This window comes from Microtus pennsylvanicus, chromosome 3 (assembly GCF_037038515.1).
Source record: "Microtus pennsylvanicus isolate mMicPen1 chromosome 3, mMicPen1.hap1, whole genome shotgun sequence".
In the NCBI taxonomy this organism is placed as follows: domain Eukaryota; kingdom Metazoa; phylum Chordata; class Mammalia; order Rodentia; family Cricetidae; genus Microtus; species Microtus pennsylvanicus.
The window spans coordinates 12,880,786-13,144,115 of record NC_134581.1 but is presented as its reverse complement, the minus strand read 5'-3'; the positions used below and the strand labels follow the sequence as shown (position 1 = coordinate 13,144,115).

General features: G+C 42.9%; 5 protein-coding genes across 34 annotated transcripts; 2 read left to right on the top strand and 3 right to left on the bottom strand.

Moving 5' to 3' along the window:
* Window positions 1-11,642: 11,642 nt before the first annotated feature.
* Ccrl2 (C-C motif chemokine receptor like 2) lies at window positions 11,643-13,724 on the bottom strand. 3 transcript variants are annotated; one of them, XM_075964411.1, is made up of 3 exons: window positions 13,610-13,724; window positions 13,189-13,301; window positions 11,643-12,847 (listed from the first exon to the last, which is right to left on the bottom strand). In XM_075964411.1, exons 2-3 carry the CDS (start codon window positions 13,250-13,252, stop codon window positions 11,766-11,768), a joined length of 1,146 nt encoding a protein of 381 aa, XP_075820526.1. In that variant the 5' UTR covers window positions 13,253-13,301; window positions 13,610-13,724; the 3' UTR covers window positions 11,643-11,765. The 3 variants fall into 3 exon arrangements, with proteins under 3 accessions (XP_075820526.1, XP_075820525.1, XP_075820527.1); XM_075964412.1 differs by lacking the exon at window positions 13,610-13,724 and adding an exon at window positions 12,970-13,021 and having other exon boundaries at window positions 11,644-12,847; window positions 13,189-13,221; XM_075964410.1 differs by having other exon boundaries at window positions 13,189-13,724.
* A 58,151-nt stretch (window positions 13,725-71,875) lies between these two features.
* LOC142846701 (uncharacterized) lies at window positions 71,876-74,097 on the bottom strand. Its single transcript, XM_075967537.1, has 2 exons — window positions 73,397-74,097; window positions 71,876-73,208 (listed from the first exon to the last, which is right to left on the bottom strand). Exons 1-2 carry the CDS (start codon window positions 74,095-74,097, stop codon window positions 73,163-73,165), a joined length of 747 nt encoding a protein of 248 aa, XP_075823652.1. The 3' UTR covers window positions 71,876-73,162.
* On the top strand, window positions 73,666-184,450 carry Lrrfip2 (LRR binding FLII interacting protein 2). 23 transcript variants are annotated; one of them, XM_075964385.1, is made up of 30 exons: window positions 73,667-73,920; window positions 75,215-75,286; window positions 91,962-92,112; window positions 120,446-120,532; window positions 121,900-121,953; window positions 128,303-128,359; window positions 128,452-128,496; window positions 131,756-131,824; window positions 132,619-132,660; window positions 134,846-134,911; window positions 135,841-135,915; window positions 137,471-137,518; window positions 137,599-137,643; window positions 138,326-138,373; window positions 138,683-138,739; window positions 141,411-141,479; window positions 143,658-143,747; window positions 148,565-148,609; window positions 150,109-150,225; window positions 152,750-152,821; window positions 159,996-160,166; window positions 163,370-163,462; window positions 166,005-166,097; window positions 171,518-171,619; window positions 171,865-171,997; window positions 174,284-174,333; window positions 179,274-179,394; window positions 181,306-181,385; window positions 183,538-183,642; window positions 184,190-184,450. In XM_075964385.1, the coding sequence occupies exons 3-30, from the start codon at window positions 92,023-92,025 to the stop codon at window positions 184,298-184,300; spliced, it is 2,235 nt and encodes a 744-aa protein (XP_075820500.1). In that variant the 5' UTR covers window positions 73,667-73,920; window positions 75,215-75,286; window positions 91,962-92,022; the 3' UTR covers window positions 184,301-184,450. The 23 variants fall into 23 exon arrangements, with proteins under 23 accessions (XP_075820502.1, XP_075820510.1, XP_075820500.1 ...); XM_075964387.1 differs by lacking the exon at window positions 152,750-152,821 and having other exon boundaries at window positions 73,666-73,920; XM_075964386.1 differs by lacking the exon at window positions 137,599-137,643.
* A 3,900-nt stretch (window positions 184,451-188,350) lies between these two features.
* Mlh1 (mutL homolog 1) lies at window positions 188,351-228,980 on the bottom strand. 6 transcript variants are annotated; one of them, XM_075964378.1, is made up of 19 exons: window positions 228,549-228,972; window positions 226,394-226,484; window positions 225,479-225,577; window positions 223,175-223,248; window positions 220,891-220,963; window positions 219,319-219,410; window positions 218,107-218,149; window positions 217,677-217,765; window positions 213,458-213,570; window positions 209,343-209,436; window positions 207,263-207,416; window positions 203,812-204,188; window positions 201,341-201,489; window positions 195,393-195,501; window positions 192,977-193,040; window positions 190,929-191,093; window positions 190,388-190,480; window positions 189,725-189,838; window positions 188,351-188,733 (listed from the first exon to the last, which is right to left on the bottom strand). In XM_075964378.1, exons 1-19 carry the CDS (start codon window positions 228,662-228,664, stop codon window positions 188,566-188,568), a joined length of 2,277 nt encoding a protein of 758 aa, XP_075820493.1. In that variant the 5' UTR covers window positions 228,665-228,972; the 3' UTR covers window positions 188,351-188,565. The 6 variants fall into 6 exon arrangements, with proteins under 6 accessions (XP_075820493.1, XP_075820494.1, XP_075820495.1 ...); XM_075964379.1 differs by having other exon boundaries at window positions 226,394-226,479; window positions 228,549-228,959; XM_075964380.1 differs by lacking the exon at window positions 189,725-189,838 and having other exon boundaries at window positions 228,549-228,980.
* Window positions 228,967-236,279, top strand: Epm2aip1 (EPM2A interacting protein 1). Its single transcript, XM_075964409.1, has one exon. The coding sequence runs from the start codon at window positions 229,103-229,105 to the stop codon at window positions 230,921-230,923; it is 1,821 nt and encodes a 606-aa protein (XP_075820524.1). The 5' UTR covers window positions 228,967-229,102; the 3' UTR covers window positions 230,924-236,279.
* Window positions 236,280-263,330: the final 27,051 nt, after the last annotated feature.

Below are 263,330 nucleotides of genomic sequence, written 5' to 3'. Positions count from 1 at the left end.
AGGAAAACTATAACTATAAATTCTTCAACTCCATCAAAGACCCCAGAAGGATACAATATTACCTAAGTTAACAGGAAATGTATTGTAAGCAACTTTCAAAACTCTAGAAATGACAGAGACATCTTGCTGCCTGGACAGTCACCCAAAGTTCTTCTGTAGTGTTGGGGCATCCATCTTCAGCCTATAGGCCCAGCAGACTTTCCCATGAAGCAGGAAATTTCAAAGACAGTTCCACCTACATTGACAATTTGTCAGCCACTTTCTTTTGTGTCCTGCAGAATGTCTGGCAGATTCTTTCGTGTAGCAGGAACCCCAAAGGATGGTCTCACATTTAGGCAAGTTCAGCAGTCATTTCTCTGCAGGTTCCGCATGTCCAGTTCATCAAGCAGTCTAGGCAAGAGCAGTTTCTTTCCAAATGGCTCCCAAAAGCAGCTACATAAGGAGCCTCTTCAATGCCCATCTTCCTCTTGAAGTAGTTGGTGTTACCAGTAGCAGCTGTGTCTCATTGTCATGAAAAGTCCTAAACTCTTAAAACATTTTAAATGCCATATTCTGAAGGTCTCTGAAAGACTTGAAGAATTCCTATCTAACTGAAATATATATATGTATATATATATCCTAACTAACGTGACTACAAGCTTGACTATTACGGATGATTATCTATTAACCTATATTTCTTAATTATCTATTGCATTTTTAAATGATCTGCACAAACATAATACCTTGATAAAGAACAGAAATATACATATAACAAAATTGATCTTAAATTTGTATCAATAAACCAAGATCCATACCAATGTAAATCCCTATATTATATCCCCTTTAAACATAAAGAAACATTTACAAACAATATTTGGGAATAAGGGTGTAGATTTTCTCTAAACTGCTTCCTGCTGTTTATTGGGTGAAGTAATTTTTTGAGGGGTGTTCAAGGTGACCTTTCAGGGGCTCTTGGTTCATCAAACCACATTAGCCTGGAATGATTCCATAGGTTCTCATCCTCTGTGGAAACAAAAGAAGAAAAGAACCGCTTTTCCAAAGCAATTATTTATTTATTTATTTATTTATTTATTTTTGAGACAGGGTTTCCCTGTGTAACAGTCCTAGCTGTCCTGAAACTAGCTCTTGTAGACCAGGCTGGCCTTGAACTCACCAGTGATTCACCTGCCTCTGCCTCCCGAGTGCTGGGATTAAAGGTTTGTGCCACCACTACAGCAATGTATCTTTAGACTCAAATTGTAAAGTACAGATACCTTTAAAGTATATGTTGGTTACTTAGCTCATTCACAGTCAGCAATTTCAAAGAAAACACAATAATATGCATAATCCAGACTCTTTGTGAATTTTGCATCTTTATGTGGCTTATTTTTCACTCCTTTTAATCTATCTCTTTTTTATAACTTTATACTCTTTTTCTTCTCTCTCCCAAGCCTTACATACATTAATCCAACACTATGACCCATATAGAGGTCTTTTCCATCTGGATTTTTCTTTATTGCATACTTGTAATTATTTTCTGATCAGAAGTGCTTCTTAAAATGCTAAGTACTTCTTAAGAATCTAAGCTGTGCCACTGCTAGAATATATATGGTACTCCTGCTTGCTTCACACAGTCCAGCATGGCAGAGCTGCTTACGGCCTCTGGGAGCCATGCACAATGCCCCATCTCTAGGCACACAGCTAGCTCATGTTGCCATCAAGCAAGCTGTAGCACGCTGCCCAAAAACCTCATTCAAATGCTAGGTCTCCTGAAAAAAACAGAGTTCATGCTGGCAGGACAGCCCAGAAAGCTGGCATTTCAAAATGGCATGATTTTTTCCCTACCACTGAGTCAGGAAAACCTCACTTGAAGGAGCTGCAGCACGCCATCAGCAAACAGCAAGAAGCTGGGTTAAACTCTGTATTTTTGTGTCTAGAATTCCTTTTCAAGCCCTCTCAGGTTTTAAGTGGATTTTAGTCAGCCACGTTGGTGCCAATTTGTTGGAGGAGGCCACTTGTTTGTCCCAGCTGCTTAGCCCTGAAATAATCACACAGAAACTGTATTAGTTAAATCACTGCTTGTCTTATTAGCTCTAGCTTCTTATTGGCTAACTCGTACATCTTAATATAACCCATCTTCATTAATCTGTGCATCACCATGAGGCCGTGGCCTACCAGAAAACTTTCAACATGTCTGTCTCCGGTGGCAGCTCCATGGCTTCTTCCTGACTCTGCCCTTCTTTCTCCCAGCATTCACTTTATTTTTTTCCCACCTCACTCTTTCTGCTCTGCTATGGGCTCAAAGGAGTCCTTTATTAACCACGGTATTCACAGCATACAGAGGGGAATCCCACATCAGTAGCACATGTCTTTAATCCTAACACTCAAGAGCCAGAGGCAGGCAGATCTCTGTTAGCCCAGCCTTGTCTACATTGTGAGTTCCAGGATAGCCAGGGATACATAGTGAGAACCTGTCTCAAAACAAACAAATAAACAACAACCAAAATTAAAACCAAACCAAAACACCCCCCCAACCCCTAAAGAACAACAATGAAAAACACCCATCAATGAAATAAATCCCTTTTCCTGATTGAAATGAAATCTATCTCGTATCACCTGCTTGTGAGAAGCCATACTGCTGGAGCTGAGGACCCCTAGATAAAAGCCCTAGTGGCTTACCAACGAAGGATGCCTCCCTTTTGCATCTGTGGCCCCCATGGGTAAGCAATGGCTCTGCCATTTAGCCCCTTGGTCTGAACCCAGGGTGAAGTAGAAATCTTGACTTGGGGCTTGTTAGACTTGCACATGGGAAGTGGAAGAAAGATGGACATGCCAGACAACTTAAACTCTTAAAGTTTCTATTTGATCCCCATTATTTCAATGCCAAATAAGGTCCCATGGCACAATGTAAATGAGATGCGCTAGCAGGACACTCTACCCCCTCCATTTCAGAAGCAGAACTTCCAGTTATTTCAAGGCTCTTCCCTGTCCCGGGCGTGGTTTGAATATGAGATGCCTCCCATACGTTCATGCATTTCAACACATGGTCCCCAGTCACAACACTCTTATGGAAGGATGTAGAACTTTTCGGAAGTGGAATCCTGTGGAGAAAGTGGGTCACTGGGGTTGATCCCACATAGCCAGTCCCACTTTCTGTCTGTTTTCTACTTTCTGTTCTTCTAAGAGTTGAGGTGGAGTCCCAGCTGCCCACTGTTGGCACCATGGAGCAGCCTGCACTGTTCCTACTCCTCCACAATGGACTCAAACTCTAAGCCAGAATAAAGTCTTCTTCCCTGAAGTTGCTTTTTTCCCCAGGGGTTTGGCCATAGCAACAGAAAAATAACTAAGGGGCTGGAAAGATGGCTCAGTTGTTATTTGTCTTCTGCTCTTCTACAGGACCCAAGTTTGGCTCTTAGCACCTACAGTTTTAGTTCCAGGGGATCTGGCACCTTCTTCTGGCTTCCATGGGCACCTACATACATGTCTATTCTCTCTCTCTCTCTCTCTCTCTCTCTCTCTCTCTCTCTCTCTCTCTCTCTCTCACTCACACACACACAAAGAAAAATAAAATAAATGTTTTAAATTATTTTTAGAATTTTGTGTGTATGAGTATTTTCTCATGCATTTATGTCTGTGAACCCTGTGCATGCCAGACACACTCGGAGGTCAGAAGAGTGTCAGATTCCTTGGAACTGGAGCTACAAATGGTCATGAAACATCATTTGGATTCTGAAAACTGAACCTGAGTCCCCTGTAAGAGCAGCAAGTGCTCTTAACCACTGAGCCATCTCTCCAATTTATATAAAAACAGTGTGTGTGTGAGTGTGTGTGAGAGAGGGTGTGTGTGTGTGTGTGTATTTTTTAAAGGTAACTGAGCTGGAGAGATGGCTCAGTATGTGTGTTGGACAATCCACAACCACAGGCAATTCCAGCTCCAGGAGGATTCAATGCTCCTGACCTCAGCAGTCACCTTCATGCATGCACACACAGACACACAGACACACAGACACACAGACACACAGACACACACACACACACACACACACACACACACACACTTTGGTACCTCGGACCCACAACTTCGAATGTAGAAGATATTAGTAAGTCTCCAGGCTCCTCAGCAGCTGTGGGCATGAGCCTGCTCCTTACACTGAAAGTGATAGTCCTGCTGGCTTCCAGTGCCATGCCCCAAAATAGATTCTCACAAGTGTCTGAATGGCAAGGTGGAGCCAGAGAGTCAGTGTTAGAACTGGTGTCTGCTAGGGAAGCCTCTTGCAAGGCCAAGAGAAATAAGGGTGAGAGCACAGAGCTGATTCTCTTGGAGTCTTAACAGTGATACTTAGGATGCAGGAATGGCCACTCTTTGTGGACTTTCCTGTTCTTTCCTTTGGTAACAAAGAACCTGGAATGTTTTCTGCCGGGGGAAGAAGCACATGGAGAGAGGACAGGAGCCCCAAGATGAGCGGTAACTAAGGTGAAATCTGGGAGGTGGTGGAGGCAATAGCCAGGGGGCATCAAGGTTCTCAGGGTCCATGGTCCTCCTAAGGGAGGTCCTGGGCATTCTGAAGACATATTGCTTGACTTTTAAGAAAGAATGATACCTTGAATATTAGAGGCTGTGGGGACTCTTGGCTAAGGCAGGGATAGATGGGAAAAAAAGAAGAGGAAATTCATCCCCTTGGCTTCTGCTTTGCTAGGGCTATAGTGAAAACTTTCTGGTCATCAGAATTGTGAACTCCAACGTGGATGAGAGAAATGTGCATCTGTGAACGCTGCTGAGGCTCTGTGCTTCTCATGGCCTTATGGGAGAAAATCCCTAAATAATACCTCTAGTGAATGATTTTAGACAGACACATATGTGTAAAATCTAAATGTGTGCATGTCCAAGACCTATCCTGGCACTTCTACACAATGCTGGTCCCACAGGCTCATGCCTCGTGTGTCGTCCATCCTCACACTCAGCTGAGTGTGTGCTTCTCTTACTTTTCTAGTTACCGTGGCAAAACCCTGGCCAATCAGTTCAAGGAAGACACTGTTTGTTCTCACTCAGTTTGAGGGTGCAGCTTACCACAGTGAGGCGGGCAGGAGTGTGAGGCAGCTGGTCACACTGTGTCCCAGCCAGGAAGCAGGGCGCCATGGATGCTGGTGCTCGGCTCACTTTCTCCTTTTTATTCAGTCGGGAAACCCGGCCTAAGAGATGGTGCTGCCATCTCAGAGTGGATCTTCCCCCTTCAATGAAACCTTTCTGGAAACTCCCTTAGAGACAGGCCCAGGGGTGTGTCTACGCTGCGTTTCTAAATCAGTCACACAGTCACTATCACAGAGTGTGTTCTGCTCAGTGTCATGTTGTCATTTTCTCACACCCATGTCCTGGGGAGAGCTCTGAACTTTGGATTCAACACAGCCTATCTGCAGTATCATTTTCTGTTTCTACCTGTGGCAGGGCCTCAAGGCTTTTCCAGGATCGTATCATGATACAATGACCCAAAGTCCTAGGGAAGTCTCCCAAGGCCCTTGCAGTCCCTGAGCAGGTCCCTTGCTTGTTCTCTGTCTCCCGTGTGGAAGAATGTCAGAAAGGTAACAACATTCTGTTAGATATTTGCCTTCAGAAACCTAGAACAAAGCAATGCTTTCTAGATTTGTGATTCTACCTCAGGCCCCTTGTCTTAAATGTTGAATTTTTAAGAGCTTAATTAGGTTAACTGCACAGCAGGAAAACAATCAAACAAGTGAAGATCTAAACAAGGCCCCTTAGCTTCCATTTCCTCTTCGTTGAGTTAAGGGTGTTGCTTCCTGGTGGCATGCTAACACTGGAAAATGTTCAAACATACAGATACAATGCCTTCCACTCTCTCTGGGCCAGGGAACAGGGGAGAAGGAAGAGAAGGCAGAAGCTGACCCGAAGTCACAGTGTGAGAACACATTTCCTGAGCCAGAGGAACTCAGGGCAGGTCCTGCCTTTCCCAGCCCGCCCTTCCTTACCCGTCTTCTGCTTCCAGTTCATAAAACTGTCTGAAGAAAGTAAAAAATGGCCCATCAGGCTTCTCCTCCGCTGTGAACCAGACCTTGTGAGAAAAAGTCATGCCTTCCCATCTTCCTAAGATGGAAAGAACAGGAGGAGCCCATGCCTAACAAATGCCCTGTTACCCACGGTAAGGGTAAGGGCTAAGCGTTTCTCAGTTATTATAACTGAAATGAAAATATATACAAATTTGCAGAAATCACAAGGAAACTTCATTTAAAGCAAAGCAATAGAAAAGGCCAGAATACACTGAGAGGAGCAGTGGCCTCATGAGTGAAGACACCCAAGGGTGCCAATTATTGGTTTTGTACTTCCCTTAACTAGATTCAGGAGAAGGATGAGTTTGGTGACGAGGGAGATACAGAGGGCAGTTCTCTGTTTTGACTGATAGAGTAAGTCATGCAGTCATTTTTTCCAACGGTGCATGTCTCTTTCCAAAATGTGTCTGGTTTTAATCATATGCACAGACATAAGATGATAAACAGGGTGCGCTGGTTAGTTTTTGTCAGCTTGACACAAACCTTGACATACCTAGAAAGAGGCAGTCTCAGCTGAGGAACTGTCTCTATCAGATTGACTTCCAGGCACTTCTGTGGGGCATGTTCTTGATTTCTAATTGATGTTGGAGGGTCCAGCCTCCTGTGGACCACACCATCCCTGGGCAGGTGGTCCAGCCTCCTGTGGACCACATCATCCCTGGGCAGGTGGTTCTTGACTGTACAATCAAGGTATCAGAGCAATCGAGGGGCAGCAAGCAGTGATCCTCCATTGTCTCTGCTTCAGTTCTGGATTCCTGCCTTGGCTTCCCTCACTGACAGACTGTAACCTGTAGGCCAAATAAAGTCTTTCCTCCCCACCTTGCTTTAGGTCAGAAAAGCAACTAGAGCATGGGAGATTGTCCCTAAAACTTGAGGACATGGTTTTGCCTTTAATGCACATGTGTTCAAATCCAGTTTAGGCTTGATGAACTTGCCCTCAGCTAAGATGTATTAGGAATATTTTTGAACAGAAACTGTCAGAACTTGATGGAGAAGAGAAACATATCCTATTTTTGAGAGAGGGGTGTAGGTATAGCCTGATGAAGGTGGGGTCTGAGGTTGTTAGTTGCATTTTTCAGAGAGAGAGGCATGTGTGCATACCATGTGTAGGTAAAGGAGCTAGGCTGCCCAGAGTGTTATGGAAAGGTAGGCACACATAATTCCAATCAGGCAGAGTCCTGGCTTACCACGCTGCTCCCTATGCTTCTCTACCCCATCCCACACAAGGCGGAAGCAGTGCCACCGCACTGGGAAAACTCACAGGGTGTCACACAGCGCCATTCAGATAGGTGAGAGGGCTCTGGGACCCTCTGTACAAAATCTTTGGAGGTGTCCTTGCTACCCGGAGTTGCTGGCTTCAGAATGTGGGCCCTGACAAGCAAGCCACATTCAGACTTGCAGCAGAGGTGAGCTAGGACAATGGGCAGAGCTCCATCCTAACCCAGACTGCCGTGCTGCAGGCCTCTTGCCTTCTACTCTGACCAAAGCCTCGGATTAGGGTTCAGAGAGGCAAAGGAGGACACGGGAGCTCTTTGTTGTTCTTCCCAATGTAGCCATATTAATCTAATCTCTCTCTCTCTCTCTCTCTCTCTCTCTCTCTCTCTCTCTCTCTCTCTCCTGCTTCTTACCATTTCTTCTTTGTGTAATTGAGTTGTTGAGGACCAGTTGGGAACAATTGAAGACAAACCAAGCCTGGTTTGTTAGGAGTCTGTCAAGGCTCAGACGCAGCTCCTAATAAACCTGGTAACACAGTGACACCCTCACCCAAGTCTATACTTGGGGTCCTGACACGCGGTTCAGGTTTAAATAGCGGGCAAGAGCTCTGTATAAACCACACCCGGTCAAAGTGGGGTCCCAAACACCATCATTGTCTCCTGTCCAGTCTCACCTACCAGGTGGTCTGACCAGTGTTCAGAACTGTGTGAAATCTCTTCCTAGAGGACAAGTTCCCCATTTAGCTGACACCAGCTCCCCCTTCTCTATCATGAGACTCCTGGAAAATTCCAGTTCCCTTCATTGTTTCGGTAGTCTGAGATCCAAAAAGAGAGAGGTACACATGTCTTCATTTCTGCCAGGATGGTTACGCCCTTTCCTGGGAATGTGTGGTCTCTTCCCTAGCAATGTGGTCTGGAGGGCCGGAAGGCTGGATTTCGGTGCCCAAACACAGGAAGGTCTGTCTTTGTATGGCTGCCATGGTAAAATTGAAGGTTGCTGGCTGGCAATGCCCTCACCCATGCCTACTGCAGCATTCTACAGTTGGTCCCAAAGTGGTGAGCCTTCCTCATAGACAGAGTCAACCAGCGGTTTCTTCTACTGGCAAATAACTTGCAAGCAAAACAGAAGCCCTGGATGTTTTTTAACTATACTAGCCATTTTCTGTTTGCTTTCTACTGTGTGTTATATTTTATTACAGTATTTGTGGGAAAATAGAAAAACTTATGTTATTTTTAATTTTTATGACATTTTTATTTGTGTGTCTGTGCATACATGCATGGGTGTGTGTGTGCATGCGTGCATGCGTGTATGTGTTGTGTGCGCATGCGTGTATGTGTGTGTGTCTACAAAAGCACACAAATAGAGGTCAGAAAACAACCTATGAGAGTTGGTTCTCTCCTTCCACCCCGTGGATCCCAGGGACCCAGCTCAGGTCATCAGCTGTGATAATAAGTACCTTCACCCTCGGAGTTATCTCACTGGTCCACAAGTATTGTTTTACTTTTAGGGAACAGTCTGCTTGGTTTGACACAAAAGGAAGGTCTTGTTAGATTTAGTTTTGAGAATACCACACCCTACTCTTGGTTCTCAGCATCTGTCTTACTTATGGCTCTCATTAGAGTTTCCAGGTTTTTTCACTTTCTGAATTTCACCCTGGAAATTCAGACAAGGCTGACGTTCATCCCTGTCAGTAAGTCTTAGTGAATGCTGGGTTTTCCTCTAGCACTTCTGTTTAACACAGAATAGACGTGGGTGGAGAGCCCAGACCCACTTCCTTAAATCCATGTAGAGATTATATTCTCGGCCAAACTCTCTTGAACTCTCCACCCATACCGTTTCCCTAAATTTCTCTCTTGCAACTGCACTTCCTGTGGGGTGCCATCTGCACTCTCCTCCCCCCTAGTCAGGGGTAGGGATGGGATGGTGTGGTCCATGGACAGGCATCCCTTATGCTGCTGGGGAACTCTATTTGAGCATGGGATGGAAGCCTGAGCAGCAGAGGACCCTAGGCTGTGCTCCGAGATGACTTGCACTAACACACTGGTATGCCTTGGAGGCTTTGAAGATCAACCATATGGGGCACGCTTGATACATAATAGATCACATGTTTAAAATCCCCAGATTGGTAAGGCACATGTAATGGCTAATGAAAACAGCAGAGATAACAAACATATCCACTAGGCCCCTAATGTCCTTGTACTCTTCGCATTGTATCCCATACCCTCCTAACTAAGCATCCTTAACAACCACTGACTTCAGCCACCAAGTTAGTTTGTGTTTTCTAAAATTTTATCGAAATAAAAATAAAAAACATATCAGAAATTTAAAATGTCTAACTGAGCAGAAGTCACCTGTTGCTCTGCCTTTTAGGACTTCACACCTGAAGCTGTGGGATCCCGCAGTCTGCTCCTGTTTCTCCACCCATCTGTTGAGGGGCAGGTGGATCGGCAGCACTTTACGGCTACATAAATACAGCTTTTGTGAAGGTCCATGTACGGGTGTGTGTACAGGCAGGTTTTCATCCTCATTTTTCTTGGGTAAGCATTTAGAAGTGGAATGATGGGGGCTGGAGAAATGGCTCAGTGGTTAAGAGCACTGACCGCTCTTTCAGAGATTCTGAGGTCCCGAGTTCAATTCCCAGCAACTGCACGGCTCACGACCATCTAGAATAGGATCTAATTCTCTCTTCTGGTATGTAGGCATATATGCAAGCAGAGCACTCATAGACTTAAAATAAAAAGGTACATAAACAAATAAAATTTAACAAGGAGAAGAGGAATGAGTGGTAACTAGGAAACTTGCATCTCTCCCCAAACTGGCTGTGTGTCATTTCCCACCAGCAGGGTACAAGAATTCCAGCTTTAGTTACTTGGAGATGCCACCATCAGTTTCTTTCTTTCAAAACTTCTTTTAGATGTGCACACACGTGGAAGTCGGAGGACAATTTGTCAGAGTTAGCTCTCTCCTCCCTCTCTGCTGGCTCCAGAGGTTGAACTCAGGCCACCAGGCTGACACAGCAAGTGCCTTCAGTCACGGAGCCCGGTGCTGGCCTTCCTTTCTTTTTCCTTCCTTCTGTGATGATGATGATGACCGTCATTGACCTATGACCCGGGAGAACTCTTTGTCCTGGGAAGGACCCCTGGGCGAATGCTCTCCTTGTTCTCTGTGCCTGCCTATGCTCGCCTCCAACTTCCTTTGAGGCCTGTGTCCCCATCTTAGCCCTAGAAGAAGAGCTGTGGCCACAAGCCCTCAGCCCAGATGGAGTGTGGTGTCCAGCTCTGAACTCCAGAGGCAGAGAGGGGGGCCACTCAGAGATCTCAGGTATAGCATGTAACCTGGGCGAAGAGCTGGCCTCACTGCCTGGCGGGGTGGAAGCCTGCCGTGTAACTCAGCTACAAAAGGAAGTGGAAATTCTTTGCAGTCAGAGGCTAATGAGGCCTGAGGTATGTGTTATATTTCAAAGGTCACCGTGCTCACTTAATCCAATGTTTTTAGACATATTTTGACATCAACTCTCGTTAGGTTTCTGCTTTTGTGTTACAGTCAGCAGCAAGTGACTCTAAAACCTTGGAAGACCCATGGGCTGGAAGAACCAGGGAAGCTTGGGTATGGTGGCTAGCCAAGAGCCTTGGGTACCCATAGGACCGATCGCCTTACCTTTGGTTTCCACAGCCTCCATCATGAAGTCAGTTCTTTTCACGGCCTGAGGGAGCATGTGCCTGAAAAACTGCTTCCATGCTAATGTTTGCTTCTAAGTTGTGCACCATGGAGCTGGGCATGGGGGCATATGCCTTTAGTCTCAGGACTTAGGAGGCAGAGGCAGGGGTATCTCTGAATTCAAGGCCAGCCTGGTATATAAAGAAAGTTCCAGGACAGCCTACAGGGCTACACAGAAAAATTCTGTCTCAAAAAAAAAGTGCGCAATGCTAGGTCCATGCTGCACCGGGGACCAAAGACTGCGAGGCAGGGCTGACCTTCTCCCAACTGAACTACACCCCAACCTTCAAACTGGGCTTTAGAAGTACATATTTATTTGTTCAACAGCAACAAAAACCAGGTTGGGGGAGGTCTTGCTATGCTTCCCAGGTTACCATTACGTTTGTGGAAATCCTCCTGCCTCAGCCTCCTAGGGTGCTGGGATTACAGACATCTGCCATCACCCCTGGCTGACAATTATGAGCGCCTGGCACACTTGGACAACTTACAGGTTCTGGGGCAGTGATCTTTGGGTTTGCTCTTGGTTCTACCGCTTTGTAGTTATGTAACATTGGACAAATGACCGAGCCTCAGTTTCTTAGAGCTACGGGACTAAAAGCGCCCACACTATAGACAAGCAGTGAGGAGGAAGATGACGTTCACCTTTATAAACAGCTTAGCCCCGTGCCAGAGACAAACCCAATAGTTACAAATAAATATTTATTAACCAGTCCTCTTTCTTCTTATATTCTATTTTTGTACAAACATGTAAAAAAATTACATAAAATAATCCGAAGAGACAGGAATATCGATGTTTATGTATCCTGCCTCTGAGGCACACTATGGTAGAGTTCAATTGTCTGGTCATGACCACTCCTTGGCGTAGCTCGCTGAGAGTCCCCATGCCTTTGAAACGGGGCATCATTGCACCGCGGGAACAGGCTGCAGAGATATTTCGTGAAAGCCTTGTTAAGAAGCAAGCAAATGAAAGGGTTAACACAGCAGTGGGCGGTGGCAATGAGCTGTGTGACCTGAATGCTTGCTTCCAGGTGGTAGCTGTTCTCATCCTGCAGGGACGAGTGTTCCCGGAACTCGAACAGGAAAAGCACAACACAGTACGGTGCCCACATCCAAAGGAACACACCTGTTATGACGGGGGCGAGCTTTCGAAGATCGTTCTGCCTCTCCCTGGTGGTCTGCGTTTTCCTCATTTGCCAGCAGCAGAATATAAACACCAACAGAGGAAAACCAAGAACCAAAATGTTCATCTTTAAAGTCAGAAAATGCTTCCAGAGTGGCTCTTCAATTGGCAAAAAGTGAGGCTTGCCAAAGGCACACTTGGGTTTCTCTCTTTCCCTCTGAGGCCGATAGAGTACAGATTCAGGCAAAGAGAGCGCAATAGCTATGACCCATGCCAGGATACTTGTAACAACACTACCAGGCACCGATGTCAGGGTGGAGGCCAGCCTCCCCTGGGAAAACACCTTGTACCCTTGCACGAGGAGAAGGATGTTGAAAAGCGTCTCGCTGTATAAGCCTGTGGAATGGAGGCCAACTAGAACTCTACAAGTCCCATTGCCAGGGCTTTCCCCAAGGGCAGCCGCGTGTGCCCAGAACGGCAGGGGGAGCAGGAAACACAGATTCGCGGCTGCCAGGTTTAGAAGGTAGATGGTCCCCACATTCTTGAGTCCTTTGTATCGCACCAGCATAAACGCAGCCAAGGCGTTGTCCAGGAGACCCACCGCAAACACAGCGCAGCAGAACCGTAGTACCTGCTGGGCAGAGACAAGCTCTGGGGTGAGGGGTTTCTCTGTCACACAGCAGTCCAGGTCATCCTTTATGAAGACATCATAGTCGTCCTCTGGGGCCACCGTGGAATTATCCATCTCGGGCTGCCCTGGGGGGAAATCAGAGATTATGTCTCCCCTCCATCCTAGAGCAAAAGGTTTGAAGTAAGTCTGTCCCCTCTCCCACAGTGGCGGCTATGCTCATTCTACTCATTAAGAACCCATAATATACCTTAATGTAATCTTCTACAACACCCAGGGTCTGTGCTGGTAATGAGACAGCTCTGCCAGGCACAAAAGGACGCGGGGACATTCCAGTCACTTCATTTCTTTTGGTTAAAATGAGATTCGCTTACTAGGAGCTAGGATCTAAGAAGACAAGGAGTTAAAAACAACCTGAGAAGTCGGTGCCCCTCCTACTTCCCAGCTATTAAAAAAAAAGTTTCCTTACCTTGCTCACGGCTTGAAATGAAACAGCTAAAGCAGCGCGGACTTGGGGCAGGCTCCAGGGACATAAACAGATGTTTGCAAAAGTGAAACCGTACTGGCCAAACACGCGGACAGCTAGCGAGATAAAGATAACCACTTGACTGAGTTCCCAAGAGTGGAGAAGGGTGCAGCCCCAAGATCTGCCATCCAGGGGGCTGTGGGAACAAACAGCACTTCCTTCTGAACAGACTGCTCCTGACCCCAAGGAGCTAGAGACTGCACTGTTTATCCCTCGGAGGCTGGCCCCTTCCAGGCACAGCTTCAAGAGCCAGCTGGAATGAAGTTCTGAAGTCTCTCCCAGGAGCCTCTGTCAGCCTCGGAGAAACTGAGAAGTTGCTTTCGTCTCTCCCTTTCCCAGTATCCCATGTTTGACTTCCAGGTACCTTTTAGCCAGCTGTCCTCCAGGCTGTCTCAGATAAGGGTGCTAAGTCAAGCCTGCTCCCAGTGATAATAAGAGGGTGACGTCAGCTCCGCCGCCCCGCCTCCGGGCTGCAGACAGAAGTTCTCTGAGTAGATAACAGCTTCCAGAGCGAATGTGTCCACACTCACCAAAGTCCTGACCCTCAAAGGCAGCTGTCACCAGCCCCGGTGACCTGCAGGGAAGAACAGAGTGGTGGGTGTTGGGTTTTTGTTTGTTTTCCTGCTGTCTTTGAGAAGAGCTATGGTGCTTTTCCTGTTGAACAGAGTGCTACAAAATGATCTGGGGAGCACGGGCGCTAGAGTGATATCAGCAGGAAAAGAAATTGGGAACAGGGTGGGGCACCGAAGGAGCGTTGACCTCCCTGCTGAGGAAAGTAGAGAGCTGCAGGCGGCAGGAAGGAAGCAGTTGCCACTGGAACGCGGACCTGCTCAGGGAAAGCCCCAGAAGAAAATCCTGTGTGAGGATGTGTGAGGGTATGATCAAGGAGGAGATACTGTGAGGAGATGAAGCTTAACTTCAGTGGAGGACAGGGATGGCGACAGGCTTTGGAGTGGCGGGAAAGGGCAGAGGAGAGAGATGCCGTTTGAAGATGAGGATCGTAGAAGAGGAACCTGGAAGAGCTGGAAAAAATATACGAACTGCCCGCAGGCCAAGGACCCTTTGCAGCCATGACTGAACTAATTTGGGGGGTCAGTTGATGTCTCCTTTGCATTAGCAACAACGGGTCTGATACACGTGATACCAAAAGTGAACCTATAAAAATAGAAATCGATACTGAGGAGACTAGTAAGAAAGAACAGAGCCCAGATAAGCAGGATTGAGCTTTAAGCTCCTAGCATCCTGGCAGAAACAGAGACACGGGTTGGTACGGTGAGAACCCAGAATGGAGGAGCTTCCCAATAAGGCCTCTCCCCTGCAGGAGAGAGCATTTAGGGGTGAGTGGGACTCGCCAGGCCTTAGTATGCTCTCTCTATTCGTGGATGTGGCTACAGCAAGGGTCATGTCAGCTGTCACCCTCCTCCTGAGATCCCTGCCCTCTGCAGCTAGATGCCTCGGAGTCATACTGTGACACCTGGCCTGTGAGTGAGTAGGCTAAGCAGCTCATAGTTCACTCCCAGACGGGGGACAGATTCACAGATGTACACACTGCTCCTTGGATGGGAAAGTGGGTGTGGGTAGCAGGTACCCTATGTGCTTTGTGTTGCACGATGATGGGAAATCGAAAATGTCTTGAGGAAAAGGAATCGTCTGTAAATTCAGGATCATTCCAACTGCTCCGTCACTGTGGCCTCCACTTTCAGCATTGTTTTATTTTTGCTTGATTCCCAGCATCCTGTCTGTCCACACTCAGGCCACAGGGTTTTTTTTTTCAAATTAGCATGCAAAATAATGTGTTTCGTTATGACATACTCATACACATGTGTCACTAGTCTTTGTCTTATCTGTCCTCAACCACAAGGCTCTGCCTAGTTTCCCGTCCCTTCTTAATGGTCCTTTCAACTGTTTCTCCTTCTGCTTTCATGTCACGTGGATTCTATCACCCTTCTTTCTTAAAAGAGCCCAAGAATAAGAATATAGAAATGTAGATTCCAGAAATAAGGAAATGTAAACTTGTAAGCCTAGGAGAAGGAGAGCAGGCTGTCGGCAACTTTCTCAGCAGCTTAAGGATTAACTATTAACAGTGGGCTACTTTGCTTTACAGCCCATAGCTCTGTCTGCAAGGCTGAAGCGGCCCTCTGCAAACTGAGGGTCAGCAATTTGTATTTGAATCTGAGTTCTACCTTGAGATTGTAAAAATTCTTTTGTTCATGCCTAATGCTTGCTTCTTGCTATAAAAAGGGGAGTTGGGAAACAGCCCATTGCCACAGCCTTACGAGTCCATTCCTGGCTATGATCTCAGCTAGCTGATAAGCTTTTGTGCCCCATGGAGATTTATTTTTTTATTTTTATTTTTTCCTGGAATAAAGTTTGCTTCTGGTTTAATAGACTTTGGTGGTCTTTCCCCCATCTTTGCGTGACCCCTGTGGACCCAACATTTCTCTTGTTCTTTCCCTAAGATCTCATTCTCTCCTCTCATGGCCTCCTTTTTAGTCTCGTCTCTTATCACACACACACACTCACACACGCACACTCAGATACACACATGCACACACATATACACACACACAAACACATACATACACATGCTCTCTCTCTCACACACACACACGCACACTCAGATACACACATGCACACACATATACACACACACAAACACATACATACACATGCTCTCTCTCACACACACACACACGCACACTCAGATACACACATGCACACACATATACACACACACAAACACATACATACACATGCTCTCTCTCACACACACACACACGCACACTCAGATACACACATGCACACACATATACACACACACAAACACATACATACACATGCTCTCACACACACACTCACACACACACACACATTTAGAGCTAGATTCCACATATGCAAGAGTTTGGCTTTATTTCACTTTACGTCACAACTTTCAGTTTCCTTTCCCTGCACGTGTAATAGTTTCATCTTCCTTCCTGGCTGGATAAAATTCCGTTGTGTCTACACACCACAGTTTCCTTATCCGTTCATGTGTCGTTGGGCATCTAGACTGGCTCCATTTCCTAGAGGCTAAGAATAGGGCAGCAGTAAGGGTGGTTGTGCAAGCATCTCTGAGGTCTGGTGACAGCGTCATTTGGGTATCTCCCCAAGAGTGGCACAGCTGGGTCACACGGCAGTTGCTTTGTTTTCGTTTGTTTGTTTTAACTTCTAATGTGATGTTGTTTTCTGTCACTGATGGGGAGGCAGCCTAGGACCACATGCTGGTCAAGTGCTCTATCCCTGAGCCACCCCTCCCTCAACCCCCGCCCAGTTGTCACACTGATTTCCATCTTGGCTATACCAGCTCACATTCCCACGCAGAATGTAAGGTTCCCAGCTCTTCCCATCCTCACCAGCATTTCTTGTTGCTTGTCTTGATGCCTATGGAAAAGAAGAAGCTACATCTCCCACCCAGAGGTCCAAGGAAAGCTTTCTTTGGCCTCTGAACGCACACGGAAACTTGTCTTGGTCATCTTGGTCAGCTTTCCATCACTGTGATGCAACATTTAAGACAATCACGTTTAAAAGGGAGGAAAAGCTTATTTTGACTTTCTGAAGTTTCGGTCCATGCTCACTCTGCCCGCCACCTCTGGGGCTGTGCCAAGGCAGTGCTTCATGGTGGGAACACATGGGAGAGACAGTTGACCTCCTAGTGTTAGCTGGGGAGGGAGGGAGAGGGGAAGGGGCTGGGACTCGACCATTCCCTTCAAGTACAGTTAGCAGTCACCCCACGACCTTCCTCTAGGTTCCACCTTCTGGAGGTCCTACCACAAAGTGCTCAGACTAGGGAGTCTTTCTTTTTTACACATGAGTCTTGAGGTGGCCTTTACTGAAGCCACAGCATCCTTCCTTGTCAAACCAAAGCACCTTCTAAAGTTTTGATATGAGGCTCACGAGATCTTAGTGCTGAAGGTCTGAGTTCCTCCTAATCACTGCAACTCAACCCTGCTGTCAGTCTTAGGCGTTAGATCATGTGCTTACCTGTCCCCTCTTCCATGTGAGTCAGCCACTTCATTCAACAAACATTGCTACTGGCCCAGCACGCACTCAGCCCTGCTCCAGATGCAGGAGATGATAAAATCAGTGAACAGAAGAGGCAAAAGTTCTCACCTTCCAAGAGCTCATATCCAACAGATAAAGACAAAATAGGTAAATTGTGTTGATAGTTGGTAGGCAAGAGGGTCTGTAGGGCCAAGCAGAGGGAGTAGAATAGAAGGGGCAAGAGATTGAGAGGACAGGCAGGGAAGCTGCAAAGGATCAGGTCCCCTGAACAACACGCATTGTGTTCTATTTCCTTGTTACAAAGTTCTTACTTCAGAGGAAGCAATGCTTTTACCAAAGATTCAGAGACAGTCTTCTAGTATACTGACATTCTACCCAGGTCTCACTGGGATTTGCTAGATAGACCAGGCTGGCCCTGAACGCACAGAGATCTGCCTGCCTCTGCAGGAACTAGGACTGGGACTAATGGCGTGTGCCACCACCATTCCTGACTTCATTCTTGATTGTAAAAGCAAAGGATACAGCGCACCAGCCATTCATGGAGAAGGGCCCTGGACGTCTTCCAAGTCCCCTTCTTTGGGTGCTCCAAGGCAGCCTGGCTTCCATGGCAGTTTCTGCAGTGTCGTTCCTGGGCACATTAGAGTTCTCCATACTCTCTTCAGTAGCCCGTCCCCTCAGTTAGTAACCCTCTCTATATAATGTCTCCTGTTCAAGCTGCTGGTGTGGTTTCTGACTGGCACATTCCATTCCACTCAGTGTCAGGATGGGAAATGCTGAGAGATGAGTGCTGAACGATGTCATTCTCAGGGGTCTATCTTGATATTGAGAGATGAGCTGCTTAAAAATATGATACCTTAACCTATTCCCTTCAAATATCTGCATTCTCATGTATATCTCTCTATCTATAATCTATATTATCGAAATACTATCTCAGCATCTACCAGATATCTATTATTTATCTCCTATCTATACCTATCATTCATGTATCCATTACTGAGCAGCAGACCAGAAGAGTAAAGAGCCGTGTGTTATAATTCCAGGGTCATTTGTTTGTGCCCCAGAGTTGGGACTAGTTAAGGGGAAGTATTGGAACTCAAGAGCATGGCGTTTTCTTATCTGCTGACCTGTGATTAACTTTCCATGAAAGAACACTGGAATCAAGAGTCAGACTCTGGATTAGGTTCCTAGGAATCCAGAGCTTTGAGAGGCCAAAGTGTTACCAAAAAGTTTGTCATGCAGGGGTTTCCAGCAGACTTGTCTGTAGAGGATGGAGCGAGGCATCCCGGGGCAGCAGAAGAAGGGACCATCATGTGGTAACTACTGACCTCTTAGCTGGCCCTACAGCTGTGGAGCTGTGGTTGCTCTGAAGAGCTACTGTGAACCTCAGTGATCAGGTCATGTTCCTACAGTCCCACGTCAGCCATTGTTCTTAGCTTTCTCCTGGGAGGTAGCACTGCCTGGAGGACAGAATGAGGGAGGCAGACGCAATGGCCCCAAAGAGGGCATTTAGGCAGGTCCCACAGCATCCTCTGTGGCTCTGGAGTGCTCTAGACTTCCTAAAAATTGTGTTTACCCCAAATAACAAGAAATGGACATGAAAATTTCCAAACCCACAGTGTCATAAGCCCAGTGAACCCAGGCGGGGGCTTGAGCATATTTCAAAGAGGAAGTCACATGTCCTGTGAGGCCACACTGCCTGTTGCTGCACGTGATCATTTAGCCGGCTACTCCCCTACTGTCACCTAAGTGCAGAGAAGGTCAGGGAGGAGCTGAGCTGTCCTCCCAGCCCCACTCCTCCAGTGCCCCTCTTTTCTGTCTTCCCTAGTAAGTTAGTCACTCTCCAGTTCTCACAGGGTTGGGCTAGGTGAGACTATCAACCAATTCAACCACTATCAACCATATCTCACCTGAATAAGAAATGCTGCTTCTGCGAGCAGAGGTTAACAAAAGCCGTGGAAGGGTCTGGAAAGGTGGCTTTAGACAGTCCCCAGAACCCATGTGAAAAGATCTCATCACAGTAACACAGGCACATCCCCTAGTTCTCAAAGCCCAGCCAAGCTGAATCAGCAAGTTCCAGGTCAGCGAGAGATCCTTTTTCAAAAACATAAGGTGTCCTGGGGAACCACACCCAAGGTTCTCTCTGGCTTCCACATACAGACAAACATGTGCACAAAATGCACACATGGATATGTACACACACACATGTATATACACAAAAACAACACACAAAAGCATTCTCATTTAAAAATATTTCTTTTGGAGCTGGGAATATAGTTCAGTGGCTGAGTTCTAGATTCCATTCCCAGTAATACATGTGCACATGCATGCACACGTGCGCGCGCGCACACACACACACACACACACACACACACATTCATTTTAATTATGCAGGGAAAGGGTTTGGTGGGGCCTTCTCTGAAGCCTGGATGGCTGTCCTGAGTCCCTCCCAGGCCCAGACCCATGTAAACCAAGCTGGGCACTGTGAAGATCTTGCTTCCTTCTTGCCAGCCCCCTCCAGCGATGGTCTCTGGAGCTCCTCTGAGGCTATACTGCCACGCCTGCTCCAGGCCCAACAGCATCTAAATATGTGAGTTAAGTCAGCTCCTATCTGCCCAGAATCCACAGCCTGTGTCTCCATCTTGTCTCAAATAACTCAGTCGCACCCTCTGGAAAGGATGCGGAAAGGAACTCCCATCCCAGTGAGCCAGCATTTCCAAACCACAAGGTTGGTCCTGTGCTCTGGGGGACATTCTCATCCAAATCACTAGATGAGGAAATCTGAATCTATGTTCCCAGACCATACTCACTCATATTTGACACTAGAATAAACTGTCTCTCATCACTTTTGAGGTTGAAAGTTTTATTTTTGTGTCAACACCATGCACCTTTCCCAATGACATTCCCTGCAATTTTTGTGGTGTAAGAGACCACATCCCTCAGACAATAAACACAAAACACTAGTTCTGCCATGATCTAAAACATTTCAACTTTTAGGTTGACAGATGAAACACAGCTATCAGGCCCACTCCTTTTGGGTCTCATAAGGCCCCGGTATGAGGCCCAGTGTAACTTCCTGAGCCTAGCTCAAGACTGAAGACCCATCTTTGGCCATGACTTCCAGATTTAAGTGACTCATCACAGCCTGACCTAAACCTGCCTTGCCCAGTCACCACTAACATGACAGAATATTATTGGCCCTTATTCCTTACTCCACCTCACCTCATCCCAATACTCCTACCCTGTAGCACAACCTATATAAGTTCCTGCCTCATACAATTAAACAAGATCCTGGACACAGAAGAAAGTGACTGAACTGTCTTTGAACTTTCCTGCTTCTTAGAAAAGTCTGATGGATCTATGGGCCTGTAGGCTGAAGATGGATGCCCCAACACTACAGAAGAACTTTGGGTGACTGTCCAGGAAGTGAGATGTCTTTGTCAATTCTAGAGTTTTGGAAGTTGCTTACAATGTACTTCCTGTTTACTTAGGTAATATCATAGCCTTCTGGAGTTTTTAATAGAGTTGAAAATTTAATAGTTATAGTTTTCCTTAGTTATTATAAAAGATAAAGTAAATATAAATATTGTAACTGTAATTATATGTATTTTTACTATGTTAAAGTTAAAGCCTTCCCTTTTGTTTAAACAAAAGAGGGAAAATGGTGTAGGATATCCTTCTGTCTATGTATTGTTTTCATTGGTGACTAAAGAAACTGCCTTGGCCTGATAGGGCAGAACTGAATTTTGGGAGGAAAGAGGCAGAGTCAGAGAGAGGAATGCCATGGAGCTGCCAGGGACAGACATGCTGAATCTTTCCCAGTAAGCCACTGCCACATGGTGATATACAGATTAATAGAAATGGGTTAAATTAGGATGTAAACATTAGCCAATAAGAAGCTAGAACTAATGGGTCAAGCAGTGATTTAATTAATATAATTTCTGTGTGATTATTTCAGGGCTAAGCTAGCCAGGGGGCAGGAATTAATAAGTGGCCCCCTCCTCCTACAGGGATGAAGAAGGGTTGGGTCTCCAGGAAATTCTGGGAGAAGCAAGATGAATATGCCATACTGAAAAAAGGTACCTAGCCACATGGTAGAACTTAGATGATAAATATAGGTTCATTTAAGTTGTAAGCGCTAGCAAGTAACAAGCCTTAGCTATTGACTGAGCATTTATAATTAATAATAAGTGTCTCTGTGGTTATTTAGGAGTTGGATGATGGGACAGAGAAGTCCATCGATAGTCAGTTACTGGGGTAAAAGCCTGATTGATCAGAGAAGTGGTGGAGAAAAAGACCAGTGACTTCCTATTTCTCTCCTTCCCTGATCCAAAATGGCCCACAAATCTTTCTCAGTCCCTACTTACTACTTCCTGTGTCTCTCTCTATGTATCCTGTATCCTCCAAAACCTCTAGGGCTAATTCTGGTAGGTAGTTACTAGCTCTGCCCCTTGATTCATGGTTAAACTTTATTAGCAATCTTGGAGTGTCAGTGCAAACAAATATCTCATATTTTCCTCTTTTTGCCTAAATAAAAAAGGAAAGGTATTAACCCTAACATAGTAAATCTATATACAATAAGAACAATCATTGGGTTTCTCTAAATAAAAAGGAAAGGTTTTAACTTTAACAAAGTAAAACTATATTCAATAAGAATAATTATCAAGCAAGAAATATATTCACAATGTCCAGTCTACTTGTAGTAGAAAGATTTGGAAAAAATACTCTATTACCTGTCTTGTCTTGGTGACTCTGAAGTTTTGTATCATAATTCGCTTTCTATCATAACTTGTATTACCAACCTAGAAATATCTTTTTAGACCTACAAACATCTTCTGAGATAAACAACCAATCTTTTATGTCTCTCAACCTTATATACTTTACATCTCTTTTGTGAGTTTCTTTTTTGAATTTTGTAGTAAGGAAAACTATAACTATCTAGCCTTCAACCCCATCAGAGACCTGAGAAGGATATAATATTAACTGAGTAAACAGAAAGTGTAGAGTAAACAACTCTGTAAATTCTCTGTAAGAAATTACAGAGATAGCTGGCTGCTTGGACTGTCACCCAAGCTTCCTCTGTGACATTGGGCCTACTGGCCTAGGATATCTGATAGACTTTTCTGTGAAGCAGGAATTTTGAAGGACTGTTCTACCGTGTCTTGGAAAGTTTAGCAATTACCTTCTTTTGTGTCCTGCTTGCCAAATTTGGACAACACACTTTCAGCAGTGGAGGCAAAGGGCAGTTTCTTGCCCAGTGCCTAGCTTTGCTACAATGAAAGCAAACTCCATATTGAGGTTCTTTGAAGTAGAGTAGTGCTGCCAGAAGCAGACACATCTCACTGTCATGAAAAGCCTTATGTTATTAAAACATCTTAAATGCCATATTCTCTGTGGGTCTCTGAAGTGTTTGGAAACCATCTATCTATCTAAAACATATCTGTTTGACCTTGAAAAAATACCTAACATTTCTACAAATTTGATTGTTATAGACGATTAACTACTAAACTGCATTTCTTAATTATCCTAATTAGTTTGTAATAATAATTTTCAAAGACTAGAACTTTACATTACATTGTTAAATGAGCTACATAGGTACAATAACTTAAACAAGAGTAGAAACACATATACAGTATAAAATAACCTTAAATATGTATAAATATGCAAAGACCCATACCAATGTAAAATATTTAAGATTAGCAGTTGCTTTTTTTGTTTCTTTGCTTAAAAGCAGATTCAATGATCTACCCTTTTTCTATCATTCCATATCCCCCTTTTTTTCTTTTCAGAATTAGATCCTTGAATCTAATCTTCTTTGCTTAGTTTCATCCCTGATCATAACAATAACAACTTGAAATTATCCCCTCTAAATGATGATAATCATCCATAATCCACTTAACAACCAAAACCCACCTATCCCACCTCTTGAGAATGTGGTTATTATGTTCTTAAAATTGCTTCCTGTTGTCAGAGGGTGACAGCATCTTTAGCAGGCACTGAGAAAATTGGGATAACAGTCATGTCCTGGAAGAGCTAACTATTGTCCAGTCTCAATGTGAGGGGAGGGGAGTACTAGGCTTATCTGAAGTCCCAACTGGAGTAGTCAATGATACTGGACCATCTTAGCTAACCACTTTAAAGTTCTCCTGAGCAGTTTGTAATTCAAAGATGATCTTAGGATGGTGTTTGTCAACTTAGTTGCTGGTGTTACCACAATCCAGGTGGATCCTTTGTTGTAGGGTCCAATCATCTTCTTGGTCACCTCAATGGTCACTGTCATAAATGCTCATGGTTCACTGCCAAAAGCTTAAACATTATAAGTCTCATATGCAGCAGATTTCTGAGAGGTTAAAGGATCACAAACTTTGAAGTACATCTAGGGCACACAAACTTGGTTCCTAGTTACCTGCTTCAAACTCAAGCCTGGAATCACACACAGGAAACTAGATGAAGCCTATCTCTAGAATTAGTACTCTATATGACCATAAATATCACAACAGACGGTTTAACTATCTATATAATAATCTTATAAATTTAATAATCTTATAAATTTTGAGATAATATTTATATCTTAAGATAGGTTTTAAAGAAGCAAAATAAAACCAAAGGATTATGAGATTAGTGGCAATAGAATAGTCCCTTAATTTGGATTTTTCTTCTGTTGCATATCAGGTGGATCTTCTCATATGAAACAGAGATTTTGGATTTTCTTTTAACAAACATGCTTGGATTTAAAGGAGGATTGAACCACACTCCAGCTCCAAAGCCGTTTTAATTCTTAATTGAATTGGGACTGTAAAAAGACCATTTGCCTTATATGTCTGTAGAGAAGAGCAGAAACAAACATTTGGGAAGATCTATGAAATTTTATCCTACTGGAAGTTTGCCGTATCATTAGGCCAATTTATTCTTTTTCTTGGGACATTTTCTCTTAATCATTTGCCTTCTTTTCCAATGTCTCATTTGTCCAGTGGTCAAATTCTTAGTTAGATATTTTTATTCTCCTGGAAAGTCAAGAACAAAACCCTGCCCCAGTGTTAACTTTGGAGAGTTCCCTTTTCTGGTAGGTTATATCTGATCAAATGAAAGGCATTTGTTAGTCATATAAATTAATTTAGATTGAGTTGTCACAATGTTTGATGAACTATTGCCTCTCTTAACCACGAGATCACTCTTTCTTGAGTTTAATCTTTATCAGTCTTGATGCTATCCATAGCTTTGCTTCTGTGGTAGAAACAAAAGCAAAACCTCTTCCTCAATGTAACATATATCCAGGTTTGCATTCTGAGGTTGACACATCTTTAAAGTATACAGACTAATTTAATTTTTTAAATCAGCAAATTTTTCTATTATCCAATGTTTCTTCACAGCTGTCATTCCTTTCTTATCTTTTAAAAAGTTAAAGTTGGGCTGGAGAGATGGCTCATTGGTTAAGAGCATTGCCTGCTCTTCCAAAGGTCATGAGTTCAATTCCCAGCAACCACATGGTGGCTCACAACCATCTGTAATAAGATCTGGTGCCCTCTTCTGGCCTGCAGGCATACGTGCAGGCAGAATATTGCATACATAATAAATAAATATTTAAAAAATAAAATAAAAAGTTTAAAGTTAATAGAGCATTGCATAATCTATCTGTGGGATCTTTATTACCTCTTTCTGTTTATTAAGTGTATTTTTTAAAGTATGATTAGATCTTTCTATAACTGTAGCAGTGTGTAGTATATCTGTAATATGCTTTATGTTGTCATAAGCAAAAAATTGTTTCATTTTAGTAGACACATACGCTGGAGCACTGTCAGCCTTAGTTTTTACAGGTATTCCCATAGTGGCCATAACTTCTAATTAATGTGCAACTATAGAATCAGCCTTTTCAGAACTCAAAGCAGGTACCCATTGAAATCCTGAGTATGTAATTATGGTATGGGTACACATACTTTAATTTTCCAAACTCAGAAAATGAAACACATCCATTTGCCAAAATTTCCTTTCTTTGAGTACCCTTTGGGTTACTTCCTTCAGGTAGTAGAGTTTGGTTATACAGAGAACAAGTAGAACTTTTCCCTGGCTTGTTGCCAAGGGCTATAAAATTCTTCTTTGCCAGGTAGTGGTGGTACACACCTTTAATTCCAGCACTTGAGAGACAGAGGTAGGCAGATATCTGTGAGTTCAAGGCCAGCCTGGACTGCAGAGTGAGTTCCAGGACAGCCAGGCTACACAGAGAAACCCTGTCTCAAAAAACCAAACCAAAGAAAGAAAGAGAGAGAGAGAGAAAAAAGATAGAAAGAAAGAAAGAGAAAAATATTTCTTCTAACTTTGCTATTAACATTGTCTTTCTTTCTTTCTTTCTTTCTTTTTTTTTTTTTTTTTTTTTTTTTTTGATTTTCGAGACGGGAGACGGTTTCTCCGTAGCTTTTTGGTTCCTGTCCTGGAACTAGCTCTTGTAGACCAGGCTGGCCTCGAACTCACAGAGATTCGCCTGCCTCTGCCTCCCGTGTGCTGGGATTAAAGGCATACGCCACCACTGCTCGGCTCTTAACATTGTGTTTCTTATGAATTTCTGAGGCTTCCAGTTTATTTCCTACCAATAGCTGATCAATTTCATCACTACCTTGTGCCAGAGGGCCTGGTAGACCTATATTGGATCTGATACGTTTTATTTGCAAGGGATGCTTTCTATTTCTGATTATTTCTTATAACTGAATAAATAACGAAGTTAGTCCTGAATTATCTGGTATAAATTTAGCAGTTTCAATATGTAAAACAATTCTTTCTGCATACTGAGGGTCAATAACTATATTAAGAGGTCTGGAAAAATCTAATAATGCCGTGAGAATAGCATATAATTCTAACTTTTGAAAGAAATCATATGGGCTTTGAGCCACTTTAAGTAAATTTCCTGATTTATAACCTGCCTTTTCTGATTTATTTCCATCAGTATAGAATGTTGGGCTCCAGAAATTGGAGTTCTTTGTACAATGTGAGGCAGGAGCCAATTAATTCTTTTTATAAACTAAAGTCTCTTGCTTTTGGGACATTTGTTGCTAATCTATCAAAAAAAAATTACTGCAAACTCTTTGCCAATGTTCATTTTTTTTCTTCTCAGAAAAAAGCAATTTCAACATTAGTAAAAGGGACCACAATTTCTTTTGGGTATATTCCTGCTAATTGACAAAGTCTCAATTTTCCTTTCAGAAGCAATTCAGAACCCTTTTCTATATAGGTCTTTAATTTTTTACTCTGTGTGATAAAAGATTCATTCTAAAATATTATCTTCTCTCCGTATAAGAATTTCTGTAGAAGAATGCACAGAAGGTGGTATGACCAGGATACAATTAAATTTGATATCTGGGCCTGTAAGAGGCCCCCTTAGGCATTTCCCAATGGCAAAGGGTTACCTTGTCTATCCCTTGTTAATCTGCATTCCTTAGTCCAGTGCTGATCTTTGGCATACCTTCTGCATACTCCAGAAAGCTAGGGTCTTTTGTTTGTATTATCTCTAGAAAGAACATTGTTTCTAGGAATGGCTTGCCTAAATCCATTTTCAGAGGACCTTGGTTACTGTAATTAAAACATGAAACATTTTGCTTTTTGTTAAAATTTTTACAAAAATAATTTCTCCTATCCTAGTAGCATCATAAATGTGAGATCCAATATCAGCTGTATTTCTAGTACATTCTTCTATGGGTGCTGATCTTGCCTTTAAGGGTATAATCACCCTTTTGTATTTTAATGGGCATTTTCAAACACCAAAGTTTCCATTAATATTTGTCTAACTTCTGGATCTGATACTATTCTATTTATAGCTGACTCAATCTTTGCAAAAAAATCAGTGAAGGCTTCTTTGGGGCCTTGTATAATTTTAGTAAATGACTCAGTCCTCTTTCCTGATTCTTCAACTCTGCCCCAAGCATTCAAAGTTGCTGTATGGCATAGAGCCAAGTGAGATCATCAAATCCAAGCTTCACATCAGCATGCTGACCTTCACTGATAGCCCTACTTTATTGTTCTGTGACCCTGGCTTCATCTTTCCACCTTGTTTTCCACTGTTACTGAGGACCAGCTTCCAATATTGCTGTAGCTAAATCTTTCTAGTCTTGGGGGATAATTCTGTTCTGAATTGCCTATAAATTTAACATCTGTTCCACAAAAGGTGAATGCACACCATATGAAATAACTGCTTCCTTAAATCTCTTCAACTCAAACACTTCTACAGGATTCCAGGTTAATTCTGCATAGCCTTGGGGGTGCCTATTATCTGGTGGTTGTTCTTGTATGACATAAACTAAGGTTGGTTTTCTAATAACCTTGGGCCTCTCCTCTTCCATTTTTATCATGCCTTGGTGTGATAGGTTCTGGGCTAAATTCCTCTGTCTGTGTGTGAATATTTCTTTAGTTTCATTGGTAGGTTTTTCTAAGGTTTGTATCTTATCAGCCAATTTTTCTTATTTGGCACAGATGTCAAACCAGTTCTTAAAGATAAAACATGAAGTACCAAATTGATATAATTATAATCAACATTATGTCAATCCCAGCTATGTTGGTTATTCCTTATTTATTTTCTCCAATCTCAAACCATCCATTGTGGAACCATTGTGGAGTCCTACCTCCTTGCATCATAATGTTCCCCTTCCTTGCTTTCTTTTTTCAGATTCTTGAGAAAGTGTTTCTCTGTGAAACAGCCTTAGCTGTTCTGGAACTCACTTTGAAGTCCAGGCTGGCCTCCAGCTCACAGAGATCCACCTGCCTATGTCTCCCAAATGCTGGGATTAAAGGTGTGTCCCACAACTGCTTGGCAATATTCCCCATTCTTTATTTTTATTTCATGTGCATTCATTTTTACCTACATGTATGTCTGTGTGAAGGTGTCTGATCCCCTTGAAATTGGAGTTACATGCAGTTATGAGCTGCCATATGGGTGCTGGGATTGAACCCATGTCCTCTGGAAGAGCAGCAAGTGCTCTTAACCATTGAACCATCTCTCCAGCCCAATATTCTCTAATCTTAACATGGGAAAGATAAATACTAATAAAATCTAATTCTCCCCTGAAGAATTCCCAGGTATCCCACCAGATCTGCTGACTTTTCAGTTTTTCTACAGCAGAAATGGCAGGGGTTGGGGGGGGGGGGGAAGGAGAAGCCAACTGGAGCTGTGATGCTAGGCTTTATATGTGTGTGTGGGTGCAGTGGGGTGCCCAGGCAGCCAGGCTAACACAGTAGGCACTGGGGTCACCTGCTCATGTGTAGTTGCGGAGGGGATGGAACTGAAGGTGTGTGGTGGTTCCTGGAGCAGGTACAAGTGGGGTGTCAAAACCAGTGAATTGATGCATGCATGACCTGGGGAGTGGGTCCAGGGAAAGCCATGGACCCATGGGGAGTGAGAATGAGCTACCTGGAAAGTGGACACAGGGGGTGTGCAGGAGAAACCTGCATGGATGGAAGTGAGGGCACAGAGGTCACCTGAATGACAGGGATGGCTGCGAGTTGTGACCTCAGCAGCTGCAAAGCTGACTGTAAGTGTCTGCCTCATGATCACGGCCCTGCGTTGGGTGCTAGATTAAGCATTTACTTGAGTTGTTCTATTACTGAATAAAACTCGGAATTGGATATTGGGGTAAAAACCTGATTGATCAGAGAAGTAGCAGAGAAGTGACTCTCCTTCCCTTATCCAAAATGGCCCACAAATCCTCAGCCCCATCTACTACTTCCTGTGTCACTCTATATGTATCCTGGGTCCTCCAAAACCTCTGTGGCTAATTCTGGTCAGCTAGTCGCTAGTTCCAGCCCCTGTTTCAACGTTCAATTTTATTGGCAGTGTTGGAGTGTCACTGCGAACAAATATCCCCCAACAGTGAATTGTATGACTCCAACCTCTTGTTTGTGTTGATGTTTCTATGAAATTTCAGAAGAATCATGCCTAGGTTCTCTCTGAGACTTACCTGTTCCCTAAAGGCTGAGTGTCCTCATGTTGTGGCAGGGCTAATCTGAGCTATAGCAAAAGTGGATTTGGTTAGCTCAACACAGGTTTGGAGGCCTCCCTCCATGCCTGGGGGAATGCCTCATTTTGGTTGTGATTGCTTATCCCTCTGGTTCCTGGTTTCAGGCCCTTAACTCATTTCTGACTACAGGAACTTGTCTCCTGTTACTGCTACAGCCCAGCACAGTAGCTTCTCAATGAGCCTTGAGTATTGGGAAAGCAAACCTCTGGCAACACTGCGTAAAAGAAGAAAGACGAATCTATGTGTCATTTACACAGGACTGAGCCCGATTTATTTAAAAGAGCTTTGCTTGCCCCTAAATCAAAATCTAAAAGAGTCTAATGTAAGAAGCAGAGGAAACTCCTGAACAAAGGCCGTCCTCTCTCTATACTGAATAACACAGCAAATATGGTAACAAAAAGGAACAAGGAACTTTGGCGTTAATCAATCTTTGTCAGGAGTCTCATGGAGGGATTGTTTTCCTGGTCCTAGTGACTCAGAACAGCACACAGAGCCAACGATAACATTTCATCACTCTGTACCCCCATGGTGTTTCCAACATACTGGGGGAGGGGCCCCTTTAACACCTTGCTGTAGCCCGTGTTCTTAAACCTGGTGATCACATATTTCAAGCACACACACCACCACCACCCCGACACACACACACTGTTAAGAGTCAGGTCACAGATGGATCACAAAGAAAAAAGATGGAACATGGTACAATCGAGGCTGTGCATTTAGCTGAGCTTGTTGGAGTTCATTATGGTAAGATTGATTACAATGCTGTCTTTAGAAGTCAGTTAATTCTGAACAGGTTGCATATATGGTGTGTAAACAGAATGACGTATTTAAGTGATCTGGAAGTGCGTTACCAACTTGGTTACAAGTTGGATGATAGTTTGAGTTTAAAAGTGAACTATAAATTTCTCAGAAAAATTGTCCCCACATAAATCTTCTGAATTAGTGGACCATTGCCACTGTAATTGATTTACCTATTGGAAGAAGTTCAGTATGAGTGCCGGCATGCATGCCTATGCACCAAATGCCACGCAATACCCCTGGAGGCCAGAAGAGGGCATCAGATCCCTTAAACTGGAGTCCCACAATTGTGAGCCTCTGTGTGCATGTTAGGAACAGAACTGAACCTTGATCCTCTGGAAGGTTAGCAAGTGTTCTTAACCACCGCTTCGTCTCTCCACGTACGTTTTGTTTTGTTTTGTTTTCAAACTCTAGCCCTTCTCTACATGGATTGTGGTTTGCTTAGTTTAGACCCTAGGTGTACACAGAAACACATGAAGTCCTCCTCCACTGTCCTCCCGACGGGAGAATGCAGAACAGGTTGACTGAGACGCACTCAGCGATGCACCAGAGACCATTTGCACCCGCTCATGAGAATAGACGACTAGGCCCATCGTTTCTCAAATTCAGTGATCAGGGTAGGGTGTACCTTGGTAGCTTGGAATCAGTCATTGTGGAAATAGTTATACAACAGACACTGGCAAATGCTACCAACTAGGACTCTTCATTCTCCACACAAACGGATGTGGTTATTAAACACCAACCACTGGGCATCATAACCATTTAGTGACTAACTGGGAAACTGAGGTCTGGGTTTTGCTGTGGTTGGATTATGATTTATCTTCTCCAAACCTCATACTGAGATGTAACACTCATTGTGCGATATTAAGAATAGGATGGGGGGTACCTTTAAGAGATGATTTGATCTTCACTCTCAAGAATGGATTAATTGAAGCCAGACATGGAGACATACATCTGTAATACTAGGATCTGGGAGTCTGAGGGTAGAAAATCACAAATTTAAGGCCAGCCCAAGCTACACTTCAAGTTCAAGACTGTCCTAGGCTTTTAAAAAAAATAGGTACAGCTGGGCGGTGGTGGCGCATGCCTTCAATCCCAGCACTTGGGAGGCAGAGGTAGGCGGATCTCTGTGAGTTCGAGACCAGCCTGGTCTACAAGAGCTAGTTCCGGGACAGGCACCAAAGCTACAGAGAAAGCCTTTCTAGAAAAAAAACAAAAACAAAATAGGTTCATTCATTATGTTATTGGTAGATTCATGAGCTAATGAATTACTTCAAGAGTGTGTCTGTTATAAAAGCACTTAAGCTGGGTTACATGTCTTCTCTAGATTGATTGATTGACTGATTGCTGTACACTATCCCACAACACTTCATTTTCTATCCTTTCCGGTTCTGCTCTACTTCATACATCTGACTGGTAAATCATATAAATCATATTCCCCCTAATCTCTTACCAACTGTACTTCCTTTGCAGTGTAATAAATTCACCCAGTAGCCACTCACTCGGGCAGACAGGGACTATGCTGTCCCAGAGCAGAAGGACGGGAGAAGCAGAAGTGGAGAGAACAAATCCACATTCATGGTAAAAGGGACACAATGGAATCAACCTGCCACCTGGTGGCGACTGGTCCCTCAGAGAACAGTGTTTTCAGAGGGTTTGACACATCACCCACTTGGTGTTAGGGACTCCTGACTTCTGCCTTGGTCTTAGGGAGTCCATGAAGGTGAGCCTGTAGACAGCCTCTGTGATGCAACCACTATGGGCCCCTCTGCTCACAAGTCCACTGGGCAGACATTGCAGTGACTGGGAAATGGGGTTGGCAGGTAGCCCTGGGGTGTCATTTTGTCCACCTGACTGTTGAAACCTCCTCTGCAGGCGGTGTTCTTATGCCTGAATGAGAGAGCATTCACATGGGAGACAAGGGTCTTCTCTTGGGGTCCAGACAGCTCAGCCTTCTGCCTCTTCCCATTCTCCCACGTCACTCATTTTCAGCTTCTGATCCAAGATCGTCTCAAAGCCCTGATCATCCAGCAACACTTCATGAATCCCTGCAGATCTGAATTTCTTGCCAGCTCATGACATAGACCAAGTTGTAGTGAAATACACCCACCAGCCTTCTGCCCCAAGACGAGCTGTCTTTCATTGCTGTCCCTCGGTGTCACTCTGAGGGGGTGAGGGCTGTGGTAGCAGAGCTGGTCACTTCCAACATGTGGTGCACATTCATCAGCAAAACCATGTCAAGTGTTTTCTCCCTCAAGCAACTGGTCCGGGGGATTAGGAGGCAGATGTGACTCAAGTATGTTGTACACGTGTATAAAATGCACAAATGTAAAATTTTTAAAGATTTATTTATCTATTTTATGTATTTGAGTGATCTATCTGTGTGTATGCCTACATGCCAGAAGAGGGCATTAAATTCAACTAAAGATGGCTGTGAGCCACCATGTGGTTGCTGGGAATTGAACTCAGGACCTTTGAAAGAGCAGCTGGTGTTCTTAATTACTGAGTCATCTCTCCAGCCCGAAAATATTTTTCAAATTTTCATGTTGAAATCTTAACCATTAATGCAGTGGTGTCGGGAAGTGGGGCCTTTAGAGAATGATCATGGAGCCATGGAAATGGGATTAGCATCTGTACAAAAGCCTGAGATTGGGCGTGTACCTTCCTCCATGTGAGGACACAACCATGAACATGATTTATGGACCAAGAAGAAGGTCGTCTTCACACACTGAGTCTGCTCACACTTTGGTCTTGGATTTTAATCCTCAGACTGTGATAAACAAGTTCATGTTGCTCACAAGCCCCCAGATCTAAGGGGCTTACTGTAGAAGACCAATGGACTAAGATATGGATCATGTGCCAGGCCATAAATAAGTTTTAAATGAACTTAGTATATGTTTCATAGGAAAAATACAAAAATTAATAAGAAAGGCCTAACTGGATCATCCTTAAATCCCTGGAAATAAATAAATATATTGTGGTGGTCACTGTTCCACCACTGTGATAAGATGCCATGACTAAAGCAACTTCAGTTTGAAAAAAAATTTCATATTGCAGGAAGCAAAGAGAGCAAGAACAGGAAGTGAAACAGCTATAAAACCTCAAGGCTTTTCCCAGGATGTACTTCCCCCAGCAAGGCTACTCCTCCCGAAGGTTCCATAATCTCCCCCAAAGAATGCCACCAGCCAGGGACCAAGTGTTCAAATAATACCTGAGCTTATGAGAGATAGTTTTTATTCAAACCAACGTGTGTGTGTGTGTGTGTGTGTGTGTGTGTGTGTGTGTATTCTTCCTCAACCGCTTAAAATTTCATATTGGAAATCGGATGGCATAAAGAGCTAAAGAAAGTGAATAAATTGCATAAAAACCTTCTGAGGACAGGAGAGATGGCTCAGCAGTTAAGAGCAAGTATTTTGTTGGGGAGGATCTAAGCTTGGCTCTCAACACCAACACCAGGCAGCTCACAGCTTTCTGTAACTTCAGCTCAGGGATATGTGACTCCTCTGGTCTCCGCGGTACCTGTACACACACACACACACACACACACACACACACGCACGCACGCACGCACGCACGCACGCACGCACGCGCGTGCGCGCGCAAATAGAAATAAATCCTTAAAACAACTATCATAATACACACAGAAATAGAGGGAGACAGAGGTGATAAACAGGCTAAAATTGAATGAACTAAGCATGTGTCTCGGAAGTTAGACAGCAGTAGAGTAATTCAGAAAGCAGAGGTTAAAGAAAGGCAAATGTTAAAGAACTAGGTATTAAATATTTTAAAATAGCAAGTAGATGATAATACAAACAGAAAGGAGTTGGTTCTTTTTATGATATAATAAAACTGAAAATGATTTGTTGAACCCATCGAGCATGAGATCAAAAAAGACGCAAATGACTCATGTCAGGAATAAAAATATTTCTGACATTTTCGCAGATGTGCAGTATCTAAAAGTAGATCATGAGTGTCTGTTTCAGCAGAGTTATGCAAGTCATTTAATAGGAAAAGAGAAAGGCCTTGGAAAGTCGAATGAAATATTAGATTCAAGAAAAAAGAGAGGGTCTGGGAGCTCAGGGGTCCGTCACTTGCCTAGCATATATAAGGACCTGGGTCAAAGTGAGGAAGAGGAGGAGGAGGAAGAAGAAAGGGGGAGGAGACAGGGAGAGGGAAAGGAACAGGGAGGAAAATTATTGATTTATCAAAAGACATAAAATCAGTAGAAAAAAACTTCTCCCAGAGAAAACTGATTCCTAGCACTTCAGTGGTAAGAAACCCCAGACTTACGCAGTCGCCCCGGAGAGCAGATTCTTCTAGAGGACTCATGGTGTTCATTGTATGGACCCTCACCCAATGGCCTCTACAAAACTCAACAAGGGACTACGAGAATCACAGCTCTAACTCACTGGGAAGCACAGAGGCAAGCATTCTGGACATTAAGACAATGGATTCAGCTCTTGTGTTGGATTACAGAAATGGATGGGGAAGATTTGTACATTCCCAAAGAGAAGATTGGCTCCATATTAGAAAAATGTACACAAACTGCAATGTAAAAAAAAAGAAATTTATTTTTATTTTTGTTTTATTTAATGCATATGGATGTTGTGTTTCTCTGTGTGTCTGTGTACCACGTATGTGCCTTCTGCCTCCTGAGACCAGAAGATGGCATCACATCCCTTGGACCTGGAGTTACAGATGGTTGTGTTGGATGGATGTGGGTGCTGGGAATTGAACCTAAGTTCTCTGGAGGACCAGTCAGTGTTGTTTAACAGCTGGGTCATCCATTCAGCCTCCCCACCCCACCCCACCCCTGCCAAGAAATATATTAAAATATGAAGAAAATAGTGGATAAAAGCCAGTGAGTTTTTTAAAAATATATTCTCTTTTTGTCATACAAAGGATATAAAGGAAATTTCTCAGTCTGGTGAGAGACTGCTGAAGGAACTGTATAGCAGGCTTCAGGTTTTATAAAGAATGGTTTAGAACATCCCATTGCGACAAGGACCTCCGTTGCCTCCCTGCTCAGGTGTATCTTTGAGTTGTACAGCTCGGCCGTTTGGATACACACTGGGAAGTCACCACTGAAATTAAGCTAGTTGAGAAACCCATCATCTCACAAATCACCTTTTGTTTTCCTTTACGGTGAGATCTATCCCTTCAGCTGGGTGTGGTGGCACACACCTTCAGTCCCAGCACTCAGGAGACTGAGGCAGGTGGTTCTCCATGAAAGGCTAGCCTGGTCTACAGAGTGAGTACAGAGTGAGTTCCAGGACAGCCAGAACTACAGTGAGATCCTGTCTAGAAAAAGAAAACAAAAACAAACAAACAAAAACCAACAACAAAAAACCAAAGATCTGTCCTCTTAGCAAATTTCAAGTATAGCGTGGTCAGCTCTAGTTACCATAATGTAGGTTAATCTCCGGCAATGCCATAAGTTTTTATGATCTTCATAAAACCATAAAATGGCTTGAATGAGAATGCTTCTCTATAGGTCAGACACTTTGACACTGGTTCCCAGTTGGTGGCACTGTTTGGAGATTATTGGGAGGTGCAGCCTTGCTGGAGGAAGTACAGGGGTAGGAACTGGAGGGTTCACAGTCGGGCTCCACTTCCAGTTTGCTTTGTGTTTGTTGTTGAAGATATGATCCACCAGCCTCCTACTGCTAACATGAGGGCTTAAGTTACATTTTAAGTTTAAATTACTATCCTGACAAGATCTATAAAACAAAATGCATCTAAGCCCCTCTTTCCTGAGGACAGATCACTTCCTGAAATGCTGGGGCTGTTGCTCATGTAAGATAACAAGCTATGTGTTTTTACTTCTGTAAACAAAGGTTGGTTGCCCCATGTTGTGGGATATTTGCACCCTGTGTGATGGTGTACTGCTGTGATTGGTGTAATAAAAAGCTGAACAGCTAATAGCGAGGCAGAAGGTATAGGTGGGCTTTCCAGGGCGTGAGAGGAAGAGGAGGCGGAAACTCGGTGCACAGGAGACATCCAGAGACACAGAGAAGGAACAGGGGGTACAAGATGGAAAAGAGGAAATACCACATGAGAGAACATAGATGAACATAAATGGGTTAATTTAAGTTGTAAGAGCTAGTGGGATAAGCTAAGCTAATGACCAACCTTTCATAATAAAGTCTCCATGTCATTATTTCAGAGCTTGCTGGTAGGACAGAAAAAGAATCATTACAGCCCCAGCTGCATAGGATGTACTCGATCACACGTAGGTGGGATGTATGCGTGCTCCTGATTGGATGAGGGCAGAAAGTATGCCACCTGTGGATTTTACCTTCATAAGCACCTGACTAAACATAATTTATGGCCATATCTGGGAATCCCCAGTATGGACCTGGCCAGTGGCCATCGTCCTGGCCAGTGTTTAATAAAGCTTGCTTCAAATTTGGCTCAAAAATTGTGGTAGCGGTTGTTAAGAATAAGAGCAGCTCTGCCGGTACAAGAAATCTAATTAGGTCAAATCAAACCAAATCAAAATGCCCATCGTTTTATTAAGGATGATGCTCTCGGGTGGCCGAGCGCATGGCAGGGAGACAGGAGAGCAAGGAGTCCATGCAGACCCGAAAACCACCGCTTCTTCCTCTAGGACGCCACTTAAATACCCTGTGGGACTGGTCCTGACCCCCCCCCCCCCCAAGGAAGGGGTCAGGGCCTGGCATGCTGGGATTTGGAGTCCAGAGCAAAGCAACTCCCAGGCCAGGGGTACGTCCCCAACTTAACAGTGGTCTTATTCTTGCCTGCTGGAATTAGCACAACACTGTCTGCTGCATGTAGCCATGCCTTTGTGCCATGATAGATTCTTGCCCCCTGGGCAAAATCACCTCTCTCCTCTGTAAGTTTCTTTATCAAAGCAATAGAAAAGTAGCCGGCATCGCCATTTAACCTGTTTTTGCAAATAGGGAATAACAATGTGTGGTCCTGGCACTCCACTTCTGAAATAAAACATACACTTATAAACGATGCCTTTGGAAATGCAAAACCTTTCCCATCAGTCGCACTGCCCCCATAGCCTGGGATCCTCTGAATGTTCTAGGATAACCAGTTACCATGGTCACGTGGTGTTGCACGGCCTGCCTTCCATCCGGGCTGTCACTCAGCTGAGACGCTCGCATCTAAGAGCAACTGAGATGTTGTTAGGTTGATACCTGAGTCACGCGAGACAGCACTGCTTAACTGCTGCTGCGCAGGCGCGTTCACATTGATCTTCCGGGTGCCGTTTCGAACTTCAGATGGACGAGCTCACTTCTGCTCAACCCGTTCCCTCATGTTTTATTCAGCCCTCCACAATCCAATTTCTTTACTCGTCTCCTTCTACGGACCATGAAGGTCACAGGAACAAAGCTCAGGTTTACAGCAAATGCCCTTATGCTGGTTCTCGTGTGTGTGTTTGTGTGTATATGTGTGTGCATATGTATGTGTGTCTGTATGCGTGTGTGTGTGAGAGAGAGAGGGGGGGGGAGTCTCAGGTATTCCAGGCTGGCTTTGAATTCACTATGTAGCCAGGAAGACCTGGAACTTTTGTTCCTCCTGCCTCTACCCAGGTGACATATCTCCTGGCTGTGAGCCTCCTGCCCACATGTGATAAGCACATCCCATGCAGATGGGTCAAACAAACTTGTTTAGGGGAGTGAAAACATATGGCTTGTTATCTCCTATGTCAAAGCAATAGCATTTGAGGAACTGTCTGTCCTAGGCCAAGGGGCTTGTAGGTCAGAGGCATTTTTGTTTCATGGATCCCTTAGGCTTAGTAATTAAAACTTAAAATGTAACTTGGTTCTCACAGGCCTTTTTCTCTTCTTCTCAACTTATTTTGCTACAAAGGGAGGAGAGATGAGTAAGGAGCAAAGAGAGGAGCCATGGACATGGATGTGCTGGGCTGCTGAAGTAGTGTGGGACAAAGGGAAAGGTGTCTTCATGTCTGGTACACAACGCTGTGCTACACAGACAATGCGCTGGAAATTGGGGACTCGATACAACCAGGGCCAGCTTATTCCCGGGGAGTATATATTCTCCATTTGGATGTAGATGTGGCCCCGGTATGAAACTTTTTCTGGCCAGATGTTAATTGTCACCCTGGAAATAGGTGAGCCATATTTGCCCTCCCACGTCCAGGAAACACGAGAAGATGCACCACCTCCTTAAAATGTGTGTGTGTGTGTGTGTGTGTGTGTGTGTGTGTGTGTGTCTTGAAATAACCAGGCTAGCTAAGGATAAAACAATTATATTTTATTTATTATAAGGGGGAAATTCACAAAACAGGAAATGAGAAATCCAAGCACAGCAATGTCCCTCAGGAAAAGGTGCAGAGAGAGAGAGAGAGAGAGAGAGAGAGAGAGAGGGAGAAAGCACCTGGGTGGTGCACAGGGTCCCAGAAAACCACGCTTTACCTGGGCTCCACTTCTTAAAGATAATTGGCTAACAAGGCTTTCTTCATCAAGTGTGAGTGTGTGACACAAAATAGGGGAGCTTCCTAGATTCTGAGGACTGATGGGAAGTTAGAGATAAAGTTCCTCAGTGAAGGTGTACGCTACACAGGAGGGCCAAGAGGAGGCTAGAGGCCTTCCAGCAGGGCGTGGCACAGCACATGAGATAAGGAATCGCCCATTCTGTCATTTGTGCACAGTGAGATGACCTCAGTTCAAAGCAATGTGCCCTCTCAAAACAAAGTCTCTCCAGAGATGGTGACCTAGTGGGTTTAGACCAGACACCCTAATCATGGCTGGCTGGTATTTGTCTGGCTGAAAGTGAAAATGGCGAGGTAGCAAAAGCAGGACAAGTTGCATGGATGTGGGCTGGGGAGATGACTTAGTGGGGAGAACCTCTTCCCTGGCACCCACAGGGTGGAAAGAGAACCGGCTCCCGCCAGTTTGACTTCCACATATGCACTGTGGCACATGCGACAATAAATAAATGTAACACAAAGACCTGAGTGGGTGTGATCGCCCTGTGTGGGTGTGATCGCCCTGAGTGGGTGTGATCGCCCTGTGTGGGTGTGATCTCCCTGAATGGGTGTGATCGCCCTGAGTGGGTGTGATCGCCCTGAGTGGGTGTGATCGCCCTGTGTGGGTGTGATTGCCCTGAGTGGGTGTGATCGCCCTGAGTGGGTGTGATCGCCCTGTGTGGGTGTGATCGCCCTAAATGGGTGTGATCGCCCTGAGTGGGTGTGATCGCCCTGAGTGGGTGTGATCACCCTGTGTGGGTGTGATCGCCCTGAGTGGGTGTGATCACCCTGAGTGGGTGTGATCGCCCTGAGTGGGTGTGATCGCCCTGTGTGGGTGTGATCGCCCTGAGTGGGTGTGATCGCCCTGAATGGGTGTGATCGCCCTGTCCCTGCCCTTGAAGAGTCAAAAAGTGATGTGTTTAGGAGGCACCGTGCAGGTAAGAAGCAAGTTGTCGCTGCCTACCCAAAGACCATGTCTTCCTTTCTCTCTATTATAGAGGTGAAGAAAGGGGGCCGAATGTTTAAGTCCATACCAACGAAAAATCCATGCAGGATTGAGGAAGCATCTTCAGAGCAGAGGGAACTTTAGAGTTCTCCCTTCCCCGTGTACATAGGCTACCATGCCAAGTGGCTCCACTTCTGAATGAACATCAGTAGCCACCAGACCTGTCCTTGCTCTGGAGACCAGAGAACCCCAAGGAGGTCATGTTGCTAGGCATGGGGAAGCACACGATTAGGGACTTCTGAGGACCGGCTACTGGCATCATGAACCAAGGGCACTGATGCTATGTCTGTGAGCTGTTGGTACCAGGAGATGGCCAGTACTGCTGGCTGAGGCACAGGACACAGTGACCATCTGTTTGCAAGACACAAAGACAAACGTAGGCGGCATCAAGGCAGCTCAGGCAGGGAGACGCACACTCTAAGAGTCAGTACTGACCCAGATGAACCTGAGCACTGGGAAACAAAGCAATCAGCTGTTGTCCTCATCGTCCCTTCCCTGAGGCTTTCCTCATGTCCTGGGTGAGGAGGTTGGGAGGAATGAGTCCAGGCCATGGCAGCGATGCTCCTTAGAGGACTGGGCCTGTCTTCCCAAGATATCTCTTATCCCCTCCCTGCCTCAGAGAAGGGAGAGGCCTCTAGGCAAACTGGCTTAGTGTGCCTGTCTCTCCTCAGCCTTTTCTGACATGCCTGGGCTCTAGACGCTTCTGCATGCCTGAACAGCAAGCCTCAGCTGAGGGATGAAAATTACTTCGCTGTATTTTCGAGTCAGAGTACATGGAGCCACCGGCAGCTCAGGAGATGGTGCCAGCTCAGAGCTGTGCCCGTCTTTCCTTTTGAGACACTCGCAGTGGTTGACACCGGCACCCCAGGACTTCCCCTTCCCTAGTTATAATACGATGAGTAAAGTCAGGACCCTAGAACACCACGGAGACCTAGCCACCCCTTCCCTCAGACACCAAAGGCAGAGAAAGACCGTTCCTCAAGGCCCGTAAGTTCCGCAGTTACGATGACCTTGTTTTCTGTCACCAGCTGTGGTCACAGAAGAATGGAAATAAACGCCAAAGCCATTTACTTACATGTCTGCTAAAGGACATCACCTTACCTCCTGTTCTAGTGCTGTGAGGAGACTAAGGCAACTTATAAAAGTAATTTAATTGGGGACTTGCTCACAGGGACTGAGAGTGAATCCATGATCATCACGGTAGACATGGTAGCAGGCAGGCATGGCACCAGAGCTGTGGAGCTTGTATCTTGTTGGCAAGATGGAAACAGAGAGAGAGCATGAGGCTGGACCTGGGTTTTGAAACCTCAAAGTTCACCCCAGTGACACACTTCCTCCAACAAGGCCACATCTCCTTATCCTTCCTAATAGTTCACCAACTGGGAACCAAACATTCAAATACATGAGCCTATGGGGGCCTTTCTGAAGGTGGCAGCTTTTTCCTTAGGTATCTCCTTATCCTCCTCCTCTTCAAAATTCAGGGAAAGTCAGAGTCTTTCCCCTCTCCGCCCCGAGACAGGGTTTCCCTGTGTAACAGCTCTGGGTGTCCTGGAACTTGCTCTGCAGACCAGGCTGGCCTCAAACTCACAGAGATCCACCTGTTTCTGCCTCTCCCAAGAGCTGGGACTGAAGACATGTGCCACTGTACCCATCAAGTCAGAGGTTCTTGGTGTGATGTGTGCAGGTTTCCAGCTTGTCAACAGAGACCGGCAGATCACCTATACTTATAAATCTATAAGTATACCATCTATACTTTACCTCCCTTGTTTTATTTTTCCTTGTCCGGTGGCAAAAAGTAAAAGTGATTGCATCATTTGCCATGTGTTTGACTCTAGGTTTTATGATACAGTAATGACATGAGCTCTGCACATGCTCTACTCTAAAACAACAGTCCCTGGGGCTGGTGAGATGGATCGGTTAGGAAAGTGTTCACTGTTCAAACATTAGGATCTGAGTTTTGGGCCCCTGAACCCACATAAGAAGTTGGCTGTAGCAGTCATTGCAGCACTGGGGAGCTTGCTGGCCAGCTTGTCTAACTGAATCAGTGAGATCCAGGTTCAGTGGAAAGCACTGTCTCAGAAACTAAAGGTAGAGGGGCAGGCACCAGGGAGATGGTTCAGTTGGAGTTCTTGTTGCTCTTCCCTAAGATCAGAGTTCAATTCATAGCACTCAACATTCAATAAGTTCACAGTTGCCTGTATCTCCAGGGTTCCAATGCCTTTTTCTGGCCTCCATGGGTGCATACACACACACACACACACACACACACACACACACACACACACACATACATGGTGTGGGACCCTGTAAGCTGTGCCCATGTGCTGTTCTCATTGGTTGATAAATAAAGCTGCTTTAGCCTATGACAAGACAGGATAGAACCAGATAGCCAGGCAGGAAATCCAAGCAGAGATGCAGGTGAAGTAGAGTGGAGTCTGGGAGATGCCAGCCAGCTACTGAGAAAGTAAGACATGTAGAAAATGAGGCAATGCGTTGGCCACATGACAATATATAAATTAACAGAAATGGGTTAATTTAAGATGCAAGAGCTAGTTAGTAATAAGCCTGAGCCACTGGCCAAACATTAGCCTCTGTGTGGTTATTTGGGAACTGGCAGGCATGAGAGAAACCTCCAGTTTTACACACACACACACACACACACACACACACACACACACACACTTAAAAACTAACCTTTCAAAAAGTTAAAATGGGGCCAGCTAGATGGCTCAGCAGGTAAAGGTACATGCCCCAAAGCCTGATGACCTAAGTTTGATTCATAATACCCATGTGGTAAAAAGGAGAGAGCCAAATTCCAGAACTTTTCTTCTGATCTCCATATGTTCACTCACACAAGTATTTAAATATTAAAAAATAAGATGACATGAAATAGAGGAAAATACATGCATGCACATACAAATACATATATACTAGTTCACACACTGATATATAACACTTGGAAGAAAGAAAGCACAAACACCACCTACCAAACTCAGACATTGCATTGAACCTGGGCAATTTGAATTGAGAAGTGGAAGGTATCTTAATACATATGCCTGAAAAATTCAGGATAACAAAAGCTTCCCCAGAAGTGTGTTTATGTGGTTTATCATCAGAAGCAAAATGAAATTGTTCTTAAGTGTAATGAGAAACAAGAAATAAAGCTGTAAAGTCTATTCAAGAACACTTGATGGCAAGATGACTGAGCAGGTCAGAGCTCTTTCCACCTGACAATGCAATCCTGAAAACCCGAGTTCTAAGGCAGAGACCAGCCCATCTTCCTGGAAGAGGCCCAGATCAACTGAACTGCCCAGAAAAGACACTCTCCAAACTTCTAAGCTTCCTGTAGGCTGTGCAACGTGCCCTGGGTTTCCAGTTTTGGTGAGCTGTCACCCATGCTGGGGTGGGCTTTGGTGATGCAGCTGACTTTCAGTCAGTTTTGTAAGTGACCCCTCATCCATATTTCTATCAGCAACCCTAACAAAACTCATTGGTTCAGTAAGTTAGACTTTGGGTACCCATATGGTGTAGGAGTTCCTTCTGTTTGTGTGTTGCTTTCATTGGTTAATGAATAAAGAAACTGCTTTGGGCCTGATAGGGTAGAACTTAGGTAAGCGGGGGGGGGGGGGGGGGGAAACAGAACTGAATTCTGGGAGGAAGAAAGCAGAGTCAGGAGAGAAGCCATGGATCCTACACCTGAGACGTATGCCAGTTAGAATCTCCGGTAAGATACTGCCACGTGGCGATACACAGATTAATGGAGATGGGTTAAACTAATATGTAAGAGTTAGCCAATAAGAAGTTAGAGCTAATGGGCAAGCAGTGTTTTAATTAATACAGTTTCTGTGTGGTTATTTCAGGGCTAAGTTAGCCGGGTGGCTGGGACAAACAAGCAGCCCCTCCTTGTAACACCCATACTTTGTTCTGTCATGGGTTCCCTATCTGGGCTGAGTAGACACTTGTTCATGGCTTTCCAGGAATAGTGTTACTCAACAAATAAATTCTCAGGAACTCAGTTAGACGAATTACTAATATATAGATTTCAAAAGGCAAAGCCCTGCCTGATCCAAGGCGGGTCCCTGAGAGAATGGTTGGAAAGAAAGGAGAGATATCTTTAAAGTTACAATCATCCTCACTGTTTTCTTCTCACTAACACTAGAGAAATGTTTTTCAGCTGAAAGACTGATTTGCCTTCAGTCCTTTCATCTTCCAGCAAAAGGTATGCCATAGCCATGTTCCCACAAATGTTCCTTTTTGCACCAACAGCCAGTGTAGTGAAGATAAGCGTGCCCGTCAGTTGTAGTTCAAATACATTATTAACATGACTTTCAGCTTCATTTGCTGAATCCACGATTCCTGTTGCAGCATGTCATGAAAAATAAATGAGCATGGTAATGGTTTCCTTCTTGCCGAATAAGATATTGAATAACAATCTAAACATTCTTTAATGCAGCAAAAGGTCTCAGGGATGGTTCTGGCATCTGGAAAGGAATCTTCTAGACTTGAGATGGAGTCCAGTAGACTCTTCCCATCAGCTAATATCAATCAGTCATGAGGAATCAGAATGGCTGGCAGGGCAGACACAGACATTACATCATCAGCTTGTTGCCAGAGAAACCAAACAGTGATAAGCTGCAGTTTATTGACAATGACTCATCGGACTCTGCTTGGCAACTGCCAGCTTAACTTCTGTTTTGAGCCTCAAAAACATTTCAAATCACTGAGTAAATAGCATTGCAAACTTAACATGCCCAGAACTAAAGGTATTTTGTATGTGTGTATGTTTGTGGGAGTTACCCATGTGGGTGCCCACATGTGCACATGTGTGAACATGTCAGGTGTTGGTCCTCAGGATGCCATGCTGTCCACCTGTGAGACGAGAGCTCTTACTAACTTGGAGCTCACCAAGTCGGCTAGGCTAGCAGTCCGCCAAGCCCCAGGGATCCTCCTGTCTCTGTCTAGGTGTTGGGATTATGATGGTACACTATCACATCACTCCTGACTTTTTTTTAAAGATTTGTTTATATTAGTTTTTTCCCACTTGTGTGTCTGCACATCACATGCCTGTAGTGCCTGTGGCAGCCAGAGAAGGCACTGGATCCCCTGGAACTGGAGTTACAGGTGACTATGGGCTGCTGTGTGGGTGCTGAGAACCAAATCCTGACCCCACTGGGAGAGCAGCCAGTGCTAGCCAGCATGTCAACCCCACTCTTGGCTTTCTTTATGTGGGTCCTGGGGATCAAACTCAAGTCTTTCTGCTTACAGGGTAAGCACTTTATGTCTGAGCTAGCTCCCCAGCACCCCAAATGGATGTTTTGGTTTTAATCTTCATTCTCATGTCTCTGTCTCAGTTTCTCCCTTTGCTGCCTTTCTGCTCCCTGGGTCCCTCAATATATTGCTTGCATCTAAGTTCTCACCTCAGACTCTGCATTTGAAGAAACCAATGACATGAAGAGGAAGAAAGCGTTCTTTCTTTTTTTTCTTCTTGTTTTTAAATTTTATTTTGAGACAGATCACGTAGCCCAGGTTGGCTTCAAACTTGCAAACATAGCCAAGGATAACATTCTGATCCTTGTGCCTCCACTTTCATATGCTGGAATTACAGGTGTGCCCCTCCACTTTCATATGCTGGAATTACAGGTGTGCCCTACTATGCCTAGTTCATGTGGTGCTGGGGTGAAACCTGTATAAAGAGACCACAGAAATGATTGCTGTATCATGGGAGGGGGTTATTGTAGATAAGAAAGAGCGGACATCCAAAGGCATCTGGAAGAATCCAGAGAAAACCAACCAGACTGGACACAACCAGGCCTAGGAAAGTGGGAAAAGCAGAGAAAGGAAGCGAGAGAATAGTGAGCAGCAAGAGCAAGGGTTGTAGTGATTAATGGGGAGAACATGGAGAATGAATGGGCACCTGGGAGGAGGGACCTCTGCGAATTGCTACAGCCTGGGAGATAACACAGCGGAGGAGGTGAAAGGCCAGGAATTAGCTGCACCTTTGAGATGTATAATAAGCACCTGTGGAAGGGAGCTGGAGGAGCCTGGAGGCTAGCCAGGGCTTTAATGTGCAACCACAGGTGCACGGCAAAGTCTTCCACTCGCTCCTTTAGGGGACTAGAACTCAATTCACGAGTTCCTGAGGAGTGCTGGCTTTTATCCAATGCAGGAAATCCTATAGTCCAGCTTAAGCTGAGCCCTGGCTGTCTTTCTGGGCGTCCTGAGACCTCACCGAGCCCAGTGCTTTGTGCGAGCCTGGGAAGTGTGCAACCACTGAGCCACATCTCAGCACCATAGAGCACTTTTGCAGAAATTGTGTGCGCAGTGTACACACAGCACAACCAACATCCAATCTGAAGGTGACTTGGAGACCAAGCACCCAGTGTGAACCCTCCTGGTCAGGAATTTTGTGTGTCAGAGGAAGCAAATTTCCTCTCCTTGGTGTCTACTGTTGTTCCGGTTACTCTGTAAAGACCCCAGTCAGGTGACCACCTACTGAGCCTGGCAGATGAGAGAGGACCTGTTATTCTTAAAGCTCTGTGGCTCTCACTAAGGACAAAAAAAAAAGTCTCCTTCAAGACCTACAGGGGCTCTGGGTCTTCCGAGAGGGTAGGTAGGGGGTGGAGCCAGAGTGGACTAGCTAGGTGACTCCATACTCAGCATACGCGCTGGAAACTGCTACTCACCAAAAGCTGCTGTCAGGTTTAAAGGAAACTCCAGTTCCACAAACTCCCAAAGTCAGTCCAATATCCAGAAATGAGCTCAAGATGGATTATAGGAGGATTTGTGGCAAAAGCCAGCATTCCTCAGGAACTTGTGAAACTGGTTCCAATTACTAAAAGAAGTCACTTTCCTTACCTCTGGCAGAAGGGACACAGGGCTACCTGTGGTCCCTATTAACTATCAAAGCCCATGCTGGCCTCCAGGCCCCCTCAGTATCAGAAATAACTGTGACACATTTCAGAGTGCATGTTAGTGTCCTCCCTTACTTCCCCTGTGGCCCCCAAGGGGTGTGGCACTGTGAGAAGGTGTGGCCTTGTTGGAAAAAGTGCATCTGTGGGGGCGGGTTTTGAGGCCTCCTATGCTCAAGCTGCTCCCAGTGTCACAGTTAACTTCCTGTTGCATGCAGGGTATAGGTAGGACTCTCAGCTCCTTCTCCAGCACTACGTCTGCTGCATGCCTCCATGTCCTGCCATGGTGATAATGGACTGAACCTCTGAACTGTAAGTGAGCCCCAATTAAACGTTTTACTTTGTAAGAGTTGCTGTGGTCAAGGCATCTATTCACAGTAATAGAAATCCTAACTAAGACACCTCCCCTAAACTCCCTCCAGCTCACATGCTTCCCCTTCCAGGCTGCTCATTCCCTTTATAACCTTGTCAACTTGCTATTCTCTCTCTCTCTCTCTCTCTCTCTCTCTCTCTCTCTCTCTCTCTCTCTCTCCCTCTCTCCCTACCTCCTTCCCTCCCATCCTACCCCCTCTTATTCTCCCTCCCTCTCTCTGTTATGGACTATTATTCTAACTAGGCAAAGACATGTTACATTAGTTTATGCTGTGGACTATGTGTTACATTTCTTTATGCTGCATTTGTTTAATGATGTAAGGATCTGTGTTTAATTATGTAAAGATGTGTGGCATTTGTTTCACTTGTCCTGCCTAAGACACCTGATTGGTCTAATTAAAAGAGCTGAATGACCAATAGCTAGGCAGGAAAACGATAGGTGGGGCTGGCAGGCAGAGAGAATAAATAGGAGAAGTCTAGGCTCAAAAAGGGGGAAGAAGAGAATGAGGAGGAGGAGAGGGATGTGCCGTAGGTCAGCCAGGCAGCTGTCAGCCAGCCAGACTGGAGAAGAGGTGAAAGTAATATATACAGAAGGAAGAAAAGTTAAAAAAAAAAACCCGAAGCAAAAGGTAAATAAAAAGAAATAGATTAAAGTTAAAAGAACTACCTGGAAATGAGCTTAAACTAGACCAAACTTCAAAACTAATAATAAGTTTCTGTGTCATGATTTGGGAGCTGGTGGTGGCCCCAAAAGCCTGTTCTTCTCTCCCTCCTTCCCTTCCTCCCTTCCTCCTTTCCTCCCTTCCTCCCTCCCTCTCCCTCCCTCTCTCTCCTCCAGCTTCTCTCACTATGTTTTCTCTGTTCTTCATTCTCTGCTATTCTTCCCTCTCTTGCAAATAGCCCTGACCATGTCTAATCTGCTGGCCATCTTCAGCCTACTTCTTCCTCTCTCTGCTGTGGACTTTTCCAGATGCCTCCAGTTGTTCTCTCTCTCACATCTCCAATAAAAACCTTCCCCTAAACCATGCCATGGTCATGTCACCAGTGCATACAGTTGTTGGGTCACACACAACCCTGTGGACACATGAGGTGATGTTAGATAGTTCCCAGCATTTCTACTGGAAATAAGATGATAACAGATTCAAGACACTTGTTAACAGAAAAATTTTAATATACAATACTGCAGAAAGGGGTACCAGCATAAAGAAAGGGAAAAAATGGCTTATGAGCCAATTTGGCTAAAATAGTGGTTTTTAAAGTCCCCCAATGTGAGAAATGCTTGGTCCCCCCCCCATAGCAGAAACTTGCCTCCTTCCCGATTTCCCCATCCTATTTGTTTAGGACAAAGCCTTATCTAATGAATCATTTAGGGTTTGAGACTATCTCATTCTCTTATCATGGGCTTAGTCATGTAGCAGACTCCTGTAACTTTCTCAGAGTTCTGAGATAAGAAAGGACAGCCACCAGGCTGGGGAGAGAAGGACCTAGGGCCTCCTCCATATCTGTGACTCTTATTAATGCTAAGCATAGCTCATAAAGAAAATGTACCATAGCAATTTATTTCTTTCATTTCCTAATTATGACCTGCCTATCATTGTGACCCTTTAAGGAAAACAGTTTGTCAGCCCCGAGGAGGGAGAAGCAGTGGTTGGTCCTTCTGGTGATGGAGGCCAGGGTAGGTAGAGAAGGCTTTGCCCAAACACCTCAGTCAGAGTTGGGGAGTATGTCACCCATGTCAATCAAGGCCCAGTAGATGTATGAGCTAGCTGTGGCAGCTGAGATAAGGGAACAGCATCCTGCTGCCTGCCTCCCTGATTGGAAAATGATGCTGTAGCCAGCTACCTGGGAGCATCTGGAGCTTGAGTGAGTTCAGTACCAGATATGCCCCTGGTTCCTCCCGTGCTGGCATCAGCTCAGGGCTATAGTACACCCATCCTTGTGGTTTTGTATTGGTGTTTCTACACCAGGGTACTAAGGCTCAACTCATGTCAGATGTACATTTCTGGGGAAGTGTGGCTGACTCTGACCCTTGACCTCAGGTCTGCTCCAGGCCACTTCAGTCCCTCTGTGCTGCTGTGTAGTAGAGCCAGGAGTTAGCTGTACTGCAGGACAAGCCATCTGATATGACGACAGGAACATTGGAAGTCACCAGTGTTGAAAGAGAGGCTGTCATTCAGTCCTCAGAGGACAGCACAGGCAGGCAGAGGGTTTGAAAAGAATGAACGCGATGTTGCTTTTGGTTCCACCTCCACTGATGGAAACACTTGTCTTGAGAGCAATTATTTCGTACATTTATCTATCTCTGTGGGGAGGGGGCTGCCACACATGTTGTGCTGTGCTTGTAGGGCTTAGAAGACAACTTGTGGGTGTCAGCTCTCTCCTATCATATGGGACCTGGGACCCAACTCAGGTCGACAACCTGGCAGGAAGTGCCTTTACCCACTGAGCCATCTTGATGGATCCTGGAGCAATTTCTATGAGGAAAACATCTTGGGACTTAGATTAGCCTAAATCAAGTCTGAACTTAGACTCTTAGTCCTAAACTAAGGAGGGTGGGGTTGAATGGCCCCTTTAAATTTACATGTTAGGTTATTTCTGGGCTGTTTGTGTTCTGGTCTGATGCTGTGATGGGAGAATAGAGGAAAGGCTACAGTTTTTTCCTGGTACCCATTGCCACACGCTGCGGACATTGGCATAACACTCTCAAGATGGAATGTCTCCACCCAAGAAGGGGAACTCCTGAAATAATGTTTTAAACAAAATTTAAAAGTCAGAAAAAAAGGAGAGTAAATGAAGTAGAAATTAGACCAAAGCAGAACTTGGTTTAGCAGCAGAAAAAACTATCTAATAATCAAAGTTTTAGATCATAGATATAATCCTATAAGTAACTGGTGGTCTAGCACCAAACATACTTAGTTCGTGCAGTAAGGACACAAGCCTTTATTGTCTAGTAATACACTGAACCAAAGGCAACACCATGCTTGTTGTTTCTGTAAGTGGCCACAAGATGGCAGCATCAGAGGATTCCCAAGCAGATAACCAGAAGAAAACCTACGTTCCCAAAACTTTATTCAGATCTTTAGTTATCAAACTACGTGCTGTGTCTGCTAACACAAGCCTTTATAGGCTTATGATTGCCAAACCCACTGAAAAGTGAAGAAGCGAGAAGAGAGCATCGCATCCTCTGGAACTGGAGGTCCAGGCAGTCGTCAGACCCTTAGGTGCATTCTGGGACCCAAACTCAGGTCCCTACAGGGGCCACACATGCTCTTCACCACCCAGCCGTCTCTCCAGTCCCAAGCTGACATATTTTAAAGATGTTCAAGCAGTTCTATGGAAAGATCCATGTGGCTCTTCATCGTCCCACAATGTCTTGCCAGCCATACCTGTGAGACATCTTAGAAATAGACCCTCTGGAAGATTCACCCTCAGGTGACTACCACTGAAGGCAGGCAGCTTGGCTTTACTGCAGCCATCTTGAGTTACAACCACTATGATTCCCCTTGAGTAATTCTGAACAATTTTTCCTGAGCAGTTTCCCAGCAAATCATGAATGAATAAGTGACTAGAGTTTTCTGGGGCTTTACAGGCAGACTCTGACTCTAGGAAAGCACCCAGCTCTTCATGCCATCTTCTGACAAACCAGGAACATCCCCATGCAGGAAGAAATCACTCTGTCCTAACCTACGCTATGATGATGTCTTCTCAGACATGGGGATCCAGCTCACGCTGTTGTCACTCTGGACTACACCTCCACAGATGTCCCTGTCAGTCACACCCTGCACAGTCCTAGCCTTGTTTGACTGCTTTTCTGCAGTCTCATGACAGGTTGGGGCTGGTCTCCCCAACAACAGTACTAAGGACCATCTCATCGCAGCCCCAAGGAAGATCTAGCTCTGGGCTGAGGATGGAGCTCAGTTGGCAAAGGGCTTGCTTGGCGTGCACAATGCTGTAAGTTCAGTCCCCAGTACTGCATAGACCATACAAGCCATGTGTGTTGGCATACTCCTGCAATCCCAGCGCTCGGGGTGGAGGCAGGAGATCAGAAGTTCAAGGTGATGTGTGGCTGAGACCTGCCTGGGATACACGAGACCACATGTCAATAAGAAGAGACCCATGCCATGGCTGTCAGCTCTGCTGTACTCCTGACCACTGACGCTGCAAGGTAGCACTTTTTGTCTTGAGCTATTAAGTTTTGGGGTAGTCTAAAAAACTCCCCAAATGCCAGCCTCCCTGGTCATATTTACACTTCAGCTACTGTATTCTTCTCAAAGCCCTTTGCCCTGGCTCTTTCTGCCTGGAATCCTCTGCCCAAATAGCCCACTGTTGAGTATCTCTCTTCAGGTCGTTTCTCTCCTTCCACCAGATGGGGCCTGGGGAGCGGACTCAGGTTTTTGGCTTGGTGGCAGGCACCTTTGCCAGCTGAGTCATCTCACCAAGCTCATTCTGACACTTCTGACATTCATTTCCCATTCAGTTCCTTTCTTTCCCTTGTAACTTTCTGGTAACTTGTAATCATGTTAGTTGGAATTAGTGACACATGCTTGCAATCCCAGCCTTGGGAGGCTGAACCAGGAAGGCATGACTTCAAGGTTATCTTCAGCTGTTTAAGATCCTGTCTCAAAAAAACCTTTATCATCTCATATAATCTATTTATTTATATTTATTGTCTCTCCTTTTTGTTTTTTGTTTTCAATTTGGTTTTCTCAAGTTAGGGATTTTCTACATAGCCCTGACTATCCTGGAACTAGCTCTATAGACCAGGCTGTCCTCAAACTCAGAGGTCTGCCTACCTCTGCCTCCTGAGTGCTGGGATTAAAGGCATGTGCCACCACCGCCCAGCTTGTCTCTCCTTTAACCAAAATGTCAATTCTGCGAAGATAAGGATCCTCATGTTTCTTTTACTCAAGAAGGCAAACATCTCTGTGTTAATTTTCTGTCTACTTGACCCAAACTAGAGTTATCTGGGGAGCCTCAGTTGAGAAAATGCTTCCATATCATTGGCCTGTAGGCAAGTCTGTGAGGCATTTTCTTGGTTAACGATGCAGGGAGGACCAGCCCAGTGTGGATAGTGCCATCCTTGGTCAGGTGGTCTTAAGTTGTATAAAAAAGCAAGACAAGCCAGACAAGAGGAGCAAGCCAACCAGCAGTGTTCCTCCTGGTTTCTGTTTAAGTGTCTGCCTTGACTTCCCTCAGGGATGCATTGTGACCTGAGATGTGTGAACCAAATAAATCCTCTCTCTCCAAGGTCCTTTTGGTCGTGGTGTTTATCCCAGCCAGAGAAAGACAACTAGGAAAGTCTCTTGGGGTGGTTCCAGGCACACCTGAGACACACCCTGAGATTTCTCCCAAGTTCTCCTGTGCCTTGAGAGAACCCTTCCCTAATCCCTGAGCCCAAATGTTATGTCTACTTCAGAGACCACACAACTTGGAGGTGAGAAGACAGCCTGAGGTACCCCTGAATGGGAAGGAGAACACCCCAGATTTGAGGCAGAGGAAGTGAATCTGGGTCAATCGGCAACTTCCTGGTTCTGCAATCCTGGGCAAGTCACCCCTCTTTCCCGTGGTTCCCTTTCCTGTAGTGAAATTAGTGTTTGCCTCTCCTAGGCTGCAGGAATGTGGTGGAAATCACCTTCCTGTAAAGTTGCATGCCTCAGTGACCCCAGGAAAAGACGTGCCTTCTACCTCACGATGCCCCAAGTCTACCTCCGCAACTGCCAGCTGAACTTTGTGGTAAAATTTCTGCCACAAAGAGAATATGTTTCAAAGACCTTGGGAGCACCTGGTAGAAGAAAAAAGAAATGATTTCACCAGAAGGGTGAGAGGCATCCACAGAGGTGAAGGAGGAGATATAAAGGCTAAACCCAGAGGAACCCAGACTTTGAGAGGCTCAGCCACTCCCCAAAGTCCTAGTAGACCCTCTAGACCACAGCAGGACTTTCAACTCCTAGACCAGCAGTTTTCATCACCCCATCTTCCCCCTACCTCTTTTTAAGATGTGTGCCTGTGTGTGTGCATTCATGTGTGTGCGTGTAACTACAGAGTCCAGACATGGTTCATCGTGTGTGTGTATGTGTGTGTGTGTGTGTGTGTGTGTGTGTGTGTGTGTGTGAGAGAGAGAGAGAGAGAGAGAGAGAGAGAGAGAGAGAGAGTGAGTACAGAGGCCAAGCATGGTTCATCACGTGTACGTGTGTGTGTGTGTGTGTATGTGTGTGTGTGTGAGTATGGAGGCCAGACATGGTTCATCATGTGTGTGTGTGTGTGTGTGTGTGTGAGAGAGAGAGAGAGAGAGAGAGAGAGAGAGAGAGAGAGAGAGAGAGAGAGAGAGAGAGAACGGAGACCAGGCATGGTTCATCATAGGCAATTTTCCTCCACTTCTTTGATACAGGGTCTCTCATTGGCCAGGATTTCACCAAGAAAGCCAGGCTGGTAGGTCATCAAGTCCTGAGCAATCCACCTGTCTCTGCCTAGCCAGCACTGAGATCACAAGGGCACACCATCTTGCCTGGCTTTTTTAAAATGTAGACTTGGGGGATGTAACTCAAGTCCATGTGCTGGGTAGCTAGCATTTTATTAAATGAGCCATTCCTCAGCCCCACTCTGTCTTCCCGAAGAGAACACAGTCAACAATATCAGGCCCAGTTCCTCAGCTCCTTAGGAAGCTCATGGGCTGTCACAAGTCTGGTTTCCAAGGACAGGATGCCATCCTAGGTTATGGCCCCAGCTCTGCTGCTCACTGGGGTACCTGCCCCTTCCTAGCTCTCTGGTTTAGACCATTTCCCTCTCAACACAGTAGCAGGAATTTAGGCCCCTTAATCTTCCCTTGTAGAGTTTACCGGCTTTGTTTCAGGTTTTTTAGCGTGTAACAGTAGGCTGGGCCCTGGGACGCCTCTGAACCACAGTATTCTGGTTGAGCTTGTGTGCACACGCAGGGCTAGCCTGTGGCTTTGGATCTGCACTTTAGTGGCAATAGCCCTAACCCTAACTTAATAATTGATTATTAACTGTTTGGACTAAAATGTTATAGTTTTATTGATAAAAACAATGACAGTATCTATCCTCTATTGTTTGTTATGTGCTAGTGACTATATTAAATCAAGTCAGGGACCACTTAAGGGTAAGGAAATTGGTCACATCCAAGCAGTGATGTAACCAAATTTCAAACGTAAGAGAGCTAACTCCAGAGTCCACCCTGTCCTCTGCAATCACACTGCTCTGGATCCTCCTCCTCCACAGCTCTCCTTTCCCAGGTTCCCAGCTCTTCTGTAGGTGGTGTCCTGCTCCACCCACACTGGCTGTGCTAGAACTTCTCTTGTGCTGAACAACATAGAACTCCAGTGGAAGCACAATGAGCAGTCCCCATAAAAATCTACCTTTGGCCAGGTAGGCAGTGGTGCACACGCCTTTAATCCCAGCACTTGGGAGGCAGAGGCAGGTGGATCTCTGTGAGTTTGAAGTCAGCCTGGTCTGCAGAGAGAGTTCCAGGGTGGACACCAAAGTTACACAGAGAAACCCTGTTTTGGGGGAGGAATTCCACCTCTGAGTGCTGGGAGAGGACAGTGTGGGTGAGGAGGGTCGATTTTCTGATGAATCAGTGGGCCGCTCTGAGTGGAACCAAGCACATTTCTACTGTGTCGCCCTTTTTCCATGATCGCTGTTCAGTGATCGGATATTTGAACACCTCTCCTGACTTGCCCACCACCTCCCCTCCCCTCCCACTCTCCTGACATGTATGTCCATGGAGCACACATGTATACACATGCATACACACAGAGAGAGCAGCCAAGTGATGCAGAAAAACACATTTTAGGGACAAGAAAGCTCAAAGAGATGCTAGAGGCTTGGAAACAGAGAGATGGAAGGGGATGACATCCAGAGGAAGGAATGTTGCTCTCCCAGCCTCCAGGGTGGGTGTGGGGTGTCGGGTGTGGGGTGCAGGGAGCAGGAAGGCCTCAGGGAAATATGGCCCTGGGTATCAAATTAGTAATCCAGCTCTGCACGTTCCTAGAGGATTAGAAGCCAGGGATGTTCCCAGCAGCACGTCCAGGTACCAAGGCTGTCCATCTCAGGATCTCAACTGATGTGAGCATAGCTCAGCAGAAGGTCTTATTTCCAAAGCCTTGGTAGGTCAGGCCTGTATTACCCATTGCTGTGGTTAAGGTCACATGGCTTTCAGGGAGAGACACTTGGACTAACTCAAAATAAGGAGAAAAAAAGGATTACTGGAAAGCTCAGGGTCTTTTATGAGACCGGTGAGACAGGTGAACAACCACAGATCAGCAAAGAAACCGTGAGCGGGTGGTCATATTGTCACTAACGTGATTTTGTGTCAGTGTGCCTGGGCTCTCTGGCTCTGGGCCAGGAGAGTCAGCTCCCCAGGAACAGAGAGAGTCTGGTGAGAGTGACTAAGAGTGCTTTCAAGGGGCAACCTGAAAGGGAGCAAGGGAAATGGCACCAAGCAAGCCTGGATCCAGCCTGTTCGCCCCTGAGACCTGCAGAGAAAGCAGCTAGACAAGAGCTACCTGCCAGGCACTGTGGGGGCAACAATGTACCCCACCCACATCGACCACCACTGGCTAGGGGCTGTCTCAGTTGGGGACATATGTTTTCAAGCATTTGCAGAAAGGGCAATTTGGTAAAAATTTGGTAAAAAGAGGTACTCATGACCTTTATCTATCTGTCAACACTCACAGCGGCAGCTGAGACCCTGGGTCCCATTTCCAGGCCCACTCCAATCTTTAGGATTTCACTAATATGTAGCTAACTTAGGAAAACTAAAAAAAATTTATTACATTTTGGTGCTATTAAAAATGCTACCAGTGGACTGGGGAGATAGTTCAGTTTCTAACGTGTGCCACCAGTGTGGTGGCATGCAACTGTAACCGCAGTGCTGGGGAGGCAGAGGAAGGTGGATGCCTGAAACTCGTTGGTCGGCTAACTTAGCCTACCTGGTGAGTTCCAGGTCAGAGAGAGATCTTATCTTACAAACCCTGTGGATGACACCTGAGGAGCAGCACCTAAGGCTGTCCTCTGGCTTTCACAGGCACACATATGTGTGTGTGTACCTACATACACCTACACACAAAGAGAAAGCATAGAGGTACATAGTGAGAATACTGTAATCCTAGTATTCAGGAAGTTGAGGCAGGAAGAACATGAGTTCAAGGTCAGCTTGGAACATACAGTGAGACCCTGTCTCAAGGAAATCAATCCAAGGGGCCAGCATGCCCAGCAGTTACCAACACTTACTGCTTTTGCAGCGGACCCAGGTTCTGCTCCCCATTAGCTATAGGGTGGCTCATAATCCCTGAGACTCCAGTTCTGGGGGCTGACACCCTCTTCCACTCTCCAGGATCCATAGTCTCTTTTGCTCCTGTACCCATGTGATTCACACACATACAAAGAAATCAATAAATCTTTTATTAAAAAGTCCCCAGATAAATAAGTTAACTAAAAGGTACCATTTTAAACATTCCACATTCCCTTTTTGTCATTATGGGATGAAAATGGACACTGACATTTGAATTACTATTTGTCATGTGTTATGAAATATTCTTTTTCTTTATTTTATTCTTTGTAGTGCTGGGAATTGAACCCAGGGTCTTCATGAATGCTAGGCAAGGGCTTTACCACTGAGCTACATTCCCGGTCCTTTTCTTTTCTTCTTCTCCTCTTCCTCCTTGTTTTTCAAGACAGGCTTTCTCTGTGTGGTCCTGGCTGTCTTGGAACTCACTTTGTAGATCAGGCTGGCCTCAAACTGACAGAGATTCCCTGCCTCTGCCTCCTGGGATTAAAGGTATGAGCTACCACTGCCTGGACTCAGTCCATTCCTTTTGATTAAAAATTTATAATGTCAAAATGATTCTTATGTTACAGTTCATACAAAAAGAGATGGTGGCCAGATTTGTCCCATGGGCCACAGTATGCTGATGCCTGCTCTCATGATACAGAAGAAACACTGGCTTTTAACATTGAGATTACAAGACACTGTTTACAGAGACTAGAGTAACTTATTGTCTCCTAAACTAATGAACGTATATACAAGGATATACCTATAAAACATCAAACCAGTATGAGTTTCTTGCTTTTCTATTTCTAAAGGTGCGCTTATTTTTGTGTGTGCCTCTTTGTGATTAATTTGTGCCCCTTGCATGCAGGTGCTAGAAGAGGTCGGGGGGTGGCAGATCCCTGGGACTGGAGCTCCGGGAGGGAGGAGTACTCTGGTTCACATCTCTCAACCAGAGTTACGTCCATAAAATACAGTCACACAATTCAAGAACCGGGGAGTGAGTGAATCCGCTTGCCCAGCTGAAGACGGCAGTGTCTCTCAGAGGATGTCTCCGGCTGCCACCTCAAGCTCCATGTGCCAGGCTTTCCTCTTTCTTCCCCCTGCCACCGAATGACTAGGGATCAGCGTGATCTCAACACTGGTTGATTGACCCGTGTGACAGTAGCCTTTGTAGAAGCTGGGGGCCTGCTGAGCCCAGAAAGTTTCAAAGCTATGCCCTTGAGAAACAATGCCCTTATCAACTTCATTGCCGTCTACAGGTTTGTACGTGGTGTCTTTGTATCTAATAAAACCCGGCCTGATGACGGTGGCCCAGTTCAAGCCAGGCTGCATCTACTACTGCCTTGATGGCTTGCTTGGTGACAGGCAGGCCATCCACAAGAGGTCACACTTGGTGGTGGATACTGTGCATCTCTGCTCAGTGGGTCTGCAGAAGAAAGGGAAGGAGCCTTGCCTCAGTAATGGATGTTTGGACACATGAACCCAGTGCCGATAATCTCAGGGTCTTGACTTTGTGAGTCTGAGTTGCAGAAATAAAATATCAAAAGCTGGGTAGTTTATCAGCAAAAGAAATGTATTTTTTACAATTCTGGAAACTGGGAAGCTCACAATGGTGCACCAGCAGGTTTGGTGTCTGGCTAAGAAGGCCCATTTTTAACAGCCAGCTGTTGTCTGACTCAGTGACAGCTCTTCTTAGGTTCTTTTATAAGGGCTTTGCCACCATAACCTGATCACCTCTAAGGGTTCTATGACTAAGTGGCATCTCTTTGGTGCTTAGGATTTTAAATTTTGAGTATAAAGACAGAAATATTCAGACCACAGCATCATTATAATTTTTCCTTAAAAATGAATTCATCTGACTACAGGTAAAAATATTTCATTTTGGGATAATTAAAAAAACAAAAATTAAAACAACCAGCAACTTCACTCCTTAAATATTTTATTTTTAATTATGCATACGAGTGTGTGAAAGTCTTAGTGCACATGAGCACAGCATCAGTGGGGACAAAACATGGTGTTGGAGACTCTGGAGCTGGAGTTCCAGATAGTTCTGAGCCCCACACAGCGGTTAGAAGCCAAACTAGAGTTCTCTACAAAAGCAATCTAAGCTCTTAACCAACCGCTGATGGCTCAATCCCCAGAAATTCCATTCATTAAGGTTGATATCCAAGTGTCTTAGATTATGTAGAATACACTGTCCAGTAAACAGCTTTGTCCATCCAAACACATATCCTGCCATTCCTGTAATAGAAAATCTAATAGCTGCATTCCATCTTTTCATTATTATGTCCCATTTTAAGTACCCAAACCCACTTTCTACAATGCTGGTGACTGGGACCACAGAGTGGAAGTTGACAACCATCCCACTACGCGCCCAGCAGCAGCATATAACGTTATTCTAGAAACCATTCACTTCCTTCAGCCTGACAATATGCCCGTCTTCCTCACTGACTGCCAAGCACTTCTTAGAACAGAGAGGAAATGAGGGGGCATCTCCAATTCCAGAGACCGTCTCCAGTTCTCTTTGTACCAAAGCGGCAGGTGTTCTACAGCAAGTTCTTTTCTCTACTTTAGTTTGGCAACTTTTCAGAGAGGTATACATTGCACATTGATACCTACTCCCGTCTCTCCCTTTTCACACCCCTACCCCTCTCATTTGTTCCCTTTGTTCCCTAGATAATTTTACTTATATTTTCATTGATAGATGCATGATTTCATGTAACTATAAAACACTCAGGAGCCATAAATGAGAGAAAAGATATAACACATGCCATTCTGGGCCTAGCTTAACTGGTTAATGTAACCTCCAAACAGTTGCAGATAACTTCCTGTAAGTAGCATTGCTTGTTTGCTTTTTATTATTTTGTTTGTTTTTTCAAGATAGGGTTTCTCTGTGTGTCTCTAGCTGTCCTGGAACTCACTCTGTAGACCAGGCTGCCCTCAAACTCACAGAGATCTGCCTGCCTCTGCCTCCTGCGTGCTGGGATTAAAGACGTGCCACCACCGCTTGACTAACTTCACTCTTCTTTATGGCTAAGAAAAAAATTCCTTTATGTCTATAAACTATGTTTTCTGTGTTTACTCCTCTGTTGTTGGACAAAATGGTTGGTGGTATCTGCAGCAGATTTTCAACAAAATGGTGTTGCGTGAAGTGGGTCGCACACCACATGGAGGAAACAGCTTCTAGAATAAAGGGGACGCAGTGACGCTGGGAAAGAACATCTCTGTAGATGCAGTCTCAAGATTCTACTGGGCAACGTCCTCGCTGATCCACTGTCTTCTGTGGTGGTTTCCCAGGCCTCTAAGCCAGCAGCCACCCTGTCCCCAGGGCACTGAAGAAAAGCAAATGAATACTTTCCTGCAAACTGACAATAGGAAAGAATTATGAAGACAAGAAACAACCTGCACGGCCAGGTGGAGTGTTTTGGAAAGACAAGTGCTGAAATACTGACCTTTCCAGATGGTTAACTTCTACAGTCAGTGTTTAGTTTTCTAGTGACACACAGCAGGGACAACTCATTAGCAGCCTGATGAGTGAGCACGGAGCACGAAGGAAGTGTCAAGGCAGAGTTCTCCTTCTCCTTCTCCTTCTTTCCCTTTCTCATTTCTGTGATCAGACACTTGACAGAACACACACGGGAGGAGGGAATTCTCTGGCTTATGCTTTAAGGGGACTCCCTGATGGCAGAGTTCGTGGTGGAGGATGTGTGTGGTCTGGGCTCTTCTCATCCTGGTGGACCAGGCAGAACAGGGCTCAGCTGGAACTTCAAGGCTGACTCCCAGCAGCTTGTGTCAGTCACCTAGGTACCTTCTCTCTCTAACATTCCAAAACCTATTCAAACCACACCCCAGCTGGGAACCAAGTACCTATTCAGACCACAGTAGTCTTCTTCAAGACAGGCTGGTTTGGAATTGAACACCCTCTTCCTCAGCCTCCCCAGGGTTGGGATTATAAATGTGCCGCCACACCCCAGGCTTAAGGAAGTTCAGGCTTTTGTGTGACTGGCATAGCAGGCATTGTTTCTGACCATCCATCCACTTTCTTTCTTCTTTCTTTCTTTCTTTCTTTCTTTCTTTCTTTCTTTCTTTTTTTTTGAATTTTCGAGACAGGGTTTCTCCGTAGCTTTTTGGTTCCAGTCCTGGAACTCGCTCTTGTAGACCAGGCTGGCCTCGAACTAACAGAGATCCGCCTGCCTCTGCCTCCCGAGTGCTGGGATTAAAGGCGTGTGCCAGCACTGCCCGGCCATCCATTTTCTTTTCTTTCTTTTTTTTGGTTTTCCAGACACGGGTTCTTTGTGTAGCATTGGCTGTCCTAGAACTAGCTTGGTAGACCAGGCTGGCCTCAAACTCACAGAGATCCCCCTGCCAAGTTCTGGAATTAAAGGCGTGCATGCCAGTCTGTCTTGAAGAAGAATATTGTGGTTATAGTATGAAGTATAATATGAAGTAGCAATGAAATAATTTTATGATTGGGGTCACCACAACATGAGGAACCTAATTAAAGAGTCACAGTTTCAGGAAGGTTGAGAACCACTGTCCTGAAAGACAGGGAAAGTAACCCACTCAGTGGGAAAGGAACACTATGTCGGTCTGTGGGGGGGGGGGCGCTCCTAGGAGAATCTCTTTCCTCAGAGATCAGAGTGTGTGCAAAACTGAATTACCGAGAACTTTCTTGGTGCCTCAGGAAGTCTGAGAATAAAGCCAATATGAAGGCGCCACGGGGTTTTTTGTTGTTGGCAGAAGGTTCTTTTACCTGACCTGAATTGACCACAAGTTGCAATAGATTGAAAATTCTACCTCTGTCTTTATTTTCCCAGGACACTTCAATGTGTCCAAATGAAATATTTGTAAGAAAACTGAAATCTGGGTGTAGTGATCATCATAAGCTCGGGGCCAGCTTGGACTACACAGTGAGACCAGGCTAGGGATACAGAATGAGACTCTGTCTTAAAAAAACAAAAGTTGACCTTCTATAAAAGTAGTAGAAACAAAAAGCTCTATATTTAGGTATTTAATTTTATTCTATGTACATTGTAAATATATCTTAGGGACATGGTGTTATGGTGTGTAAAAAATAGATCTTTCCTCAAAAACCATATAATCTTGGGAAAACAAAACCAGTATTTTAAGGGGGGGGGCAGAGAGATGGCTCAGCAGCTAAGAGCATTGGCTGATTTTTCAGAGGATCTGGGTTCAACTCCAAGCACCCACATGGTTGCTCACAATTACCCATAACTCTAGTTCCAGGGGACTCAAGACCCTATTTTGCTCTCCATGGGCACCAGGCACCCATCTGGTGAACAGACATGCATGCAAGCAAAACTTATACACAAAACAAATTTAAAAAATATTAAAAAGAGAACAGTTGAGCAATATGTTGTACACTTTAATCTCGACACTCAAGAGGCAGAAGTAGGTGGGTCTCTGTGAGTTCAAAGTCAGCTTGGTCTACAGAGTGAGTTCCAAGTCAGCCAATACTACATAGTGAGACCTTATCTCAAAAAAACAAATGAACAAAATTAAAGTATAAACCCTTTTGAAAACAAGTGAACTGAAGGTAGTAATTATATTAATATATAATTATATATCACATTACTATTTAATTATATATTAACTATATTACTATATATAAAAATCTGAATGAACATAAAGTAATTGATAACTATCTACAAACAACCACCTACACCAAAAAGTGAGAGGCCTTAAACCTTCAACAGCTCCACTTAATTCTCAAGGTACTGCTCATATTCCTAACATGCCTATGTTTACATTTCCTGTCTAGGTGTTTCATGAGTTGGTGACTTGTGTATTGTGGATTTGACATTCCTGCTCAGATGTCTACCAGGTATCCGGAGCTCATAAAGTCTGGGGAGATTATTTCTCTAAATCTTGCAGACGTTCCCAGACTTCCAAACTTCAGCCGACGGCAATCCAATCCTTCCAGTCATGCAAGGTCTAAAAGCTCAAGTGTTATCTATTGCCCTTTGCCTCACACCCTGAATCTATTCTCCAAGCAAATCTTGCTGTCTGCATTCAAAATCTCTGTAGAGTGAAGCTGCCACTTCTAACCCTGAGTTACTGGGACAGCCTAACTGTTTTTCCTGCTTTCATTCTTGCTGCCCTAAGTCTATTTATAGCAAATCTGCTAAAACAGTCCTGCCTGTGGATGTGACCAGAGAGACGAGACTCTTCTACAGGGCCCAGACATAGTGGCTGAGTAGAACAAGTCATGGCTCATTTTGATGCTGGACTGTTAGGGTTGATAAACTGTTTCAAAGACTATTTCACTACCTGGGGAAAACAGCATGCTAAGTGAAAGCTAAACGCAGAGTCTTACTGCACTAGATCCTTCCCCAGGGATATCATGTGTAAGTTAAATGATATGTTTAATATCTTATATAAAACCTATAATGTGTAAGTTGTGTCCCTATCTCTCCAGGATGTTCTTCTCTGCTTCAAACCAGCTTTCCATGCTTCCTGACTGACGCCCTTCTCAGCTGCCCTCCCCTATTTCCACCTCTCACCTTTCTGTTGTGGCTGGGCTCCCCAATGTTTCTCTGCCTATTGGTTGGAATATGGTTTCTCAAGATATGTAGCCCTAGCTGTCCTGGAACTAGCTCTGTAGACCAGCCTGGCCTCAAACTCACAGAGATCTGACTGCCTCTGCCTCCCAAGTGCTGGGATTAAAGGTGTCACCCTGATGTAGAAATATAGTGTCCTATCTTTTTTTTTTAAAAAAAAGATTTTATCTATTTATTATGTATACAGTATTCTGTCTGCATGTATGTCTGCACGCCAGAAGAGAGCATCAGATCTCATTACAGATGGTTGTGGCCACTATGTGGTTGCTGGGAATTGAATTCAGGCCCTTTGGAGGGGCAGCCAGTGCTCTTAACCACTGAGCCATCTCTCCAGCCCCCATATCTTACCTTCTTTTTTTTTTAATTGATAAAAGGAGAATAAAGAAAAGAAAGAAAAAAAAACAAATTTCCACCTCCTCTCAGCCTCCCATTTCCCTCCCCCTCCTCCCATTCTTCTCCCCCTCCTCCCACCCCTCTCCCCTTCCCCCCACTTTTCTCCCCCTCCCTCTCCAGTCCAAAGAGCAGTCAGGGTTCCCTGCCCTGTGGTAAGTCCTAGGTCCTCCCCCCTCCGTCCATATCTAGGAAGGTGAACATCCAAACTGGCTAGGCTCCCACCAAGCCAGCACATTGCGTTGGATCAAAACCGCGTGCCATTGTCCTTGGCGTCTCATCAGCCCTCATTGTTCGTCATGTTCAGAGAGTCCAGTTTTATCCCATGCTTTTTTTGGTAACAGTCCAGCTGGCCTTGGTGAGCTCCCAGTAGATCAGCTCCACTGTCTCAGTGGGTGGGTGCACCCCTCGTGGTCCCGACTTCTTTGCTCATGTTCTCCCTCCTTCTGCTCCTCCTTGGGACCTTGGGAGCTCTATCCAGTGTTCCAGTGTGGGTCTCTGTCTCTATCTCCATCCATCGCCAGATGAAAGTTCTAGGATGATATGCATGATATTCGTCAGTATTGCTCTAGGATAGGGTCATTTCAGGTTCCCTATCCTCAGCTGCCCAAGGAACTAACTGGGGGCCTCAGCTTGGGCACCTGGGAGCCCCTCTAGGGTCAAGTCTCCTGCCCATCCTAAAGTGGGTCCTTTAACTAAGAAATGGGGTTCCGTGCTCCCCTATCCAACCTTCCTTTATCCCGATCCTCCTGTTTCCCCAAGTCCCCCCTCCTTTCCTTCTACCTTTTCTCTCCCCATCTCCCCTTATCCCCATCCCACCCCACCCCCAACATCCCACTTTTCTCCCCGGCAATTTTGTCTACTTCCCTTATCCAAGAGGATAACTATATGTTTTTCCTTGGGTTCACCTTCTTACTTAGCTTCTTTAGATTCGCCTATTGTAGACTCCGTGACCCCTATTTATGGCTAGAAACCAATTATGAGTGAGTACATCCCATGTTCATCTTTTTGGGTCTGGGATACCTCACTCAGGATAGTGTTTTCTATTTCCATCCATTTGCATGCAAAATTCGAGAAGTCATTGTTTTTTACCGCAGCGTAGTACTCTAATGTGTATATATTCCATACTTTCTTCATCCATTCTTCCATTGAAGGGCATCTAGGTTGTTTCCAGGTTCTGGCTATTACAAATAATACTGCTATGAACATAGTTGAACAAATGCTTTTGACATATGATAGAGCATCTCTTGGGTAAATTCCCAAGAGTGGTATTGCTGGGTCGAGGGGTAGGTTGATCCCGAATTTCCTGAGAAACCGAAACACTGACTTCCATAGTGGTTGCACAAGATTGCATTCCCACCAGCAATGGATGAGTGTACCCCTTCTTAAAGAATAACTCTTCCACCCTGAGTACGCCCTTCTTTGCTTCTCCAGTCAACTCTCTTAGGACATCTAGTTTTCTTTCTAACCCTAACCTCTCTATGCCTCTCTCTTCCCTGTCCAAGATGAATGCAGCCATTTAAAAATTCATTTGCTATTGTTTGTGTATGATGTGGATGTGAGCAGGCTGCCTGTGAGAGTGGAGGTCAGAAGATATGGGTGCTAGGCAACAAACTGATTAGGATTGTACAGTAAGTGCTTTTACACTCCGAGCCATCTTGAAACACTCCCTCCCTATTTTTTTTGGAGACAGGATCTTGAGACTGGCGTTGAGCTCATGGGTCCTCTTTCCTTAGCCTCCTAAGTGTTGCAGTGCTGGGATCATAAGTGTGTGCTCTACACCTGACACGCTGTATTTAGGTAGGAACCACATATTTTTGTGCCTTCATGACAGTGCACACCTACTAATAGTTGCTGGGCTGTAAAGTTGTTTTGTAAAATTGACTCTCTTACAAGACAGCGGGTCTCATGAAAACAAAGAACAACAACAAAACCCTGCATCTTTCCTCCTTCCCCTGGATCTCCACTTCCATTTAGGAAGTGTCCAGAGCATAGTAAGAATATCACAGTCATTTCAAGTGTATTTGGGGGTTGAAGAGATGGCTCAATGGTTAAGAGCACTGGCCACTCTTGCAGAAGAACCAGGGTCAGCCTAGCCACTCATTGGTGGGGCACAGCAATCCATAACTCCATTTCCAGGGGATATGATCTCTGAGGGTACCAAGCATACATGTGGTACACATACATACATGTAGGCAAAACCTACATACCCATAAAAATAAATCTTGGCATAAGAACAGACACCAATGTAACTGAATAGAAGACCCAGATATCAATCCACACATCTTTGAACACATGATCTTTGATAAAGAAGCAAAAAAAAATATCAAATGGAAAAAAGAAAGCATATTTAACAAGTGGTGATGGCATAACTGGATATCACCATATAGAAGAATGAAAATAGACCCATATCTATCACCATGCACAAAACTCAAGTCCAAATGGATCAAAGGCCTCAACATACAGCCAGCCACACTGAACCTTATAGAAGAGAAAGTGGGAAGTATACTTGAACACATTAGCACAGGGAACCACTTCCTAAATAGAACCCCAGCATCACAGACACTGAGAGAAACAATTAATAAGTGGGACCTCCTGAAACTGAAAAGCTTCTGTAAAGCAAAGGACATGGTCAACAAGACAAAACAACAGCCTACAGAATGGGAAAAGATCTTCACTAACCCCACATCAGACAGAGGTCCGATCTCCAAAATATACAAAGAACTCAAGAAATTGGACACCAAAAGATCACATAATCCAATAAAAAAAATGGAGTACAGACCTAAACAGAGAACTCTCAACAGAGGAATCTAAAATGGCTGGAAGACACTTAAGGAAATGCTCAACATCCTTAGTCATCAGAGAAATGCAAATCAAAACAACTCTGAGATTCCATCTTACACCTGTAAGAATGGCCAAGATCAAAAACACTGATGACAACTTATGCTGGAGAGGTTGTGGGGAAAAGGGAACACTTCTGCATTGCTGGTGTGAATGCAAGCTGGTACAGTCCCTTTGGATGTCAGTGTGGCGATTTCTCAGAAAATTAGGAAACAACCTAATAATAAAGTAATACTACTTTTGGGTATATATGCGAAGGATGCTCAATCGTATCACAAGACATGCATGTGCTCAACTATGTTCACAGTAGCTTTGTTTGTCTTTGCCAGAGCCTGGAAACAACCTAAATGCCCCTTGACCAATGAATGGATAAGAAAAATGTGGTACATTTACACAATGGAGTACTACACAGAAGAAAAAAATAATGACAGCTTGAATTTTGCAGGAAAATGGATGGAGCTAAAAACACTATTTTGAGTGCAGTAGCCCAGATACAGAAAGACAATTATCACATGTACTCACTCATAGGTGGTTTTTAAACATAAAGCAAAGAACACCAGCCTACAAATCACAATCCCAGAGAACCTAGACAACAATGCGGACACTAAGAGAGACATACATTGATATAATCTACACGGGAAGTAGAAAGTAGAAAAAGACAAGATCTCCTGAGTAAATTGGGAACATGGAGACCTTAGGGGAGGATTGAAGAGGGGAGGAGAGATGCTGGGAGGGAAGCAGAGAAAAATGTAGAGCTCAATAAATATCAATAAAAAATAACTTCAAAAATAATAATAATAAAGGCTGGGCGTAGTAGTGCACATCTGTCCTGTCGGTGTCAGGGAAGTAGACACAGGAGGATCCTAAGGAAAGAAATAAAATAAATCTACAAGTGTATTACACAGAAATGGTGGTATTTGAGCTCCTTAAGGGGAGGGATTCTATTTTATGGCCATGTTTTTATTGCTTGTGTACTTGGTTATACGATGGAGTAAAGTTTGATAAGTAAGCCACAATATATAGTTTTATTGCTCATTTATAAGTGCAAAAAGAGACACCACTTGATTATCTGTGATAGGCATTCAAATGAAATTGATACCGAAACAGTTTCTTTCTTCTTATCAGTCTTTCCTCTCTTTTAAGACTAATGAAAGTACTTTATACTTCCTTGTTTATTCTTAGGGCTAAAGGGCGAGCTGCCCCTTCTGGAAGAATCTGTGCAGAGCCAGAATTGCTCATGAGACCCTGCATTAAAAGGTTATGGTGTTCTGTTTGATGCTTGGGTATTTGTCCTAGTTTTGTTTTTATTGCTATAATAAAGAGCAAAAACAAAAAGAACTTGAGGAGGAAAGGGTTTATTTCATTTTATACTTCCAGCTAATAGTCCATTTATGAGCTACATCAGGGCAGGACTCAAGACAGGAATCTGGAGACAGAATCTGAGGCAGAAGCCACGGGGTTGCTGCTTACTTGCTCAGCCTGCTTTCTTATACAATCTAGGACCACCTGCTCAGGAGTGGCACCATCCTTAGTGAGCTGGACCTTCTCATCCCAATCATCGGAAAATGCTCCACAGACTTGCCTACAGAAATTCTGAGGGAGGCGCTTTCTTAACTAATATTCTCTCTTCTCAGATATGTCTACATTTGTGTAATAATTTGAATAAGAATGCTCCCCAAAGGTTTTATATCTATTTGAATGCTTGGACTGCAGGTGGTGGAAGTGTTTGGGAAGGATTAGGAAGTATGGGCATGTTGGCAAAGATGTTTTACACTGGGCTGGCTTTGAGGTTTCAAAAGCCTCAGTTAGCTTCCACCTCATGCTTGTGGATCATGAGAAACATGATCATCATCATGTGAGGTCTCTGCTCCTGGTCCAGTGCCATGCCTGCTTGCCTACTGTCATTCTCCCTGTCAGATGGTGATGGACTCACCCTCTGAAACTGTAAGCCCTTTAAATGCTTTCTTCTATATGCTGCCTTGCTCATAGTGCTCAGTAGTAGAAATATATGTAAGATTGTATCACATTGACAAAACCAGCAGGGTTTACATTTTTTTCTCTCCAGTCAGGGAGGGCTCTCTTTCCTTTTACTTTAACACTGACCTCTAAAAATATTTTTGATCAGATGTATTAAAATACATACACAGGTTTATAAAAGAATTTATTAGGGGTAGGATGACATGGGACAGTATAAAGTAAAAATCTTACAAAGTAAAGTAAAACAATCTTACAATGAGGAATTTTCAATTTTGTTGTCTGTCTGGAAATTTTAATTAATTAATATATAAACTCTCCACTCTTTAGCCCAGGCTGGCCTTTCAGTAATCCCGTCCCAACACTTCAAGTGCTAGATTACAGGAGTGAGTCACTGTGGTGGTCTGAATGAGAATGCTCCACATATGCTCACGTCTTTGAATATTTGGTGGCGATGTTTGGTATGTTTAGGATGTGTGGCTTGTTGAAGGAAGTACGTCACTGGGCTGGGCATATAGAGTTTAAAGACTCATGCCATTTATAGGTTGTTTGCTGTGGGACCATGGTTCTCTACACTGTAAAGATTTGTTGCTTATTGCTTTAATAAAATGCTGATTGGCCAGTAGCCAGGCAGGAAGTATAGGTGGGGCCACCAGAACAGGAGAATTCTGGGAAGAGGAAAGAGTCGGTCTGCAGTCATCACAGGCGTAACCCAGATGCAGAGGAAGCAAGATGAGAATGCCTTGCTGATAAAGGGTGCCAAGCCATGTGGCTGACACAGATAAGAATTATGGGTTAATGTAGGATGTAAGAGTTAATAAGACGCCTGAGCTAATACGCCAACCAGTTTATGATTAATGTAGGCCTCTGTGTTTCTTTGGGACTGAACAGTTGTTCTCTCTGCTTCATGCCTGTGGATCAAGATCAGCTCTCAGCTTGCTGCCCCTGCTGCCATGCTTGACACTCCCTGTACTGGTGATGGCATCTTGTCCCTGGAATCATAAGCCCAAACAACCCTTCCTTCTGTATATAGCCTCAGTCACAGTGTTTTATTACAGCAACAGATGAGGAACTAATATAACCACCAGACCTGGCTCTGGCAGAATTTTGAAAAATAAACATAATCTGAGATGAAAAACATGGCAGATTTATTAGCTATTGACATCTGTTTATTTAGTAAAGGAAAAGAGCCAAATCAAATATAACCAAATGAATAACACAGAAATGAATTACTGTAAAGTGGAACCTTTTTAATACAAAACAGAAACTAAAAATCTAGATTTAAAAATGCACTATAGGAGCCAGGTAGTGATGATGCACACTTTTAATCCCAGGACTCAGGAGACAGAAGCAGGTGGATCTTTGTGAGATCGAGGCCAACCTGGTCTACAGAGTGAGTTCCAGGACAGTCAGGGTTACATAGTGAAACCCTGTCTTGAAAATCAATAAAACAGAACAAAATGACTATAGGTATGTAAGATGATACTAATAAGGAATTTTGGGTAAGACACAAGCACACACACAGATGATATTAAAAGAGCACATATACACTTTAGAGTTTTACTCAGCAGTAAAAAACAATGACATCTTGAATTTTGCATGCAAATGGATGGAAATAGAAAACACTTTACTGAGTGAGATAACCCAGACCCAGAAAGATGAATATGGTATGTAGTCATTCATAAAGGACATTGAGCTTATAATTCGTTATCCTAGAGAAGCTAAATAAGAAGGTGAACCCAAAGAAAAACATATAGTTATCCTCCTGGATATTGGAAGTTGACAAGATTGCCAGGCAAAAGTTAGGAGCATGGGGTGGGGGGTGGGGGGTGGGGTGGGGGTAAGGGAAGATGGGGAGAAGGGAGAAGGGGAGGATTGGGGAGAGCTTGGGGGAATGGGATGGTTGGGATGGAGAAAGGATGGATATGGGAGCAGGGAAGTAGATATCTTAATTAAGAGAGCTATTTTAGGGTTGGCAAGAAACTTGACTCTAGAGGGGTTCCCAGGTGTCCAAGGAGATGTCCCAGCTAGTTCCTTGGGCAGCAGAGGAGAGGGTGCCTGAACTGGCCTTGTCCCATAGCCACACTGATGAATATTTTGCATATCACTATAGAGCCTTCATCTGGTGATGGATGGAGATAGAGACAGAGACCCACATTGGAGCACTGGATTGAGCTCCCAAGGTCCAAATGAGGAGCAGAAGGAGGGAGAACATGAGCAAGGAAGTCAGGACCACAAGGGGTGAAGTCCACCCGTGGAGACGGTGGGACTGATCTAATGGGAGCTCACCAAGGCCAGCTGGAATGGGACTGATGGAGCATGTGATCAAACCGAATTCTCTGAATGTGGCAGACAATGAGGGCTGAGTGAGAAGTCAAGGACAATGGCACTGGGTTTTGATCCTACTGCATGAACTGGCTTTGTGGGAGCCTCGTCTGTTTGGACACTCACCTTCCTAGACCTGGACGGAGGGGGGAGGACCTTGGACTTCCCACAGGGCAGGGAACCCTGACTGCTCTTAGGACTGAGAGGGAGGGGAAGAGGAAGGGAGGAGTGAGAGGGAAATGGGAGGAGGTGGAAATTTTTAATAAATAAATAAATTAAAAAAGAATAAAAAATAAACATACATAGCCTATGACAATTATATTACCAGGTTTCCATAGGCTTATTAAGAAAACAAAAAATTTAAAAATGCTCCCAATACACACGCACACACAGTGACTTACAAAGTGGCAGCCTACTTTTTCTTGTGTACATGAGCTATGTGCACTGTGTTAACAAACGTGTAGGTGTGTGCACCATATTCATTGAGGCAGGGTTTCTCAGTCTGACACCAAGTTGATGGATATGACTTGCCTGGCTAGCCAGCTTGCCCTGGAGATCCTGTCTCTGTTTTTTAATGCTAGCATTACAGATGAACTCTATACTTGCCTAGCATGTATGTGGATTCTGTGCATACAAGTGCTTTAGTTGTGGAACCATTTCCCTAGTCCAACCAGCCCATTAAAAGATCTTTTTATTTTTTGAAAATTTTATACTTGCATATAATGTATTTTGATCTTATCTACCCCACCCCACTACCTCCCTCTATTTTCCCCCTGGAACCTCAGAATCCATTTTCCTCTCAACTTTAAAATTATTATTATTAATAAATAGTCCTGACCAATTATTATTTTTATGGTTTATCTTTATTATTTTTAATTACATGCACATGTATGTGTGTCTGTGCGAATATGTACAAGTGAGTGCAGGTGCCCAGGGAGGCCAGAGGTGGCAGATTTCCCTTGAACTGGGGTTAGAGATGGTTATAAGCCACACAGTGTGGGTGTTAGGAGTCAAACTTAGGCCTTTGAAATAGCAGTATGTATTCCTAGCCACTGAGCCATCTTTCCAGCTCCTGAGTCCAATCATTGTTGGCCATATGTACACAGGTGTGGGGCCATCCACTGGAGCATGGCCACACACACAGAAAAGTTACTCTCTTTTCTTCAGCGGCCAACAGTTGCCAATAGCTCTTTGGTTCCGAGGTTGGAGTCTCAGGAGCTCCTCTGCCACCCATGCTGAAATTGTGACTGGCTTGATCTCGTGCAAGCAAACACAATTCCTAGCAGCTCATTTTTAATGTTTGAACTAATGATGTTTCCAGATATGTGTTTCAAACAAAGAAACATAGTATTGCTTTTGCCAAGACAATTTTGTCTAAAAATACGAAAAAACAAGGGAAACATGAAAAACACATTAATGTCATAAGAGAAATTTATGTAAAAATATATCGATTTTCACCTATTACAATAGTAGAAATAGCTGGGTGGCGGTGGTGGCGCATAACTCTAATCCCAGCACTTGGGAGGCAGAGGCAGGAAGATTTCTGTGAGTTCCAGGATAGCCAGGGATGTTAACAAAGAGAAACCCTGTCTCAAAAAGCTAACTAACTAACTAACTAACTAACTAACTAACTAACTAACTAACACAATAACAGAAATAAAAAGTATAATACCTGATTCAGACAAGTAAACACAGCAGTGAGTATTTGTTATTAAAAATGGAAAAGCTTTATTTTTTGACATCAAGGAAAATTATGAAAGATTTGTTGAGGAAAGAATAAATAGGTACAGATCCAGCCATCTCATTCTCCAAAGCTGCATAAACATTTGCAAAATTTTCCTTCATCTATTAATATATCCCCAGAGCAGCCATCCCACGCAGACCTGGGGCATTCACATGTCAAAATATTCCACAGAGATCTGGGAACAGATATTTTTGGGAGAAAGTAGTTAATGTGCAGACTGCCCACAATATAACCCAGGGTTCCAGACTGCGTCAGGAACTCCTGGTGATGACAGAACGTTAGTGTCGGTCCCAGCATTCTGCACAACATTTGAATCATTTGATACCACAGCTCTTAGGACAAGAGGACCAGCTGCTGTTTCTGTTGCCAAAGATGGCAACATATGAAGGAGAGGTAATGGTGAACTTTTAAAGCTGCTTCAGAACACTTCCTCAATGCCTATTTTTACAGAAAAAGAAAGCCAGGTGTGGTGGCGCATGCCTATAATCCCAGCTCTGGAGAGGCTGCCGGCTTTGCAGACCTGGTGAATCCCAGGTCAACGAAAGATTTAATGTCTTAAAAAAAAAAAAGGGATCATGGGTTTTGAGGAATCATCCGAGGTTGTTCCTCATGTATGCCAAGAGTCTGTGGACAGACAGACAGATATACACAGTTTGTCTTAGCATACTTTTCCGTGTGTGTTGAACCTCCAGGATTGATGCCATAGTGACAGCCCCATGAACTCTAAGGCTGACCAATCCTTTGATGTCTTAGTGACAATGGCCAACCCAGTAAGCCCTTCTCGAAGCCATTAGACAAAATCCTAACACGGAACCTGTGGGCTTATCCGGGGGCTTCTGAAAGCTGCCGTCTTCGTAGGTGGGAGGTTGAATCCAAGAGCATTTTGTGCCCTTTCCCCCAGATACCTGATCAACTATCATTTCCTGCTAGAGGTCTTCTCTGACCATGTTCCCCAGCCAGAGACCCCACCCTTAAAATTTTCTCACCATTGCTTGCTGCTGAGTTTCACGACAATCTGTCATTACCTTGTTTATCTGCTCACGTTCATCTACTCAATTAGAAGGCAAGTTTCCCCGAGAGCAGGAGCTGGTCTTCCGGTGCCTTGAACTTTGAGCCTGCTGGGCTTCCAGATATGGGGGATTGAAGGACAGGCCCACAGTTTGGTACGCACCTGTGTGTGAACGGGTCTCATTATGATGATTCAAACTCCGACGCTCTGCCACGGGCTCCGGAGTACCTGGGACAACATACCTGGTTTTATGCTGGGAATGGAACCCAAGGCTACAGGTATACTAAGCAAGTACCCTACTAACTGGGCTACAGCCTTAGCGGGAAATCTCTCTAAAATCAGGTATTTTCATCTCGCCAGCCACACCCACCCTCCTCATCCTTGCCCACAGTAGGCGCGCCAGGTGTCTCACTTACCCCCAAGCCCTGCCGCCAGACCGCTTAGAGGCCACGAGGCTAAGTACGGTCACGAAAAGCTCCGGTACCAACTCTCGGGACCAGGCCGGGCTTGAGCGATAGCGAGTCGCCCTCCCCGCCACCCGCTCCATCATCCGAGGCGCACCGGCCGCCCCGCAATCCAGGCGGTACCCTCTGTGCCGCGCGCGCCCGTCAACTCGCCGCCCTCCACAACTACTTCCGGGTGAGCGGGTCGCCGGCCGGTGGCCCCGCCCCTCTGCCCCGCCACCGCCGCAGCTGCAGCCGCCGCTCGGGCTGCGGCTCATCCCGGGTCGCGTTCGCCGTCCCGGCCGCGGCGTGAAGGGCACCCTGAGTGTGGCTGCGTGACCGGCCGCGGCGCGAGGAGCCCTTCTTCTGCCTCCCTGCGGCCCGCGCGGTGGACGGTGTCGGGACCGAGTGTGGCCGCCGCGCCCCTCGTCCCGCTCCCGGGCGGCCGCTCCGGCCCTTCCGGGCGGCGCCGCTGCCTCAGCCCGCTCCACACGCAGGTAAGGGCAGGCGACCGGCCCGGCTGTCCCGAGGCGCTGCTCCGGGCTGGGGTCGCCTGGCGAGTCGCCGGCTCCCGCCCCCACCCCCCCGCGAGGAAAGAAGGGGTTACGCCCCTTGGACCGGGCATCTTTTGGGACAGCTGGGTGCCCCAGCTCCCGTTGCTCCCAGCGCCACATTCCCTCTGTTCTCGGGCTGTCCCGGGAGGAGCCGCCCCGGGAACCGTGTCAAGCCGGTGGAGGGCGTAGCTTTTTAAAATGAGATACCCCCCCACCCCCACCCCGGTGCTTCCTTCTTGATCTGAATTGAAGCGCGGGCTTAACAGACTCAGGGCAGGACGGCCAGGGTTAATGCTTGACTAATACGGGGCGTTATTTACACCCACACTGGAGTGGAGTTCCATAGCTCTAGTCAGGCCTGGTTTTCCTTTGCTGTGGCTGACCAGCAGGAAACAAGGGACGTAAGAAAATAGAGGAGAAAAGTTAAAGTGTTTGCTTTATGTATTTTTTTTCCCACCTCGAGACATACAGACAAAATGCTGGAACATGACTAAAGGGCACCCTAAACTTTCATTATTTGTAGCGCTTTTTGATTTTCCCATTTAGTGACTCAGCATTTTTGTCACAGTTTTTGTACAGTAGGCTGATTGACTCCAAGCGGTATAAGGATAAAGAGTGACCGCTATTTGTGTTGTGTTATCACAATGGGAAGAAATGCAGAAAAGGAATGAGGAGCTAGAGTGCAGGGTACGGATGGATACATTCTTAATCAGTGCTTGCCGGTTCCTCAAACCCCAGTGTATGCCGGAGGAGAAGGTGTGAAAAGCTGCAATTACTGGAGAGTGCATAGCGTTGCAGGGAGAGTTAGCTGGCCAAGTTTACCAGGGCTTGAGTGTCTTGAAGAGGTAGCCCGGTTTAACCCGCATCACGCTCTGTTTAGCAGCTACAGAGGGATGATGACCTCCTCTATTTAATAGACCCATACCGAATAAGACTTTCGGAAAGTGTGATTCATGTAGGAAGTGAGGTCACACTGTGTGAATCATTGATACGGATCTTCATATTGAAATAGTGGAAAGCTAAGTTTGTTTCTCCCCGTTTAATTAGATAATTTTACTCTTTTTGTAGCAAGTGATGTTTAATGTTTGGTTCTGTCTGTTGTTGGGTGGTTATTGTCATGCACTGCGGTTGGAAATAAAACTTAAAAGCTTGCATAATGTTTTGATTTATAATCCTTTGTTAGTTACTACATGGACTGCTGTGATTTTTACCCCCTCTTTTTTTTTTTTTAAACCAGATGTGGGAAGACAAATGAAGGGGTTTAGATGCCAAATAAATGTCAGTGGAAAGGAGAGCTACCGACACTAAGGTAGGAAAAAGTACTGTGGGAGAGTCTGTACTATATAAAATAGCTTTTTGAGTGGGAAGCTGGAGAACTTGGCATTCTAGCTTGAAAAATGTTGAATGAGTCTACACTAACTTCTGTTCTGTTCTGGAAGGAATTGTGTATTGAAGTTTTGGGTTATTTTTAGAATCAATTAATTTCAAACTAGAAAATTTTTTTATTGCTGCAGTGTAATTTGATCATTTTAGTCTTTCAAAATGAGATGCAAAATAACTTTGTATCCCACAGTTCTTGATAATGATGACCTGTTTGCCCGATTTTTTTTTTTGTTTTTTGTTTTTAGAGACCTGACTATTTTACCTTGATTGACAGTTAGAAGTCCTATTGATTAATTGGAAAGTAATATCAAGTTTAGTTTATCGTTGTTGCTTAAGACAGACATTCCTTTAATTCTTTGACCACATTTTGGCATCTTCTTTACTTTGGGTATCCATTCTTACATTCAGAGTGTTCCCTAATGTTGCTTTTTGTTTTTGTCCTGCTGATAAGATGATGACTTAGAAGTTTCTGTTCCTTGTAAACAAAGATTCCCTTTGGAAAATCCCTTGTGAAAACCTTACTGGGGACAGTCATGATACATAAATACTTAAGGGAAATCTTTTTAGGTTAGGATTAAAGAATCTCCATAGTGAAGGAAAAGAGATAGGAAATTTATTTGGTAGGGTATCACTCTTTTGTAATACAGAAACAAGTGTTTCATGAAGAAGGAGGGAGTGAGTTCTGGTAGAGGTCTTTGTGAATTGCTTACCTGTTCCTGGAGTGAGAAGGAGCAAAGCTGACGATGTGATGAGGTGGGGTGAGCCTTCTTGTGCAAGGTGGGAGTGAGCGCGTTGATGAGGATTGTTGAAAAGGAAAGAAATTGTTCTGTCCTTTTCCAAGGAGAGCTATCTGCTATCCCTACAGAGCAATGTGGTTTGTAGCCTTTTCCTTTTAGATAGTTGTTTTCTCTCTGGAGAGTGGATGGGGGAATTGATCCCTTTCCTGGGAAGACATACTACCTTATCCAGTTTGCAGATAAAGAATACTCTAATTAACATTCAAAGCTCAGCTTTTAAAACCTTAGAAGGGAAGGAATTGAGCAGGATTTACTCTGTGAGTGAAATATCTTCATCCCTTTCTCCATTTTTCTCCCTGAAGGGTAATAGGTGGGAGGACTATCTTGGGAAATGAGTGACTGACATTGCACTTTGCACTTTAACCTTTCAAACTTTTGCTCAACAGTAAATTAGTCTAGACTTAAAAACAATTATATTTTAGACTAAAATTATAAATTGCAAAGCTGGTCTTCTGTGCTATATGTTTTCATTTGTTCAGTTAGTTATTCATTCTGGAGGTTGGCATGGGGAGCTGAGAGAGTGCTGTTTCTTGTGTAGTCACGGAGACTTGCAGCCTGTGTGCTCTTCTTTTAGTCCAGGGGTAGGGAAAGAAATAGGTAAAAACAGAGACAGTAAAAAGAGGGGAAAATGACATACATAGAAAGAAATGCTGGTGATATGGGTCCAGTGGTGTTTGTGAGCCTTTTAAAGATTGATAAGCATAAAGAAACTGTCATATGAGGGAAAAAAGTTTCCTTTCTGCAGACTGGATTTATTAATTTTCTGTAGTTTTACTAAATCCCTGCTAGTAAACATTAGGTCATTTTCAGTCTTCTTTCTGTAAACAGTGCTATAGAAAAACTTTTGAACAAGTGTTTGGCAGCTTGTAAGTATACCCGTGGCGTGTAGTTCTGATTGAGGTTGGTGAGGTTATGAACATGAGAGATTTGTTTTATACTAGACTCCATTTTATAATAGAAGATAATGTTTTCTCAGCCACAGGAGGAGGAAGAATTTAGAGATTACTTTACTGTGAACTGGGCTTCATATCATGTGCCTGTTGTCAGCATTTGGGAAGCTAAGCCAGGTTTTTGAGAGTTCGAGGCTACCACAGTCTATACAGCATGCAATAAGACCCTGTCTCAAATGTGTTTTATAAGTCAATTTAAGACATTTTGGAATGTCAGATAATTAATTTGAACTGGTAAATGTCAAAATACTGTAGTTTAACCCTGGTGTCGACAAACGTAAACCACTTATATATGGTAAAATGACCGTACCTTTTAGGTTTGTTTCAGAGTTTATATTTTCTGTTAATTAAAAACTTTTATATAGTGGGGTATGGTGGCACACACTTTTAATCCTGGCATTTGGGAGGCAGAGCAGATCTCTGTGAAGTGTGTATAGCCAGTTCTAGGCCTGTTAGGATTAAATACATAAAATAACAAAAAAATAAAAAAACCAGCTTTATGTAGCTTATGTTTTTGCTCTGCTAAAGTTAACTGAAATTAGTCATAAAGGAAATAAATGACACACCATTTCTTCCTTATCTTTTACAATCCGAGTTTGTCTATTCAAGGTAGGTGATGGGACCCGAGAGCCAGAAATCCCTCTGCAATCCAGAGCAGTGTTGGTGAATTCCTGTGTCAAAGAGGAAATAGGTATAGATTTAGACTATTCTGCAAAGAGTTGGTGAGCAGAATAAGGGAGGTTCAAAATTTAAATTTGAAGTTGTATAGGTGACTCATGTCCAGGGTGAGGTTCAGGAGCCTTTGTCTTTTTGAAATGAGAGACCAGCAAGAAATAAGTACTGAGAGGCTCAAGTGCGGTGAAGCTGGAACTCCCGAGTGGCGGTTTCCCTGGATGGTGTCCAGGGTCTATTTTGAGGCCCTGTCAAAACTTGCCTGACAGATCTACCACATAACTGTAATCTGGCCTGGCCCTGCTGCAAGTCAGGAAGACCTGCGGTTTAGGGAAAGTGGCAACTGCAGAAGAGGGAGTTATGAAGATCATTTGCCTTCAGAAGACTGAGGCTAAGTTTTGGGGTGAAAATCTGCTGAGCATCTATATTACATATTCTAGCACCCAGGTGTTTTTATGTTTTAGTATCCAAGTTTTTGTTTTCTATTACTTATTTTCTTATTTTTGGAAAGAGTTTGATTATAGAGAACTAAAGAGAACTTTTTTGGAATAATGTGCATGAGGAGGAACATAGGATTGTCTCAGCTTAGTGTCTTATATTCCAGTTCTTGGAGCACTTGCCGTGTTATGGGTATAGGGAGGACATTTATTTGATATGATCCATTTCAGAGTTCTTCACACTTGTCACCGGGATCTTGGAATAACGACTCTTTTATAAGAGTGTCTGGAATTCTCACAGCTAAATTAGTTTCTTACTCTTTTTTCCCATGAAAGTGTTGTAAAATTTTGTCTTTAATTTTTTCCATATTTTAATATTGTATACACTGGGTGTGGCTATGTAAGTTAGAGGACAATTTGAAAGAGCTGGGTGTCCTACCATATGGCTCCTGGGTATGGAGTTCTGGTTGTGATGTCTGGGGCAAGCAAGTATCCTTACCTAGTGAGCCAGCCTTCTTCTGGCCCTGAAGTTGTACCTTTAAGCTCGTTTTCTAACAGGTTGCATAGTTATCTCCTTGTGCTGTGTAGTGCTGTATGAAAACCTTGGCGCATTTTTTTGTTTGTTTGTTTGTTTAGTGAGCACTTAGGTTTAAAGTTCTTTAGGTGATCTCACTTTGACTAGAAAGCTGTTGAACAACTTACTGTTACACCCTTGTGACCAAGGTTCATGTCTCTGTATTTCACTGCTGAGCTGTACTACAGTCAAGGGTTTCTGAAGGATTCAGCTTGCATGTATAATTTATAGATGTGATCCTGCAAAAAGTTTCCTGGTCATTCGAATTAGATTATGTGGTTACTTCAGGAATTTAGTTGTGGGGTCATTAGCATTTCATGATGATGCCTTTAGGGTTCAATGTAAGGAGTTCAAAATGACCAATAGTTTCTTTTTCTTCTGTTATCTACTTTGTTCCTATCATCTATCTCTTCTACTATCCTAGAATAGAGTTCTGTCTCCCCTAGAACAATAAGACAAAGCAAATAGAACTCAGGGTGAGCGGAGGATGTGAAAGATTGGGGGAAACCCGAGTGCACACCAGGGTGTTTTTATTTTCTGAGAAGGGAACTGAAAGGACACTTACTTCACTTTCGCCATTGTTTTCTCTTTGAACCTTGTATGTATCTTAGGGTCTCTTCATATGAGCATCATATTTTCAACTAGTTTTGATGTGATGGATATATTTAGTGCTTTGGAAACATTTAATTTTTAAGCTACTTACAAGCAGTTTGTTATTCTTTCTGTAGTCCCACTTTCAAATAGAAACATTTTAACAGCTAAGAATTAAGTATACTGTCTACAGACAGATGTTAAGATACTTATTTTTTCGTTAAACGGTTTAAATAACCTATGTTTAATAAAATTGAATAAACTTAGCAAAGAAGTGTTATTACCATTTTTAAAATAAAATTAAGTACTTCAGCTAAGTGATTCAATGGTTATAGGATTAAAGATTCAAATGAATTTTTCCCCCATCTTACGGATAATGCTTTATTTATGTGGACAATCAAGGACATGAGGTCATTGTCTCCTTGTCTTGCCAAATTCATCCCTTGCAATCCACACCAGTTTATTTATTTATTTATTTTTGATTGTGGTAAACTTAAATATCATTAACATATTGAGTTTTCCCATTCTTTTCATTGTGGAAAATGTATACAATGTAAAATTTAAGTCTCTTCCACCCTTCCTCTCTTGAGTGCTGGGGACTGGGTCCAGGTCCTTGTGCATGCTATACAAACCCTCTACCGCTGATCTCCACCCTAACCCCTTAAACCATGTGTAATTGTACAATTTCATGGCATTACAGTACATTCAAATTGTGGCACAGCCACCTAAACATCTATCTCTAGGACTTTTTTTTTTCACCTTAGACTGAAAACTGCGCATCAGACTGTAACTACTCACTTCCTCTAACCCTTGGCAGCCACTTTGCTACTTTTGGCTCTGTGATTTAACTACTCTACTCTAGGTACCTCACATATTTCTGGAATCCCATAATTGTCCTCTGTGTCTGGCTTATTTTATATAGCATAATGCCATCAAAGTCATTCATGTTGAAGCGTCCATGTTTGACTTCTGCTGATTGCTATTTAGGTCTCCCACCTTTTGGTTATTGTGAATAATACTACCAAGGATGTGGGTATATGACTGTGCATTTAAGTCCCAGTTTGTTATTTTGTGTATATACCCTTATGTTCTCTGAAAGAGCATCCAGTGCTCTTAACCACGTATCTCTAGCCCCACATTTTTAAAACATAAGTTTTATTAGTATTTATATATTTAGTATGCACATACACAGAGACACAGTGTTGGGGTCTGTACATGGATGTGTGTTCACGTGCTCACAGCATTCATGTGGAGGTTGGAAGACAACTCTGTGGATGTTCTCTCCTCCCATGTTTACATAGGTTTGTAGGGATCAAACTCAGGTTCTCAGACTACTGAGCCATCTTACTGGCCCTTAATTTGTTATTATTGCATTTCAGTTCTTTATATATCCTAGACATCAACCCTTTGTTTACAAATGTTTTCTCCTGTCGATTGCTGTTTTACTTTGCTAATAGTGTGCTTTGAAATTTGGTGAAATCTGGTTTGTCTATTCCTTTTACTGCCTTTAATTTTGTCAAATTTAGCAAGAAATGTTTGTCAAATCCTATGTCATGATGATTTTCCTGTGTGTTTTCTTTCCTTTTTAAAAATAATTTATTTAACTTTTTATTTTATGTGCGTTAGTGTGAAGGTGTCAGATCCCCTGGAACCGGAGTTACAGACAACTGTGAACTGCCATGCAGGTGCTGGGAATTGAACCCTAGTCTTCTGGATGAGCAGTCAGTGCTCTTAACCACTGAGCTATCTCTCCAGCCCCTCCTGTGTGTTTCCTTTGAAAAGATTTGTAGTTCATATATTTAGGCTTTGATGCATCCTATGTTAACTTTTGATGTTTTGGTTATGAGCCTAGCTAGCCTTTGACAACCTAGCTGTCTTGGTTGTGATGTGAGCTAACTTTCTATATAGTGTAGTCTGAAAGGTCTGACTTTATCTAAGTATGAAATTCTAGTTTTTTGGAAAAATGATCCATTCTCTTTTGGATGGTCTTGGCATCTCTATGGACAGTCATTTGACCATGCATATGGGGATTTATAAATAGGCTGTTTAATTGGTCTATGGGTCTGCTTTATGCCAGTGGCATGCCGTTTTAAATACTGTAGTTTTATAATAAAATTTTGAATCAAGAAGGGTCGAGGGGAGAGAGAGGGCTTATTTGGCCCAAAATTCAAAATCACAGTTCGTTATTGTGGGGAAGTCAAGGCAGGAGTTTACAGCCCACATTCCACCCACAGTTAAGAGCAGAGAGAAATGAGTGCATCCATGCTGCCGGCCTGCTGGCTTGATAGTTTGATTCACTGTCAGGGTCCAGCGTGGGCAGTGGACTGAGTCAGAAGATAATCTCTCACTGACAGGCCATGGGCAACCTGAACTAGGCAGTTCCTCAATTAAGACTGTCTTCCCAGGTATGTCAAGTTGTCAGTTAAAATTAACCAGCACACTGGACTTTTTATTGAATTTGTAAATTGTTTTGCCAGTTTTGCTGTTTTAGTAGTACTGTCTTTTAATCTGTGAGCATGGATGGTGTCTTTCAATTAATTTATGCCTCCCCAATATCTTTTGGCAGTATTTTCAATGTAGAGACTTTGTTTCCCTGGTTAAGTTTATTCCTAAGTATTTTATTATTTTTGTGCTATCATCAATGGAATTGTTTTCTGAATTTCCGTTTTGGATTGTTGGGACGTAGAAATCTCTTTTTTCTCCTTCCCTCTCTGTCTCCTCCCTCCCTCCTTTCTCCAGGGCAACCCCCCCCCCCCCCTTGTTTTTGTATTCTTTGACTTTAGTTAGTTTTTCTGTTCAAAGATTTAAAGATCAGAACTACTGCGTGTAATTATACAAACTTTTAGTAGCTTAAAACAGCATGTATTTGATCTCCTGAGTTTTGGTGTGGACGGAGTCAGAGCTTGAGCAGTTGAGTGGGTTGAGCTGGGTTCTCTGTGGAGTGTTGAGGCTGTCCTGAGGGTGCTGACTCAGCTGAGTCTCTCTCACCTGGAGACTTACCTTGGGGAAAATCCACTTCCCAATTCGTGCAAGTTGCTGCCAGAATCGCTATTCCTATGCTTTAGCACTGAGGCTTCTCCTGAGGAACTAGGGATCACTAACTGCTAAAGACCAACTGTTGGTTAGCTCCTGGGGCAACCTGCAGTTGTTTGCCATTCTTGTATTTTTATCAAGCCACAGGGAATCCGTGCAGCAAGTCAGCAAACACCATGGTCTTACATAATGTAATACAGTCACCAGTGTGCCATCCTGTCACCTCTGCCATATTCACTTGCTCAGAAGTAAATTGCAGGTCCCACCCATCAGTGATATTTGCACAATGGTGACTACTAGAGTGGAGATTCAGGGCAGGGAGCCACTGAAGAATCTGTTTGCTATAGCTGGTTACAAAAATGACACATTGTATATATGCCCTTTTTAAAAAGAAATGTATGCTTTTAAATGTTACTGTCTTTAGAATTATTGTTGGTTTTGTTGTTATTTTGTAATAAAAACATTTATTTTTTTGGAGATAGGGCCTGACTGTCTTTAATTTGCTGTCCTGAGTTTACTATGTAACCCACACTGGCCTCTCATCTATGGAAATCCTTTTGATTCAGCCTCCAATGTGCTGGGAATATAAGGCTTTCATTTCTTCTTCTTACTTTACCTCTTTGTAACATTCAAATTTTGAAATCAGTAATTGACATTTTCATTATAATTACTGTTTATTACTCAGCCACATACTATATTTTGACTCTTTCTAAATTTTCTGCTTATTAAAAATTTGCATAATTTTCTGTTTATTGTTTCTACCCACATGCTCCAATAGGTTTTCATTTTTTTTCAGATTTTCCTTTATTTATTAACATGTAACATAAGTAGCAACTAGTTTATAAAATGTAGGAAATATAGTAAACAAAAATGGTTAAAGAATAAAATGAGCATCAGTATTCACAATGCTAGGCTAAGAAATTACACATGACAGTTATCCTGGGTGGCCCCTCTGGATTTCCTTCCCTGGTACCTACTGTCCTCCACCTGGTCCAAGCCATTTTACACGTCAGGGGCTCTCTTGGGGCCACTGCTCCCCAGTTGCTGTGGTTTTGTTTCCTTCACTCTCGTATGTATACATGCCTACTCTGTGCAGTTTCATTTTGAAAAGCTGGAAGCCTGTGCTTGTGTGTTTCAGAGCAGGTTAATTGCTTTTGTGGTGCTGGGAACTGACCCTGGGGCTCTTCTGCTTGTCAGGCGAGTGTCCTACTACTGTGTGGCTCCAGTTGACCACTTTAGCAATCCCTAAGTCTCAGTGGCGTAATGCAGCCAAAGCTTTCCGCTCACATTTAAGTCCTTTTCTGCTGTGAGCTGGAAATCAACTGAAGAGTTAGTCTGTCCTACAGTCACTGAGGAGTTTTGGCTTTTTATCTGGAGACTTTTCTACCCCCTAGGGCCTGGGAGGGCCTCATAGTGCTTTGCTTCTGGCTGGCAGATGCCAGGGTAAAGAAAGGGAGTGTGGTAGAGTTCAGAAAGTGATGGCAGACCTGAACCCTGTGCGCTTGCCCACTCTGCATTGATCGAACACAGTGACATGACTGTACTCCGCCCTAGGAAGGGGGAGAGCATAACATAACTCTGGGGTCCAGGTAGAAAAGGGGAGCAGCCTGGCGAATGGTAAGCCAGTCTTCACTGCAGTGTGTCTCTGAGTGGTATATTGTTTGGGTTTGGAAAACTGAGTAGCTATGGAAGGAAAATCCATTTGGCCCACTAGATGAAGACTCCTGAGAGTGGAAAATGAGAGGAGTCTTCCTGGAGCCTGGTGGGTAGAGTTTTGGGAAAACTTGCTGTGAGTTCTGAGAAACACGTGGCTCATGATAATCAAGTCATCTATTGTAGCCGAAGTGTTTCCAAGGTGTTAGTAGATATCTGGACAAATGTGTCTAAGGAGGCAGACTGCTTTGTATGCATTTTGCCTCTGAGTGCATCATGTTCTGGTTCAGGGATAGATAAAAGTTAACACCCTGCTGTGAAGTAGGCCAGTCTACCTAGGCATCAAAGGAAGGGACCACAGTGGCGCGCTCTGTGCGCTGGCACCCAGTTCATGAGCTTCGGACAAGGGGGCTGGAGGTTAAAATACACAGGCACACACAGACAGAGAGACAGCGACACAGGTCATCCTTGAATTCCCCAAGAATGCCTCCTTTATTGTGTTCAGGGGCAGATTATATAGAGATAGCCAGGCTCCAGCCAAACCCACCAGAAACCACTCTTCTGCCATTAGGAACTCCTGAAGGTCTCGTGCGCAGAGCAGCTGTAGGCACTCAGATCAGGGGATTACAAGAAATTCAGGATCTGGGGTCTCACTGCTCCCAACACCACAGCTTAACATGGGGTCAAGGCAGACTGAATTCGGATGAAAACTTGCATGGATTTAGGTTAAAGGGACATCCCAAAGACTGTGGGAGTCTAGTTATGACAGTGGTCCTCTCTTATGTTTCTTGAGTTACATGGATTCATTTTTTTTTCCTGGAATAGCCGTCATCCCACTGCAAACCCCTAATGTTCCTCTTTTGTGTTAGATTTATTTCTCATCTGCTTAGGTCTTTTGATTGTCATCTTTGGTGAAACATTTTAATAGCTTATTGAAAAAGCTTATAAAATAGGTGAGGTTTTGAGCCCTTACATATCTGGAATGTCTTTCATAATCAAGTTTGAGAAGAGTATGGCTTGATTGGGTTATAGGTTGATTGTGGGTTGTCTGTGACTTTGCTTGATGAGTTTATCTTCTTCCCGAACGCCTAGAAATCTGAAGGCATTCTAACCGTCAGCTTCTATGTGACTGCTTTTCTTAGTCTCAAAGGCTTAGTATTGTCTTATTTTCAGTGTTTGAATTCACCATGCTAACTCACTGCTGCAGACCTTGCTGTGATTCAGACACTGGTGTTGAACTGGCCTTTTCTGTCTGACAACCTCAGCTTCTAGGAAGTTGTGCATGTTTCCTTGCTTCACAGCCTCTCTCGTCTTCCCCTCATCTTTCTCGCCTCTGTTTCTCAAATGTCACCATCGCAGACCCCCACTCCTTGTGCTTATTTAGACTTTGACTCTTTTGTTTCTTTTTTTTTCTTTCTGTTGTCTGAGATTTTCTGAACTTCACTTTCCAATATGTCTGAGGTTAAAGAGATTATTATTATTGTTATTATTATTTTGAGACAGGGTTTCTCTGTGTGTAGCCCTGACTATCCTGGTGCTTTGTAGACCAGACTGGCCTTGAACTGACAGAGATCTGAGTGCTACTCTCTTGCCCGGTTGCTTTTTTTCATTGTTGAAATTAGACAGTAGTCCTTACTATTTTTGTAACAAATGGTAGACAAAACCAGGTTTAGTGAGGCTGCTAATTCTCATTTATTCATTTCTCATTTACTGTACTTTCTTATGTCAGTTATAGGCTTTTCTTAATTTTAGACAAAAGGGAAACAGTGATATTTTATTTGTGGTTTTAATAAATAAAACTTGCCTGACACAAAAACATGGATAAATGTTCTGGGTATGTAACTTGGTCATCTGGATATGCAAGGCCTTGGCTCTCATGTCTTGCACCACAGCCATCAAAACCTTGGACAAGGTACAGAATTTTCAGTCAGCTGTTCTCATAGACTAAATGGATCACTCCTATATTTAGTTTATTGCTATAGTCTTGAAGCTGGTTATTATAAAATTATTGTTGCTTTTTGTATATGTATTATGTGTGTGTGGTGTTCCTGTGTGTATGCATTGGTGTACATGCCTATGGAGGTTAGAGGTTGAAATCAGGTTTCTTTAGTTGCTCTCTACCGTATATATTAAGACAGTGTGTGTCTGTGAACCTGGAGCTTGCTGATCACTTATCTAATTAGCTAGCTTGCCCAGAGATTACATGGAGGCTTGGGTGGAGAGGTAGTAGGGGAGACATTCACTTGTCCTTTACATGGCTGCTGGAAATTCGAACTTTTGTTCTAACCCCTTACTGCAAAGGCTTTAGTTTCTAAGCTGTCTTCCCAGCCCGAGTTGATGCTTTTCTGCTAGGAAGCCGCTCTGTTACAGCTGTTAGTGTGAGGGTTAATTAGCAGCATTAAAGCTTAAAGGTGAAAGTGTGAATGTATTCTTTTGCCTTTGTTATTATTCATATGTGCATATTTTAGCACATTTGCCAAATTATTTTTATATGCCATTTTCCATCTTTTCTACTGAATAGGATATTAAATTTGTCTCTTCTTTTTCTATTTACCTTCAGTTTTCTGAGACTGCTATTTATTATGTGACTTAAAGCTATTAAAGCTCATGCCATTTTCTGTTTTGTTTTATTATAGATTAAAAAAATTCGGACAGTCATATTTATTCATACAATTTTTCTTTATTATTAATCTTTTTTTAATTAAGTTTAAAAAGATTTACGTGTCTGTGTTGGAATGTACATGTGAGAGTCAATACCCTTGGCGTCCGTAGTTGTTGGACCACAGATGCTCCTCACTCAGTATGAGACATAAAGTGGTGCTGTCCTCGTTGCCGCAAGTCCTGCCTCAGCCTTCCAAGTGCTGGATTATCGCTGTGTGCCACTACACCTGGCTTGTTTTGTGTTTGAAGACGTACACTTTCTCACCTGCCCACTCTTGACTCAACTAAAGGCTAAATATATCTAGAGAATTGTCTTCTGAGCTTTTCTTTGACACCTTTGTTTTGATACTCTGATTTCACAACCTTCGTTGTTTTGTTGGTATCAGTGATAACATAATTTTCTGTTGCATGTAACAATTTACAGAAACTTATCTGTTTGAGCTTGTAAATGACACTTGTTATATAGGAATGAATTTAATAAAGAAATGCAAGACCTACACATTGAAAACATGATATTGTAGACAAAGAGGACTAAAATAAGTGAAAAGAATCCTATTATTATGGGGTTGAGGTTTAATATTATTAAAATTGTTCCCCAGCCGACTTATAAAGCCATTGTAATTGCTGTTATAACTCAGGGTGCTTTTTTCTTTTTTCTTTATTTTCTTTCCAAAAAATGACAAACTTCTTAAAATTTACATGGAAGTGCATAGGACTCACATGCCAAAAGCCTTAAAGTTACACGTTGTAAGTTGGATGACTCACTTTTTCCAATTTTAAAACGTGATACAATGCCACACTAATGAAGATGATGTGCTACAAGCATAAAGAAAAATGTATAAATTGATGGTGTGGAACCAAGTACCCCCCCCCCCCCCATCTGCCTTTGCTTTATAGCCAGGTGACACAGAGTTCTATTTAATTATTAGTGTGTGTGGGTTTGGAGTGTGTGGGCAAGCCATGGTTCAGGTGTGTGGTAAGAGAATAACTTTTGCGGACTTGGTTATTTTTTGGGAATTGAACACAGGTCTGTTGGCAGGCTTGCTTGGCAAGCACGTATATCCATGGAGCCATCTTGGCCCACCACCTGATTTTTTTTTTTTTACAAGGGTAACATGATATTTTACTAGAGAAAGAGTAGTCTTTACAACATGTAATGCTAGGACAAATAGATTTTCACAGACAAAAGAATGGCGTTTGATCCTGGCCTTATTAAAAAGTTAACTTCATGAATAATAGATGCAGGAGCAAATATTGTGACCTTGGGTTAAGCAGAGGTTTCTTGAATACAGTACCAAAAGAAAAAACAAAGGAAAAATAAATAGACCTTCCTGAAAATTTTTTTCTTTTTACATGTGTGAGTGTGTTGCTTGCATGTATAGCTGCACCATGTGTGTGTAGTTCCACAAAGTCCAGAAGAGGACATCAGATTCCCCTGGGACTGGAGTTACAGAGGGTTGTAAGCCATCGTATGAGTGCTGGGTATTGAACCTGGGTCCTCCAGTGGAGCAGCCAGTTCTGTTACCTGCTGAGCTATCTTTGGAGCTCGTATTTCCCCTCCTCCTTCTAGGTAGAACGTCATTACAGATAGATAGGTGGTGGCACTGCAGATATGGCTCAGCAGTAAAGAGTGCGCTGCCCTTGCAGAGGACCTAGGTTTGGCTTAAAGCACTCACATCAGGTGGCTCACTACCACCTGTAACTCCACTTTTAGGGGTACAAGACTCTCTGGCTGCCACATGTGTTTATGTGTATGGAACATATAAATATAAATCATCTTCAAAAAGAAGGATAGATAGATCGTATGCTACCTTCTCTCTGACATTTTCCACTTTGATTTTTCCCATTCTCTTTTGTTCAGCTACAAAGCAATGGCCATACCATGCAAAAAAAATGCCTCACAAATTCTTGGTAGCCTTCAACAGGCATAGAGAAAGATGGCCATTTGAGCAATACTAGAAAGCAGTTTGCAGGTGCAGAGAATGTATTTGTTGGTAAAAGTACATCATCCAAGTTTGGGTTCTCTGTGGTTCATAACTGATTATTATAAAAACTGTCTCAGACATATAACCCATTACTGTTCATTTATGGAATAGCAGGGTTAGCAAGAAAGGAAATACAACCACTGGCCTGCCATCTTATGAAGAGAGGAAGTGGACAGATTATCTCTTGTGTTGGGTATGGAGGATAGTGTACTTTCAGATCACAAGACTTAAAAAGGCATTTTTTTTTTTACAGTGCTTAAGCTAACCCTGTGGAGTGTAGGCATAAATAGGAGCCTAGAAAAACCATTATAGGTTCTGATGTTGTTTGGGGAGTGAATTTGTGTTTAGTTTCCCCTTCCCTTATTCTGTGAAGTCCTGGGGTTTTGTCTTATATAGTTATTTTCTGTCTTTCATTTATTTATTTATTTTTTTGAGACAGGGTCTCACTCTGTAACCCAAAACATTTGAACTTGAAATCATGAGAGACATGCCACCAGGCTCAGCTATATTTAAATAATTTTTATATCTTTTTCTCAGTTTCTTGATATACTTTTCATATCTATGGATTTTAAAAATGTAATAATACATAATCATTTATGTATTAATCTCATTTGATATTTGTAGAATTGATATCTTGAACTAATTCTTTTCATTCCTCTCTCTCCCCCTGACCTTTTTTCCCTCCCAAGACAAGGTTTCTCTGTGGTCCTGGCTGTTCTGGAACTCACTCTGTAGACCAGGCTGCCCGAGGGCTCACAGAGATCCGCCTGCCTCTGTCTCCCAATTGCTGGGATTAAAGGTGTGCGCCTCCACCACTCTACCATGATCTCTCTTTTAATTCAGGGAATTGGACCATTCTTTCCTTTGCCAATCACTGTTTTTCAAGTGCATATGTAACTATTTGTATGATATTACCTTTACTTTTTTTCCAAATAAAATGTTTTAAGAAATATAATTCCTCAGTTCCCATGCCTTTTGTTGACCTAGTCATCCATTCTTCTCAACCATTACATTCCCCAGATATGTTTTTAAAAACATTTAAAACCATACAGGGGAATTGGAATAGTTGTAACTGAGTGCAGTGAATTTGCCGTCCGATTCTATCACTTTGTCTTTGTTGTTGTGAAAATAAGGAGCAGAGACTGGTACATTTCAACACTGCATTTTAGCTTGCACATCATTAGCTGACCTTAAAGCTCATATAGAGGTCTTTCTTTTTCTTCTGAGACAAAATTTATGAAGAAAAATCTACACAGATTTTAAGTTACTGTTGAGTAATTTCTATAGTTCTGTTTCTATGAAGACCTTCTGCTGAGGAGACTGAAAGCCTGCAAGGCTACCATCTCCAAACTCATGTTTTTCTTTACGTTCTCAGAAGTAGACTTTAAATATCATAAAACACCTTACAGCCTTCTCTTTTCATCATATAAATGTCCTTAACAGCAAAATATTTATAGTCAAAAGTATTTTCATTTTTTTGTAGCTCATTCTTTGAGTCAGCGAAAGTCTTTAGCTTGGCTAGTGGTATCACATGTGCATGCTGAAGATGACCCAAGGCTATCTCTGTTTAGTTAGAAGCTTAAAACTGTCGCCAGCACAGGGATACAGTTCTATAACTCAGGTGCTCAAGAGGATGGGCAGCATGATGAGGATCCGTCTCCAGAGAAAAAAGAAAAGGCTCGAGCATGCAGCTCATTCATATAGTTAGTCCTTGCCTTATCTACGTGCAACCCTGGGTTCAGTCCCTAGGACTGGGTGTTGGGTTAAATGAGCTGTTTCTCAGCAGTGTATCTAGGAAAAGGGAGGCATGTAGTTTGTCATGCATTTTACACTCTGTCATGGGGAAATTTTGGGGGTAGTCATGATAGAAATTGAACCCAGGGCTTCTTCCCTGAACTGGATCCTCTCTTGGGCATATTCAATCTCAGATTAGGTTGTTTTCATCATCCTTGTTATTAAATTCTTTAAGAAGAGTTTGTCTTTCCTCTGTAAATGGGTGTATCTAAAATAACAATTGTAATAGGTCCTAGATATATTCTTTTTAAAGGAATAATTTTATTGGCATATAGTCATTGTACATAATAATGAGTTTCATTTCTAAATAAATATATATACATTTCATATACATATATATATTTTACTGTGACAGTGTTCTCTCCCATGCTTCTTCCCCTTTCTTTCTTTCTTTCCCCCCATGTTGGCTCTCTTTGTTCCTTTGAACAATTTTATTTCTACTCTCAGGTTTTATATATGTGTATTTATTATACACACATATACACATATGTAGGTGAATTTTTTCTTTTGGCCATCAGCTCACAAATAATGACACAGAAACTTACTGTTAATTATGAGAGCTTGGCCTTACCTTGGACTTGTCCTACCAGCTCTTATAACTTAAATTAACCTGCTTATATTAATCTATGTTTTACCATGAGGCTTTTTACCTTTCATTCTGTTTGTCCAACTCCACGCTGTGTCTCCATGGTATCTCCTGTGTGCCTCGATTGTCCTCTTCCTCTCTTTGCCTGGGAATCCCACCTATCTTTCCTGCCTAGTTATTAGTGTTTACCTTTTTATTACATCAATCACAGCAATACATCTTCACAGTGTACAAATATCCCACATACACCCATGTGATTTTGTGTACATAGATGCGTTCTTAGTTGTTTGGTGGTCTTGTCACTGTATCTTCAGCACCAGTAGTACCTGGCAATAGCCAGAACTCAAAAACTATTGCATGGACAGTGTTGCTTATAATTAACTTCAGAGTAACAGACCTTCAGTTACTTGTTCTGTGTATTGTGCTTTAATTGGAATTGATTTTTAAATTACACTAAAAGGCAAACTTGCCTTTCTGTTACTTTAAAGCTCAATATTAAATCTTGTTGGTATATTCTAATACTTGGGCTGAATACCTTTCCTGAAATATCTTTCATGATTGGAAATAGATTTTAGAAAAAGTCATATTAATTTTATATTGTTAGGTACAATTACAGCTTGATTACAGTTTTCTGAGCTAAGATATTCTCATAGATTGTTGTGAATAGCTTAGTGAAGTTACCACGTTGGTAATTGATATAAATTTAAATATTCTAAAATTCACTGAAATAATTTGGTAACAGAAAAAGGAATTCATTCCCTGATTTCCTTGAGGAGAGATAAAGTTGCAGTGTCAAAATAGAATGTTCAACTATGCCTTATGATTATGCAAGGAAAAAATTCTAACTTACTGTTTTTGTTTATTTCAGGGCTGAACACAAGTAAGCTCCTTTTTCAGAGTTAAAGAATTATTTAAAAAAAGAAACCAAGATGGGGACGCCTGGTTCTGGAAGGAAAAGAACACCCGTGAAAGATCGATTTTCTGCAGAAGATGAGGCTTTGAGTAACATCGCTAGAGAGGTGTGTGCCGGGGAACACAGATGATGCTCACAGGTGCCGGGGAGCACAGATGATGCTCACAGGTGCCGGGGAGCACAGATGATGCTCACAGGTGCCGGGGAACACAGATGATGCTCACAGGTGCCGGGGAACACAGATGATGCTCACAGGTGCCGGGGAGCACAGATGATGCTCACAGGTGCCGGGGAGGCACAGATGATGCTCACAGGTGCTGGGGAGGCAGATGTTTGTTTGTCAGAAGCTGTTGGAGATTTGCTAGGAATAAGACATTATGTATGACTGGCCTCTCACATACAAATAAATCTGTCCTGGTAAAATGTTCTTAGATTTGTATCACTTCTGAATTTGATTTTCTGAGAATTCATCTGAGATTAATTTTTCATTATAATTATGTGGGTTATGTATGTTTCAGGCACCTCACTTAGGATACTTAAAATTTGGAGTTCTGAGAACTGTGTTGTGACTCACTGAGCCTCATAGCTCCCAGAGCTGCTGGGTGAATTTATTTACTATCTATCTATCTATCTATCTATCTATCTATCTATCTATCTATCTATCTATCTATCTATCTATCTACCTATCTACCTATCTATCTATCGGTTGTTTTTTGAGAAGCCCAGGCTGGCCTCGAACTCCCTATATAGCCAATAATGACTTTGAACTTCTAGCCTTCCTGTGTCTACCTCCCAATGCTGGGATTACAAGCATGTGTCATCATATTTGGCTTACATGGTGCTGGAGCTGGAGCCCAGGGCTTTGTACATGCTATGCAAGCAGCACCAACTGAGCTTAATCTTGCAATTGTGCCGGAGTTTTTGTGTTTAATTCTTTTAGATACTAACAGAGCTTCGAGGAAGTTTTAGTTTCTATTTGTTCATGACTTCAGGCGGGGTAAGAGGCAGTGGAAAGGATTGGGGGATGGGAAGGGACATTGCTTTTGGATTCTTTGCAGCATTTCCTGTTGTATGTGTGTATTTAGGATAGCTCTCAGTTGGGGCTTTTTCCTGAGGCTCCAACTGTGTTTCAGATTCCTACTGTAGCTGTGGACTTGAAAGGTCAAGTAAAGGACTCATTCAGCTTTAGCCTTGTTTCCTTTGGACTTACTGCAGAGTGCACAGTCTTTGTTTCCTCTTGAAAGCTAGCTAGTATTTGAATTATAAATAAAACCATTTAATTGTGATTTTATTTGTATGAAATATCAGGGTAGGCATAACCATAGCTAGGAGCATTAGGGAGTGACTTCTCAGATGTATGATAATGGAACCTTCTGGAATTTGGTAATAGTGATGATTGTGTAACTCTATGATTCTACTAAAAATACTGAATTATCTACTCTAGAAGGGTGAACTACTAAAAAGTTTTCAGTCAGGTAGGTTGGCAGTGATATCTCTTTGCTATTTTAATTTGAACTTTTTTGTTGTTGGTATTTAAAAGTTATTTCTTACATAGGCTAGCCCTAGTCTCAAATTCCCTATGAAGACCTTGAAATTTGACTCTCCTGTGTCTATCCTGTTCCCCACTCCTATTGGGAACACAGGTTTGTGTCATCACACCCTTTTAGAATTCCTTTGTATTGTGTGTGTTTGTGCACAAACATGGAGGCCAGACTTTGACGTGGAGTGTCTTCCTTAATTGCTCTTTTCCACCCTTTTATATTTGAGTGTGTGAGTGTATGTGCGCGCATGCGCGCGCCACCATGTGCCTGTGAGGACAGAGGACAACTTTCAGAGGTCATTTTCTCCTGCTGTGGGGTCTGGGGCTGTGCATCAAATGCTTTTACCCTCTGCACCCAGTTGCTCCCCTACTTCATGTTTGTGGGAGAGGATCTCTCACTGAACCTGGAGCTGGTCCCAGAGGTCCTCTTGTCTCTCGTTCCATTCAGTGCTGGGATTACAGGTGTACACTGCTTTTTTATGTGAGCTCTGTGGGACTGAAGGATGGTTTTCATGCTTGCTTAGCAGGCATTTTAGTGTAGAAGCCGAGTTTTGTAGAAGAGTATTTGGAGTAACATTACTGAAAAATTGAGTAGGAGAGTATTAAAGTCATCTAAAAGTTGACCATAAAGTTACTTTAGAAGCCAGATTTTTTTTAAAGATTTATTTAGTTATTATGTATACAGTATTCTCAGTACTCTGCCTGCAAGCCAGAAAAGGGCACAGATCTCATTACAGATGGTTGTGAGCCACCATGTGGTTGTTGGGAATTGAACTCAGGACCTTTGGAAGAGCAGGCGGTACTCTTAACCACCGAGCCATCTCTCCAGCCCCAAAGCCAGATATTTTTAAACTACAAGTGATATTTTTAGAATAAAAAAAGCAGTCCTTTACATTGATGCTAAGTATATCTATAAGTTACATACTTTTAGGTTAAAAATTAAAATTACTGAAGTGTTTGGTTTAAAACTGGAGATGAGTTGGGGAGAGGGTTCAGTGATAAAAGGTTGCCCCACAAACCTGACATGTTCAGATCCCAGAAGCTCATATAAAGAGCCAGCTGTGATAGCACACATCTGGAATCCTTTTATACTTATGGTGAGATGAGAGGAGGAGGCAGGAGGATTGCCTGAAAGTTTGAGGGCCAGCTAACCTGAAGTATCTAGCACCGCAGAAATGAGAGATTCTGCCTCCGCAAAGTGGAAGAACCACTCTCAAAATTGTCCACTGAACCTACATATATGTGCTATACACTGTAGCAGCGTAAACGAATGTAGACAGATTGTAAAAATATATATATATAGCTTTAATGGAGAAATAGACTTAGAGAACCACCGTTCCCGCGGAGACCAGGAGACCAGGAAAGCAGAAGCAGCGGCTGGGAGCACGCTTGCCAAATTTATAGGCAAACATTAGCCCAAGGCGAACATGCCCCCTAAGGGGCGGGACTTATCCCTACATCTCCCCTTTTTGTCTAAATAAGACAGAACTAAACCAAATACAACTATATACAATAATAACAAATAATAAATATAACAAACAATATTAAGAACAAAAGTTTTGCTAAACATTCTATCTCAAGGAGTCTAAATAATGTAGAGAGTAACTACAATTATATAATCTTCATCTCCATCAAAGATCTGAGAAGGGAATAAATATTACTTAACAAACGAGATATATCCAAAATGTGCAACAATTGACAGAGACAACTGACTACCTGGGCAATCACCCAAAGTTTCGTTTGCAATGTTGAGTCAACCAACTTTGGCTAAGGCCTAACATAACTGACATACCATTTTCAAAGGCAAGGAACTTTTCAAAACTATCTTACCCTGTCTTGGCAGGATATGACAGTCCTGTTTTATCCATTGATGCACGCTCTGTATCTCTGTCAGTGGTTGAGGTATGGGCATTCCTTTGCCCAAAGGCCAGTTCTGCCAAATAGAAAGGCTCCAGGTGGAGTGTCTTTGGTGCTCAACATTCTCTCGGGAATAGAGGGGTGTTGCCAGGAGCAATTGTGTCTCACTACCACAAAACTCTGAGTTAGATTAAGGCCATTTTCTACAGCTCTTTGAAGAGGTTGAAGATTATCTATCTATACTAAGTATAATCTCTATATATCTAGAGAACCTGATTAGTCTAATTATAAATGACAAACTTAGATGACTATTAGTCTATATAATTCTCAATACCTATCTAACTTAAAGACTAAGACAATAAACAACTGTGAAACAAATAGGACAATGACCTCCAAATATAAACACTGTACAAATATACATCAATACACAAACATTATATAAGTATCTTAATCAGAGGTAGAAATGTAGACTGTAATATGGTAAATATATACAATATATATATATATATATATCAATACAATATATGTCAATACGTAAAAAATGTTTTAAACAGAGATAGAAACATGCATGCCTATAATGGTCAATATAATTTAACTTTGTATCAATATACAAGAATCGATACCAATATATTTGTCTAAAAGCAGTAACTCACAATTATAAAATCTATTATCCCATCATTCCCCCCCCCTTTTTTTAAATGATCCCTGAACTTATAAAATTCCTCCCCCAACCTCCCAACCCCTAAATGATGTCCCTAAACCCAGGGACAAACTTTACTGGGAGAGGGGACGTTGTCCTCTAGAATTACTTCCAGCTGTCATGGGGGCGATGTTCTTTCTGAGGGATCCTGTGAAAGTAAAATGATGGTTAAATTTCAAGATGTCTTTTGAAATTGCAAATAGTCTCTGAGTATTTTGTGGAGGTCTGGCCAGAATGTTGTACAAGATGTGCACCATTTCAGCTAACCAAGTTGGGATCGTCTTGTGCAGCAGGTACCCAAAACAGGTCTTGTAGTTGCGCTATCAGTATCATGACGTAATATCAACCAGGTAGAGTTGTTGTTGTGGGGCCCCATCTTCTTCCTGGAAACTTCAAATGTCACTTCAGGAAAAACTCATTGTTCATTGAGAAAAACTTAAACATTAATGATATAGACATATATAGACATACATATATATATTCAATGAAAGGCATGATAGATATATTCAATGAAAAGTATGATAGATATAAAGAAAAGCAAAGATGTTTTCTAAATTCATATTTCTTTCTGTCCCATATCATGGCTGTTGACATGAGATAGAAACTCCAGAAACTCTGGGTTTTTCTCTTACTAACAGGCTTGGAATTGGAGAGGGACTGAGCCAGAGTCCAACTTCAAAACCAGCTCTACATATTTATAAAGAAATGTTTAATAAGACATATATATAATATATATATATTATATATATAAATTAATACTTACAAAATGTGTCCATCCATCAGTAATTAAATATTCAGGGTCCCTTAATTTCTTTGAAGATGAGTATTTTCCTGTGGAGATAAGAAAAGAACCCTGCCTCCAACCTATCTGTATTTCTTACCATCAGTATGCTCACCATCCTTATGAAAGAATTGTTATTTATCTTTTCCAAGTGACTTCTCTTCTTCAAACCGAACTTTTATTAATTTTGAAGCTATCCACAATTTTTCCTCACCTGTGGAGATAAGAGCAATACCCCTTCCCCAACGTAGCACATCTCCTGGCTTCCATTGTGAGGTCAGCACATTCTTGAAATAAACTGGTTGATTTAGTTCAGTAGACTTTTCCATTATCCAATGCCTTTCTGCAGCCATTGTTCCCTTCTCATTAGCGTTGAGAAAATTCAAGGTTAACAGAGCATTATGTAACCTATTTCTGGGGGTGTTTTCCACCCCTTTCTGTTTGTTCAACATATCCTTTATAGTTCTATTTGATCTTTCTATGACTGCTTGACCTGTAGGATTGTATGGTATACCTGTAACATGCTTGATATTGTAATAATCAAAAAACCGTTTCATTTTCCTAGAGACATAAGCAGGACCATTATCCGTCTTTATTTGTGTAGGTATACCCATGATAGCCATGACTTCTAATAAATGAGTGATTACTGAATCAGCTTTTTCTGAACTTAAAGCAGTTGCCCACTGAAAGCCTGAATAAGTGTCAATGGTGTGATGAACATATTTTAATTTGCCAAATTCTGCAAAGTGGAACACGTCCATCTGCCAGATTTCATTCCTTTGGGTGCCCTTTGGATTAGCCCCTGCAGGCAGTGGCGTTTGGTTATAGAAAGAGCAAGTAGGGCATTTCTTTACAATCTCCTTAGCTTGTTGCCATGTAATTGAAAACTCTTTCTTCAAACCTTTGCTATTAACATGATGTTTTTTATGAAATTCAGAGGCTTGTAGCACACTACCAATCAATAAATAATTGATCAATTTCTGCATTACCTTGTGCTAGAGGACCTGGCAGACCTGTATGGGATCGGATGTGTGTTATGTACATAGGGCAAAGCCTGTTCCTGATCAAATCTTGAACCTGGAGAAACAATGATGTTAGTTCAGTATCATCAGGTATAAATTCAGCAGTTTCAATATGTAAAATAACTCTTTCTGCGTATTGTGAATCTGTAACTATATTAATAGGTTCTTTAAAATCCCTTAGCACCATAAGAATGGCATATAATTCTGCCTTCTGGACAGAATTATACGGACTCTGTTCCACCTTACCCAAGTCTTCTGATTTGTAACCTGCTTTCCCTGATTTATTGGCATCAGTATAGAATGTACCAGCTCCAGTTATTGGAGCATCATGGATGATTCGAGAAAGAATCCAAGAAGTTCTCTTTATGAAGTTAAGCTTCTTGCTTTTTGGATAGTTGTTATTAATGTCTCCCAAAAAATTAGCACAAGCTCTTTGCCATGGTTCATTATCTTCCCATAATTTCTTTAGTTCATCAGCAGTGAAAGGCACTATAATTTCTGCTGGGTCTATGCCTGCTAGTTGACGAAGTCTCAGCTTGCCTTTTATAATCAACTCAGAGACTTTTTCCACATAAGTTTTCAATTTCTTACTTGGTTTATGTGGTAAAAGATCCATTCCAAGATAATATCATCTCTCTGCATTAAAGTTTTTGTAGAAGAAATTTTTGATGGTAGTATGACGAGAATACAATCGAGCTCTGGATTCACCCTGTCCACATGTGCCTGTTGTAATTTTTCCTCAATCATTGTCAGTTCCTTTTCTGCTTCAGCTGTTAATTCTCTGGGACTGTTTAAATCTTTATCACCATCCAAGGTTTTGTTCAAATGAATTATTAGATGAGGTGTTATTCCAATAGCTGGTCGTAGACTGGAAATGTCTCCTAACAGTCTTTGAAAGTCAATAAGAGTCCGTAGGCGATCTCTCCTAATTTGTGTTTTTTGTGTCTTAATTTTTTGCAAACCTATTTTATAACCTAAATAATTAACAGAATCTCCCTTCTGAATCGTTTCAGGAGCAATTTGCAATCTCCATTTAGGTAAAAGTATCTTTATTTCTTCAGTCTGTTCAAGGTATCCATGTTTGAATCGGATAACAAAATGTCGTCCATGTAATGGTATACTATAGATTTGGGAAATTTCTTGCGTATTATTTGCAATGGTTGGTTCACAAAATATTGGCACAGGGAGGGGCTATTTAACATACCCTGGGGGAGGATGGCCCAGTGGTACCTCCTCGAAGGTTGAGAGTTGTTATAAGTAGGCACTGTGAAGGCAAATTTTTCTCTATCTTCTTTTTGCAAAGGTATAGTGAAAAAACAATCCTTTAAATCAATAACTATGAGAGGCCATCCTTTTGGTAATAAAGAGGGCAAAGGAATTCCAGATTGCAGAGGGCCCATAGGTTGAATAACCTTGTTGATGGCCCTGAGATCTGTCACCATTCTCCATTTACCTGATTTTTTCTTAACCACAAATACAGGAGAATTCCAAGGGCTGGTAGATTCTTCTATATGTCCAGCATCTAATTGTTCTTGTACCAGCTGTTCTAAAGCCTGTAACTTTTCCTCAGCTAAAGGCATTGTTTTGTCCATATTGGTTTCTCAGTCAACCATTTTAGAGGTAAAGCTGTTGGTATCTCTGAAGGGACATCAATTGCTTGTTCTTGTACAGCCTGAATGGCCGGTTTTCTCCGTTTGTAATATCTTTCAATATTATTCTCAGAAATATAGGCTCTAGAAGTAGCAGGAATGTTAATTTTGGTATTCCATTGTTGTAATAGGTCACGACCCCATAAATTCATTGCAATATTGGCTACATATGGCCTTAATTTTTGTATTTGTCCCTCAGGCCCTATACATTCAACCCATCTCGTGCTCTGCCTTATTCGAGATAGGGTTCCAATTCCCAGGAGCTGAACATTTACATTCTGAAGAGGCCAATATGGATGCCAAGATTCTGGGGTAATGATACTTAGATCAGCACCTGTGTCCAGCAGGCCAGTAATAAAAATGCCATTTACACACACTCTCAGCTTAGGTCTTTGATCATTTATAGAAGTTTGCCAAAACACATGTAACTCATCTTTCTGATTACTATTGCTTGTAACAGTAGGCATGTGGCTTTCTAATTGACCTGACGAGGCATGTTCTCTGCAGAAACTGGAAATGACTGAACCATGTTTGCCATGGGGGCCTGTGAAGCCCCTCCTCTCACGTTTCCCGTCTGTATCAGATTGCCTTGTCTATCCCTTGTAGACCTGCATTCATTCGTCCAATGCCTGCCTTTTCCACATCTTCTACATAAACCTGAAGGCTGAGTCCTTCTATTCCTGTTATTTCTAGAATATGCATTATTATTATTTCTGAAAATCCGTTGTTTACTATTCCTTTTCATATGACCCATTTTGCCACAATTAAAACATTTGGTATTCTGGTGTCTCCTTTTACCATTGGAAATTGCTTCTTCTACCCATGCTTCAGTGCCATAGTCAAATGTGTCAACATTTAGTGTATGCAAGACCCATTCTTCCAAGGACGCTGATCTGAACTTTAAAGGCCCCAAGATCTTTTTGCATTCCACATTTGCATTTTCGTAAGCCAAAGACTCAATTATTATACGTCTTGCTTCTGGGTCAGATATCCCTATTTGTACAGCCTTAGTTAATCTTTGTAAAAAGTCACTAAAGGGTTCTCTCTGACCCTGTTTAACTGTGACAAATGATTCCATTTTCTGTCCTGGGTCTTGTACCCTGTCCCAAGCCCTTAAGGCTGCTGTAGTACACATGGAGAGTGTGTTTTCATCCAAATTAGCTTGTTCCTGAGGGTCGGAAAAGAGCCCTTCACCTAGAATTTTATCTAGGGAAACGTCAATTCCATTCGCCTTTTCCTGCTGTTCTAAAAGTCTAGCCTTTTGCCTGAATAAGCATTTCCATTTTAATTGCGGTCCACTCTCAAGGACCGCAGAGCTCAGCTGGAGCCAGTCCGAGGGGGTTGCTCTGCTTATTGTGGCCCAAGATTTTAGCATCTCTTTAACAAAAGAGGCTTGCATCCCAAAAGTCATGACGGCCTGTTTAATTTCTTTGAGATCATTCATATGGACAGGCTCCCATGTATCTTCCTTGATGACCCTAGGGTTTCTGGAACCAATCACCTTTTCTGTTGTTATTACTGGAAAGGCATGTAGAGCTGTAGGTAGAGCTTTGTGGAAATTGTCCCGGAGGGATTTATCCACAGATGTAGTTAAAATTTGCCTTTGTACCCTTTGCTCTTCTTCATCAGAATTTAGAAATTCCTCAATCTTTTCAATTCTATTCACCATTGCTTTTTGTAATGTCTGAATCTCCTGCCCAGAATTATGTTCTAAAGCCTTCATTGAGGATTCTAAAGTATGAAATTTGTCCATTAGAGATAACTTGTCATCTTTGGACATAATTTTTATGGCATAAACCATGCCTTCTTGTATTGATAATCTTTCCGCCAATCTGTCATAAGCTTTAGACAAAATTCGATTGTCACATTCAGCAGTTTTGATTCTCTCAGTTAATGTTTCAGTTCCTACAGAAAGGGACTGCTGGAACTTATGATCTAATTTAGCTGTTCCTTCTTCCATAGTAATGAATTTCTCCTTAACATCAGCCTGTACCTTTTCTAGATTTTGCTCAGTTAACCGAGTCATGTTAAACAAAGATCTGTTTTCTTCCTGGAGAACTTCAAACTGATTCTTGAGAAGATTGTTGTCATTCTCAATAGTTTTTAAACGTTCAACCTCTGCCTTAAGAGATTTGATCATTTTCCTATTATCAAACCAAATAGTGCTAAGGAAAATTAAGAATCCCAGAAATATCCATTGATGTGGGGTGATAGACACCTCTTGTAAGATCTCCCAAATGGTGCACTCAAAAAAGCTGTTGAAATCTGAAATTGTCACGTTCTCAGACATTATTTATAAAAGAAAAAATTCTCTTACCTGTAATGACTGGTTCCTGCCAGTGGTGGCGAAAGAGTTCAGTTGAGTCCACGTGGCCTAAATCTGAAATAAATGACTCAAAAACAAAATTGAAACAGACACCAGACTGAAAAGTAGCAATTAGGCCAGAAAGGCAATAGAAAAAAGCCAGCAAAGTGAACAAATCAAAGTGATGCCGGCGTTTTTGTGCCGGGGCTCATAGGGCCGCTGTCACGTGACCCGAGCGCCGGCGGAGGTGGGAGGGGAACAGAGACTTATCATGCTGTTAAAAAGGCGCTGTCGATTTCAAACCCAGGGAGTGCTAACTCTCCCGTCCCGCTGCTTGATTCTCTAGCAAGCAGCAGGGAAAATCGAGCCGCTCAGAATCTCAGCTGCTTCCGCGCCCAGGGAGACCGCCACCGCGGCCCAGTGGGGGGCCTCCAGAGACTCCGATTTGGGCTGGTTCTGTGAAAGCCCCACGGGGAGGGCGCCAAATGTATCAGCGTAAAATAAATGCAATGCAGATATTAAAGAATATTTACCACTTTAATGAAAAACTTACAGAACCGAAGTTCCAGCGTAGTACAGGAGGTAGGAAGGAAAAAAGGGCCGAGCCGCCTCCCCGTGCGCCCATTTATTGGCAGGCATTCGCCCGAGGCAAACCCCGCCCCCTAAAGGGGCTGTCTTAACCCTACAACACACACATTCGTGCCCTGGAGCTTATGTGTACACACCACACACATACACACACATTCGTGCCCTGGAGCTTATGTGTACATACCACACACATACACACACATTCGTGCCCTGGAGCATATGTGTACACACCACACACATACACACACATTCGTGCCCTGGAGCATATGTGTACACACCACACATATACACACACATTCGTGCCCTGGAGCATATGTGTACACACCACACACATACACACACATTCGTGCCCTGGAGCATATGTGTACACACCACACATATACACACACATTCGTGCCCTGGAGCATATGTGTACACACCACACACATACACACACATTCGTGCCCTGGAGCATATGTGTACACACCACACACATACACACATTTGTGCCCTGGAGTATATGTGTACACACCACACACATACACACACATTCGTGCCCTGGAGCTTATGTGTACACACCACACACATACACACATTTGTGCCCTGGAGCATATGTGTACACACCACACATATACACACACATTTGTGCCCTGGAGTATATGTGTACACACCACACACATACACACACATTCGTGCCCTGGAGCATATGTGTACACACCACACACATACACACACATTCGTGCCCTGGAGCATATGTGTACACACCACACACATACACACACATTCGTGCCCTGGAGCATATGTGTACACACCACACACATACACACATTTGTGCCCTGGAGCATATGTGTACACACCACACACATACACACATTTGTGCCCAGGAGTATATGTGTACACACCACACACATACACACACATTCGTGCCCTGGAGCATATGTGTACACACCACACATATACACACACATTCGTGCCCTGGAGCATATGTGTACACACCACACACATACACACACACTTGTGCCCTGGAGCTTATGTGTACACACCACACACATACATGCAGATCTACATACCACCACATGCACATAATACAAACACACACAGATATCTACACGCGTGCCCTGGAGCATATGTGTACATACCACATACCACACACACAAGGGAATAAAATTTTTTTTTCTGAAAATGTGGAAGCATTTGCCCTCCCCCCATTTTTAAACAGTCACACATGATGAGTGGTGCTTTGGGAAGGAACTGAAGCCTCTAGAAAGGGCCACAGACAGGCTTCTTTTTCTGTAATGTGTTTATTATAATTTATAGAATCTCTTAGGTATTCAATATAGCTTGCTCATATCCATCCCTCGCAGCTCCGCCTATCTCCCTCATAACCTTTTTCTTTTTTTTTTAATAGCTCACAAAGTCCAGTTTGGGCTTCCTGTATGCACAGGGGTGTGGGTACATTTGCCGGAGCATGGGCAGTCTCCAGAGATCACACCCCTGAGAAAATTGACTCTCCCCTTCCCAGCAGCCATCAGTTGCCAGTAGCTCTTTAGCTAGGGGTGGGGCCTTGTGAGAACCTCCCCATCATGCTGAAATGTTGACTGACTTGATCTTTTGTGAGTCTTGTGTGGACAGTCATAGCTGCTGTGAGTTCTTCAGTGGCAAGAGCCCTGTCATGTCCAGAAGATGGGTTCATAGCAGACTTCCCCAATCTCTGACTCTTAACTATCTGATTTTCTTTTAGGCAACCTTGATTCTTTTTAGTAGATGTGTAATATTCCATTGTGTGTGTGTGTGTTCTTTTTGTTTATAGGTTCATCTGTTGATTCTGCTTTATTGAATTGCTGTCTATTGCCTAAGGACATAATAGGCATTCAGGCATCTAGGAGAACCAGAAGTTTATAGGTTTTGATTATAGATTAACATCCCGAGGAAAAGGGTAGAAAGAGGTAGATTATGCTTAGGTAAAAAGACACTTTCTACCAGGCTTTATGAAGTGGCAGCCATAAGAGCTGGTCAGAGCTGATGGTAATGCTGCTATTCTTAGGAATTGATTTACTTTTAGGTCATGGTAAATAAAAGATTAAAAAAAACTTTTGGCAAGTAAAAAGCTTTCTTAAAATGTGAAGAATTATCATAGTCAGCAGGAATTATGAGTATTAATTCCAGCTTTTATTTAAGGCTATAGCTTCTTTTTTAAAACAAACATGAACTTTGGTTTTCTTATTTGTTGTTTTTTGTTTGTTTCTCTGATTTTGATACAGGGTCTCTCTTTATAACCCTGGCTATCCTGGAACTCACTATATAGACCAGGCTAGCCTCAGACTTACAGAGACACTTGCCTCTGCCTTGATAAAGGTGTCTGGTACCGCCTGGCTGTGTTTGTTTGTTTGTTTGTTTTAAGACAGGATCTCCCTATGTAGTGCTCGCTGACTGACTGGGAGTTCCCTGTGTAGACATGGTCCACCACACCTGGCAATGTTGGACTTCTAATAGTCATTCAGCACACATTTATTGAGCACCGATTTTGTGTGGACACTGCTGTGCTTAGAGGGTATGGAGTAGACTATTATAGCAGGTAGCTTAATCTAGAGGGAAATAGACATTGAAGACCACGTAATGGATTCTTCCTCAAATTTTAGATATTTAGCAATTTCTTTTTGTCTTGAGAACCAGTTATTTGTGTGCTATAGTCACTGGCATTCTTAGAATTGAGGAAATATGTAATATGTGTATTTATAACTTTGTTAAGTGCTTTGAGAGAACAGTAAACAGTTTCATTAGAGAGTGTGCCACAGGGGACATGTTTGAGGGCCTTGGGACGGCTTCCTTGGAGGAAGTGGCCTTTCACCTGAGGTTTGAAGGATGAGGGATATTCCCCAAGGGAAAGGGAGTTGTCAGAGAATTTTTCGAAAGCTTGTGAGGCTGAAGGAGGGTGGAGAATTCAAGGCCTAAGAGCAGTGGCTGACATTTATCCAGTCTTCATTATTGTACACTGTCTCAGTACTTTAGCGGACAGCCACAGACCTTTTTATGCATCACCATTTCATCAGAGATTAATAAAAGCCATGGAGACATCAAGTAACTTTGCCAAAACCATGATGCCAGGAAAGGCTAGCACTGGAATTTCCCATGGTTCCTGCCCTCTTAACTCTGGTGCCTCTAGTTTCCTCAGAGTGACAACCAAGACAGAGGAGAAGAAAAAGGAATTAGCTAATTCAAGTTAGTGGTTTGCACTTGGAAGCTAGTTTTGTTCCTTGGGGATGTTTGGCAATGTATGTAGACATCTGTGTCTGTCACAGTGAAGGGTGGTGTGGGGAAGGTGGCCTGGCAGTTGTGGGTAGAGGCTGAGGATGTTGCTAAACTCCCAGCCCAAGCATGAGCAGGGATGAGGTTGAGAGTCCTGATGATAGATAGACTCATGGTTATGTTCAGAAGATTTAGTCTGTGCTAAAAGCTAAGCGAAGAAAAATCTGACTTATGATACCAATATTCTCTTCAGGATAAAATATTACTACTTTAATATACATATCTCCTTCTTGATATAATGGTATATCTGACTCAAAAATCACATCTGGCTTTGTAGTTGAACTGTGGTTCTTCTTCTCTACATTCAAGCATGTTCTTAAAAGAAAAACTCAGAATTTCTGTCTCATATCAGAAGAGCCACCTGGTGTGGGACAGAAGAAAGATAAAAATGTTATCAAAACTCTGCTTTCAAAATTTCAACTTCTCCCATAGCTATTTTTGCCTCTCTGTTAGCTTTCTTTGAATAAATATCTATCAAAATAAAAAAAAACGCAATGGGGGAACTATTGAAGGTTTTTTGCAAGGGAGTGACACGATCACAAGGATGGCTTATTATAGGTTGGAGATTGTATCACAGAAGAGTGAGTCACGAACCACAGGTAGTGGGGGTGGTTGGAATGGGAAGATAAGTAGCTGGTGCTTTGTGAATAGCTATGGATGGGCGGCAGAGACAGGACTCTGGCGAATACGTCTGGATGGATGGTAGGGAGCATCAGAATGAGGAGGGAGAGCATGACTGCTTGTTGGCATGTGTTGTATTTCAGGTGGCTATGAGATACCCACATAAAGTTTCCAGGGTGTTTGAGAATACGGACTGGGAGCTCAAAGGTGAGAGGTGGGCTTTAGCAGATTCTTGATACTTGGATGTGATGTTGTATATGGAAGTTACTGAACTCAGTGTGTGGACGCCATCATCTAGGGCGAAAGGTGAAGATGGTTTCTCTTCGCTGAGTCCTAGAGTTCCAGGTCAAGTTAGAATTTTATCTTAGACGTATTTTTTACTTTATGTATTTGATACAGATTATTCTGTGCAAATTGGATTTGTCAGAAAAAATAATTTCATATGATTCAGAATTACTCCTATTTGTAGTTTAAACATGTTCTCAATGTTGATTTGCAAAATTCTTAAATGATTATGAAACAAGAGTCATTTTTTCAGTTATGAGAAGTGAATGCTTTTCATTTCTACCCAGTTTTTAAAAAAATCAAAATCTCTTTTCTGCTTATTGATTACTTACTAGCACGTCCTCTGAGAGCAGGCCAAAGTTATGACTTTACCCAGAATTCTTTGAGATGTCTTGGTGCATGAGTTGAGCCAGTCTCTGTTGCTCCCTTCTCCTCAGCTGAGGAGAGGAGGTGGAGGTGGAGCTGAAGCACCTCTTTCACTCCTGCTTATCTTCCCTACTCCTTCTGACGTGGGCTAGTCACCCACTCTAGGAAGACCAACCACTGTTGCTCTCAGTATCGCAAGTCCCTTGGTTAGTTGTCTTGTCTGGAATTAAGGGAATATTGTTATACTAAAGGATTCATTTTGTCTAGGTGAGATGGAGACATTCACTGTCACCATATCCTTCAGTCCCAGTACTGTAAATGGGAAGACACTGTTGGCAGCACACACACACCCCTCACCCCGCTTTTACATGCTGGCTCACATTTCCTCCCTGGGTCAAACTGTACCATTGCTGAGCCAACGGTTTGCTTTACTTGGGTTATTTATTGGTTTGTATCCAGACCCTCAGTAATTAAACTGCTTAACCTTAGATTTCCTTTCTTATTTGGTAAGATTGTTTTTTAAAGATTTTCTGTCAAAAGGTCTTTTGACTAAAAAGATGAAACAGTTGTTTGACATTAGGAAAAGATGAGTTAAATTTTCTAGATTTTATTATTTTGGCTTTATCTAATACACATTAGTGCTTTTGTTCAGAAAAAATTAAGTATTTGTCCTCAAGTACCAAAACTTCTTTAAAAAATGGTTTAATACATTTCAAGATCTAATTAAGAGAAATAGTATCTCACATTTTGGATCTAAGGGAAGTTGCTAGGAACATGGAGTAATAACTTTTATTTGTTAATTTGGAAACCATGGCAACACAATAAATATTATGTCTCTTAATTTGTCTTTCAGTGCTCCTTTGGCCTGAGTGCCATAGAAGAATAAACAAAATTAACCCAGTAAATGCTGAGTATGAGCTACCTGAGTTAGTCATTTTTCTTGAGTGTTTCATGTTTTTTTTTTGAGACAGTCTCATTATATAGCCCTGTATGACCTCAAATTTATGATCTTCCTACTTCAGACTTCCAAAGTGCTGGTATTATAGGCCCATACCTTTATACACCTAGTGAATGAGAAAAGATTCACTCCAAGTCAGGCTGGGCTCAGACTCATAGTGGCCTCCATGCCTCAGTTCCCCAAGTGTCTTCAGGTACAAAGAGTGGAAAGAGCAGAATGTGGAGAACTGCTGGGCTAGTAGCTCACGCCCTGCAGTGAGTACAGCCGGAGGAGGCATGCTGCAGGAGTGGGGCTGCACAGTCAGATGTGACTACAGGGTAATAACCCTAGCTACCATGGATGCATCTGGAGGAGGGAGGGTCACAGCTGTGTGTGTCTTGTTAGGAGATGATGAAAGCTTGAAGGAAGAGTGATGGGGAAAAGAGGCTTTAGGGAGACTGGCAAAGGTGTAGAGACTTGTGGGAACTGGGTAGGTGGGATTCAAGGACTGATTGTGGAGGGAGGCTAGGAAAAAGGAAGTTTTCATTTTATCTTCTGGGTGATGGGACAGTAATCGAGGCTGTAAAGAAGGCAGGGAACTTAAAGGGGTTTATACATTTGATTAGGTATTTATTGAGTCTGAAGTTCTTGTGGGACACCATCCATTTTTAACAGCTTGTTAGATCAGGATGATGGGGAGAAACCTGTCTTGGACATAAAGATTTGCTAACTTTTATCAACTGAAGTCAGTATCTTCCAGGAGAGAAGACAGAATGCAAAGAGCAGGAGGTTAAACCCAGAAACTCTGGTTCTGTTAAAACTTGAAGAATCTAGAAAAGAACTGTGTGTCCACACAGGATTTTGAAGGAGGGATGTTAACCAAAGGCATTAGTGCTGCAGGATGCCAAGAGTATTCAGGAGGAATGAGGGGTTAGTGATGTCAGCTATCCAGAAAGAATTGAGATAAGAACTTGGAAATTGCACTGGGTTTGGTTGTTAGAGGTCATTAGTGACCTTTGCCTGAGAAGTTTCAGTCCAGTGGTTTGGGCAGAAGCCAGACTGCAGTCATTTGAACCAAGTGAGAAGTGAGGAGAGGTATGTGAAGACGTGGCTGTAGAGAGGAGACGAGATCTGCGCTGGGGTGGGACTTGTTGCCCTCTTTCTTAAAGATGGGAGAGACCTTGTACCCGCTTTAGATGAACCAATAGAAGGAAAGCTGAAGACAGGAAAGGTGGATAGTTGGGGCAGGGTCCTGGGTGGCTGAGTCCTTCATGGCAGTTTCGAGGGGATGCGTTGAGAGTGGTGGACTTGGGGTAGCACTGACCCAAAACAGGAGGGCTGACTCTTCAGTGGGACTTCAGAGAGAGGAAAAGGGATGGCATAGAGACTGGGAGACCTGTCCTGGGCAGGAAGATGTTCAGGGAGCGCCTCCTTCAGGCCTCAACCTGTATTTTCTACTTCAAGCATATTCTCAGACATACTTGAAAGATGCCTTCTGTTGTGGAAAAAATTAGCATAAGAGAAGAAATACCTTATGTAGGAGAGAGAAGAAAGATTATATTGCACAACTTTCTCCATGGAGAATAAAAACCATTTACATTGTATTTCTTAGAAATTCTCCCCTTCCAGTTTATTTAGAACAGTCTGTAGTAATATGGCATGGTTTTGAGTGGTTCTGTTTTGTTTCTGAAAGCATCTGTGGTTCATTGTAATCTTAGAGTATATACTTAAAAACAAACAAAAACACCTATCTGTTTGTGGTTCACTAGGTACTGTTTATAACTTGATGGACCTACCCCAATTTCTAGAATGTATGCATATCTTGTAGTTGGTTAAGTCTTTTGACTCTAAATTGTTAGATACTAGGCCCAGACTATTGTTAAGTAAACATACCTTTGTTCCCCTACCAGTATAGTAGTCTCAAGTGAGATGTGCAATAAGGATTTTATTGAAGTAAACAGTGAACACTGCCCAGGAGATCAAGCAGGCCCCTCCTTTTTGTCTATCCACTGAACACAGTTTATAACAGGATTGACAGGCTTCGGGTGAGCCTTTGGCCGGAATGCTACAGGGAACCCCAACAAATTTAACCTAGTCCTTCTGCCTGCTAAGCTGAAGCAGTTACAGAACTTAAATTTAAAATGCAGAAAGCTTGTGGATGCTTTTAGTTTGAAAAGTTGTATTGTGCGTATTCCTTGGGGTTTCAGTAAGTTGACCCAATAGTATACAGGGGGAAGTCCCAAGGAAAGGAGAAACTGAAATCACAATTAAGAAGCTTTGAAGGCTCGCAGTGAAAGTGGTAGGAACTGCTGGAAAAGGGGGAGCCTGCTGGAAGGAAACCAGGGATGGATTAGGTCAGGATTGAGGGGGTTGGGGTGGGCTCCATTGCTGGAGACTGGGGACCCTGGAAGCAAAGCTGCCCACTGGTTGAGTGTGGAGTTTGTTTCTCTCACTCTGTCTGTGGCTAGCTCATCCACTAGGGGGTAGAAGTGAAGGCTTTGATTATGGCTGAGAAGTCAGAATTTGTGATGATGAGTTAGAGTTCTTCGAATTGGCTCAGAACTGAAACTACATAGATGAGCACAAAGGCTGGGCACAGTAGAAGGAGATTAAAGGACTGACCCGGGAACCAGTAGGACCAAAATAGTACAGTTACATAGAAACTGGAGATCAAAGCAAACCTCTGGTTTGTCTGAGGAGATAGGCTCAGACTTGGTGTATAAATAGACAGGTGGAAGTGCGTGGTTAAGAAAGAGTGGGGACTGCAGTGTGAGTCTCAGGCCGCAGGTCTTGGCTCTGGTATTTGCTATTAGATGATTATTATTATTATTATTATTATTTTGCTATCAGGTGATTATTGGCATGGTATTTGTCCTCTGTATCACAGAGGTTGATTTCGTGGATTAATAGCAACTAGTCATCTAGCCTTGCTAGTCAGTCAGTGCTCAAATGATGCAGTTAGGACAGGGTGAGATCTTGTTTCACCCACTCTCTGCAAATTGGCCTTTGTTTATTTGTTCGAGATGGAATCTCGATATGTTGTCCTTGTTGGATTCAAATTCATGGGCTCAAGATCCCCTGGCCTCAGCCTCCAGACTAGCTGGGACTACAGTTGTGTTCCACTGTGCCAGGTGCAAGTTTGGGTTTTGATTTAAGAAGATTATTCTGATAATATTGTTTAATTTTAGGCAAGGTTATCCCTTAACAGACTACTGCAGTTTGAGTTGGATTCTGATCTATTTTCATAAGCTTATTTCTCAGGCCCTGATGTTTAAAGGTTTAATTAGGGTTTATTTAGTAATTGGTCTAAGAAGTGCTATATATTCTGTGCCCTTCTGAATTTCCTAATGTTTGTTGTTATTAAATATTCTGACTTAAAAAGAAGTTCAACTCAATATTTCCTAAACCTCCTAGGTCATAAATTCTCCTTCCTCCTGTTTATACATTAAACTTTGTGAACTGGAATTTTGTATATTGTAGTATTTATTTAACTTGAGCTCTCTCTTTCCCTTTCTTGCTGTTTGTCTCTTTCTTTTTGTGTGTTTGCGTGTACTTGTGTATGTCTTTGAGTCAGGCTTTCATGTAGCCTAGGCTGGCTTCCAACTCACTATATAGGCAAGGATGGAAGACTTTTGGTCTGCCGTTATCTCCTAAGTGGTAGGGCTGCAGGTGTGTGCCTCCACACCTCGTAACTTAGGTGGCTTTTGTTGCATTTAGTTTTATCTATTCAGAAAGCCCAACTTAAGGAATCAAACAGAGAGATGTCTCAGCAGCTAAGAGTGCTGAATACTCTTGCAGAGCATCAGGGTTTGATTCTCAGCAGCCACATGGCAGCTCCTAATGGTAACTCCAGTCTTAGGGGATCTCACACCTTCTTCTGGCCTCTGTGGTCCCTGCATGTTCATGGTGCACAGACATACATACAGGCAAAACACCCATACAACCTAAATAAAGGTAAAGCAGGGCATGATGGTGCACACCTTTAATCCCAGCACTCAGCAGGTAAAGGCAGGGGGATTTCTGTGAATTCGAGGCCAGCCTGGTCTACAGAACAAGTTCTAAGGCAGCAAGTAGGTGCTACAAAGAGAAACCCTGTCTCCAAAATTCCCCCTCCCCACATAGATACACAACAAAATAAAATGATATAATTCAGTGACCAACACATGCACCATTTTAGGATATTGCGTGCTTTTAAAGTCTGTCTACTGGGGCGTACAATCATCCCCTCCTATCTAATTGTAAAACATTTCATCAGCCTCCTGAGAACTCTCTTCGTAATTAGTAGTTACTTCCTATCTCTTTCCTTCCCGGCAACCAGTAGTCTAGTTTCTGTCTGTATAGATTTGCTTATTCTTGGTGTTTTATAGAAATAGAGTTACACGTGTCACTTCTCATGACTGACTTCTTTCACTTAGCAAAGTGTGCTCAGGTTTATCCATGCTGCAGTCTGTGTCACTCCTGTGTTTGTGTTTAAGGCTGAGTAGCCTTCCGTCAATGGATACCCACATTCATTTGTCCGCTCACCAGCTGCTGGAGTGTTGCTTTTTGACTGTTATGAGCAAAGCTCTTGTGAACATTCGTGGAGACATATGTCTTCATCTCCCTTAGGAACACATCTAGGGTAGTTGCTGGGTTTCTGATAACTGATTTAAAATCTGGAGAAACCGTCACACTCTTCTAAAGCAGTGTATTCCCCTGCGCCCCTCTACCATTGCTGAGGGCATTCTGGTCTCTCTACATTCTTGATAGATCTAGTTATTTGGTTTAAAAAATAATCTGTTTTATTATAGCTATTCTAGTAGCTGTGCAGTGTGACTCAGTGGATGTGAGGTCTTTTACTTCTTTTTCCCCTTTCTCATTAAACTTTTCTTTTAAAGCAATTTTTAAAATCTGTGATACGTTTTTGATCAAGTTATTTCCAATAAGAGGCATGACTAAAAACAAACAGCAGTAATGACTTAAAACTTCCATCTATACTCAAACAAGCGTCCACATGGCAGTCTTTTTTTCTGAAGGCTTTTCCAGTCCGGTCTTCTATGAGATGTTCTCTTTCCACCGACTGGGTAACAAGTGTTAGGGATGATGCTTGGCCTGGGCATAGTTGGTGGCCTTCCTAGCCCCGTCACCTTTTTGGAGCAGAGTTAGAGAAGCGTCTTAACACACACAGAATTGCTGGGGACCTTACCGATGGCAGCTGTACCAGCTTCCTGGAACCGAGGACTGCCTTCTAGCTTTGTTCAGAATGTTGAGTCGTCTTCCCTTCAGCAAACTTGCAGAGTCCAGTAGAGGGGCAGAGCCTGCAGTGATTTGGCCTGGATGGTTCAGGATAGTGATGAGCAGTGGAGGATAAACATTTTGATGGACAGCTCTCTTAGGAAGAGCTTCACTCAAAGCCTCACGGTGCATTTCAGCACACTACTTCAGTTGTGACAGTGGCTGGAGAAAGGCAGCCACTGTATGGTGAGGACAATGACTTCCCTCAGCTCACAGGGACTATACAACACCACCAGTTTTGTAAACATCTTTGAAGGGGAGGCACAAAGGCTTTCAGTTGGACAAGTTGATGGCAGGATACAGTCTGTAATTGGTGTGGTTCCATTTGCATTGCCACCATGAGTGACATTCCATTCTGTGAATCAAGGCATGTTGGCACTTGACTTAGACCAGGAATTTGGCCCAAATGCTACAGTGTGAGGGTGGTGGCTTATTTCTTAGTGTAAATACTACCTTCCTAAAAAGAGCTTTGTTCCTCTCCTGGCTAAAGGGAGGAACAGTTAGTTGTTTCACACCGAGTGTATAAGCTAGAAGGTATGTTCATGTCATGTGCCTGCCAGCTTTTTTTTTTAAATTTCAAGACAGGGTTTCCTCTGTGTAGCAATGATTGTCCTGGAACTCACTCTGTAGACCAAGCTGGCCTTGAACTCAGAGATGCATCTGCTTCTCAAGTGCTGGGTTTAAAGGCGTGTGCCACCATCATCCAGTGGTCTGTCAGTTTTTTGAGAGACCAGCTTTAAACTTGCCCTCTGCAGCACCAACAGTCAAGACAGCATAGGCAGTCTGTAATGGTGCACCTGTCATCTTTTTTTTTTTTAAATAGAAGTCTATGCTCTGGGGCATCAGTGATAGTCACTTAATACTTGCAGGTCTCCAAAGACCACAGGAGATTTCACTGGTTGTTGATGGGGTTTCTGTCCTGCCTGGTTCCCACAATTATGTCCCAAAGAAATCACACCAAAGCTTACATTAGTTATAAACTGGTTGGCCCATTAGCTCAGGCATCTTACTAACTCTTATAACTTATATTAGCCCATTATTCTAGTATATGTTAGCCACATGGCTCAGTATCTTTTTCAGCAATGCAGTCACATCTTGCTTCTTCTGTGTCTGTGCTGGGACTGCATAGGAGTGGGTTTCTGCCTTCCCAGAATTCTCCTGTTCTCATTGACCCACCTCTACTTACTGTCTGGTTGTCCCACCTATGCTTCCTGCCTGGCTACTGGCCAATCAGCGTTTATTTAAAATATAATTGACAGAATACAGACCATTCTCCCACACCAACTGGTGTTGGCTACTCATGCTCAGCCCTCACTTTATCTGAAGATCCAGACACTTGAAGGAACCCTTTCCCATTTCAGTGCCTACTTCATAAGCTTTCAATGTTTTATGTGTCTGAGTGTTTTGCTTACATATATATAATACAAGTTATAAGTTATATATCCTGGGGCTAATCTGAATTAGCATCTGCTATAGCTATCCTGGGGCTAATTTGGATTAGTGTCTCCTGTAGCTATCCTTGGGCTAATCTGGATTAGCATCTGCTATAGCTATCCTGGGCCTAATCGGGATTAGCAATTCCTGTAGCTATCCTGGGGCTAATCTGGATTAGTGTCTCCTGTGGCTATCCTGGGGCTAATCTGGATTAGCATCTGCTATAGCTATCCTGGGGCTAATCTGGATTAGCAATTCCTGTAGCTATCCTGGGGCTAATCTGGATTAGTGTCTCCTGTGGCTATCCTGGGGCTAATCTGGATTAGCATCTGCTATAGCTATCCTGGGGCTAATCTGGATTAGCAATTCCTATAGCTATCCTGGGGCTAATCTGGATTAGAGTAAGGATGTGGCCAAGGATGGGGAAAATCACTACAAAGCAGAAACCAGAGAGATTTGAAAGTTCCATGTGGCACTTTGAGCTGTTTATGAATTTCCTTGATATTCTGACCTTAACATGAAATGAACTTGTTTATTTAGCAGATGTTGGGACATGAAGTTGTGGGGTGCCAAGAGGCATACAATTCTAAAAGGTTTTATGTGTATGGTTGTTTTGTGCATACATGTTTGTCTGGCTGCTGCTGGTGTGCTTAGTGTCCACAGGTGCCAGAAGGCATCAGATTCCCTAGGACTTGAGTTTTAGATAGTTGAAAGCACCATGGGCATGCTGGGAACTGAACTCAGATCCTCAGGAAGATCAGCCAATGCTCATAACACTGAACCATTTCTCTAGTCCTATTTTTTTAAAAAAATTGTTTTAAACACGTTGTACGTGTGTGTGCATGCGTGTGTGTGCACGTGCACGTGTGCAAGTGCGCATGTGTGTTTGATAAGAACTTGCATGAGTTAGTTTACTCCCTTCTACCATGTATGTCCCAGGATTGATTGTCAGATTAGGTGACAAGGGCCTTTACCTGTGGAATCATCTCCCTGCATTCCACTTTAAAGACAAGGTCTCTCTGTGTAGCTCTGGCTGGCCTGGGATTCACTGTGTAGACCAGGCTAGTCTTGAAATTTTATTGAGTCCCTACTGCTTTTGTCTCCTGGATGGTGGGATTACAGGTGTGTACAGGTATACATGTGTATACCACCACACCTGGCTTATCATTTTAATATAAAGTTATAAAGATGCATAGAGATAAGTGTTTAAGTGTTTATGAAAGATGTAATGGGAATAATGATCATATATTGTGGGAACTCTTTCCTGGGGAGATGTAAAAAAATGTCTAGCTCTTTATTAGAGGGTATCAGCAATAAACCAAAGTATGATTCTACTAACTTTAATCAGGCATATTTACAGAGCATGGTTGGGTAGTTACTTATAGGAGCAAAGCAGCCATAGCACCCCAAAGTTTCACCCTATGGAGAATGATGACTTTGCATAGCTGCTTGCTTATATGGAGTCGTCCTGTCAGTTAACCTGCCGTAGTGTATACACTAGTACCTCCTTAGACCACATAGTGTATACACTAGTACCTCCTTAGACCACATAGTGTATACACTAGTACCTCCTTAGACCACATAGTGTATACACTAGGACCTCCTTAGACCACATAGTGTATACACTAGGACCTCCTTAGACCACATAGTGTATACACTAGGACCTCCTTAGACCACATAGTGTATACACTAGGACCTCCTTAGACCACATAGTGTATACACTAGGACCTCCTTAGACCACAAGTGTATACACTAGGACCTCCTTAGACCACATAGTGTATACACTAGGACCTCCTTAGACCACAAGTGTATACACTAGTACCTCATTAGACCACATAGTGTATACACTAGGACCTCCTTAGACCACATAGTGTATACACTAGTACCTCCTTAGACCACATAGTGTATACACTAGGACCTCCTTAGACCACATAGTGTATACACTAGGACCTCCTTAGACCACATAGTGTATACACTAGGACCTCCTTAGACCACAAGTGTATACACTAGGACCTCCTTAGACCACATAGTGTATACACTAGGACCTCCTTAGACCACATAGTGTATACACTAGGACCTCCTTAGACCACATAGTGTATACACTAGGACCTCCTTAGACCACAAGTGTATACACTAGTACCTCCTTAGACCACATAGTGTATACACTAGGACCTCCTTAGACCACAAGTGTATACACTAGGACCTCCTTAGACCACATAGTGTATACACTAGGACCTCCTTAGACCACATAGTGTATACACTAGGACCTCCTTAGACCACAAGTGTATACACTAGTACCTCCTTAGACCACATAGTGTATACACTAGTACCTCCTTAGACCACATAGTGTATACACTAGGACCTCCTTAGACCACATAGTGTATACACTAGTACCTCCTTAGACCACATAGTGTATACACTAGTACCTCCTTAGACCACATAGTGTATACACTAGGACCTCCTTAGACCACATAGTGTATACACTAGGACCTCCTTAGACCACATAGTGTATACACTAGGACCTCCTTAGACCACAAGTGTATACACTAGGACCTCCTTAGACCACAAGTGTATACACTAGGACCTCCTTAGACCACATAGTGTATACACTAGGACCTCCTTAGACCACATAGTGTATACACTAGGACCTCCTTAGACCACATAGTGTATACACTAGGACCTCCTTAGACCACATAGTGTATACACTAGGACCTCCTTAGACCACATAGTGTATACACTAGGACCTCCTTAGACCACAAATGTATACACTAGTACCTCCTTAGACCACATAGTGTATACACTAGGACCTCCTTAGACCACATAGTGTATACACTAGGACCTCCTTAGACCACATAGTGTATACACTAGGACCTCCTTAGACCACATAGTGTATACACTAGTACCTCCTTAGACCACATAGTGTATACACTAGGACCTCCTTAGACCACAAGTGTATACACTAGTACCTCCTTAGACCACATAGTGTATACACTAGGACCTCCTTAGACCACATAGTGTATACACTAGGACCTCCTTAGACCACATAGTGTATACACTAGGACCTCCTTAGACCACAAGTGTATACACTAGGACCTCCTTAGACCACATAGTGTATACACTAGGACCTCCTTAGACCACATAGTGTATACACTAGTACCTCCTTAGACCACATAGTGTATACACTAGGACCTCCTTAGACCACAAGTGTATACACTAGGACCTCCTTAGACCACATAGTGTATACACTAGTACCTCCTTAGACCACATAGTGTATACACTAGGACCTCCTTAGACCACAAGTGTATACACTAGGACCTCCTTAGACCACATAGTGTATACACTAGTACCTCCTTAGACCACATAGTGTATACACTAGGACCTCCTTAGACCACAAGTGTATACACTAGTACCTCCTTAGACCACATAGTGTATACACTAGGACCTCCTTAGACCACATAGTGTATACACTAGGACCTCCTTAGACCACATAGTGTATACACTAGGACCTCCTTAGACCACAAGTGTATACACTAGGACCTCCTTAGACCACATAGTGTATACACTAGGACCTCCTTAGACCACATAGTGTATACACTAGGACCTCCTTAGACCACAAGTGTATACACTAGGACCTCCTTAGACCACATAGTGTATACACTAGGACCTCCTTAGACCACATAGTGTATACACTAGGACCTCCTTAGACCACATAGTGTATACACTAGGACCTCCTTAGACCACATAGTGTATACACTAGGACCTCCTTAGACCACATAGTGTATACACTAGGACCGCCTTAGACCACAAGGCCATGTGTATACACTAGGACCTCCTTAGACCACAAGTGTATACACTAGTACCTCCTTAGACCACATAGTGTATACACTAGTACCTCCTTAGACCACAAGTGTATACACTAGGACCTCCTTAGACCACATAGTGTATACACTAGGACCTCCTTAGACCACAAGTGTATACACTAGGACCTCCTTAGACCACATAGTGTATACACTAGGACCTCCTTAGACCACAAGTGTATACACTAGTACCTCCTTAGACCACATAGTGTATACACTAGGACCTCCTTAGACCACATAGTGTATACACTAGGACCTCCTTAGACCACAAGTGTATACACTAGGACCTCCTTAGACCACATAGTGTATACACTAGGACCTCCTTAGACCACATAGTGTATACACTAGGACCTCCTTAGACCACAAGGCCATGTGTATACACTAGGACCTCCTTAGACCACATAGTGTATACACTAGGACCTCCTTAGACCACAAGTGTATACACTAGTACCTCCTTAGACCACATAGTGTATACACTAGGACCTCCTTAGACCACATAGTGTATACACTAGGACCTCCTTAGACCACAAGTGTATACACTAGGACCTCCTTAGACCACATAGTGTATACACTAGGACCTCCTTAGACCACATAGTGTATACACTAGGACCTCCTTAGACCACATAGTGTATACACTAGTACCTCCTTAGACCACATAGTGTATACACTAGGACCTCCTTAGACCACATAGTGTATACACTAGGACCTCCTTAGACCACAAGGCCATGTGCAGTTTGGGGCAGAGTCATACTCAGTGGGCAGAGGACAGGAAGCAGAGGGGGTGTTTAAGATAAGAGGTTGAGTGTCTGATCCTCCCCACCCCTCCTCCTTTGAGGGAATGCCAACAGTTAACAGGCCCCATCCTGAGGGTCTACAATGGTTCACAGCTGCTCTGATGAAGGCGATGGCTGTTCTGCCCCAAGGATAGTACTAGACAACTTCCTAGAAAGTAGTCTTTTAGCTGAGTGAAAGACAGGTAGTCTATGAGGAGAGCCTTAGAAAACTATAGAGCTCAGGCAAAGAAGGGGATGGGTGACTGGCCTACGGAGGAGCTGCTCCCAAATGTGAGGAGCCTTCTTTCTGCTTTTGCCTCTCCACTCCTTCTGTTTGTGCAGCCCCTCCACTTCTTACCCCATCAGAAATGTCTTTGTCAATTCTGTGGCCTCATAGAAGATGGTCTTATAGGGCAGGTTCTAGAGGAATGGATTTCTGAGGTGGTCTAGTCCAAGCAGGAGATGGAGCTTTCCTGCTGTGGCTCCATTTGCATCAAATGCCCAGATAGCTGATGATTAGAGATTAGTGGTTGCCAGGAGCTAATGGGGAGATAAAACAGGAAGGAATTATTCATGTATGTGGACTTTCTCTTTGTGGTTCTTTGAGTTAATAACGATAGTTGTCCAGTCTTATGACTGTGCTGAAAGCACCAAATTACATTCTTTAATAAGATTGAACTATCACTATACCACCTGAACACAACTGCTCTCCTTTAAAAATGGTGAATTATCTCTGATGCTTAAATTATATTTCAATTTAAGAGGGAGGGGAAGGAATGAAAGAGACGGAAACGCTGAAACAAGCAGAGATTGAGACACTCAGTGATAGTTTAAATATTAGCAATATTGAAAATGAAATAGCAGCCATTTCTTAAGTTTTTAGTCTGCACAATTGATAAGGACAGAAATATGGGAATGGAGCAAGTTTTGGGGAAATAAGTAGTGAGCTATGTATTTCATGTGTAACCAGGGCAGACAGGTAAAGATAATGGCCCTGATTTGAAGACAGATTTTTGAGACTAGAGAAAGAGGGCAATGTGTGAAAGTTGGCTGAAGTCAGTTAAACTTGTTGACAGGTGATATTTTCTTTTTCCTTGGAAGATGTGTGCTGCTGTTCTTTCTTGCCTAGTCTGGTCTATAAGCTGAGCTTTGTGTTACTTTTCAGGCAGAAGCAAGGCTAGCAGCAAAGCGGGCTGCCCGGGCCGAAGCGAGAGACATCCGCATGAGGGAACTGGAACGACAGCAAAGAGAGGTAACGCCAAGTGTGTGTGGTGTATTGGGGTGAGGGATAAAAAGCCAGGTTGGATCTCATCCTCTTGAGTCTCTGTTTCCAGGGCTCAGGAGTCCAAGGGTTGCTGTGAGGTAGTGAGAGGGATGTCCCCAGGCTGGACACGTTTTTTTCTCTTCGGGGTGCTCTCTCCTCCACTTGAATGTAGGTCTAGGTCTTGTTCTCCTAGGTCAGCAGCTGCGTTTTCTTTTTAGATAAACCGTCTGAGAATGAACACAGAGAGGAGGGGCATTGCAGACAATATAAAAGCTCTGGCCCCAGGGTGGCAAAACTAAAGACTCCTTCATTCTTCACTTCATAATCCCAGTTTTCTGCCTTTGAAATAGTTAACTTAGGAAGTCTGTTCTGGACATTTTTCTCTATTTTTTACAGTATAAATATGGTTTCTGCCCACAGTGTTACCATCCTCACTGTCAACCTTTATATTTCCATAGGATGTGGGGAGACACCTCTATAATGGTCTTTGTGCTAAATGAGGAGGCTTTGACATGACATATGTGCAGGTTCAAGTAGAAACATGACAGTGAACCCTGATTCCCCCAGAGAGCTAGCTGAGTCCCCACACTTACCATTTGAAGCATACTTAGTAATGTAGGAAAATGTTCATGTAAGAATATAGGGAGAACCCCAAAGTATAAAATTGATAGAACACCCCAAAACAAACCAACCAGTGCCAAAATATAGGACCAGAAAGAACTAGTTTAATCAGTACTTTGACTTGACAGCCTGTAGTTATCATTGGTCCTCTGTTTTTCTGTAGTCTACATATTTATATTATGTTTTTGTCTTCAGAAAAATAGAGAAAAGTAAAATAGGTAAATGAAAATTGAGCTAAGATAAGATACTCATTCACTTTTCTTTCTGACATCTACTTGGGTCTGAAAAGTCTCACTAATATTTCAATACTATTTATAAAGGGGAAACATCTGTGGAGGAGTATTTTGATGTTATTGGTAGATTTTCTATTGACAAGTTAATAAAAGAAGTTTATATATTTGTGCTCTAGGCTGATGTAATTTTTCCCCCTTAGTTACAGATAATATTGGATGCAGTTCTTGGTTTGAAATGTAATGTTCTAATGCATTGTCTCTGTACACCTAAGGTTGTACTAAATTACAAATAGGAGAGACAGTTATTGATAGAGGTTCTGTCCATGCAGAGAACCATGTGTCTTTTTGTTGGTGAACATAGTTTAGAAATCTCTTGTATTTTCAAAGTGTAGCTTTGAGTCACCTACTATTGTTGTCCTGGGCAAGTGTATGTGATAAAGATTTTTTGGAGAATGCAGTGTTTTGAAAACTGTTCAGTTTATAAAACTTTTTTATTCATAGCCTTCTTCTCATCATTGCTCTGACCGGAAATGGGGGCAGATTCAAAAGTGGCTGGTAGGCCAGGATTGCCTGTCCTGCATGCTGTGATAAACTGTTGAACTAATGCAACACTGCAGCCAAACATTAACTAATGGTTTGCAAAGTAGGCGCTTGGTCTGTGTGAACAGAAGCTTATATGGGTCCTCGTAGTCCAGCCGTTTCCTTTTGCTTCACTTTCACCTCATGGAAGTCCCAGATCAAGAAAGAACGAGTAAATGAATGTGTTTTAGTAGTTTGGGCCAGACTAGAAAATATATATATATATATATATATTTTTGGTTTTTCGAGACAGGGTTTCTCTGTGGCTTTGGAGCCTGTCCTGGAACTAGCTCTGTAGACCAGGCTGGTCTCGAACTCACAGAGATCCGCCTGCCTCTGCCTCCCGAGTGCTGGGATTAAAGGTGTGCGCCACCACCGCCCGGCCAGACTAGAAAATATTAAATACAAACAAAAGCATATGTTGAAAATCTAATATTTCAGTTCTCTGTTTAGGGGATGTGAAGATAACATTTAAAAGAATCATTGAGAGTCTTGCACTTAGGAAGTTTTTTGTTTGAGGTTTAAAATGTAGTTGGTTAACCTGAGTCTTGACTGATAGCCAGGACTGGACATATGCAGAAGGTGGGAGCGTGTTTCAGATGGGAGTAATTGCTACTCCTCCCTCCTTCTGCCCCTGTTCTTTACTCCTTTCAGATTGATTCTTCTTCTCCCTTCCTACCATACCCTTGGCTCCCTTGTTTGTGAGCCTACAGGTTATCATGTGATATTCTTGATATAAACTAGAAGTGGCTAATAAGTTTTTAGTGAAATCTATGATGTATGACAACGCATAGGACTCTGTTGCTAGATGATTCTTTTCATGTCAGATATTTCTCTTGATTGTAACTGTGTGTGTGTGTGTGTGTGTGTGTGTGTGTGTGTGTGTGTGTGTGCTTGTGTCACTCTTGTCTTGTTGGGATGTGAGTAGGGAGTACTAGAAACACGAAGTTCGGGAATGAAGGAAGCTACTGTGTGTTAGCACCATGGTGGAGCTTTTTACCTTGCTTTATCATAGGGGGTGCTCTCCATTTTGTAGATAGGCTCTTTAGGTTTTTTGTTTTTGTTTTCGGTCAACTTAAATCTAGACATACCTGGGAAGAGAGAATCATAACTAAGGAATTTTATCCATCAGATTGGTCTATGGCCATGTCTGTGAGGTATTTTCTTAATTACTAGTTGATATAGGAAGGCCCTGCCCACTGTGGGTGGCACCATCCCTAGGCAGATTGGCCTAGCTATGTGAGAGGTAGCAAGCCAGAGGAGGCAACATAGTAAGCAATGTTCCTGCATGGTGTCTGCTTCTGTTCTTGCTTCTAGGTTCCTGCCCAGACTTTTCTCACTGATGAACCATAGCCAGGACAAACCTTTCCTTCCCTAACTTGGTTTTGGTCAGGGTTTTATCACAGCAACACAAAGCATACTAGGACAAGAGACGAAGGAGAGGTGTAGTGATGTAAGCAGCCTGTTTAGTCATTGGCAGAGTCAGAAGGAGTGCCACAGCTGCTGACAAAGGTGAAGCAATCGAGGGGAGGGCTGGAATCTTCCTGCATTTCCGTACAGTCCTGTGCAGCCAGCTTTCCCTGTTTTTCGTGGTTCTGATTTAAAGTTGTGCGCTTCAATCAGCAGCATGTTGTATGTGGCTGGAAGAGTAAATGCTGTTTCTAGTGTTTTCTAATGTGAAACTGAAGGAGCAACTCCAGCCTCAGCTTCATGATAATATTTGTAGACAGAGAAGATGGGTAGGCATGTTCTTGGGGCTGGGATTTTCTTTGACTGAAACTACTGAGTCTTACTTTAAGTGAACTTTTAAAAAGAGTGTGTTTTATTTTCATTAACCAAATTGAATATAACAAGATAATTTTCCAGGAAGTTTTGAAGTTTTTATACTTTATTAATTCTTATGAGAAACTCAGTCGTCCCAGTTAACATCATTGCAGAATCTTTGCTCCATTTGTATGTTGCCATTACCAACATTAGCCTTTCATCCATGACTTAAAATTTTGAGAATACTGGGGCCTCATTTAGAGCAGGCAGACACTCTGCCTCTGAGCTTTATCTCCAACCTGCTTTTTACTGAAGGTGTAAGTCATAAACAATGCCACACCAGTTTGGAATTATGATTAATAGGGTGGTATTTATTTAAAGGGGAAAAAACTTACAGATCAACCGTCCCAGACAACAGCCTTCTGCACAATCAGGAAGAAGTCTAGTCGCCGAACCGGAGCAGGAAGTAGAGTGAGAAGGGAAGTAGCCGTTTTTTTTAAGGGATAGAGACCACACCCCAATGGGCTGGTATCTCAGCGGCTATTTGCTGGAGGAGCGGAAGGACCTCCCGCAACATTTTACTTATTGAGACAGAGTCTGCATTGACCTGGCAGAAATAGTCTGTGCTCTGGATATTTATGTTGTCATTCATGATGGTGGCAGTCCTTAGACAGCCAGGGAGGAAAAGGCTCCCAAAAGTTTGGGCTAAATATGTCCCTGTCATTTAAAGCATTGTCATGCTTGAATTGTTCAGTCCTAATAAGACCACCCAGCATTCTGACTGGTTGTTTCTCATGACTGTGGAGAAGGGAACACTCTGTCTTGTATTTAGTACCTAAGAACACAGTTTGTTGCTGCCTGTTTTCTTAGCTACTGGTGCTATTCCTTAAGGAAAAGCTACTGGCTGTTATATGTATTATTGATCCCACCTGGACAGTGAAGAGGGCTGTTCTTCCACGGAAGGAAGCCCTGAGTTTGTTGTTTCTATGTAACTGAGTCTCTGCAGGGTGGATGCTATTCAAGGTTCTGTGGGCCCATTTATGCTCTGGGAGATCCCTCCTCAACCCTCTGTGTGGTAACTTTCTGTCCTGAAGATAAGGGACCAGATAACACGCTCTCTATGGACCCCAGAACCCAGGCATGGTGGTGCCTGCCTGTAATCTTGGCACTTGGGAGGCAGAGGCAGAAGGATTGCCATGATTTTGAGGTTAGCCTTGTTTATTGAGTGAGACCTGTCTCAAAAAAAAAACAGAATTCTGGAGTTGTAACTAAAGTTTTTCCAACAGTGTTTCCTTCTAATTTCCTTAGATTTGCTACTTAACTGCTTTTCACAGTCAGGAGATAATCAGAAACAGCCTCAGTGCTTTGCCTTTCTGCAGAGAGCTGTGCTACTGAGAAAAGATGCCTTTCAGCTCTTAAGGCATGATAAAAATTTGTTTTGTGTTTTCCTTACTGTTTTACATGAACATATATTTTTCAAATTGGCTTAGAGAAATGTTTTTGGCAGCCTTAGCCATGTGCTGGTAATTAGATTTAAGTTGATTAGAATTAAATTTAGTTTTTCAGTTGTGCATTGTATTAGGGTTTTTTAGAGGAACAGAAGTCATAAGATGCCGGGCGGTGGTGGCGCACGCCTTTAATCCCAGCACTCGGGAGGCAGAGGCAGGCGGATCTCTGTGAGTTCGAGACCAGCCTGGTCTACAAGAGCTAGTTCCAGGACAGGCTCCAAAGCCACAGAGAAACCCTGTCTCGAAAAACCAAAAAAAAAAAAAAAAAAAAAGAAGTCATAAGATGAATATATGTAAAAGAATTTATTAAATTAACTTACATTAAAATAATAGCACCCTCACACTTGAGAGGCTGAGATCAGGTAGTTAGCTGCTCGGTCCATTTCACTGGGTGCTTCAGCAGTTGGAATCATCTCACAGGCGCTGCTTTCTAACTGCTGGGAGGTCAACAAGTTGGTATTTGATCTGTCCAACCGATGGGACGCCTCACCAGTCTGAATCTGGTGCCAAAAACCTGGAGAGCCATTGTTTCTTAATTCATGCTGGGAGGCTGGAGAGCCTGTTCTGTTGTCAGTGACACAGCAGGGGCAGGAAGGTAAAGTCAACCCTGCTGTAGAAGGGAAGGCCAAGTTACCAAAGACAGTGGTTCCCCTCTGCCATACCCTTTTTAAATCTGAACTACTACCAGAAGGTACTGCTCGCATTCTGGGTGGGTCTTCCATATCAATTAAGGAAGGACAGTTCTTCAGCTGAGGCTCCCTAATCAGGTGATACTGGCATTTCAAGTACTCAGCTACATGTGGCTGGAGGTCTACCATAATATCACAAATATAACTGTTTCTGTCATCTCTATTGGACAGTGCTCGTTTAAAGTATGGCTTTTGACTGTGAAATAAATGAGCTGTATTCTTTGTGTAAATGAACTAGATAGTATGGAATATAAATTCACTCTGTAGACTTCTGTAGTCTTTTAGGTCCAATTTATTACCTGTCTGTCTGTCTGTCTGTCTGTCTATCTTGCTGACTGGCTGGCTGGCTGGCTATCTGACTGGTGTGGTGGTGCACCTCGCCTTTATTTCAGCACTCAGGAGGCAGAGGCAGGTGAATCTCTGTGAGTTTGAGGCCAGCCTGGGATTTCCAGAACAGCCAGGACTGTTACACAGAAATCCTGATTCAAAAAACAAACACAAAAACACAAGCTTTTTATTTTAAATCTATTTATTCATTTTAATTTTATGTATAAGTATTTTCCCTGCATTTATGTGTGTGGACCGTTTGCATGGCTAGTGCCTGCAGTGGTCAGAAGAAGGTATTGGATCTTCTAGAGTTACAGATGGTTGTGAGCCTCCATGAATCAAACCAAGGTTTTTTTTTGAAAATCAGCAGGTACTGTTAACCTCTGAGCCATTTCTCTAGCCCCTGGGTCAGATTATCAGTGGGAATTAAAGAGAAAAGCCACTTAAATATAGAAGTATATCAATATTTAATAAGATTTTGTTATAGAGTTATTTTGATAATTACATAATTGCAAATAAATAGGGATTCATCTGTCCTTGTATCTTTGATGGGGCTTTGTTCTTCAGGTGGGCTTTTGTTGGTTTTCTTTAGATATAAGGTCTTAATTATGCTGGCCTGGAACTCACTTTGTAGACCAGGCTCATCTAAACTCACAGAGATCCACCTGCGTCTGCCTCATAAACGCTGGAATTAGAGGACTGTACCATCACATCAGGCAGGATGTACTGTCTACAAGTGTTCTGTGATTGGTAGAATAGAGTGAAGGGAGAAGTAGGTCTTCAACCTTGGAAATCAGCTTAGTACCCCAAATGATGTCGAGGGGCATGTAAAATTAATTTGCCTGTGTGATACAAGGCTTTCTAATTAGCTTAGAATCAGTTACCACTTAACATGGAGTGTTCTGCTCTGCTAACTCACATGTCTCCTAGACTTTTGTGGTATCACTTACAAAAAATGTAAATTGGTGATACAATGCCTAGAGATCACAACACCCTGTTGGAAATCTTGTCACCAAATCATGTTTGTATCAAGTGTAGCAGTGCATACAGTAGTTGTTAAAAGACAATTAAAAAAAAAACACATAAAGATTGAGACCAAAATGAAGCAGTAAGCTGTGGCATTTTGGTTGAATTACTATTTCTGTTTTAAGATAATGGCAATAGATAGCCCCATCTGTTTTTCAGATGCATTGCTGGATTGCTGTGGAGTGTTGTAACATTGGTTCATTTTGATAGGTAGCCCACCTAGACCAGTTAGATGTAGTTTTTAGTCACAGTGGAAATTACTTTAGCAATTGGGACTTTAAAATTCTGAAAAATGAGCAGTTCCTTACGGTGTCAGGTGATTATATTCTGGGCACTAGCTCTTTGCTGCCCATGACTCAGGCTTTGCTGTCTCCTTGCTGATGCACGATTGTGGAAACATTAGAATTGCACATAGTTAAGTGTACTGCTGGGTGTAGTCAGTCTCCTTATAAGCTGCTTAAGGCATGGCTTAACTATCAACTGTGAAATATTTATGTTATTTCTTAGTAGTTTAATCACATTAACGCACAGGGGTGTATTTCTGTATTTCTTTTATTTTCCAGTTAGAATAGTGAAAAGAGGGGGAAAACCCCTGAAATGAAAAAACTTCCTTAGAGTGAGCACCAGAGTAAAACCTAAGTATTTTTAAAGCAATGTACATTTTTCTTTATACATATATGACAAAGTAAACATTCCTTCTCACCTGTATAATCTGGCACTTATAATGAAAAATTAAATGTCTGCATCTATTTGCTAAGTGCTGTTGTGTGTTTTAATCCTCGAATGTTGAGCTCTCTGGGCCACATGCAAATAAGAGTGCGTGGACACATCACAGCTGCTGAGCTGCTGCCTTTCCGACTGATACATGCGGTACCACCAAACTCAGCTTTGGATCCTGCTTATTCTAAGAAGGTGCCGCTGTGCTTTTGACTGGCTGGTTTTTGCTCCTTTGCTCTGATAAACAATTACTTTTTCAGTGAATAATTATCCATGTGCTTTCTTCTTCCCCAGGAAGATTCAGAGAGGGCCAGGTATTCTCACCGGTCTGGCCATCACCGTTCTTACCTGGTTTGTAGTATTATGTAAACTTGCCTGTGGTGCTGTTCCTCATTGTCTTCATGAAGTCAGACCTTTAATATGCTTGCTTTTATTTTTATCAGGGATTAGAGGATACATTGTCTCTTCGAAGCCTTGGCAGTCACAGGGTTGGTATTCTAAGTTGTTTACATCAAATAGCAAAGCTTTTAACAATAATCTTCCCTCAGCATCCGTGATTATCTGAGCAGTCCAGCAGTGTCCATTTATGCCTCTTCATAACATACGTGAACAATGCTGGCAAAGCTCCGTATTAGAAAGAGATGTTTTCTCTCAAATTATTGCTAGAAGCGAATCAATTCTAAAATCTTGAATATTTTTATTTTAATGCAGGTTTGTTCTTGCTTTCTGTAGAAATACCTTTGATTTTAGAAGTATCACAAAATCATAAGATGGAGTTTTGTAGAATAACATCTGCTTTGTCCTAATTTTTTGATTTTTCTTATTTTCATATCATAGACTGACAATCTATTGAATGAACATAGCTTTGGGGCTTGTCTGGCTAATTACAATTATAATTACATGGAACTATTGACTTGAGATTTTTTTCTTGCCATACGTATAGGAATTATGCTTTGACGTTTTGATTAATATTTTATAATATACCAGTCTTGTAGTATAGATTGTTATAAGTAGAGTAAAGATTTGCTGCCTAAAGTCTCGTGTGTTGTGCTGAAGCACAACCTTTCCTCTTCTTCTTTTTTTTTTTTTTTTGCTTTTTCGAGACAGGGTTTCTCTGTGGCTTTGGAGCCTGTCCTGGAACTAGCTCTGTAGACCAGGCTGGTCTCGAACTCACAGAGATCCGCCTGCCTCTGCCTCCCGAGTGCTGGGATTAAAGGCGTGCGAGAATTGTGCTTCAACACAGTGTTTTGCGCTTGTGTTATTTACGTTTTTCATCAGTAAAATCATCTTTCATATTTGTTCCTATTCTGATTTCCTTCCTACTTTATATATAAGTGTACTACTTAAGCTAATACCTGAAATAACAGGTATTAGCATTTTTATATTTTTAAGTACTCCACCTATTACACTCCAATACATTGTTTTCTTTTGGTGTATGTATGTGTTTCTAGAGTAACTTTATAAACTGGTTTCAAGTCATAAGTGCTCTATTTAGTTACAAATTTTAGACTGGTTTTGTAGTATTGACAAATTTTTGAAGAAACCTAAGATAACCAGTGGCTTTAAAATGGGTTTACAGGGGGCTGGAAAGCTGGCTCAGCAGTTAGAAAGCACTTGCTGCTGTTGCAGAGGGCCAGGGTCAGTTCTTAGCACCCACACAGCAGCAGCTCACAAACGCCTGTCACTCCAGGTCTAGGGCGTCTGGTGCCCTCTTGTGGCCTCTGTGTGCATATACCTACAGAAATGCTCCTTTCCAAAGTGCTTTTTATGTGTATGAATGCTTTTTAGAAGGAAAATGTGTGCATTTTCATGCTTGCTGCTAGAGACATTCTTTTCCTTCCTCTTTAAATAACTTTTTAAAAAACTATATAATGAGTCTACCAAAGTTTCAAAGTTGAGAGTCAAGGACTGCAAAATATTCTCCTCTTCCTTTTTGTGACCAGTTTCTTTGCTTTCAATTATAATGCTCATAATGTGAGTTTTCACAATTTATTATTGAGTATTTATAAATTTGAATGTGACCTTGGAGCATTGATCTTTAAGTTTGACCTAAGTTAGGGAACTTTAAGTCAAACCTCCAAATAAAAGAAATTTGCCATTAAACTCATAAGGAACTATTCACCTGGAGTGGGTATAAAACTACCAGTTGGATATCGATTTAGTGGAAATTGTATCAGTAAACATTGGAGATACAATTTTAATTCTTTTTTTTTAAATTTACGATAGCTTTGAAAATGTGTTCCCATTAATAGAAAAAAACTCTTTGTATTTTTTGAGGTTTATCTTAGGTGTACTGGTGCTGGAATGTGCATCAGTATCACATGTGTACAGTGCCCTCCAAGGCCAGAAGAGGTTGTCAAATCCTCTAGAGCTGGAATTAGATATGATGTGAGGCATTGTGTGGGTGCCGGCAATTGAACCCCGGTCCTCTGGAAGAGCAGGCAGTGCTCTTAAATGTGGAGCCATCTCTCCAGCCCCAACTCTTTGTATTTTTAAGAATTAACATGTGAGTGCCAAGGATGTAGCTAAGTGATTGAGTTCTTGACTAGCAGGTGCAAGGACTTAGGTTTAATTTCCATCACTGGAAAGAAAAAGCCAGTGTGAACTTGAAGAGTAATAAAGGAGTCTGCATTATCCTTGTGTGTATGTGTATGGATTCAACATGGTTTACATGTATAGATCTTTACAAAATTAAGTCTGAAAGCTCAGTGATAAATTGTATTTCTTTTTAACAATGTGCTTTGTTTTTGCGCTCTCTGGGGATGGAACCCTGTTCCAAGTGCTCCTCCACTGAGGCTGATGAACATCCCTAGCCTTTGAGATAGTTTTCCCCATTTTGCTTTAATTAGATGATCTTAGGAATTCTAAGCATTTGGAGTTTTTGTTTGTTGTTTTATTTTGGGGATCGGGTCCAGGGTATGTGGCAGACCACTCAGCTACCACTAGCTCTAAATTATTGACTTTTAAAATACCTTTACCAGTTCCACTAATCTGAATATGCCAGACAATTTTTGTCCTCTATAAAAATAAATATAATGGTCTAAAATAGTGACCTAAATGTTCTAATGGTTTACCATAAAATTTAGAGGTTTCAGTGTTTCTTTACCTGTGTTTTTAAACTTATAAGTTATGGTTTTAAAAGACTCATACTGTCTGCACATTTATTTGGTTTTGAAGCATTGGCGGTATGTGGATGTGGGTCAGGTACACTTAAGGTTTTATGCTGGATTTTTAGGATTTTGAACTTTTCTTTTGTCCAGTTAGTTATCTTTCAGAAACTGCTCTGTTGAGAGGTGCCCTGCTAGAAGCTACATGGTTTGAAAAGTGCTATAGACATTAAGACTAAAAATAAAAAGGACAAAGGAAGCCTGAGCCTGAATGTAGGCCTAGGGGAGGGACGAGTAAGTCAAAGTCTGTGACTGAAGAATGAAACTGTGTATGTTTGCTTGTTACATGTGAATAGATTGCTACTAACATGAATAGCAGTAGCTGCCTTAAAAATTACCACAGATGCTTGATTTTTGCTTTGTGTACAGTGTGCAAGAAGACAGTCAAAGAAATCTCAGATTAGGAAATAGTGTGACCTTGAATCATAGGATATTCACTATTCCTCATTAGTGGAGATTTTTACTGTTTAGTTACTATTTATTTAGTTCCTTGCCATATGTTAATGGTTTTGAGATAATTGTAGTGAATTCAGTTTTTCAATTATTCTTTAAACTTGTCTTTTGTTTAATTTCACTTAAGAGTTCATCGAAGGATATTACTGGGACACACTGGAGCAGAACCAGTACACCCAAAAGGAGAGGCATGATGGTGTGTACTTCTGAAATGTGTGGTCTCAGATTTTTATGTGTTTATTGTTGATTTTCAGTGTTGTGGACATAGAGGCCAGAGGAATAGGCTAGTGACACATGAGTTTCTACTTTGTTTTCCTGTGGAAACTTTAAAACAAATGTTGTCTCTAAGGTTCGATGACATGCCCTGACTTTGATTCCAAGATTATTTTGTAAGCCAAATCAGCTATGCGCTCTTCCTTGCTTTTGCTGTTTTTCAAACGATGGCAGACAGTGGTAGCGGCCACAGAGATGAGGAGGGAAGCATCTTCGACCTTGAACGGTTTATACGTTACATTTAAAGCCTCCCTTAGGCTGTATTGTTCTGTAATAGCCTAAGATTGAATCATCTTACTATCACTGATTCTGAATTTTGTTATTTGAAAGAAAAGTAGAGGCTGGGGAGTGTCTCAGTGACAAAGCACCTGCACAACATGCACAAGGCTCTCAGTGCAGCCAAAAGTTGGCGTGGGGGAGAATACAGCCTTTTGTGTGTTCAGGGTGGGGTTCTGTCTCAGACTGCAGAGTAGCTAGGGCTACGTGTGCCTATCACTATGCCTGGCATAAAACAAAGTTTTAGTCACACGTGCAGCTTAGCAATCATTTCTACTAAGAAAGTAAAGGTTATATCCAAATATAATAGCTTTTGCATTTAGTAATATTTTGCTTTTGAAGTAGTACTGTTTTGATTTTAATAATGACAAATGTTACCTTTTTCCCTTCTGTTCCTGACTTTGACAATGCAACCGACTTTCGCACTTTTCTGAAGTGCAGTACGATACCCTCAAGGACAGATCATCAAGGGTTCCGTCATTAGTATGTAGTGAGTGCATGACTTTGTGTTACGTGTGAGGCTTTTCTTTCTAAACACCAGTTATTGCTTGCTAATCATAGATTATGACTAACTTTCATGGTTTTGTTATACTTCTTTTTTGGGGGGGGAATGTGTAAAAAACCAAAAACGATTGTTTTTGCAGTTGTGCCATAATCAGATACTGGAATAATAGCCTTTCCCGTAGTCTTCAGGGTCAGGCTGAAAGTGTGGCTCAGTGATAAAGTGCTTCCTTGGCATTACAAGCCTGTACAAGCTCCCCAGTACTACAAAAACCAAAAATGCTTCAAATGGATCAAGTGTGTGCTGGAAGAGCTGAGATTTCTGCTCAGTAATTCATAGTTTCATCTTCCGAAGAAGAGCTAGTCCCTGTGCTCACCTGCTGCACAGGAGGCTGTGTTTATTTATTGTTGGAGCTGGTTCTCTCCTGCTACCATGTGGGTCCCAAGGATTGAACTCAGGTCACCCAGCATCAGACTTGGCAGCAAGCATCCTCATTTTCTGAGCCATCTATCTCTCCAGCTCCTCTGACAGTGTTCTGAAACACCTGAGCTACATACAGTAGTATACCTGTGCTCCATTTCATGTGTCATAGGCTGGCAGGTTACTAAATAAAACAGCCAGCAGTGATGGGTGGCAGCTGTAGATGTCCAAGAATTTTAGCTTGACATATTGAATTAGCTAAGGAAGTCAAACTGGCTTGGTTTTTTTTCTTTGTTTGTTTGTTCTGTTTTTTTGGTTACAATTATGTCAGTAGATTGCCCAAGTTTCTAGGCTGCGTAGTTTTCACTTAGATGTTCACAGTAAAGTATGAAAGATTATTCACAATGAGAAAATGAGCATGTCCTTCCTGTTGAGGATCTGACTGTGTGAAGTGGTTTTCCTAGGACAGCCTGTCGCCCTTGGCTGTTCTAAGGGTACTGCACAGTCTCACTACATAGATTGAATTTATTGTCTGCTGGTTGTTGTTGAGTAATAGTCCTGACCTTTGTCCCCCTGGGAGAAGTGATGTCTTTATATAATCTTGTTTCCAAAGTACTTTGTGTAAACTTAAGTATATACATTATAGGTATTTCTCTTCTGAATGGCTTATGGCCTGGCTCTACTAACTTAAGTATATACATTATAGGTATTTCTCTTCTGAATGGCTCATGGCCTGGCTCTACTAACTTAAGTATATACATTATAGATATTTCTCTTCTGAATGGCTCATGCCCTGGCTCTGCTAACTTGGTCTGAGAGTTAGAGAAATGGCTCAAGGGTTAAGAGCACTTACTGCTTCCAGAGAACCTGAGTTTAGGTCTCAGCATCCATGCTGGCTGGTTCACAACAACCTCTAACCCAGTTCTGGGGATCCATGCCCTCTTTATAGCATTTGCCCACATAGACCATAAATACATAATTACATACATATAAAATAAATAAAATAAACCCCCCCAAAAGAGTGTTGTTTTCAGCAATGAAATGTCCTTTTGGTTTATTTACAATACAACATTGTTTTTGCTTTTAGATAAGATGACTAAATGGGGGACAAGACTCAAGTAAGGTGTATAATGTAGTTGGATTTTTCTTTGGGCCACTAGCTCACAAATAATGGCATGGAGACTTATTAATTATGAAAGTTTGGCCTTAGATTAGGCTTATCCCAGTAGCTCTTATAACTTAAATTAACACTATTTATTTTCATCTACATTCTGTCATGTAGCTCATTACCTCATCTCTCCATACTGCTCATGCTGCTTCCTCCATGCCTGACTGGCGACTTTGCCTTCTTCCCCCCAGAGTTCTCTCTCTGCTTGGAAGTCCTTCCTAACTATTGGCTGTTCAGCTTTTTATTATACCAATCACAGCAATATAATTTCACACAGTGTACAAATATCCCACAATAGTCCCCATAGACATCCTTCTGACTCTCTGTCCTAATAAGTTCCCTTTAGCTGGCCAGACACCAGGTTAGTTAATGGACACAAGTCAAGTAAGAGAGGGTGATGTGTCTCCAGACTGCATATATCAGCCTTCTAAGTTCTCTCAGTCTGTTATTGACAGGAATTAGGTTGCATGCATACTACTCTTTATCATATGTACCTTTGCTATTATTTTATAATGAGTTTCATTCTTAAAATTTCACTACATGGCCATTAAAGTTGACTCAACAATTTTTACTTGCAGAATTATTCTTACAGTCACACCTATGGGATGAAGAAGCGATCTTCTAGTTCTCATAAAGACCCCCTGGTTAGTTCTACTTTGAAGTTTGATCTAGTTGTGATATTATGGACAGCACCAAATTACAAGTGGGTTTCATGCTCAAAGTTTGTTTTTTAGAAACTTGGAATGTACAATAATGTGTGTGATAGAGAGTTCCCATGTGAGAGCTCCCAAACCTTGTTACCTGTGTGATCACACTGCAGAACTAACAGGCTTTTCATTACAGTCACCGGGGTGCTCGGAACACCTCTTTATTGTGCTGTTGGCAGAAATGTAGTCCCTACCTTGCTGCCAGTTCTGGGTTCCCACGGGAGTGTTGGGAGGATGCACCTAGTAGGGAAGAGGGAGGCAGAGAATGCTGAAGGCACATTACAGAGAGGCCTTGGTATATGGGAAGGACTTGGCAGTTTTGTGCTCGGGGGAGGTGTGGGGGAGGTGTAAGTGATGGTGAGAGCGGTGTGGGGGAAGGGGTAGAATCAGGGACCCTGCAAGGAGTGTCAGCAGTAGGGAAGGAAGGTTCTCAGCTAGGGATTCATACACTTGCTTAGCCTCTAGGAAGGGGGATTTGAGAGATGATTTCTCTAACCTAGTAAATTATAAAAGTAGTATTATTCAGTGGGCCTAGGTTTGTCAGGGGCATTCTTAACTGTAGAATGATAATAACTCAGTTATTTGCATTTCATTTTTATCTGAGAGTTTTTTGTCTTATTTTTAAGGTAATAACAAGCAGTAATGACCTTGTTTGAAGTAGCTCACCTTTAGTGCCCACCCCTTACAGAGGTTTGGAACCATTGCTGCTTGTCCTGTCTTTGCTCAGATCCAGTGGTTTAAAGGCATTGCCTTGGGGAAGAAGGAGCCTTAACAGGATCAGATTTGCCTGTGTATTCAAATTTTGTCTTGGTGTGCTTCAAAAACATTTAACCTGAAAAAAATATATTAAATTTTTCTTTTTGCAGAGTGGCCTCTATTTTGACCAGAGAAACTATAGCAGTCTTAGACATAGCAAACCTGCCTCTACCTACTACTATCGGGTTTGTCCAAAGTCTTCGGTCTCATGTATTTACTCACCTTTAACACATCTCTAATCCCCCACTTTGCATTTAGACTATTTGTAACTAATCTCTTAATGGCTTGATATACCTGTATAGTTTTGGTAGCTGATTTATATAGTCCTTCTTGAGTGTATCTTCAGTGAGAACTGTTAAATCACCATGTTTGTAATGAAAATTTCAAATAGAAAAAGAATTTATACAGTGAGCACCATGTTCTTAGATTATTTAATTTACTTTCTTAGTCACATAATTATTTGTCTATCATTCCAAATTTTTTTTTTCAAAGGCAGTCTCACATGTATGTAGCCCAGGCTCAAACTCAAGATTGTTTTACCTCAGTCTCCTAGTTGCTGGTGTTAAGGCGGGGACCATAATGCCAAGCTTCTGTATAGTTTTTTGATTCATTTCAAAATAAGCTATAAGTATCAATACACTCACTAATAGATACTCTTTTAAGAAGTTAACATGTGAAAATCTAAGCTACGTATAGGATGAGAGGTATGTTATTATTTACTAGAGTATTAATGTAATGTTGGAATCTTGTTATTACTTTTTTGTCTGTTTTGGGGCTTTTGCTTGTTTTGTTTGTTTTTGAGACATGGTGTGTCTCTGTAGCCAAGGCCTGATCATCTTGCCTTAGCCACTTGTGTGCTCAGATTGCAGGCTAGTGTCTCCACAGTCAGCTAGAATCTTATTTTTTTCCAAGACATCTAACATTTAAAGCATACTGTAATGTGTGGTACCCAGTACATTTAAAAGTATTCAGGAATGGGGGCTAATCTATGTGGTAGAATAATTCATTAGCACATGCAAGGCTCTAAATTCAATTTCAGGCACTGGAAAACACAGTCAACTGAAAAACCTGTCTGCACACACTATTTCACTATTCCTGTTTGTCTAGGTTTAGTGAAAAAGAACTGAAAATTGTGTCTTAAGTGACTCCAGGGAAAGAAGTGTAATTTCTTTACAGAAAGTCCTTTTAGTGCATGAACTCTGGGGACTAGTTCAATTTACGTGGCTTCTAGCATGCTTTGTCCATGGCATGTTTTTAAAGATAAGCTTTCAAAACTATTTGGGGAAAAAATGGTGATAACTAAGAGCTTCCTTACCTATAACCAAACCCATTAGGAGTCTGCCACAAAATAATCCACAGTGCCCCAGGAACTACTGGTGACTGGTTTGAGACCACTGTTTGACACATTCCCAAATTCCGTGGTCCTCTTTTCTTCAGTGCTTTCCTGGGTCCCTGTCTCATACCTGCCAAAAATATCCTAATACCCAAAGGTTGTACATAATGATAGAAGTCTGCTAGAGGAGATTTTCTTTCTCACCCTTAACAGTTTGCACTCGGAAAGTGTCTAGTGACTTTTCTCTTGCTTCATGTGTTTTCACGCTACGCTAAGCACTTGGGACTTGCTAATGAGTTATGGAATCTAAAACCATAAACATGAAGCCTTTTGCTTGCATGATGGTGAGGTGCATTCTCCTGTGTTTCTGCTTTTGCTTATTTCTATTGTTCTGCCTCTCTTTGCAGTCTTCTTCCCTGTGCAGTGACCCGCTGGGGACATCGAGTAAGAACAGGGTTAGTACTTTCGAGGAGCCTGTGGCTGTCACAGCTGCCCTTGCCCTTCGTTAGGTTTAATTAGTGCACTTATTCCATAGGCCTCCTCTGCTGCAAATTCTGGTCTGCTGAGAAGTGCCAGCCTGGTTTGTATCTCCTTCTTGCAGTGTGTGCTCTGTGGTAGGGCCGCTGCCATGGCGCTGACTAAGCTGTGTGGCCTTTCTGCCACATGCTCTGCAGAGTACGCTGCCTGTGCTTAGGTTACAAAACTCAGGACGTGAAAAAATAATTCTGTTCTCTTTGCCAACATTGAAATGGATGACTTCTGGTAGCTTATGTTTAAGAATCTGTTTTCTGCAAGGAGATAAACTCCCTGGGTTCTACCACATTCACTTAGTTTTCTTTGGTATGGTTATGACCCTCAGCTGTGGCAATCAAAAGTCTACTAAATAACCAAATTTAAAGCATAACCAGTAGCTTAGTGTGTGTGGCTGTTGGTGCTTCTAGCCATTTGATGTTCTGTAGCCAGTTTCTGAAGACTGGAACCCAGAGTGCTTATACCTGTTCCCTTCCCTGCTGTTTGCTCTTTTAAGAGAATAAATTAATTAATATTAGCTTCCTCGTGTTATAAAGTGAGGGCAAAAGAAAATACTGTAGTGTTTTTGTTAATCCAAGTATATTGTTGAAGTTACAATGAAAATGATACAGCAAATGAATATAACATACCATCCTCAAACATTTTTTGAATTATGAACTGCCAAATAACGAAGGTATTTTCAAAGTAACTCCAGTGCGAAATAAGTAAATAATTATTCTTTTGTTCTTTAGGCATCATTGTCTGGTGGTGGATTATATAACCCTTATGGTTCCCGAACTGTAAGTGTAAATGGGAGGGGGTGACCACAGGAAGGGGCAGGAGTCATTTAGTCTGGCCCATTCATGCAGCCAGCTGTGAGAAGGTGACCGTTTGGAGATCAGGAGTGACATATGAGGGGAGTCTTGGGGAAAGTCTTCAGGCATCTCCTCCGCTTTTGAGGGTGGGTGTGAGGTGGCGTGCCAGACAAGGCAAAGCAGCTGTTTTTACCTTGGGTACCAGAGTCAAGTCAAGGGTAGAGCCACTGTATTACCAGCAGAAAAACGGAGCTGGCCATTGTTATAAAGCCTTTCTTCTTGGAAATGTTATAGCCATCTGAATACAGTTACTACTCATCGAGAGCGAGTTCCTCCCGGAGCAGCCCTGTGGTGAGCTCTCCAGCCTCTCTGCACACTTGAGGAGTGTCGAGTTGCTCTGCATTCCACTTTAGAATAGAGTGCTGTGTTTCACCATCTTCTGCATGGGTTATGTGTCCCCAAGTCCATAAAAACCAACTACTAATATGTACTAATTGACTGCTTTTGTGTGGACCCAAGTAATTTCTTAACTGAGTCTGGAACCGAGGCCTTTGGACAGGCTTAAAGTTTTTGTATTGTCATTTATGTGAAACACTTTGCTAACTCCTGTTGGGTGTGCTGTTCTGGCTATCCCTGCGTATGTTCCTGCATTGCCTTTTCTGTCTGTGGAGTGGTGGGAGAAGTAAAACAAATCAGTTCTTAAAACTTGTTATGTGCGCCTGCTACTCTTTCTAGAACATTACATTTATTTTGCAGTTTATAAGGTAAGTAATATTAGTAAAGGACAAGTCCAGAGTAAAGCTCCCCAGACAAACCTTACATGTAACCGTGCACATTCATGCTTTCAGAGATGTTCTGGACATGTGTGAGTGTTTTTCATTTCTACCATAAATGGCTTCCTTTCTAGTATGTGTTACTTCTCTATGTTTTCTTAAAGTATCTTTCTGTGTCTGTGCATACAGATTTATAGTATCCCTTTTTGCCATTATTATCATCATTATCATTGTCATCATCATTTTAGACAATTAAGCTATGCCCACCTTTTCAATTATTTTCTCTTTGAGATAATTTTGTATTATCAAATCTTTTTAATATTAGCATACTATCACACGAATGTACAGATGTTAATTCTAAAAATCATTTTACTATTGATGGTCATTTAGATGGTTAGACATTTTCTATGTGTACTCATGAGCTTTGCATGCACAAATGGAGGTCAGAGGTCAAAGTCAGGTATCTGTCTATTACTCCTCTCTACCTTGTTTGTTTAGACAAAGTCTCACTTAACCTAGAGATCACTGTTTTGGCTAGACAGGCCAGGGAGCCCCTGAGAGCCACTGTCCCCCCAGTGCGTACACTACCAGGCCTGGCTTTTACATGGGTGCTGGAATTACAGATTAAAGCTTCATGCTTGCATACCCTCTCCCTAGCCCTGTGGTGAACATTCTTACACATGTTCTCTGCCCCTGTCTTTCCCTTCCTTTCACACCCGTACACATGCACAGAGAGTACATTTACATGAATATATCTGTAAGACAAATATGTATCAGGAAATGTTAGGAATATAAGAGCATATGCATTTTCAAAAGAAGATTAGTTTTGTTTTATGTGTATAAATGTTCTGCCTACATATACATGTTTGTACCATGTGTAAGCCTGTGTCCGCAAAGGCTTGAAGAGGACTTTGTGACCTGGAACTGTACTTAGAGGAGATTGTGAGCTAGCATGTGGCTGCGGGAAGCAAACCCAGGTCCTTTGAAGAGAGCAAAGGATGTGTCCTGCTGAGCCATCTCTCCAGCCCTCCCAGGCTTTGAGGCAGGATTTTACTGTGTAGCTCTGGAGAGTCTGGAACTCACTCTGTAGACTAAACTGACCTCGAACTCACAGAGATCTGGCTGCCTCTGCCTTCTGAATGCTGGGATTAAAGGTGTGGGTCACCATGCTCAGAGTGTATGTGTTTCAATTTTGCTATATCTGACCATGTTGACAACTAAAAAGACTGTACTCATTTACATTTCCAAAGTCAATGATTACTTTCAGCGTACTAGCTTGTTATCCTTACAGATTATACCAAACTGGAGAAATTAATAATTATCAGGGAAAAGAAGAGTTCTGTGGGCTTTTACATTTAAAACGTTTGCAGTTTTGCCCTCCAGAACAGCAGTTCTCAGAGATCCCACCCTTGGACTTAGTAAACACTAACACGGGTGTATTTAGGGCGTAAGGGCTTTGTCACAAAAGAAGGATGTTTACTCTTAGCCCACTGTGTACTCAGAATTCTACTTGGCAGTTTTCAGACCTGGTAACATTTTTAATATGTCAAATGTAGTGTTCCCCTGCAAAAATTTTTGATAATATATTTTCAAAAACACAACAGTGTAGGTCCTTGCTCTTGTGAGTTGACTAGATTCTGTTTCATTTGCAATGTGGGTTCAGAATTACTACCTTAGTGATGCCAAAATGGCATCTTAGTGACATCAGAATGGGGATAAAGTAGTAGGCCGAAGATGAGCTCTGCCAGTAGATCGGGAAGAACACAGTCCTGTGCCGGGATAATAGTACCATCTCCGCCAACTGCGGAGGGATGAGGACCAGGAAATGAGTCACTGCCTCAAGGACTTTGTTGGTAGGAACTTTTTTAACATATGTTATTTCATTTAAAAACATTTTTTCCTTTCTCAAATTGAAATCATAAGTATATTTATTGACGTCTCAAGGGACTTCACAGATATGCAAGTCTAAAAATACCATGACCTCCCTAGCTGATTTCGTCTCGTTTACTCATACCCTCACCAGTGTTTAATGTTAATAAAAGAGAGTTTTGCTTTATTCTTTGTGCTTTTGGGAAGTATCTTGACTTGTAGTGATACTTCATTATGCCTTCTAGCAGCTTATCTCTTTTAACGGAGTGCAGCGGTTCATGTCAATTACAGTGTGCAATAGAGTGGCCTTCTAAAACTCTTCCACGGTGTTTATAGTCCACGAGAACAGTAGAGAAACTGAATCTTTTTCACTTTCTTAGTCTATCGACGACGACACCACAAGCATTGTGTCTTCTGATCGTGCCAGTCGTGGGCGAAGGGACAGTGTGGTGAGCATGGTCTGCATGAAAACAGTTACAGCTGTTACAGGACAGTACTGTATGATTATGTGACATTTACTGAAAAGTGAAGCTTGTGTTTTCCTCAAATAGAGTTTATGTGCACAGTTTGCTTTGCCATGTTGTCGAGAATGACTCACAAGGCTCAGGCACAAATCGTTGACTGAAAACTTTCACCTTATCTTGTTAGAGGGAGGGCCTGCTTCTTCGTCCCTGCCACCCAGCTAGCTTAGCCCCAAAATAACCACACAGAAGCTGTATTAATTAAAACATTGCTTGGCTCATTAGCTCTAGCTTCCTATTGGCTAACTCTTGTATTAATTTAACCCATTTCTATTCATCTGTCTACTGCCACGTGGCAGTGGCTTACCGGCAAAGATTTGGCATGTCTGACTCTGGTGGCTCCATTGCTCCTCCCCTGACTTCGCCCTTCTTCCTCCCAGCATACAGCCAAACTTTCCCTGCCTAGTTCTGTTCTTCCCTGCCATAGCTATGCTCAAAGCAGTTCTTTGTTCAATTCAACCAATAGAAGCAACACATAGACAGGACCTCCCACACCATTATCTGTTGTTTTTTATGCACACATTTTATCCGCTTATTTTCCAAAACGAGCCTCTCAAACAAGAGTCACACTTACACCATCATACAGTACTCATGTGTGAGACTGTGACGTTGTCAGCTGTCAGTGGCAAGATTGAAAAACATCAATTCAGACATTTCACCCAGTTAATCATTGTGGACTTTGTGCTATTCTTTAATGATGCTGCAAGTGTTGCAGGGTGACGTTTTTGTTCTCTATAAGGAACTGATCTGGAAATTAGAGTAGAGGACTGTGTCAGCATGGAGCCAGAATAAAGAGACCTATGAAGCTGTAATTTCTTCCAAAAGCGGTACAAACTCAGTGTGCGCAGTTGTAAACCAAAGTTCTCATAAAGGGAGCACCACATGTTTGTGTGAGATAAATTCATCTGATTAAAGCATTTTTGGTTCCTTAGCCATCCAGATAATGTTCATACTCATGGCCGAAGGAGAAATAAAAGTCATAACACCTTGGAAGCAGTGGAAATAGGGACTTAATAGTGATGGGCTTGCCTCAACCTCAATAACCTGTTAGTTGTTTCTGTCCAGTGGAGATGGCTGTCTTCTCTGTTGTTAGACTTAATACCTGTACTCAGTGAGTGACTCTGGAAGACACCTTTCAAACTTCCAAGGTAGTAGGTGCTAATCATATATTATATGTAATCAAGGCGTAACGAATAAAAATATCATTTCTTGATTTTGCTAGCCATTGGCAGACGTCTTGTTCCTATGGATGGTTTCTTGGTGAGGAATTTTAGAGCAAGGCAGATACACTTGGAGTAAGAATGACTGATGAGCGGGTGCAGTCATTCTACTGTGGAGTGCAGTGTTGAGAGCACCAGGAGCCATTTGTTCAGCCAAGGACAGAGCTCTGACTTTACAGGACTTACGTTCTAGGAAAAGACAGAAATAAACTAGTAAGGAAAGGAGCACAAAAGGAAGACAGTTTAGGGTGTGAAGAAAAGAGCAGGTGACTGGGACAGAGGACCTTGAGTGGGTGTGTCAGAGTGACCCTTGGAAGTGTGCTCAGAGACAGTGGCTTCTGATGGGAGAGGCTCGGCTCTTTGAGTGGCAAGAGAGGGCCTTTACAGGCCAGTTTTTCTCATTGTTTTGTCCAACAGTTCCTGATATGACATGTGAAAAGGAAGAAATTATTGCAGAAATTGAGTATTGCCAGAGTTGATAACTATAAAGAATTATAATTTTATAAAATATAGTAGAGATTTGATAGTGGTCTGAACACTGCCCTCACCAGTCGAAGGTTCCCAGTGCTTCAGTGTGGAAGATGTGCTTGTCATGAGCTCAGGCAGAAAATGGTCTGTAGCATAGACTTGCACTTGTACTGTTGAAAGAACTTACTCTAGGGAGCTGTGACTTCATTCATTCATTCATTCATTCATTCATTCAATGACTTCAATCATTCATTCATACCTCTTTTTTACTTTTTGAAATAGATCAATTGTAAAAGTTTCCTCATTTCACAATAGTTTATCAAACATCAGATTAAGACAGGCACACAACTTTCTAGTTGGCTAGTGTTCTTTTTCTTTTTTCTGACGTGTAAAGTGTCTCATTTTCTCTGACTGAAAGGTCTCTGCCGCTGATTATTTTAGTCGCTCCAATCGTAGGGGGAGTGTTGTCTCTGAGGTGGATGACGCCGGCATCTCAGACTTGACCAGCGTGAGTGTATTGCATGGGTCATTGTGTTGTCCCAGGCATGCGACTAACTGCTTATGTAGTAACTATTTTTAAAATTAGGAATTTAATTAACTCCTTAGACATATTTACTTGAGCATATTAACATGAAACATAATTATTTTGGAATATATTTGTTAAAATGTTCTTTAAAATCCCTCTTTCTTTTACCCTGTGGAATTCCCTCATTAGCATCTTCAATGATTCCTAATATCATCCTAATTTTGTTTCATATGTTTTTTTTTTACTATTCTTTTTATCTGAATTATTTTAGAGTCAATCCATTTCCATCATGTCATTTCCTAACAGGTAGCTGATATGCATACCTAACCCTCCACCTAAGGAAATAAACAAGTAGTTTCCTAACACTAGCCTTGGCCCGTATTCAGGTGCTTCTGGTCTACTTTTTGCCCCCTGCTTGGTTTTGATAAACCTATATATAAAGTGTTAGATTTTAAAAGCTGGATAATAAAGTATGCAGCTTGGCAAAATGCTCCATGTTCAGTAACCAGAAAGGAACTGTGAAGAGATTTTAAAGTGGACTCTGGCATTGGTCTGAGGCACCCTTCCTAGTGGATCGGGGACTGAGTGGGAGTCGAGTGTCCATGGGGGCACCTCTGGCTACTCCACTCTGCATGTACTTTGTGACCTGCCTGCTGAGCTCATCTCTCCAGCCCCTCCTCACCTGGCTTGGCATCATGCAGACAAGTCCTGTTCTGATTGCCCAGCACTATGAAGGGATTTCTCCCTGGTTATGCAGAGATCGTTTTTTATTAGCACTTCACTTATGGTATGAAGTAGCTATTTTCGAACTATTTCAATCCTAGAAAATAATCTTAATTATTTTAATTGCAGTTCTAATTATTCCACGCTACTAATTTAAATCTAGCCATATAGCAAGAATCTTGCTGTGGATTGGACCAAGGACTTTGTCTATGATGAAATCAGGAGCTGGCTTCCCAGTTATCCGAGATGTTTGGTGCCTGCTTAGCAACCTCTTTTTAATTTTTAAAACATTTTCATTTATTTTGTGTATGTATGTTCATGTGATCATATGGCAGGGAGCACATGTGTAGGCCAGAGGAGAGCTTGCAGGAGTTGGTTTTCTCCTTCTTTTACGTAGTCTTGAGGATTGGACTCATGTCATGAGGCTCAGTGGCAAGTGCCTGGTCCATTGGTACCTGCTTTTTTTTCATAGATATAATTGAATTTACTATATAGATGTGTTTTCTTGGTGGCTTGTTTTCTGTCAACCTCACAAATCATCTTGCCTGAATTAGTAGTCATAGCCTTTGTACACTGAGTTCTTGGCAGTTTGCTTTAGTAATTATGTAGACATGAAGAACATTACAGTCTGTCTCTTACTGCCTCTATTAATTAAATACCTCTTTAATGTAAGCAAAAGATTGTTTAGAACAGGGCTTCTCCTGTTATTTTATAGCCTGAGAGCCATTGCCTTTTGTATTTTTAAATACCTATAAAAGATCATTAATTTTGCTTTTTGATAATTTTTTGTTTGTTTGTTTGTTTTGTTTTGTTTTTGAGGCAGGGTTTCTTTGTGTAATAGTCCTAGCTGCCCTGGAACTAGCTCTTATAGATCAGGCTGGCCTCGAACTAACAGAGATCAACCTGCCTCTGCCTCTCTAGTGCTGGAGTTAAAGGTGTGCGCCACCACTGTCTTCTAAACAGGGGACTTTCGCTAAATTGAAAAGCATATGCTTTAGTTCACCTCACTGAAGCAGGTGAAAGGGAGTTTGTATTGGTTGATTCTTCCCCGTTCCCAGCTCTGCCTTAGCAAGATGTTTTCTAGCTGCCATGTTGTGGACCCACTGTCTGCTCACATGGTGATAATCCTGGATCCAGGAGGTGCTGGAGAAAGGTGCCAGCCAGTTGTACAAGACTACAGGATTGATATGCTGTAACTTCCGGTCTTGCTCTGTAGGCAGGCTAGCATACAGGAAAAGAGTCTAACTGTGTGCTGACTTACTTCTCATTGCACTTGTTTTTAGAAAGAAATCCTTAGCCAGATTCACTTCAGGAAGTCATTAATCCACTTCTCTCTTCCCTTCTCTGTTATGATCAGATCCACTTCCTGTATTTTGTTTGTTTCTCATTAAACAAGTTTTAGATAACCTTGTCATTATTAGCATTATTATGTTGAGCTTTCTTGATACAAAAATTCAAAATTCATAATGTTTTAAAATCTAAAAGTTTTTATGTACCTTCGTTGTGTTATATAAGCTAGGTTGTAGCCAAACTTCAGTTCACACTAAAAATAATACATATAAATAAATAATATATATATATTATATATATAAAGTTAACTTATGTGTATAAAGTGTGAAATGTAGATGCATTCTATGTTTAGACTTGGGTACTAAGATATCTTAGTGTGTATATATGATTATTTCCATAGCTGGAAAAAAACCCTAAATTTGAAACACTTCTTTTTACCAGGTATGTCAAATGAAGGATATTTAATAGAAGTTAATGGATAATTGTAATCTAATGGATACATTTAACAAACTACACTGTAAATACTTTATTTAGAGTATGCTTTTATACCTTAAGTGTGATTAAACTTTATTGCATTTTAAAAGCCTTTTCAGGATCTGGCAGGTACCTTTAGTCATTTATTATAGACATTAGCTTGTCATTGCAATACGCCTATATAGGTTTGGCCTCAGTGAGACTGAGGCAGTCTTTGGCCTCAACTCACTGCAGTCAACATAATTGGACTGCGGCATGACTGCTTTATGCTGGCTTACCAATTCCTGAGGTTTGGCGCATGATCAGTTTGTGTTGCAACAGATGGGATCTGTTAGAATACAGTGAACACGATAGAGTCAGCATTGTGGAGGCGTCAGTGACGCGGCCTCTGAAATCTAAGATTATTCCGGCGGTGGTCTAGTAAAGTGGGTGAGCTTGGGGTCATTTTTTTTTTAATGTGCTATGAAGAAGGATTTCAGATGGACTTGAGTAGTTTATTTTGAATACGTCTCTTCTTGTTAACCTATTAGCAGAAAAGAATTAGGAAATACTTATGAAAATAAGGCAGTTTATGAAGATACACTTCTTTGGCTCTAACTGCTGGGCAGTGCTTTCCACCAGTGCCGCTCGAGAGGGGTTCTTCCTCATTTAGAGCAGAAAGTGACGGGATTGAAATCCCAGCTGTCATTGCCTGCTTGCTGTAATACATTTTGTGCTTTTTAAAGTAAGTCCAAATAAATTAAAATGATTTCCTTTTCAAAGCATTACAGCAAGAAATGAGACATCAAAACCCAGCCTTTGTATCTCTGATAAGTGTATTAATTAAGTGAAAGGTCTCTATTTAAACATGATAACTGGGTAATAAAATATGTGCTAGAAACTTTACATGTGAGAAAGGTGGGTTAAAGTCGTCTGAGCAAAGGCAGAGATGCTTCCTGTTCTGTAATTAAGCTAAAGGAGGTTTTCCAACCTCCTTCCCGTGAATGGCTGTGAAGGCCCATTTCAGAGTTCAGGACTGGGGATATTTTCATTTAGTTTTAAGTTTCCATGTCACTTTTCCCACTATAGCTAAAAGCATATGCAGGTAAAGATGAATGCTGGAGTTGATGAAACACGTTCAGATCCAGCCAGCACAGCTAGAAAGTGGTCAGCCTCCAGTAAAGCTTCCCACCTCTGAATTTTTCCCGTAGTTCTAGTTAGAATTTTGGAATGGATGTTTAAGGAACCATGCTTCTTGAAGCTGGTCTGAGAAGCCAGGAAGGCTGAATTAGCAGCAGAAGCCAGGCTAGTCTGACTGTGGCATGTTGAGATAATACGCCACTGTGGAGATGCCAACATAAGTGAAGCCTGTGAGTACAGATGGATGGAGTGGATCCTGAGCCCTTACAGCACTGGTGCTGTTCTTGTTCGAGTACAGAGAAGGATATGCAGATCCAAGGCTTGCATGCTAGAGGTCAGACAGCAACAAATGGAGCGGCCTCACAGTGCAGGGAGAAGAAATGCTATCAAGAAAAATGAAGTATTTTTAAAACTTTGAGGCTTGGGGAAAAGAAGATGAACAATGTGTCTGTGACAGTGTTGTTAAGATTTTCAGAGACTTGGCGTTGGCTGTTCTTGGCAGAGCAGGGTCTGGTGGGGAGAAAGGCCGATTTCTTACACCCTTTTGTACTGCTTGAGTTTGTTATGTGTGTAAGGAAACATATGTTTATATAACCTGCTTTTGGCATTAAATAGTTTTATGCATGCATTCTGTGTCTTAATGTTTAAAACATTTTTATAGGGCTGGAGAGATGGCTCAGAGGTTAAGAGCACCAGCTGCGTGCGCTTCCAGAAGTCTGGTGTTCAATTCCCAGCAACCACATGGTGGCTCACAACCATCTTTAGAGGGATCTGATGCCCTCTTCTGGTGTAAAGGCATAGTACAGTTAGCACACTCATACATAAAATAAATAATCTTTTAAAAAAGAAAAGTCTTTAAAAAAAACATTTTTGTATTGATAGTCGCTCTGCTTAATTGAGCTTTGTATGCAGTTTTCTTTAATGTATTTATTAAATACCATGAAAAGAAAAATCTGTCTGAAGAATCTAAAATTTCGAATCCATGTAGCTTGCTTCCAACCTATATTCTTTAGGATATGAACTAAAAATTCTTGATATTTTGTTATAACTTTTATTTCAGTTTTATGGTGTTTACTTTTGATTCCACACATCACTGAACTTAGAAAACCCTGTTGAGATTGTTCATCTCCCCACAAAATAAGAGTCAGCACGCTGAACGTCTTCTTGATCTTCCTATCTCTCTTTTTTTCTAGTTGGATGAAAAATCAGACAAACAGTATGCTGAAAATTACACAAGAGTGAGTATAAAATTCTTGATGGGATGGAGCTCTCAAGGTCAGCCCCGCGCTTCCTGGGACTCATTGGTTTTGTTCAGCATTATTGGCCAGTGGAGCTGCTCTTCCCATCCTCTGTTTCCTGTGCTTGACCTTCAAATTCCTCCAGCCTTAGATCATGTGAAAGCCCTGGGAAGAGAGAAGCCACATCTTATTTCACAGGACGTCATCCCTAAAGCTCTTGGCTACTCTTTTGATTCCCACTCCCTAAAAACTGATATTGAAAAGCCATTAAACATGGAAATGAAGTATCTAGGAATGAACCAACAAACCCATAGCTTTGATTTTTTTTTCCTTATAGATAACTCACTTCTCTAAGAAAAGTAGAAATCCCTTGTAGAGAAGTGCCTCTGTAGTAAAGTTTCTGCTTTCTAAACATTTTTTAAGAAGCCAGGGAAATGATCTACTGTATTAAATTTTATAATGCCAAGCAAAACTATAAGTCTATGCAGTTTTAATTTTTTAAGCCACACTCTAGAAAAAGCATTATAATAGTCGACCCAAATGACCAACACATTTCAACATAGAATCAATGTAGATGTTCTGTTTTGTGATATTTGAGTCAGGGTCCTGGTATATAACCTAGTATATAACCTTGACTTCTGCCTCAGCCTGTTGCTGGAATTGCAGAACTGCACCACTGTGTTCCACTTAAAATTATTATGATGTACTTTGTTCCCTCTTCCTTCTGCAACAAGCCCTCAAAATCTGTGTATATTATACTTACATCTCATTTGGACTCACTAAATTTCAGGTGATTTCTTTTGACTTACAAGTATTCCAGATAGCACAGGTCTCTGCTATTTGTTAGTCAAGAGTGTGGTTTTGGAGAGAACAGTCTAAACTTATAGCGTGTACGATGTTCTTTTCTTGCTCTTGGCTACAAATAGGTTTATCTTTCTCGGCAGAGATGAGCTGCTTAAGCAATGTTAGGAGCGAAAGTAGGAAAGTGCTAATTAGACATTAGTTATGAATTTCTAAAACAACTTTAAATTAGCCTGGCAGCTCACCTGAGTGGTGTTTGAATGTGACAAAAGCCTAGAATACAAAAGCTTCTATAAAAATTATTTTCACCTATGAATTTTGAATTTTAGATTCTGATAGTATCTAGGCTGACTGTGAACTGCTCCTGGTGGTCTTCTTGACTGTGTTGTTAGAATGTTCATCTGACTGTGTTGTTAGAATGTTCATCTGACTGTGTTGTTAGAATGTTCATCTGACTGTGTTGTTAGGATGTTCATCTGACTGTGTTGTTAGGATGTTCATCTGACTGTGTTGTTAGGATGTTCATCTGACTGTGTTGTTAGGATGTTCATCTGACTGTGTTGTTAGGATGTTCATCTGACTGTGTTGTTAGGATGTTCATCTGACGCTCACCTGCTCCCAACACTCTACCCAGGTTCGGTCTTCACAGCAAATGGTTTTAAAGAACAGCTCACAGTGTCATTGTCTCTCTTTTTCAGCCTTCATCTCGAAATTCTGCCTCAGCCACAACACCTCTAAGCGGAAACTCATCCAGACGGGGCAGCGGGGACACCAGCAGCTTAATAGACCCAGACACCTCGTTAAGTGAACTGCGGGTAAACCATAGTTTGTCTGCCTTGGCAAAGCAGCTTTGGTTTCTTTGTAGTTCATGGAGCTTTTAACATTTAATGTGACTTATGAGGAACAAACAGAGTTTCTGTAAAGGCCTGGTCATCATCATCACAGCTCAACATCCCGCTTGGATGTTTCCGAGCAGAAAGGAAGGGATTAGATCATTCTTTCTTCAGTTATCGTTCCTGAAGATGTGATGGCATTGGAATGGGTTCAGTCAATGACAAACAGTTATGTAACATATATGAAAGTAATTCTTTAAGAAAAAGACCTTGCCATGTTTTAATTGGAAAGTTATTAGCCTTTGACTATGAAAATTATTAGCCTTTTGAGCCATTATCATATTAGGTACTTAAATATAATTTCTTAGTATTTCATACTAAAGTATAGTATTTGGTCAGCAGAAATGCCTGAGCTGATCCATTAGTTACATCTCCATCCTTATAAACCCTTTTATTTGGAAGACGAGAATGTACCAAAAATTATGTTGATTGTCTTATTTGCTGAATCTGTTCTGAGTAATAGATCAAGACTTGTGAGAAAAACTGCAATCACCTACCCACTCACTCATTCTCTCATGTTTGTGAACACTTGGTAGTGGACATGTAGACAGCCAATCATGTTCTGCCCTTCAGGAGATCATTGTTCACTGAAAAGATTCTAACCGGTTAAACCAGCTAATACTAGTCAGTGATACCAAGAACAGGATAAGTTAGTTCAGACAGGCTTTGTGTAAATTTGACTAGGAACAGAGAGAGCATAAGACTTTTCAGAGAAGCAAGTTCAGAGCTAAGTCTTGAAGGAAGAATAAAAATAAAGCAAGGAAACTGGAGGGGAGTCTCTCTTGAATGAATTCAGAGAACTTGAGGGTTATTGGTATAGAAGACTTGGAGAGTTTAGGGTAACAAGGAAGGAGGAATTGCTGGTGAAAGAAAGCAGGGGGTGGGAGTGAGGTGGGGATCTGGGGGTACAAATCACAACTTGCTGTATTGGATAGGAGAGCAGTATGATTTGATTTGCATTCTTAAAAGTAACTCTAGCCACAGTCCTGAGGGAGCATTAGATGACAGGAGAACATAACCCAAGGCTTGAACAGTGAGGAAGGAAGAAGTGGGCAAGTGAAAACTTCAGGGGAGGAAATGCAAGCGGCTGGCCCTGAGGTGACTTTGCAACACTAGGATTAGGATGGGCAGTCAGTCAAGAGATGGAAGATCAAACAGGTATCTGCTTTGTTTATTTTCTTTCCTTTTCTTTTTGTAAAGTAAGGTTTCTTATATTTCTATGGGTTGGCTGGAGCAGGTGGGAAGGGAGGCTGAGAGTTGAGGGAGAGCAGGCTTACCTGGAGGGCATGCCTGTGGCCATGCCTTTCCACTGCCACTGGGCAGGCGCCTGTCTGTGAAAGAGCAGGGCAGCCGGTGAGGAGGAGTTGTAGAGCTGTGGCAGGCAGGAGAGTCGATGGGTGGCATCTATGCCTTGGGAGATGTCAGTGTTCTCCCAATAGTTTGAACTATTGACCAGAGTTTGAATAAGGAAAGTCTTGCTTTAGGGGCTGCATTCTCATGAGACAGAAGGACACTGAGACAACTTCTTCCAGTCTTGGCCTTAGGTTGCTCTTTTATAGACTTAGCCTTTACCTTTTTCCCTTGAAAGAATAATCTCTGAGAAAGAGATGAGCTTTTGGGTCCTAGTGCCTGACTCCTGATGGACCCCTAGGAAAATGCTTGTTGAATGGATCAGTGAGTGTAAGGCCGGCTCCCTGTCACAGAGGGAAAGCACAGAGCAAGATGGTCTCCAGCAGTCCGTTCTGCTGCCGTTGCCGCACTCAGAGTCCTGTTGCAGTTATAGCCTACCTGACTCTACATGACGTGATTGGACTTAATAAATAATATTTTCCATTTAAAAGTTGGCTTATTTTTTTAAAGAAGAATTTATGGAAACATTTGGAGCAAATGCTCTTCTCATCAATTAAAGATATCCTCTGAGTAGAATTTACCACTGGAAATTGTTTTCTTGTGTTTAATTTCCTTCTCTTTCTCCCAAATTAATGTGCTCAGTAGTAGCTAAGTGATTTAAAAGTAACATAGTTTTTATACTGTATTGTTTTTTAAAACTTACGCATGAAGAATAAAATTTGTTTTCAATTAATTTACTATGTATTTACCAGTGTAAGTGAAGTATTATACTAAAAATATTTGTGATTTATAAATTAAAAAACATATTTTAAAAATGTTAGAATATATATATTGCCATATCTATATATCTATATCTCCATTTTCTAGTGCTATTTTCAAAAAATTCAGTGTCAAGGAAGTATTGATACTAGATTGATTTCTCTGGTTCCACTGTTATCTGAAGGATTTGCCTCTTGCAGTGGTTTGGGAATGGGGGGTGGTGTTCACATTTTTATGTTTGAATTTCTTTAGTTTTAGTCGAACTAAGTTGTATTTTCATCTGATTACTTTGAGTTTTAAGATATATTTTGCGACGGTTCATTCTTATGTCCTGCAGGACATCTATGACCTGAAGGACCAGATACATGATGTAGAAGGGAGATACATGCAGGGACTTAAGGAACTGAAGGTACAGGGCTCCTTGTAGCCCACGCATGCTCTGTATGCAGAAGTGTTGGTAACTGTGGTCCCAGAGTCCATTAACCGGCTGCTCATAGCTTTACTAACAGTGTGTGTCCTTCCAGCATGTGCTTACCCGGCAGTACACAGGACAGGGCAGCTCGCCATCGGGGCTGATTAGTTTAGATGGTAGTGTAGGTTTGGGGGAAAGTTGGAGCAGAAGATACTATAACTTGTACTTTTATTATTTTGAGACAGGGACTCTCTGTGTAGCCCAGGCTGGTCTCTTTGCCTTTGGTCCTCTTGCCTTGGCCTCAGTGCTGGGATTCTAAATGTGTGCTGCCATAGCCAGCTCGTTACAGTTTCTATGACTTGAAAAATTTTAGTTGTCTCTTGGGTCTTAACCATACAACATTAGACAAACAACTAAAATATTCTAAGGATATTTTTTACTGAGAACTGGACCTTGAAAGTCTCCCCAGCTCAATGAAAGCATTGCCTGATTCTGCCACCAAGTCCAATCAGTCTTAGAAGTGGGGAAGCCTTAAAGAAGGGACCTAAAGGCATGCGTACTGATTCTTTTCTTACCTGTATATAAGTTAAGATTATTTATGTTAGTGTGTTAAAGAATTCAGAGCTGGCAAGGTGGTTCAGTGAGTGAAGTACCTCGCCACCGAGCCTGATGTCCTGAGTTGGATCCCTGGAACCCACAGGTAGAAGGAGAAAACTGCCACCAGCAAGTTATCCTCTGCCTCCACATGTGTGCCCTGGCATTTGTGTATATGCACGCGCGCGCGCACACACACACACACACACATACAAAATAATGTAATTTAAAAATTAAGAGATCTAATCTTAAAAAAATAATTTGGAGGTCAGTTTGAATGGCCTGTATCTCTTCCCAACAAGGATGTCTGTACTTGAAGTGTAAATGTGTCAGGCGGTCATTTGATTATGCCTCCCACCCCATGTTTCAGTATATAGTTCAAGCTGGATATTGTGAAGAAACTAGAGGTCTCATTAAACATGACAGGTGTTAGATGCAAACACCAGCAAGCCTCTAGAGGAGCGAATGCAAGGCACTCTGATAGGTGACTCAGCACAGCCACACACGGTACCAAAAAGGACGAGAGTTCTCCTATGAGGTGTGCCCCTGGGAGCCTGAGGTGAGCTGTCAGTAAACATCAGGAGAACTCAATCAGTTAATGGGCCCATTTATTTTTACTAATCTAAATTTTAAGGTTTAATCCCCCCTTTAGGGCTTAGTGGTATAACTTACATCTTGCATCAAGGGAACAAATCTGGTACATTAGATACATATATACTTTCTTAATGTCTTATACAACAGCACAGCCAGACAGCGATCACATGATTCAGAGGAATTCCTAACTTTTTTGTTGTTGTTTATTTTATTTAAAACATTTTCCTCTTATTTTATATTATAATTTATGAAATTCCTTGAATAAAAGTGCCAACAAATTTGAAATTTGAACAGGTAAGATGCCGTCTCTTAATTCTTTTCTGTGAATGATTGGACTTGACTTTAGATTTCTATTTATCCTTGAAATGATTCATTTAATTGGAAAAATTGCAACAAAAATGTATCTGGTTGGTGACTGACCGTGGTGTTGTGGCATATTCTACTAAAAAGGGCTGTTGCTTTACAACTTATAATGTTGTTCATGATTATTATGTTTACTTTTGGAGAATTTTCCCTAGACTCACTGCCACCCTTCCTTTAATAAGGAGTGTTATAATGTTTTCTCCATGCCATAGAATAGCCTGGTAGTGTGCACTATTGCTCAGAAAACAGTAAAATAGTATTAAAAAGGATAAATGATATAAACATCTTTAATGATTTTATAAAGCACTAAACCTATTTTAAAAGCTATAGTACTTTATTGAATTTTAAAACAGAATTATAGAGATTCATAAAATAACACAATTTACCTGTTTTTAGTGAGTACAAGTTTTTCATGACATTGAAAAGGTAGGAAGCTGTTCTGTGATGTTTCACTCTTTTGGCTTTTTGGTCTTTTGGTGGGGCTCACCATCCAGCTCCCAAATAAATCACACATTGGGGCTTATTCTTAGTTATGAATGCCTGTCCTTAACTTGGCTTTAACTTTTAACTTTCCTTAACTTAAATTATCCGACCTCCTTTTGCCTCTGGGCTTTTTCCTTCACTTCTGTATATTTTACTTTAACTCTTACTCCTTTGCTGTCTGCGTGGCTGGCCGGCCCCTAGTGCCTTCCTCTTCTTGTTCTCTTGCTTCCCCTCTTCCTCGGGTCTCCTTCTGTTTATCCTCTCTGCCTGCCAGCCCCACCTATCCCTGCTCCTGCCTCACTATTGGCCATTCAGTTCTTTATTAGAGCCATCAGGTGTTTTAGACAGGCAAAGAATCACAGCTTCACAGATAAACAAATGCAGCATAAACAAAAGTAACACACTTGAAAATAATATTCCCCAACAGGAAGTTGTGGAACAAAATGTATGTATATAGTTCATATTAAAATAGGCGAGGGTGTGTGTCCACATGAGAACAGGAAACAGCCTGACTCATGGCACTGCTGCCTCTGCTTGGAGTATGGGCAAGGAAGAATTTTGCTTAAATTAAAATTAAGCACCTTTTTTGCTTAGGTATTTTTAAGAGCAGTTTTTAATTGGTAGTTAACATTTCAGAATTATTAGATTATTAAAACCTAGTGTTAAAAAAAAATAAAATAAAATAAAATAAAAAGCCAGGCGGTGGTGGCGCACACCTTTAATCCCAGCACTCGGGAGGCAGAGGCAGGCGGATCTCTGTGAGTTCGAGACCAGCCTGGTCTACAAGAGCTAGTTCCAGGACAGGCTCCAAAACCACAGAGAAACCCTGTCTCGAAAAAACCACAATAAATAAATAAATTAATTAATTAGTTAATTAATTAATTAAATAAAACCTAGTGTTACATTAACTTTCTCTGGGGACACTTAGTGCAACTGGTCTACTCTCCTCAGATAGCACAACAGCAGCAGCCTAGCTTGTGAAGCTGGTGAGCTTCTGGGGTATACTTCCAGGGGTGTGGGTGACCCCCAGACAGTCCCTTCACTGAAAAGTCACCCCATCAGGGATTTAGCCTTCGCCATCGCTGCATAGACGCTCCCTCCAGTCCATAGTCCATAGTCCATATACTCGTGCGCCTTCCTAGATTCTGTGCATCTGGAGCAGAAGTATATTCAGCTGGCAGGGAGGTGCAGAGGGGAGGGAATGGCTGGGAGTTTTAAGTGAGGGTCTAATGACCTTTCTTCACTGTTTGTTATGAGAAAATGTCAACAGACCCAATCATTTCTTTTTTCTTTTAAATAGGTGTATTTGTGTGTGCGCAGGTAGAGGCCAGAGGTAGTAGAGTCACTGTTAGCTGCCTTACCTGGACGCTAGGAGCCAATATTTCCTCTTAACTGCTAAGCCATCTCTCCAGCCCCAACAGGCCCAATCTGTTGTGGTTAATTCCAATTGCTCTGATTAAGATACTAATTGCAGTTACGCTGAGTGGATGTGTTCCACAATAACTGTCTGACCAACCTGCATTCCTTCAGTCTCTTTGTGTGGTTTTCTTCTGTGAGATGAAGAGGCTTGGAAAATAGTCCCTGCTTTGACAGAGTTACCTACACAGGGAATTGCCTGCAGTAAGGCAATGTGGAGAGCTTGAAAATGTTCAATAAATGCTGTTATTATCAGGTATTAGTTATGACATTATTCAAGAACCTTAAAACCTAATACATTTCTAACTGACACTGGTGTTTCATATCTGAGTACTGAACAAACAAACAAACAAACTGAAGTCAAGGTGGTGATGGGGAGACAGGAGAGAAGAAAGGGGAGAGAGAAAAACACCTTTGGATGAACCAGGCTCAGTGGTACTCACTTGAAGCCGTAGGTACTTGGGAGGCTAAAACAGGAAGATTACTTGAGCCTGTGAGTTCAAGACCAATCTGAATGGCATAGCAAGAACCCCTCTCTTGAAAAAAAAAATCAACTAAAATAAACTTTGGGTAAGCAAAACAGCAAAAACCCAAACTATAAGATTTCAGATACCAGGATCTCAACCATATAGGTTTATAAAAATGTAGCATTCAGAATTCCTCTCAAAAACTGAGAGGCACAGCTGGACACTTCCCTTAGGCAGCTAGAATCTTTGCATCCTTACCTGTTGCTAGCTTCAGCAACCAACCACTTGTGTCCAGCATAATCTTGATCTAACCAGAACAATCCTAGCTCCAAGAGATGAAGACACAGTTCTGGCTCTATGTCTGTGAGGTCCCCAACCCAAATTTAGCATCCTTTATCTTCTAATCTCAGAAAGTATATATTGCCTTTACAAGGACTTGACATTTTGGGGGCAAGCAGTTAAGATTCATTAGTTCCTTAGAATGTGCTGTTCACTATCTCAGCCTTTTATCAGTTTGTTGTATTTGTTCAGCTAGGATTTGAGAGGTTGAGAACAAGAGCAATGTATCTGTCTTTGTATAAATTGTCTGATATAAGTACTGCTTCATTTTTATTGATTAATTTTGTTTATGACTTTCCAGATAATGTTCTTCTGTACATACCTTTTATTTGTAGGAGAGCAAGAATAGATTATCTCTTTAAGTCCAGAAAAAACTGTTGAATGAAGAGTTAATGGACTAGGAGAAGAAATCTTATCAGCTATAAGTTGGTCAGTATGTGAAGTGTCTACTTTATGTAGGGAACTAAGAATAAAATAATGAAGGCACTTCCTGAACTAGTAGTAAGAGGGCTTCACAACTGGGTTATAAATGCTTATTGGGGGAGTAGTTGGACATAGATAATCAAAGCTTAAACATTTATACTGTGGCTTCAAAATGTGGGTGTACTCCAGAGTCACCCCATGATACTTAAAATAGAAATCTCCAGTCTCTCCCTCTGGATCTGGTATTCAATGGACCTGGGAAGGATAAAAAAATTGTTTTCATAAAACTTGACTAAAAATGTAAGTGAGATTAGGATATTTTTCTACCTTGTCACTTTAGAAGTCTCTCTTAAAAATATTTTTATTGGGCTAGAAAGATGACTCAGAGCCCTGACTGCTCTTCCAGAGGTCCTGAGTTTGATTCCCAGCAACCACATGGTGGCTGACAAACTGTGAGCCATATAAACTCTATAATAAGATCTGGTGCCCTCTTCTGGCAGAACATAATAAATAAATAAATCTTTAAAAAATTATTTTTTTAATGTTTGTGTATATGAGTGGTTGCCCACAGAGGCCAGAAGAGGCATTAGAGTTTTAGAGTTGGAGACACAGGTACAGATAGTTGTGAGCTGTCTGTAATAGGTGCCAGAAATCAAACTTGTTACTTTTAGAAGAACAGCACGTGTTCTTAGCCACTGAACCATCTCTCCAGCCCCATATTAAGAGTTTGTTATGTGCTTTTTACAGGGAAATCATCTTGTACTAATTTCACATGGACCTATTTGTATCATGTATTTTGTTCATGTGCCTAGTTTTTGAGCTTCCTTTGATTCTGTTACCCATGGATTCACACCCCATTTTATATGCTACTGAACTGTGATAAGGATTTTTTTTCTACTGCTAATTTCTTAGGTGATATTTGATATTATATAAATAGATACCATTGAATCTGGACCTTCTTATAGTTGACTTTTTAACATATGCTTTTAGTTAAATGTTTTCAATACAATTTTTAATCATACCTGTATTTAGTTCTGATTTGTGAAGCATAGAATTACTGGGTCAAATGGTTGGACATCTGAGAAACTGCCCACTGTTTTCGGAGTAACCACTTCTACTTCCAGCAGCAGTATAAAGAATCCAGCTTCACCATACCCTCCCTAATCCTTTTTTCTTTCAAGGGGAAGGAACTTGCTTGAGGTTGAGGTGTGGTCTCTTCTACTGGACATTTGGCCTCAGCCCTGTGCCTAAAGATTTGATTATGGATTCTAGCCATTTTAATAGATGAGACATAGGATCACACTGGGTGTTTTTGATGCACATCCCCTAATGAGTATCGGTGCTGAGCATGCATCCTTGTACTCCTTGGACATCCATGTGTGTACCCTCTTTGTGGATCTGCCTGAGTCTGTAATGTTCTGGATGGAAGTCAATTATCAGAACACTTACAAGTACTTCCTCCCATTCTGTGGGCTCCCATTGCAGTGTAAAGTTTTAAATTTTAATAAGGTCTCCCTTTTCTCTTTGACTAATAGTGCTCTTTGTATAATTTTTGTTTAAGAAACCATTAACCACCCAGAGTCATGAAAACTGACTTCTGTATTTCCTTTAGAGTTTTAAATTTAAATCTTTGGTTCGTTTTGAGCTAATTTTTGTGCATGGTGTTAGGTAGTCATTCATCTTCATTCATCAGAACAGGGCTGTCCCAACATCATTCACTCTTTCCCTTTGGATTACATGGACACCTCTGTTGAAAAACTGATTATATGTTAGGTTCTGGAGTCCTAGGTCTGTTTTACTGATTTTGGTTTGTTAAACATTTGTACTCATTTTAAAAAGTATCTCCAAAAGTGATTACTTTTCTGAATGAGTTTTTCTTCTTATCTTTTAATAAGTCAATAGGCAATTGCAATCACAAAGTTACTTGTTTTAAAATATTGTATAGTATCTTAGGTAAAAAATTTTTAATTACTTAAAATTTCAGGCACTGTGCAATTATTCTTAAATAATTAAAAATGTTTGTCCCATTTGCATTAGTGTTAAGCACACTGAGGAAATACTGAAAACTGAAACCCAAGAATGGCAAAATTCCGAGAAGTGTGTGGTTGTGCTGAGAGAGGCTGTGTTCTCTCGAACTGCTGCGTTCTGAACACCAGACATCTACTTGTTGAAAACTACAAGAGAAGCTCCTCTTAAAATAAAAATGATTCTATCTACATTTACTACCTCTTAAAAACACATTTTCTGCACACTTTTTCATTGCTGCTTTATTTTGTGTTCTTGGCATGCAAAGAGAATACTTCCCAGAAAGGCATTAGTGTCTTTCCTACCGTCTTTCTGTTACATGTGCACGCTGCTAAGCACAGAGTCCCTCGCCTGCTTGCACTGTGTGGAAATGCTTCTTTATATGTGCGAGGTCATGCTTTGCTCTTGTGTCACTCATGTGCAGCCACCAGGTTGTGGATATCAAGCTGATGATTTTTGTCATTTAGGAGTCTTTGTCTGAAGTAGAAGAGAAGTACAAGAAAGCCATGGTGTCCAATGCACAGCTCGACAACGAGAAGAATAACCTGATCTACCAGGTGGACACCCTCAAGGACGTTATTGAAGAGCAGGAGGAGCAGATGGCAGAGTTTTACAGAGAAAATGAAGAGAAATCAAAGGTAGCTTGCACATCATGTATACTATCACTTTCTTGGTCCTGAAAAATCAAAGTCTGCCATTTGAAGAAGATAGGGTTGGCGGGAAACTGCAGAACCAAATGGTCTGAGAAATTAGTCACTGCCCTAACAATTTTTTTTCTGAAGGAAAACTTTTTTCCTTTTTAAGTTTTTAAAAACTAGATTACAATTCAAGTAGCGTTTTTTGTTGTTTTATTTTTTGAGAAAAGGTTTCTCTGTAGCTTTGGTGCCTGTCCCAGAGCTAGCTCTTGTAGACCAGCTGGCCTTGAACTCACAGAAATCCGCCTGCCTTAAAGGTGTGCGCCACTACCGCCTGGCTCCCAGGTAGTGTTGTTTTAGCTGTGACAATGACTTGGAGTTGCTGCTTTCTTTCCATCATAAGTGGAACGACACAGAGCTTAGTGAGATAGGTAGTTTTTTTTTTTCTGTGAGCTTCTGAGCTCTTCAAGAGACTCCACTTTCCAAATAAGCAGTTACTTAGAAACAGCAGTTTACAGATGAGCCAGACACGGACAGGGGTTTTCCTAAGAAGTTACGTACAGTTGGAGAATAAAAGCCACTAAGTGCCAGATTTGCCCCTGTTCAGCTGTAGCAAAGAAACTGGGGTGTGTTAAGAGTTTCTTGAACCTGGAAATTTTAAAGTGTTGGTGTCTAAGCATAGAATAAATGGATATTATTGCCAGAGATTAGTTACTGCTTTATTGCTAATACAGAAAAAAAGTAAGAAAACGTTTTAGGAAATATGTGTTGATTGAATTGTTGGAAACAGTCATCTGGATTGTGTGTAGTAAGGGAGCCAGTTGTGTTGTGTTTGATGAACTTCCATGGTGATGGTTTCCAGAGTGTACTGCTCAGGTGTGCACGTTAGTGACATGGCAGAGACTGCTGCCTTGGGGACAGGAGATATATGGTAGTTTCCTCTGTTTTTCTGTGAACCCACAGCTACTCTCTAAAGGCCTATTTGAAAATGCCGCTAGGGTCTAGGTGTGTGAAAATAAGGTATCTTCCATGTTAGGTCAGTGATGGCCCACAAAGAGGATGCTTTGGAGACAGTAACTGCATTACTCTTTGGTATTCTATCCTAGAAAGCAGTTCAGAGGATTCTGAATCACCATGCATACTTGATGTGCCTCTTACAGTAGAATGCCATCTGCACAGATACACAGAGGGGCCAGCTTCTCTTATGTGCCTCCTGGAAGCAGATGCTGAGAGCTCTGTACTCACCCTACCCAGCTTAGTAGCTCCAGCTTTAAACTTGTGTCTATGCCTGTGTCAGCAGCAGAGCCCCTGACTAGGAATGTGTGGGGTGTGTTCTCGGAACTGGGGGCATAGCTCAGCTGATAAATGCCTGGATACCTAGTCCTTATGTAAAAGCCTGGTATGGCAGCACACATCTGAGTGTTCTGGGGAGTGACAGCTGAATGGATTCCTGCAGCCCACAGGCCAGCCAGCCCATGCAGTCCATGAGCTCCAAGTTCAGTAAGAGACTTGTCTCAACAATAGGGTGGGCACCAACTGAGAAAGAATCTGACATTAACCCATGGTTCTCCCATACACATGCACATACGTGCAGGTACATCCGTTCATACACGTACATACCACAAACATACAAAAGTTTATTTTCTTAATACTTCTTTTAATAATGAACTAGCTTAGTGACATTTAAACACGTTATTACTCGATGGTTAAGCGTACTTGCTGTTCTTCAAGGTGACCCAAATTTAGTTACCAGCACCCATGAGATACCAGTACCATGAGGTAGCTCACAACCGCTTGTAACTCCAGTTCCAGGGGACCTGACACTCTTCTGACCTCTGTAGGTGCCGGTATGTGGCACACATGCATGCATGCATGCAAATATTCACACATATACATAAAATAAAAATAAATCTTTAAAAATTTCTCTTGGTTTTGAGCATAGAAGAAGTATGTAGAGATTCTAATGAGTCCATCAGCTTTTCATTGCTACTTTTCCTCTTTCCTTGGAGGAATTCTTTTTATTTTCTATTTTTCTTAAAGATTCATTCCTTTATTTTGTGTATGTATATACACTACATGCATGCCTGGTGCTTGTGTAGGTCATAAGAAGGAATTGGATCCTCTGGAAGTAGAGTTAGAGATGGCTGTGAGCCACCATGTGTGTGCTGGGAACCAAACTCAGGCCCTCTGCAAGAGCAGCAAGTGCTCTTACCTGCTGAGTGATCGCTCCAGCCCTTGGAAATACTTTTTAAGTTTAGTGATTCATCTTTTCTTTTTATAAGCCAAGAAGACATATTAGCCAATTTTTATTAAAAAAAGACATACAGCATTTGAAATACATCTCAACACATGTATTTGTGGCCCTCCTTTCCTAGAAACTGGCAGCCTGCTGTAAATGCTGCTGTGCTTGGAGCACACATATCTACACTCCTGTACACAGTGGTTATTCCATTGTGCAGACACTGCTCCACCAGCTCCCAGCTCATGGGCGTTCAAGTTATTTGCAGTACTTGCTTTCCTGAAGTCATCCTGCAAAACAATATATTTGTATTTATAAGCTGCTTTGGTCTTTGCTGGTTTTCCCGGTGTATCTGTGATAGAGAGCCATGGCGGGTGGATCCACGGAGTCGTCTTTTGTAAGCCACAGGTGTCGACACTCAGACTGCTGTGTGTTCTCTCCCTTGAGAATATTTCATATTTGAGCTGTTCCCTTCTTGTTTCCAGGGCTTTAGCTTGGCTTTCCTTGTTGTTAGTTTTAGTTTTGTTATTTGTCTTATTTTAGGAATTCTTCAAATGGAAAAATAGGAATAAATCTTTGTCTCTGAACATAAATTATAATTTCTTGTGTAGCTTGTCATTCCTGTTATTATTTTGTGGTAGTTTTTTGCTATTCTAAAAATTTTAATTTTTATGTAATCTTTTCTATCACTTACATTTTATTGTTTTGGATATTGGAATCATTTAAAATAGTCTCCTGTACACTACAGTTACTCATTTTTAAAAAGTACCTACATTTTGCTGTTCTTCTGTTGCTTTTCTTGCCTTCATCATACAGGATGGAGATTTAAAGTTTAACCCTTTTCACCAAATGCAAACCATCCATCCAGGCATGACTCTGGAAGTCAGACTTGGCCCCTGTGTTCAATGACATTTGTTCAGCTTTGTATCCCCTGACCTCTGTAACAATATCGTTTGCTTAATAACAGGAGTTAGAAAGGCAGAAACATATGTGCAGTGTGTTGCAGCATAAAATGGATGAACTCAAAGAAGGCCTTCGGCAGAGAGACGAGCTCATTGAGGTATGTACTTGAACTGCTGAAATATTTGATTTTGAAAAACAGATGAGTTGGATAGGATAGTGGTGTGTTTGTAGGGAGACTATTACAGTGTTATAAAGCAATGGTTCTCAACTTTCCTAATGCTGCAATTCTTTAATACGGTTCCTCATGTTGTGGTGACCCCCAGCCATAAACTTACTTTATTACTACTTCATAACTGTAATTGGCTACTGTTATGAATCATAAAACAGCTGTGCTTTCTGATGGTCTTAAGCGACCCCTGTGAGAACTGAGCGACCCACAGGTTGAGAGCTGCTGCTATAAAGATGGTCATGAGCAACCCCTGTGGAAGGGTGCTAACTGCCTCTAGAGATCCTGACCCACAGGTTGAGAGCCGCTGCTATAAAGATGGTCATGAGCAACCCCTGTGGAAGGGTGCTAACTGCCTCTAGAGATCCTGACCCACAGGTTGAGAGCCGCTGCTATAAAGATGGTCATGAGCAACCCCTGTGGAAGGGTGCTAACTGCCTCTAGAGATCCTGACCCACAGGTTGAGAGCCGCTGCTATAAAGATGGTCATGAGCAACCCCTGTGGAAGGGTGCTAACTGCCTCTAGAGATCCTGACCCACAGGTTGAGAGCCGCTGCTATAAAGATGGTCATGAGCAACCCCTGTGGAAGGGTGCTAACTGCCTCTAGAGATCATGACCCACAGGTTGAGAGCCGCTGCTATAAAGAATTTACTTGTGTAAACATTTATCTCTCAAAAATTTTCCAACATAAAATATAAAGGCAAGCTTAAAAGTGAATGCTTACAGATTCTATAAAATCCCTCCTTTACTAGCCGGATTTTTGGCAGTGTCTTTTATTCTTAAGCACGCTTGCCTGCAGATATCATAGGAAGTTAGAAAAGGAAGCATTATGGAGTATATTCTTGGGGTCCTAGGGCATGGCTTACAATAGGACATGATTCTTGAGGAGTAAGAATTTTGATCTTTACTCAAGTTAAGGCCTTTGAGGCAGCTGAAGCTGAAGAAGAGGTGAAGTTGTGAGATCTCAGCTCTCTGCAGCGGAGGAGCTCTGCAGCACACTAAGGTGGCATCACAGTGCAGGAGGGTGACCCACCGCAGCTCAGCGCGTTTGCGCACCACCCCGCTGTGGCTGACTGTCTCAGTTTTTAAGAATTACATGGGAGAGGATAACTGTAAAGCTGGATTTCTGTAATTTATCATCAGGCTGCTACTTACAAACTTGGAAAGCCTTGGTCTTTTTATGCTTACAATTTCTGTCCTTTGGGTGTCAGTAGCTACTGATCATGCACGACTGAAAACTGTGTGTCACACACAGTGCCTTTGGGTCTCCAGAATTAAGATGTGCACAATCAGGTGGAGAGTGTGCGAGTAGGAGGAGAGTGTTGCTAGTTGTTTATCAGTGGCAGTAGGGGACAGGTAAGATGTTAGGACAAGGACTTGCTCTGCTTGTTTACCCGCGACAATGGGGAACACAGTAAGATGTTAGGACAAGCACTTGCTCTGGTTGCTTTCTGTTGATGTGATAACATCCATGGCTGGAAGCAACTTAGGTGGGGAACAAATTTATTTCACCTTATCAGGTCACATTCCATCACTGAGGGAAGTCAGGGCAGGAACCTGAAGGCAGGAATGTTTGCTATTGCACACAGCAGTCTCTCCAGCTTGGGAACTCACTCACAACCCAGAAAGTACACCAGAAACCATGGAGGGTGCTGCATGCTAGCTGGCTAGCTCACTGGCTGGCTGAAGCCTACCCTCCTGATAGAGCCCAGGGCCATCTGCCCATCAATTAACAGTCCCTCCCAGACAAGCCTACTGACCTGACAAAGACCGACCTGAGACTTCCCCCAGTGGACTCTAGGCTGTGTCTGTGCTAACGAGGACAACATCACTACCCACCAGAAGACTTGTTTAAGAACTGCCAAATGGCGAAATCCTATTTTCTAAAAGCTCATGTTTCTCTTATAGTTTATGATATTCTTGATATTTCAGTTTTTGCCAATAGGAAATCAGAATGATCAAGCAGAAGACATGTCTGTCCTTTTTTTAGTTCTCCTTTACCAAGTCTGTGGTAAAGGGTCATTTGTTCATAAGCAAACGTTAAGTTTCCTTTGGCAAATACAAGTGGTTCCATGCTTGGGTAGAAAGGCAATTATCACAGGATGAATACCCAGGAGTGCTGTGTATACGCAGGAACGCAGGCTGGCCGGCTGCCTCAGAGCTGCTGTTGAACAGTTAGCTTTCTCCAGTACCCTTGACATTTGCACCACCCCCTTTTCTCGTTCTGGAGATGGAACCCAGGGCCGGTGCACACTCAGGGCCGGTGCACACTCAGCACACTCTAAGCTGTGTCCTGCTGTCCTCTCGCTTACTGCTGGGCAAGCCAGTGAGACGCTGGGTGCCATCTTTCCCTGCTCTGTTGATCATGGACTCCCCTCCCCTTTAAAATTCATCTGCCTCCTTTCCATTCTGCTTTCCTTCTAATACCCTTACTCTTTTCTGCTTTTATTATCTCCCTCCCTCCTTCTTCAGGAGAATCAGCGCCTTCAGCAGAAAGTAGACACCGTGACAAAAGAGGTGTTTGACCTCCAAGAGACCCTGCTGTGGAAAGATAAAATGATTGGGGTATGACAGGAGGTGGGGCTTTGGAGAAGTTCATTCCTGAGGAATAGACCAAGAAAATTTAGGCAATGTGAATAAACAGAAGACAGAGACTTCTCTAGGAAGCCCTGGTAGTGTGCCTAGAGAGAACTGCTCTTTCCAGACTCCATGCTTGTGGCGCTCATAATAGAAACCTTTAAAAGAAGTGTTCTTTATGCCCCAAGGATTCTTATCCCAGAGCAACCACAGGCATCTAATTCAAGTTCTGTGGGTATCTGGCTATGTTTATGTTGCAGAAGTATGGATTAAAAAAGAAGCTGGAGGTGGAGATGGGGAAATGTTATCTTGTAAATTGTTGGTGAATGAAGTAGGAGGAGATTACAAATCAGTTCAGTTATAGAAACGGATAGGAATGTAAGATGTAGGGCTGCCAAACTGTGACACCATCTCTCATTCCAACCCAGCACTCCCCAGCATGGGGCCTGGTAAGGCAAACAAATGCCTCCTCCACTGCTGCTTTGTTTAGTGCTGAAGGCACAGGCCAGCCATGCTGGGGGGCAGCAAAACTAGTCATATTCCTAGTTCCATAGGGCAGAAATTTAAAGAACAAAAGGAACTTTTAGATAATTTTCTGAAGCTTAAGTTCCCAAATTTCCAAACTTCCATCAAAAACTAGAAAACTTCCAGGGACATTACAGTTGTGAATTACTTAATTTATATACATTTTTACTTGAGAAATTGAAGTGATATAGGGGAGTGGGTGCACAGAGTAGGCAGCTTGTTGAGGAAAAGTTTGAAATGTACATACTGTCTGGGATGGCGGTCTCATGAGTCAGGAGACCTGGGGCTTCTCATTTGTCTGTCTTTCTTAGCATTTTAAACTGGTTATCCTGGACTAGCTGACCAGCTAGAATAAAACTACACACCCCATAAAATAGCTCATTAAAACAGATCTTGGTTTTCTTACTAAAAAGACATGCCAGTGTTGGTTGTAGTGGCACATGTCTTTGATCCCCGAACTTGGAGGAAGAGGCAGGTAGGTGGCTCTCATGAGTTCTAGGCCAGCCAGGATTATACAGTGTGACCTGTCTCAAAAAGAAAATTATAAATGTACATGTTGATGGCTAAGATATAAATTACTTGGCTTTTAACTGTCTGAGGATTTATTGAATTTTTTTGTAAGATCTATTTAACTTAAGAGTAAACTTTTACAAACTGCCGAGATAGCTCAGTGGGTAGAGGGCCTGCCTTGCGAGCATGATGCATTGTCTTTGATGCAGAACCCTCCTAAAGGTGGGAGGAGAGAAGAGACTTCACAAGTGGCCCTCTATCTTGATTGTGTGTGTCGACTCATACATCATAAACATAATAATAAATACTTTTTAAAAAATAAATATGTTAATTTTGAGGAAAGTTAAGATTCACATGCAAGTGTAAGAAACGGTAGCAAGATATCCCCATGTGCCCTTTGCTCAAAAATGTCGTATCTTGCAATGGTGTAGGACGGTATTACAGCCAAGGACATGTCTGTGGTACAGTAAGGATAAAGGTGCTTCCATTTCTCCTTTTTATAGATACCCCTTCTTCAACTGGCCTCCAGCCCTCAGAGCCACTCTGTAATTTTGCCATTTTAAAAATTTTGTAGCTGGTTGGTGGCAGTGCACATCTTTATCCCAGTATTTGGGAGGCAGAGGCAGGTGGAGGCCAGCCTGGTCTACAGAGAGAGTTCCAGGACAGCCAGGGCTACACAGAGAACTCTGTAAAAACAACAACAAAAAAAAAAACCCCAAATAAACAAAAGAATGTTGTATAGATATAAACCTACAGTGTGCCGGGCGGTGGTGGCACACGCCTTTAATCCCAGCACTTGGGAGGCAGAGGCAGGCGGATCTCTGTGAGTTCGAGACCAGCCTGGTCTACAAGAGCTAGTTCCAGGACAGGCTCCAAAACCACATAGAAACCCTGCCTCGAAAAACCAAAAAAATAAAAAAAAATAAACCTACAGTGTATAGTTTTGGATTTAGTTTTTTTCATTCAGCATTACTCAAAAAAATTTTCTGTATGTAACAGTAGTTTATCCTTCCCTTAGCTTTTCTTTAATTGTGCTTATTACAAATAATAATTTATAATAATCTTTACAGTTAGACAGTTCAGTGGAGTTAAAGTCACCCATATTGGTATGTACTATTTTCATCCTCTCCAGCTAATGCACCCACTGTGCAGTGCCATCCACATCACCCTGCCAACCACTGCTCCACTCTTGTCTCCAGGGTACTACTCTAGGTTCCTCAGTGAGGAGGACTCATAGCACTGCATGGCTGCTCTGTTACAGCAGCACAACATCCTGAGCTTTATTATCAGCATTGAAGTATGTGTCAGGATGAATGAATCTGTGTACGAGTGTGTGTGTGTGTGTGTGTGTGTGTGTGTGTGTGTGTGTGTGTGTGTGTGTGCGTGAGAGAGAGAGAGAGTGTGTGTGTGAGAGTGTTCAGGATGACCCTTCCATTTCCTCCTGAGTTCTGGGGTTCCAAGCATTCCTCACCCACACTCAGCAAATGTCCTTACTTTTTGAAGCTAAATGGACATGTGTTTCCCATTTCTCTCTTTATGAACACCTGGATGCAGGTGTCCACCCCTGCCTATTGTGAGCAGGGCTGCTGTGGATGTGCTGAGCAGCTATCTCAATGCTGCTCTGACTGAAGGTATCGGATGTCCAACCAAAAGTGGAATTGCTAAGTTATTTAGTAACTTGGGTGATTTTGAGGACTAGCCCATTCTGTATCCATAGCAACGCTGCCCTTACACATTCCCCTCAGCAATGAGCAAAGGATGGAGTTTCTCCACTTCCTCGCCAACACCTGTTACTTCTCCTAGCTGGCATTCTCCTGTCATTTGTTTTTGCTTCTCCCAGTCTGAGGAACAGAACCCTGGAGCTCACACCTGATAGGCAGATGCTCTACTACTGAGCTACATCTCTGGATTGGATTGTTTTGTTTTGTTTTGAGACAGAGTGTGTGTAGAGTAGGCTGAATCCAGCATCCCCAGCTTCCCATTTACTTCTGAAGGGGTTGCTTCCGGCACCTAATTCGTCACTCAGCTCCAGCTTCATTTTCAAGAATAAAATCTAATAACTTAAGAAACAAGCCCCAGGCTGAAACTGAGTTTCTTCACTTTCCTTTGGTGACGTCAGTTCCCTTATCGCTGGCTTCTTGCAGTTCTCTCTAGGTATTCAGCATAGAGCAGGCAGTGGATAGAAAAGGGCCTGAGCTCTGGCAGCTCAGCCTCAGTGAATCCCATTCTCAGTAACTGCAGTTATTTCACCCATGGCCTAGCATTCCAGCCTCTGCTCTTTAAATTCTGCCGCAGAGGCTATTGCTGCCTGCGGCACAGGGCCGTGGTCATGCGGTCAGGCTACAGAGGACTTCAGAACTAGAACAAATGTGTTTGACCCAATTATAAAGTATTTCAGTAGCTTTCAAGCTTTGTGGTGAAATATACAAATATACAGGATATATTTTATTTTTATATCTGTAATTATGAAATTTTAAGATCTAATAGTAAAACAAGAATCCAGTACTGTAATTGTAGAAGGAGGAACAAAAGCCATGTACCGGTGTTTGCTAGAATTCTTAACTTGAGATTGGTCTATTCCTGAGGGGTCTTTTGTATTCAGTGGTATTATTGACACCGTATATTATAAAAGTGATCACCTCCTCAGCTTAATGTCGTGATTACAGCACAACTGCATGCCACGCTTCTGTAACACGCATCTAACCTGTGCCCGTAACACACATCTAATCTACATGGTTCAGGTGACATAGGGAATGTTCCTGTGCTTGTTCTAATGTTACGCTTGTTAAGTTGGTTAACACTAGCCACAGATATTAAAAGCTTCAGAATCTGGACTCTCAAGTCACTTTCCAGGTGCTTGGAGATACATTCGATGCATGAATTTTCATCACTTACGGAAAGGAAGTTAGGTTTAAACATTGCATTGTAAAAAATGAGCAGAGGGCTTGCCTAAGGAATATGCCCCCAGCATTATGTGGGATGACCATGAAGGACCAGAATGCAGCCTGTATGCAAGGGCTTTAGAGCCAGAGTGAAGTGAACTCATCTCCTCCCTTGGTACTTACTGTAACTTTAGACGGGGAGCTAGGAAGCGCATCACAGGGTGGAAGGGTGCCTCGCCACCACATCAGTGTGTGCTGTTGCAGTCAGTTCTTACTTGTTCCCAATTTTGTCACAGAGTAGGATTATAATGGTTTTTATAAAAGTTAGTCAGTGCCAGACATGTTGAAACATGCCTGTAATCCCACTGTAGGTGGACACTGCAGGACCAGGAGTTCAAAGTCAACCTTAACTACATAGCAAGTTGAAGGCCAGCCTAGGCAATATGAGACCCTCTGTTCAGCAACATGGATAACCACTAAACACTTTTCTAGCCATTAGTTACTATCTCTTGACCTGGTGATGAAAAAGTTACAATTTAACTTATTGGGCTAATGCTGAAGGAAACATTAAATGCTGGAGGAAACATTAAATGCGGGGAAAATAAGGGAAGGGTTCCGGTAAAACCAGCACTGGCACCAGGTTACTGTGCACCTGCTTTCCATCTTGTTTGAGCGTGATTTCAGATTGGTGACCAAAATAGGTCCCTCCTCTGCCTGTGCTGCTTTCCTGAAGGCTCTGATGCAGGAAATGAGGAGACTCTGAGCAATGCCCACATGCCTTTCCCAGACCCTCAGGGTAACTTGCCAGTGTGAGCAGTGCTCCAGGCCCAGTGTGCCTCCTGAGTGGGAGGTTTCCTGTTGTCAGATGGGTAGATTCTCGTGTGTTAAGTCCCCAAAGCTAGATTTGAACCCCTAACCCGTTACCCAGCTTGGCTAGTGTTCCTTCTGTGTTTATTTGGCTTTCTCATTTTATCAATAGTAACTAATTTTTATGAGAAAACCAATTAACATAGCAAGTTGTGGAGAATTCCTTTGGAGATGAGCTGACTTGGGTCAGTTGGTAGCAGAGAACCTTGTCAACACTGGAGAACAACCAAACAGCCAGTATTTAAATAACTTACCCAGACTTTCTCTTCTTCCCAAACTGTCTTTATTTTTTAAAATCAAGCATATTCTTAACTACTTTATTAAAGATGAAACAGATGTGTTGGGTTATTTTGTTGTTCACCAAATGAAAATGAACTGAGGAAGACAGGCAGGAACTTTTTGTCTGTAAAAATGTTCTTCATGTGATGAGCACGTCTGGCCAAGTTCATGCATGAGCTCTTCTTCTGTTTAAACCCACGTGCAGCTGTGCAGTCTTCTCCCCCTGCCTGGCCGCGGTTTCCACACTCTGACTCTGCGTGTAGGCCTCGCCTGCCATTGGATTAGTCACCTTTCTCTTGCTCTTTTTCTGTGCTGTTCTTTCCCTGCTACCCTGCCTAAAACCAGGCCCTAGAGAAACAGAAAGAGTACATTACCTGCCTCAGGAGTGAGCGAGATGTGCTCAGAGAGGAGCTGCCTGACCTACAGGAGACAGTGCCGACAGCAGAGGTATGTCAGCCTGGGCCTTCTTCCCCTGCTCTGCCTTCTTTCTCTCCTGACCATAAACAACAGCCTTGATATGCTGGCGGATTGAGCTGTTTCCTCCATAGAGGTATATCATAAAGCTAATTCTAACTAGTTTCTACACATGGCAAACAAACATTGTCAACAAACATTGTCGCAGAGATGCCTCAACAGAACTTAGAGTTTCTGTGTGGGTTACTGCTTGTAACTAAGTTTTTTCTTTTCCACAGAAACATGGCTTAGTTATAATCCCAGACAGCACTCCCAATGGTGATGTCAATCATGAACCTGTTGTTGGAGCCATTACTGCTGTGTCTCAGGAAGCGGCTCAGGTCTTGGAGTCAGCAGGAGAAGGGCCACTAGGTGAGAGACTGCTTGCTGTTTAGTTTTGGATTAATGTTGGGCTTCTAGCTGAGGGTGGGGGTGGGGAGCAGTATATGGGCTATTCAGACAAGAATCTTGATCTTGGGAACAGAAATGGAGTCACCCCGTGGGTTAGCACTGGTGGAAGCACTGCAGGTGTACATACACATCGCCTTCCACTTAAAACAGACTTGGTCCAGAGTCCAGCATGCCCATCACAGGGGAGCTCAGGCCTGGTGGGGACTTGCTAGCCTGTGGTTAGCTTCTTCCTGGCCCACCTGGATTTAGATCCTGTTTATCCCAGGGCTCTTTGCCACCTCTTTCTTTCTTTCTTTCTTTCTTTCTTTCTTTCTTTCTTTCTTTCTTTCTTTCTTTCTTTCTTTCTCTCTCTCTCTCTCTCTCTCTCTCTCTCTCTCTTTCTTTCTTTCTTGATTTATTTATTATGCATATAGTATTCTGCCTGAATGTCTGCCTGCACATCAGAAGAGGGCACCAGATCTCATTACAGATGGTTGTGAGCCACCACGTGGTTGCTGGGAATTGAAATCAGGACCTTTGGAAGAACAGGCAGTGCTCTTAACCTCGGAGCCATCCCTCCAGCGGCAAGAAATGGATGATAAAGAAGGCACATACTGAAGTGTGACTTCCAGGGCAGGGCTCCCAGGCCTGTTAAAAGTGACCCTTATAGAACCTAACAACAAACTCCAGAAAGCCACAAAGGGGCCCAGCCATTACCCCTGTTCTGATTCTGCGGTGTGAGAGCTCATGGCGGGTGAGACACAGCCATGCAGACAGAACGTACATGGGAGGTTTTATTGAGAATAAGGAAATGGAAAAGCGGGGAGGGAAGGGAAGACACCTGCCTCTGGGTAGACCAGCAGAAGAGAAGAGAGACACAGATAGAGAGGAGGGGAGGGAAGGGAAGACACCTGCCTCTGGGAAGACCAGCAGAAGTGAAGAGAGAAACAGATAGAGAAGAGGGGAGGGGAGGAAGGAAGAAAGAGAAAAGAAGTAGGCAGAGTTTCACCTTTTAAAGGGACAGAGTGCTGCCTGCCCTGAATAAGGCCCGACCCTCTGTCAGGTCCTCGAGGGATGGGCCTGGGTGTGCCTGGATGCTAACAGCCCCACAACAAATTTTGTGCTAGGGGAAGAAAAAAATAGCACAGATAGCTATTGTGCCATCTGTTTACATTAATTTTTAATTTTATTTTTTTCTCTTTGATGTGTGTGTAGTTAAGGGAGTATGAGGCATTATGAGAACAGCAGAGGCTAAAATATTTTAAAGTTAGTAGGCAGGTTGTCTCATGTAGAATTCTAGAAACACAATTAATTGTTGAGCACTTTGATAGAGGACCAGGTGAGCAAGAGGATCAGGTGAACTAGAGGGAAGATCTTGCAGGCATTCTTACCTTTGGCGTTCGACATGATGTTATTTACAAACCCCACACTCAAAAACCATACAATTGAGTTACAAAAAAGAAAAAGAAAAGAAAAATCTTTCAAGTAAGTTTACCACTTTGTTGGTTCCCATCCATAACTGTTCATAGCCTGACAGTGAGTCAGGCTGAAGATAGCAATGGAAGCTCTGGGGTTCCTCTACCTTTTGGGGGGCTAAGGGAACTGAAACTGACTTGGCTGACCCTCATTTATTATGGAGTCATTGGCTAACTGTGAGCTGCTGCTTTAGCTGGACTTGTGTTATCTCCTCAGCCTAGGCAGCCTGTTCCCGCCTAAGCAGCAACAGCCCTGTGTCTCTGCCCCAGGCTGGAATACAGGTTCCCTATTCCTGGCTTACTTGTGTTCATCACTAAGTTAGCCACAGGCTTGAACAGTAGTTTAAACCCACACCAGGTTTTCTGATCCACTTGGCTCTCAGTTTACTGCTAGTCTTAGGGCGCCCCACTCACCTGCCCCCACATGACGTCAGCCTCCACAGCCCACTGCTACCAGCATGTGCAGCATGGTCCCCCCCCCCCCATATTCCACCCTCCAAGGCTGAGAGCCTCTGAAGATAACTGGAAAAGCTTAGACATTTTTTTTGCAACAACAGCAAAATGGTTCCTCTGGACCCCACTTTGTTTCTAGGCAGAAAGTCACTACTCTGGGAGCAGATGCTGTATTTGATGTCACAACTGTCATGGACTGGAAGTATAGTTAGGAAGATAAAGGATTCCTTTGATTGCAATTAAAGCCTTTGCCTCTTTTCATGTTCACAATGTAAACAATGTAATTTAGGCGATGTTGGCTATTTGTGAGTCCAGTTTACAGCTTCCCCCCTTGTTCCAGATGTGAGGCTACGGAAACTTGCTGGCGAAAAGGAGGAGCTCCTGTCACAGGTAAGCTGTCTGCTCATCCGAAACCACTGATTCATCTAAGATAGGCAGTAAAATGCTAATAAATGAATGTTCATTAGAAATTCAAAAAATTGCTGGGTGTGGTGGCACACGCCTTTAATCCCAGCACTCAGGAGGCAAGAAGCAGATGGATCTCTGTGAGTTTGAGGCTAGCCTAGTCTACATAGTGAGTTCCAGGACAGCCTGAGCAATATAAGATTTGAAGAAAAAAAAAAGAAATATATTTCTTAACTTTAGTACTGAAGGGACATTTAAAGGAAGAAAATGTAACTCATATTGTCTTTAACTCAGCCCTTCCACTCTCACCCTGACCATCTTCCCTTAGTGTGAACCATGCTGACTTGATGCTGCTGTTCTGTTGGATTCTCTGCCGCACATGTGCTTACTTCCTGTTCCTGTAGCCTCTTAATGGCCAGTCTGTTTCAGTCTGCAGGACCCCACAGGGAGCCATCCTGTCTTCTGGTGGCTTTTCTTTTTGTTCCATATGCCTGGTTTTCTTGTGTTTATCATAAAGTTAACCCCTGTTTTAAGCCCACTCAGGGTTTTCTGTCCTATTTTTTCTAGTATCTTGAAATCTCACAGTGATGTATTCAAAAATGTTCAAGCATCAGTGCAGCCCACGTCAATTCTAGGAACTTCTAATCCTTAGTTTGGAAAACCTTGAGTGGTTGTTACTCACTCTTTCCCTTACTCCTGTTCAGTCAGTAAGCAAATGGCAAATGATATTCCGCTGTTTAATACATTACTCATGGCATGTAGGAAATTTGGATGAATAATCAGATTGTTGTGGGTTTATTTGAAAAATCCATGCCTTGTACGTCTTAGTAGAGAGAATCAGGCAATAGAATTAAGCTGTGTTGTATGTGAAGTTTCTGTGAACACACTTATCATGTTTCTCTAGCTACATTTAGCTGTGTGGTACAGGCATGTAGTCAAGACAGACATAGCCAGGACAAGGAATGTAGTGGGCAGGTAAGACCATGGTGCTTAGAAAAAGGGATGTGGTAGGCATGAAAGACCATGGTGAGCTGGGCGGTGGTGGCACACACCTTTAACCCCAGCACTCTCTGTGAGTTCAAGGCCAGCCAGGTCTACAGAGCAAGTGCCAGTGTAATGATCTGTTCTGTCTCTTTAAGAGACAAGCCACACCCATGCCTCCCCCACTGAAGCAGGCAGATCTTCCTTCCTGCTTGCAACCGGAGTCCCTTCCTTTTCTGTCTCCCTCTTGAAGAAGCAGCTCCCCCCCCTCCTCTCCTTTCTTCTCCTCTCCTCTCCTTTTCCCTTCCCCTCCATAACCCACTAAATAAATATCCAGCCTCACTCTGCGTGGCATGCCTATCCATGTCTCTGTCTCTCACCTGCCGCTGCTTGCTGCTTGTCTCATGGCGTGCCCATCTGTCTGTCTCTCTCTCCTTGTGGGCCTGCTGCAGCCACTCAGGGAACTGCACCGTCCCTGCCTGGGACTGGCTGCTCTCAGGATCTGCTGCCCACTGCTGCCCCGCGGAGACCTGCAGTGTTTCTGCCGCTGTAGCTGCCAGGGATCCTGCCGCGTTTTTAATTAATCCATTACAGCCAGGACAGGTTCTATGCTACAAAGAGAAACCCTGTCTTGAAAACCAAAAGGGGGTGGTGGGCATGGGATCAGGTTGAACCTGGAAGTTAAGCTGAATGAGCAGTGTTGGGAAGATGTCAAAGTAGAGATCAGATGTAGTAAAAAAAAAAAAAAAAAGATCAGTGACTGGAAGTGAGTGTGGCTGAATGATGTCAGGATTAGGGTATTGTAGCATGAATAATAAAAACCCAGAGACAGATATTGGGGTTCAATCTGAAGACCAGAAAAGCAAAACAGCCAATCACTAGAGAGACCTTTTATCTTTACCAAATCCACAGGGCGAGATCCTGTCTCCATGGATCCTCAGACTCCACACTCCAGTGAGCTCCTGTCTCCTCCCCTTTATATTCCTCTCTCCATATCCAAACTGTTTCCACCTCCCTATTGCTGGGATTAAAGGTGTGTGACTCCCAAACATTGGTATTAAAGGTGTGAGCCACTACCACCTGCATCTTTTTCTGGTTCAATTTTGTGTAGCTCAGGGTAGCCTTGAACTCTTGGAGATCAAGCTGACTCTGTCTCCCAAGTCCTGGGATTAAAAAGTATGTGCTGTCAGAGACCAGCTTCAACAAAAATACCATTTACCGGGGTCGAGGATTAGAAAAATGTTAAGTAGGAGGAACAGAGATTAGAAAGAATCACTAAGACACAGGATAGTAACAGGAGGGCAAATACTGAATGCTGACTACACCTGTAGTTATTTTCCACACACTTCTCTGCCCGCCCATACAAAAAGGGGAAGAAAACAAAAAAACTGCATGATACAAAGAACAACTCAGGCAGTACTTGCTTCATCGAGTCATTGATTTTTGACAAAATCATTCTGTTGTTTAGGCAGTGAACCCACCCAAGACTCAAAAGAAGGAGAAGTATGCTTGAATTTCCTGACTGTTGGTTGGGGGGTGGGGAGTGGATCTACCTGTGTGGGCCATCTCAATGTCAAAAGGACCAAGTAACCACACCCTAGGTCAGGGTGTGTAACCCCAGTTGTTGTCAACAATTTTGACTTTTGACCTTTAGACAAGGTAGAAATAGGCTCATTTTTGGGCCTCCACAGTGTGCCACCACTCCCTGGCCTCTGTTGGCTTAGCTTTGCACTCTGATCCCCAGGCAAGCTTTATTTATTAAAATACAAATAAAATACCACTACAGAGTACAGAGAGAATGAACGGAGTGCTCAGCAGTCGTGGATACTGTATGTGAAGCTAAATAATCTAGGGAGTATGGCCATCTAATGTTGAAATGTTATTATATGTTAAATGAAGGCCAAGAGCCAAAAGAGGTAGACGGCAGGATCCTTGAAGGGGAGGTGCTCCAGAAACTGGGGTGCATTGTGGGAGCATGTCCTACTCTAGACGTGTACTAAAATGGCCGAGATAGGGGTTAGTTTGGGGAGTGCAAGTCAGGAGCTAACACGACAGAGGCACAGTACACTAGAGAGTATGTGAGGTAGTTAGAGATGAGCCTCAACAGGTGAGAATGGGCATATGTATGAGCATAGCATAGATCAGCAACAGCAAGGAAAGTCGGAGAGCACTCTTCCGTTTCTTGGCTGAGGTAGGAGCCTGGGAAGACAAAAGCAGCAGTGTGCAGTGGGATTGCAGGAACTGCAGGGAGCAGCAGTGTGCTGCGGGGCTGCAGGAACTGCAGGGAACAGCAGTGCACGGTGCAGATACAGGAACTGCAGGGAGCAGCAGTGCACAGTGGGGCTGCAGGAACTGCAGGGAGCAGCAGTACACAGTGCGGATACAGGAACTGCAGGGAGCAGCAGTGCACAGTGGGGCTACAGGAACTGCAGGGAGCAGCAGTGCACAGTGGGGCTACAGGAACTGCAGGGAGCAGCAGTGCACGGTGCAGATACAGGAACTGCAGGGAGCAGCAGTGCACAGTGGGGCTACAGGAACTGCAGGGAGCAGCAGTGCACGGTGCAGATACAGGAACTGCAGGGAGCAGCAGTGCGCAGTGGGGCTGCAGGAACTGCAGGGAGCAGCAGTGCACAGTGGGGCTACAGGAACTGCAGGCTCTGTGAGAGTCCTGAGGTTAAAAAGTGTACCTAGATAAAGTTGCTGCAGGAGCATCAGCTAATGGCAGGCTGATGCTTCCAGAGGCATTGGGAAAGTTTGTGTGTATGGAGGGTAAAGTTAGGCATGGTGCAGGACCTTTGGGGAAGAGTGCTAAAGAAGAGTGGTGCTCCTTTTGGGGTGTGATAGGAATGATGGGATGATAACCAAATTCTCCCAAGACAAACCCATGTGTGCAGAAGGAAGAGGTGCTTGGGAAGTGTGCATTCACTGAGTCTGAAATCAGCCTTGCCCGGCCCACTAGACGTTGGCAAAGCTAGTGCTCATCTTCCTTCTAGTCCCTGGCAGCAGAGCTAAGGGCACTGGGAGAGCCAGCCACTTGTGCTTCCAATTAATTTGAATAGTAAGAGTTCTCTAAGTATTCAACTTATCTCTAAAAAACTAGACAAAAATCCTATCTACCCATGAAAAATATGTATTGTTGTATAGATATACGCAAGTAATGAAGAGTGGAAGTCTTTATTGGGATACCTGGCTTCTGAGGCTCATTCCTTTCTGTTTATATCAGTTTCTGTTGAATGCCTAGAGCCATTTTTCTCATAGAAAATAAAACTGTTTGATTTGTATGACTTGCTAATAATAATACGGACCTGCTTTGTTGTGTGTTATGGCCACTGGACCTGTTACCTCCATTACTTAAAGAGAATTGGTGTTGGGAACTGGTCAAAGTTGCTACAGCACTGCGCAAACGTGTCCTAAATGTGAATTCCCAGTAGTAGGCACTGCAGGAGGTCTCTGTAATCCCAGCATTGGAAAGGTAGCCGTAGGAGGAGGTTCACTGGAGCTTACTGGTCAGCCATGCAGGCCAAACTTAATCAATTTGGCTTCATACTTGGTGAGATCCATATCTCAAAAATAGCGTGAAGAACAACTGAGGAAAGGATCTGAGGTAGACCCCTGACCTCCATGTATTCATGGACACATAAAAGTTAAAGACACTTATCCTCAATCCAGGCCTGGTGACACAGGTCCTGCAATCACAACTACTTGGGAGGCTGAGGAAGGAGACTCACAAGCTCAAGGTCTGTCTGGGCTAGAGTGAGTGCAAGGCCAGCCTGGGCAGCTTAGTGAGGACCTATTTCAAAGTAAAGAGGGGGATATGGCTAAACTCTGTGCTTGTGTTTGCTTAGCATGCTGGAGTCCTTGGGCTTCACCCCAGCATCATCAAAGAAAGAGACAGAGATTGAGACAGACACTGACCTCACTGGTGACTTCTACTTCCATTTCAGGTTAGAAGACTGAAGCTGCAGATAGAGGAAGAACGGCAGAAGTCTTCAAGGAATGACGGCACGTCTGGGGACCTGGCGGGACTGCAGAATGGCTCAGATTTGCAGTTCATCGAGATGCAGAGTAGGTACCAGGGTACAGGACAGTCTGAACTGGTATGTAGCATGTATTCCTGGAATAAGTTGGATGTGGGCTATTGGAGTCCAGGAAGAGTGGTCCTGGCCACTTAGGAGCTAAACAGGGATCTACCTGTGAGTCCCAGGGATGGCATGGGCCAGTTGCTGCCTGCATATGATGCCTGAGCTCCTGTGTGAACCCCTCTTCCATTTAAGCTTTTCTTTGAAATTCATTTTGGAAAATTGAAGATTTGAGGCCAGCTCATTAATATTGAGTTTCTGAAATTTCCTAGTTTTTAACAAAGATTCTTTATATGAAATTGAAACCTAGGCTACAAAATAGTCTGTTTACACAAATTATGTTTCCTTTACCTTTCTACTCTTCATCCCGTGTTGTTGGTTTGTTTGAGACAGGGTGTTTCTACGTAGTCCTGGCTGGCCTGAACTCACTCTGTAGACCAGGCTTGCCTAGAACTCACAGAGATCCACCTGCCTCTGCCTCTCAAGTGCTGGGATTAAAGGTGTGCGCCTCCATGCTTGGCTATGTGCTGTATTCACCCTAAATCCCACAGTACAGTTGTCCTCAAATCTATTCGTATTACACTTTCCCTGTTGGTAGTGATGTGTAACTTACAATAAGGAGCTTTTATTTTAGTTTGTAATTTGTAGAGGCTTTACTGGTAATGCACTTTAAAATCTTGGCTATTTGTGATCTTTTCATATTGACAATTGGGCTTAGGGTGAATGGCGGGACTTGGGGATTGAAGCTTATTGGTAACAACTTGTGTGGACTTCAGGTCCTCCATATTCCTTGATGAATAGTTTGTTCTAGAACACCTCGTTGGTGTGGTGGGACAGAAAGGTGACAGAATGTGAGGAGGCTAGTTAGTATGGTGAACTTGACCAGTATAGCATTGCCAGGAGTCCCAGAGGGCACAAGTAGGTTTTGAAAGATTGCAAAGGCAGCGAATTTGAAAGGAGCCAAGTTGAGGAGGAACAGGCTAACTTTTTGTGACTTCTTCCTAGAACCTAGCCTCTAATGATTTGTAGCTATACCCATAACATCACCGTGCAATTGAAAAGCATTTGTCTAGCTAGGCGGTGGTGGCACATGCCTTTAATCCCAGCACTTGGGAGGCAGACGCAGTGGATCTCTGTGAATTCGAGACCAGCCTGGTCTACAAGAGCTAGTTCCAGGACAGGCTAAAAAGCTACAGAGAAACCCTGTCTCAAAAAACCCAAAAAAAAAAAAAAAAAGGAAAGAAAGAAAAAAAAGCATTTGTCTCAGCTTTATTGAAGCATACACTGCAAAGCATTTGGCTAGGTCCATAGATTTACGGGTACTAAAGCAGGACCTCTCTTTACACACACAAACAGTATTACAGAGCACAGTTGTTATAAGAGAGTGCTACAGTTCTCTAGAGTCATGGAAATGAGTGCATCTTACTGGACTGCTGAGTCAGAGTGTGAGAGAGCAGAAACACTGCCTGGGAGCTGGAAGGCACAGGGCTGGGTTCAGAGATGCAGGGGGCCCAGAAGCTGCAGGGGCCATTGCCACCCTGTGAGCTTCCTTTCTCAACACTCTGTTCACAGGCATCTAGAGCAGACCCGCTGTGACCCTTTAATACACTTCCTCATGTTGTGGCTACTTCATCACTGTAATTTTGCTACTGCTGTGAATCATAAGTATCTGATATGTGACCTCAAAAGAGGTCACAGTCCACAGGTTAAGAACCCATTGATCTAGAGGGAAAGAAGAACTTTGCTTCTAACTCTTGGTCTCAGGGACACTGCTGAGCAGAGGTGCAGGAGCTTCTTGCAGTACAGAGTCTAGAACCTGAACTGCATGTCCTCTGTATGCTACTTCACAACGTCATCTCTGGAGATCAGTGTAATTCATTATTATCTTCTGTTTTAGGAGATGCCAATAGACAAATTAGTGAATACAAATTCAAGCTTTCCAAAGCAGAACAGGACATAACCACCTTGGAACAAAGTGTAAGTATTTCTGTGAGGCGCCAAATGATTCAGATGCCATTAAATGCTACCAAATGTCTCAACCTCTTGCATCAAAGTGGCTAGACCTTTGAATTTCTGTGGGTGGCCCTGGTGGCTTGGTCTCTTCAAAAGCTCTGCATTACAGTTGCCGTAATTCAGCTTTGTTTCTGTTCTAAAGACAGAGGACTAGGCCATCAGGATGGCACAGCAGAGTTTGATCCCCAGGACCCACATGGCAGTGGACAACCTTTTCCCACATGTTGTTTTCTTATCTTTTCCTTGTTAGGATTTCTATTGCTGTGCTGAAACACTAATACCAAAAGAAAATTGGGAAGGGAAGGGTTTATTTTCTCACATTTCCATATAACAGGTCATCATCAAAGCAGTGAGGGCAGGAACTCAGACAGGGCAGAAAACCGGAGGCAGAGGCCATGAGGAGTGCTGCTTACTGGCTTGTTCTTCATGGCTTGTTTAGCCTTCTTTCTTATAGAAACCAGGACCGATTGCCCAGGGATGGAACCACCCACAATGGGCTGGACTCCTCCCAATCAATCGCTAATTAAGAAAAATGCCCAGCTGGTTACTGGTGGTAAACACCTTTTAATTCCAGCACCCAGGAGTCGGAGGCAGGTAGATTTGTGAGGACAGCCAGGACTATACAGAGAAACCCTGTCTTGATCAGAGAGAGAGAGAGAGAGAGGAGAGAGGAAATGCCCTATAATAGGCTTGTCTACAGCCTACAGCTGTATCTTACCAACATTTTCTCAGTTGACGCTCCCTCTTCTCAGATGACTTGAGCTTGTATCAATTTTGTTTACTGAGGTTTCTGTCCTGCCCAGTTCTTGCAATCGTTAAGTCCCAAAGAAATCACACAGAAGTCTATATTAGTTATAAACTGATTGGGCTAGTAGCTCAGACTTCTTATTAAGTCTTACAACTTATATTAGTCCATTATTCTTGTCTGTGTTAGCCATGTGGCTCGGTACCTTATTAAGCAAGCAGTCACATCTTGTTGCTTCTGTGGCTAGGTCACAACTGTGGAAATGAGCCTTCCTCTTCCCAGAATTCTCCTGTTCTTGTTGCCCCACCTATACTTCCTGCCTGGCTACTGGCCAGTCAGCATTTTATTAAAATACAATTGACAGGGTACAAACCATTGTCCCACAGTACTCCCCCCTTTAAAAACAAAACAAAAACTCTGAATCTAATATCCTTTGTTTAGCTTTTCTCCTGACCATTATCCATAACAACTTATAACCAATATTCTAAACAAAGGAAAATATCCATATTCCATTTTTTGGGGATGTGGGTGCAGTTTTCCAGGCTACTTCCTGCTGGTTGGGGACACTGATAATCTTATGGGGACCTAAAGAAAATTTAGAATTATAATCAAGTCATAACTGGAGTATCCTGTGAGGCTTGATTTTCTCAGGCAGCAGTCTTTGAACTGAGTTTGGATGTAGAACTCAGACATCTGGGCTATCCCAGAGGTAGTCACATCTTGCTTCTTCTGTGTCTGGATCACAACTGCTGACTAAGCTTTCCTCTTTCCTGAATTCTCTTGTTCTCATTGCCCTGCCTCTAGTTCCTGTCTGGTTGTCCTGACTATACTTCCTGCCTGGCTTCTTATTTAAATAATCAGCATTTATTTAAAATATAAGTGACAAGATACAGACCATTGTCCCATAGCACTTCCCTCCTTTTAAAAAAACAAAACAAGAACTCAGTCATCTGGGCTATCTGTTTCTACCGGAGATTTCTCAGGTGGTCTTCCTTGATCAAACCTGATTTTTCTTAATTCAGAATGAATCCTCAGCCTCGGGGTACAGTCCCACAGCACAATTTGACATAAAACAACACAGACCTCTATGTGCACACAGTAAATAAACAGGTATAATTTTTTAAAAAACTACTTTGCAGCTGTCTTTTTTTTTAACGCTATTTCTAGAGAATTTAAAAATAGGGCCTCTTTAGAAAAATATCCCTTCATGTACATTTCAAAAGCCTATAGACTTAAAATGGGAAATTGGCCTTCTAGTGACTGACTGCAACTGTACTTCTCCTGGGACCCTTGGCTCCCCAGTGGCTCTGAGTTTCCTCTTGGATGGCGAGCAGTGGCAAACCCTAGTGGCCTGTGTGCTCCTGTTCACAGGTCAGCCGGCTTGAGGGCCAGGTGCTGCGCTACAGAACTGCCGCTGAGAATGCAGAGAAAATTGAAGATGAGCTGAAAGCAGAAAAGAGGAAGCTGCAGCGAGAGGTACTGTGTTGGCATGCGTGCTCCTGAAAGAAGTTCTGTGGGAAATTCACAATGAGTGTCAGTCAAGTGTGGTGACGCACGCCTTTAATCCTAGCACTTGGAATGCGGAGGCAGGCGGATCTCTGTTAGTTTGAGGGCAGCCTGGTCTACATAGTGAGGTCTAGGCCAGCCATGGATGCACAAAATGCGACCCTGTGTCAAATAACCAAAACCCAAAAGACCTGGTGAAGAAACCTAGAGCTGCTTGACCTTCACACAAGCTTTGGACCTGCACAGTGGCTGCCATTGACTTTTTTTGGTAAGGCAGGAAAAAAATAATATATTTTTGTGTTTTGCTTCAGATAACATCAGTTTTCCACAGCTTTTACACATTTTATTTTGTGTTTTAAACAATCCCCAGCACCACAGTTTAAGCCTCTAGCTGCCTGGAGAAGGGTGGCAGCTGTTTGAGGACCCCAGACATGGCTGCCATTTTTAGCAGAGACAGAAAGGAAAGGATGTTGGGCTTTCCCTGGCCACATAAAGTGACTGTGTTCTTTGTCTCCAGCTACGGACAGCACTGGACAAAATCGAGGAAATGGAGATGACCAATAGTCACCTGGCAAAGCGGCTGGAGAAGATGAAGGCCAACAGGACGGCCCTTCTAGCCCAGCAGTAGGGGACGGATCTTCTGCCTGGGTGCTGCTCCGAGGGCCCTGCCCAGAGATACTGACTCTTTGTATATTGACACAAAGCTTTTCGAGTACTGTTTGAGTCTTGTCATTAAACAGCCACCTTTGTATTTTATAATTTATGAGAATGAAGCAGGTCTAATTGTCATGAATTTGGATTTTGTTTGTAGTTCACTTCTAGCGTGAGAACCAGTCTGTGCTGTTTTATTTTTAATTTTCAACATCCTAGAATCATGTTTTCTCACCATCTTCCTCCAGCTGCCTCATTGACTGGGCACGTGGGAGGCTGTGGTGTGGGTCTGGAGGATGGCCGTTCTGAGTGCTGAGACACTTGCTGGAGACCTCAAAACACAAGTGCCTTCTCCACGGTGTGATCCAAGCTTCAGAGACCAAGTGGCCAAGATTCCTACTCTTCTCCCAGAGCATTTATATTTCAGTGAGGAAGTATTCAGGGGTGGGGAGTCTGTGTTTCGATCAAATTTATGTTTGGAGAAAAAAGGCCTTTTTTTGTAAGATATTTAAATTTATATAAAAATGTTAGAAAAGATATGGGGAGTGTATATTAAACTTGATTGCATGGGGCAGAGGAAGTCTAGACTTTTACTCTTAAGAGTAGGGTCCTTAGTCTCCGTATCCACTGTGCTGTTCCTTGTAGTTTCATCTGCTGCTGATTTGTGAAATGAAACCTCAGACAAGCTTGAGGGGTGAGGGAGGTACAGTACAGGCAGGTAGGGAATCTGCCTGAAGAACTATTAAACACACCGTCTGCCAACCAGGATTGGCGGACACAGTCATTGTTACTGAAGCTTTTTAGGACAAATCATGGCAACCATGTACAGTCCTGTCTTGCCTTCTTCTTTTCTCAAGACGAGATAATCCAGAACATAGAACTTTTTAAGTTTTTTGAGAGACAGCATCTATGTAGCCCAGGTTGGCCTCCACCTCATAGTTGTCATCTTGGGCCTTTTGTGTGCTGGGATTCCATTCATTGCCTGGCTCTAGAATAAACATGCCTAAGAACTTGCATTTCATCTTTAAAGAGACCAGTTCAAGATATCTCCCTCCCCTACCATAGCCACTTCACAGGGTTTGTGATTCTCTTTTGTCAGAATCAAGGTGGTTTCATGGGAATAATTACTGTAGCTCAAAGTGTTTACAAAGAAACTATATTGAGGAAGTCTAATGAATCAAAGTCTCTTAATAAATCTAGACTTGGAACTAGATAATAAAGTTAACTAAAAAGTGAGTGATAGTTGTTCCCTTCTTTAGTCACTAGCCCTTCATTTTTAGGGTATGGAAACTGTCCTGAGCTGAGAGCGCCCTGTGCACGTCCTAACAGGAACTACAGGTGTGTGGGTGGGGCAGGGATGCTACACTTAAGTGATCCAACCCTTCACATGGAGAAGGTACCCATCCTGGGTACTGAGACTCTCCTGAGAAGCCCTGGCCCTAGCCCTTGTTACTTTAGTTTTTTCCAATTGAAATGGCTCTATTTCTTCATGATATGTTGTTTCCCCTGGAACCTTCTTCATTGCTTCCTGTGGTCTGTGCTTTACTTTAAACCCTGAGGCATCAGTCCTTGGGCCGAGTGCTATATTTTTCTGAGGCAGGGTTGACCTTAGTAGCTTATCTGGTCATTGAAGAAGAGCTCTATCCTTATTACTGGTTTTAGAGCCCTTGCCAACTCCCAGTGGACTAGATTTGACCACCTACCTACCCCAGCAAGTCACCACAGTTAAGCAGTAACTGTGAAGGCAAAGATTCACTTCCTGTGACCGTGTTGGTAAGAACAGATACCAGTTCTGGAATCCCAAATTAATTTTCCAAGTGTTAATGGTGTGAAGGAGGGAGGAAAGGAGACAATTGGGGTATGCACTGCTGATGTTGCCAGGCCAGTGGTCTGACTGGTAATTAAGTCCAGGTCCCATGAAAGGCTCTGGAGAAGTGCTGGTGACATCTCTTGATGGTTTCCATTGACATCATTTCCCACTCCGAGGTGCAGCCTTGACCTTGGCAGTACTTTCTCATTTTGAGGGATAATCTGTGCTATGAATGTTACTTTGGGAGGCACCGGTCCTGTTATTCCTCAATTCCAAAGTAACTCCAAAACAGAATGACTCTGGAGGGAAAAGATAAAGCCAGAGAGGGGCATTAATAGTAGCTGAAGTCAGTGTCTCTTTTGCTTCCCCAGAATCCTCCAAATAAGAACACCTAGAAATATATTCAGAGCCACTAAGGGGGTTAGTTTAAAATACTGGGCAAGAATGCGTTAAATTTTGTCCCTAATAATAAATTAGCCTTGACTACGAACACTAAGTCTCAGCTCAAGCTTTCTCCAGTCAATACCAACGCTATTAACATATTGCATTAGTAACTATCTTTTCTTACTGTTGACCAAATACCTGACATTGGATGGATTTATCTTGGCTCATGGTTTAAGAGTATCGCCCATGACAGGAAAGATGTGGAAGAATTCATGGGCAGGATTTGGCAGATGGTTCTCAAGCAGGGAGCCTTTTACTTGGCATTCTGTTCACACTTTTCAAGACTTGCATATCAACATGTAGGAGTTTCATTGAGTGGACCCTCAGGGCACATTTGCCAGTGCCCAGTACAAAGCGTAAGGTCTCTAGCTATGTTCATCTCTAACAATTACAGATACTCTGTCTGCACACTCCTTTTCTGCAACTCTAAACATGCTCACACTCTGTTCATGTTTTCTCGCAGTTGACCGCATAGTTCTCATCTTTCTGCTTGAAATGTCATTATCAACCTCAATAAATACAGTGATAACCAAGCCACCACCCAAAGGTTAAGCTGACTTGAAACTGTCTCTGCCAAATAACTTAATCCATTACCTTTGAATTCAGTCTTACTTAAGGACACCAGAAAAGACAGCCAGGTCTTTGCCAGAATGCAAATCAGAATAGCCTAGATCCCACTAGTCTTTGTTCCCTTCTCAAACCACGTGAGCCATGTCCCCACTGGCTGCATTTCTTCTAATTCCCACCAGACTCACCCATGAAGTTCTGATTACAGTATTCTAGAGCTCCCCAGCCTGGAACTAAACTTTTCTGCATTCCTCTTGTACACCTGTTTAAAGCTTATAAACCACGTGACAAGCTTATCATAGCAGCATCCCTTGGTTGTCCATACCAGTAACTTTTAGACAGGTTCTTACAGAAACAGGGATTTACAAAGAAAGGACTGAGCAGTACAAGGATGGCTGTCTGCAAGTTGGAGGGTAGAAAACTTGGTAGCTGCTTAGTTCATAAGGCTGGATGCCTTAGTACACCCAATCTGGCATCAAAAGCCTAGGAGATCCCTAGAGAGGAGTCTTGGTATTGTGTCCACCTTGGAAGGCTGAAGAATTTCAGAGTCTGATGGCAGCGTCAGTGAAGGATACAGGCAGGTGTACACTTTTTCTGGTATCTAGACTACTGGAAGTTGCTCTTGCTGCCCACTTAGAGGGTGTCTTCCCCAACCAATTATCTGCCCCGAAGTGTCTTTCCTAGGTACTATAAACCCAGTCAAGTTGACAAGACCATCAGGACTTTGTGAAGCAGGGTTTTGCTCTGCAGTGCAGTTTCCATTGACCTGGAACTTAGTATGTAGACCAGGCTCGCCTCAAGCGCACAGATCCACTTGCTTCTGCCTCCACGTGCTGGCATCAAGGTGTGTATCACCATATCTTTAGGATTTTTTTTTTAAAGCAAAGCTAGAGTTTATTAAGGGATGGGCACTGAGGGAGGAGATGTGCAGGGAACCCAAGACATGGACTTCTCAAAATTGCTGTTTTAGGGCTTCCTTTAAAAGGAATTTCAACTAATGCAACTTAGGGTATCTGATAATAAATTTCCAGAATAAAAACATTATAGCATGGTTTCAGAAAACTTCAAGAGATTTTTTAAGAGTGTGTGTAAAAATGCCTTCTAGGGCTTTTTTGAGTCTTCAACACAACCCAGTATATACTAGGTGAAATCATCTTAGATAGTTTACAATGTGAAGTTACATACCAAAAAAAAAAAATCACATCAAGCAAGACACACGTGAGTTTATTTGCAGTCAATCCACACATGAAAGCAAATGAGAATTTTTAACATTAAGTTATAGCAACAATGCTGGGATACAAAGCATGAGCAGCGAGCACTGGAAACCCTGGAGCACACCAGCTGTCCTGTGGCTTCCTCATCTGTAGAACATGCTTCGTCTTGAACAGTAGATGCAATCACTAAGGTGGCTACGGCCATATTTAACACCTCTCAAAGACTTTGTACAGATCTGGCAGGTTGGCGAGTTGCAGGACATTTCCATCCTCTGTGAAATGCTTTGGAGGTAGAAGGTGTGAGCGGAAGGCTTTATAGATAATGTGTTCCACGGTCCACTTCCAGGGCTTTGGGGTAGAGCCAGGCATGCCACTCTGGAAAACACATGAAATGCATTTATCTCCCCACACACTGGCTTTCCCACTGACATGATAGGCACTGGGCCTGGAAGGGTCTTAGTGGTGTGTGTAATGGGACTTCTGCAGGACAGTCTTGAGGATCCCACAGGTCTGAGCAGAAGAAGCAGAGTTCGTGAAGAAAAGAAACTTGAGGGACCACTGCCTACATTTTTGTTTCCACCGCGGTGGATCTAACATTTCCGAGCCTGGTTCCTGGATCGTAACTCGACAGCAAACGTGGAGTGTCTTAAAGTGGCGCTGCTCTGACACTCCAAGGAGGATAAACCTGCCTCACCGTGGCTCCTCTCCGTGTAAGCCTTGGCTGCCCCATGTATGTGTTCTTTTCCGTCTGCTGTCTGGTTCCTATCAAATAAACTTAGAACAGTTTGTGTGTCCACTTGCCCACCAGGGTGAGAGAATTCTTGGGGTCTCCGCAGGAACCAGGACTAACTTCTGTTCCACCACTGTAAAGCACGGGAACCGGAGCACACCAGGGGTCCTGATCAGGGACCAGCATGTTCACCACCACTAAGTTGCTATGCACTACAGTGGCTAGCCCCTGATTCTCAGAAAGTCTTGACTCTCTCTGCCTTCCTCTGAAATATGAAAGTGTCACGGGCAACACTTGAGTATCTGTCAGGCTCTTGGATCATTCTGGAGGCTATGTTCTAGTCCAACAGAATGAAGTATAAAGTTTATGAATAAAAGCTGGCCATTGTAAAGAGATGGGTGTACTGCTACATGCCTATAACCAGCACTTAGGAGGCTGAAGCAGGAGCATCCAAAGTTCAAAGCCATATGCAAATTCCTGGGTTAAAAAAAAAGTTAGGGGCTGTTGTTTGAACTCTGTCATATAAAGCAAAACTGTAGGACTTTATTTTATAGAGATTATTTAAATCCCATATCCTAAAGGTACATGAAACCTACCCCAGTCCTGGATGCCAACGTGCATTAATTACCACAGTACCTGCTGGCCTGAGAGGGCTGACTCCTCCAGTATATACTGCTTCCGAATGGAGTAAAACATTGCACATTCCTTACTGAGGCTTTCAAAACATTCCTTCTCTTCATCCCAATTTACCTGATCCACAGAATTCAATACAAAAAAAGCATTTAATGCGTGCTTTAACATTTTGTGTCTAAATATCACAGACCTGAGCTGGAGAAATGGTTCAGTGGTTAAGAGCATTGACTGTTCTTCCTAAAGGACCCAGGTTCAATTCCCAGCACCCACATGGCAGTTCACACCTGTCTGTAACTCCAAGATCTAACACTTTCATACAGACATACATGCAGGCAAAACACCAATGCACATAAATAAAAATAAATAAAAAAATACAATCAAAATAAATAAATAAATACCACAGCCCTAACAGGCAAAAAGAAAAGTGACTTGCAGCACTGACACTTGACTGGGATGACTATGGTACGGGCTGATGGGGCTCTCACTGACACTTGACTGGGATGACTGACTATGGTACGGGCTGATGGGGCTCTCAGCTATTTTGTTTTGTTATCCTTTCAGTTCCAAATGAAGGTACTCTACATCCAGCTCACAGACACAGACAGACAGACATGACACAGACACACACATGCAGGCAAACACTGTTTAGCATTTGCTGTTACATACCTCTGTGGCCAGTCGAAGGATGAAGAGAGGCAGTCCCTCCAAAGGGGGAACATAGTTTTCAATCAGAAGGGGTAATCCAATCAGGTTCCCTTCCTGCTTGGGGAGGGGGACAAAAAGGGAGAGTAAGACATAATGGCATCACGGCTGATAGGTTCATTCCTCTTGTGTTTCTCCAAGCCTGTACTGGGTGCAGGTTGTAAGATGGACACGGGCCTTTAATCAGGAACAACTTTTCCTTCTGGATCTGCTCAGAAATGTCAGGACAGGAAGCCCCACAGAACAAGGGGAAGGGGAGAAATGAAGCAGGTGGCATAGTTTCATTCTCCATGTGGCCTGTCAGGACTGGGATTCAGCTTTCCGTCACCCGGGGACTAGGAACAGCATAATGGATGAGTTTGGTTTTATCATCTCAGGTGCAAACGGGGACTGGAGAGAATGTCACACATGCTGCTTCTGAGGGGAGGCCAGCCTTTTAGTTCCGGCCAAGGAACTTGACCCTTATCTGAAACAAAGCTCAAAGGCATGCAGATAGCTGCCCCACCTCATCAATTTCCAAAGAGAAATAGTCTGCAAGCATCTCAGCTTTCTTCTTCAGAAACTCAACAATGTATTCTGCAAGTCCTTCCTTTGGGCCATCTTCCTCTGTCCAGCCACTTTCAGGACTGTCTAAGGCCAGCATGGCGAGGTCAAAGAGTGGTGCTGGTTCCTGGGAAGAAGCCACAACACAGGGATTCAGTGGGAAGCTTCAGTTTGAACAGACCAAACTCAGTTCAGATATAAAAGCACCAACAGAGACAGAATGCCCGCTCATCAATGCAGGCTTCAATACCCTATTAACAGCAGCACAAGCAGACAGAAAATCGTTATGGAGAGTTGACACGCACCTCAATGAGCACAACAGATATGGCATCTATAGAACACGCCTGGCAAGGTAAGAATGTAGATTCAGGTGCGCAAATAACATAAATACGAACTCGTGCTTCAGGCATGAAACAAGTCTCAGTAAGTGTGAACATACCCATGAATGTTTTTCAACCAAGCTAGAATTAAAGTAGAAATCAGTAACAGATTTCTGGAAAACCTCCAAGAGACTAGATGCTAAATGATGTAGATCTAAATAGACAGTCCAGCCTACTCAGAAAGCTCCAAGTCCTAGCAAGAGACTAAGACCTTTACAAACAAAGCAGTGACAAAAGCCAAGACGAAGGGATAGATCCTGGGGAATAAACCTGATACTCCTCCGGCCCTACACACATGCACACACATGCACTCAAACTGAGCACCCACACAAAGCAAGGAAGAGACAACCTGAACAACTCTATCTGAGTAATAACCTAAATCTCTAAGAATTTCCTATCATGGAATCTTCAAGCCCAGATTGTTCTAAACAATGAGTAAATAATAACAACCCTACGGAATGCCTTCAGAAAAACGGCAAAGGAAAGCTTACAGACTCATCTTTGAGGTCAACATTATCCTCTGCTAAAACCACATAAATACAAAACAAAATAGTAACACTCATGAACACAGATTAAAAAAAACTTATAAATACAACTTGAGGAAATGAAATCTGGCAACACATAACCAAGCAGGATTCATCCCAGGAGTGCAAGGTTGGTTTAACACATGCAAACTAGTCAATGCATTTCACTACATTAATAGTCTAAAAATTAAAAAAGCTTATCTTAAAGGAAGAAAAAACATTTGAAAAATTTTCATATCTATTACTAAATTTTAAAAAACTGAAGAGAATTTCCCCAACTTCCTAAGGGTACCCACAAAAACCTCTCTCCCAGCTACTAACATAATTCAACAACAAAAGTCTGACTACTTCCCCAAGATTGCAACAAAGAGAAGAGTTTCCATTCTTGCCACTTCTATTAGCTCAGATTACAAGCCATCAAGAAAATGGTGAGCATCCAAACTGGCTTTAAGCCTTCACTCCCAACATTATAACCATTCATGTAGAAAAACAGACTATATATAAGCACCAAACTAGCTGAGGTTAGCAAAGCTGCAAGATACAACATCTATGTACAAAATTCATGGCATTTCTGTAGTCTGGCAATAAACATTAGACACTGAAGCTATTAAGCTGCCAGGTACAGCACCATAAAAAAGTGAAACATTAATCTAATAAAATTTATCTTTTCTCAAAAATTTCTACAGATACAATACAATCTTAATCAAACTTCCAAAGGCTAAATTAACACTTGGCACCAATACCTTCTTGATATTGTTAAAGTTCAGTGTATGTGCTTACTACAGTAACACAAAGTAAAGAAAAGCAAACACACACCCCATCCCTGTTCTGGCCATAGTTTTAGTGAAAATTTCTCCTTTTAATTGTAAGTAAATATGTAGTAACTTTATAGCAAGAAGCATTTGTTTAAGCTGGCTATAATCTGAAAAGATTCAACAAAAAAGAAAGAAAGAAAGAAAACTTTAGTGCATTGCAAATCATACGACACAGAAACCCTTAAACATACTTTGGAAAGTTTACATTTGCCAAGGAGGAAGTCACTGTATAGCTCATATTCTGAAAAACAACCAGCTGTCATTTCAGAAGTGAGGAGGAAAGAAACTTACCGATAACCTCAGAACACCAAAGTTGGCAAAGTCATAAATGAGTATCTGGTAGAACAGCTCTTCACTGAAAATAAAAATGAAAGACTTTAAGAAAAATAAATCTATGCTTGAGGGCCGAGCCGCAAGGACAAGATGGGACAAAGATGCTGCTGCTTGGCTGTGGACCTGGTAGGAAGGTCTATGTAAAGCAGGGGATTCCTAACTTGATTCCTGCCGGGACTCTTGCAGCCATCCCTCCTGAACAAGTTCAAACACAGTCTGGCTCACCTCCTCCTCTCTAGTGCTGTAAGGGTTTCAGACGCCTGCAATAACACCTAACACACTGTCTACTTCCCTTCCCCAGTTAACAAAGAGCCTTAGAGCTCACCTTCTGGCAGGCAGTCCACCATCAACACCATAGGGTGCAGTGCTTGCCTAGCTCATGAAGGCCTGGGTTTCATCCTCAGCACCACAGAAACAGTTATATGGGAAAAAAGTATATGGAACATATAGAAAGGGCAGTTTTCCCTTTTTCATGAGAAATGGACGGAATTACACTGCACTGATATTTTTGGGGGGTGGGATAAAAGATCTTGCCATGCAGCCAGCCCAATCTGGAACTCACAATCCTTGTTTCCCTACACCTGCCAAGTGCTGGGATTCTAGGTGTTTGCCCCACGTCTGGAAATGCACTAATATTTGAGTTAGTGTGTTCCACTGGCTGACAACAGTCCAAGAATAGCAATGAAGTATGTCTACTGAATTACTAATAAAAATCATGTTCTTCCTCATGCAAACCCCAGCCTGTAGCATAAAGATATAAACACAGTAGAGGGGTACAGTACAGCATGGGGAAAGGAGAACAGGAAGGCTAAATATCAGGGGATGAGACAGGACTGAACACTGGTAAATGAGACAGGACTGAACACAGGTAAATGAGACAGGTAAATGAGACAGGACTGAACACAGGTAAATGAGCATGTCTTGAAAGAAGACACAAGGCTAATTGTTTTTCTAGTTTCCACACTGTCATGTGCAATTTTCTACTTTAGGAAATCACTGTGGATGGAGTTTGGATCTCAGATTAAGGACGTCAGTAAGAAGCTGCAGTTCTGGTACTAGCGTGACTGCTGCCGTGCGATGAAAGAAGTCAAACACAGGTGAGCTGTAGAGACATGCAGGTCATACAATCTCATGTGCTAGAAAAGCCAAAGCAGGGAGCCAAGAGTTCCCCATAGCCCAGCTCATGGCACTTCAACATGGGGAGCAGCTGGCAGACCAAGGCTGTAAGGACACTGTTTCTGGACTGCTGAGGTCATGTGCCCAGCTGTCTCACACTCTTGTTGTGACAGCCAGGAGCAGGTCTCACTACAACACCTTCTCCACCATGGGAGACTGCATCAAAATGCAGCCCAGATAAACTTACCTTCCCTTATGTTGTTTCTCGCTATGTGTTTGGTCACAGAAATGAGAAAAGAAGCTAACACATCAAACAAGGCAAAGAGCAGGGAAACTTAGCACTATGCCAAAAAGACTCCAGCCTAAGAAGAATGACCCTGAATTCTGGAAAAGGGACCTGTGCCAGGAGGGAGTTTCGAGATTGGGGCTGTTTCTAGATCAGAGAAGGCAAATAGCCTTTTAGCTCATGCACATGTCATGCAGTGCAGTGTCTGTTCCACTTGGAAGACAGGAAGCACTGAGGTCACAGAAAGGCTTAGAATGGGGTCCTGGAGTAGATAAGTGATGCCCAGCGGACACAGGCAGCAGCGTCCTCCCATAGACATCACCTATTTGAGAATACACTTACACAGGCTCTAGACGCAATGGATTCTAAAGTCCCTGGAAACAATAAGAATGTCACCAGGTGTGAATAAGGCTAATGGCACTACTGGGATTGCCTTTCCTATATAGTGACTGGTGGCTTGAATACAGCCTGTGTTGAATCCCCAGCACCAAGAGGCATGGGCTTCCTTCTCTTTCCTCCCTGTTGCACCTAAGAGACACCAGATCTCTAACAGCACAAAGCCCTAAACACCTGGTTTTTAGCCAATGTCTACTGAGTGCTGAGCCCAAGGATGGGCATCTCTAGCCATTTCTCCCTACAAAATACTAGTGACATTCAGTTTTGCTAGTCTAATCTATAGGTCAAGACACAAGAGACACCGTATGGAAAAGACAATTCCCGACATGGAAATGGAAAACATCAACCCTGGATCTGTATTCATGTCTGTGTCTCTCAAGGCCATATCTATCTATCTATCTATCTATCTGTCTGTCTGTCTGTCTGTCTGTCTGTCTGTCTGTCTGTCTGTCTATCTATCTATCTATCTATCTATCCTTTTCAGTCATTTTACCTGCTCCCCCACCCCCACCCAGCACTGGTGCCTGTCCCCACAGACTACTCTTCTGGTGGTTCTGGTGCTTTCACCAGATTTACCTGAGTTTGGTAGTATTGAGGAGGTATAGCTTGGTCTGGTGCTGTGCCAAGGCCCACTGAGGATTCACACAGCCCACAAAGGAATGGTTACGGAGCATCTCCTGGAGAGCTAGAACACAAAACATCAACCATGTAAGTAATGGAATCCTTCTGAACAGCTCTTCACACCCTAAGGCCCACACAAGCAAAGATGCCTCAACTAGGTCTCCTGCTGTAAGAAACCATACAATTTACCTCTAAAGATATAAGGAGGAGTTGCTAAAAGATTAAGGAATGAAGGAGAAGTGAAAGGCTCCTCCAGAATTGGAACCTTCAGCTTTCATGGGCTCTAACAGTGTAAAAAGGAGAACAGATAAGAATGGTTTGAAGGGGCTGGAGAAATAGTTCAGTGGTTAGGAGCACTGATTGCTCTTCGAGAGGACCCTGGTTCAATTCCCAGCACCACATGGAAATTCACAACTGTCTGCAACTCCAAGATCTGACCCTCACACAGACATACATGCAGACAAAACACATCAATGCACATAAAATAAAAATAAATTATTTTAGAAAAGAATGGTTTGAAATCGGGAGTCTGACAAACTAACATTAGTCCATAGCTGGAGCTGGAATTCTAAGATCTGCACCCTGCACACAAAGGGAAGCGATGCCTGTGTCCATTCTCAACCACCTGATGCCTTTTGTTAGCAGTGAAGAAAAAGAAAAAAACCCCGACAACCAGAGTGTACCGCCATAATCTCATCCTCACATGTGTTTTTTTTTTGGATTTTCGAGACAGGGTTTCTCTGTGGTTTTGGTTCCTGTCCTGGAACTAGCTCTGTAGACCAGGCTGGCCTCGAACTCACAGAGATCCGCCTGCCTCTGCCTCCCGAGTGCTGGGATCAAAGGCGTGCGCCACCACCGCCCGGCCTCACATGTTTTTTCTAATATTTATTTATTTATTTATTTATTATGTATACAATATTCTGTCAGTGTGTATGTCTGCTGGCCAGAAGAGGGCACCAGACCTCATTACAGATGGTTGTGAGCCACCATGTGGTTGCCAGGAATTGAACTCAGAACCTTTGGAAGAACAGGCAATGCTCTTTACCACTGAGCCATCTCTCCAGCCCCCTCACATGTTTTTATAGGCAGGAATGATGACAGACAGACTATCTGAGAACCCAAATGGAGATACTGGTTTAAACTAATAACAGGCTTCAAGTAATCCCCAAGAAAAAGTCCAAGTAACTAGCAGCTCTGTGCGTGTGGAGTGTGATATATATTATAAAAGAGAAACAGGGAACCAAGTTTCAGAATCTTAAACAAGCACAGCAGACCTGGAGACTGAAACACTAGCAGAGAACACGAATACACTCACACCCCTCAAGAATGAAGCTCTCACCCAGCTGCAGGACACAACTGCAAATATCCAGGGAACTGGGAAGAACCCAGCAGGACTTCAGAACCCTGAAAATGATTACGCTGAGAAAAAGGCAGGCAACAGATCACACAATGTCAGTGGACCTAAAGAGATTCTCACAACACAGTCCAGAGAGGCAAAGAGAAGATGTGAGGGCACCTTAAGCAGCAATGAGAAAAACAAAACTTAAGTCTAAAGGGGGGGTGGGGTGGGGGGTGGAGTTAATATCTGGAAACACTCAACGGTATCCCAGAGAGATGAGAAATGTCAAGCCCCAGTTCTAGGAAATGCAAATAAACCCCCAAAATAAAAAATGAAAACCCCCCAAACCAAACATCACCTCCCTCAATACTCCCAACTATTTGTAAGGGCTGACTGGGGAGTGGGAACTAAAGAGCACTTACATACACTCAGGAAGAAAAGGGAGATTACCATAGGTATTAAATATTTGATTCATGGCTGAATTTTCAACAGTAGAAATCAGAAAAAAAGGAGACCTACAATACACCAAGGAAAAACAATTGTCAATCTGGAGTTTTGAAAAATAAAAGTGAATTTGAGAGAATGAATTCAACTTGTCACAGCTGTTGTTGATGTATCTGTGAGTGTTTGTTGTAAGGAGAAGCGGGCTGCGTCCAGTCCCAGACTGCCTTACACCCAGCCGGCGGGGTGCTGTCCCAGTCACCCAGCTAGCTTATACCCAAAATAACCATACAGAAATTGTATTAATTAAATTACTGCTGGCCAGGCGGTGGTTGGCGCACGCCTTTAATCCCAGCACTCGGGAGGCAGAGGCAGGCGGATCTCTGTGAGTTCAAGGCCAGCCTGGTCTACAAGAGCTAGTTCCAGGACAGGAACCAAAAAGCTACAGAGAAACCCTGCTTGTGATGGCTCAGTGGTTAAGAGCACTGCCTGTTCTTCAAAAGGTCCTGAGTTCAATTCCCAGCAACCACATGGTGGCTCACAACCATATGTAATGAGATCTGGTGCCCCCTTTTTGCACACAGGTGTACATGCAGACAGAATACTGAATACATAATAAATAAATAAATCTTTAAAAAAAAAAGAAACCCTGTCTCAAAAATCAAAAAAAAAAAAAAATTAATGCCTGGCCCGTTATCTCTAGCCTCTTATTGGCCAACTCTCACATCTTGATTAACCCATTTCTATTAAATCTGTGTATCACTACGTGACTGTGGCTTACTGGCAAGATTCTAACCTACATCCGTCTCAGGCCAGAGGTTCATGGTGTCTGTCTGTCTCTGCTTTCTTCCTCCCAGAATTCTGTTCTGTCTTCCCTGCCTACCTGAGTTCCGCCCTATCAACTAGGCCAAGGCAGTTTCTTTAATAACCAACAAAAGCAACACAAATACAGAAGGACCTCCTATACCAAGTGTTCACTGTTTTGTCACGGCTGTTGCTGATGTATCTGTGAGTATTCACTGTTCTGTAGGTTCTGCAAATTATGCCGCATAAAGAAGCTTGCTTTCTTCATGTAATGGGATAAGCCCCCCACCCCCAGACACGCACATCTCCTACCCTGTTCTACTGGGAACTCCGTATGTTTACAGGATGTTCTATGTAGGTGGAAATGATTACTTTTAAAGCTGGAGAGCATCAAATAATCTAGACTAATAAGCTACTGGAGGAGAAAGAGCAATATGATCCCTTGAAAGGAGGCCACAGAGTTCCTAAGAGGAGTACTCATGGCCTCTCAAACCATCTCCAGCCACTGAAGTGTGACCCAGTCAGCAGGAAGGCGGAATCCATGTCAGCTGGCCCAGCACATGGCCTTTTCACAGAACTTAAGGACCTGTATTTTACCCCATCCAAAATGCTCTTCCAGCCACAGAAAGTTTCTCTAGTTTTTCCTCCATTATGCAAAGACCAAAATAGATAAAATCCTTTTTTTATATCAAAGCTAAACCATACACCCTACTTCAATTCTGAGACCGTGGGCCTCAGAATTAACACATTCTCAGCACCAACAGATAAAGCTAAGCTAAGGAGAATCCTAACGCCGAGGCCTTGCCTCTCAGGTATCAGCAGGTGAGGTGGGATACTGTTTATTTGCCCTTCTCTGGCGCACAGGGTTTCTTTCATTCTGCCTGATAAAACAGCAAGGTTCATTAAACAATCTGTGCAACCCCATTCATCTCATCTACCATTCCACATATGGTGCAACACACTGCACAAAGTAATTAACTTATATCATGTTACAAATAATTAGCTGACATGTGGCACACCTGTGACCCTAGGTCAATAGTGTCAGCATCTGATCCAAGACTGACTGTTTACCAAAGAACAATGCACTGATCCAATTTTGCATTTAAATATTAAGTGAAGAGGCAGACAGATCTCTGTGAGTTCAAGGCCAGCCTGGTCTACAAGAGCTAGTTCCAGGACAGGCTCCAAAGCTACAGAGAAACCCTGTCTTGAAAAAAACCAAAATAAGTAAGTAAATAAATATTAAGTGAGCCTACCCACAAAGGCCATTGCCAGTGCCAACTCACTGTGCTTGGCTGTTCATCTTTGCTGTGCTTTATTTTGTTTTAGACATCAAGTCCTACTGTGTTGTCCAGGTTAGCCTTGAATTCCTAGGCTGAAGTGATTCTCCTGCCTCTGTTTTTACAATGGTAGGGACTAAATGCAAGGACGACCACACCAGGACAGTTTTAAACTGTTCAGATATTCCATGTAACATTTTCCCTTTCCTCATCTCTTCATCTTCTCTATTAGAGGAGGTGGAGGCATGTGCCCTCTCCAGAGACTATCTGAGAATTAAGTTAGCATGCGTGGATATATATTTTTAGGTCACTTAGAGTCATCATCTTGGCCTCAGCAAGACTAAAATTCTGACCACTTGATATAGGCTGATTTTACCCTGTACTGAACAGTTTATTTGTCAAAAACATCACTGAAATGATCTTTACTGACCTCCAAGACTGAGGGAGAGTATCTACAAACAACTGTGAGGAGAAGTGCTGAAGAAGCCATGCAGTGGCCCGCCCTTCTTATGTGATTTAAAACTGCTTTAAGCTCCCAGCTGGGAAAGTAACACACAGGAAAGCGCAACCACAGCACATTTCATGGAAACGGAAATCAGGAGCCAACTGGCAACACGCACAACGGGCAGGAGCCTAGTCACAGGAAGATGTGCATCACATGTAACACGGACGGCACAAGAGAAGCGTAGGGTGGAGGAGACAGACAGACAGACATGGAGCAATGTATGAAAGGAAAGTTCAGGCCTTCCTGTGTTGGCTCAGACTAAATGGAAGAGGCAGACTCAGCGGCTACTTCAGAGGGTTCAGGGTTAGTGGGAATGGTGCTAACTTCCTCCTGAGCTATATGATCTTTTCAAAAAGTAATCCAGGAGGCCAATGTGGTGGCAGATGCCTATAATCTAGGACCTCGTAGGCAGAAGCAGAACTGAGATTAGTGTGGGTTACAAACTGAGTTCTAGGCCTGAACAAAATGGTGAAACTGACTCAAAACAAAACAAAACACAAAGTAACAAAGCAGATGATCATAATTTATATTACATAATTTATAATACTGAAATTGATTTGTTTTCGTGTCTTCATTTATTTGTGTGGGGGGTGGTCATGCATGCATCACAGCACATACGTGGAGGTCAGAGGACAACTTTCAGGAGAGGAGTTGGTTTTCTCTTTCAACCATGTGGGTCCCAAGTATCAAAGTCAGATTAAGTCTGGTGCTTTTACCCAAGGAGCCATCTTGCAGGCCCTTAGGATTTATTTACAACAGATGAAAACAGAAAGGTCACGGTTAATTGACAAACTCAAGCACAAAGCTGCTGCTTGGAGCATGCGCAATACTCACATTTGGAACAGCAGTTCCTCACAGGTGCAACAAGGCTTCGGGGGCAGCGTGGCTGCGGGGGCAGCGTGGCTAAAAGGGTCATTCTCCTTACACATCTAATTATCGACTCCATCTACTCACTTCTAAAACCTTTTGGCTTCTTTTCTAGTAACATGGACCAGGATGAAGTCTGGTACTCAACTACTCTCAAATGCTGTTTATGGGGGTAACAGGGACTTATCGGCCTTCAGGCTATAAAAATACCCATCTTCTTAACAAGTGTCTTACTGGTTATTTCTAATCAGTCGGTGATATTCTAGGATAAATCAATCTCATATTCTGAGGCACAGAACAGCTCAGTCAGCGTGAGGTCTCATGGTTGAAATGGAGCTCAGGGTGAACTCCAGCGGTGTGACCTGTCAACTCTTACCTAAGCACACCGCATCTGACAGGATAAGCACTTTGCTGCTCATTCACGATGCTGCTTTTAGTAAAGCAGAAACAAAGTAGAAACAATTGCAATGACCACTGTGCTAATCCCTTTCGTTACTAGGAATGCCAGTTAATCCTGCTCAAAGCCCTCCTCTTCCCCTTGAGAACTGTCCTCTGTGTAAGGAAAACCACCTGTCCAAGCAGCTTGTGGCAGTACCTGCCTGACAGCATGAGCGCTCTCTGCATGTCCAAAACCCCGAGTGCCACACAGATCCCAGCACTTACGTACTCTCATGGCCTCGCTCGTTAATTTCTTCCTGGAGACTCAAAACACTGGTGAGGTTAATGATCCTCCTCCGGGGGTAACACGCAGCTGTCATTTCCTTCCGGGAGTCGTCTTCCATCATCTCCACATCAGAATCGTCCCGGTGCCTCTTTCTGCAGTGAAAGGGAAGAACTGGCAGGTCGTCATCCTTCCAGTTCATTTATTTTTAGTTTCCCGAGATAGGGTTTCTCTGTGGAGCCCTGGCCGTCCTCGAACTCAGAGATCCTCCTGCCTCTAGAGTGCTGGGATTAAAGGCACGCGCCACCACTGTCCAGCTCCATTTTATTCCTTAACTCAGTGTATGTGCTGAACTTCAGAGAAAGGAGCAGCTTCTCTGTGCCGTGGCAGGTCAGCGGCTGTCCTGTGTCACGCTACTTCTCTGACAACCCTCAGATCTCAAGGGCCTTCAGCAAGTAAACTGGCCTTGCCAAGCCCCACTCATTCATGATTCCAAGATCCAGCCCTCTGTCTACCCACGTGACACTGATCCGCACCAGCTACACAGAGCAGTGAGCGCACTCTTAAGGGAAGCCCTCAAGCTCGCTTTCTAGTGGGAAAGTCAGCAACAGAAAAAGACTTTTAAAGTCCAATTTTAAATGCTTAATTAAAAAGCTATTTTATGTTTATGGCTGTTTTGTCTGCATGTATGTCTGTACACCAGATGAATTCTTGATGCCTATAGAGGTCAGAGAGGGCACTGGATTCCCTGGGAGTGGAGCTACAGACACCTATGACATGGTGGATGTTCTAGGTGCTAAGAATCATGGGTCATCCATAAACTGGGTCATCTATAAGAATAGCCAGTGCTCTTAATTCCTGAACCTTCTCTCTAGTCTAAGGAAAGTTTTAGTAGTAGTGGATGCTAGTAAGAAAGTACAAGGTCAGGGTCACATAACAGACTGATAGGATGTAAGAGGAAACAGATCTTTTTGTCTGAATGGACAATGTGGTGGTTTGAGTGAGAATGACCCCATAGGCTCACATATTTGAATACCTGGTCTCCAGCTGGTAGACTTGTTTGGGAAGATGGAGAGATATGGCCTTATTGGAAGAGGTGTGTCACTGGGGCTGGGCTCTGAGATTTCAAAGCCCACTCAGGCCCAGTCTCTCTCACTTCATCTCCGACTTGTAGATGGGAATAAACTCTCAGCTCCTGCTCCAGCACCATGCGGGCTGCCTGCCTGCTGCCACGCTTCCTGCTATAATGATCATGGACTAACCCTCTGAATTGTAAGGAAGCCCTAATTAAAATTATAAGTTGCCTTGGTCATGGTGTCTCTTCATACCAACAGAAAAGTAACTAAGACAGAATGCCTTTGGGAAAAGGTGACATGTGAACTGAGATATGAGTGACAAGACCCAGAGTTCCAGGTTGAGGAACACCAAGGGCAGTGGAAGGATCTAAGCTCAGCTGGTCCAGGACAGCCACAAGAATCATGGGCGACAGTACTGTGAGGAGGAGGGGGAAGCCAGCAAATGAGGGTTAGGCTGTCATTCTGCCTTCAATGGGAAGCCCTGGGAAGGCTTTCAGCAGGAGGAACAGAACTCTATTTTTGCTTTAACATTTTCTGACTGCTCTATGATAAATAACACTTAGTTCCCCAAACAATAAACAAGTGGAATTATTTCTTTGGCAGGGTAAGAACATTAAATAAGATAATACATATAAAGTATCCATGCTTGGAAAATACCTGCAACATTTTATTCTCTGGAAAAGCTTCCTTAGGAGCCAGCTAGCTGTCTTGGCAGGACAATGCAGGAATGAACAAAGTGGAGTTCAGCAGTACGTCTGAGTGCAATGCTCACTTCAGCGCCAGAGTTCCCGATAGCACCTCGCAAGCGATTCTGAATTGAGCACTAGGCCACTACCTCATAGGCTCAGTGGGATCAGTATCTGGGAACCTCCATGGGCTCATAAACTTCAGGGAATTCTGTAACTGGGCGGCTTCTGAGAGGAGCACCAGCAGCTGTGGCGAGGATGGAAGAGCCGTTTTAGGCTTTTCTCTCCAGTCACATCGGATGTCAAGGGTTTGTCAAAATGCTTTATTAAAAACAAAAGCTGCACGTGTGCTCTTTCCGATGCGTTACTAACACTTAAAACCATGGACGTTTAAGAACTCTCACAGGAAGCCGGGCAGTGGTGGCGCATGCCTTTAATCCCAGCACTCGGGAGGCAGAGGCAGGTGGATCTCTGTGAGTTCGAGACCAGCCTGGTCTACAAGAGCTAGTTCCAGGACAGGCTCCAAAACCACAGAGAAACCCTGTCTCGAAAAACAAAAAACAAAAAACAAAACAAAAAAAAAAAAAAGAACTCTCATAAGAAACCATGTGAGCCACTGTCAAATGCAGACAGAATACAAGGCCACAGCCCTGTCCCAGTCTGCTTGTGGAGACCCTGCTGGAAGACAACTTTAGTGAGGAACAAGGGGCCACACCTGGGGTTGCCTGGACTGCAAGTGGGTGCTGCTTTCTGTGCCTCTTCTGAAACCTCTCGTACTGCGTCCCTCTCCAAGTTCTGATTCGTGGCAGCTGCGTCAGCAGGGGCTGGAAGCTCAACCATCTCCTCATCTCTCTGCATGGCATCTTCAGGAGAGCCCTCTGTCCTATCCCCTTGGACAGGGTCCTGGGGCTGGCTGGCCAGAGCCCTGCTCACAGGCTGTAAAAAGGCATCGAGCTTCTGGTCCCGGGAGTCTGTGCGGACCATCTGGTGAGCATAGACCTTGTCAGCACTTCCACTGGTAGATGAGGACGCCGGACCTGTTGTAGGCTTAACCACCTCCCCAGAGGGTCCAGCAAGTCCTGGAAGCAAGGTCTGTTTCAAAAGAGAAGACAGAAGAGAAGGAGGACAGACTTTAGTATATAAGTGTGCAAACCCCCAGCAGTAGTGGGTGGAGACATCAGAGCCAGAAGGAGTCATACCACAGATATTAGTACAGAAGCAAATTTATTAAAGGAGTATAAAATGTTCATAGGCATGAAATTTAAAAAAATCAAGCAAAGTTCTTATAATCTTAAAATGATGTTGAAACGAAAACTGAAAAGTTTTTATAGCTTGTCTGTTTTTCTACTTATGAAAAGATCCTCTTTTATTTTTTATGGTAAAATACACACAGCATACAACATACCATTTTAACCTATTTTTAAGCTAGAACACCGTGGCAGTGAGTATATTCACACAGCTGTGTATCCATTTCCAGGCTCGGCTTCCATTTCCCCTCATCCCAGGCCCTGGCAACTAGCATTCTACTGTTTTGTTTTTTCTTTTTTAAAATTTCTTTGTCAGGAACTGACCCCAGGCCTCTCACCTGCTGAACTCTACCACTAAACTGTGTCCTCAGAATTCCACTTGTAAACACACTGAAGCCTAACTAAAGTCTAAAACTCAATGACTCTCAGAAGCAGGGAGCCCCAGGTCCCAGATTCTAGTTACTAAACAGCCGTCCTACTGTGAGAGACCAGGGAACCCCACTGAACTCTAAGACTCACTGTGAAGGAGGGTGACATGTTTATGGCTTGCCCAAGAGGAATGCAAAGTGTTCAACAGATTCTCCTGGCATCTTGACGTTCACAGTTTAAACATGGGAGAGAAAGAGAGGGACAAAGCCCTGGGGATGATTCTGATGCGGCCAGCATGGGTTTCACCCCAATGGAGTCCTGCTATGGGTGGAAGCACTTGCCACTCAGGTTCATGTTTCTCTGTGTGCTCTCTCTCACAGCCCAGCTGGTTCCCACAGGAAAGCCTCAGCCCCATCCCATATACTCACAGCAGAAGCATGTCAGCAATGTATATGTATGGCGTGTCTACTTTAATTACACACCACCAAAAAGAGGAAGATGGACACATGAATGGACCCAACAAAGGACATCTTCAGATGAAGAATTACTGCTTTCAAATGAATGGGAAGGCAGGGCTGACAGTCATTTGGCAAACTGATTGTTTCAGGATGTTCCAAGCCAGATCAGCAATGTGAATGTCCTTAACATCACGGAGCAGGACATGGGGACAAATACCTCAATGCTAAATTCTATGGAGCATGAGAATTTATAGTACTGCGAGAGATAGTCACTGGCAGTATGGAAAACTGCACGGAAAACTAAGATTTAAAGATCTGAATTTTTTTTTGAGGGATCAAACTAGAATGAACAAAATTTACAAGTAAATAGATTCTAGGATGGTTTTGAAGGACTGAGAGACGGCTCAGTGGTTAAAAGCACTGACTTCTCTTCCAGAGGACCCGGGTTCAATTCCCAGCATCCACAGCATCCACATAGCAGCTCACAACTGTCTGTAACTACAGTTCTAGGGGATCTGACACCCTCACACAGACATACACGCAGGAAAAACACCAATCCACATAAAATAAAAATAAATTAATTAAAAAAAGAACGTCTTGTGTCTGAATATAGTTATGTCTCTAGATTCCCAACTCAAAGGCAATTCAGAGGGACCCAAGAGAGTTAACTAGCGCCACAAAGAAACAATCTGCCAAACCAAAAAACCAAAAGTACAAATTATGCTACAGGAAACCTAGAGAAGTCAATGAAAACAGCAAGTTTAAAAAGGAGAAGCCAGGGCTGGCAAAATGGCTTAGTGGGTGATAGGGCTTGCTGCCAAGCTTGACAACCTTAGTTAACTCCTGGAAGCCACATGCTAGAAGGAGAGGACTGACTCCTGAAAGTCACCTTCTGATTTCCACATGCTCGCCAGAATACAGGTGTACAACTCCCCACAGAGAAATGAAAGGGAGTGGGTTTACTTAATTCAAAGGGACTTAAGGGACTTAAAGACAGGACTGGTGGCACACTTCTGAAGTCCCAGGTCTTAGGAGGCAGAGGCAGGAGGTTCAAGGTTTCTCAGCTACAAGCAAATTTAAGGCCAACCTGGGCTATGAAACCTTGTTTCCCCCCAAATAAAAATAAATACACACACACACACACACACACACACAGAGAGAGAGAGAGAGAGAGAGAGAGAGAGAGAGAGAGAGAGAGAGAGAGAACCTAACAGATTTAAAAATGTAACAACAGAAATATTATATTATGACTGGAACATCACTAGATACAGATTTGAACAAGGCTGGTAATCAACAGACTCTCTTGATAATTAAAACATTTGAATATAGATGATACATACACTGAATATAAATGATGTTACTGTTATTAACTTTTTTAGGTATAGTATTTATATTATGGTTATGCAAGAAAATTTTAGATGTATGATAAAGTATTAAGGAAGAAATAAATTCTAAAATATGCTTTCAGATTTACTTTTCCCTAAGGAAGATAGGAATAACTAAAACCAGCAGGGCAAAATGCTGGATAACAGATATATGTACTATTTAATTTTAACTCTGCTTAGAAATATGAATAAAAATTAAAACAAAGTAACAGCTCCATTCAAAAGTGTGGAAGACACCCACAGTGCAGAAGAGGGGCTAGGAGAACGGCTCCATGGTAGGAACATCTGCCGTGCAAGCATGAGGCCCCGATTCAATTGCCCAGCACTCAAGTAAAGTCTGGTCTGGCTACAAGCATCTATTACCCAGTCATTGGGGCAGAGACAGGCAGATCCTGAGAGCCCACTTGCCAGTCACCCTCACTCAGAGAGCATCAGTTCAGGGAAAGCCATTCTCAAGGCAATAAAGAGGTATAAAAAAAAATCAACATCCTGCTCTGACCTCAGCATCCAAGTATGGATGTATGACTGGCACACATATTCATAGAACACACACATAAATTCCTGAAGAAAATGTTACCTTTAAGAAAACTATCAAAGCAACACAAAGACAATTCGAAATTATAACAAAAATATCTGAGTTTTCATGATATGGAACACCCTTTAAAGCAGCAGAGGCCCAGAGAGACTGTGGAGGTAGATGCTCTCACCTGGGTGAAATACATCCTGGACGAATTGGACCCCAACAGCTTGCCCTCAATGTGCTGTTGCACACGCTCCAGGATACTCTCCTCATGCAGAAAGTGAACTTCATGCTTGGTGGGGTGCACATTGACATCTACATTCTGGGGACTGATTTCCAAACTGGCATGAAAAAAGAGGAGAGAAACCAAATGGTGGGGAAAATCTACAGGGTGACTAGACAATGTAGAGAGGCCCAATCACATGGCCTCAAACCTGAAGATCAAGTCAGAGAGACCGAGTGCCATCTCTGATACCGAGGGGCCGTGCAGCTTCCAGGGTGGACACAACGGCTCTCCTCGTTGCACAGACTTACAGTGGGAATGAAGTCTATATAAGGCACCGCCCATGTATACGGAGGTTATTACAGGTCAGCCATCAGCACTCTAGAACCGCTGCTGGACTGTGACCCCAGGCAAGTGCCTAACTTCCCTGCATGTTTTCTCAGCTTTAAAGATAGGGTGACTATCAAACAGTTCCTCCTCACTTTTCAGGGGGAAAAAAGACACAGAAGAATTTGCTAGTCAACTCAAGAGGTCTTTCCCCTGCTCCAAGTCCATCTTTCACGGCTTACTGATAATGGAGTTTTGTGATATGAAGCCCTGTCAGCAGAGGCTACTACAAGAATGACAGGAGGGGTTTCCTAAGTCAGTTTTGGGAGCAAACATGCCACACCTCTTGTACACAAAACCAACGGCAAGTCATTTCTTCTTGTGGGCAGTACACCCCATAGCAGGTCCTGAGTGCGGAGATCTGCCTCACCCACTACTCCCCAGCATGGCAAGCCACAGTCAGTCCTTCACTGAGTGATGGAAGGCAAGAGGCACTATTAATCCCACAGTCTTGGGATGGGCTGCTCTCTGCACCTGCTCTTCCTGCCACTCATATCTCACTACTCAACTCCAATTTGAATTCAGTAGGCAAATTTTTCATTACTTTCCTTGTTCTGTTGCATGATTTCTATCTCCTGTTTAGATCAAAGGCAGAACAGCTGATGACATTACAGATTTATTCCTAGCAAAGAAACATGCAATGGCGTCAACAACTGCACGTTACATCTAAAATCTACTTTAGCCTATGGCCACAATACCCTGAGCATGCCTGACCTCACCTAAAGCCATTCTGAACCGTGGTTCAGACAGTAAACTTCCTCTCATTTCAGTGAGATCAGAACAAAGAAAGTGTTTTTCAGATAGATTCTTGCTACACTGGTCTGGAACTTAAAATTCTCCAAAACACTGGATTTATAGGTCTGTTCCTGAAGGTTTAAATGAGAATAAACTTGCAACATAGTTCTGCCAAGAAGGCTAAGGTTTCAAACCTGAAAGATGTCAGTACAAGCTGGGCCCCTGAGTAGCCTTGTTGCAAAGGGAATGGTCACTCTTCATGCTGGTTTTGAGACAAGCAGAACAAGAAACAAAGAAGAGACCCTTCCTTCTTTCTTTCTTTCTCTTTCTTTCTCTCTCTCTCTCTCTCTCTCTCTCTCTCTCTCTCTCTCTCTCTCTCCCTCCCTCCCTCCCTCCCTCCCTCCCTCCCTCCCTTTTGCACTATGGGGTTTGGTCTGAATAAGGCAAGTCCTAAACGATGAGTGATAATTGAAACATGACTACCAACTTAAGTCACTGGGATCTGCCAAAATAAAGACAAGAACTCTACAGGAAGGCAGGTATGTAAAGACGGTTAGCATGCAGGCTCACCAACCAGAATCCACATTAAGATAAGAGAGGAAAACTGACTCCACGAATGTGCCTTCTGACTTCCACATGTGTTCCATGTCCCATGCTTGTTTGTTCACTTTGTCTCTCCTCTCAATTAAATAAACAAATAAAATCTTTAAAAATGTTTAAAGACTCCCCACAGGGCAGGGAAGATGCTGTTTCATGACCCCAGCAGGAGGAACCGCAAAGTTCCTGAGTGAAAACAGGAACCATTTTCCTGTGGGGAGGGACAGAGCATCCTTACACCAGCAGTGCCCAGGATCTGTCCTGGCTGAACACTGCTAGGCAATCTCTTTCACGGAGGGCACCGAGGAGTCTGATGCTGCATTACCTGAGGTACAGGAATGGGTGTGTGTTTTTGGGCAAATATGCTGCATATACAGTTTCTATGGCTTTTCTCAAGGCAGCTGATTCTACCAGCCGGTCTGAAAAACAAAAAAAGCAAGTACCCAGTTCAAAACTGTCCTTCAGGACGAGGTCACAGGTGCTTACTTACATGGTCATGAAGTCACCTTGGGAAGAACACCTGGGGAATGATAGCCTCATCAGATGCCCAGGAACAATCACCCCTTTATCTGTTACCACTTTAACCATCTCACTACATGTTTGGGGCTCTTCCTCCCACTCAAGCAGCAGAGATTAGAGGGTGTCCAATTCTGCCTCATCACCCCTTCCCATCAGCTCCTGTATATTAACTTCGCTGTCTCTGGACCTCAGCAGCCCTTGGATATTTCAGTTCACAAAGACAAAGCTACCCATCACACATGCCAAGTGCTGAGATAGCATGGTGGTGACCGACTCACTCCAGCCTAGTGTGTAGCACTACGACAGAGCTGTGTGACACCCGTCAGAGGAGACAACAGCCAACTCTGCCCAAGGGGTTCCAATAGCAGGCTTCATAGTTGGCTGTTTTACTCTTTAGGGGGGACCCTCCACCCCGCTCCCACATAAACACACAGAGACGTATTCTTATTAAGAAACGCCTGGCCTTAGCTTGGCTTGTTTCTAGGGGCTTTTTTAACTTAAGTTACTCTGTTTCTCTTTAAATATGTTTTGCCTCTGGGCTTTTTACCTTTCTTGATTCCTTCTTTCTCTGTGGCTGATTGTGTGGCCCCTGGTGTCCTTTTCTTCTTTTCTCATTCCTTGCTCTCTCTTCCCTAGATTTCTCCTCCTATCTATTCTCTCTGTCCACCAGCCCTGCCAACTTCTCTCTCCTGCCTACTTCTTGGCCATTCAGCTCTTTATTAGACTAACCAGGGATTTTAGACAGACACAGTAACACAGTTTTACAAAGTTCAACAAATACAACGCAGCCGGGTGGTGGTGGCGCACGCCTTTAATCCCAGCAGCATTCAAGAGGCAGAGGCAGGTGGACCTCTGTGAGTTCTAAGCCAGCCTAGTCTACAAGACCTAGTTCCAGGACAGGCTCCAAAGCTACAAAGAAACCCTGCCTCGAAAAACCAAAAAAAAAAAAAAAAAAAAGCAACGCATCTTTGTATCATTAAACAAATATTCAACAGCACATAGTTGAGACTAAAGACAGAGAAAGAACTATTTCAGAAAAATCTAGCTCTCCTTTCTCCTGAGACAGATTTTAAAGGATAGCTTAATGAACTGTTGTCCTGTAAACTGGCAGCCAAGGATATGCCACATCTTTTTATTTCCAAGAATAGTGATGGCTTTATCAACAAGGAGACTATTAAATTCTTTTAGTGATCACACAGGCCTGGTGGTGTACCTGACAAGACAGATGGAGCAATCTGCTAAGGTCTCTGAAAGTGAGGCTGGCTATCACAGTGACCTTTGCCTCTATTCCCTAAGTGAGCATACACAGTAGGACAAAAACTTGCCTCTTTTTGCCATAATGAACAAATTGACCAGTGTTAACGCAGACTACGGTACATGGACCAATCAGAAACAAGAAAAGGGCAGTCAAATGACACTTAACTGACTTTTGTTTGTCAGCTCCGCAGTCAACATGTGTAATCAGAACAGTTATTTCTTATTTTTTTTTTAAACTGCTGATTTACTTTGGGGGGAGGGGGAGCGGCAGGGGTACATGTGGAGGTCAGAGGATGCAGTGGTTTGAATAGGTATGGCCCCCATAAACTCATGTTTACGAATGCTTGGCCTATAGAGAATGGAACTATTAGGAGGTGCAGCTTTGTTAGAGGAAGTGTGTCACTGTGGAGGTGGGCTTTGAGGCCTCCTGTGCTCAAGCTTTGCCCACTGTGTCACAGTCTCCTTCTGTTGCCTGAGGATCCAGGTGTAGATCTCTCAGCTCCTTCTCTAGATCCATGTCTGCCTTCATGCTGCCATTCTCACCGTGACGATAATGGACTAAGCCTCTGAAACTATAAGCCAGCTCCAATTAAACGTTTTCCTTTCCAAGACCTGCTGTGGTCATGTTGTCTGGTCACAGAAATAGAAACCCTAACAAAAACAGAGGACAACTTGAGGAGTCAGTTTTCTCATGCCACCATGTGGGTCCTGGGACCCAAACGCAGGTCATCAGGCTTGTTGATAAGTGCCTATACCAGCTGAGCCTTCACACTGTCCTCCATGCGGTAATTCTTATGTTCAGAACAAAACAGATAAAGGTGTTATTCCCAAACCTTACATGTGGAATTAAGCCTTATTAGCAAGCTTAATACTTCTTGGTAGGGAAGGGACAATGTCTCCTAATAGAAACACCTTAACAGAAGCTGTCTAACAGTGGCTGGCCTCTCCTAACTCCTCCTGGACTGTCCTGAACAACTCTTGTAAAACACACATGATTTGGATGCTGGAGAGGGGGCTCAGCAGCTGAGCACTTGCTGTTGCTCCTACACAGGACCCTGGCACACAGCAGACAGCTCACAGCTACCTGCAACTCCAGCTCTAGGGATCCAGCGCTCTCTTCCGGCCTCTGCAGGCACAGCACTCTCACATTTGTGCGTGCATGAGCACGTGCCCGCACACAAATAAAAGTAAATAAAAAAGAATCTGTTTTAAGATGTACAGTTTGAGACATTTATAGACATTTACTGCTGAAAACAGGAAGAAAATATACAATTTCCAATAGCACATAAAGAAGATGAGAACGAAAATTAGGATAAAATGCTTCCCAATAAAGGCAAAGGACCTGTAAGACCCCACAGAGATACATGTACATTCATGATGTTAATCACCAGATAAATAATGAAAATGTGGTCCATATACACAGTGGAATTTTATAAAGTCATAGAGAAAAATGAATTAAGTTTACAGAAAAATGAATTGAACTGGAAATCACAGAAGTAAGAAAGACAAGGGTGGCATGGGACGGACTCCTTTGACATGAAGGTGGAGATGGACTAGACATGGAAGACACAGGCAGGGGAGGGGAGCTGAAGATGGCCAAAAGTAAGCCTGAAAATGCCATGAGACCTAGAAACCAAGTAAATACATCTACCTATGCCTTAAAACAAACAAAGAACCCTAAGGAAGCCATCCCCTTGGGCTGGGGAGAAAGCTCCGCAGTTAAGAGCGTTGTTGCTCTTGCAGAGGGCCAGCTTAGTTCTCAGCACCCACGCGGTGGTTCACCTAACTCCAGGTTCAGGGGATCTGGCCAATTCTTACCTCCAAGGCATCAGGTATACATGTTATGGACAAACATACATGGAGGGAAAACATTCACATACTCAAAATAAATAAATCTAAAATAAACTTATTTTAAAAGCCTATACCCTTGTCTTAGATGTGTACTGTCCTCTTTTCAATTCTTCCTCTCTCATTCCTTCAATACCTATCTTAAATCTGTATTAAAAACTGATTCTTAGTAAACTCCAATTTTGCTTTAAAAAAAAAAAGAACTTTGAATATAAGAATATGAAAATCAAATGCATGGAAAGATGCTTCTTGCATCTGAACAGAAGCTAAGTTCAAGCTTCTGGGGCTTGGGAGGCAGTGTGATTCTAGCACCATCCAACACTTGCTATATACAACTAAGCTACACAAATCCAAAAATCAAACTGCACTTACTTAGTAAGAATCATGTAAATAATAGGTCATCAGAGAGACAAGAATTAATTCAACCTAATTTCATTTCTTCCTTGATTTCTAGAATTATTCTGAGTGTCATAAACTTAATTCTTTAGAAGAAAAAGGGTCTTAGGATTCAGCTTTTTAGTTACAATGCCTATACTCGAGTCTTGATTTTCTGCTGTACAATGTGGAAAAGCAGCCCTGACATAGGGTCAGAGTTGGGCCTGCTTGTAAAGGCTGTAATACAGACTCATGAGGAAGGCATTCTGGCCTACACAGCTCAAGGTAATGAACCAGACTGTGACAGGCAATGACACAGACTTAAGATAGAATAGGGCTAACCTCTGACATGAATTTCCCTGTGTAATCTAACCTGTGAGTCAGGAACTCTCCAGGTTCCATAAACCTCTCTCTGTAGACACTTCACTCTTTCTCACTTACGGTTGATGAAGAGCAGGAAAATGCACTTCTTCACGGAGTAGTTTGCATTGGATATATAGCCATTCATTTTGAAAGACAGGGTTTTATCCTCACACCCAACTTCTATCAGCTCTCTGTTTAGAAAAGAGAAATTTTGATGCTTTTTTAAAGTACAAGAAATCTCACATGATATATATGTATCACAAGAGAAAAAAAAAAACAGGGCTCTTTCCCATAAACCAACTCTGGATTAAAAAAGAAGAAGAAGAAGAAGAAGAAGAAGAAGAGGAAGAGGAAGAGGAAGAGGAAGAGGAAGAGGAAGAGGAAGAGGAGGAAGAAGAAGAAGAAGAAGAAGAAGAAGAAGAAGAAGAAGAAGAAGAAGAAGAAGAAGAAGAAGAAGAAGAAGAAGAAGAAGAAGAAGAAGAAGAAGAAAGACCTGAGACTAGGTTCAGCTGAGGTCCTGAGAGTCTACACACCATCTGGCATCTATCTATCCACTCACCTACTCAGTGTTTTCAAGTGTTTGTGTTGAGTGCTGGGCACTACTGTCACTGCTGAGAAGTAAAATGAGTCTAAGCTCTGAATTCTTACTATGCCTGAAATTTTTTTTATTGATTTTTATTGAGCGCTACATTTTTCTCTGCTTCCCTCCTTGCTTCTCCCCTTCCCTTCAGCCCTCCCCCAAGGTTTCCATGCTCCCAATTTACTCAGGAGATCCTGTCTTTCTCTACTTCCCATATAGATTAGATCCATGTAAGTCTCTCTTAGGGTCCTCATTGTTGTCTAGATTCACTGGGATTGTGATTTGTAGGCTGGTTTTCTTTATGTTTAAAAATCACTTATGAGTGAGTACATGTGATAATTATCTTTCTGGGTCTGGGTTACCTTACTCAAAATGATTTTTTCTAGCTTCATCCATTTGCCTGCAAAATTCAAGATGTCATTTTTTTCTGCTGTGTAGTACTCCATTGTATAAATGTACCACATTTTCCTTATCATTCTTTGGTAGAGGGCCAGTTAGATTGTTTCCAGGTTCTGGCTATGACAAACAAAGCTGCTATGTGTAACATGAGGGCTGGGCTTGTTGGGGTTTCTATCCTGCCCAGTTCCCACAGCTGTTCAGCCCCAAAGAAATTCACACAGAGAGTTTATATTAATGATAAACCAATTGGCCCATTAGCTCAGGCTTTGTATTAGCTCTTATAACTTATATTAATCCATTATCCTTATCTATGTTAGCCACATGGCTCAGTACCTTTTTCAGCGGGGCAGATCACATCCTGCTTCTTCAGTGATCTGGGCATCTGGGAAACGCTTCCTTCTTACCAGAATATTCTTGTTCTCCTTGTCCCACCTCTACTTCCTGTCTGGTTGACCCACCTAACTTCCTGCCTGGCCAATCAGCGTTTATTTAAAACATGATTGACAGAATACAGACAATTCTCCTGCACCAACTATGAACATAGTTGAGCACATGTCCTTGTGGCACGATTGAGCATCTTTTGGATATATACCCAAAAGTGGTATTGCTGGGTCTTGAGGAAGGTTGTTTCCTAATTTTTTGAGAAATCGCCACACTGACATCCAAAGGGTTGTACCAGCTTGCATTCCTACCAGCAATGCAGAAGTGTTCCCTTTACCCCACAGCCTCGCCAGCATAAGTTGTCATCAGTGTTTTTGATCTTGGCCATTCTTACAGGTGCAAGATGAAATCTCAGAGTTGTTGTGATTTACATTTCTCTGATGACTAAGGATGTTGAGCATTTCCTTAAGTGTTTTTCAGCCATTTTAAGATTCCTCTCTTGAGAGTTCTGTTTAGGTCTGTACTTATTTTTTTATTGGATTATTTGTTCTTTTGTAAAGATTTATTATTTATTTATTATGTATACAGCATTCTACGTGCATGTATGCCTGCACACCAGAAGAGGGCACCAGATTTCATCATACATGGTTGTGAGCCACCATAAGGTTGCTGGGAATTGAACTCAGGACCTCTTGACCTCTGAGCCATCTCTCCAGCCCAGATTATTTGTTCTTTGGATGGCCAATTTCTTGAGTTCTTTGTATATCTTGGAAATCAGACCTCTGTCTGATGTGGGGTTGGTGAAGATCTTTTCCTATTCTGTAGGCTGTCATTTTGTCTTGCTGACCATGTCCTTTGCTTTACAGAAGCTTTTCAGTTTCAGGAGGTCCCATTTATTATTTTTTCCTCTCAGTGTCTGTGCTACTGGGGTCATATTTAGGAAGTAGTCTCCTGTGTCAATGCATTCAAGTGTACTTCCCACTTTCTCTTCTATGAGGTTCAGTGTGGTCTTTGATGCATTTGGACTTGAGTTTTGTGCATGGTGATAGATATGGATCTATTTTCATTCTTCTACAAGTTGATATCCAGTTATGTCAGCACCATTTGTTAAATATGCTTTCTTTCTTCCATTTAATATTTTTTGCTTCTTTGTCAAAAATCAGGTGTTCGAAGGTGTGTGGATTGATATCCTGGTCTTCTATTCAGTTACATTGGTCCTCCTATCTGTTTTTATGCCAATACCAAGCTGTTTTCAGTACTGTAGCTCTGTAGTAGAGTTTGAAGTCAGGCATTGCGATGCTTCCAGAAGTTCTTTTATTGTACAGGATTGTTTTGGCTATCCTTGGTTTTTCCTTTTCCCCATATATGAAGTTGAGTACTGTTCTTTGGAGGTCTGTGAAGAATTTTGCTGGGATTTTGATAGGCATCGCAATGGATCTGTAGATTGCTTTTGGTAAGATTACTATGCCTAAAATTTTATGGTAACTAAATCCCAAAGCATTAAGTCTAATACTCATCTCTGCTGACCTGACTCTTTACTATACTGAACAGCACCAATGAGGTTCCCAAGAGTGCTTACTGGCAAGGACAGGAAAACAAGATACATCTTCCTAAGTTTTCAGGATGAACCTATTAGCAGCTAGTTAACTCCTAGTAGCCTTCTTCTTCAGTCTTCATTGACTCTAGAGATTTTTCCTTCTTGTCCTGGTATTTTTCTTTTGGGGCATTAACAGAGCCTACCAATGAATGGCATAATTATCTCATTCCCTTTCAACTGGAGTACTGAGAGAGCAAGAACCACTCCAGGTCCACCGCTGTATCCCAACTACAGTTCAGCACTCACTAGATTTTGCTGCGCAGGCCAGGGATGCTTTTCCTGCAGTAACATGCCCTCTGAGTCCTGGGGTGGGCATAGTGCAGCCTGCAGTTCTGTACATACACACTGACCCACAAAGCCTTTCTTCCTCCAATGTCTCAGGAGGGCAATTTGGAAACCTACTTCTGGAAATATCTAATCTCTTACAGCCCCTGAGGATTCCATTGACTAGTGTTCAGTCTCAAAATCTTGTCAAAAGCTCTTAAAAGATACTCTGTAGAATACAGAGATCTTCCTTTGATCTAGGAGTATAGGTTTTTTTTTTTATTAAAAAAAATTAACTCACATTTAATTAGGAAGAAAAGGATGTTGACAAATAAACTACTGTTCCCTTGGTTATGCTCTAAGAATGAACAGTTTGTCCTTGGAAGTAGAATTTCAGTATTAGGACAACTTCCAATGCTTTTGAGACCTTGGGAAAAATCAAGCAGATCCAGTTGACTCCATCTGTGCTATGTGCTATGAGCACCTCATATACGCCTGCACAAGAAGACTCTTAATAATCTGGGGTATGGCATGGGCCTTTGGGACTTCATGAATTCCTAGCAAGAAACCTGTGATGGTGCTGGTGGATTTTTACAAACAGGGGAGCTCAGGAGTAACTCATAAGCAAACTCTTCTCTTGGTCCTTCTTTGATTATGACGGGCTGCTAACACCCATAAATCTAGACTTTAAGAACAGAAAATTTCATCCAGCTTTACACCCCTAACTTCTGATACAAATCTTAAATTAATCAATGCTGAATGACAAGTAAATTAAATTACAACAGGAACATTAAGGGCGACAGAATTCTGAATTATAAACATTTTGAAAATGAAGGTCAAAAGAATAAGCGCATTCACAGGCACAACATGCAGGAGGCAAAACTCCCAGAGAGCACTGAGTCCCAGTGAGACAGTGACCACATCAACCACCATGAAACCCAACAACAAGCCTGCACACCCGACTACACCAGCCCTAGCAGCATCCACTGTCTCAGTAGCTTTCAGAACAACACAACGGGTGATGAACCAAGGGAGGGAATTCCAAGGACTTTACTATACATGGGTTACTCACATACCGACTAACAGCATTTCCAAAGATGGAGCGAATGTTGTCCACAGTCGTGGCATTGGGTAGTGTTCTGATATCAGCCACTGTCTCACCTTGCTGAAAAACAACAGACAGCATGGTGACTTGACATCCAATGGCCCCGAGTAGTAGAAATTGTTTCTCAAAAATGTCCTATGTTTCTTTCCTATTGTCCTTCAAAAATCCTAATTTAGTGACCAGAGAGATGAACCAGTCATTAAAAACACTGGCTACTATTCTTTTTCCAGAGTACATAGTACTCACAACCATCCGCAACTCCAGTTCCAAGGGATCTGATGCCCTCTTCTGGCCTCTGTAGGCACCAGGCATGCACATGGTGCAGAAAAACACATGCAGGTAAAACATTTGTACATATAAAACAAAAATAAATATATCTTTTGAAAAAAATCATGACTTACTTTTTTAACTGAGAAACTAATGCCTGAATTGTGTATTGAATACCTAGAAAAGAAAAGGCAAAAGCTAAGTAGAGGATAGTCAAATACATAATACTTTTAATTTAAAAGATCTACTTTTAATTAAATAATTTGGTAGATTTATAAGAAAAAGGTGGTTTAAACAAGGATATATACAACCAAAATACCTTGGTTTAACCTATATTATTTCCAAGGAAACAAAACAACAGAGACTCATGGAGACAACATTGCCAACCATGACACAGAACGTTAGAGGCCGCCCAGTCTGAACCTACAGGGTTATTTTCATGATTGGCTCCCTTACTCTTTCCTTAGCTGGTCCTGCTCTAGTACCCACAGGCTCTGTGAAGATGACTTCATCACGCCTCTGTCCACCAACCCCACTGAGAACGGTGCTTAGGGAATACATCTATTAAGTACAGTTTTCCACCTTACCACACTTAGAACCAAAAGAGTCACTGAGAACATTTTTGACACTGATTTATACGACTATACTAGTGGAAGTGAGGAGGGTTAGGGGCCCTAATACATGAACCTCTTCCTATATAGACAAATATATTTTATAAATACTAAAAGACAGTTGACACAAACCACTATTAAGATTCAAAGACACTTGAGATCAAACCCACACTTCAGCCACTTGTGCCAATATATTACGTTTATCAAAACATAATTCTGCGTTTAGCTACCCTAAGACCCTTCTCCTGTTAACAGCCTCCAATTCGCTTTGGGAAACTCCTTTAATCCCATCTCTCCCACTCCCAAGGCATACTAAGTAAAGACTGACAACCAACAAATTTTCCCAGAGCTGTGGGTACAAAACTATGGATCCCAGTAAAGTCAATCATAGCACTGTCCAGGACAGAACTTCAAAGGAGAGGCAGAGGAGAACAGGAGGACCACCTGTCACCCTGTGCTACCTCTTCCTACCCAATAATCAAGCATTCAGTGATTTCTTTTTGAGTCATGGTAGCTAAGATCAGTTTGCTTCATTTTCCAGCAAAGAACCTAACAAAGGAGACCAACTGTACCCCTCACAAGATGGGTCAAGACTTAGGACTGATGAGCAAACTGGGACCAGAGTAGCACACAAGTGAGTTTTTGTCTGCACCTAGGTTAATTTGCAAGCACTGAGGCATGTTCTTTTCATGAAAGAGCTCAAGGACTCACTCACTCCCAGATTTTGGACAGTACCTGCCAACAACTTCTAAAATTTTCCCATACTCTTCACTTGGATTTTTCAAGGCTTTCCTCCTCGTCATTATGTTGTAAAAAAGGTCCTCCACCTGAAGAGAGATCCAGTTGTCTTGTAAGTTCATGGGCGTACATGGAAAGCTTCGCACTGTCTACCTAAAGCTGGACCTCAGGTTAGTGAATCCAGGGACATTACCAACAGCACTGTTCTAAGTCCTGATTTGGGGTGAGGGGGGAAGGATAAGAAAGCATCAACAAAGGAGTTAAAGAGTATTTTTCCTGTATCCCACATTCACTCAATTCTCAAACAGATACTGGGAGATGGCTCTATGGCATGCTGTTTGTTAAAAATATAAAGGACTAAAAATATGAGCCATTTAAAACTGTCTTGCTCAAGAGAGTAGACAATTTGGTAAGACATGAATGTAACTCTACAATGAATTACTATATTACATGGCATTCAGAGACATTTTTCAAACTAAAGAAAATTATAAAACTCTGGAGATAATTTGGATAATTTGGAGTTCTCAACAATCACCCTTTGTATGCAGCTAAGGCTCCCCTAGCCAGCACCATTTGGCATTTCAATTGTATTTTAATAAATAAAGACAACCTGAAGACCTGAAAAGCAAAACAGCCAGCCACTGGCTTTTACCCTGACCTCAGCCTGAAAAGGCAATCCTGCCTCTTGGAATCTCAGAATGAGACTGCGTGTTGACAACGGTTTCCTCCTGTTTTATAATACTCTCTATGGCTGGGATTAAGGCGTGGACCACCATGATTTAAGGCATGCACCACCCGATTTCTATGGTAACTAGTGTGGCTACTGGGATTAAAGGTGCGTGTCATTGTGACTACTAGGAATAAAGGTGTGTTACCATAACCTGGTCTGCAGGCTGACCAGCGGGACTGTTTTACTCTCAGATCTTCAGGCAGTCTTTATTACAATACAATTGACATGCCAACACACAGCACTTTGAAGCACATGCTTGCTTCTGTCTCCTACCTGCCTATCATGCTCAGGATTGAGATGTGCTACAGCTGGGGTCAAGAGTGAAGGGACAGAGATGGGTAAGATGACAGGGAGGTGCCCATAGGATCTCAGACTGGAAAAACATTGACATACTAGGAGAAGGCTTTTGACTCACAACACTCATGACCCACCCACGGCCCTGAGGCAGCCGAGCAGAAATTCTCTGCTCTGCTGGAGACACTGGAAACTGAATTCTGAGATGTTAGTGACCTGCCTGTGAACACACGAGCACTGAAAGGTGAGACTGGGACTCCGACCCATGTCTTCTAGTCCACCATAATGATGTCTCAATGCCAACTGCTCTGCCACTGATTTTTACCATCCCAGCCTCTTACAAAAGACAAGACGTAGGCAGGCTGCCATGCCATAAAACCCAATCATCATTTTTCTTACTTAGAAGCTTAGGTATCCTGGGGCTTCTATTACAAATCAAAACTTATCTGATTTTTACACCAGGAACTCAGAGCCCATTTTACTTTTACTTCAGCATTCCTACTAAGCTGTGTGTCCCAAGTTTTATTCCGATGTGCCACTCTTACCGTAATCTGGGTACCCTGGTTGCCTGCACATGGCTTAGGAGGGGCTTTCAGCTTTCCATCTGAGTAACTTGCTCTAGTCAAACAACATAGAAGATTATTTGTATCTAACAGGATGCTTAGCCAAAGCATAAAAACAAAAACCCTAATATAGACATTGCAGCATATATCTGTAACCCAGACACGAGGAACACCTTGAAAGTCCCTAAACTACATGAAACAATAAATACATCAATAAAAGATGAACTTCATTATTTAAAAAAAAAAAAGCTTGCAAATAAATAAAATCTCATACACCCAAATTAACCAGGCCCAAAGCCTATATAGTTCAATGAATTTCTATACAGTTAGAATAGACATTGAGAAATAAATCTGTGGAGCTCCAATTTAAATTTACACCTTCAGTAAGAAATAAACTTTATTTACATATTTATCCACCACCCAACACAAAACCCATGACAGAACTAGTAAAACAATGCACTTTCTAATCTTTCATAACTGTGTCTATTACCTGGATTTGGTTCATATTACATTTCATTTAAAAATGAAAATTATATCAATACATTATAACATAGCCATATTATATACTGCTAATTGGATTTTATAGAGGCATTTTATTTTATCTTACTTTAATGTTATGTGCATTGGTATTTTGCTTGCATGTCTATCTGTGTAAAGATTCTGGATCCCCTGGAAATGGAGTTACAGATAGTCGTGAGCTGCCATGTAGGTGCAGGGAACTGAACTGGGGTCCTTTGGAAGAGCAGCCAATGCTCTTAACTGTTGGGTCATCTCTCCAGCCCTAGAGGCATTTTCTTAGTTGAGGCTCCCTCTTCTTAAGTGCCTTTAGTTTGTCTCAAGTTAATATAAAACTATCAAGCATAGGAAGGCACTGGGGGTCAAAGCGATACCTCTGGATTTCATCCTGCCTCAGAAGGGAGCCAGTAGAAACCCCAGATAGGGCATAACACAAAACCAGAGATCATGAAACAGATACCTCAAGCTATTTACAAAAAACTTAACTCACAATTGTCTCTCTGGTTTATAACATTCCAGGCAGTCCACCCAAATTCACATAGAATCAAGACCCTAACATCAGCCTTGCATACTCCGAAGCACTATTACATCACACATTAGTCTGCTGAAGAAGGTGGAAGACACGGAATTTCCTATTTTAATTTATAAGCAATTTGCATGCTTCAAATGTATTTTATTGTTGCTTTTCTTTCTTTCTGCATTCATTAGGTACTACTACTTACTACTAGTCTTCAGGCAGTGGCAGCCAGTGCTTACAAAAACAAGAGCATGATTTTGAGTTCTTTAACTCCATTTTGGTTCTGTTCCAGGACCATTTTGAGCTTCTGGAAATTGCCGGCAGGACAGCCAGCAGCCAGATCACTCAGGTACAGGCTGAAGGGAACCAGAAATGTAGGAGTCAGCAAATGAGTGTTGACTCTTCAGCATCCCAGCCGCAGACCTGTCATCAGCCCAAAGTGCTACCCTACTAAAGGGCAAAAGGGCAGCACTAACACTAGCAACTACTATTTGTTTAGAAAACCTATGTGCAATAGACATCTTCCTTGGTGCTTGTAATATGTTACAGCTTATCAACTTATCTCTCTCTCTATCTCCCTCTCTCTCTTTTTTTTGGGGGGGGGGGGCGCTTCAAGACAGGATCTTTCTGTGTAGCCCTGGCTGTCCAGGGACCCGCTCTGTAGACCAGGCTGGCTTTGAACTCAGAGATCCGCCTGCCTCTGCCTCCCAAGTATTGGGATTAAAGGTGTACCACCACTGCCCAGCACAATTTACCTCTTAAGTAGCCACAAAGTGGGGCTAGAGAGATGGCTCAGCTATTAAAAGCACTGGCTGATCTTCCAGTAAAACACAAGAGGGCAAAGAGAAAATAAACAGAAAGGGGTTTCACTATCTTTTTACAGGGCAGATCTCATGACCTGGAAACTTCCCGAGGACCTGTATTCAATTCCCAGAATGCACATGGTAGTCTATAATTATCTGTAACTCCAGTCGCAGAGACCCCACCCCGTCTTCTGGCCTCCAAAGGCACCATACATACACCTAGTGCACAGATATGTATGCAGTCAAAATGTCCATACACATAAAATAAATGAATCTAAAATGTAAAAAGAATCCATGATCATCCCTGTAGATGAACAATTTATCCCTACCAAGGGAAGAAAACAAATATCTTAACAACAACAAAGGAACACATTGGGGGGGGGGGATCCACACTGAGACCAAACGCCTCACAGAAGTCATCATCACATACCTATATGCACATTTGCCGTCAGCTGTTTTGGTTGTAATAGTAACATGAGCCACATGGCTTATGCTTGCCAAAGCCTGGGGGGAGAAGATGAAAGGAAAACTCACTGTCGCTTCATCAAAGGCAAAGTTTATCTAACTTGCCTCTTTTGATCTGCATTAATGAAGCAACAACGAACAATTTGACATGTTTTAAGAAAAAGAGATAAAGTCAGGCAATGGTGGCACACACCTTTAATCCCAGCATTTGGGAAGCAGACAGACAGATCTCTGTGAGTTCAAGGCCAGCCTGGTCTCTAAGAGCTAGTTCCAGGACAGGCTCCAAAGCTACAAAGAAACTCTGCCTCAAAAAACCAAAACCAAAACAAAAAAGAAAAAGAAAAAGCGATAAAATCTAATTCGTAGGATAATAACTAAAACAAGGGGAAGCATATATTAAAACTCCGAAAGGAATCACACAACACTTCCTGTGTTAACAGCAACTGTATCTCATGGTAGTACACAGGGCCTGTGCTGGACAGTATCCCATTACTGTAACAATACATAAGATGACCAATTTATGACAAAAGGCTCATGGTTTTAGAGGACTCATTTGATGGTCAGTAGGTCCTGATGCTTTGGTCCTGTGCTGAGGACTCATTTGATGGTCAGTAGGTCCTGATGCTTTGGTCCTGTGCTGAAGAAATTCATCATGGTATGGAGTTCATGGAAACCAAAGCTACTCACAACAGACATCCACAGAGGTCAAAGAGAAAAAGAACAGGAAGGGGTTTCACCAGCCCCTACACTTAGCTTCAATAATATCCCCAAAATAATAAACTGGGGACCAAGCTTTCAGTGCATGGGTCTCTTGGGGCCACTTCAGTTCCAAATGGTATCAAAAGCATTAAATAAATTTTTAGTGATGCATCTTTCAAGAAATTAAAAAATGGGCCTTCACAAAGAAAAAACAGGATCTCTCAAAACTGCTTTATAGAAACAATTATACTTTTAAAAATGTGAATTCAAAATTGCTACAATTGGTCTGTACAACATCATCTACACTCCTGAGGGAGTTTCAATTCATTAAAAGGAACATGGCTCTCCTTGGGTAGCTGAGGCAGGAAGATCGCCTGAACCCAGGAGTTTGAGATCAGCAAAGGAGCCTGACCCCCATCTCAAAAACAAATGAACAAAAAAAGCTTCAGGCTCGGAGATTACTTGGTCACCCCAGATTTCCCCAGGTATTAATCTATAAGGTCCCGTCCCTGCATCCGTTCATGTGTCGCCAGCCCCCCCCCCCCCCCCCCACCGCCCGCTTTGTAGTCAGGCTAGTTTCAAACTCTCAATTGTCCCGTCTCCCAAGTAGCAGTATTATAAGCATGTACCACTGTACCCAGCTTGGTTTATAAAATTTTCAACACTTACAAACTTGAGCTGAGTGTGGTAGTGCAGCTTATAATCCCAATATTTTGGACACAAAGGCATGAATATCAGGAGCTTAAGACCAGCCTCACCTACATAAAAAGTTCAAGACCAACCAGGGCTATAGAAGACATAGTTCAAAGCATAAAGCAGACTTAAAATATAAATAACTTTGAGACCCATGTAAGTAAGGCAAGACCTGTTCATAGGAGACAATCTCTTATGTACTTTCAGAAAGGAAGTTGGCCAATATGCTCAAATATTTCTGCCTTGAAAAAGAAAAAAAAAAATCACCATTTTCTCAAATTAGGATCTAGATAAGATTCAATGGAGAGTCAATGAAGTGTGAGTGTGAGGATAGTGGGGAGACAGAAGCAGGAGGCCCTGGTGAGTTCCAGGACAGTCAGGTCTGCCTCTTCTGAGATAGTGGGACCCTATCTGAAAGAGAGAGACAGGGAGAGGAAGGGGGAGAGGAGAGAGATCAAATGAGGAGGCTCCTCAGGCCCTACAAATGTCTTTTAGTTTTCCTGTGCAGACTGCCAGTTGAATCTATTGTGTGCAATTTTCTAACCCTGTATAGTTTACGTTACCATTCACACACGGCCCTATATTTTCCATACACTGATATGCAGATGAAAATGTTGATCAGATTCACATTTGATTTTCTGATAAAATTTCATAGATGACATTAGGGACTTCTATAAAGAGACACATGATGTTCAGTGCCTCTGTAGATAAAATAGTATATCAAGTATTTTTGAAAAAAGTTCTGTCCTGGAAAGCTAAATGTTAAAAATTTTTGTATTTAACAATAAGAAATATTAAATTTCATTTGCTTCTGTTGAGAAATGATAACGTTATCATGGGAGGGCATTTCTATACATTTCTTCAAGCCTTAGCTTACCTCACCCCGAAAGCCATAGGTAGAAATGCTGGCTAAATCTTCAAAAGTCTGCAGTTTACTTGTGGTGAACCTCTCGCACACAATATCCAGATCTTCCTTCTACAGGATTAAGAGGGGGAAAGGAGTAAATAATTATCTCTCTCACTTTCCCAAGTCTTTCTGAAGTCTCATTTTATTGCTCTAATCTGAGAAGTTCTCAGAAGAGGTTTATATTAGTACTAACTTCCTTATGGCACCTGAACTACCCATGGATCTTCTTCTCTAGGCTGTTCCTTCTCAGTGTCCTGTAGTTCCCACCTCCTAACACTGGGATTCCACCCTTACACGGCTTCTCTACCTATGCTCACTCATGTCTGTCTCCTAGAGACAGGGTGTCACTGTATAGCCAAGGATACTTCTCTGACAGCGACCTCTCAAGTGCTGAAATTCTATGCATATGATATCATATCCAAATTCCGTTTTCTTTTTAAATTAAAAAAACAAAACAAATCTTTATTTTCAGTATACAGGAAACTCTTAAAATTGTAGTAAAAATAAAAATACATGCAATAAAATTTTCATTTTAGCTGGGTGTGGTGGCACACACTTGAAATTCTAGCACTTTGAAGGTAGAAGTAGGAGGGATAAGAATTTATGGTCACCCATTGCCATATAGTGTAATCAAGGTTGGTCTAAGTCACAAGAGACCAGGCCTCAAAAGCCATAAACAAGGGCTGGGGAGATACTTCAGTGTGGTTAAGAGCACCCACACCAGGTGGCTCACAGCTACTTCTAACTCTAGCTCCAAGGAGTCCAGTAACCTCTTCCGGCCTTTATAGACACTAGCACTCACTCAGCAGGCTAGGGAGAGGTCGTGCATTTTCCTAGAGGTTTGACATGAAGCACACAAACCTAGTTCCCCCAGGCTTTCCTTACCCTGATTCCAGTGCCATTGTCCTGGATCTGAATTAGCTTCAGGCCTCCTTCCTTAACAATCACTTGAATATTTGTAGATTTTGCATCTAAACTGGCAATCAGAAAAAAAAAATGTCAGTTGCAACTACTTTGATACACATACTATAATAACAAACTCCAAACAGAGTATTTGACATGTTATCTCTCTGTCTGACAGCTCGATGTGGGTGCTGTATGAACGTATACTACAAAAGCCATTAAGTGCAGAGCCAACACTTCTGTTCCTGCAGGGCAGTCCTTTTAGTACAGTTGTTTCTTACTCTTTCCAACTAATTTTACTGTATTAATATTTAAAAATGATGTTTTCCTCTACACTTACATTTTCAAGAAAACACACTCGATGAAGCAAAGAAAAACTGCCATGCAGAAATTGAAGAGGCTTAAAGGGTGCAGGCACAGCAGTGCACACCTTTAATTCCACCACTGAGGGCGGGGGGGGGGGGGCAGGAGCAGATGGGGCTCTGTGAGTTCAAGGCCAGCCTGGTCTACAAGGTGAGTTTCAGGACAGCCAGGGCTGCTACACAGAGATACCCTGTCTCAAAAAAACAAAAACAAGCCAACAAAAAAAGAGGGCTTAAGGGTTGAGGGTCTAGAGAGATAGTTCAGCAGTTATGGGCACTGGCTGCTTTTCCAGAGGACCAGAGTTCAGCTCCCAGCCCCCACATGGTGGCTCAGGACCATCTGAAACAGGAGTTGCAGAGGACCCGATGCCCTCTTTAGGCCTCTATGGGCACTGCATGCACATGGTGCACCTGACATGGTACATAGACATGTACCAGCAAAACACCATTCATAGAAAACATGTGAGGGGGTCCAGGCACCTGCCACTAATCAGGTGACGACCTGAGTTCAACCTAGGACCCACAAGGTGGAAGCAGAGAATCAGCTCCTCGAAGTTCTCTTCTGACCTCCACAAGTGTGTTGTACATACACTCTCCATCACACAGACAAAGCAGTAAACCAAATTAATTAAGCTAAAAGGGGAAAATAATCATAAAAAGGAAGAAGTTACTATCCAGCACAGAAAACAAATTTGGCCTGGGACTGCATGGAAAGGGGAAGTTATCAATTTCTCTCATGAAAAATTCTGCATTGAAAAAAAAGTTACTTAAATGATAAACTTTTCTTGGCGCCCCTGTACCAAAAACCTTAACTATTTAAAAAGTCCTTAACTAGAATCCATGCAAAATCTCTGCTTGAATATAAGCTATGCTATTTTTAAGCTTAGCTTTAGTTTACAGTATTCAGGCAGAGTACACTAACTGGCCGCAGGGAGCCTGGGGACGTTGGAGTTGGTACAGCAATAGACCGCTGTATGGAATGAGCTATCAGGATAACTTGGGCCGGTTACCTTTTACTTCTTTTCCTTTCTCCCTCTTGCAGTACCATTGCTCTGAATGGTTTGTTTTCAGTGAACTTCTACAAGACTTCTAGTCCTCACTGGAGAAACCTTTTCTCTTTATTGTAACAAAGTATGGGCTTCACGGACATCAACTGATATTAACACAAAGGCTTTATGTATACTCCATGGGGTCCTTTTTGAACCTATTTGATGGTGTGTCTATTTTGAAGTAGACCGTTCTGTCCACATTTTTAACCTCTCCTCTCCACAAGGTCTAAGTTTCAGAAACAACAAATGCTTCTTCCTAGAACACTAACTGGGGTCATTGATTTGACAATAGGAGAGTCAGAAAAAAGTCCCGTGTCCACTGGCCTGACCTAAAAGGCCAATAATTTTGAACAAAACTCAAAATGAACTGTGCCCTGGATGTGTAGGGATTGAATGAATGATAAATACGGCGTGCTCTGAGGACTGTTTCTCTCTCCACTCTAGACATTCACACATCTTCAGTTGCGCATCTTTTGCGAACGTGATGTGAAGCTAAGCAGCTTCCTTCGGGAAGGTACCATTAAATCCGTATCACGCCTGCTTCCTCTACTTACGACCCAAACGGGTCTCGCGGAAGCCGTGAGGACCCCGCTGGTCTGAAGCCGGCTAGGCGCGCTCACGGTCCCCGTGCCCAGAGCAGCCCGAGGTGGCCGACCGCAGCAGGTGGGTCGGCCCCGTCCCGTCCCGTGACGCCTTCGGGGGAACTCGGCTCCGCTCCCTCCGTACCAGTTTTCAAGCATCTCTTTGATAGCATTAGCCGGCCGCTGGATAACTTCCCCCGCCGCTATGCGGTTCACCACCGTCTCGTCCAGACGCCGAATAACTCCCGCTACAAACGCCATGTCGGCGCCACAGCTCGCCGCCAGCCAATCACTCCGACTCCTCACCTTCACGTTTTTCCTGCAGCTTCGGCCGACGCCGTCCTGACGGCCTTCCTAGCGACAAGCGATGATTGGGCAGCACGAATGCCAGTCAAGTTGCTTTTCTACACGTCAGTTCCTGGATCCCTGTTCCCGCCCTCAACCGCGGCCGCCCACTGGGCTAGAGGGCCACGCGCTTGCGCGGCAAAGCTCACGGTCCGCTCCTCCTATTGGTTCGCTCCCGAGAGCTAAGGGAATACGAAATCTCCAGCCAATAGGAACGGAGGTGCCCTGGCGGAGGCTGGTGCGCCCCTGCTCGGGTGATCTGGCGCAGACCCCAGGGGGTGCTTGGCGCTCGGCGGGCTCCTCCCCGTTTGCTGCGGCCTCGGAGCTCGGCGTAATCGTGTGGCCTCCCGCAGAATGTGGATGACGCCCAAGAGGATCAGAATGGAAGTCGACGAAGCTCTCGTGTTCCGGCCCGAGTGGACCCAGCGTTACTTGGTGGTGGAGCCTGCGGAGGGCGACGGGGCCCTGTGCCTGGTGTGTCGCCGCCTGGTCGCCTCGACCCGGGAACGCGACGTGAGGCGCCACTACGAGGCCGAACACGAATTCTACGAACGGTTCGTAGGGGACGAGGAGCGCGCGGCCCTGGTGGAGCGGCTGCGTCAGGGCGACAGGTCCCTGGCGGCCGTGCTCACTCCGGAGGAGAGAGCGACGCGGGCAGGCCTCGGCCTCTGTCGCTTCTTGGCCTTGAAGGGTCGCGGCTGGGGTGAGGGAGACTTCGTACACCAGTGCATGGAGGTGTTGCTGAGGGAGGTGCTGCCCGATCACGTCGGCGTCCTGGAAGGCATTGATTTATCGCCGGAGATCACGCGGCAGAGGATTCTGAGCATTGACAGCAATCTCCGCAGCCAGCTCTTTAACCGAGCCAGGGACTTCAAGGCCTATTCCCTCGCTTTGGATGACCAGGCTTTTGTGGCCTATGAGAACTACCTCCTGGTCTTCATCCGTGGCGTCGGCCGCGACCTGGAGGTTCAGGAAGATCTTCTGACGATTGTCAACCTGACTCATCACTTCAGTGTCGGGGCCCTCATGTCGGCAATTCTGGAGGCCCTGCAGACAGCAGGACTCAGCTTACAGCGAATGGTTGGACTGACCACGACCCACACTCTAAGGATGATCGGCGAGAACTCGGGACTGGTCTCCTACATGAGAGAAAAGGCCGTGAGCCCCAACTGTTGGAACGTTATCCACTATTCGGGATTTCTGCACTTGGAACTGCTGAGTTCTTACGATGTTGATATTAATCAGATCATAAATACCATATCTGAGTGGGTAGTTATGATTAAGACCCGAGGTGTTAGACGACCAGAGTTCCAGCCTTTACTAACTGAGTCTGAATCCGAGCACGGCGAAAGGGTTAATGGACGGTGTTTGAACAACTGGCTGAGAAGAGGCAAGACGTTAAAACTAATATTTTCACTAAGAAAAGAAATAGAGGCTTTCTTGGTTTCGGTGGGGGCCACAACAGTCCACTTCTCAGACAAGCAATGGCTCTGTGATTTTGGCTTCTTGGTAGATATTATGGATTATCTTCGAGAGATCAGTGAAGAACTGCAGATCAGTAAGGTCTTTGCCGCCGCCGCCTTTGAACGAATCTGTACCTTTGAGGGTAAGCTGAGTTCACTTCAGAGACATATGGAGGAAGTCAATCTAGCAGACTTTCCTGCCTTCAGCATAATCGTTGATGAACTTAGACAGCAGTTTAAGGAAGATCAGAAAATATTTGATCCTGACAGGTATCAGATGGTGATCTCCCGCCTACAGAAAGATTTTGAGAGACATTTTAAGGACCTCAGGTTCATTAAAAAGGACTTAGAACTCTTTGCAAACCCGTTTAGCTTTAAGCCTGAATATGCGCCTATTTCAGTGCGAGTGGAGCTGACGAAACTGCAGGCGAATGCTGACCTGTGGAATGAATACAGAGTCAAAGACTTGGGACAGTTTTATGCTGGATTGTCTGGTGAAGCTTACCCCATTATCAAAGGGGTTGCCTATAAGGTGGCATCCTTGTTTGACAGTAACCAAATCTGTGATAAGGCTTTTTCATATTTAACTCGAAACCAACACACACTGAGCCAGCCACTGACCGACGAGCATCTCCAAGCACTATTTCGAGTTGCCACAACCGAAATGGATCCTCGTTGGGATGATCTTGTGAGAGAAAGAAATGATTCATAAGCCTTTGCAGTACAGCAATTCAACTTGGAAAGGAAAAATTAGTTTGATTTTTCTTTCACGTTTACTAATTTGGATTGTTGGAAAGCACTGAGCTTATTACAAGATGTCCAAATTGATAAACATTGAATTCTTTCTGACACGTTGCCTTTTAAAACCCCATTACATTTGGCAACATGGGACTGAAACATAAGAATACACCTTCCAAAAACTTAGTTTGATGGAAGTGTCATTGCCTTTTACGTTTCTGTTATAACTGCTTTTCAACACGTTTAGTATTGATATTGTAAGTTGAACTAGAAGTCTGGTTTTAAGATGTTCTGGAGATATTTGCCAAAAGTTTCAGCTCTTATTTTGACACGGTGTAAAAAGTGTGATCCTGGTTTGAAATGACCAACTCCTTCAAAGTGTATTTGTGTCAGTTTACAGAAACTCCTAACAAATTAAGTTTCTGAAAAGGAGCGTATACACAGTGGAGGTGTTTGTCTAGCCAACAGATTTTAAGGGTATTTTTGGAAGCATATTTCTGAGCCTGAAGTAAGTAGCTGGCAGTTTCCGCCCCCACCCCCACATACCCAGTTCATGGTGACATTACAGATGGAGGAAGTCATCAAAATTTGGCTGGAGCAGCAAGAATTATCTTAAAATTTTGATTTATGAGGCCTCTACTATCAGGAATTAAGAATAAACGATTATTGGAGGTTTGCTCCTTATTATTTCACAACTAGGGACAATTTTTTCAGCCTGTCTCTGAAAGGAACATGGTAAGTATGGAATCTTAACCCTTGCCAGTCAGTAATTCTCTTTTCTACTCTAGACAGAATTTTGGCCCTATCGAAACAGTGGGAGAGGGCTTTTCCACTTCAGGATCACAAGTTATGAGAGGTTCTAACTTCTTTGTCTCTTCTGCATGGGTATTAGTGTTTTATAGAGAAACTATACTTAAGGGAGACATTTTATTTTGAAATGACAAATTTCAGATTATGTTAGCTGCTGAAAATGGATTTACTCCACAGCTGTCTTACACATTATGTAGTTAAGACAGTACACAATTAATATGTAAATCTCAAGAAGCAGCCTTATCCACAGACCGTAACAATTCCTATTCTTAGAGACGTTGGTTTTGTGCTGTAACGTTATCAGACGTGTTAACTGTGACGACGTCAACCTTATGGTAAAGCTCAGCATTGTGAGCCTGATGTAAAAGCAGCAGAGATTTGTAACCCATCCTCAAGTACAGTTTAAGAGCTGCCGTGCTACTCCCTGTCCTGAGTATTGCAGCACGTTATCCTGTTGCACAGTCCAGGAACCTGATTGCAACCACGAATTTAGAAGCAACTGATGCCTAAGCCACACAAGCCTAAGAGCCAAAGTCAGATCAGTGGTTCTCAGCCAGAGGTGGAACCCTTCCTTCCCGAGAGTGCTGGAAAGTGTTGGGGGCACCTTTGTGATTATCTGTTTACTGGAAGGTTCTGCTGGCCTTTAAGCTTAAAGATCTCTCCTGTGGTTTTCAGGACAGCCTGATGCCACGAAGAGGCATCCCTCCCAAAGTGCCAGCACCCTCCCCACCAAGTACACATTATCTTATTTCAAGAGACAGGGAGAGTCTCCAGTAGAAGCTGATGGCGTACTTATAGGGAAGCCTGATTCCAGCGGTGCAGAGAAGAGAAGCCAGTGTCAGGCTGACCTCTTGCTTAGCCAAGAATAAGCTTACGTACCTGAAACCGAAGGACTCTGCTGGTAGTTTCCCGTAGCTTTGTGTGCTACCTTTTACAGCAAATACTTCAAGAACTTTTATTCTTTGGGAGAATGATCGGAAGTCCTGAAAGCTGCTTCTACTTTCTATTCCTAGTCCTCTCAATATTAATATCGTGTGCATTCTGTCAAGTTCTTGTGGTTTGCTTTAAGGTGATAATAAAATTAGTTTGCATTATGTAGCCACTGTGTGAGTTTGGGAGATACATATATATATATAAGCTAAGAATTTTTTTTTTTAAATTGACCCTCAGCAATAGAGAGTTTGCTGTAACTAGTCTTGGGTTTTTTGTTTGTTTATTTAAGGCAGTGGTTCTCAACCTTCCTAATGCTGCGACCCTTTAATACAGTTTATATTTGTGGTGACCCCAACCATAAGATTATTTCATTGCTACTTCATAGATGTAATTTTGCTACTCTTATGAATCATAATGTAAATATCTGCTTATGTGACCCAAAGGGGTCATGACCCACAGGTTGAGAACCACTTGATTAAGGTGTTTTGCCGTTTTCTGTATTAAGTAATTATAGCTGCATGGCAGTCTTTTTTTCTTTCCTTTTTCCCTTTTAGATATCTAGTTGTTACTGGTCCTGTGGTATCAGTGAATATAGTTAAAATAAGTGCCATTTATAGGACAAACAACTGTGTCCTTAGCTGTTCCCATTTCTTTCCTTCCCACTGGCTCAAATATTTGCTTGCCCAGTCTCCCATATTGCCAGTCAAATCACCCAAGTTCAGTATCTCTGTCAGTGTTTTTCCTTCCTTGAAACCATCCTAGGTTTGCAGAGACACCAGCCCCCAGGTGCACTCAGTCCGTACAGGCACCTCTTCGTTAAGTGTATGTGTGAGTATGTCTATCTCTTGCTTTGTTTGCTTCTTTTTAGGCTGCCTAATCTCCCTTGCCTCGTTTTCCTACTTTGCCTCCTTAGTTGCTCTCATCTCTTCCTATGACTTTTACCAGCTGTATTGCAGATATTTCCAAATTCTTATCCCCTGAAGATTTCTGCCTAAGTCCTATTACTAGATCACTGACGCTCTGCTCTCTCCCGGCCTCCCCACTCATCTTAGCTCTTTCTCCCAAACCTGTTTTTCCTCTCATTTTCCCTTCAGCGGGTGTTGCAGTTGTCAGTCAGTTGCCCTCACCCAAGCCCACTCACACTGCTCCATGGCTTTCCCCATTGCCGTCAGAAGAGAGAGGTAGACACTTATTCATCTTGCAGCTCTTGTTTTATGTGTCTAAGAGGCTGTGGTGGCGCCCTCTAGGCCAGGTGCCCAGCTACACTTGCTAAACACCCTTGTCCTTCCTACTTAGCATTTCTTACTGGGAATTGGTCAGTGCTCGACTGGAACTGGGAAGTCTGACCCATTGTTTGATCTCTAGTGAATAGTTCAGAGCTGGCATTTGAACAGATGTTTGGGCAAATAAATACTCGTATGGGTTTTCATGACCTTTGAACCCTTCACAGTCTTCATTTGGTCTTCATAGACATCCTGCCTGTTCTCTGGCTAGTTCTTCGCCATCTATTGCAGATTAAGAAATGAAGCTCGCCTTATTTGTGACTAGGGACCTCACTGTTGTGTTTCTTGAATTTAGTGCAGTGCTTAGCATGTGGTTCAAATATTACGTGACTGTGGCTAAGAGTTTACCCTAGGAAATTAATAGTACTGTCAGGATGCAAACCTAGGTGTACTCACAGATTTGCTCTGTATCTAGTGTGAAGTACATCCATAATATAGTCTGTATATATTTTTAATTTCCAAAGGAACCTACACATAGAGGAAAGGGTTGGATAACTGTTTAGATTGAACTGAGTGCAGTAATCTAAAACTTATCTTCAGTATTGAAGAAATGCCACCTAAGAGTTAACATCCGTTTTTCCTTTTGTAGGCGTCAACCCTAGGAGAAAATGGCATGCTATTTAGTAGTTACTTTGCTTTACAGATGATTTCTGGCTCTTCTGGAATTTCAAAGTAAGTAAACTTGTCTATGAGAAGGTTGTCTGAGCCGTCCTGGCTACTAGATCCTCAGCTCATTAATTTTCTTATGTGTGGAATGCCCACATCATCTCCCCAAGGAGAAAACCCCCAGCTGAGGTCCAGGAAACATGTACTTTTTGATTTGCTGTATCTCCTTGCTTTCTTGTTTCATGCACCTGTGAAGTTTAAAATCAGTCTTATGTTGGAAAGCCAGACCCTGAGTCTCTTTCATTAAGCCATTTTGCTCAATTTAAGAGATGAGCTAGCATCATTCTCTTAACTAGTCACATTAATTAATTAATTCACTCTGAGGTCTTGGTAGTAGGTACGATAATTATCCAGAGATTTGATCCTTGTTGCAAAACTAGGTTTTCATCAATCTTTGGGTTCAAGAGTTTCTCATTTTTAGTTTGTATTTGAAAAATTGTCTCTTTCTACACTGTAAGTACTTTATAATCTATAATTTCTGTCTTGAAACTGACCAAATGCTGAGTTCATGTCCTATACATTTTGTCATATGCAGGCAACAGCCACCACAAGGTAATTTTTTCTTCTTTAAATAAAGGGTAGCTGTCCCGTCTACTTCTGTTCATCTGAAGGGAGCGCTTTTGCCTCTCCTTAGTATAAATTACCCTTGTGTAATTATTTTTCTATCTTCCGGTAGCAATCTTCCCGAATGCCTCCCAGCTAATCGCTAAGCAGCATGTTTAGTATTTTAGTTCTGCATCAGGATTGGCAAGGTTGCCATCAGGTGAATAACTACAAAAGTTAATGCTGCTTGTCTGCAGCAGGTTGTCGAGGGCTTCATGTAGGAGAGGGACTAAAGCCCGCAGGCCAAGTCTGTCTGGGTTCATCCTCTAAGGCAGTGTGATGAGGGCGCAGCCGTGTCTGCCCTGAACCGTCATGGCTGCATCTCTCTGCAGTTGCAGATCTGAGTGCTGACACAGTGTGTGTGCCACACAGACTAAAGTACATTATGGAAAAGTTTGCTAATTTCTGCTTAAAATGCCTCTGTCTTGTGGCCCAGGACAAAGCAGACTCATTAGGAGCTGACTGCTCACTTTGGGGAATGAGAAGAGAAAGTTTGACAGGTAGCAGAGGCTCCAAATCCCGCAGCCACACCAGAGCTCAAGAAGAAGTACAATCCCTCCACATAGCTGGGAGGAAAATGAACTATTTGGAAGATAACACTAGTGATTTTTGTGGTTCTAGTCCCCTAGTTACATCATTATAAATATGTCTGTTTTTTCATTGAGATCAAAGTTTACAAATACTCAGTGTCCATCTCAGTGGATTTTCCATTCATCTGTGAGTGCACCATTCAGATCCAAGTAGGAAATCGTTGTCACTCCCGTCGGTGCCCTTTGCCTTTCACAGAGAGTTGCTGGGCTGACCTTTATTGCCTGTCAATCAGTTTTGCCTGTTTGAAATCTATATCAATGTAATTATATACACTCTATCTCTGTTCTCTGTGTCTGCTAGAGTAATCTATGGTGTGGGTTGTAACAGCTCATTTTTCATTTCTGTGTTCATGTCCATTTGTTGTACCAGTTTCTCCATTCAGTGTTGATGAATATTTGGATTGTTTCCAGTTTGTGGTCATTATTAATAAAATTACTATTAAAAGCCTTGTGTCTGTCTTTTAGTGAGCATGTGTTACTCTTTCTGGTTGGTGTGTTCTTGGCAGATAACCTTGCTTCTGTTATTTACTTTATACAGGTTATTTCCCACGAAGCAGAGTGACCCTTACTTTAAAGTCTGTCAGATAATGCCATCTTTCTACTCAGACTTGGAACACAGAATAAAAGCTGACGTCTGACCGTTTCTACATGGTCTTTACCCACACATAACTTCTTCTTGATGTCTCTTCTAACATTTTAACATTTTGTCTTTTATTCCTCTGTCTCTCTCTGTGTCTCCTCACTCTGTACTAAGTGCTGTACTTATCAGTTGGGGAGTAAGGCAAATGTTTTATATTTTGAGTAGCTTGGTTTTGGTTTCAGGCTGGGGACTGACTCCAGGGCCTCAAGGATGTAAAGCATCTGCTCTGCCTCTCACTGCATTTTGCTGTAACACTGGTTTATGATGCATTAAGTATCCCACTGAGCACTAATGCTCAACTTTTTTTTTTTTTTTTTGATTTTCGAAACAGGGTTTCTCTGTAGCTTTTGGTTCCTGTCCTGGAACTAGCTCTTGTAGACCAGGCTGGCCTCGAACTCAGAGAGAGCCGCCTGCCTCTGCCTCCCAAGTGCTGGGATTAAAGGCGTGCACCACCACCGCCCGGCACTAATGCTCAACTTTTAAAAGGTCTTTACATATTAAAACACAGAGCCATCTTGATTTCAGAAATGTGTAAGTTCTTGAGTTGCAGTTCTCCAGTTTATGATTAGAGTTTGTCAATGTGATGATGTTCCCGTTACTGTTACTAGTTCCTATCCCCGGGGCTTAGGTGGGTCCTGGGCACTATGGTAGAGGAGTTAGGAAGGCAGTGGAATGAGGAAGTATTTGTATTAAACCTAAAATTGCACAGCCGCAAGGGACCTGTAGCATGATTAATAAAAACCCAGAGACAAATACTGGTTCAATCCGAAGGTCAGAAAAGCAAAACAGCCAGCCACTGGCTCTTAGTAATACTTCAGTCTGAAGTGGCGATCCTGCCTCCAGGAATCTCAGAAGGAGAGTGTGTGAGAGCCGTCCCCTCCAGTTTTATATTCCTTATATTCCTCTCTGAGGCAGGGATTAAGGGAGTGCGCCACTACTGTCTGGTTTCTATGGCAACTAGTGTCACCACTGCCTGATCTGTAAGGCTGCCCAGTGGGGCTGTTTTGTTCTTTTTATTAAAATACAAGTGAAATGTCACTCCAGGGACCTCTAAGTGTGCCGTTGTTGGTGTGTCACTAGTGGTTATAAAGTTAGAGATTGGATACTGAGACTGAAACGGCCCAGCAGGTAAGAGCTCCTACCGCTCCTTCCGAGGACTTAGTTGGGTTTCTGGTTCCCACACCCAGGTCAGGTGACTCCAGCTCCAGGAGATCTGATGCTCTCCTCTGTCCTCCCTGGTCATCCTTTAAAATTTACATAACGTGTAAATTTTAAAAAAGGACTTTTAAGCTACACATCTTTTTATAACTTTACAACTGAAGTGTTAGAAACTTGACATGGTTAAAGAATTCAATTTTGACAGACACCAGGCCATGAAATCATAAAAAAGAAAGAAACGTTCTTAAAAGTTTACACTTGGTATCAACTAATAAGAAGAAAATCAGGACTCTGTTGAAAGGCAAAGTCATAGTTGGTTCAAACTTGGGTCGAATTACCATCGAGTGGCAGCTTAAAAAACATTGGTTGTAGCTCTGGAAAGTTGAAAGTTGAAAATGTTCTCCAGATGCACTGGCAACAGTTTCTGCTGGTTGATGAGCTGCCTTGTGCTATCAGGTAGAGGAGAGCCTTGTCTTGTCTGTGCCAACCACATTCTCACAGCATACCCCCACTCCTGCTGTACTGTCACATAGAGGGCCAGGGTTTCAGCGGAAGAAGTTAGTGGGGTGGGGGCTTGTAAGGTGTTTGCCATGAAAGTGTAGATACTTAAATTTAAAAAGCCAGGCGGTGGTAGCACACACTTTTAATCCAGCACTCGAGACAGAGGCAGGCGAATCTCTCGAGTTTGAGGCCAGTATGGTCTTCAGAGTGAGTTCCAGGACAGCCTGGGCCACACAGAAACCCTGTCTTGAAAAACCAAAATAATATAATAAATAATGATAAATATGAAAAATACTCTTTGTGTGATAAACAATGGTGAGGGTTCTTTTGGGACCCACACACTCTGGTGCTCTGTTGTCCCTTCCTCTGAGTATGGCCTGGAAGGCTGGTTATCAGTCATCTGGCCTTACCTCACAGAGTATGGCCCAAACTGTTCTTGGCAGTGTCAGTAGATCTTCAGCCCTCTCTCGGAGGCATACATACCCTTCCCTGCTTGTTACCAAGAGTTAATTGTTACAGTTTGAGGGTGAGCATTGGGGGAGCCATCTCTTGGGCACCTTTGGAAATGCACTTTTCTTTTCTTTTTTTTTTTTTTTAATGAATCAAGGGACTGGAGGGATGATTTAGGGATTAAGAGGTTTGGAGTTTGCTTCCCACACCTATGCTGGGCAGCTCACAACCTGTAACTACAGCTCCAGGGGATCCAGTGTCCTATCTGGCCTGCGACGGTACACAAGCACACAAGATTAAAACATAGGGGTTGGAGAGATGGCTCAGTGGTTAAGAGCACTGACTGCTCTTCTGGAGGACCTGGGTTCAATTCCCAGCACCCACATGACAGTTCACAACTGTCTGTAACTCCAGTTCCAGGGGCTCTGACAACCTCACACCAATGCACATAAAATGAATCTAAATAAATTATTTTTTTAAAAGATTAAAACATAATATTTTCAGAAGTGAATCAAATTTATACCAGTTAGCATAGATGCTATTTTTAAAAGATGAGGGTTGTAAGATTGAGGACCCAATTCGGATCCCCAGTGTACATGTCGAGCTGGACACAAAGGGTTGGTATTTATGACATTATGAACACAGATGTATTCACTTCTCATGAGCGTGTTTATCATAGACAGGGACAAGGCTGACCAATGTGACATCTTAGCCAGTGTCACGGGGAATGCCATGAGATAAGTCCTATGACTTGACAGCATCACACAGGAGCGAAAGCTAGATTGGAAAGCTTGCCTGGTAAACAGTAGGCCTTGCTGTTACCTTTGGTATCAGATCTGGTTTCCCTGGCAACCGGGTACACTTAATGAGTGGCTCCAGGCAGCAGACACGAACTTATCCATGGCAACAGCACAAAGGAAGTCCTCAGCAAAGAGTATTTCATTTTGTTCTGTGAACACAAATCTCTGGATTATTTAAAAAAAATAAATAAATCAGAGTGCTGAAAGGGCTATTAAGAGGCCTGGGGGCCCTTATTCCTGCCTCTGTGTGTCCTAATAATAACCACTTATAGTATCTTCTTACATTAGCTTTTGTTGGAGGGTTGTGAATTATATTTTAAATTAAAAAGTAGGTTTGTCTTTTTTAACATTTACTAGGGTTATTTACCGTGCATGGGTCTGCACATGTAGGGTCAGAGGACAACTTGGGGAAGTCGTTTCTCTCCTTCCGTCATGTGGGTGCCAGGGATTAAACTCAAGTTGTTAGGCTCGACAGCTAGCACCTTTAGCCGCTAAGCCGTCCTGCCAGCCTGCTGCGCTTAGTTTATCAGCTCTGTCCAGTTGCCTGTTCTGACCGTTCAGTATCTCAGTATCCACTTCTTCCTCCTTTTTACAGACTCGTTTTCCTAGCCGTGCCATTGAGTTTTCTTCCTATTAGTTACTTTCACAGATTTAGATTTTATTCTGAAATATATATATTTTTTTTCCGTTTTCATCAGTGTGTCTTGGGTTTCCTCATATCCTTGCCTCCTTGATCTCTCCCCCGACACCTGCTTTTTAGTTTCTGTGAACTCTGGATTTAAAATTTTTGTTTATTTATTTTCATGGATATGGGTATTTTGCCTGCATGTAATTCTGGGCACCATGTGTTTCTGGTATTCACAGAAGCCAAAAGAGGGCATCAGATCCCCTGGAACTGTAGCTACAGATGGTTGTGAGCCATTGTGTTGGTGCTGGGAATCAAACCCGGGTCCTTAGGAAGAGCAGCCAGTGCTCTTTAATGCTAAGCCATCTCTCCAGCCCTTTCTTTTTGTTTTCTATTTTTTTGAGACAAGCTCTCACGATATAACTTTGGCTGGCCTAAAACTTGATATGTAGACCAGGCTAGCCTTGAACACACAACATTCCACCTTCCCTGCCTTCTGAGGACTGGGATTAAAGGTATTCACCACCACACCTACCTGGCCTTCTATATTTGTAATGTCATGGGTCTGGACTGCTCATTGAACAATGTAGAAAACTGAAAAGGTTAGCTTGTGAGATGGGTCGATGGGTAAGGGTGCTTGCTGCCAAGGCTGAAGACCTGAGTTCAATCCCTGGTACCCACATAGTGGAAGAAGAGAACGGACTTTGACGAATTGTTCTCCGACTTCCCCATGACACATACCTGCCCTCCCCACACACAAAATAAGCAAGTGTAAAAAGTTATCTAAAAAGCCCACGACTACTGGAAAATGGATTCTATTTCTTCATGTGACCACCACAGCTCAAACTCAGCCACAAATACTGCAAGGTGCCAGTCTGGTTTCTTTCCCATGATTAGCAGGACTGGTTCTGCCACCTCTTTTCTACGCACACCGTGCACTTGTTTCTTGACTGATGTTTCTGATTATCTCCTTCAGAAAGGACCAATAATAAGGAAGCCCTTTGAATCCATCCTAATAGCCAGCTTGCTAAGTGTAGATTTCTAAGTTCAAAATTATTTTCCCATTGACTATGAAGAATTATGTGTTGTTGAATTATCTCGGGTTGAGAAATAACCAGGCTAGCTAAAGGGTAAAACAATTATATTTTTATTTATTATAAGGGGCAAACTCACGAAGCAGGAACAAAAAGTCCAAGCTCAGCTGTGCTGCGAGGGAACCACAGAGAGAGCGCACCTGAGCTGTGTGGCATTTTTTCTGGGTCCCAGAAAACCACACCCTAACTTGGTTCCACCTCTTAAAGATAATTAGTTGACAAAGATTCCCCATCAATGTGCCCTAATATTTTACTTTTAAAACTTTAAAAAGTCGTAAAACGGAGCCAGGTGGTAGTGGCACACACTTTTAATGCCAGCACTCAGGAGACAGAGGCAGATGGAACTCAGTGAGTTCAAGGCCAGCCTGGTCTACAAAGTGAGTTCCAGGACAACCAGGACTCACTTTGTAGACCAGGCTTGATACTGATACAGGTTTTTGAAATTTTGACATAAAAATGCATTTTATGGCCTGGATGTTGGCCATGTAGGTATGTAATTCTAACAGTTCACTAAGATGTACTTTTGTTGGGGTGATGCTATGCCTCAGCAGTAAAAGTACTTGCCTGGCATTCATGAGGATCTGGGTTCAGTACCCAGAACCGAGAGGATTTACATTTGTGTCTGTGTGCTTTTCTATATGTGTTTGTTCTGTTTGTGAATTCTTATTTATTTATTTATTTATTTAGAGTGTGTGTGTATGTGTGTGTGTGTGTGTGTTGAGACAGAGTTTCTCTGTGGTAGACCAGGCTGGCCTCTAACACAGAGATCCACCTGCCTCTGCCTCCCGAGCGCTGGGATTAAAAGCATGCACCACCACGCCCAGCCATAATTCTTAATTCTATGATGTTTAGTTAATGAATTCACTAATTTTGGTTTCTTCTCAACACACTGTCTCTGTACTTTAGGTTTCAGCTCCCCTTCTTGCTCCAGGGCCACTCTTTTGTAAAACAGAGGTGCCCCTGCCACTGCCTCCAGGGAGGTGGAGAAGGTGTGCACCACCACACGCAGCCTAAATTTTAAAGTTATATTATTTGTTCGTGTGTGGGGCACATTTGTGTCATGCGTGTGTGTGGAGGTCAGAGAACAGCTTCCTGAAGCCAGTTCTCTCCTTCCATCATAGGCTTCTGAGGGTCCCGCTCCCCTCAGGCTTGGCGACAGGCACATTAGCTGCAGAGCCATCTTGGCTGGCCCTTAACTTTTTGTTTACATTTTTTTCCTTAGCCATCTCTAATTCCCTGGAAGTTATTTTGTTATTGGTCCTTTCCATATTTTTCTCAAATTTGTGGGGTCTCTTTAATTAGTCTGACAGTGAGGAACTTGGAAGGCTTAGATGGCTAATGGACTAGGGCTTAGTAGGCAGAGAGATGGGGAAGGATCTAAATGTCAGAAAGAGAAACTTTACTGGCGGTTCCCGAAATCTTTCTAGCTGGCGTATTGTCACTAGGACAGGACAACTTCCTACACCCTCTCCGAGCCTCCCAGCCAGGAGCCAGCAGGTCTCCACTTAAGCTAATTTGATCTGGCTTCTCTGTTACCAAACACCAAAATCACCCTAACTGGAACTGGTTAGGTAACCTTCCACCCTTTTTCTATCACGTCCAGCAATTCCATGGCTAGAGGTCCATGGGGAACAGGAAGGAGGCTTCTTCTTTTGACTTGCTTGCTCATTCACAAAGTGACTGAGAGTGATAGATTTAGAGGTAACATTTTTGCTCTCATCTTTTTTTTCCCCCAAAGGAACAATGGCTGGGCAGTGATGGTGTAAACCTTTAATCCCAACACTCAGGAGGCAGATAACCCCAGCACTCAGAAGACCAGAGACAGGAGGATCTCTGTGAGTTTGAAGCCAGCCTGGTCTCTGGACAGTAAACTACACAAAGACACCCTGTCTCAAACAAAACCCCCAATGTTTTGGGAGGTTTAAATTTGTTTTTTATAGATGTCATCTTCATTGAGCAACTGCAGTGTACAGGTCCTGGGATGAGTGTATGTGTATTGTGTTCTTGAATGAGGCTTCCCAGACCTAACAGTTTATAAAGTAGCAAGCGTGCTGTCTAGTTTTATATCAAAATAATGTTATCTGAAAGGAGAAAAGCTTAATAGAGAAAAATGTCTCTTCTGTAAGGCATTTTCTTAATTAGTTATCAATGGAGGAGGACCCAGCCCATTGTGGGTAGTACCATCCCTGCTCCTGGGCTCTATAACAAAGCAGACTGAGCAAGCCATGAGGAGCAAGCCAGTAAGCAGCACCCCTTCGTGGCATCTGCATCAGCTCCTGTCTCCAGGTTCCTGCCCCGTTTGAGTTCCTATTCTGAGCTCCTGTCTCCAGGTTCCTGGCCTGTTGAGTTCCTATTCTGAGCTCCTCCAAGGATGAACTGTGATGTGGAAGTAGAAGCTGAAATAAACCCTTTCTTCCTGGCATTGCTCTGCTCACGGTGTTTTTAACAGCAATAGTCACTCTGACCTGGACAGTAAGGAAGGAGCAGGCAACGAATAAGCAGAAGAGAGAGATCCTGGTCTGCTGAAATGAGTGACAGATGGTCCTTTGCTTGATCACAGCTCATGTGAAAAGAACTCTGGCTAAGACTTAATTAAATGACATCACAGGTCTGTGCCCATTGGGAGCTTAAGCCTTTAGTGCCCTCTGGTGGTAAAGTTTCCCGCCGGTGCTATGCAGTACGTGCTCCCGCCGCACGGGGGTGACAGACTACACATCGGCCCCTCCGGACTGCAGGGGCTCCCGAAGCATCTGGCAAACACAGAACTTTCTCTGGGTGACACAATGCAAAGCACCAGCAGCATGTTTTTATTCTCATCACCCCACACTCCAGTCACCCTACACCAGAGCACGCGCGCGCGTGCACACTCCTTCTCCACTGCTCTCTTTGATCACTGCCTTTCCCTTGCAATCCCACCCAACTGCTCAGAGCCACCTCAGGCTTTCTTTCTGTCCTTGGACATTTCACATCGTTAGCCCTCACTTCCCCCATGAGGATCAGTTTCTCAGTTTAATGTAAATTACTTTCAGGTGATATTCCCGCCGAATATTATTTTGCCCCACTCGTGTTTCCCAGGGTCATGATACTTATTGTCTTGCATGCTAATTTAGAATTACAGCTAGCAGTTTTGTGATATTCATCTCATTACTAATGCACAGTATTTTTTACTCATTCTGCAAGCATTGTGCCTGCTAAGTGCCGGGGAGCCGGGAACATAAATAACCCGAGGCTTTGGGGAGTTATTGTGCACATCACAGCCTTAAAGCAACCCGCCAAAGGCTGCAAATACAACAGTGTGAACAGGAAGTGGCAGATACGGAGGGAGAGGCTGGCCCGGACATCGAGATTTACCGTGGAGACAGGGACACTGGGAATTTGCAAGACCGAAGAGGCTAGGAAGGCCTTATAAGTTTGCAAACCAACAGCACAGCTGCGGAAGAGATGACCCAGCAGTTTAGAGCATTTGCTGCTGGTTCAATTCCCAGCACCTACACAGATACTCACCATCTTTAACTCCAGTACCTGAGGATCTAAGGCCCTCTTTTGACCTCCGTGGGCACCAGGCAGGCATGTGGTGCATACATACCTGCAGGCAAAGAATTCATGCCACATAAAAATATATATCTGAAAAAAAAATAACAACACACCAAACCCCATTCTTTCCTCTAACTGCAGAGGAGAACCAGCGAGATCAGGACGGACCAAATCTGTCCTTGGAGGAGATCCCCAAGGCTGCCCCAGTTTACCCAGTAGGTCTGGTGTAGATGTTTAGTTTTAGTACTGGCTAACAGCTTGTTCACCTCTCTGGCTAGTCTATGGTAGACACTACATCAAAATTTTGAATTAGTAAAATGGGAATTTCTGTGTAATAGAATGAAGTTTTCTAAAATTCTATCAATTTGTTTCATCAAGCCTACAACAGCTCCATTTGCTGTAGACGTCACCCTTCCCTAAGATGTTATACTCACTCAGGATACTTGCCTGACTACTGTGGGCAGTTGGATTTCTGACTTATGTGTTGGCACATTTAAGGGCTCCAGTTACTGGGTTTGACTTGTTCTGTAAGAAATCGGGCTGAGGGGGGCGCAGTTGGCTCAGTGCCTGCTGAAGGAGCACGAGGGCCTGTTAGGGTAACCACTGCTGTGGTAAAACACTGTGATCGAAGCAGCGCGGGGAACAAAGGCTTTGTTTGCCTAAAGCACTAATAAGAAAATGCTTTGCAGGCTGCCCTACAGTCAGATCTTATGGAGGCTTTTTCCCCCTCCTCTCAGATGACTTTAGCTTGTGTCAAGTTGACATAAAGTTATCCATCACAGGACCTAGCTCCTGATTCCCAGCACCCATATTACAAGCTGGGTGAGTGGTCCATGTCTATAACCCAGTGTGGAGGATGGGAGATGAGGCAGTGATTTGGTACTCAATACTGGGTTTGGTACTTAAGGTTTGGTGGGAGACCCTGTCTCAACAAATAAGATGGAAAAACAATTAAAGAAGACACCTGATGTAGAATATATGGCCTCTACATGCACATACACATGTACCACACACACACACACACACACATCTTCCTGGCCGTGTGGAAGGGGAAGGAAGGCCAGGGATCTGGAGCTGGTGCAGCACTGAGGGCCGGCGAGATAGAAGACACCTGGAGGGCACACTAGAGAAACGAGGCTGCTGAGAGATGCACAAACATGACCAGGAATCCTCCTTGGGCATTAATCCTGGCCCGAGAGGGTGAAAGTGTAGAGCCTCCTGTAAGGCAAGAATGCAATGGTGATCTGGACCCAGAAACCATAGCTGTCCTCTTCGTCTTCCTGTCCCCATTCTGCCTCCTCATAGACTAAAAACTGAGGGCGTGTTGACACCCCAGCTACAGCTGAAGTTCTATCCACAGCTCCCCAGGCCCTTGCAAACATGTTCCCTTGCTCACCCTTTGGGCCAATGCTATCACATCAATGCCTCGACTCTTTTTAAGAGGACGGTCTTGAGATCCCAAATTGGTCAAACTCACAGGGATCTTAGAGTCATCTTATGAGATTCTTAGTATACAGATAATGGTCTGGAGAGGTTCTCGACCTTCCTAATGCTGTGACCCTTTAATACAGTTTCCTCATGCTGTGGTGCCCCCCCCCAACCATAAAACTATATCATTGTTACTTTATAACTGTAATCTTTCTACTGTTATGAATCATAATGTAAATATCTGATATGCAGAATAGCTGATATGTAATCCCTAAAGGGGCCACGACCCACAGATTGAGAACCACTGGTCTAGAAGGTGAGGGGAGACTTCGATCCTAGGTGCTATAGCCTTGTGTGCTGGCCAGTGGACGCCTCACCTTCCAGGAAGGGGCATGGTCAGAAAAGTCAGAGTGCTGGAGTCTCCACAAGCCCAGGGTCAGGGCTGAAGTGTTGGCAGACACAGGGACACATGTGGGTTACTGCAATCAAGGGTGGCTGGCTTAATTTTCTAGGTCTGTTGCACTGAAGAATAAAAACCCATGGCTTAACAGAGCAGAAACTTGCCTGGCCATGGTGGCATATCCCTTTAATCCTAGCACTCAGGAGGCAGAGATAGGTGGATCTCTTTGAGTTTGAGGCCAGCCTGGTCTACAGAGTGAGTTCTAGTACAAGCTCCAAAGCTACAGAGAAACCCTGTCTAGAAAAAACAAAAACAAAATGTTGGAGGAGCAGGGTCGCTTGTTTGTCATGGCCACCCAGCTAGCTTACACCCAAAATAACCATACAGAAACTGTATTAATTAAAACACTGCTTGGCCATTAGCTCTAACTTCTTATTGGCTAACTCTTACATTAATCTGTGTATCGCCACATAGCAGTGGCTTACCAGAGATTCTAACAGGCAGCCATCTCTGGCAAAGGATCCATGGCTTCTCTCACTCTGCCTTTCTTCCCAACATTCAGTTCTGTCTTCTCTGCCTACCTAAGTTCTGCCCCACCAGGCCCAAAGCAATTTATTTATTCATTAACCACAAAACAAAAATCAATAACCAACCAACCAAATAAACAAAAAAAAACAGAGCAGAAACTTACTCCTCATGTGTCTGTGTCTTCACATGACCCTCTTTCTATGAGGACAGAAGCCATATTAAACAGGGCCCTGCCCTGCTACAGCAGGGACTCATTCTATTTTTTCTGTAGTAATAACACAGTGGACTATATACATATACAATGCTGGTCCCTTAAGATTATAGAGGGGTTTCCAGGCGGTTGTGGTGAACACCTTTAATTCCAGCACTCAAGGGGCAGAGGCAGGAGGATCTCTGTGACTTTGAGGCCAGCCTGGTCTACAAAAGCTAGTTCCAGGACAGGCTCCAAAGCTACAGAGAAACAAACAAAAGGAGAGAAAAAAAGAAAGAGAAATTATGGAGGGGCTGGTGAGATGGCTCAGCAGAGAGCGGGGGTCGCTGCCAAGGCTGACCACCTGAGTTCCCTCCCTGCAGCCGACATGATGAAAGTGATCACTGGCTCCCACGAGCTGCCCTCTGACCTCTGTATGGGAACTGTGGAGCACTTGCACCCACACACCTCCACAGCACAAACCGAACACATGCAAAAATATGACCTAAAGAACAAAAAAATCTAACGGAGCTGAGAATTCTAATCAGTGACATTACCTACAGGGTAATGGTGCGACTGAGTAGGGAAAAGTGCTGGCCACCAAGCCCGAGGGCCTGAGTTCAGGCCCTGTAACCCACCTGGTAAAGTTCCTCTGCCCACCACAGATGTGGCACAGCACACGTGCACACCAAATAAATCAATAAATAAATGGCCAGGGTGGTGGTACATGTCTCCCAGATCTGGGGAGGCAGAAGGTAGAGGCAGGCAGACTTCCATGTGTTCTAAGGCCAGCCTGGTCTACATAGCATGTTTCAGACCAATCAGGGCTACATAGTGAGACCCTGTCTCCAAAAACCAACCAACCCCCTCCCCAAATAAAACTGTGAAAGAATATAATGTCATCCGTTTGCTCGATGCCGGTGTAAACAGTTCTCCTGCTGTCTGTAGTGTAGGTGTTCGGTGTTCACAGTTTCTACAGCACATATGCTCAGTGATTATGTGACAGCTCATCTACTTAGGATGCTATACTTTTGGACATTAATTTAGAATATAATTCGACTTTTAAGAAAAGGTTGTAACTTTGTATCAGTGGTACACAGACTGAAGAGGTGGAGGCAGAAAGTCTCTATGAGTTCAAGGCCAGCCTGGTCTACAGAGTGAGTTCTAGGCCAGCGAGGGCTACATAGTATGACCCTGCCTCCCCCCCCCCAAAAAAGGCATTATTGTGAAACAGTATGCTGTGTTATACTGGCAGTGGCCTCATACATATTGTGTTTTTGGCATATCATATAAACACACCATATATATACATACACATACATTATAATCATGCATGCCATGTATATGTACATACATATCATATTTTAGGTATGTAGTGGGCTCTGCCATCCAGGCATTTTTAAGTGCCCACTATGATGTTTAAACACAATGGAAATTGCCAAATAGCACATTTTTGAGACTCTGTCCCCAGCGTTAGGCAACTCATGGCTATGTTTCCAAACATGGTCCTATTCTGCGTGGTGAGACAAGCACCTCAACAATTCTTCGCCCAGGGACAAGAAGGACAGATAGGGACACTGGCACATTCTTGTTACAAAGACACATTTGTAGCCGTGCAGTAGAAGGGATCAGCAGGAACACAGTTAGCGGTTTGTTTGTTCTGAGTTAACAGTTGTCCCTGGAGGAGGACAAGCTTGATACCAGCAGAAGGGAACCTGATTCAGAGTTTCTGGCTGTGCCCGAACCCAAGCATCCACAGAACAAGGAGTGATTATGAGAGAGCTACAGCCACACAAGTCCCAAAATGTGGCCAAACACCTGACAGGGGGGGACGACTGAAGTCCAGAACGGCTGGCTGCCTCTGCGTGCCCTGACGCAGGTCATCTGCTCACTAGGTAATAGTCTGCTTTTTTGATTGCTGTTGTCTGAGTAAAGTACAGGTTCAAGTGTCAGTTCCTGGGCTGCAGAGAGGGGCTCAGAGGTTAAGGGCGCATACTGTTGTCAGAGGGGTGCAGTTTAATTCCTAGCATGAGTGTTGGATGTGGCTCACAACCTTGTGAAACTCCATCTTCAGGGGATTCAACACCTCTGGCCTCCAGAACACTCTCGTGCACACACGTACACACACACACACACACACACACACACACACACACACACACACAGAGAGAGAGAGAGAGAGAGAGAGAGAGAGAGAGAGAGAGAGAGAGAATAAATCTTTGAATTATTTTTAAATTTTTGTTTTTTGTTCTTCAAGAAAGGGTTTCTCTGTGTAACCCTGGCTGTCCTAGGAGCTCTCTGTGGACCAAGCTGATCTCAAACTCTGAGATCTGCCTGTCTCTGCATTCTGAGTGCTGGGATTAAAGGTGTGTACACCACTGCCCAGCTATAAATCTGTGAATTTAAAAATGAGAAAAGGCTGGAGAGCTGGCTCCACAGTTGAGATCATTTACTGTTCTTGCAGAGGTTCCGGGTGTGGTTCCCAGCATCCACAGGGTAGTTTACAGCCATCTGTAAGTCCAGTTCCAGAGGATCCAACACCCTCTTCTAGCCTTCATAGGCAGCAGGTGTGCATGTGATACACTTACATACAGGTAGGCAAAACACCCTACATATAACATAAAAATAAATAAATCTTCAAAAACTATGTTTAAAAAAAGGATAGTTAAGTCTTGCTTCTGTTTATTGGTTTCTGTGACAGGTTGCATGGACTAAATTCCAGTTTTATAGTTTTCTACTCTTTTTCTTCTTTCTTTCTTTGTTTCTTCCTTTTCTTCCTTCCTTCCTTCTTTCCTTCCTTCCTTCTTTCTTTCCTTCTGTCCTTCCTTCCTTGTTGTTAGAGGTCCCTTGTTTGTTTCTCAGCTGCCCGGCAGAAATAATCACACAGAAACTATATTATTTAAAACACTGCTTGCTTGGCTCATTAGCTCTAGCTTCTTATTGGCTAACTCTTATATCTTAATTTAACCCATTTCTAGTAATCTGTGTATCACCATGTGGCTGTGGCTTACCGGCTAAAGTTCCAGCATCTATCTTCAGCAGGGATACATGGCTTCTCTCTGACTCTGCCCTTCTTTCTCCCAGCATTCATTTTAGTTTTCCTCACTTACCTCTATTCTCTGCACAGGCCCAAGACTGTTTCTTTATTAACCAATGGTATTCACAGCATACAGAGGGAATCCCACATCACCTCCCCTTTTCTGTTTAAATAAAAAAGAAGGCTTTATCTTTAACATAGTAAAATTACATATAACAAAACAGGTATTAAGCAAGAATTATAGTTACAATATTTATATCTACTTTATTTTATCACAATTAAGGAAAACTATAATATTTTTATCTATTCTTCAGCTCCATCAAAGACTCCAGAAGGATATAATATTACCTAAGTAAACAGGAAGCACATTGTAAACAACTTCCAAAACTCTAGAGTTGACAAAGACATCTTGTTGCCTGGACAGTCACCCAAAGTTCTTCTACACTGTTGAGGCATCCATCTTCAGCCTATAGGAACATAGTATCTGGCAGACTTTTCCATAAAGCAGGAAATTTCAAAGACAGTTCTACCTATATTGGCAGTTTGTCAGTCACTTTCTTCTGTGTCCTGAACATGTCTGGCAGACTCTTTTATGATGCAGGAACCCCAAAGGCCCTTTCTCACCTTTAGGCAAGATCAGCAGTCATTTCTCTGTGGGTCCTGCATGTCCAGTTCATCAAGCAGTCCAGGCAAGAGCAGTTTCTTGTCCGAATGGCTAACCAACTCCATAAGGAGCCTCTTCAATGCCCATCATCCTCTTGAAGTTATTGGAGCTGCCAGGAGCAGATGTGTCTCATTGTCATGAAAGTCCTAAGTTCTTAAAACATTTAAATGTCATATTGTGAAGGTCTCTGAAAGATTTGAAGAATACCTAACTGAAATAAATCTCTGTATGTCTAGAAAACCTAACTCGCATGACTACAAGCTTAACTATTATAGATGACTATTAACCTATATTTCTTAATTATACATTACTTTTTAAATGAACTACACAATACCTTAATCAAGAGCAGAAATATATATAACAAGATTGGCCTTAAATTTACATCAATAGACCAAGATCCATACCAAAGCAAATCTCTATAGCAATCCCCCTTTATATGTAAACAAACATTTATCAACAGTATTTGGGAATTTGGGCATAGTTCTCTAGACTACTTCACTTCCTTTTTTTCTCCTTTATTTTCTTTTTGGAGACAGGGTCTTGCCCTGTAGTATTGGCTAGCCTAGAACTTACTCTATAGACCAGGCTGGCCTTAAACTCACAGAGATTCACCTTCCTCTACCTCCAGAATGCTAGGATTAAAGGCATGCATCACCAGCTAGTTTCATATTCTTGGCAACAGTTCCAGGTCCCTTCAGTAAGCTAATGACTTGATTAGGAGAATCCAAAGGCTATCTAAAACTCCACTGGGGTTCCATGGTGGAAAAAGTCCCAAGAGGTCACCAGGTGATTCCCCTTGGGGGCTTTCATTCTCCCCATGTAAGCGCTTTCCATAGCTTCTCAAACAGTACCTATTGGATCTTTGCGCTTCATGGTTGGGCTCCTCCGTTAAGGCTTCCCTGGCTTCTGGTTTCAAAGCTCTTCCTACTGCTTTCTGCTTCCCAAGTTATGGCCTGTTTGCCCTCTGAGTTAAGTTTCTGCTCTTTTCTGTCTGGTTTATTTCAGAGCTCTGTCTTTAGAATGGGTGACACAGCCCCTCTTCCCGGTGACAACCTTGTGAAGCATGATCTGTTGAAACGGCCTGATTATGCTTGTGACCCTATGATAAAGAAACAATTGTTGGTGTGTCCTCCCTCTCTCTGCCTCTCTGTCTCTGTCTGTCTGTCTGTCTGTCTGTCTCTCTCTCTCTCTGCCTGTCTCTGTCTGTCTCTCTCTATGTCACTCTGTCTCTCTCTCTATGCCTCTCTGTCTCATCTGTCTCTGTCTGTCTCTCTCTGCCTCTCTGTCTCTGTCTCTCTCTGCCTCTCTGTTTCTGTCTGTCTGTCTCTCTCTCTGCCTCTCTGTCTGTCTTTCTCTGTCCCTCTCACCTAGTTCTTAGCACAGCAAATGGCTTTCTTGTCCTAACTGCAATTACAGGGTTAACATATAAAGATTCTGGCTCTCTGTGTAGTTTCTCTCTCTTCTGCTTTCTTGCTCATACAAGTTACTTTGCTGTCCAAGGTCATTGAAAGCTTCATTGTCCTGGCCAGCTCTTACTAGACCATATAATGCAACTCTCAGAGCTTATTGACAAAACTTATAAAAACCTTTAAGATCTGGTTTTACTGTTGTTGTGTGTGCCTTATTTTTTACATTACCTTCAGGATGTGTTCTGAATGTTGTGTGAGCTACTCGGGTTCAATTTCAGATCACTGAAATTTATCCTACCAAGACAAGTACTGTCATGAATGAGCAAAAAGCTTGTAAAATTGCTTTCAAATAAAGTTTTCAAATGGAAAATTAAAAAAAACGTAACTCTCAGACTTTCATTAGGCAAAGAAAAAAAATCTTTAAAAACCAACTCATTTATATGCACACATACCAACACATATGATTGTATATATATATATATATATATATATATATATATATATATATATATATATATGACTTACGTGTAGTTCTTCTGTGTAATAATGCTAATTGTACTGGGTCTTTTATTTGTATTTATGCCTTTAATGTTATAGAAGCTTTTAAAAGTACAATACTGAGAAAATACTTTCCCGTGCCTGTATCTTCCAAACCAGAGTGGTCAACCTTCCCCAGGCCGCTGCTAACTTACTACTAATTGCATTACAACCATTCTCTTTAAGCAGAAACAAATGGACATGCCCTGGACCTGCGTCTTCTAAGCAACCCCTCCTACTGAACAAGAGGCACCAGAGCCTCACCTCCTAAGGTAGATTTCCGTGTACATCCGTAGAGGACTTCTTAGCTTTTACACGAATTTGCTCCTGTCTGTTATGTTTTATGCTCTCCTCGTAGAGCTACGTGGGTTCTGTTTGCTGACATGCTGTGGAGGTACAGCTTCTGACAGAGGAACCTGAGCAATGCTACTTGTTTATTTTCTTATTTATTTATTTATTTGGAGATGTTAGAACATGACTTATAGGACACAAAAATTAAAAAGAAAATGAACTCTCATTATGTCTTACCTAAGATCTATTTCTTATACCGTGCTTAAAATTGGCCACGATTCCTTGGCATTAGTAAGTTATTACCACCACCCCCCCACACACACACACCACCACTACACACACATACAATGTGGAATCAAATGAGACCAGCTAGGACAGATCTCATCCTGGCTCTGGCAATGAGGGACAATTAGGATCAAACACCAGATGGTTAATTAGTGATATCTCCAAAGAATGTTGTTCAGAGACATATTGTCAGGCTTGGAGTAAAGCCCCCTGGATATGATCGAGCCTGCCAGTAATCCCGGCACGTGGCAAGCTACACAGGGAGGATCTTGTACTTGAGGCTGGCCTGGCCTTTGTAACAAGACCCTGTCTCACAGCCAGTAACAAGAATGCAGTCATTTGTGCCAGCCCTTCCAGAAGTCACTGAAGCACAGCAGTTTAGCTGACACCTAGCTGACATCACTAAGCTTGGTTCATACTCTTATGCCATTTAAGATGTTTGTTTCAGACACGTGAACATAATTTGGGCATCTTCTTACCAAATGAGACTGCTGGCCGTTAAACATATGGAGCACTCTGACGTGCATATCTCCGTGCAGGATGTTTCCCTTGGCGGTAAAACGTCATGGTGACAAGCCACCAGATGCATGGTGACAGGCTCTCACCGTTCGCAGGACATACATCGTTTAAGAGTTAGTGTTGACGGGCCAGAATGAGAGGGACCAGGGACACGCGTATACTTCTGCATCCCAAAGACACATCTGTACTCCACATTGTAAAACATTATCAGCAAGCAGTACACACTGTCACTAGCTAGCTCAGCTCAGCACGGACAGGCTGTCAACGTCCCTGGAAGAGTGCAGGGAGATACCAGTGGGAACTAACTTGATTCAGTGTTTCGATGTGTGCCAGAGCCCAAACGCCCACAGGATAAGGGAAGAATGCAATGGGGGATGAGAAGAACACAGAGATCCAAGGCCCCAAAGCATGGATGATCCCTTGACCACAGGGGCAAACTGAAGTCTGGAATGTTTGGCTGCCTTTGTAGCCCCCGTTCTCCCCGTATCATTTGCTGTCTGGAGAAGCGATGTGAGCCAGTCTGCCAAGGTATGAAGCCACTCTCTTCTCAGATTGCCAGCTCTCTGGATAAAGTGCAGTTTTAAGATTCAGTTACTGGACTAGGGAGATGGCTCATTCAGAAAAACCCTTTCACAAACAACAGAAGCTGGCTGGGTGGTGCGCCTATAATCCCAGTACTGAGGATGTAGAGGCAGGAGGATTCTTGGGACTTTCTGCTTAGCTAGTCTTTCCGAATAGGTGAGTTCCAGATTTACAGAGAGACCCTGTCTCAAAAATAAGTATAAGAGAGGGTAACACTTAATACCAAGTTCTGGCTTCCATATGTGTAAATGCTTGCATGAATGCATGCACATGTACACACACATATACACACACACACCTCTCTTACATGCATGCACGCGCATGCACACACACACACGAGAGAGAGAGAGAGAGAGAGAGAGAGAGAGAGAGAGAGAGAGAGAGAGAGAGCATTCTATTTTTCTCTGCTCATTGGCTTCTGTAGGTCATGGGCAGTATGAACCGAATTCTGTTTTCTAGCCTACAGCAGGGTCTATGTCAGGTCACACGTAGTGACAAAGGGGTAGGACTCAGATTCACAGAAATACCTTTCCAACCAGGCCTTCTCCAGACTGGAAGCAAAGGAGGCTTCCCCAGAGTAGCCTGGTCCTCCTGACTCATGCTATCAACCAGGAGTCCAATGGCCATCTCCACCACCTTGCTCCTTTTCCGACCAGCAGCCTCAGCTCATGGGCCTCTTTCTCTACCTGGTGGCTTCAGCTCAGCTAACTCTGACTGCAACAGCCCCTGGAACTGCCTCTCTCTTAATTACCTTCTGTGTCTACTACCGGCTTCCAGGGCTCTTTATTCTAATGCCCAATTCAGATCCCCGAGAGGTGGTTTGGTTCATCAAATCACTAGAGTCTGCTGGGACAGCTTTCAGCTTAGTGCGACTTGGGGAGGGAACTGGCTAGGGAAGTCTGTATGTTGGTTACCCTCAGGTAAGTGTCTGCCCACCCTAGCATATGTAGTTGTGTCCAGGCTTGGCTTTTCACGACACAGATCAAACCTAGTTATCTTGGAAGACACACCTTCGTGCAGTTTATTGGCAGGTAGCTAATGGAAGGACAATCTGCTGTTTCTTCTAAGACAAGCTTTCCTAACCTTGGCACCACAGACACTTCAAGCTGGGTAATTGCTGGCTGTGGAAGACTGACCTGAGTCAGGTAAGATGTTTAACAGCAACACCGGCCTCTACCAAAGCAGGTACCAGTAGCAACCATCCACTCCCCTGCAAAACAAAGACAATAAATGGTGTTTCCAGACTTTGTCAAATGTCCACTGTTGTAAGGATATGGGAGGCCTGGACTTTATCCCATCCTAGTGTAATAACTGGTGGAGAGGGGGATGATGGGTACTAATAACTCTCTGTCAGGAATGGCTCGAAGGCTTGTTATGCTTTGTATACGAGGTGTAGAGTCTATCACTGAGAGACAGTAGATTCTGTCATTGAGAGATGTTTGGGTCAGAAGGCGTGTGACCTCATCAGTGAGTGAATCTATTGATGGGTACATTATTTGGTGGTATCATTGGGAAGTGGGGCTGGTGAATCAAGTAGACCCCTGGAGCGTGCTCTAGGATGATGTACGCTGTTGCTGGAGCCTTCTGGGCTAACTATCTGTTTCCTGGCTTCTGTGAGGGGAACGACTTGCTCTCCATGCCCTTCCGTTCTGATGTTTTGCCTTGTTGTTTCCTGGAAACAGAGGGGGCAGCTGAATGCAGACCGAGACATCCGCAGCTGGGAGAGTGAGAACAAATCTCTGCCTCTAAGTTTTTCCTCTCAGGACAAAAAAGTCAGAATAAAACAGAAAGAGAGGGGAAGCTTCTGCTATAGGCGGTGGGGTGGATAAAAGTATTCATGGGTTTGGAGCAGGTAATTGTAATTGCTTAAAATGAGAAACTTATTTCTCTCTGTGTCTCATGAGTGGATGGATATTCCCTGCAATCATTGATTCATTGGTTTATCCTGTGCATACATGTTTGAGACTATGGAATTCTCTGTGTAGTTATAGACACATTTCTAAAATGCCAGTCCCAGTATATTGAGAAACAGCTGCCAAAGGAGAATGGCGAGGAGACTGACGGCCGGAGCAGATGGGGGCTTTAGTGAGAGCGGGGGAGCAAGACAGGAGGCAGGGCTAGCTTAGGCAGCAGTAGCCTGCGGCCAACAAGAATGTACTTGGCCCTCTCAAAAACTGTTGACATGGGACCAGAGAGATGGCTCTGTGATTTCGAGACAAAAACAGGGTTTCTCTGTAGCTTTGGAGAATGTCCTGGAACTAGCTCTTGTAGACCAGGCTGATCTCGAACTCACAGAGATCCACCTGCCTCTGCCTTCCAAGTGCTGGGATTAAAGGTGTGTGCCAGCACTGCCCAGCCCAGTGACCTGTCTATCTCTGCTTCCTTAGCACTGGGATATAGAAGTGTACCTGGCCACACTCAGCTGAGGATTCGAACTCCGGTCATCATGCTTGCATGGCAAGTATCTTACCAACTGAGCTATCCCCAAAGACTCCAATACATGATCTTTCAACCTGTTAAGTCTGTCTATGATGGGCAGCAAGAGCAATGTGTGAGTAGTCGGAGAGCAAGAGGGCTTGGATAGCAACAACTCTTCTGCGGTCTAAAGAATGTCCCTTGGACCTAAGTCACATGCTCTGGCCGGCCTCTGCTCTTTATCTCATGGGGCCCCTCTCTTGTGGACAACTGTCTGTTGTTAGCACCCTGTCCTTCAAGGTTCTGTCCCTGCCTCCCACTCAAACACTTTCTCTGGTCCTCGATAAAACTCTGGCAGTTTGATTTGTACGGCTATCAAACTGTCAGCTTTCCAATAACGTTCCAGGCCCCTCGGCAGTGTGAGTAATGGACAGCTGCCCTGATGAGTCAACCCTTGTATTTTGCTCTGCAATCTAAGGCCGAAAAGAGAGATGTTTGATGTCAGAGCACGGATGCTTAGCCGCGCTCAGGCGTAGGTGTCTGTGGTGGGCAGGAGCGACACGATGATACCTTGGAGCCATGTCAGCAAAGGCAGATATTTCAACCAATGACACAGAGACGGGAACGCCGCAGCGGGATGAGCACAGATATCTGCACTTTTCCCTCTTCCTGCGCGCCCCTCCCCAGAACCAGATAAAGGCTGTGTGTGTGTGTTTGCACTTCACGTGGATGTGTGTGCTCATAGGGTGGAGACCAGAGGTCAACCTTGGGTATGGCCTCTTCAGAAGTCTCTCATCTTGCTTTTTGAGTCACAGAATCCTCCTAGGATCTGGGGTTCATGATGAGGCCAGGTGGGATGACCAGTGAGCCTTGGGAATCCACCTGTCTGGATTATAAATGAGTACCACCATGTTGGGTTTTTATGTAGGTGCTGGGGGTTGGATGCAGGTCCTCATGTGCAGCAAGAGCTATATCAACTGAGGTATCTCCCCAGCTCCTTTTTTTATTTTTTGAGACAGGGTCTCAGCGAGCCAGGTCCTTTAAATCCCTTATCTTCCTACCTCTGTCTCTGAAGTGCTGCAATTAAAGGTGTACACCACCACTCGTGGATAGAACTTTTTTCATGTGCGTGGGGTATGCACGTGTTTGTGTGCATGTGCACGAGTGTGTGCATGTGTGTTTGCCTGTGTGTGCATGTTTATGTCTGGTGTCTCCTCAGTTTCTCTACACCTTGTGTATTGAAGCAGTCTCTCACTGGATCTGGAATCATTGGTCAAGCTAGTCTAGAAAGCAGGCCTGCTCTAAGCATGCTATCTGCGCTGGAACTGGGATTACAGTCAGGCCAGCACATCCGCTCAGCATTTATGTGGGCACTGGGGACCAGAGCTCCAGTCCTCACTCTTGCACAGTGAGTGCTCCTCCACCCTCGCACCTCATCTTTCAGCCCCAATGTAAAGAATTCCTAAAGGATATCCAGAGAGGGAGCCTAGCAGAGATGGTCATAGCAACAAAGTCTTGGGGGTCAGGATGCTGTTACAGGAATGGAAAAGACACCTGGTAGGAAGTAGTGGGGAGGCTTGAGGGTTAGGGCTAGCTCATTTTACACAGTGGATTCAGGCTAAAGAATTGCTGGCACCAGATATTTCTGATTGACAGTTACCTTTAAATCCATTATTTTTTTTTAAAAAAAAACATCAACAAGTATATCTCTTCTTTTGTGTGCACACATGTGTGTGGGGAGTTAAGCATTTGGAGGGCAGAGGGCAGTCTTGGGTGTTGGGCTGTTCTTCAGGTGGCACCCACTTTTTTTTTTAAATGTCAGGGTTTTTCTATGGTCTGGAACTCACAGAGTAGGCTAGGTTGGCAGGTCAGCGAGCTCGGGTCTCCATCCGCCTCTCTCCTCGGCACTGGGATTCTAATGTACACATCCATAGTGGGCCTTTTAACCTGGGTTCTGGGAATTGAATCCAGACCTCATGTGTATACAGCAAGCACTCACTAGACAGAATGTTCTCCCCAGGCAGAAAATGTTTTCATTATGGAAAAATGAACAGAAGTATCAGGAAATGATAGCGAGGTTTCATGACCCTCTGCAGATGTCTGAAGCCACAGGTGTTACTGAAACACACGCGTGCACAGATTTAGTGTGTTTTCAATCGTAACTCCTGCACTTGTTTGTCATACACGGTGGGTGGCTGTAACACCGGTGGCTTGAGATGTGACTATAACAATGGCATAAATTCTGTTTTCCTTCTTCACAGCTGCAACCACAGAAATCATACTGACAGTCTCAACAGCTTCAACATTTCTTTCTCTCTCAGGTGAAGAGTTTATATACCTTTTCACTGAAAGGGAGCATTTTATGGCTTTGCTTTGACTATCGCAATCACCGTCACCCTTTCCCTTGTTCCTTAGGGCTATGATGAAGGGTAATAAGAACCACTTGAGTACAAGCACAAGGGCCTCAGAGTCCGTCTGATAATCAGGAAGGATACTAAGTGCCCGAAGGAGTACAGTGTGGACAAAGAGATGATTCATGCCCCAGGCTGGATGGAACAGGATGGTCCAAGATTTCATCATGCTGAACGGTGCCCAGTTTAAAACTCACAAAGTTAATCTCTGGAATTTTCCATTTACCATTTTTGTGGTTGGTCATGGGTGACTGGAACGTCAGAAAGCTAGAGTGGCTAAGAAGAAGGTTGTCTGCTAGATTATGAGCACCCACAGCCCTACTAGGCTTCGGCCCTCACCTATGCTAGGCTGATCTGGTCTCATCCATTCTGATTCAGCGTTTTAATTTTAAACATTTACTCATGGGGAGATCAGAAGACTTTCTGAGATGGCGCTCTCATCCCACCATGCCGGATGGGGACAGCACTCATGTCGTCTGGCTCGTCAGCAGGTGCCGTCAGTTGCTGAACCGTCCCAAAGGCTCACCTAAGTATTTCAGATCAAATACCCAGCACACGGTAACTACCATTTGATTGCGTTTCAAAACAGGCACATTCCTGGCCAAAAACTTGTTTAAAATAACACACAGAGGCAGGAGAGGCAGTTCAGTGGTTACGGGCAACACACGTCAGGAGGCTCAAAACCACCCGTAACTCACAATTAAAAATAAAATTTAAGATATTAATTAAAAAATCACCACAATACTATTATCATATAGAACCAAACTAACAATAATTCCTTAATATGTAGAAAGAAACTCACCCTGTGTTCAGTGTCCTTGACTACCTGAAAATGCATTTTTACAAGTTGTTTGTGAGAGTCAAGACTCAAGGTTGAGGCATTTTGTCATTTAACTCCCCCCGCCCTCCTTTTTTTGGTTTTTCGAGACAAGGTTTCTCTGTGGCTTTGGAGCCTGTCCTGGAACTAGCTCTTTCAGACCAGGCTAGCTTCGAACTCACAGAGATCAGCCTGCCTTTGCCTCCCGAGTGCTGGGATTAAAGGTGTGCGCCCCCACCGCCCGGCTCATTTAAATCACTTATATTCTATGAGAGTTACCCCTTCATCTCTCCCTCCTTGTAGGAATCAGTTCTCTCCTTTATTAGGGACTGAACTCAGGTCATTAGGCTTGGCTACAAGCACCTTTACCCATTGAGCCATTCTCACTGGCCTCTTGGTTATTTTTTTTAATGTGAAAGAGAGAAATAAAAATCATGGATCTTTATCCTTTTATGTTTCAGGTACTCTATTAGCAATCTGATAAACCCTTGCTGAGGATGATATTGTTCATCATATAAAGTAAAATATTGGGGTACAGAGGATATTAAGGAGTTATAGTCCCCAAAGCATTAAAAACTGTAATGTATAAGTTGCATTCTTTTAAATTTTATTTCATTTTAAAGAAGATTTATTTATTATGTAGACAGTGTTCTGTCTGCATGTATGCCTGATGGCCAGAAGAGGGCGCCAGATCCCATTACAGATGGTTGTGAGCCACCATGTGGTTGTTGGGAATGGAACTCAGGACCTCTGGAAGAGCTGCTGGTGCTCTCCATCTCTCCAACCCTCATTTTCGTTTTGAAATGAGGTCTATTTGACCAGGCTGGTCCTAAACTTGTCAGCTCATGTGATCCTCGTGCTTCAGCCTCTTAGGAGCTTGTGTTTGTCAGTACTTTAAGGAATAGGCAATTGTCAAGCTATTTGACAAACAGTTAAGTTCATTTATCACTGTTGGTTTTCAATGTTTAGAGACACTTTTAGAAACTCAAATATAATTTTCAGTTATGTTAAAGATTTGCATGCTTCAAAAGTTAAGATTCTATTAAATAAGGTGTTTATAAGGAAGCCTCGCTGGCCTCTCTCCTGGCTGGTCCACCGCTCTTTGAAAGTAGCCATGTGTCACAGCCTTTGGTTTTCTTGTCCTTCTTTCAAAAGTAGTATGCTGAGGCCGCTGAGGTGGCTTAGTGGTTAGGAGTGTGCACTGCTCGCACAGAGGGTCAGTTTGGCTCCAAGCACCCATGGTGGTCAGCTTACAACCCACCAATCTGCCTGTCACTCCAGCTCCAGAGACTCCGATGCTCTCTTCTAGCTTCTGTGAGCACCTGCACCCCCCCCCCCGTACAATTAAAAGTACATTAGCTACCTTTCCTGTCAAACAAAGCATACTTTACAGTTCCACCTAGATTTTGCCACTTAATGTTTTCTGACTGCCAACCTGTAGGGCTGCATGGAGATGCCTTTCACTCCAGTATAGCTTTGCAGCTTCCCAAGCTACAAACTCTTTTATTGATGGACATCATGCTCTCTGATTGTCTTCATCATAGGCAACGGACGCGTTTCAGAGGCCACAGGAAACATTACAAAACAAAGCATGCCAATATAAAGACGCTGGGAGGAACAGAGTCTGCAGGAGAGGGAAGAATGGCTATTAGTCTGTGAAGCCAGGCAAGGAAACTATGCAACCATACAAATAAAGCGGCATGCCAACAAAGCAACGCTCCAGGATGAACAGTTCTTGAAAAAGTAAAAGTTTGATATAAAAATAGTCATTAAGATTAAGTGAAAATAAAGTTGAGGTCACTGCTTATATGCTAGAGTATTACCAGCCCTTGGGGAGACAGAGATAAGTAGATCTCTATGAGTTCAAGGTCAGCCTGGTCTATACAGTGAGTTCTAGGCTAGCCAAGCCTATAAAGTGAGACCCTGTCTGGAAAAAACAAGCCAACAAAGAAACTAGAGAAGAAAAACAACAAAAAAAAATGTCAACCAGGACAATGGTGATTTGATAACTAAGGTATAGAACCACAGGGGTAATCCTGGAAGTCAATATCTGAATGACAGAGTAATCCAAGAAGAGAAAATAGTGAAGATGGAGAAGAAATAGTCAACAAATTAATTCGAGAGCTTGAATGCTAAGAGTGAAATAATACACCAGCAGCTGGTGGAAGGGACCAATGGGCCCAAGTCTCTGCGGAGCATCCAGTAACTTCAAAACATTGATGAGGAAAAGAAACAATAAAATACGTCAGTAATAGAATGTTTTTTTTAGCATATTCAATAATTCTGGAAGTTAGAAGTCCCTGGAATAAAATGATTTATACCCAAAATTTTATACCCAGACAAACTAGAATACCAAGGATGAAAGTTTTTTAATAAGCAATCTCAAAATATTTTCCAGATAGGGATAGCATATAAAACCGGGAAGAAAAATCCCAACAAGTAGCAATCAAACACGTTTACAGACAAGAGCACAGCAGTTAAAAAAAAAACAACAACAAAACAACTAAAAGTCTTAATGGTAGGTGACTAACCCAGTACCAATATCTCACTTTGATAACAATTAAAAAATAATTTTTATAAACAAGATCTGCTTATGTGACGATTTTGAAGAGTGTAACAAAAGATACTGGAGGGGAAAGTGTGACAAGGGTCAGAGAAACTATGGAAATGGATGGAGAGGTAGAGGGGCACATTTTAGCCTCTGCCTCTGCAATCTCTGACTCTGAAGTAGGAAACCCACTAGGCCTTTTGAAAATGGAGATTATGAGGTTGAATAAAACGTGTGTTAGAGCTACTTAGAGCTCGGAAGGATATATAAAGTCTCTTTAAAATGAAAGGACCAGCAATCTCTGGAAACAGCAAGCTTCTCAAAAACTTACTTCATGGTATAATCACCTGGAGGGCGTTAAAAATTGGACCCTCGAGACATACCCCACAACAATTAAATTAGAGTAAAAGGCAGGTTCCAGTATTTTAAAACATACCACTGAATTTGGGAATAGGGAGCACAGTGTCAGTGCCAGGGATGTGCCCAGGACCCAAGGCTAACCCTGTGGAGTCTAACGGCCCGGCTATCGGCAACGGGGTGCCACCCAAGGAATTTAAGGGGGGAAGGAAAGATGCCACAGTTTGGGGGGGCTGAAATGAGCGAAGACCAGAAGGAGGCGGCCTGCCGCGTGCT

Bases quoted from the DNA above. Each gene is read 5' to 3' on its own strand.
- Ccrl2 (XM_075964410.1), bottom strand. From the start codon at position 13,252: ATGTCCCTGGAGCCTGCCCCAAGTCCGCGCTGCTTTAGCTGTTTCATT. The intron at 12,848-13,188 runs GTAAGGAAACTT...ATTTCCCCCCAG, and splicing joins CATTTCAAGCCGTGAGCAAG to GGCAGCCCGAGATGGATAAT.
- LOC142846701 (XM_075967537.1), bottom strand. From the start codon at position 74,097: ATGTGGCGCTGGGAGCAACGGGAGCTGGGGCACCCAGCTGTCCCAAAA. The intron at 73,209-73,396 runs GTAAGTGAGACA...ATGTTGTCCCAG, and splicing joins TCTGGCGGCAGGGCTTGGGG to GTACTCCGGAGCCCGTGGCA.
- Lrrfip2 (XM_075964385.1), top strand. From the start codon at position 92,023: ATGGGGACGCCTGGTTCTGGAAGGAAAAGAACACCCGTGAAAGATCGA. The intron at 128,360-128,451 runs GTTTGTAGTATT...TATTTTTATCAG, and splicing joins GCCATCACCGTTCTTACCTG to GGATTAGAGGATACATTGTC. The intron at 138,740-141,410 runs GTGAGCTCTCCA...TCACTTTCTTAG, and splicing joins CCTCCCGGAGCAGCCCTGTG to TCTATCGACGACGACACCAC.
- Mlh1 (XM_075964378.1), bottom strand. From the start codon at position 228,664: ATGGCGTTTGTAGCGGGAGTTATTCGGCGTCTGGACGAGACGGTGGTG. The intron at 213,571-217,676 runs GTATGTGAGTAA...TTTTCTAAACAG, and splicing joins TTTGGAAATGCTGTTAGTCG to AGAGCTGATAGAAGTTGGGT. The intron at 189,839-190,387 runs GTATGTAACAGC...TCTGTGGATCAG, and splicing joins TCCTTCGACTGGCCACAGAG to GTAAATTGGGATGAAGAGAA.
- Epm2aip1 (XM_075964409.1), top strand. From the start codon at position 229,103: ATGTGGATGACGCCCAAGAGGATCAGAATGGAAGTCGACGAAGCTCTC.